Source organism: Chlorocebus sabaeus, chromosome 4 (genome assembly GCF_047675955.1).
Source record: "Chlorocebus sabaeus isolate Y175 chromosome 4, mChlSab1.0.hap1, whole genome shotgun sequence".
In the NCBI taxonomy this organism is placed as follows: Eukaryota; Metazoa; Chordata; class Mammalia; order Primates; family Cercopithecidae; genus Chlorocebus; species Chlorocebus sabaeus.
The window spans coordinates 21,976,351-22,264,708 of record NC_132907.1 but is presented as its reverse complement, the minus strand read 5'-3'; the positions used below and the strand labels follow the sequence as shown (position 1 = coordinate 22,264,708).

Below are 288,358 nucleotides of genomic sequence, written 5' to 3'. Positions count from 1 at the left end.
GATTGGGGTGGGAGGAAAGAATATATGAAATTCGCCCGACTAATGTGGTTCAAATCAAGCTCACGAGAAACCATTTTCCCTGCTTATATTTACACAGGTATGATAGATTTATTTCCCCCAGGAGTCCTCTGTCTTCTCCTGAAATTTGACCATGTGTGACTCATCTGTCTGTATGTTATTCAGGTGCACAGATGGATAAAATACATCCATCTCTTCTAAATGCAAATTCTCAGCAAGGGTAAGCTGAGTAAGCTTTGTCACAGCAAGAAGCAAGAGGGCAGACATAGTGGACAAGAAAAACCCTACCAAGTAAAGGATCTGAAGATGCACACAGCCCTTCCCAAATGTTAGTCAGTGAGTGAGTCAGTCATTGACGAATCCGACTGTGAATTTGATAACATAGTTGGGGCTCAAACACTTGAGAGCTACGAACCCAGGACTTATGAGAGGGCCAGAGAAGCCAACACTGAAGACTGCAGGAACCCAGGTGTGACTTTGGTCTCCACTATGTGGTCATGTGGCTGTCGTGTAGCCTCCTTACTTTGGACCACTTTGTTGAAATGGGGACCTAGGAAGGTTGCCTAAAAAACTTTGCTTTAAAAATTCTTGAGAAGCAGAGGATTGACTAACTCAATTCTCAAATGAAGGGGTATACCCCTGGAACCATATGGAAATCTGTGGGAGTATTTGATTTTCACACTGATGGGGAGGCACCACTAGTGTTTAGCGGATGGGGCCAGAGGCAGTAAACACCCTGCAATGCGTGGGATATGGTCCCCATGACAAATTTCCCTAACTTCTGCCCAAATTTAAAATGTCCAATCATGCAAGTGAAAAACCACATGATATAATTATCTGAGCCTAATATCTAACTCCATTTAACATATATATGCAAGGTATTTTTAACAGTTTTAATACACATTGACATTTTCAAGAATGCAACTATTGTGTGTAAATACTTCATTTTGTTTGAAATTGACCAGCCTTTCGGTAAATCTCTGAGAACAAGGCAAGGGTCTGCATAGGTAACTGTCACATTTTGTATATCAATACAAATGTACTTACCTTGCCTTTATTTCAAAATGTCAAATATAAAGAAAAAGTGTTGACAATATTCAGTTGAGTATTGTCTTATTTCTCTGAAGCTCAAACTCATTCATTACAAATAGTTGTATCGGACTTAGAACTATCTTTTAGTTTGGCCATGCCAAAAATATGCACACTTTTATTATAAATTACTTTCCTTTTATTTTTCCTTTCTCTTAGTTTGTGCTGGACCCTGCGGGCCCCACTGAGATCCCCACTTCAGGACCTCCCTAGCAGCCTAAAGTATTGACCATGAGCAGCCAGGGTTTAGGGTCACTACCACCTCCCCACAATTGCTCCTGTCTTAAAAGGGCTGCCTCTTCCAAGGTCCCGCCCCATGACTCCTCCATAGGAGGAGCCCTCATCCACTTACTGGTCACTGGGGAATAATAAGGCCCCAGTTAGGCACAATTCTACAAGATCACTCTACTCCAGACCTCCCTGTGGGATCTGCTGGGTAATTTGTGGAATTGCATGGCAGCTTGACCCAACTTTTCCCTCTGCCCAACCCTGCTTCCATCTCCCTCCCACAAGTGTTGATTCCAAGAGTATGTCCCCAAACACCATCTCAAGTTCTTTTTCCTGGGGAACCTGACCTGTGGCACAGTGAAAGCATTACAATCGATTTTGGACATTGGGCATTACATTATATAGCAATTTTAATTTGGGATAGTAAAGGGGGAAATGAAAAAATATTTGCAATAAATGAGAGGCACCAGATTTCTTGGGGTTGAGAACCATTGCACTAGGTGATATCTTCAGGGTCCCTCGACCTTAAGATCTTCCCTTTTTGGGTAGGAACACTGCTTTTTCTAGATCCTGAAATTAACCAAGACTCAAAATAATACTTTATGTAACTGTTTTGCGCCCACTTGAATAGAATAAGTGGTCCTGTACAGCATCATTGCACATCAGCGCTTTTCTTTCTAGATTATCCACCCACCATTCGATGTATCCCTGGGGGAGTAATTGCTATATGTAATGCAGCTCAAAGCCCAAGGCGTGTATGCCAGCAGAGCAGTGTGTCTATACCACAGACTACATTACTCAGGCCTCACAGCAAAGTGGCCATGGGCATATTTAGCTCTCTCTGAGAGACACTAGGTATCCAAGAAGATAACAAATTGGCTCAATAACATCAGGCACTTTGCTCTTTGAAATTTTTTTCTTTTTCTTTTTTTTTCTTTTTTTTTTGAGACGGAGTTTCGCTGTTGTTGCCCAGACTGGAGTGCAGTGGCGCAATCTCGGCTCACCGCAACCTCCACCTCCCAGATTCAAGCTATTCTCCTGCCTCAATCTCCCAAGTAGCTGGTGTGATTTACAGGCATGCACCACCATGCCCGGCTAATTTTTGCATTTTTAGGAGAGATGGGGTTGCTCCGTGTTGGTCAGTCTGCTCTCAACCCGCCTCGGCCTCCCAAAGTGCTGGGATTACAGGTGTGAGCTACTGTGCCTAGCCTGCTCTTTGAAATGTTTTAGATGACATAGAGTTTTAATTTTATTCTTAATATCCCAATGTTGTAATTCTCTTTGAACCATCAGCTAAAAAAGATTCACAGAGCCAGAGTGCAGCTGAGGAGCGTGTGTGTATGTGTTTGAGTGTGTGTGTGGTATGTGTGTATATGTATGTTCTGTGTGTCTGTGTGTGAGCGAGTGCTTGCTGGCCTAAGGAACAGTAGGGGAGGAGAATCCAAAAGTGAGACCAATTAATACTAAGTTCTTACTTTCTGACCAGGCTGCATTTCAGGATGCAAAACCCCTTGAAAGCACTTAGTTTCCTCTCATGCCAGAAAAGTGTTCTTTTCTACTTGATCAAGCAGAACGAGGGCTATTTACCTGGTACTGTCACTCCTATCAAATCAATTGTTCATCTAAGTCTTCAGTGTGCCACTAGGTCATCAACTTTCTTGGTCATCTGACGTTCAACACCGATCAGAGTCTGAAAGCTTGGCCCCACCTCCTCAGCGCTAGCCTGCTGCCCCCAGGCTGTCCAGGTATTGCAGAGGCTGTTCAGTCACTCAGCGTCTCTTTCTTAATTCCTTTACCTGTAATACTGAGATGCTGGTCAGAGTTCCCACCTTTAATTCTTCTTAGGGGTGTGGGGATGATTAAAGCAATAATGTTTTTCAACTACAGAGATATTCCAGATTAAAGACACTACGTAACCGAACGCATTCTGCTTCCAATGACATAGGTTTATGTAATTGCAAGTTAGGAAAATAAGGTTAGACCAGGTGTTCCTACTGCAGCCGTGATACTATTTGCCTTACTTTCATGATGTGGTGCCTGCCTCGTGCTTTTTTTAAAAAGCACTAATTCCCAAGAAAGAGGATATTGGTTTAAGAAAGAAATGCTCTCATTCACTGAACTTTCATTTCATTAATACACAAATATGTACAATTCTATTCCACAGTCAGTTCAAGGCTAAAAATCAAGTTAATAATAAATGGCACATTTACTACTCCATCATGTCATTTGTACTTCAGAGAGAGCTTTTATAAAGATATTACTGTTGCTTCTAAAGACAGGAAGGCTGTGTAAGGTACCCCAGTCAACCTGAGTAAATGCTTTGCATGTTCATTTTCTTCCTGAGATAAACAGGTCACCTTCTCCCCCACATATAATTAGCGTAATATCCTGTCATGCACCTGCTCTGCTGCTCAATGCATCAGCTCTTACATCCCAAGGCAGTGTTGATTACTGTAGATCCTGGCACATCACTGTGAGAAGTTCAGCCATGCCAAGTCTACAAACCACAAGGGGAATATCAAATGCATTACAAAGATAATAAGAAAAGTGGTTTGAAAGGCTGGGTGTGGTGGCTTACACCTGTAATCCCACCACTTTGGGAGGCCAAGGCAGGAGGATTGCTTGAGGCCAGGAGTTCAAAACCAGTTTGGGCAACAAAGTGAGACCCTGTTTCTAAAATAATTTTTTTAATTAGCCAGGCATGGTGGTGGACACCTGTAATCAGAGCTACTTGGGAGGCTGAGGTGGGAGGATCACCTGAGCCTAGGAATGCTGCAATGAGCTATGACCATGCCACTGCACTCCAGCCTGGTTGACAGATCAAGACACTGTCAAAAAAAGTGACTGACTAGTCTGAGCTGTTTGCCAACAGATCACTTCTGTAAAATAATGCTATGGAAGATTGAGAAATCCTGTCCCTCGCCAAGCCACTGAGAATACATTACTGATTCCATCAATTCAAACACTCTTGGAGTCCCTGGTCTAAACTGGTATGGGAACCAAAGAAGGAGGTTAGAAATGAAGTACAAGTACGCTCTGTCCCCCCAGCCTGGAGTGCAGTGGCGCAATCTCCACTCGGCAAGATCAGCAACCTCCGCCTCCTGGGTTCAATCATTCTCATGCCTCAACCTCCTGAGTAACTGGGACTACAGGAACGCCACCAGGCCAGGCTATTATTTTTTTTATTTTTTATTTTTATTTTTTGTATTTTTAGTAGAGACAGGGTTTCACCATGTTGCCCAGGCTGGTCTCAAACTCCTGAGCTTAGGCAATCCACCTGCCTCGGCCTCCCAAAATGCTAGGATTATGTAATTGCGTGAGACACGGTGCCCAGCCATTAGTCGTCAAAGTCCTTTGGGTGAGTCTAATAGAGATGAAAGGTTGAGCACCTTCAGATATTGAGAACCACTGGTTAAACAGGTCACCAATCTGGTCTGGCGCCATTAGCCTGCTATTTGTTGCTGACCCATGGCCTTCAATGGAACAGGGTGTTTCCTATAGCAACGAGCTAATTAATATTTTCAAGCAGTTAAATACATCTAGTACTTCTCAGGAGTATACAGTCTTTCAAAAATTCATTAGTTATAAAGACTTAGCCAAGGATTTACCTTGATTCTTAATTTTTCAAAAGCTGCGTTATTTTTAAAATTACCTTCCAATAGCAAGCTAGTATGTCATCAGTTTTCAGTTGGGCTCTTGGTGCATTTTTGGGCACCATCCCAAAATAGGTGGGACATAAAGACCCAAACCTCACCTCCAAAACTATTTCTTCTAATTCCCTGGAAGATATGCCTACCAGGAACTATGACAATCAGGTTAAATAGCAAGTTGAGTACTTATTACTGTTTAAATCAATACAGTTTTATGCACCACACTATAAAAGCAACAGCCCGAGTTACTTAGATATTTTAATTTGGGTAAAAAGAAGATTGAAATTATATTTATCAGGCTGAAGCATAAAGTCTCCAGTCAACTTTTTCTGCATTGAAAAAACTTGTTCTTCATTATCCATCATTTCTCCTTCAGTTTAAATTCTAAGATGAATTTACAAGAAGGCAGGTGGCTGTCAGTGATTCTATTTTAGCTCGTCAATATTTCCTCTGGATGAAGGACAACATACTGATTAGGTTTAACTTCATCTTCTTTTAACATTTCAACAGAAGGGGCTCTTCGTGGAAGTCGCTGAATAACTCTCAAATTATAAATAACTTCATGAGATAAAAAGGGAGGCCCCAGACTTTTTTTTTTCTGTGACTAATACAGTTTCTGCTCCTCCTTCCTTAAGACTTTTAATTAAATCACAGAGACAAGTGGAAACAATGTGTCAGCTTTTTAATGAGCTTTAATTGTCACCACAGAAAATTAAGCATAGGCTGAGAATCAGGATTCAAGATCAGCTGTAAACCCCAGACTGGTAACCAGTTCTGATCCCATGCTGGTGTGAGAGCTTTGTCTTCGGGGTAGAGAGACGGTTCAGAGAAAACCTGCTTGGAACACAGAAAGCTAAGTTGCTATAGACAGGATTCTACCCATTCAGACTACTATCAGTCTTAGAGTTTGGCCAAGGGGTGCTAGACGAGGATTACAGCCTGCAATGCTTGTCCCACTAAGGGGCCCAAACTCTTCTCAGGTCCTGGCAGATGGCATCAAGATAGTTGTTAGGTCCACAACTACACCAATTGTCAGGTCCAGGGTCAGGTTCGGGCCCATACTGAGGTCCAAGGGCAGTGGGTGGATGGGCGAATAGCTGAAAGAACACTCGGGGGGCTCTAAGCAGGTGAAATGTAGTTTTATTTAACAGCTCTCTCATTGGCAGCTCTATTGCACCGTCCGCCTTTATCTCGGCTGTCTGCTCCGGCTCTACAGCTCCTCTCAGCAGCCGGCTCTGCAGCTAGGCTGCTCCCACACACAGCTGCACGGCAGGCTGTCCCTTGCCTTCAGGGTCAACAGCTTAACTCTTTCCCTCTGGCCACCAGCGCAAGCCATGTCCAGCGGTGAGCGGTCGTGCCCTGGCTCCCGTTTGTCCATCTGCAAGACAGACAGCTCTGGTTCTCTTTCTCTGGGCACCCGCGCACCACCAAACCACTTCAAGCTGAGCCCAAGAGTGCCCGTACAGTGTCAGCAGGGCAGTTATACCTTTTACAGACCATAGTAAGTAAATTCTGAGCCAAGAAGGAGCTTACACAAACAGGTTATAGAACAAGTGGAGGTGTGCGCCTGCGCAACAATCCAACTGACTCAGGCAGGCCTGGATGTCTGCGGCAGCCTAATTCTTGACCAAAGTACACCTATAATAGTGATGTCAACTTGTGGTCTTTTCCAAGGCATTATTCTTTAGGCATCTTCCAAAACTATATAGAAGAAACAGAAAACTGACCTGAAGAAAGACACGTGCCGAAGAGGGGTCAGGATATATAATAAACTGAGAGTGACCAGGGTGGGCTTCTTCTGCTTCCAAAGCCACAGGGTCCTTGCAGATGTATTCAATCAATCTATTTTTTTCCTGAATTACATTCTAGCAGTTTCAAAAAAAAAAAATGAGAGGAGAAATCGCTGTGGAACTCAGTGTCCTTGGCATCTATTTCATAACAATGCTCAAAGGTCTCCACTAGAAAATCTTGAAGAGATATAATAGGCATGCTTTTAAAATGATTGGAAAGTGCGGGGCCATAATGCTATTGTAGAACCACATTATTTTACAATGCACCTTAAATGGCTCCCAAGTCCTTTTATTTAAAACTCCAAGATAGGAGGACTAGTTTTTCTCAAAGAAACCATGACTATTTCCTTCTCAGAAAATAAGCTGTTAGAACTGGTAAGACATTAGCAAATGGCCCATCCGAGCTACAAAGAAAAATAATGGTTTTGTTTTGTTATCATGAGGAAGCGACATACCTTTAAGGTTTTTTTTATAGCTTGCCACAGGATAATTGCTACTGCTGTTAAGCAGAATGTTCTAATTGGATATTAGCTCATTTATGGGGCAGAGTTAGGAAGAGTTTTTGCCCAGGTGTCTTGTAACAAAATGAAATAAGCAGATGTTACGTATCTTGAAATTACCACCAAGTTTTTATGTGTTGTTAGGTGCTCAGATGCTCTGAAAATTTTGTCCAAAATTGCAGCGTAGTTGTGAACAGAGCAGTCATATCACTATGCTTAGGCAGATGATGCCAAACGCTGAGACGTTTTCAAAACCATTTAGTCGTCTCCCAAAATATAAAAAGAAGGGGAAGAAACAATCCCTCTGGAAGTGAGCTGCCCAAAGATGGATCACTAGGGCAAACTCGTCCCCTCTAAAGTCTTTCCCTCACCTGCCCCTACACCTGCCCTACCCACACAGGAAATCATAGGGCCATAGAAATGAGTGATAGGTAGGAATGATTTCAGTCCTTGTCTGTAGTTGTAACCCTCCTGATTTAGTTTGGGTCCTCCAAGAAGCGGACAAAAGGCAGGATTCAGTGAGCAAGAGATTTATAGGGAGAAACTCTAGCGAAGAAATAAAGCGGGGAGAGCTGGAGAAGGTAGGGAGCACTTCCAGATCACAACCCAGGCCAGACCCCAGTGAAGGAAAGCAAAGAATAGAAAACATTTTTTGAAACTGGGTGTGGTGGTTCACACCTGTAATCTCGTCACTCTGTAGGGCTGAGGCAGTGGATCGCTTGAGCCCAGGAGTTTGAGACCAGCCTGGGCAACATAGGGAAACCACCATCTCTACCAAAAAAGAAAAACACACACACACCCAGAAATTAGCCGGGTGTGGTGACTACCATAGTCCCGGCTAATAGGGAGGCTGAGGTGGGAGGATTGCTTGAGCTAGGGAGATCGAGGCTGCAGTGAACCATTACCGCGCTGCTGCACTCCAGCCTGGGAAACAAAGTGAGACCCTGTCTCAAAAAAAAACAAACAAGAAAACATTTTCTCTAAATCCTGATGTTTCCCATTTGGTAGTGGGTAGTGGGGCTCCTGTGCTGGGCACAAGCTGCTCCTCTCCTTTACCTGTCTTACTTTACTTTTCTTATAGGTTCTACCAGTCACCATAGTTCACAGAGACTAATGCTGTGCCCATCGTAGACTCTTATATCTTTCTGGGCCCACCTGTGAGTAGGAGTTTGTGTACGTAGCCTAAGCCTGGAGAGAGGAGGATGGACAGGTGGTCTCCTCTCTCTGTCTCCCCTTCTTTCTGCTCCTCGTGGAGGGCTAATGCCTGGCCCCTGGTGTCCAGGTGCAATTCCAGCAGCCCCTTCCAAGGCAACTCCTCTCCCCTCTGGTTCTGAGACAGCATGTATCAGCATCCTTAGAGACAAAGGGAGGAGTAATGCCTATCCCTTGTTCTCAGAGGTAGGAAGACATCTGCTAATGACAGCTCACCACCCAGCCTTCTGTAACTCACTGAATGTTATATGACCAAGCACAAGCAGTGCCCACCCAGGGACCTTGGGACTCCAGGGTTCTCTGCCTTTGGCCCCGGTTCTTGGAAAGCAGGAGAACCTGTGAGTGCCATTCCAGAGTTTATGCCAGCAGTCACTGCCCTAGACTCATCCTCCTCACAGCCTTCAGTTTGCTGGGTGCAAAGTGCACCCAGCAGCATCTACACAACCTCATCGTGCCTCTGCACCCCACCCCATGCCTCCTCTACCCCAGGGGTCCCAAGGCCTCCTCTTCACAGGAAGTTTCAGGAATCCTGCCCTAGCACAGGCCAGCAAGACTAACCTACTGCCTTGCAAGAGGAAGGCTCTGCCTCCCTCCAGCTATCTCTAATCAGCTCTAGTGGAACTCTTTGAAAGGGCCATTGTTCTTCCCAAATGGTTTGGTTTATCTTTTTGAACATTTCCACATTTCCGTCAGTGAATATTACCCTTTTCATGGTTGTTTTTTCCCCAGAAATAAATGAATGAAGAAATAAATTTCTAGTCATATGGACATTTAACTTTCTGCCCCAAGGAAACACCTGAAAAGGAAAATAAAAATATACTGCAGTAATTAAATTTTGAACACTAAGTATTCTAAGAAGTAAAATATTACAGAAATAGAAATTTCTGATTCAGTATTTATACTGGGAGTGGTATAACTATGTATAGGTATTTGCCAAAATACAGGCTAGCATTAACTTATGAGTGAGTTGACAGCTGGTTGCTGAGAATATAGGATTCATATCCTCCTGGAAGTGATGTTATAATTGGTGGATCTGGGTTCTGGGTCAGGCTTCAGGACTCCATTCTCTGAGCTTCCACTGGTGCTGGCCTGATTCTGGGTCCTGGAACAAGGAATGCAGGAATGAAAGTGTTAGAGACGGGAAAAAACTGAATGGGGTTTTTCCCACACTAACTCGGTCACTCAATACTTTCAACACGAGACGCAGAGTAGGGGTGGGGGTTCCCACACATCAGCCAAGCAATTCTGCAGATTCTGCAGCAGACACCAGTGGGATGTCCACTAATACAATTCAATCTGACACTATCTGCATGGAGATAGTGAGACAGGTGAGTTGCCTGACCACTCCCCCGGGCCCCCCTCACCCCGCAAGATGTGCAACAGGGGTATGGCTCATCTGTTCCCACTGCCAAGTGCTCAAACCGCTTATGGGAGGGGTGGCATGCAGACAGGCAGGTGCAGGAGCTGGGGCAAGTGCTTTTGGGCTCCAGTCCCACAGTAGCATCTGGGGGTGAGGGCCTGCAACTGCCAAAGCCCTAGTGGGCATGCTACAGTGCTCTTTTAGTTCTGCCATCCACAGACGGCTTAAGTGTTAACCAGCTCAGTGCCCTCTTGGTAGCTGGGTTCTTGTCCCGCGTCCAGGAAGAATCTGGTCACATGGACAAATTGAAGGATGGTAAATGCAGGGGATTTTAGTGAGTAGTGGAGGTGGCTCTCAGCGGGATGGATGGGGAGCTGGAAAGAGGATGGAGTAGCAAGATGATCTTCCCCTGGAATCTGGCCATTCTGTGGCTGATCTCCTCTCCAACTGTCCCCAGCCAAACTCCTCTTGACGTTCAGGCGTTCCTTCTCTTCTCTCCTTCTCTGCTACGCCACTCTTCTGCTCCTCTGCTCTTCTGTTCATCTGCTCATCTGTTTGTGGAGCCTGGGGTTTGGAGTTTATATGGGTACAGGATAGGGGGATGTGGCAGGCCAAAAGGCAACATTTCAGTGCAAAAAAGAGGAATGCCTGCTTCCATTTTGGGCCATGGGTTCCCAGGCTTGCAGGTGGGGCCTTTGTTGGGTAATTGCCCTCTTCCACTCAGTATTTCTGTCTCCTGTCAGTACCAATAGTGTCAGATCCCAAAGGCTGAGTGTGCAGTCCCACAAGACTGCCCTTGTTTCAGATGCCTGTCGCCACTGTCCAACTTACTAGAAATCAGGGTTCCACAGCTTCCTACTTGAGTTTGGTACTTGTTACTTATAGCTTCTCACAGAACGCAGAAATACTTACTTATGTTTACTGGTTTATTGTAAGTACATTAGGAAGGATACAGATGAAGAGAAGCATAGGGTGAGATATATGGGAAGAGACAAGGAGCTCCCATCCCCTCCCCGGATGCATCACCCTCCAGAAACCTCCATGTGGTCAGCTATCCAGAAGCTCTCAAGCCCAGCCCTTTTTGGGTTTTTATGGAAGCTTCATTATGTAAGCATGATTGATTACATCCTTAATCATTGGTGATCAACTTAACTTTCAGTCCTGGCCTCCCACAGAGTTGGAGGGACTAAAAATCTCAGTCCTCTAATCATGCCTATGCAGCTCTCACCCTGAAGCTACCTAGGGGCCCCCAGCCACCGGTCTTCTTATTAGAATACAAAAGACGCCTGTCACTCTAGCAATTCCAAGGATTTTAGGAGCTGTATGTAAGGAGAAGGGGACCAAATGTATATTTGACAATATTGCAGAGGGAAAGAGTTTTCTCTCTTTCCAGTACCTGGAGTTCATTCAAGATAACCTTAAAAAAAAACACACACCCTCTGTTTTATTAAACAATTTATCTGACAACCCTAAAAGACTCCTTTTGTTTCCATTGTTTTTGTAGGGTGTTTAGGGGAGAGGAGAGCATTATAGGCTTTATTTTTTAAGAGTAGTTTTAGGTTCACAGCAAAATTCAGCAAAAAGTTCAGAGTTCCCAGATACCTCATAGCTCCACACAGACACAACCTCCCTCTCCTATCAACATCCCAGCCCAGAGTGGTACCTTTCTTACAACCTGCATTTCTTAGGCTCCTACTGACACATCATTATCACCCAAAGTCTGCGCTTTAATTAGGGCTCAGTCTTGCTGTTGCACATTCTACGGGTTTTGACAAATGTTTAATGACAGGTACTCCTCATTATAGTATCATAAGAATAGTTTCACTGCCCTAAAAATCCTCTGTGCTCTGCCTATTCATTTCTTCCCCTCTCTAGACATAACACTTTGACGTAAAAATTTGCCTTTCTCATTCTTCTCCCACACCTACAAGCCTCCTAATTCCTGGTATTCCCCTAGGTCTGAGCCCCACTCCCAGCCGCCTACCCAGCCTTCAGATGGACCTGATTCATATAAATGTGTGAATGACTAACAGCCCTCAAAATGCAGTTGAGGTATTCCCGTTTTGAAAAAGAGTGCTGATTGGCACCCCTGTCTCTCGAATAGGTGGACCCTCTGAAAGTACCAGAAAGGGCTGTGAAGAGGCCACCACTACCAGAAACATCCCCACAAGGTTATCTTCTGCTTTTCCTTTCTCCTTTCATTCGCCTCAGAGTATAGAGATTATTTCAAAATTACAAAATTTGTTCTCTGAAAATGGTTCCCCTGGCAGCAATGCCTTGGCCAGAATGTATGTGGGTGGGTGAGTGGGGCAGGTGTATTTGCAATTTAGAGCTTTCATATGTGTTCATTAGAGCCTCAGAGAGAAAGAGAGATTTTAGTTCCCACTTTGCAGGTGCCTAGTTTGTGTCTACCAAGGAGCTGATTTCATCTTCTTTGTGGATACAATATTAGCATATCTCATGGACAAAAAAATCCTCACAGTCTTTCTAGAATATCCAATAAACCCTCTCCATGTTATCTAAAAAGCGGGTGTAAAATAACTTTTCATAACAAAACGAATCATCTGATAACACAAGAAAAGGGTTAGTGAGAGTCTTTGCTGAAATTCCAACTGCCTTTTCTTGCTGCAGTCCCCCATCTTTGCAGAGATAAAGATTATGGTTGCCACGGAAACAGGACCAGAGAGAGAAAGACAGAAACTTTGTCTCATTTGGTTTCCCCAGGACTCACAAAGAGAGCTGGGCTGTAAGTAGAGCTGGACCAGATTATGGTAGATTTATAATTTACTTAGTCAAATTGCTTTTAATTCATCGTCATGCCTCAATGTACATTTTTTTCCCTCTGAAAGTTAGGTCTTGCACCTAGTTGTCCAATGTTTGACATGTAACAGAGCCTTAAAATTCATTGTCTATGATTAAATTCAAATTCAGGACAGATGGCTTAGTCTGAGTATGTGTCAGACAGGCAAAGCACTTAAGATTTGTGACAGGCAAGACCAGGAATTAACTGCTAAGTTTTTGCATTTATTTGTACATTCATGCGCACCATGAATATGGCTATAAAACTTATTTAAGTGTTCTCACTTTATTCAAAATATTCCCAAACAAAGCAACCGTTCTCCTTTTGCAAACCAGACGCCCTAATCTCAAGCCCATTAACTCAAAACCCATTTTTCTCATGCTATATGCATGTGTACATTTCATTTACTCTGTCAGGAGGATAACAGCAACCTTCTGAAAACCCAGCTTGCCTAGAACCCAGAATGTTGGTCCCCACTTCATTTTTGTGAGCCTTTTTATTGAAACATTTAATTATTTTATTGAGCAAACATTTGTCTGTGGAAATAAACAATGACCAGCCAAATGTGAACAAGCGAAGACTGTTTATTCAGAGCTTGCTATATAGCAAGGGAGTCAGCCACTGTCACTTGCATTTTGGCAGAGACTCAAAGGAAGACGGAGAAAAGGGAAAATTTCAGTGTGGGGAAGAAAGGGATGTCTTCAGGTTTGATTGGAGCCTGTTGGCATGGGGAAGCTGCAAGTGGGTCAACCAGAAGTGGGCATCCTGTGGTGTCTGGGTAGGGGTACATGTTTGGCTTTCTCTGGCTGGTCCTTAGTTAGAAGCAAGGACGAAAATCAAGGAAGTAGTCAGTTATTAATCAAGTCCTGGCCATTTGGGGCTGACTGCGAATAATACAGGGGTTATGATCTGGCTTTCTAAACCAGTTGCCAGAGATAGTGGTCTAACTTCTTACAGGTCTGACTTACAGAGAGCAGGCTGGCTTCCTGGGCTGATCACTGCAGACAATGTGTGGGTTTCCTAGGCTGGTTGCTGCAGACTGGGGGTCAGAGTTCCATTTTTATACATGGTCTGGCCATGATCCACGGGTATATTCAATCACTCAGTCAATTAACATTTTACAAACAGAAGAGCACAAAAAGCATCCGTGTACAGCTCAATGAGTGATCAAGTGTAACAACCACCCAGGAGCCCCCATTTATTTTTAAATTCTCTACAACCTTATCTTCTGAAACTGGCTGTCAAGGAACATTTTGAGTCTCAATCAACTCTTTCCATTGGCTTCTTCAGTCCTCATGTCCAGGGCAGGGCTCACCAGACGCAGGTCTCCTCAGACCACCTCACAGAGTCGGTGTTCCCCACACAATGGAACGCAGGGCAGCCCTGGGTTTCTCACAGTCAGGCTCAGCCCTGTGAATCACCTTCCTCTACATTCCTGGACCTGGAGGAGCAGGTCAGAGTGTGCCTTGAACTCCACCTCCACCACTCCCTTGGGCAAGTTATATAATCTCTCAAGACCTGTTTCTTCATCTCCAAACTGAGAGTAATAATAGCGCCTGCTCTCACAGGGTTGCCAGCGGGGATGAACAAGGTGAGAGGCATGCAAACCCTTAACGCAGTCCCTGGCACAGCATAAGCACTCAGATTTTTATGTGTGTCTCTCTCCCCATAAAGTTTTAAAATGACAACTAAAAATTACTGAAGACCTACTATGTGCCAGGCACTGAACCTGGTACTTGCTCTTAAATTTCTTATATTATTGAATTTTTCTATTAGAAGGAATGTTAGTCATGCTTATTTTACAGGCAGAGGATCTATGGCTCAGAGATGTTAAGAAATCTCCCTTTATTCACCTCAATTTGTCATGAGGATTAAATGAGATAACTGTAAAGCAGGTCCTTAGCACAATCTCAGCTCATCACTTAATGAATGTGGCTATAGTTTACGTTGACTCTTTAATGATTCCCTGTAGTACAGGGGTCCCTAGCCCCTGGGCCACGGACCAGTGCCCGTGGTCTCTTAGGAAGTGGGCGGCACAGCAGGAGACGAGCCTTGGGCGAGCGAGCATTGCTGCCTGAGCTCTGCCTCCTGTCAGATCAGCGGAGCCGGGAAGCGGAGGCAGTAGATTCTCACAGGAGCTCGAACCCTATTGTGAGCTGCACATATGAGGGATCTAGGTTTCGTACTCCTTATGAAAATCTAATGTAGGAATGTCCAATCTTTTGGTTTCCCTGGGCTACAGTGGAAGAAGAATTGTCTTGGGCCACACATAAAATACACTAATAATAACTCATGAGCTAAAACAAATCACAAATAATTTAAGAAAGTTTATTAATTTGTGTTGGGATGCATTCAAAGTTGTCCTGGGTGGCAGGTTGGACAAGCTTGATCTGTTGTCTGATGACCTGAGGTGAAACAGTTTCATCCCAAAAACATCCCTGCCGCCTCTGGGCCCAGTCCCCATCCATGGAAAAGCTGTCTTCCACAAAACCTGTCCCTGGTGCCAAAAAGGCTGGGAACTATTGCTGTAATAGATAAGCCTACCTACTACAGAGAATAATCTGTGTAGTTCCCCCTCCAACGTCTGCTCTCCCTTTGTTCCTTACTAATTAAATCACATTGCTATGGGGTGGCAGTGTGCCAGATAAAAGTACTGCCTCCCCAGGCTCTCTTTTATCTTGGGAAGTTCACGTATCCCAGTTCTGGCCACTGAGAGGTAAGTGTAAGTCTCCCAGTGAGCCTTTCGGGTAAACTATTACTATTCCAAGAAAAAGGAAGAATGTCCTCTGGCCTGAGCCCTTTCCCCTTTGTCTGCCCGCACTTTTGCTGCCTGGAAAGCAGATGTGATGCCATAAGGTGCAGCTGCCATCCTGCAAGCATGAGGCCTGATGGCCTCGTCAGGGTGCTGTCCCGGCCCTGGACTGCTGACCTCCAACCCGTTTCCCTACTGTGGCCAGATTTTTATTACCATAGCCACTGTTTGGTGTGATCTATCTAAATGAAATCAAATTTCCAAATGAATGAAAATTAAGAATTTGAAGTATCTTTTTAATCTGTCTACATGTTCCAACTGAGATGATAAAGAGAAACAACTCTAGAGAATGAAATATCTGTTCACGATCATTTCTATAGGAACCATTCTCAACCCCTCTAGGGATTAACATCAAGATGTTTTCCTGAGCCTAAATCCCATCCGTCAACTCCTAACTAACCTGCCCTTCTTCCCTGTCATTTAGTGTCATCCATATGTTGTCATCAACAGGGTTTCCAGGGGTCTTCAACATCATGCACTTGGAATCTGAGGGCTGACACTGGTCCCCAAAGGCTTGGCTCTAGACCAGCTTCACACGGCACAGAACCGAATGATCCTCCTGTCAAACCCAAGGCATCTGCTCTGGCATCTTGATCAAAGTCCAAAGGCTGTAATTGCATTATGCCTACTTGTGAGCTCTCCTAGAGTTCCCAATTAGGTAATATTTATTTTCTACCCAGAAAAGGTTATGTCCAACCTTGCTCTGCACACTGAAACAGTAAGGGTTCCAATCTGAGCGATAAAGGAGCATCTCAGTGTGACATGAAGCCATCATGAGATGGGGCAGGAGGCTTCAACTGGCCTTTTGCAGAGCCAGCTAGGACAGCCATCGGCTTGGAAGAAGCTAGGTATCCATGAGGGGTTAAACTTGTGCTTTTCTGTTGCAGTACAGAAATAATATGCATATATTTCCACTTTAAATGATTTCTAAAGCAGATGTCAGCAGATGAAAAAAGGATTGAACTCCAGCTCCTTCTCTAACAGCTTTCTGTCAAAATATAACCCACGTGAGGATTTCAAAAAACTAAATTCATTCTAACATAAAGTACTCTGTCTTAATATCGCATGGCGTGTGACTTGTTACATTCCCAGCTGCGAATAACCCATAAATGAGGGATTTTGTTTTGCTTAAAGAGATACTCTAATGGTCAACAAAAGTTTTACTTAGTATGCAAAATTACCTTTGCAAATATCACTAAATGGTGAAATAAAACATGTTCGGAATATCTGAAACGATCCTTCTTTGGACAAACGAGAAAAGGCACAAGTTTACAATGCCTCAAATTGTGTCTTATTCAAATAAAGACCCACACACATAATGAAGAGAAAATCTCTAATAATTTATTGACCTTCAGTTTCACATTGTGAAAAAAAAAAAATAACAGTTTTACAAAACCTCAAAATGTAGTCATAGCAAACAAGTACATATGAACATGAACATTTTCCTTCAACTTATACAGTTTTGTACGTGAACCACATGGTCAATAGCCAAGAGAGGGACATTATGCGGCTCTAATCACTCTTATTCAAGACAGGTGTCAAGCCCAGAGAAAAGCGGCTACACAATTATACCAGAAGTGGAGGGCTGCCCTTTGTTATGTGTTTCTACAGCAACCAGCCCACAAAATAAGAAGAACCTTCTCTGTCTTATGCCAAGGTTTTTGTGTGTACTGTGCTGTGAATTGTATTTGCTTCAAAGTGTGGGACGTTTCACAGGGTGAGAATGGTCAAGTAGTGAGACCAAATGCCTATATCAATTCAAAGAGCAGGAGTCCAGAAAGTTCCCTGCAGGCTGGGGGCCCAACCCTTACCACAGCTCCCTCTGGCTCACACACAGTAATTAATAGAGGATTCAAGGACAGACCCCAACTTTGAAACAGCTGCAGAAAATTCATCCTGCTTTCAGAAGCCATGCAGTGACACATACATCTCTCTTGGCAGATTTGCATCATAAACTACAGAGCTGTAACTGCTACAATATAAACGACACTGACTATGCCCACTGGGGGACAATTAGACATTTGCATTGCTTAGAACACATCTAGGAACCAGGGACTGACTGCTGGAAAGTACTGTTATTCCTTTCTTCCAACAGCTCATTTATTTTGGCCCAACTACAGCCCACTCATTCATGGCATGGATGGACAAGCACAATTAGTCTAAAGTACTAAGGTGGAGAGAAATGTTAAGGATTTATCTGTCATTAGACAATGCAAACACGGTCACAATGTAAAAGGTTGTTATCAGTCTTAACCCCTATTTTCTAAAATACAGCAATGTGAGAAACGTGGACAAAAGCAGTTCAAGTTGCAAACTTTGGTCTTCCCCCGCACCTCGGGGGAAGCACCTATTTGAGACTAGCACTAATACCTACGACGGCACATGCTTAGTAAACAAGCACTCCAACTAGCAAAGAATGTATTCACAACTGATTTCCAACTCTGCCGGAAAACTTCTCAATAGGGGCCACTGCTTACAATTCTTTGGTGTTTTGTGGCCAAATGTGTTACTCGTGCACCAAAGAGTTTTTTAAAAAGAGATTTGCCTAAGGGTGAGCACTGAAGTATACATTGTGCCAATGTAATTATTGTCTTGGAGACCTTCTAGAACTTGCTAAATCATATAGCAAGAAGAGAAGGAGTTCGGGTCAAGAAATCTGGTGAGTTAATTTCCATCTGTGATACTTCCGTTTTTCCCATTAACTGTGGTTGTGGCAAAGCATTCTCATAAGGTAATAAATAAATAAATAAACTTTGGACAATGCCTTTACCTGTGTCCTATATACAGAACTATTCCATAGAATTTTCCAGGATTTCAAGATATTACACAAAGAAAAAAACTGTAAAGCAATTTGGTCCTTTCCAAATTTCAGCAGCTGAGACTGAATTAGGTAAATCAGATGGGAGTGGGGAGAAGGGCAGAAAGAAGTCTTCCCTTACCCCATCAGCACAACCAAACCCCATGAAATCCCATTAAAATCTGGTGAGTCTGAGAAAAGTGATCTCCACGGTTTTTCTACCTCTAGGATGTCATTTAAATTTCCATTTTGTCATCCTTCCCTGTCTTGACATTTTTAAAATCCACCCCTCCCCAACCCACCCTCCAGTTATACTCCAAATTGTAACTCAAAAGTTTTCATGTTTGTGCAGCAAAGCACATCTCAACAGCCACAAAATGTGCAAAACATACAACCATTCACACACGTCCATACATGTGAAGACAGCTGTAGGCATTGTTTCAGCATGCAGGCATCAAACAATAAATAGCTAAATCTATAACAAACTTCTTAACAGCCAAGGAAAAGTTTAAAGTCACTTATAAATAGAAAAGAACATCTACCAAATGGCTACCAACAAAGTCCCCATTGTTCGGAAACGTTCCTGGGGAGCAGACCCCTTAGAGATTAACGGAGAGTCCAGTGGTCCTCATTCTTCAGCCAGCCCAGCCAGCTTCCCCCTTGGACCCACAGTTGGGCTTTGACTCTCCAGCAGCAGCTGGTGTGGAGGCTTCAAGCTCTCTCCTCAGAGAGGTGACAACCATTTCAAATTTTACACATAAATGGTGGAGCCCATGGAAATCAAATGCTGAATATGGTACAGCAAGGGAAAAGGTCCAGCTTTTCTCTCCCTTTGAGGGGGCTGATTAACGTTGACATTAATCCACAATTACAAGACAAGGACTAGATCACAGGTTTGTTCATTCATATTTAAACCATGTGCTACTTGCACCAAAAATCCCACCCCCCCCCCCCCCCGCCCCCTGCCTTCATGTCCAGTTAGAGCATTTACAAGCTGCAGCAGATTTTATTCGTGTCTTGCAACTTCTTTTAACTTCTTTTCCTTTTTTTCTCTTCATTAAACTTGGCCTCTTCAAAGTAGAAACCTCATATTATAGCATCGAGTGATGGAGTGAGCTGAAACAGACGATAAAAACAAAACAAAAAAGCATGAAGGATTTGTATGATGCCATAGTTAAGATTTTTCTTTTTAGTCACAAAATTTTAAAAATTAAACTAGGTATGGAGCTGGACAATATTGCTTCCAAAGGTCTTACATGTTCAGTAGGAACTGTGCAAAGATATTTGAAGTGCTTGCCTTAAATGCACAAGTGTGCATGTACGCATCCATGCAGATGGCTGGCCTGACAAAAACAGTGGTGTCTAAAGAAGGACCTTCACTTCTTTCCTAAGTGTATATATACGTTCAAATCCAAACCTATATGTCTAGATGCTATGATGAGTTGCCATCTTCTGCTTCCAACATTCATAAAATTTATTTCTGTGGTTAAACAGAGCCACCGTAAAGTGATCACTAAAGGGTGAAAAGAAGGGAGATTCCTCTGCAAACCCTCCTTGGCCTATGTCCCATGAAAGATTCCAAAGTAACTTTACCATCTCGGAGGCAGACATACTAATCCTCGTATTTAAACGCATCTCTGCTATCCATTATGGCAGAAATCAGTCTCGCTTCCTTTCACATGACAACGTATCAGGCCTCAACAGCCCAAGGTTGGAGTTTATTCTCAAAGTTCATTAGTCCACACTTAGATGCCGGCAGTTATGGCATACCAGTGCTACAGAATCTACCTACATCAAGCGTGAATATCAGTTCAAAGTGCCGTAACCACAAAGCCTGCACATTTCATAGAGCTTACATTTCCTCACACTGCTCACCCTTCCCATTTATTTATTTCTCATTTCATCTGGGGAAATTCTGCAGACGGCTTTTGTATCCTTATTGCTGTAACTCTAAGTACAGACAAAGGGAATTCTGGAGGAGCCACTCATGACTTGCATTGAATTCTTCCCACTTTGCTTTTGTGTGTTCAGAAGCCTGATTCATTTCATGAGTTGTTTCTTTTGGCTGTTTCCTAACAGTGATTCAAGCTTTCAAGGCATTCCTTAGACTATGGTGTCATTGCCCCACCTCCACTTCCTTGTAACCTATATGTCAACATTAGGCCAAAAGAATGTATCTTGTAATAATATAAAATTTCAAGACATCGCATATTCAAACAGGAAAAAAGGAATACACACCACCCCCCCAAAATTGCATATTCAAACGGGAAAATAAAAAAGGACACATACCAAAAAAAAAAAAAATCTAGAGAAGAAACAAAGCAAATCAAAGCCTAAGTTAGGTTGAGGCCACACGGGCACCGTGAAAACAGAGGATAATCAAAGTAATTTCCTCTCTGCCCTTCCCACCCACTGACAGAGCAGCAGGAGGCAGATAAAACCTCCTTGGTGGATGAGCTTTAAGACCTAAGGAAACTTTCTGTTAAACACTGTATTAATTCAGTTAACACCTACATTTGGAGGGCAGAGGAATTTGCAGTTTGGGACTGAGACCTACCTACCCAGCACTTTAGGGCACTCCAACCCCCTCTTAAATGTTTTAGCACTATCTTGTGTAGTAAACTTTAGAAATTTTAACCAACATTCTCCCTGTCGGAAATTCAAAGAGTGGCTTTGATCAGGCGCTTACGCTGCCCTTTAAAAGCAGCAAACTTGGCCCTGTCAAATTTAGTTTTTATGTGTTTGACTCTCTCACTGGTAGCACCAAGGATGAACAAGAGGATGTTATTTCACGTATAAATTAACACTTTACTTGCTCTGTTTCCCAGGGACTGGAAGGGTATGATTCAGTTCAAACACCCAGGGTAGGGTGAAGTCAAGTGTTTGCCAACATGTTCACTCTGGGCTGAAAAAGGAGGAACCAAAAATGAAGTCTAAAGATAACAAGCAGATAAAAGTCAAAGAAACCTCATTTTCCTGCCACACACAAAGCTAATTCCACTGCCATTATCTCACAGTAAGTTAGGGTCTAAACTGAATATTGAATACTTACTACATGCCAATCACTGGGCTAGGTATTTTCACCTCTTTTAATTCTCCTATCAATTGACCCAAGTCTGAGTTGGGATAGATCACAGGGGAATTATAGATCAAACCACTCATTTGACAGAGAAGCAACCTAAAACTCAGAAAGGTCTAGAACTAAAAAACTAGGGCCAGAATACACATGTGGCTTCTCTCCTCTTTCTGCCTTAATTTCCTTATCTTGTTCCAAGGATGCCAGTCAGCCTGCCCATTGTCGTTATGTACCACCACCCTGGTAGCAATTTTTATGGCTCTTCTGTGCAAATATAGTCAGTTCTGGACTAACACCCAACTAAGTGTGCTGTTAATTGATGCTTTTGCCTAGGAGGTTCTTTAAACCTGCTTTAGAGGTGAGTCATGCATTCATATCTCAAATGAAATAACCACTTTCAGAGCATTTGTTTATTCAAGATTACTGAGATGCCAGCAAGGCTACAAAAAACCAGTTTGGTGTGGGACGTTATTAGCCCAGTTGCTCCCCAGAGGAGGTGTCTGACTGTTCCTGCTGTTTTGAAGGAGTTTCATTCCAGGAAAGCATGACATAACTCAGAACTCTGATAACTGTACGAAGGGTGGAAGAGATAACTGAAGAAGTGAAAAAAATAGCAAGCTGAAGGCTGTGCGCGGTGGCTCATGCCTCTAATCCCAGCACTTTGGGAGGCTGAGGTGGGTGGATCACTTGGGGTCAGGAGTTGAAGACCAGCTTTACCAACACGGTGAAACCCCATCTCTACTAAAAATACAAAAAAGCCAGGTGTGGTGGTGGGTGCTGCAATCCAGCTACTTGGAAGGCTGAGGCAGGAGAATCGCTTGAACCCAGGAGGCGGAAGTTGCAGCGAGCCGAGATCTCGCCATTGCACCCCAGCCTGGGCAATAGAATAAGACTCTGTCTCAAAAAAAAAAAAACAAATAGCAAGCTGAAATGTGAGAGTAAGGCCAAGTTTAATGATGTTTCTAAATGAGTTGTAAGGGATGGGGAAAGAAAAGACCAATGAGATGAAACCCCTCTGTGCTTAGCTTGCCACTAGGCCTAGATCTCCTTTTCTCCCTTTGAAGTCCCCTTCAAAGGTGTGAAATATACAAGGGAAAACAGAGCCAAAAGTTCCCAAGTAAATGAGTTTGTTTTCATTGTAGTTCCTCCAAAGCAGTTACTTTCTTCTCTTATTATTAGTAATAAGCCCATGAATCACCAAAACAAATCAACACATTCTGTGTGCGCTGGGCTATACTTACACACGCCTAAGCAATTCCTGGGGCCAAGCCTAAGAATGCTTAGCAGCAAAGCAGCCATGAGCTTTGCGAACTCTGAACTGTGTAGGCCTATTAATTATCTGAGCCAAGAGTATTATATACTCTTAAATACACAGACAACTATTATGTACTCAGATATATGATGCAGAAACACAACTTTGACAATAGCCTTGACAATAGGGGCAGCCTGACTGATTAAGTCTGAAAGGCCATAGTTTGGGAAGTTTAGGTGGCTCAGTGTTATCTGCACAAATTTCTGCTACGTACATGCAGCCTTTTACAAAGACAGATACAGATTTATCTTTAAAGGCAATAAATGCCCTAAAGGATGCTACTTTTTAAGGAAAATATTTAAAATAAGCTAACAATTTTGGAGAGAATAAACTAGGAATGAATTTGGGCAATACATTTTTTAAACCCTATTCATTCCACAAAGGGTTTGAGGAAGCACAATTTGAATAGAAATGGAGTATCACCTGGGATGACATTGGTGTCATGGATGTGAAGCTCAAGTTTATTCAGTGGCAGTGCAACACGATGCTCCAGCGCAGATGTCTGGAGCCAGACCCCCTGCATTGATTTCCTGACCAGCTCCACCACTTACTAAGCTCTGCTCACTCGGCAGCTTAGCCTCCTTAATGCATGAAGTTTTTTCATCTATAAAACGAAGCTAGTAATAATTCCCCACAGAGTTGTTGTGAGGATAGAATGAGACGATCTTGGGAAACCATGTGGCACTGTTGCAAGCACACAGTGAGGGCTCAATAAACATTAGCTGGCATTCTCAAAGAGGTCAGGGGTTCTCAACCTGGTTGTTCATTGGAATCATCCGGAAACTTTCTAAAAATACTGATGTTTGGACCCCACCCCAAACCAAATGAAACTAAGTCTCTGGGATGGGCAGTTTTTAAAAAGCTCTTCAGGTTCGGGCGTGGTGGCTCACACCTGTAATCCCAGCACTTTGGGAGGCTGGGGTGGGCAGATCATGAGGTCAGGAGATCAAGACCATCCTGGCTAACATGGTGAAACCCCGTCTCTACTAAAAATACAAAAAATTATGTGGGCATGGTGATGGGCGCCTGTATCCCAGCTACTCGGGAGGCTGAGGCAGGAGAATGGCGTGAACCCGGGAGGCGGAGCTTGCAGTGAGCCAAAATCATGCCACTGCACTCCAACCTGGGTGACAGAGCGAGACTCTGTCTCAAAAAATAATAATAATAAAATAAATAAAAAGCTCTTCAGGAGATTCTGAGGCTCAGTAAAAGCTGAGAACCACTGGCTAATGCCATTGGGGGGCTGAGGCTGTGGTCAACACAAGTTGGTAGGTTCTAGGGGCACCAGCTCTCTTATTTTTACAGCTTTGGTAGTACCTCTGCAGTACAGTCTCTGTGGATCAGATCTCACCCCATGTACTGAACTTACGCAATAGCCTCATTATATGCAGACTTGCATCTATAGCTAAACTTCTTACCTCGTGCTCACTCTCTTTAGAATGTACTGCATTTAAGAAGGCAGATGTTTCCAGGTGCTGACAAATGCAGTAGGAATCAGCGAGTACGGGACGGTGGTGATGCTGTTCCACACATCTAATGTTGGATCGTAGCAGTCCAAAGTCTTGCATCGCTGAATGCCAAAGTATCCTCCAACCACGTAGAGTTTGTTTCCGGAGGCCACAGCATGGCAGCTCATGCGCTTTGCTGTCACATCTCCCACCTTGGTCCACTGGTAAGTCTCACTGTTGAATTTATAAGCAGAGCAGGCAGAGAATTCTGTATCACCCCCCATAATAAAAATCTGGTTCCCCAGCACAGCTGCTGCTGTGTAACGCCAGGGCTGGGGACAGGTGGCCGGTACAGTCCACCTGTTTTCACACTGATCGTAACACTGAACTTTGGGGAGCTTGTCATGACTGACACTGGTACCTCCAAAAGCAAACAACTTGAGCTTGGCACTCACTACTGCGGCGTTGCTAACGCCTTCTCGGAGTGGGGCCACCATGGTCCATTTGTTGGTTGTGGGGTCATAATGTTCTACCTGCTTTAGAGAGACTGAGGGGGAGGCCGGGAGGCAGCCAGTTGCGGCCGTGTGCCCCCCAACCACATATAGGCAGTGCTTCAGTTCAGCAGAGCCATGGCCAAACCTGGCCACCAGCATGGGGGCAGCTTTGGACCACTCCTCGTGCAGGGTATCATAAACCCAGACATCTTTCGAGACCCCATTTTCAGACCCCCGCCCCCCAGTAATGTATACTTTGCAGCCAATCGCACATGCACTAAACTCTTTTCTTGGGCTGGGAATGTCAGCCTTGGGAATGATTTCTTTGGCCTTCTGGTCTACCAGATACAACTTGTCACACATGAAAGTCTGTCCCCCAAGAAGGAAGAGGGCATGGCCGGTTTTCCGAGGTCGGGCACAGAGGCTGGTTACCACGCCGTCATTCTGCAGGATTTTCAGTTTGCACCTGATGGCCTCTTCCACAATTTCCTTACTCTTTCTCTGCTTGGTGATGAGTTCCTCCATGGCCACATTCTCCATGAGATAGATGGCTGGCAGAAGTGCCAGCCTTACTGTCTGCAACAGTTCTGGGAGGTAGCAATAGCGCTTCTTCAGGTCATAGCTGATCCAGTTAATTGCAGACTCGTACACAAGCCTTTCATCTTCTGTCTCCAGCTCTTCACTGGACAAGAGTTGCACTACCATGTCCTGGGGCAGCTGGAGGAAATCTTCATTCTTCCTGATGGTTTGGAAGTTGCTGAGACACATTCTCCAAGATAGTTCATACAGCTTGGTGCACTGGTGCGCATCAGACAGCAGCAGCATGCCCAGGCAGTTGGTGGGATGCAGGTTCTTTTCCAGGAACTCTGCACATGCATCCCGGATGTCTTGAAACTCCAGCATGTCACCAGCTTCCAGGAGCGATTCTGCATTTTCTTCATTGATGATGACCCGGGAGGAGTACGCATAGTCAAGCAGCAGCTCCAAGACTTCTGGGTGGATGGAATTGTCGAAGTTGACCTCACTGTCCTGGCTCTCTTTCAGGCCACCACTGAACATGGCCTCAAAGTAGCGACTGCACGCAGCCAGCACTGCCCGGTGGCAAGGAAAGGTCCTATTTCCGGCATGGAGAAGGACGTCAGTGAAGAGACGCTGCTGGCGTAAAAGATTCAGGTGAGTGAGGACGCTGTCAGCGTACGAGGACTTGTGAAACAGATAGATGTTAATGGAGCCGCTGCTGGCCCTGGACTTGCGGTTCTCATGCACGCTGACTGACATTTTGTTTCCACTCCTGAAAATAATAATAATAACAAACTGAAAATGATGCTCCTGATGTTCAGAACAGCAGAACGAAAGCAACAATGGTTTGGGACAAAAAACAGAACACTTTGTAGTTGACCATGCCACCTACTATTCTAGAATAGTGTATGGCCATTCCAGGACAAAGCCAGAGACGACTACCCAGAAGGAAAGATATTCACTATAACACTGTTGAGCTATTTGAACTCTGCACCATTTAAAAAAAAAATCACTGCATAAAAAGCAGGTTGATCTTGGAAAACCTGATTGCCAACTTTCAGGCCATTGAAGTCTTTTAGAATATAAGTCAGCAAAAGCCAAGAGGAGTGAGGTCTCATTCTCACAGCTCCCTGTCATAGTCCAGCTGATTCACTGCGGGCCACTTAAAATGCCAGGTCTCCTGCTCTCATAATGCCAGGATGGGCACTGGCTTTCATGCCTCATGCAACATAAAGCCATGTGTAAAACAAACACCTAACAATTAATTCCATTAAGAAGTCCTTTGGTAAGAACCAGTCTCCCAGCACATACAGTAAATGGGATATGTAAGGCCAACTTCTGCAATGATCAGACCTTTATTTAAAAGTTACAGATAATGTATTTCATTTTATACATATTTTTGAGACCAAGTCTCTCTCTGTCACCCAGGCTTGAGGGCAGTGGTGCAATCACAGTTCACTGAAGCCTCAAACTCCTGGACTCAAGTGATCCTCCTGCCTTGGCCTTCCGAGTAGCTGGCACTAAAGGTGTGCACTACCAAACCCAGATAATTTTTTGTATTTTTTGTAGAGACAGGGTCTCAAACTCCTGCTCCTCCCACCTCGGCATCCCAACTTAAAGATTAATTTCTAACCACACAGCTCTACCACTGAGGAGTCCTAAAAGCACCCCAATTTGAATAACCATATATTGATCAGCAAGCCTTTAGTCAAAGCACGGAATAAAGTCTGGCCATAATCACCAACTACCTGTCTTGCTCTGGACAGCTTCCAATGTGAGGATTTGGCACATAAAAAGAAGAATATTTTGAGTTGCATACTCATGACTGCTGTTTTCTGTTCTTCCCGCTTTATATCAATTCTTGGAAAACCAGTTGCAAGAACAAAAGATCCACCCCTGTCTTTTGATTAAATAGTGCATCACCAGGACTGTTCCTATATACCTGCAAATGCTGGCACCTGCATAGAGGGAGTTCAAAATGCAAACACTGCTCTATTTAAATCAAAAAATACGTGTCTCTGTGTGTGTGTGTGTGTGTGTGTGTATTTTGCCAGCTGTTGTTCATTTAGGACCACCCCAGAATTTATTTGCCGACTACAGTGCTTTCCTCAGTATCTACATTGAAATTATAGTAGAATCTAATGCTATCTTTTGGCTTTCTTCAGTAAGAAAACAGTAGGGTAGAGACATAGGAAATGCTTGTCATCCATCTTCAAAAACTGAATCACATGCCTTCATCCTTTTCTTTTATACCACCCCTCTGTTACTTCAAAGGAATGAAGTCCTCAAGAAGCTGCCTGTCCAAGGATTCCTAAGGAAGCTGTTTATCCCGTTGTTTATCCCCAGAGGGTAAACTGTGTGGCTGGTTACAGTATGTGTTCCAGACACAGAACAGCCAGTTCTGAAAGCCCAGCTGAAACTCTGTTTCCCTTAACCATTCAGATATTTTTAAATTTACATTCTAAGAATTATTAATAAATGCAAATGAATGATTTGCCACAGATTCATGGGCTAAAATACTAACTTGCACCTCCCCAACCAGATGTGAGCCCCACTGTGAGACTGCACAGAAAACCACAAAGGCAGGGGCAGGACACATATACCTCATGCCATTAGGTGATGCAACTAGTTTTCTTTCCTTTTTGGAATGTAATTTTTTATGATGAGTAAACATGGCTTAGTGGAAGAAAGGAAGCAACAAAGTCCTAGAGCTCCAGTGTTAGGCAGACTTTACAAAGCACCCAGTAATCTCCACAGTGACTTGGGATATAAAAAATGGTGAGGAGCCAGCCTCACTCCCACCTCAAGCTAAGTGTCTACTGTCTACTCCATTCTAACCAATGCCCAGTGTTCTGGAAAATGACCATGTGAACCTAGGGGAATGCATCAGGTTTCCAAAGGGTTAAAACATCTATTAGCATTCTCAAAGCTCCACCACTGTAGTTGTTATTTTAATTAGTACATTCAGTCTGAAGTATTTGGAGGAAGACTTTAAGTCTAAACCTGGATAGACTGTCTACGTACTCCTATGAAGCTATTGCCTCTCAGGCTAAGAGCAAATGCTGCCCTGACTGAAGGAAGAATGAGGTTCCCTGAAACTAGGTGCACAGGCACCAAAATGCTTACACATTGAGCTGGAATCAGGCTGGGCCCAGAACACATTTCCCTGAACGTTAGATTCAGGATGGTGCAAAACAACATTCACAACCAGACCTACACCTAAGAAAACAATTTGTTTAGAAGACCTTAGGATATAGGATCTACATCTCTCCGCATCCTGTGTTTATGCTCCTGTATGTTCCAGGCTGGCCCAACAAGCCAGAAGGAAGAGCCTAGCCTGTCATCTTGGATACCATCCAGATGGAAAAGCACGTCACAGCCAAAATCACAATCAACATTCTTGCAACAATGTTTGATTAAAATAAAAAGTAAACTTGGAAACCCAAGGGGAAAGACTTGCTTTCTGGCTTAAAAGTGTGCAAACTTCAAAATATCAGCAGAAACCATGTATACAAGTCACTGAACACACCTTCAACATAAAATGAATCATCTTTCCAGCATTTTTAAGCCCCCAGAGAAATCACATTTGCATACCAAGTAAGTGGCCAAGAAAATGCACAGTTCTACTTAACCTGCGTCTACAAAGAAGACAGAGAAAAGGGCTGCTATTACTGTGAACATCAAAAGGGCTTCAGTTACAGTAACTTCAGTTCACTTCATGCTCCTTATTCAGGCTCTCTGCCTCCAATGCTTAGCGTCCCGCTTCTCCAGGTTTTGAACCTGATCTCAATCCAATCAAAAGAGAAACTAGGCAGATTTTTTTCTGGGCATTTATATTACCGGTAACAATAGAACATTATAAAGATCTTGTTAACAAAAGTAGCTTCTTGCCAGTCTTCTTATTGCAAAGCTATTTAACAAGCTGGCCATGCCTGTGTGACACCAAACTGCATGTGGATAAATTCAATGTTTCATCTCCCCGCCCACCAATTCCTATCCTTTGTAACTAATAATGTTAACACGACAGATCAAGAAACTAGTTTTCCAGAAAGCAGTTTTCATTCATTCTCTATAAGACACTTCCGCCGCAGTGAACATGCCCGCACTCAGGGTGTCTGTGCGTGGCCCCAACTTTCCTCTGAGCCGGGAAGGATGCAACGTGGGCCAACGATTCCGCGCGCTCCGCCCTGGAGGCTGCGGGGAGCGACGCAGCGCGACATTCACCCCCAGGAAAGCGCTGCTTTCCGCGGAGGAGAGAGGCTGACTGTCTCCTTAGCTCTGCTCCTCGCTTCCCCAGCGGCTCGCCCGGACATTGCACCGCCGGTCGACCTCTCTGGCGATGCCCGGCTCCTGCCTGCTGTGGGAGGGCAGCGGCGGGCACCCTGGTCTCCGCACCTAGAAGAGCTCCCCTTGGCCTCAAGTGGAAGCTGCCGGCTGCCGGAGCACGCTCACCCCTCGCGAACACACCCCTGCAGCCGAAGCAGCCCCTGAAGCCCGCAGCGCCTGCAACAGGTCCGGGGCAGTGGGGGAAACTTACAGCAGTGGCGACTGGCCGTAACGCACAACTGAGTTCTAGCGTCGGTCACGGGCAAGGAGGCGACGAACCGGTCGTCTCAGCCCCGGGAAGCGGTGGCGAATGCCCCGGAGAAAGGAGCGCCAGCCGGGGAGAGGACTGCACCCCGAACGATGGCTCGCGGACTGGCTACCGCTGGCGTTCGCCTCTGCCTCTTGTCCCCACGCCGCGCACCCGGCGTCCAGGACCCGCAGAGCGTCTACCGGAGCGCGTCACCGGAGCGGAGAGCAAGCCTGCCACTGCAGGCGCCGCGGAAGGAGGCGGGCTGTGCGCTCGGGGGAGGGAGCTAGAAAGCGCCTTGTGCGCCGGCTGCCGCCAGGCGTCTGGACCCGGTCTCCGCAGCGCCACCGCCGCACCGCCTCCTCTCCGGCTGCCAGAGCAGTCTGCGCCCCGCCGCGGTGCGCCCCGCTATAAGTGGCGCGGCGGGGAGGGGAGGGGAGGGGGCGCGTATGCAAAGAGACCGACACCGGGGGAGGGAGGAAGCGCATTAGCGCGGCCCGTGGTGTAGGAGGAGGAAGAGGAGGAGAAGGAGTGGGAGGAGGAGAGGAGCTGGGGAAGAGCGTGTCGGGGGAGTTAATCGGGAGAGGAAGCGGGAGAGGGGGGCTGCGGGGACTGCAGAGAGACAAAGCGGACGCGCTGTCTCAGCCGCTGGCAGCTGCAACCCCGGGAACCGAGAATAAAATAAGTTTTCCCGGGTTCGAGTATGTCTGCGCCTCTTTGAGCCAGCCTGGTTAATGGACAGTCCCGGATCTGAGGGACGCACCTCAGGGGAGCGCAGCCCGGCGTTGTACGCTCGGTGATGCCAGAGCCCGCGCGATGCTCTAGCAGCAAGGGGCGAACTGGATATCCACAGGACAGGCCCTGGGCACGCATAGATAGCTCCTTGGGTAGGACGCCCAGAGTGGGGAGAGATAGTGGCAATGGAAGGGCAAAAGTCTGAAAGCTTTGGGGACAGTCGGGTTGAGCAAGCCAGGACTTCTAAGTTTCTTGCTGGCAGAGAGCCAAAGAGACTCCAGCCCCAGGCATTTCCCATGTGTCCTCCCTCTTCATTCCCCAGCGGGTGCGGCACCCCCGGCTGGACTCTGCCCTAAGCCAGGCGACTGCAGCGGCAGCCGGGGTGCAGTTCTGCGGGGCGCGCACCACGTGCTTTTCAGCCAATCGCCGCGGCCGCTTGATTCAAAGTGAACTCCTCAAAGCAGCAGCCACGCCGCCTCCTCTCCTAGCGATAAAGCCTCCATCACCCTTTCCTGTTTTTTATCGCTCGGTGGTGTTAGTTTGGAGTTCAGTAAAGAAATGGCTCAGCACACACACACGTTTAATAGCCCTGCGTGCCAGGAGAAAGGAAGGCGATTCGAAAAATAATCTCGCGTGGTGATCACTTTTACGAATCCCATTTATCTTTGCAACTAGAGACTTGTCTTTCCACTGGGAGCTAAAATGTCTGTTTTTTATTCGGTGTTTGGAATTAAGTGTATAAAGGAACGGGATAGATGACCGGTCCAGCCCCCTTGTTTTACAGGTGGGAAACCGAGGCCCAGGGAGATGTGAGTTGCCTGGCTTGTAGTCACTTAGCAACAATGTCCCAGCTCTGCAGCTCGACCAGAGTGAGGGCCCCACGACAGAGTTAATTCCGTCCCCGGGTCCCCGCGTTCCCAAGCGCCCGCGCTTCGCCTCCCAGCTTGCTTTAAAACACTAGGTGCAGGAGCGGTTTAAACTGGCTGCGGAGGACCCACCGTGGCGCTTCCAGAGTCCAGACTGCTGAAACGAAGACTGTCAGTTCTTCACTCTAATTTCACTTTCCTTTACCCTTGTTCCCTCTTGGTATTTGCGCCGAGAAATTTCGCTCCTTGCAAACAAAGAAAGACAGTGCCCTCTGAAGTCCTTTGTTAGCATTAACTCGGCAGCCTCACCACGAACCTTTCAATATATATATTTTTAATGCAGAGTCAGTCTCGGCTTGAGGCTGCTTCACAGACACAGCCCGGATCAATTCATGGCAAGAACCGCGAATGGAGAGTCAGGGGCGCTGCGAGGTTACAGAGCGCGGGCAAGCAGCACCCAGGTTCTGAAGCGAAGACCAGACAGTTGGAAACTCTGCAGACTCCAGAGATAGGTGCTGAAAAGATGGGAGGTGGAAATGTGTAACTGTTGCACATGTGTCTTTTTAAAACATGTTTCTGTGGCCTGTGGCAAGGTGTGGGGGAGCTCATCAAGGCAGCCACCAACGCACCTTTTAGACACCTCCTAGACCCGCTCTGTCTGCCTCCTTTGTGAGTCAAATCTACCTAAAAAGGCACCTAGATGCCCTTGCCTAGAAATGGACTCTGTACATAGCTCAGCTGGTTGGTTGGAGATTTTGCCACTGGAAGCGACCGAACTAGGGACAGGTATGTATCTTTACCGCCTGGAAACTACGGGATGCCCTTAACCAAGGGAACAGCAAAGTTCAGATCTCTTTGCGAAGAACTTTGCTAAGCAGGCAGGGCTGAGAAAGGAAAGAAATCCTCTGGCCATTGTATCACCATCCACTGGTGCCACTTTCCCGTATCTTTTCTACCTAATGTTGCCACTTTCTATGCTTCAATAAAAGAAAGAAAAAACGCTGTAGACTGGAAAATCTTGAAATGCATTCAGTGACCATATACATTTGCTTCATCTGCCTCGGGTAGACAAGCAACACAAGAGAAAGACATTAGCTTATGTAAGTTCTAAAATCTGGAAAACATTTTCCTGCTGAAAGTCACAAGAACTAAACTTGCAAGTTTGGAAATCATGTGTGCTACTGATGACCTCCTACAAACTGTACTCCGTTTTGCTTGAGCCAATGTATGACTGGTTTTCGGGCAGTTGGGCAGTTTTTAATGTTTATCTCAGCTGAAAATGATTTGCAAGTTAGCAAATTTATGATCATAGCAACTCAAACTGTGTAATCCCACAGCATCTCTCAGCCAATCCTAAAGGTAACGCTTATCACCCCACTCACACAAAGAAAAGCTGAGCAAGTCTTCATTCTGTACAGGAAGAAACTTCTAAACAGGGCTGTCATCAAAACTGGACGGCCATAGACATAGCAGATATCTGAGTCACAAACAAGTCAGGAGATGCTGCTTGTACTGTATCCGCGTTACACAATAGCCAACACTTCACACAAGATATTAGGCCAGTCCTGTAGGCCCCCGGGAGCAGGTCTTTGCCTCTGTCTTGTGACATCAAACCAAAGTCTCATTTTTTAATGCTATTAAGAAGCTGTGCCCAAGGCTTTGGGCTTGTTATCTCCCTTAACAATGTTATTTTGTTAGGCCGCAAAATAAGCAGCATGGGGTTAAATGTATTAGCTGCCTTCAAACCTAATTTATCTTCATTCCTTCCTAATTTACACTTGGGCTGAATTAATGAGAATGATTTAATTAACACGGTGCGATCATGGTACCAGGGACAGGACAGCTCAGGGGATTAGAACAAACAGTAGGCTAAGCAGCTGCCATCCTGCCTCCTGTGGTCTCCTGAAGCCCCACCCAAATTCAGACATGTTCCCTGCTGGTATTCCAAAAGTGCCCTCTTTGTTTTGTGAGAACACTTTCTGAATCTGTGCAAGGAAGATAGCACAGCTTTCCTTCCCCGTGTTATTTGCTAGATGGGCTTCAAAGCGTGTACTGGAGACACAGTGTGGCAGAGAGGCCAACTGCCCACCAAAGATTTGTGCTCCTCTTCCATAGTGTCAAGTTCGTGTTGGGAAGTGGACGCCCAGCCAGGGACCACACCTCCCAGTAGCACATATGTTGCGATCAACACCCCTGATGGGGAAGGGAGGGAAGCAGGGTGGACAGATGGAGACGCTAAGCTGGAATGTGGTGTCAGCCAAGACTTGGCTGACCCCATGGGGACCTCTGGAGCTGAAATGGCCTCACAGGGTTGTCCGCATTTAAGGCAAGAAGGCTAAGCTTTTATAGGGCTACATTATCCAGTTGCTGAATGCAGCTTGCTCAGGGAAGGGACCATGGCTTTGGGCAAGGTGGCGCTCTTTTGCAGAGGGAGCTGGCAGCACAGCACACCCAAAGGCTGGAGGAATAAGCACTCCATTCCCAAAGGAGGATCTGAGAACCTCAGAACAGTGAGAACACAGATATGTAAACCTAGGAAAATGAGACCTCAGCTTCCATCAGCAATCCTCTTATTTTTAAAAAGAAAGAGAAAGGAAAGTCTGGCTGTTTATTAAAGAAATAAGAATAACGAAAAAGACAGGTCAATCAATACAAGAAGTTATCAGCATTTTATGAATCAATTATCACTTTTTTGTCTGGGGAAGACAAGTGGTCTAAATCGATAGTTTTCTAAATTTTGGTTTGCCATCTTCTATCTTTGTGCATTAAAAAAAAGTTATGTTTATGTTAAACATCCATCATGATATCATGATAAAGCTTGAGAGTATTCTTCTTCATTTTTTTCCTTTTTTTTTTTTTAAATAGTCTCACTCTGTTGCCCAAGCTGGAGTGCAGTGGTGCAATCTCGGCTCACTACAACCTCCACCTCCCAGATTCAAGCAATTCTCCTGCCTCAGCCTCCCAACTAGCTGAGATTACAAGCTCCTGCCACGACATCTGACTAATTTTTGCGTTTTTAGTAGAGATGGGGTTCCATCATGTTCACCAAGCTGGTCTCCAACTCCTGACCTCAGGTGATCCACCCATGTAGACCTCCCAAAGTGCTAGGATTATGGGTGTGAGCCACCACTCCTGGCCTCCTTAGGAGTATTCTTAAGATTGCATCCAAATTGGTTTGATCATATTTTAACATTTCAGTTGCTTCCTACATCCATTATGTGTGTCACCTTATGTGTATTTTGTGAATTAAGCCGGATTATATAGTATGATTTTTTTTAGAGTTGGGCCTGTGGTAAGGAGTGCAGTGGCTATTCACAGGCCAACATGGTTCACTGCAGCCTCTGACTCCTGGGCTCAAGCCATCCTCCTACCTCTTCCTCCTGAGTAGCTGGGGCTGCAAGTGGGTGCCATGGTACCTGGCTCCATATAGTATGATTTTTAACTTCAAATTCCAGTTGTTCACTACTGCTACATATAGATACAATTGACTTTTGTATTATGATTTTTAATGGAAAATTTTGTGTGAAAGTCTGTGTTTGTCCTGTAAGTACTAAGCGCCACTGTTCATATTGAGCTCCTCTATTAGGGCTTGTTATAGATGGGAAATTCATTCTTCCTTTGAGACTCCTTCACCTTATACAGCCCCAAGTGACATTTCAAGGAGTAGACAGTTTATTGGCTGCTTACAGGACTGGAGAGAAATATATTTGAGTCACTTTCCTTGTGTTACTCTATAAAGTTTGGTCATTAGGAAATCAAGTGATCTAGACTGCTTATGTTGTTTCTACTCCAGAGCCTTTCAAGACAGTTATCTTCACAGCCTATTGTAGGTTACAGATTTTAGGGTCAGGATTTAAAACAGCACTTATGATTTTCTCAAAGCAATGTATGGTAGAAATATAGAAAACAGAGAAAAGCAAAAGAAGAGCCACAAACCTATCACTTGGAGATAATGACATTCATTAATCTCCATTTAAGTTCCAGTCTTCCTATGGCTGCATACTATTTTATTTTTAACAGTTGTGTTAAAAATAAAACCAAGCTTCAATCCCTGCTTTTATATTTAGTAGCTGGGTGTTTGAGGGGCAAGTATTATAATACCTCAGTGCCTTCATTTCCTAATCTGTAGTTTGGGATAGTAACAGTACCTGGCTGGAAGGTTGTTTTGTGGATTAAATAACCTAGTATGTGTAAAGTACATAGAACAGTGCTTGGCATGTGAGAAGGGCTATATAATGCTGGCTTTTATAATGATTCCTTAGTAAACTGCTTAAGGAGAATGATATTCCCGAAACCTGTAGATATTTCGTTCCGAGTAACTCTCCTAAATAAAAGTGACTTGAATCTTTATCAATTTCTTATTTCCACATCTGCTTGGTAGCACTGGGTTAAGGGACACGCTGGTGTCTTGTATGAGTTCACAGATCTCTTGGAGTGTCTACTTGAGGCTCTGCTCTTCTTGCACACCCAAGAAGCAGACAGCTTGTGCAACAAAAGCTCAAATTCAAGGAGTCTGCCTTTGCCTTTTCCCATCTCTTACTGATACTGTCTTCTTGTTTTGTACTGGGACCACTGGTCTTAAGTTGACGATGAAGAAACAATTCGTTCTTCATTCTCCATTACTTTCAAAAACTAAGCTGCTGCAAAGGGAAAATGATTTAAGAAATCACACATTTTAAAAAGAAATAGCCAGTTATATTTAGGAGAAGGTAGCCCTGCCAAAACACATCATACATGGAATATAGGCGCCTCCTTTTTCTTGCTCTGAAGATCTTGAAGAGTGTGCTTGGTAAAAGCTCACTTGGGTCTATCAGAATCACACAAGGCCTCTGTGGGGTGTGGCCTTGCACAACCCAGGGGAATCTTGAACCATTTTTCTCCCTGTTTTTCATAATCTTTTGAGTACCCCAAGGCTCCTGGATCCAAACTCTTAATTTGTTCTAAGTAATTACATTCAACAATTGACCGTTGTTTGAGGCAATGAAAATGAAGGTTTTGTTTGGCCTATATGCTCTGCTTCTAGGGCATGATGCCAAGTCTCTGAGCATGTCTGGGCATGAAGAAGGGACTAGAAGAAGGGACCTTTGTGGTCCAAGGGTTTGCACCTTTGAATGAATATTAAAAGGATTTTATGGTACTCTGCAAGCACAGATGCTACTCACTGCTTACAGCTCAGCTTGGGCGGGAGTCTGAAATCAGGAAGCTGCAAGTTAACATTAGCAGAATGAACAAAGAATGAAGAAGGAGATGGAGACACTGATGCACGTGTTGTCAGAAAGAAAGTTCCCAGAAGTGTTTCTCCTCATGATTTTGAAAACACAACGTGAACAAGGATATATACAAGCATCCTCAAATTTCCCTTAGCCTCGTAAGTAATTTTAGAAAGCATTCACTATAAGATCCCAAATAAAGTTGGAAGACTTGCAATTTCTTTATCTGAGGATATTTGGAAATATTGAAATATCAGGAGGAAATGGTAACCTTTTAAAATTATGTATATTCAAATAGTTATGTCAGTTTTCATGCCCACAGTTATCTGAGAATTTGTGATTTCATTCATTTAGCCAATCAAACAGTCATTCATTCAACAAATATTTATTTACAGGCATCATGTTAATACTTGGTGCTAAGGAATATCCCAGTTTCACTAGGCTTCTTTCCCAGCCTTTCGGTGTCTAGGCTTGGCCTGCCATCAGTGTACTTGTATTTGCATTTGGAAGGTATCTCCTTTCAACTCTGAAAGACAGAGGTAGTCTAATGGAGGCCAAGCGAACCCATGTTTAGGCTGAAATGCCACCATTTAGCAAATATGTGATCCTGGGCAAAGTATTCCCTCAGACTCGGTTTCTCATCAGTGAAATGGGGCCCAATAATTATAATATCTAGTTTGCAGGGATACTTGAGGATTACAGAGCATGAAAGCACTCTGAAACTGAAGATCTCTGTGAATGGGCTTTTATTTAATGCCTGAGAAACTTGCATTGCTTTAAGAAAAGTATCCCAAATGGTCCAAACATTAGATTATTGTAAGAGATGAAACCATTTCTTTTGACTATTGTATTAAAAAACATATTTACTTTTATAGTTGACTTTTACAAATTCTTAATATTAGTCAAAGTAGTAAATACACATGGAGGCACACTCAAATAGTACCGAAGGACAAGAGGAAAGGCAGCAGTCCCCTGACACCTCCAATCCCCTTCTCCAACCCAATCTGCCGAAAGAACCATGTGACTATTGCTATTTTCTGTTCTTCAGCTTTACCCCACAGTAATATTGCCCTTATACTGTCTTAACCGTGGGAGGAAACATCCCAAGGTTTTCCAAAACTGCAACAATTTCTTCTACACCTCTTCTGGGACATTTGTTGAAAGTGAACAGGAACACCTAGGTACATTCTAATTTTCCAAACAGTGGTTTTCCAGGCAGAATCTTGATCAATATCATCGGCATGCATGTTCATTTTTAAAATTCCATACCTAATTTTCTATGGCTTGATAAAATATAAACAACTTTCCACATCCCAATTTTTTGTATGTGTGTTATTATGGACAAAAGTTTGTTTTGCTTTTTTTTGCTTGTTTGTTTCTTGTGCTAGTCACCTAAGAATGAAACTGCCACCCTCAACAAAACCAGGAATGGAACACTGTAGCCCAGAACACAAATGCCGGTTTCCATAGACCACGGCACAGAATTTGGGTAAAGCAATAGTGCCCTCTTCTGGCTACAATGAAGAACCAACTACAGAAGGGTCTAATAATGTTCAAAGCAACCCTACCGAAAAATAAAACAATGAACATTGTGTGTCGACCCTTGTGGATCCGTTTGAGCAGCCACTCTTGCCGTCGTAGCCCTAAAGTTTCTGCGTTCAAATGAGCAATGCCAAATGTAATCTGGGGTCCAGCCAGCCTGCAACAATGCCGTGAGCTCCTGTGTTCTAGACTGGCTAGTAGAGGGCACAGCTGGGTCATCTATTTTCTCAGCAGAGACTGAGCAATTTCCAACCAGCTAACCCAGTGCCACTGCCCCCTCTGCGCACAATAATAAGTTGTCCTGAGGGCCCCTGGACAGGGACTCATTTGTCCAACGGGATGGTCTTGGAGCTAGTAACAATGACTAGAATCCCTGACATTTACATGGTCTTATGTGCTAGGCACTTTTTATGCTTATCTCCTTTAATCCCCACAGCAACCCTGAAAGAATAATGTCTCACTTGGGTGAAGCCAAGAGCTGAGTGCTTAACCACTGAACTACATTGCCTCCTCTATTTTCCTGATTATCTAAGGCCCATTCTTTTCTGTTCTCTGGAATGCCAGCTTTGAACACCTGGCACATACCCAGTGGATTTACAAGAAATGAATTTCTTGGTTTACTTTGCTCCATGTTGACAGGCCTGATAAAGGTGTGACAAATGAGAAGCTGGAATCAATTGACTAAAATTATATAGTTGTGTTTTTTTAATCCACTTTTACTTTTTTACCATAGTTGATTGAATGTCTTACCAGATCATTCTTTCATTCTGGCACACAGTACCCGCAAGAGATTGTTACATCAGTTCACAAGCAAAGGAATGTCCTAATCAAATTGCTCTTTTAAATTTAGATCGGACATAGTTCCTTAACTATGGAATGAAGCACTGTATCCCCAACTATGATCAAATCCCAAATATTGAGAGAAGCATCTTTTTCCCACTTTGAAATCTGTAATCCAAATGTCCAGGCAAGCTCTGGGTATCCTCCTGGAAGGACCTGGAGCAAAAATGCAATGGAAAATGAAGGAAGTGTTTAACTTCTTGGCTGTAGCCAATGACTGTGCCATTATGTTTAAAAACCCACGATGCACAAATTCAGCTGAAGCTTGAAGTCTTTATACAGGACAATGGTTTACAGATGCAAAGCATGCTGTCAGTGAGTGGACACGGAACCTCCTTGAGCATGTTACAATGCCTTTCACTTCTTGAAGAAGCCAAACACAGTAAAACCTCAATTGTCTAGAAGCTGACTCCCTAGAACGATTAATAAAACATTTTTCCTATACCGAACTTTTAGAGGACAGATACTAAACACACAAAAACATATCCTTGTTGGAGCATTCTTTTAAAAGCAAATGATGTTTACCTAAGCAACAAATTAGTAAGATTTACTTGATAAACAGGAATTAACAGTATAAGGGCGATATTATTATGGGTAAAGCTGAAGAACAGAAAATAGCAACTGTTTCATCACCCCCTCTGCAGACTGGGCTGGAGAAGGGGGTTGGAGGTGTCAGGGGGCTGCTACCTTTCCTCTTGTCCTTCGGTACTATTTGAGTGTGCCTCCATGTGTACTTACTACTTTGACGAATATTAAGAAGTTTTAAAAGTCAACTGTAGGCTGGGTGCGGTGGCTCACGCCTGTAATCCCAGCACTTTGGGAGGCCAAGGCGGGCAGATCACGAGGTCAGGAGATCGAGACCATCCTGGCTAACATAGTGAAACCCCATCTCTACTAAAAATACAACAACAACAACAAAAAATTAGCTGGGCATGGTGGCGTGCACCTGTAGTCCCAGCTACTTGGGAGGCTGAGGCAGGAGAATGGCGTGAACCCAGGAGGCAGAGTTTGCAGTGAGCCAAGTTGGTGCCACTGCACTCCAGCCTGGGTGACAGAGCGAGACTCCACCTCAAAAAAAAAATTAAAAAGTCAACTGCAAAAAGAAATATATTTTTTAATACAATAGAAGAAATGGCTTCATGGCTTTATCTCTTACAATGATGTAATGTTTGGATGATTTGGGATAATTTTCATAAAGCAAGTTTCTCAACCATTCAGTAATATGAGCATTCATAGAGATCTTCAGTTTCAGAGTGCTTTCATGCTTTGTAATGCTCAGGTATCCCTGCAAGGTGGATATTATAATTATTGGGCCCCATTTTATAGATGAGAAACTGAGTCTGAGAGAGTAAATGCTTTGCCCAGGATCACATATTTGCTAAATGGTGGCATTTTCGCCGAAACATGGATTCTCTTGGCCTCCATTAGACTACCTCTGTCTTTTCACCACTGTATGTCTAACCTTTAGCACACCACACAGTAGTAACATAACAACTATTTATAGCATGAATAAATTTAATATGTTTAACAAATGGATGAATGGCTCTTCCTACTACCTCACAAAGAAATATCAAAATTATGCCCTTTGCTCTATACTTGCTAAGGCAAGAAAGTCTAACAAAATATTTCAAATAGATTTTCACCTTGGACTAACCCCAAATGATTTGCCTTATGCTATCTAGAAAGCTTCATTTCCAGAATATTTTGCTTAATCAGTTTCATTGGATGCCTCAAGAAATAGGGTCACATTCAGGGATATCACTTAAAAGAGGATGCCCCAAATCTCCAAGCAAGGACAATCATTGACATATGATGAATAAACCTGTGCAAATAACCAGGGTCTCTTTTGAAGCATGAACCATTCTATGGATAAACTAACCAGCATCTCTGTGCTTTTCCTCTCGTGATAAGAAGTGTTAAATCACCCAAACAGCAAGTCACCCAAAGGCCGAGGTAATTTATTTCTGCTCCTAGGTGATTAATTGGTCTGTATTTCTTGGTGCTAGAAATGATAAGACTTAAGTAATGGAAAACCAGAGCATATCTCCAGGTTCACAATAAGTAATGGGTTATTAATTCGAACATGTCAGCACAAATCCTCCTGGCCTGTGGTCAGGCAGGTAAGTCTATTCGCCAGCTCTGTGTAAAACTACTCTTATGCCAGACAAACTAGGACATGTCTAAAAAGCCAGACTCTGCATTCTTTTGCTTGGTCTAATACTCAACTGTGGCATGAACATGGAAATTAAAATGATGAACTCTTTTATGTGAGTAGGTAATACATATGCATGGATCACCCATAAATAATAATTAATGTCCATTTACAGTCACAGCGGTTTACCTCTCAACAATCCCGGGAGGTAGATACTATCATTATCTCCATTTTGCTCCTGAGGAAACAGGGGCAATGATGCATTTGAACTTGTCCAAGAATCCTGCTATTAAATGGCAGAATCCAGAGCCCTTGCTTTCTTTTTCAGAACTGTGCTCTCCTAGTGCATGGGCCTCCTGGCCCACATGTCCAGCAAGCAAGTTACTCCTGAATACACAGTAGCCTTTTGCCTTCATATATTTTCTCAATCAATGGTACGAAAATTGCAACAGCTCCCATGTGTTGGGATGTTTTGCAAAATGTTTTACACTCAAAAGAGTCCTTATAGTTGGGTACAGTTAGGACAAACAGACCATAAGAAAATGTAACTTAATTTTTCTAGAACAGAACTTTTTATTATAAGGCCTTAATCTGCTAGTTTGGTGGAAACTTCATCTGAGTTTAAAGGATTCCCTCCCTTGCCCCCACTACCCCCGGGATTGTGTCCAAGTTCCAAATTGTTACTGAGGAGCCAAAGATCAGGAATGGAGGCTCATCTGGTCCTCCCACATCTGCCCACAGCACCAGCTCTGAGATTACCATCACCCTTTCTAAGCTCCAATAAGGTGGCTACTCAGTCTTGTCTCACTGCAATCCCAGGCCCATCCCATAAGGAGCAAGGGGGAAAAGCCTCCCTCTCGGGTGACTACACACGTCTACACTAGTGACACATTTCCCTTTATATACCAGTCATTTTTAATGCCCTCCTTGCTTTACTGAAATGGAATGTATAGATAATATACTCTATTGAATATAACTTCAAGAAACGTTAACATTTCTTAACTGTACTGTAAAGGAGGACCCAATAGAAAATTATAATAAAATCATATGTACTCAAATATGTGAATGCTCTAGCTTGACTGCAGTAGGAGGCATTGTAAAAGGACTCAGGTGGTTACACACACATGCAGAATCATTGTGAATATGCGTGTGCAAATACAGACTGAAACTGGGTACTCTATTCGCCCTTCAAGTACCATGACTCGCATTACGTCAGTAAATTTTTTAAGTGATTTTTACAAAATGATCAATTCTTGCTAAAATTTAAAAAAAGTAGCTGTCTCTCAGTTTACACAGTAATCCCACTCCTGGATAATTCCGTGAATATTAAAACACTACAAAAATACTATGTAAAAAATATAGGTGGGCAACTTTCCCCTCTGGCCAAAATGAAGTAACAGGGAACCACTTTCCGCTCCCACCTGAAACAACAGAAACCAGCAAAGTGTATGAAACCATTGGGTCAGCAAGCTCCAAAAGTCCACCTTTTAGGCCATGGTTTCAGGGCTCCTGTGATCAATTCCGGCAGGATCTCAACTTTAAACCATTAAATACATCCTCTCTCTTTGCGTGAATGTACAATATAGATTTACAGTTTGCTAAGGGATGCTTCCATACGAGTTGTGATGTTGATGTCGTAGTTACTTTTGGCCAAAAGTGATCCTGTTAAGCCCTGATAAAGTTCCTGGAATTGTAAACCTGGCATGACTGAAATCCTTCTGTTAAAATCAGTGGACTGTTGTACACTTTACTGACCAGAGAGTTATGAGAGGCACAATGGAAAGATAGCACATAAGCCAAAATTCAACAAAAAAAATTTAATGAATGCCTACTATGTGTCTGGTTATAGAGGTCGATAGGTCACATCTTCAAAGAGCTCAGAGACTAGTAGGGGTGCGGTCTAGTTGAAGGCTTCTAAATCAGTGGTAAGGCCATGCCCATGCCAACCATTTCAATTTCCTATGCAAAAAAAAGATCAAGATGTCGCTTATCCTATAGACACCAGCTTGAGGGGCTCCATGGTGTAGACAGTGAGTCCTCCCAGCTCTCTCCTGGTGAAGCTGCCCTCACTCCCTTTGCCCTGCCCAAGATCATGCTTATGGGCCCAGGTGTAGCCAGCTCACACTAGGTGCCCATGAGTGTGAGGAGCCAGTGTATCTCTGGAATGTGGCTCACTGAAAACATCTGTCTCCAAGATAGCAGGTATTTATTTACACCAGTGCTTCTCAAATCTTCACGTGCACACGAATCACTTGGGGAACTTGTTAAACTGCAGATTCTGATTCAGGAGGTCTGGGGTGGGGGCAGAAATTTTGCACTTCTAACAAGCTCCCAGGTGATGCCAATGCTACTGGTCTGCAAAACACACGAATCCAGAGGTCTGACAAGACGCAGCATTGCAGAAGATGGCTGTGACCACAGAATCACACAAGGACATTTCCACGAGATGTACTAACAACTCCCCAATTCCCTGGAACAATGCCTCCTTGGAAGTGAGGTGAACCCTCATTGGCTAAGAGGGTCCAATATATAAATAAATACATTGCATACAATGTAGGAGAATGAGAGACTTTCTGGGCAGATGAGGGATGGCTTTCAGGAAGCGGTGATTTCTGAGCTGGGTATGATAGTTTAGTGGATCTAGAGGGGGAAGCGGGGAATGAGGAATGAGCCTTACAAGGCACATGGGGCCTAAAGCCACAGGGAGCCTCTGAAAGGTTAAACGGGAGAGACATACTCGAGTATTTTAGAGCAACACTCTGGCTGCCGTGTGGGGAGTGCACCAGAGGGGAGCTAGGCCAGCCCAGGGGCAGCTGTGAATCGAATGCAGGTGATGATGAGGGGCTACACTAAGAGAGAGGCCGGGAGGCAGGACACACACAATGTGCAGATGACACCATTGACTGGGACAGCGGGGGAATGGAGAGATGGTGAGCTCAGGACCGCTGAATCTGGGAGGTGAAATGTCCAGGGACCTGAAGCTGGTGTTTGACCTGCAGGTGGATCTGGACCCCGCAGGCACAGGAGCAGGGGCCCGGGCATGGGAGCAGGTGAGCCCCCACAGAGAGGCTCCCAGAGAGGGTGGAGGTGAGTGCAGCACTGGGAAAGCCACACTAGTTGCTCTTTGGTTCTGGGTGCCCCTTCTCATTAGCAACTGCACCAAGTATCAGTTAAGAAAGGGATAGAAAATGACATGGTTGTTCATACCAGGCACTAAAAAGGGCTGCAATAAGAACATCAAGCTTTCAAGAATGTTCTAACCAATACCTGGACAAACATGGAGATAATAACCCTTCAAACATTAAACTTTTTTTTGTTTGTTTGTTTGTTTTGAGACAGGATCTTGCTGTGTCACCCAGGATGGAGGGTAGTGGCGCGATCTCTGCCACTGCAACCTCCATTTACCAGATTCAAGTGATTCTTCTGTCTCAGCCTCCTGAGTAGCTGAGATTACACGCCTGTACCACAATGTCTGGCTAAGTTTGTTTTTTTTGTTTGCTTTTTATTAAATGTATTTTAGCAGAGACAAAGTTTCACCATGTTGGCCAGGCTGCTCTCAAACTCCTGACCTCAAGTGATCTGCCTGCCTCAGCCTCCCAAAGTGCTGGGATTATAGCCATGAGCCACCATGCCTGGCCTCAGAATCATTCATTTTAATTATTTCTTAAATTTTCTCCACATATATTTAGTGAGCATGTTACTCTCCAAATTGCTGCTTAAAAGAAATCAGTTAAAATAATGATTGTCATCTGCATTACTTTTTACATACACAATATCTTTTTATCCTCAAAAATTCTGTCTAGAGTTTTAGAAAAAATTATCTCCATTTATAGGTAAGAATACTGGCACTTGGAGTGATCAAGTGACATGCCTGAGATAATACAGCTGTCAGTAGCAAATTTGAGATTCCTGCTGAGATGACCTGTTGCATGATGAGTTGCATAAATATTCTGAAGTGACACAATTCTTCAAGGAAAAGGAAAGTATTTAGAATTGACTAGAAAAGGCTATTAAGTAGCTAGTTCATTAATCATTTCATGGACTTTGTAAACAGAAATGAATCCTGAATAAAGCTGGGCCACCTTGGGGTTGGTCTCAGCAGAGCATTGTGTCCAAAAGAATCATGACTCCCACTCCAGGAAAGCCTTGCAACTTAATATAAGAAGTCTCTTGGAGGCCAGGTGAGATGGCTCACACCTGTAACCCCGGCTCTTTGGGAGGCTGAGCTGGGTGGATCACTTGAGGTCAGCAGTTTGAGACCAGTCTGGCCAACATGGTGAAACTCCATCTCTAATAAAAATACAGAAATTAGCTGGGTGTGGTGGCAGGCACCTGTAATCCCAGCAACTCGGGAGGCTGAGGCATGGGAATCACTTCTACCCAGGAGGCGCAGATTGCAGTGAGCTGAGATCACGCCACTGCACTCAAGACTGGATGACAGAGTGAGACTCTGTCTCAAAAAAAAAAAAAGTCTTAGGAGAAGCAGATGAGGAACCACATTGCACACATTGCATGACACACAGTGGAAATTCTAAAATCTTTTTGTTTTGAGATGGAGTCTCCCTCTTTTGCCAGGCTATAGTGCAGTGGCATGATCTTGACTCACTGCAACCTCCACCTCCTGGGTTCAAGGTTCAAGCAATTCTCCTGCCTCAGCCTCCCAAGGAGCTGGGATTACAGGCGCATACCACCACGCCCAGCTAATTTTTGTATTTTTAGTGGAGACAGGGTTGCGCCATGTTGCCCAGGCTAGTCTTGAACTCCTGGCCTCAGGTGATTCACCCGCCTTGGCCTCCCAAAGTGCTGGGATTACAGGTGTGAGCCACCACGTCCAGCCTCTAAAACCTTTTTCCAAAGTCTCTCTCATCTCAGTAGCAGCCCCCTTGCTGCTGCTTCGCTGGCTGTGCCCTCCGGATTCCATTTCGTTCCACAGTCACTTCATAACCTTTCTGATAGGAACCACTTTATCCTCTCAGCTCCCTCTAAGGCTCTTCCACAGTCACCCCTGGTCAACACAGTAACAAAAACAGGAGGCAACACAGACCCTCCCAGACTGTGGGTGGGGAGGGGCGGTGTGTGTGATTTTTGTTGTCCCTGATAAATGTACACTTTACATCCTCCAGGGGCTTCCATCTCCTTTCCATGAGCCACAAGGCCCTACTTATCCGGTCTCATTTCTGTTCCAGGCACACTGGCTGCCCTGTTTGTCCCCAGATACCCCCACTCTCCAGCCTCAGGACCCTTGCACTTACTGTTCTGCCTGGAACTTTTTACCATAAATAACCACATGACCCAGTCTTTCCTTTCATTCAACTCTCTGCTCAGATATCTATTAGCGAGCCTGTTCCTGAGCTCCTGGTCTAAAATAGCAACCTCCTCACTCTCCTTCCCTTCACCCTGCTGGATTTTCCTTCGGAGCACTTATCACCACTTCACAATGTCTGTTTATTTATTATTTACAACTCCCACGAGGAAGCAAGCTCCACATGGGGAAGAACTTCTTCTACTTTGCTCTTGGCTGATTCCTCATGCACAAAAAAAAAAAAAAAATTGTTAAATAAAATGAATGGATAGTTAGCTATTCATCAAAATTTTGTTAGAAAGCTAATAAACCCTTAAATAAGAATGTGTTTTCCTTTGAACACTTGATGCTAGTTATTTGTGTAGTCACATGGTTTCTAATGATCTCTGCGCCCTAGATGCTCCTTTTGCTGCTGTTGTGGCCTCTGTGCCTCACATGTCGTGTGGCGTCTTCTGACCTCAGCCTGTGTCACCCTTCAGTTTTAAATAAAGTCCAGGTTTTTCAGTCCAGTTTCCAGTTCAAGCTACTTACTTGGTCTCTTTGAATCCCCTAAGCCTTTGCTCCCAAGAATCTCCAGTGCAAGTGTTCACAGACTGTGACCTAGTTGATGGCAGGTCATCAGCTTCCAGAAATGTCAATTGCCTGTGAATCCCTAGGGTCCTGGCATCTTGAAATACTGAAGGCCCCAGAGCCTTTGCCTTGCCAGCATGTCTGGTGTCTGTGAGCTTTGGGAACTAGCAGCGCTGGGGGCTTCAGCACATGTGCCTCCCAGCATTAGGAGGGCATTCCTGGCAAGAAGGAAAATGGGCCTCACAGTGACTGCATTTGAAGGCTGGCACCCATGAACACATTTCTGCCTCCAGAATGTCCCTGATGGCCTCCCTCACTGAGCACTCTCCCAGAAGCACCACCATTGATGTCAATAATAACTAAAAAGCCAAGCATCCTGCAAGGTAAAGAATTTGGCCTTGCCCAAAGACAGGTCAGCCTTTGCCCTGACCTGCTTTCTTTGTTTAGGGCAGGGCCTAGGCCCACCAGATCTTAGGGTGCAGACAGCCACACCATAGAGGCCGTTTATGTAATTTAGAGTAGAGGCTTTGGGTTACATGGTATCAGTTGACCTAGAGGCTAAGATCAGGTAGGTGGGCAATCAATCCATCAATCGGTCATGCATATGTCTCAGGGCCCCAATAAAACTCCTGAACCCTAAGGCTCAGGTAGGCTTCCCTGGGTGGCAATACTCCTTACGTATTGTCACACTTGGGTACCAGGGAAATAATGTGTCCTGGGGTGACAGAAGATTCACTTTTGGAATCTTCTGAAACTCTGCCCTCTGCATCTCTTCCTTCGGCTGACTTTAATCTGTATCCTAATCTGTATCCTTTTCCTGCGATACAGCGTAACTAGGAGCATAATAGCTTTTGGTGGGTTCTGAAGGCCTTCTAGTGAATTCTCAAATCTGAGAATGATTTAGGGGACCCACCCCCTAAACTTGCAGTTGGTGTCAGAAGTAAGGCCAATCTTGGGTACCATGTCCTTGAGCCTCGAAATTTGGCTAACTGTGGGTGTATCCCCACACACTGAGAAGACTGGAGCTTCTTCTCCAAGGTGTTTCAATTCAGTACAATATGTAGCTTTCTCCTTGAATTTAACTTTCATTTTAATATATATTTATATCACATTTAAAAGCTTTTGTGGGAGAAAGAGACTTTAAAAACTGGGGGAAAAAAACCTTGTCTTTGATACTTACAGGATATTTGCATCAGTAATCCCAACATACTTTGAGTTTCGAATTTCGAAATTATTTCCCAAAGAAGTATAAATTTTTCAGCACAAGTCACCTGCCTAAGACCTCACAGCATTCATGGCAAAACTAAGACCAGAATATGCAGTGCTTGATTTCCTAGTCTGCCCTCCAGACCATGGTTAGGGCCAGGAGCACATTAAGCTTGGAACATGCTGGACAGCACATGATCCCCAGGGCAGGGCAGGTGGAGGGCTGATCCTGGAGGATACAAAGCCACTTGTCTGCCTCGGGGAAATTACAAAAGTGATAGAGGGAAAGCTGCAGGTGATTCTAAACTCAAAGTGATCACAGGGTAGTGAAATATGAGGTTCCAGTCAGCCGCAGACATGAAAGTAGAAAGAAAAAATAAAAGATGTAAAGAAGAATGGGAAGGTTCTTAGAAGACGTGAATATGGAGAAAAAGTGGAGTGGGTCTCCAATAGAAGAAGGGTAAGCATGAGAGCTGGAGAATAAGCCCAGCTCATTCCTGCTCTGGGAAAAACCAAGGATTTTGCTAAATTCTTTCTCCCTTATCTTTTCAATCAGCCAACACTTAACTTTAGCAAAAACTAATATTACCTTAGTGTCAGCTGAACATGAAGTGCTCTTCTTCAACCCAGGAGATTGAATTTTGATGAGAATAAATGAAATTTAAACCTTAAAAGTTTGATAAATATCTGAAATTTAGTATCATACTTCTGCAGTCAAAGCAACCTTTTAGCATAGAAATAATGTTTTTTCCCACCTTGAGGATGAAGGGCAGAAGGGGAGGGTGAGGGGAAATGCTCTGTCTATAACTGATGGAATGGAGAGGATGAGGAGCCAAAGACAGAGAGGACATCACCACCTTTATTCAGCAAGAAGCAAAGGGAGAGGAGAGACCTTAATCTTTGTAAAATAATAATAATAATAAATAAATAAATAAAGGGACATTTGGAAAAGGAAGAAAGAGGAGGGCAGTGGGGTGCACGGACCCTCAACTTAGCTGGCCCCACGCATCTCATGCCCAACAGCCATTCCTCCCTAATAGCCAAACTCTAATTGTATCCCAAACAATATGTTCAGCCCTAAATAATGGACTTGTGACTGATCTAAGCCAATGATTGCAATCCTGTTCCTGTTACCAGGCAGTTGATTTCCCAGCCTGCCTTTTAACGAAGAGTAGCTGTGTGACTCAGCTTGTGCCAATGAAATGTAAAAGGAAGCCTGCTAGGAGGTGTCTGGGAAAATTTTTGCTTTTCTGTTAAAAGAGGCTGATATGGCTGATGCCACCTCTTTCTCTCTTCCTGCTTCAAACACAGGTCATGATGTCTGAAGCTGCGGCAGCCAGCTTGTAGCTATAAGGGACAAAACAAGAGTGTCACAGGGACACCAGCCATAATATCATCAAGCCACTAAATGGAGCCATCAGCTCCCACTCCAGATGCTCCCACTCCCAGTCAATGAGAAAAATTAGAACTTGTTTGCCTAAGCTACCCTTGGTTGTATCTGCTCTTCCTAGCAGCAGCTGAATGCAACCCCAATCAAAACTCATATTCTAAGAAAATACTGCCTTTATGACTGGTAAAATCATATTTTGGATTACCACTGGAAAAAAAAACCATAAAAAATGTTCTAGTGCTTATAGATCTCATCAAAGAAGCCTCTGATCCCTGGGGATCCACAAATTGCAGTTGGAGAAGAACCAAACTAGGCCAGAGAAGCAACTACAGACAAGTAAGAAAGACAAGGCATTGACTAGAAGAAAAAGATCAACTCAAGAAAGCAAAAATATAGGAAAAAGGCACTGGATATAACAACATCTCACTGGTAGAGGGAACATGGCAACAAGAAATCCATGGGTCAGTGTGTGTGTGTGTGAGAGAGAGAGAGAAAGAGAGAGAGAAAGAGAGAGTGGTCTTCACCCTTCATTCCAGACAGCACCAGCTGGAGCCACAGTGAGCCACATGTCTGTGGGTGTCGGGGGCTGCTGAGAAGTCGCCTCTCTGGCTTTTGGGATGACAAGCCCAGAGCTGTAGCATAGGGCAGTTGCTTCCGTAATAAGCACTCATTAGATCCCCCTAGGCTTCCGGAAGCTGAACATAAATCGAAATCCACAGTCCTTGAACTCAAGAGTTATCCTCTGACTGAGAATAAGAATGGGGTGAAATCAACAAAAATGGAAAGGAAAATCAGGAAAAGCAGGAGGAAAGTCAGCTGGGGACCATGTCTTCCTCTATCTTCAGAAATCTTTACTCCTTTAGTCCTGAACAGCATGACTCATATTTTTTAAAAAATAATATTTTCTATTGTTTTAGGACCTTTTGATTAAAGACAGTGGTGTTATAAAGAAGTCATGAATTCATTTTCTCTCTCTCTCCTCTCTCACTCTCCTCTCTGTGTGTGTGCGTGTGTGTGTCTTTCATCTTGCCAATGTTGCCTAGACTGATCTCAAACCCCTGGCCTCAAGGGATCCTCCTGCCTCGGTCTCCCAAAGTGCTGGGGTTAAGGGTGCAAGTCAGAACATCTGGTCTGCATGACTTGTATTTGAAACTGAGTTCTACTTAAAGGAAATCAAATACATAAAATTCCAAACCTACAAAACAAATTGAAAGATCAATAACTTTTTAAGTGGATAGTTCATTTTTTCATACTGCAGGGTTTCTTCATAAAATGAGCTTTCCTAGTACATTTACTCCAAGATCTGAATTAAGCAGGAGTCTTGAGCAGCCTGGCCACTTGTAGCCACAATAACAAGTGCTTCTTGGTTCATAAAATAACCTGTTTGTCCTCATGACAACCTCATTTGATCTTTATAACAACCCTACGATTACAAGAGGAATAGATACTCTTTCCGGAATGTTTTTTGTTCAAAGAACAAACATTCATTTTAAAAATAGGCTTACTTTTAGCTGAGCATTAAATTAATGTGTTCATTGTAGAAAAGTAGAATGAAAAAAAAGAAATCCTGCATACCCCAAAGAAAACCACCATGATTTTAAGCTTTTTTTCAGTCTTCATGCTGTGCACAGACATGATAATACTCACTAGACAATTTTATTTTCAGACTTTTTTTGCCTAACATTGTAACATGAAGATTTTCTCAGGATATTAAGCTACTCTTACTAAGTGTCATTTTTCATGATTGCACAGTATAATTTCCATAATTATTTCTAATAATTGAAATGCTTCTTTGCCCATTTTGTTTTGAGTTATTCTGTCAGTGTCATTCAAGCAAAAATGTAAATGAATTATGCTGCTACAAAATGTAACAAGCTAATCATTCTCCCTATTGTTGAGGTTTGCTTCCTACCAATTATTCTCTGATAAACATCTTTATGTATAACTCTTTTTTCTATATCTAAGGTGAATTTTTTTAGAATAAATTACTGGAGGTGGAGCTACTGGTCCAAAAAGGAACAGATATTTTAAGGTGCTGTTTGCAAAAGTGCTTCCCAAAATGACTGTAAAAACCTATATTCTCAAAATATCCCTTTGACCACACACTCACCAGCATGGAGTAAGCATTTTAAGAAACATTTGCTTATTTGTGGGTAAAAATCATATTTTATTATTATACCAATGTGCATAGCTTTATCACTGAGCTTGAACACCTTTCCAGAAATGTATTAACCAGCTATAGTTTTGTTTTTTGTAAAGGATGTGGTCCTAGAACAGAAACAAACCTCATTTTACTGCTGAGTAAACAAAACCTGGAAGAATTTAAACCATTTCCCCAAGGCTACACAATTACTAAACTGCCTAAGTGAGGAATCCAACTCAGGCATTTTGAAGCTGACCTAAGAAATTTCCCCTCCCCACCACCATCATATGGATTTTTTAATTCTTCAAACCTATCTGCAAGATTTAACAAAAAAGGTACTTTCTAAAATACATACTTCCAAGTCATAGCTTCTCTACTAGTTCAGAACTGAGTAAACAGAGACCCAAGAACCCACATGGGCATCTGCTACAGACCTAAAGTCAGTGTCTGATTACAAAGATGATCTCTTTCTTTTTCTTTCTTTTGGGGGGTGGGGGGTCTGGGGCGGGGAGGCAGAGTTTCACTCTTGTTGCCCAGGCTGGAGTGCAATGGTGCAATCTCGGCTCACTGCAACCTCCGCCTCCCAAGCTCAAATGATTCTCCTGCCTCAGCCTCCTGAGTAGCTAGGAGTACAGGCGCCCGCCCACACCTGGCTAATTTTTGTATTTTTAGTAGAGACAGGGTTTTGCCATGTTGGTCAGGCTGGTCTCAATGTTCTAACCTCAAGTGATCCGTCCGCCTAGGCCTCCCAAAGTGTTGGGATTACAGGCATGAGTCACCATGCCTGGCAAAAGATGACCTCTTTCTAATTATGTGCTGCCTGACTGCTCTTAGGCATAAGACTTTAGATGCTTGCACAATGGAGATTCATACCATGTAGAAATACAACAGGCAAGCTGAGAGCAAAATGGAAAATAATTAGTTTCTAAACAGAACTGTTGGGAGTCAAGGGTTTCAAAGTCAGGCAGAATTATGATTTGCAATCAGCAAAAATAGATCAATCCTATCCATTACATATAGATCAAGGGGAAAGAAATTAGTGAATTATCCATGAAAATGAACACATTTAAGAAAGACCCAGAGGGAGAAATAACCTACATTTTTAACGTTTAAAAGATGGATTACTTAAAAATGGAATATTGGAGCCGGGTGTGGGAGCTCATGCCTGTAATCCCAGCATCTTGGGAGGCTGAGACAGGAGGATTGCTTAAGCCCAGGATTTCAAGACCAGCCTGGACAACATAGTGAGATCCTGTATCTACAAAAAAAAATTAGGCCAGACGTGGTGGCACACGCCTCTAATCCCAGTCCTTTGGGAGGCCAAGGCGGGTGGATCACCTGAGGTCAGGAGTTTGTGACCAGCCTGACTAACATGGTGAAACCCCCGTCTCTACTAAATAAAAAAAAAATTAGCTAGGTTGGTGGTACATGTCTGTAATCCAAGCTACTTGGGAGGCTGAGACAAGAGAATGGCTTGTACCTGGGAGGTGGAGGTTGCAGTGAGCTGAGATAGTGCCATTGCATTTCAGCCTGGACAACAAGAGTGAAACTCCATTAAAAAAAAAAAAAAAAAAAAGGAAAAAAAAATTTAAAAACTAGCCAGGTGTGGTGGTGCACCCCTGTAATCCCAGCTACTCAGTACACTGACTGAGGTGGGAGGATCACTTGAGCCCAGGAGATGAAGGTTGAAATAGCTATGATCATGCCACTGCACTGCAGCCTGGGCAATAGAGCAAGACTCTATCTCTAAAAAGAGAGAGAGAGAGAGAGAGAGAGAGAGAGAGAAATACTGAATAAATGGTGCTGTTAACCATTTAAAAAAGAATAAATTACATTCTCCCATTTCATGTAGTATGCCAAAATCAGTTCTGGTTAGATTTACATTAAATATAAAAATGAACTATAAAAAAACAAATTTAAGAAAAGTGAAAATCGATAATCTGATGTCAAGCTGGGAAGGCTTAAAAACTGAAGAGGACTCCATAAAAGAAAGGGTTACAGAAGAGAAGGTTAAGACTTCTAAAGAGGGTCAGAAGGAGGGAGAGAAGGAAAAAAATCTAGCAAAACAAATAAAATTTTCCAGCTCATCGTCCAAGTTAAGAGGCAAGTATCAAGCTAAGGAGACAATGTCAATTAATAGGGCAGGCAGAGGATGAATATCTTTACCATGGAACTGTTCCTAACGAGAGGACCTAGCAACTGCAGGAAAACAGGATGCTCACACTCTCGTGGGAGGGTACGACATATCCCATTACACTCTCGGAGAAGCACATTTGGGACAGTGCATACTAAAACAGACTCAAAAATAAGAGCTCACACCCTTTGATCCAGTAACTCTACTTTTAAGAACGAATCAGAGGTCTACAAAAAGATTTTCACATAAAGATATGTATCACAGACTATGGTAGTGAAAATGTCTGAAAATTTAAAATGTCCCCAAATAAGAAAGTGGTTCAATAAAAATTAATCCATCCAGACTCATACCTTAAGGGAATATTTTATAAAAGGAAAAAGGTTTCAGTATTTGAAGTGACAAAAGCAAGTGACAAAGCAACATAGGAAGCATAACTGAAATTATACAAAATGAAAAGTACATAAGTAAACAGCGGTTATAACTGAATAGAATTCTATAGGATTTTTAAATTTTTCTTTCCTGTAGTTCTTTTTCCTAACTTTCTAAAAATATATGTGGATATCTATACACGTCCTCATGCCCACGCACGCTTTTCTGTGTGTGTGTGTATGTGTGTAGGAGGAGGAGAGTTGTGCAATAGTAGCCCCATGGACAGTGTTCTAGGCATCTCCCATGCCCCTGCTTTCCTACACACACGTGTTAAAAACATCTTGTTGGAAACCTACAAAGGACTATAAAAATAGACACTACACAGGTGGGTTACCAGCTAAGCTTTCTTAATGAGAAACTGGGAAGAAGTAATAGCAAGTTTGATGAAATCATATCTTCAGAAAGCTATAAATATTACAGAAGACAGATAAGAACATAAACAACTGCAAGATCAAAGACTCTGTGGAACAAATTCACTAGGAGAGAAAGAAAATTTATATACCGAATTCTTTTTTTTAAGCCAGTTCCCTGTGAGTGTCCAGTTTAATGACCGTTTAAATTAGACCTGCAATTTTCTGAGTGGTTCCCTTACTTTTCAAGTTTATAAACCAACACATCAACAATTCTCAGTCAATGGAAGAGCATTTCTCTGGAGAGCTATGAAAATATACCTTGCATTTTAAATGCAATAAAAAGCATGACTAAACATGCCTCTGTTCTTTATAACACAGAAGTACCACATCTGGTCATTAAAAAAATGCATTATACAGAGTTGTACGGATGCCAGATACTTATTACAGAGAACTGTTTTATCCATTTAGCCCAATTTTCCAGATGTTTTATTACTTGGAGACAGGAGAATTGTTGAAACTGATGATTGAAGCCCATTTATTTCAAGGGGCTCGACTGCAAACCATAGAAAGCATTTGAGGGACAAGTAATTTATGACAGGCCACAAGGCAATGCTTGAGGAAGGCTGTCATCTCACCGGGTCACAAATAATACCAACAAAGGACAAAACACCCTATTTTAGAAACTCCAGGCTTCATTTACAAAAATTGCCTCTTAGGCAAGCACTTAGTTGTCATTTCACATGCAAATGTGTATGCACGTAATTGGAGCAATTTTCATAATAGTAGGTCAAGTTGGCAGTGACATTGAAAATAGCCCAGGTTGGCTCTGATTGGAGGCCTGGTTCTCATTGTCTACAAGCTGGCAGAATTCTCACTTGGGCCAGTTGGAAGTCTTGTCCTTTTAAAGACAACAGGATCAGGTTCAGCAGGAGCAGGTGCCGCTTCCCCACCCCTTCCCCAACTACCCCACTCCCTGCCGCCCCCAAAGTCACAGCCCTAAGGGGCCCTGCCTGCACTGCAGAGCAGCAGCCTTGGGGCATTGGCAGAGCTGGCCCTGGCAGCCACAGTCATTGCTGCTAATTAGAAGGCACCTCACCATGATAAATTCTCTCCCTCTGTCAATCAACCTGCTCAGAGCAGAAATGGGGACTAGAAAAGGGAGCAGAATCTTTTTTAGCGTCACTCGTCTGAAGTTAGCATCTCCATCTTTGCTTCACACACACATATATATAGGGAAAAGCTCTCAGGACATAATGGAGATGTGTTCTTAGGCCACACTGAAAACTCATCTAAGTCAATGTGTGTAGCAGCAAGTGCTGGGGAATTTCGGTTTTCTATGTTGTTATTTTTGTAAATGCTGGTAGCCTCTGGCATTAGAGACAGTAGGGTCTATATATCCTCTCCCTGACAACCTTGCTACCAGGTTGTGTATATTACAGTGAAAGTGAATCTGACACCACATTCTGCCAATATTTATTAACAAGCAGGTATTAATTTTAAAATTATCAGCTGGGCATGGTGGCTCACGTCTGTAATCCCAGCACTTTGGGAGGCCGAGGCGGGCAGATCACCTGAGGTCGGGAGTTCAAGACCAGCTGACCAACATGGAAAAACCCTGATCAACTGTAGTTTTTAAATTACAAAAAAAAACTATCCAGGCATGGCGGTGCATGCCTGTAACCCCACCTATTCAGGAGGCTGAGGCAGGAGAATCACGTGAACCCAGGAGGCAGAGGTTGTGGTGAGCTGAGATCACGCCACTGCACTCCAGCCTGGACAACAAGAGCGAAACTCTGTCTCAAAAAAAAAAAAAAATTACCATACAGTCCATTCTTGTGAGTTTGGGAAAGGTCTCTTCTCTCTTCAGGCATTACAACACTTCTTTGCCTGAGAGCTTCACTCCAAGGAGGAACAAAATATTCTAACCACAGAATTAGTCAGTTTTCAAGTTGTCAGGAGACAGAGTCCACAGGGAAGTGGGAGAAGACAGGGTCAAGTGAATGTCCAGAGGTCAAGTGCTGCTGCAAAGACTCGGGCTGGGCTTGCTGGGTTTGCTTGTGTGAGGGCAGCAGGGCTGGTACAGCCTTTGCAGTCAGCCACAGATTTCAACTTGCATTTCACTAACACTGTGAATCATTCCCTAACACTGTATTGTTAGATTTCAACAACAGTATTCAGATCCATACTTCTGGAGTGCGTCTTCTTGATTAGGGCACTTCAGAGTCACTAATCATCCCTAAGTGTGGATTCCTGATTAAGGGACCCTCAAATGGTAGCCACCGTCACCCTATCACACTGTCTACAATAGATTATATTAACATAAATTACCACACAGGTTATATAACATCCACTGTCCACAAGGAGTAAGACTGGGAAGGGATAACTGGTTCTCAGGGGACAGACAACCTGTCCTGTTGCTCCACGAAGTGATAGAGCCTGGCTCTTCAATATCCAGCCATAAAATGCCTTAATTGTAGTCAATTTGGAGGCTGGATTACCTGATGGGGACAAGTAACATTTACCTGGGAGAGGGCATCAGGAGAGCTGCAGCCATACGCCTCTTCCAGCAGCTAGGTTTTTTGTTTTATTTGTTTTGTTTCTTTGGTTTTGTTTTGTTTTGTTTTGTGTGTTTGTGTGTATGTGTGTTTCTTAGCACTCTTTGTTCTTTGATTTTGAATTCTGCTTTTCTCTTCTCAGTTCTGTTTTTTTATAACTTGTTCATATATCTTCAGGACTGAAGGTAGAAGAGGAAAGAGCAGTGCAGATTCAGGTTGCAACAGCAGAAGCTAACTTTTTCTTTGCTGTGTAAAAGAATTTCAGAGAGGTAGACTGGCCCCCATGGCAAGAGAATAGGATGTGTGGTTAGGCCAAGTAGAGTTCAAATCCTGACTCTCAAACTTCCTAGTAGTGCCTCTCTGAGCTTCATGTTCCTCATGTGTGAAACAAGACCAGTACTATGTACCTGGCAGGGTTGTTATAAGGATTTGAGATACTGTGTGTAAATAATCTGATATATAGCAAGGCTTTAAAAATAGTGGCTTGTATTAGCCCCCAGGGACCTCCTGCTGTAAGCAGAGGACCCATCAAGACACAAAGAAACACAAGTCATGATCAAGAATAGGCCGGGCGCGGTGGCTCAAGCCTGTAATCCCAGCACTTTGGGAGGCCGAGACGGGCGGATCACGAGGTCAGGAGATCGAGACCATCCTGGCTAACACGGTGAAACCCCGTCTCTACTAAAAAATACAAAAAACTAGCCGGGCGAGGTGGCGGGCGCCTGTAGTCCCAGCTACTCGGGAGGCTGAGGCAGGAGAATGGCGGGAACCCGGGAGGCGGAGCTTGCAGTGAGCCGAGATCCGGTCACTGCACTCCAGCCCGGGCGACAGAGCAAGACTCCGTCTCAAAAAAAAAAAAAAAAAAGAATAGGTAACTATAGTGTAATTCATTAAACGTTCGGATGGTCTCCAATCTTGAGTAATTTAGTCAATGAAGGATTGTATCTCCTTTTCTAAACTGTATGCATATTCAAGTGCAGAAACTGAGACTAAACATTCATCTCTATGTTCATCGAACAATTGCATTTCCTTATTTGGATGCAAGTCCTCTGTCCATTTTTCTACATAATCTGTATTGGTTTGTGTGGGCACTTTTTTTTTTTTTTTGGTGACAGTTTCACTCTTATTGCCCAGGCTGGAGTGCAATGGCGCAATCTTGGTTCACCACAATCTCTGCCTTCAAGCGATTCTCCTCCTCAGTAACTGGGATTACAGGCACGCACCACCACGCCCTATTAATTTTTTGTATTTTTAGTAGAAACAGGATTTCACCATGTTAGCCAGGCTGATCGTGAAGTGTAAGCACTTTATATAGTAAATATACTATGCCATCACTAGCTAGCTGTGTTTGCCATGGTATTTTTTAGAGTTCAAAGAGTACCTTTAAATTTAGGTTACTTTTTTGACAGACAAAATTTAATTTGTTTAACTATTGATTCTTTTTCTGTTATGAACATTATTCAAATCTAAGCTAAAAGGGAGACAGTCCTCCTTCTACCAAAGGTTTGATAAATATGCACTTTCAATTTCTTCTAGGTTTTAAATAACTTACCTCATCAATAAATCTAGAATTAATTTTGGAAGGACTGAGATAATTATCTAAATTGATTTTTCCCTAAGGAACTCATCAATTCTTCCTGTGCTATTTATTGAAAATCCTTCTCTTTCTCCCTGATCTGTCATGTCTCCTCCAGCATAAATTAAATTTTTACACTGAATGGGATCTATATCAGGATATCAATCCTACATCATCAATCTGTTTGCCTTTTCTTAAACCAGCACCATGCTGACTATAGAATGTTGATAAGCAGAGCTGGGGAATCAGGGTGCCAAGAGGCTGGCAGAGGAGAGAGGGAGGATTTCCAGGGAAGACAGTGTGGTCTTAGCATAAAGAGGGCAAAGGGGAAGTTCAGGGCCTCATAAGACGATGAACAGTATATATCTCAATTTGGCTGAACACTGGAGGAAATAAGTAAGAGACTGGGGAGAAAAAGAACTGGAAGGTAGTGGGTGATGCAGAGACAGGCCAGGAGCCCCAGGTTAACAAGAACTTCCCATGTGCGACACCGTAAGTGATATAAAACTGTGGAAGACATGTTGATAGAGGCAGACCAATCCTCGGCAGACAGGGGCGAGTCCCCAGTGAAACCTGACCTTCAAACCAAAGAGAGTTTGAAGCCTGAAAGCCAAGCTACTACTCTTGGATAAATCCACAGACTGATTGAGAACCTCTCTTCCTGTTTGATGCACTTTCCTCTGATTTATCCCCACCCTTCACCTATTTTACATATACCTACCTTCCCTAATTGCTTTTTTTCTTTTACACTGTCATGCCCACCTGTGAGTGGTGCCTTTGTTTTAGCCTTTTTTTTTTTTTTTTTTTTTTTTGCCTACTCACAAACCAGTCAGCACACACTCCTCATTCTGAGCCCATAAAAGCCCTGGACTCAGCCACGCTGAGAGGGAAACCATCAACTTCAGGTAGGAGACCACCCTCACATCCCCTCTCCACTGAAAGCTGTTTCATTGCTCAATAAAATTATTCTCCACCCTCCTCACCCTTCAATTGTCAGCCCAACTTTATTCTTCTCAGAGACAGGACAAGAACTTGAGACCCACAGAATGGGAGTACACAGAAGGCTGTAATACTGTGACCCTCTGCCCTCTGCCAGTGAAGGGCAGCTGCCCCATGCAACAGGAAGCAGCAGCAGGGCCAATTCAGTCCCAGAGCTGCCAGCCAGGGTGGGGCAAGATACTAACAGAACTGTCAACATGCCGCTGTCAGTCAGGCTGTGGATGGCAAGACTAAAAGAGCTAACTAGCACTGTGTAACACCATCTCTGGGACTCTGGGTCTTGTTTAGATGTTGTAGTCCACTGTGGGAGTGGCTTGCAACACATCTGGTCCAGCCACAAGCCCCACACAGAGCCTGCTCCTGTGCTGGTGCTTGGAACAACCAGCCGGACCCTGCACTTGCTCACTCATACACCCCCTCCGACCAGGGGCCAAGAGTGTAGTCATGGTGGCCGCAGGATCTACACTAGAGTGCTGGCCAGGTGCAGCCCAACGGGCCAAGTGGAGCATCTCCTGCAGCAATCCCAGGTCCCAGCAAGGCTGGGCAGGAAGTCTCCTGACAGGAAGTCTCCAGCCAGCAAAAGTGACTGAGAAAAGTCCTATATCAATATTATTGTTGTCCTCAAGGGATAGGGTGGTACACAGAAAGACTGACTGTAAAAAAACAACTACAGTGAGGGACAACAATGCCACAAAAGTGCTAGCAACAAAGTGTGCCAAGACCCATAAAAATAATAATCGTCTCCTCATTAATCTTCTCTATTCATTGGACCTTACATCCGCTGAACCTTGGAGTACTGGAAACAACCCAAACGTCCATCAACTAGTAAATAGATAAACAAATTCCACACACTGAGCACTACTCAGCAATAACAGGAATAAACTATGGATACACACTACAACCTGGATGAATCTCAAAATAATTATGCTGAGTAAAAGAAACCAGACACCCCCCCCCCAAAAAAAGTCATATGATGCATTTGTATACAATTCTAGAAAATGCAAACTAACCTGTAGTGACAGAAAGCAGATCAGTGCTTGTCTGGATGGAAGGTAGGGCTGGGGGCAGGGAGGGGAGAGAAGGGTGGAAGGGAGAGATTGCAAAAGGGCCTGAAGAAACAATGGGGGTGATGGGTATGTCCAATATCTGATTGTGGCAATGGTTCCACCACCATGTATTTAAAACTTACCCAACTGTATACTTTAAATATATGCAATTTATTGTATGTCAATCATAATCAATAAAACTGTAAAAATACATTTTATCGTACACTTGCTGATACTTTTTAATAGATCTGGGCCAGAACTCAAGCACTGATATTTTTTCAAAGCTCTCAAGGTGAGCCTGATGCACAGTGAGGTTAAAAATCCCGGGTCCCATGACACCTGAGATGCTTCCTGGATGTCCGATTCTGTCTGTCTGCAATGGGAGGACTCCTTGGTGAATGCTAGGAAAGTATTCTCCTCACATAGAGACCAGCGCCTCGGTGAGAATAGGCAGCGGCCCCTCCTTTGCTGTTGGTTATTCCTGCTTCTGTGCCTCACACTGGGATTTGGGCTGATGGGATTTGGGCTGATGAGGTCTGTGTAGTTTGTTCCCGCAAAGCTTGCTGTCTGATCCCAGCTTCTGCTGTCACAATATATGTGATGCTTCTTCTCAGGCAACATACCCCACCCTGACCCCTCTCTAGCATCATGACATGGTGAACTGTCAAAGCGGTCACCATGTGCCCCTTATCCATCTCCCTGCCTGTGGTACACACTGCGAGCCCTTCAGGGAATGTACTCCTTGCTCCCATAGGGCAGCTCTCCAGGGAAGCCCGCTGTCCCCTCTGCTAACCAGCACATCTTCAACAAAAAAGAAGCAGTTCTTTTTCCACTTGCTTCTGGAGGTTTCCAGCTGAGCTTTCTGGTCCTGTGCACATCACACAGCTCTTCGTGCCAATGTTGCCCAGAGCACTTCCACCAGTGCCAGCTGCCTGCCTATAAGTCCTGGTGAGAAGTGAGCCCTCACCCCATATCCCAGAGTCAGGCTCACAGCCTCTGAAGCTATAGACCACACTGAATGCCTCTGATAGAGAGCAGAACCAAATTGCAATCCCTAGCCCCCAAGAACTGTCTCTCTCAAGAAGACAAACTCCCCACCTCTCTCTAGACTTCTTTAAAAGGGAGGAAAGGGCAGGCTGACATGCCATCCAATACCAATGTCCTCTTAGCAAACCCTGCACTGGGTAGCTAGTGCCATTTCTGCTCCCCTGAGAGACGTCCTGTCACACTTCCTTGTTCATATCCACACATCAAATTAAGTCCCTTGTGTATTACATTTCCCAGTCCCCTCCCGGTTCAGCTTCTTCCATCATCGGATATATAAGACAAATCGTGGAGGGTGGAAGGAAGGTTAAGAAGGAATATTTTTTAAGAGGGGTAGGAGACATGCAGTTGCCAACATGAACTTTGCCCCCAATCTGGAGATTCTGGATTTAGAAACCTTAGAAGGTTCGCTTCTTGTGGCATCAGAGCAGCCTTTGGTCACCAAAATGTTTCCAGATGGATTCAGATTTTTTTTTCTTAGCATCTTGGTACTTGGTCTGCATTAGTAGATCAAAAGGTAGAGAACTGGGGAACAAGATAGAGTGTGGATTCCCACCAGATGGCACTGTTTAATAGATAAGGAAGAGAAAGTTGTTTTTGTGGCTAATTTTAGCAAAGCAGGGAGAAATGCTTGCCAGTTGCCAGGGCAGATTTAACTCCAAGCCCTTTTCTTGCCCTTCCTGACAGGCCAATTTAGCCTCTCCTTGCCAAATGGCACTCAACCTCAGTTTTCATAATTGCAGTGACAGAATTCACAAATATTTCAGGGTTGCTTATGGATATGTCATGAGAGTAGAGAAATGTGATCATCTAATTTCAGGAGCTCCATCCCTGCCACAGAATGTTCCTACTTCTTCAGGAGTTAGGCAGCTTTGCTTGCTTATCTGCCCAAGTCCTAGGCTGTCCACCCACCTCAACAAATTGCATCACTGTCCACGGGGATGCTGAATTGGCTCACTAGGCATCCATCCATCTCTCCTCCTCCTAGTGTGTCCTCCTGTGGAACAGAGGCTGGCAACTACACTTCCCAGACTCCCTTGCTGCTGGGGTTCCATGTTCTTCAGTCTCTGCTCATTAGATGTGATTGCATGAGCCTTGAATTCAGCAGTGAGTTAGGTGGAGACTGAGACAGGGCATGAGGTATCCCTTTGCTGTGTAGACTGGAGCTGTAATGGTGTAATTCTAGAGTTAGCAGCTATAGGAAAGGCTTCTCCATTCAGCATGCAGCTTCCTGGTCATGCCAAGAGCAGCTGCTCGAGGAATTTCAGCCAAGAGCCAAGTTCTTCAGCTCTCACAAGGATTCCGTGAGCCACTGGATACTCTGTAGTTAGTTAATTCCTCCTAAAGCTAGCTGGAGTGGATTCCGTTCTGTCAATCTAAAATAATCAAAAGGGTCAGAATTGAGTTGTATTCAAAGTGCGAGGACGAACTACCAAGAAACACCAACTCCAAAGGAATGGAGTTGGCATTCAGAAGTAGGGGAGTAAAGATTTCATTTGTATAGGCGGGAACAGAGGAATTTTTAGCAAGATTTCAACATTATTATTCATATAAGGCTGGCACATTCTTCTAGCAATTTAATTGGCTTTAGGCCACATTTCTTTTTGAGAAGGGTACATTTAACATTTTTTAACAGAGGGCGTAATAATCATTGGTTGTTTGTCGTTTGGTCTAAACAAACTAGAACAAAGGGGAAGTTAAATCTCTAAGAGTCCAAGGGTCATCAATTAAGAAGAAAGGAGGTTTTTATCCCAGATGCCATTTATTTATCCCTAGTCATTATACAGAATGAGAAAAATAAGAAAGCAAGCTAATCTATAATCTGAGAACAGAAGTTGTAAGCATATGTGATGCAGATCACAGTCACATCTCTGTCAAGGCTTAAGGCATTTTCGGAGGTTCCAACAGCTTCTAAATTTTATTTTCTCAGTTCTCTGTAACTAAGCATTGAATGACTGATAGATTATCTACCTATAAGTCTGAGCTAGAAATCCGATAAATTTCCTAAATTCCTCTTTCCCTCATTTCCCATAGCTAACTGATCCACAGATATTGTGAGGATGTTATCTAAATAAGTCGTGTTAAAGAAAAAATTATTTTGACACTTGTTGAAATGATAAGGAAGCCTTTATTCAGGACTATTCCAATAGGTGTCAAGACTATTGCAATAGGGGAGTCAGATTAGGCTGAACTCTGAATATTGCAAAGACAGCTGGAGATTTATAAGCAACCAGCAGAGTGAGGGGGTCGGTGGATGGAAACTTATTAAAAGGAGCCATCAAGGGTAAGAGGATTCTTGCTGAAGGCAGGCCAGTGTGATCAGACATCAAGGATGGAGATGAGAAATTTAATCAGGTATCAAGAGCAATTAAATATCAAGGGTGGGCGATTCTTACTAAATTGAATTATCTGGATTCTTGCTAGAACTGGGCTATGTAGGTCCAGGGAGAATGGGGGCCAAAGTCGAAATCTAGTCCAGAAGAGGCTTAGTCAGGGCTCAGAGCCTGACTAAAGTTTGGTCAAGAGAGAGTCTTCGTCAGTTGATATATAAAAAAGTGCTCAGCACAGAGCAACAAGAGGCTCCACTAGTTCTCTTTTTCCTCCTCATTTTGCTATTATGTAAGGCCAGGCTGTGAGGGAGGAGAAAGCTCAGTAGATTTAAGTAAATGAAGGTCACTGCCCCTGGAGCACACAATTGAGGGTGCAAGTGATGTGGTCAGAGAGGTAGGCAGACACCAGATTGTGCCACCCTGTGCAGGCCATATTAAGGATCCTGTGTGCTTTCTAAGGACAATGGGGAACAAGCCATTGAAATGTTTTAAGCAAGGAAGTGATATGACTGACTTTACATTTTACAAAGATGACTTTGTTAGCTGTGTTTCCATAGCTGATTGGCGTGGGGGGCCTGAGGTGGTGGTATAAGCAGCAAGTGGACAGATCTCTCCAGGCCAACACCTAAAATTCTACTTCATTCTTGTATAATATCTGGGAGGAAATTGAGTGGGGAGGGACTCATTAATAGCAGCAACAAAAAGAATGAAGCATGCCTAACAGGAAATGTGAAAGACCTGTGTTAAGTAGACTAGAAGACTTTGGTGACAAGCATAAAATAACTTTATAAATTAAGAGAAAGTATTTCTAAGTGGAAAGCCCCAATATGGCAAAGATGTCAGTGTTCTCTGAATTGATCTATAATGTGAATGCAATTCCTACCAACAGCAGTTTTTGGTTTTTGTTTTGGACCTTGTCAATCAAGTCTTTAATTTCATATGTAAGGAAAAATTATTATTGTTGTTATTATTATTATTATTATTAATACAAGTAGAGGAATTTATTTGGGCCAAGCTTGAGGAGTGCAACCCAGGAGCATAGATTCAAATTGCCCTGAATATACACTCTGATTACCAACAGTTACAAGTGCACTTTACTTTATTTTTTGTAAAGACGGTGTCTCGCTATGTTGCCCAGGCTGGTCCCAAACTCCTGGCCTCAAGCAGTTGATCTTCCCACCTCAGCCTCTGAAGTCCCAGTCCGAAGTGCTGGGACTTTAGGTGTGAGCCACCATGCCCACATGTGAATTTTTAAAGGGCAAGAAGGGGCTGGGTGCAGTGGCTTACTCCTGTAACCCCAGCACTTTGGGAGACCAAGGTGGGCGGATCTCTTCAGCCAGGAGTTCGAGACCAGCCTGGCCAACATTGTGAAACTCTGACTGTAGTAAAAATACAAAAATTAGCTGGGTGTGGTGGCACATGCCTGTAATTCCAGCTACTCGGGAAGCTGAGGCAGAGGTAGTACCTGAACCTGGGAGGCGGAGGTTGCAGTGAGCCGAGATTGCACCACTACACTCTAGCCTTCATGACAGATGAGATTCTCTCAAAAAAAAAAAAAAAAAAAAGGGGGAGCACTGGGGAGAGGGGGAAGAAAGGGCAGTTCCTAGTTGTTTACCCAGAATTTACATTAAAATAACGTAACCTATTGATTGGCTAAACGTTGTTCTCTGGATTTTTGTTTGTTTTGTTTTGTTTTGTTTGAGACGGAGTCTCGCTCTGTTGCCCAGGCTTGAGTTCATTCTCAATGAACTCAACCACGCCATTCTCCTGCCTCAGCCTCCCGAGTAGCTGGGATTACAGGTGCCCGCCACTATGCCTGGTTAATTTTTGTATTTTTAGTAGAGACGGGGTTTTACCATGTTGGCCAGGATGATCTCGATCTCCTGACCTCATGATTCACCCGCCTCAGCCTCCCAAAGTGCTAGGATTACAGGCGTGAGCCACCGCACCCTGCATATGTTGTTTTTTGCATCACAAATTCCAGAAACATGAAGATAACGAATGGAGCAGCTAGAAAAAAAAAACAAAATAAACAATTGCCCCCAAGCATAAAGGGAGGCCTGTTACACATTTGCATGACTAAGTTCCAAACTGTTGTCTCTCTGGTCTGTAGATTTCATACAGCTCAGACTGCTCTGGGTTATTTTCATTTTCTCTGGTGGTAAAGGAGAGATATGGTAAATATCAATTTTACCTTCAGATTCTATTGGGGCAGGACAGCTGTACTGCATTCTATTAAATGGTTTGTGTTGGGTTTCTTTGTTTGTTTTTGTGTGTGTGTGTGTGTCTGTGGTTTTTTTTTTTTTTTTTTGGTACTACTCTCAGAGGTCCTTGCCAAGTTTAGCTCTCTTTGCCAACACCAGCAATTCAACAGTGCACTTTCATAACAGGTTTTATTTAATCTTCTTCCTTTCCTGTCTCTCTCCCCACTGTCACTGCTTCTTTTTGGAATTATTTTCCAAAGAAACTACCTCAAATTAAGTCTTTTTTGTTTCATGCTTTATTCCAGTAGCTTCCGGGGTACAAGTGGTTTTTGTTAAAAGGATTAATTATATAGCAGTGAATTCTGAGATTTTAGTGTCCCAGTCACCTGAGTAGTGTACAATGTACCTAATGTGTAGTTTTTTTAGCTCCTTTCCCACTCTCCCCCTTCTGAGTCTCTACAGTCCGTTATATCGCTCTGTATATGGAAGGAAAAACTATTTAAAATAGGAAGAAATTTTAGAAATAAAACAATGTGTGTGCATGTTCTTCAAGACATCAAAGCATAACTCAAAATTATAATGATTTAAATAGTGCAGCCAGGAGCAGTGGCTCACACCTGTAATCCCAGCACTTTGGGAGGCCAAGGTGGGTAGATCACCTGAGGTCAGGAGTTCGAGACCAGCCTGGCCAACATATTGAAACCGTGTCTCTACTAAAAATACAAACAAGTAGCTGGGCATGGTGGCGGGCACCTGTAATCTCAGCTTCTTGGGAGGCTGAGGCAGGAGAATCGCTTGAACCCGGGAGGCAGAGGTTGCAGTGAGCTGAGATCGCGTCACTGCATTCCAACCTGGGCAACAAGAGCGAAACTCCATCTCATAAATAAATAAATACCATGCAACATTAACTGCATAGCAAGTGGCTCAGAAAGAAATATGCAGACCAACAGAACAGAATAAAGAGCCTCATCAGAACTATACAGCTTTATGAAAATTTAGAATAAACTATAAAACATGTTTCAAATCAGTGAGGAATAGCCTATTCAATATATGGCATTTTCATGATTGGCTAGCCATTTGGGAAAAAAAAAGTTACAGCCTTACCTTAACTATGTACAAAAGTAAACATCAGCTGGAGTAAAGCATACAATTCAAAAACAAAACTATAAAAGCCTCAGGGAAAAAAAGGGAATTTTTATCATCGTTGAATAATCATGAATCCTAATCAGGACAAATCCCAAAACCATAAAAGGAAGAGTGACAAATTTGATGTAAAAAATAGTTAAAAGCTACCGTAAGACAACATATCACATAAATAAAGGTAAAAGAAAATTAACAGGGAGGAAATATTTATAATATACAGCACAGATTGATACTCGATTTAAAAATCACCCATACAAATCACTAGAGAAAAGAAAACAACCCAAAGGGCATAAAAAGGTTCTTAGTAGAAGTTATAAAATGGTTATTTTATTCAATTTCACAAGTAATCAAAGAAGTGCAAATTAAAACAACTTATAAAATTGAAAAAGATTAATCATGTGGAATGAGGTTGTAGAGAAATGGATACTCATACACTGTTACCATTTTTGGAGGGAAATTTGGCGCTATCTACCAACATTGAATTGTACATATCTTAAGTCTTGGTAATTTGCTACACAGCAACAGATAAATAATACTTGGGATATATAAACTGATACTTGGAAGTAGGATGCAGCCATAACAAACACCTAAAATATGGGAGTGATTTTGGAATCAGGCAGTGGACAGAAACTGGAATGACATTGAAGATAGGGTTAGTGAAAGCATGAGGTACCTTGAAAAGACTTTTAGTAGAGGTATAGACTTGAAGAGACTCAGTTTAAAATAGTGAGGACAATATTATTGGAAACTGGAAGAAATAGTTCCTTGTTATGCCGTGGCAGAAAGATTAGCAACACAGTAGCCAGCAGTAACGTGGAAAGTAGATGTGTCCACCTAAGCGAATTTGTCATCTAACTAAGGAGATTGCCAGCTAGTGTTCAGGGTGACTTCTAGCATGTGAGCTGTGCAAGATAAGCCAAAGGGAGGGCTGTTGGCCGGGCATGGTGGCTCATGCTTACAATTCCAGCACTTTGGGAGGCCGAGGTGGGCAGATCACTTGAGGTCAGGAGTTTGAGACCAGCCTGGCCAACAATGGGGAAGCTCTGTCTCTACTAAAAGTACAAAAATTAGCCGGGAGTGGTGGCCAACACCTGTAATCCCAGCTACTTGGGAGGCTGAGGCAGGAGAATTGCTTGAACCTGGGAGGCGGAGGTTGCAGTGAGTCAAGATCCTGCAGGTGCACTCCAGCCTGGACGACAGAGCAAAACTCCATCTCAAAAAATAAAATAAAATAAAAATAAAAGGAGTATTGTTGAACATAAAGGAACCAAACTTGATGTTTTTTGTTGTTGTTGTTGTTAACATCCAGACTCTTTAGACAGCCAACAACACTAGAATGAAAATATGGCTGGTCAGGCGCGGTGGCTCACGCCTGTAATCCCAGCACTTTGGGAGGCCGAGGCGGGCGGATCACGAGGTCAAGAGATTGAGACCATCCTGGTCAATATGGTGAAACCCTGTCTCTACTAAAAATGACAAAAATAGCCCGGCGTGATGGTGTGTACCTGTAGTCCCAGCTACTCAGGAGGCTGAGGCAAAAGAATCGCTTGAACCCAGGAGGCGGAGGTTGCAGTGAGCCAAGATCGCGCCACTACACTCCAGCCTGGGTGACAGAGTGAGACTGTCTAAAAAAGAAAGAAGAAAGAAAAGAAAAGAGAGAGAGAGAAAGAAAGAAAGCGAGCATGGCTTTCAGACAGAAATCAAGTCCAGGTACCCTTAGGAAAACATAGTCTAAATAGGAAACCCAAGTTGTAATTAGAAAATCCCTTAAGACCTCAGAAAGATCTACTGTGGTGTCTTAGAGTATCTTTCAATCAGACAGAAGGTCCTCTAAATATTTTAACAGTATGACTGACAAATCCTCTCAAACAATAGAGCATATATTGAAGAGATGTGTGGATGTGGCTTTTGTCTAATGGCATGAACTTCAGTGAGATTCACAGGGAACCAACACAGTCTTTAACAGCAGAAACACTGCCAGCATGAACTGAAAGGGATACTACCTTTCATGAAAAAGGAAGGATGACTGGAAAGTCAGAACTGCCCACAAGGTGGCATCAAGAGCCACAGGGAATTATTTTCAGTCTTTGAATCTGGATCAAGGAACTTCAACATTTGCCTGGCTGGATTTTGGAATTGCTACAGACTCGTTGTTGCCTCTCATTTTTCCCTTTTTGAACAAGAATGCTTACAGTGGTTATTTTATGCCTGTCCACCACTGTATTTTTGTGTGGGGGAGGAGTGGGAGGCAGATAACTTGCCTTTAGTTCACAGGTCTTCAGACTGAGAGGAACTGTACTTGAAGAACTTTAAGGAACTGCATCCAAGAAATCACATCCACACCTGGATGTAATTTATATGCTAATATTCTAGATTTCAAGCTGCTTTTCTAAAGGGATGAGACTTTTGGGGTTCTTGGGAGAAAGGGAATGTGTTTTGCATGGAATAAATAGAAATAATTTGTTGTCAGAAAGTATACTCCTCCCTTCAAAAGGTGGAAGTTAATTCCCCTCCCCTTGAATGTGGGAAAAATAAAAGCAAGGGAAAAATAACAGCAGGTACACATGTTAGGATTAGGATTCCATTTTGAGGGTATTTAGCACACAGTGCACCCAGGCGGAGAAACTTGATTCAGATTCTTATTAGACTAGTAGGTTGATGGTCTTTAATTAAGGTTTGATTTTACCCTATAGAAAGTAAAAATCCAGTGATGCATTATAAGCAATGGTGTTACGTATTTAGAAAGGTCCTCAGGGAAACCAGATACTATACAGATGAATTCAATGGTAACACATTTGCCATAAATCCATAGCGGTCCACTTTTTTGTATTTCAGTCATCTGGGGAAACTTCGTTTCAGCTCCATGTTGTTTCAATTCCATGCGCTAGCTTTAATTAGCTGTGGTATCTTGAGCAAATCATTTAGTTCTTCGGGGCCCTGGAGCCTCAACATAGTCCTCTAAAACGGGGACAATAAAACCTACCTCTTAAGTTGTTTGGGGATAAAATAAGAGAATGATAATAATATGCCTGGCACCTTGTTGGTGATTAAGTTGCAGTGATTATTGCTTAGACCAATGGTGCTCAACAATATGTGGCAATATCTGGAGACATTTATGTTTTTTACCACTGAGGCTCAGGGGTTGGGGGTGGTGCTACTGATGACTAATGAGTAGAGTCCAGATGCTACTAAACATCATATAATACACAGGACAGTTCCCCAGAACAAAAAACTATCTGGCCAAAAATGTCACTAGTGCTGAGGTTGAGAAACCCTGTTTTAAAATATAACCCAAGCCGGGTGTAGTGGTGTAGGCCTGTAGTCCTAACTGTTCGGAAGACTGAGACAGGATTGCTTGAGCCCAAGTTCAAGTCCACCCTGAGTAACATAGTGAGACCCCATTTCTAAAAAATAGAACCCAACCATAAGTATGTTAATATTATTCCATATTATTTAAAAGGGTGTTACAGCACCCTTTTAAATAATGAGTCAGAGTTAATAATGGGGTGCAATAAAAAAGAGATCTGATACTTTCACAAGATTTCAGGGCTTGATGAATATAACTCCAAATCTTCCTGAAACCACCCTCCATCACCCTAATTTCTAAATGCCCACAGTCATTCCCACCAATAATTTATCTCTTCCTAGGCTTCTAGCCTTCAATTTCCTTGCATCTGAGATCTGCTCTTAAACTCTTCAGTGCCTTACTTCTAAGGACTATAATGTGGTAGCAGTGATGCATGTCACTTACAAGATTAAGCTGTATAAAGGCATTGTGGCTTCCTCTTTGCTGTCTCTCTTTCTCAGATCATTTGGTTGGGAGAAACCAGCCGCTATATTGTGGGTATGGCAAGTAACTCAGGCTTTCAGCCAGTAGCCAGCAAGAAACTGAGACCTGTTGCCAACAGCCATGCAAGTTAACTTAGAAGTAGATACTTCGGCACCAGCCAAGCCTAGAGAAAAAAACCTTAGGACAACTGCAACTTCATGAGATAATCTAATCCAGAATCACCCAGCTAAGACTCCTAAATTCCTGAACCACAAGAACTCTGAGATATTTATCTTATTACTTATCTGTTGTTGTTTTAAGCTCCTAAATCTTGGAGTAATTTGTGACAGAGCAATAGATAGCTAGTATGTAATGTGAAGTTGTAATTAAGTATGTAGTAATTGCAACAAGGTAAATTGAAGATTGAATCTTGGAAACATTATGCCGTGCTTCCATTGATAGTAAAAAGTGGCAGTGAGGATGGATACTGCAAATTATATTTGTCTTAATTATAAGAAGAGGGGAGAATAGTGTGCCACTGAAGTTTGCTTTTATGGAAGAATTTTAAACATGCACCATGTAGGGGTGGAAAGATGTGATACCTTTCCTCATCCATCATGAGTCATGGCTGACACTCATATAACAAAAGAGCAGAGTAACACAAGGAAAGCATAACAGATTTATTTAACCAGTTTTACGTGACATGGGAGCCTTCAGAAACGAAGACTCAAAGACCCAGGAAAAGTTGCCTATTTTGATGTTTAGGTTTGATGCAGAGCAGACAGTCAGGCAGAAATGCAATTGGGCAAAAAGGATATGACCAACCCAACAGTAATAGAGAGGAGAAACCTGGCAAGATGTGTCTGTTCAAATTCTTCTTGGCCTCTGTGTGCAGTATTCCTTCCTCCAGGATGTGGTGCAGGACCACTCTAGAACAAAAGTCTTGAGAGCCACTATCAGACAAGGTAGGTCCGAGAACCTTTTTTTTTTTATGGCCAGCTCCTACAGAAAGGTACGGCAAGATTAGAGTAATATTTCTAGATTTTATGACGGCTTTGAGGGCAAAGGGGCTCTAGTTTCTTTTATCTTTCTAAGACAGAGTCTTGCTCTGTCACCCAGGCTGGAGTGCAATGGTGCATCTTGGCTCACTGCAACCTCTGCCTCCCAGGTTCAAGTGATTCTTGTGCCTCAGCCACCCAAGTAGCTGGGATTACCGGCATGTGCCACCACTTCCAACTAATTTTTGTATTTTTAGTAGAGATGAGGTTTTGCCATGTTGGCCAGGCTGGTCTCAAACTCCTGGCCTTAAGTGATCCACCTGCCTTGGCCTCCCAAAGTGCTGGGATTACAGGTGTGAGCCACCGTGCCCAGCAGTGGCTCTAGTTTCTCTGACCCATTTTGAGAAAGAGGAATTCTAGTTTCTATGGCTTGCTGTGGGGAAGAAAGGGGAGCAGGAGAAAGAAAGGCAGGAGAAGGTCAGAAAGATCTTCTGACCCTCTTTTCTTCAGTTCCAAGTATTCAACATGTCAGAGTGCCACACTTTGGGGTCTCATTTTCTGAGGCCCAATAATCATTACATTTCTTTTCTTTTTTTTTCTGAGATGGAGTCTTGCTCTTGTTGCACAGGCTGGAGTGCAGTGGCGTGATCTCAGCTCACTGAAACCTCCACCTTCCGGTTTCTAGCGATTCTCCTGCCTCAGGCTCCTGAGTAGCTGAGATTATAGGCGCCCGCCACCATGCCCAACTAATTTTTGTATTTTTAATAGAGATGGGGTTTCACCATGTTGGCCAGGCTGGTCTCGAACTCCTGAACTTGTGATCCACCCACCTTCACCTCCCAAAGTGCTGGTATTTCAGATGTCAGCCTCTGCACCCGGCCTAATCATTACTTTTTTTTTTTTTTTTTTTTTTTTTGAAGTCTTTCCTTAAAGCTCTTCCACCCTCATTTTCAGAATACTTACTAGAGCAGATCTGTGGCTTTGGTCAGCCTAGCGTTTTTTCCTTCTGGTAAGAGAACACCTCTTCTCCCTTTGGCATGGCCAGTCCGTGTTGGTCATGTGACTTCACTGGCTCTTTCTTAGGGATGGGTTATGAAATCAAACTAGTCAGTTGGGATCCTTTATCGGGACCGACACAGATGAGCCAAGACAGTCTCTCTCAGGATTTCTTGGGCATGCTCTGCCCCAAGGAGTTCTGACGGGAAGACTTTATTGACTATAGCTGAAGTGCCATTACAGAAAAGCCTCAACCTAGGAGCAAATAAACTCAGCTCTCATCAGTTATCTGGTAGTTGAGCTGAGAGGAGAAAAGTGCTCCCCAAGCTTGGCTTCTCCAGCTTCACCAAAGCCAGGGACCTAAAGGAGAGCGCCAGTGTCGCCAGCGTGAGTGGGCGGCGACCTGGTGCCGGGCTGGCATCCCCAGCCTGTGCACTGGGCCCTTTTCTTTTTCTTTCTTTCTTTTTTATTTTTTTATTTTTTATTTTTTATTTTTTTGAGACGGAGTCTTGCTCTATCACCCAGGCTGGAGTGCAGTGGCGCGATCTCGGCTCACTGCAATCTCCACCTCCCGGGTTCAAGAGATTTTCCTGCCTCAGCCTCCCGAGTAGCTGGACTACAGGCACCTGCCATCATACTCGGCTAATTTTTGTATTTTTGTAGAGACGAGGTTTCACCATGTTGCCCAGGTTGGTCTTGAACTCCTGACCTCAGGTGATCCGCCCGCCTCGGTCTCCCAAAGTGCTGGGACTACAGGCGTGAGCCGCCACGTCCGGCCAGCACCGGGCATTTTTCTTACTTTAGCCATCCCGTGTTTGAGGTTGCTGTCTGGGCTCTGCTCCTACCCGAGGGCACCCCGGAGGAAATTCTCGAGGTGGCCTGGGCAGGGCGGGCTGGGCGAGGGCGCGCCCGGGGCCTGGAGGCGGAGTCGGGGGCGGGGCGCGCCGTCATCTGATTCGGTGACTCACCCGCGGCCGCGCTTCCTCTGACCTGGCGGGGCGGAAAGTCGGGTCCCGAGGCTCCGGCTCGGAAAGCAGCCGAGCGGCCATGGAGCTGTGCGGGCTGGGGCTGCCCCGGCCGCCCATGCTGCTGGCGCTGCTATTGGCGACGCTGGTGGCGGCGATGTTGGCGCTGCTGACTCAGGTGGCGCTCGTGGTGCAGGTGGCGGAGGCGACTCGGGCCCCGGGCGTCTCGGCCGCGCGGGGGCCGGCGCTGTGGCCCCTGCCGCTCTCGGTGAAGATGACCCCGAACCTGCTGCATCTTGCCCCGGAGAACTTCTACATCAGCCACAGCCCCAATTCCACGGCGGGCCCCTCCTGCACCCTGCTGGAGGAAGCGTTTCGGCGGTGAGCGCTCCCGGCTGGGAGGTGTCCTGGGGGAGGGGAGGTGGACCACCCCGGGGCTCTCTGCAGACCCTCACCACCCCACTGCGCAGACGAGGAAACGGCCCCCGGAGCGGGCAGGCGATCTGCCCAGCGCCACACGGACTGAACTCACGCTCTTGCCCCCACCCTCCTACTGCTTCTTAAGGGACACCTTGGGTGCTCAGGAAGCCTGGTTTGAGAGCAGGATACTAAGTGGAAGAGGGAGTTTGCTCTGAGGCCTTGTTGCGCAAATGACATGGATGGAGGGGACACCCGGTTCCCCAGCTCCAGAGCTGGGAAGGAAAGTGACAGCTCCTTATTTGAAGGACGTTCAAAGGGATAAGTTACCTGAAGGGCTTAAACAAGCTTTCTTGAGGGACCAGGAATTCCCCAAAGCTGACTGTCATTTATAGGCCAATTTCACCCCCTTGCCTCTCCTCGAATCTCCTGGTAATAACTCAAATGGCGGAAGTCCTCAGTTTCGAGCACTGCCTAAAACTCCCCTCTCACCTAAAATCTCTTCCACATAAAATGTGAGATGTTTGCATCTAACTACGTTTCTGCGGCCAGTGGTTAGACAGTATCCAACTTTGTTTCTCAACACCAATCATGTGCCTGCTCTCCCTGCTTCCTCTTTTACAGAGCCCTAGATAGCGCCTCTGTCTCCCTCACCCTTTGGCTGCAGACAGGGTGGATTTTGTCATGGGAGTCAGCCAATCACACAATAGAGAAGACAGTTGCCCCTGGGGAGATGTTTGAAGAAGCCACACACTGTCCCTTCAGTGTGAGACTTGTGTAGGTAGGACTGTCCTGAAGGCGTATCGTGCCCCGCAGAACTGTAATTTGGTGCTAACTGTACTGCCTCCTGGCATTCCCCAAGCCTGTCGCTGTGCCCAGTAGATACTATAGAGCTTAAGTGTGCTTGCAGGACGCTGAACAGGTGGGGAGGAAATGCAAAACTAACTGAATAACGTGTTCTGACCCCAGATAGGACAGGTGCCTAGGCTCAAGCTGAAGAGGCCCAAGATGCTGATGGCAGAGATGGTTCATTCTCTACAATCAGAAGGCTCACGGTTTCCTTCTGTTTTGTACAACTAAATGGGTATTATCAGTCCCTATTTTAGGCACACACACTAATGAGCCTTTGGTATCCAATCTGCTAAGACCAGAGGGGGGTTAAGATGTAGAATCAAAGTGTTTGGTTGCATTGGGATATTCAGAAAGATTGCATGGAAAGTACACGAAGGTTGTCTCAGAAGATCACGACTAGGGTTGGAAATCTTTTAAAAACAAATACCCTTATTATGTTTGCCTTGAAGTTCAGCTTGTAGAATTGGATTTTCCTTCTGTGTCACACTGCTAAGTAAAACAAGGACTTGGTAATATGCTGAACTGACAATGACAAGAAAGCATGAGTGATGTAAGTTAACAATAGGTAGATAACCAGGACTTGAATCAGCTGAGATGATTTGAAGGCAAGGCTTGGCATTTCAAGGCAGGTGCGGGTGATTACCTGAAGAGTTTGCCTAATTCATGGCCTCTGAGTGGAGCAGCCATTAATTATGCCTGGCGTTGTTAGGAAGCAGGTCATAAAATGTATTAGCCCTTATGGCTAAGACGTGAAGGCATGCATGTGAGCATTCTAGGAGCTCAGCACGGGCGGTAGCTATCTCAGAGTAAAAGCACAGTGGAGTTGGAAAGATTTGGAAATATGGGGTGTTCAGAAAGTGTGACGTGGTTAGGAAAACAGCCGGGGCCCCAGATTGTTCAGAATCTCATAGCCCCTGTCTCTGAAGAGCCCAAGTTGTGTCACAAACCCTGCTTTGAAACAGTATGTTTTTTGCAGGCAGAGAGTTCAACTGTCAGATGCATAACTGCTTCTTCAGCTTCTAGGACAGCGTCCATCACATGCTAGTCACTCATTTTAAAAAATAAACAAATAGTTTCACTCCTTTATTTCCTGGAAGGCTAAACTAACCCACATACCTTTGACATACTGCTTCACAGCCCTTTGAGTTTTCTGTTAGAATTTTACTACCTAGGGTCAAGGTTCTAAGCCAGTTTCCAACTCTGATCTCGAAGCTGTTGGCAGCTTTAATTTCCTTTTTAAAAAAATTTTAACTATGGAAAAAATATAAAATTTACCATCTTAACCTTTTGTAAGTATGTATTTCAGTGATCTTAATTTCCTTTTTAATCTGTCAAGGTTTTCTGTCAACACCTTCATCCATTCCATTCTCTCATTGGTTAACTTCCATACACTCCCAAACATGTCACAATTTTCCAACCTCCTCTTCTGCGAAAAAGCGTAAGATGTTCTTACACATAAGTAGCATATATAACCTTCTGGCTTGCCAAAATCTGTAAAATATTTAAACAATTGTGCTGAAGCTTATCTGATCTTTTTTATTTAGTGCCTTTACATTTTTATTTAATATTCTGATTTTTGGATACCAAAAACAATTGCTCTGAAGCCTATCTGATCGTTTTTATTTAATATTCCCTGGTTTTTGGATACCAACAAAAGGTACCTTTTTTTTTTTTTTTTTTGGAGACGGAGTCTCTGTCACCCAGGCTGGAGTGCAGTGGTACGATCTCGGCTCACTGCAACCTCTGCCTCCCAGGTTCAAGTGATTCTCCTGCCTAAGCCTCCCAAGTAGCTGGGATTACAGGTGCCCGCCACCATACCCGCTGATTTTTTTGTATTTTTAGTAGAGATGGGGTTTCACTGTGTTGGCCAGGCTGGTCTTGAACTCCTGACCTCATGATCCTCCCACCTTGGCCTCCCAAAGTGCTGGGATTACAGGCGTGAGCCACCACGCCTGGCCAACAAAAAGTTAATTTTAAAGGCTCTGGTGAGAATTCTGGACCTTCTTTTTGGGGGTTTATATATAAGCTAGGATACTTTTGTAGGAAGGTAACAGGAACCCTGACTCAATCTGGCTTAAACAATAAGAAAACTTGTTTCACACATTAGGATGTCCAAAAGTAGGAATGTATTTAGGGCAAGTTGACTAAGTGACTCAACAGTGTTACCAGGGATCCATATTCTTCCCATCTCTGCTCTGTCCACTTTAGTGTAGCAGCAACTGGCCCAGCTCTCACATACAGAGAAAGTTTTCTTGTGATTTGCTCAGAAGAACTCCCCCTAACCCCCACATCCTATCACTGGGCGGAATTGGTTTTTCATTCCCAAGAGTGATGGATTACCATGATGGTTTCATTATTGGTTATTAACAGGGGCTTCATATGTCACTTCGGAGTGTGGGGAAGCTTTTGAAATTCCCATGCCTGAATCCCATTCTCATAGATTCTGATTCGGAAGGCATGGACATTAGCATTTTCGAAAAACTTCCCAAGTGATTCTAATGTACAACTTGGGGTGAGAATCTCTAGTTGGACTTATAATGGGCAGCATGGATTTGAGGCGTTAACTGCAATGTTACTAGCACATCCATTTTTAAAATTTGCCTAAAATCCTTTTAAAATGTGTTTACATTTATTTCTCAAACAGATATCATGGCTATATTTTTGGTTTCTACAAGTGGGATCATGAACCTGCTGAATCCCAGGCTACAGCCCAGCTTCAGCAACTTCTTGTCTCAATCACCCTGCAGTCAGAGTGTGACGCTTTCCCCAACATATCTTCAGATGAGTCTTGTAAGTACGTCTGCAATGTGAGTGTATTATAGCCCAGGTGCTCACTGACGGACTTCAGTGCCAAAAACTGGCTCCATGTTAGGAACCACTGTGAGTTCTTAACCAGTGAGTTTATGATTCCTATTTTAAAAATAACCTTTAAAGTCTGATTATAAAAGTAGTACATAGCCTTTGTGGAAAATTTGTAAGTACAGTAAATGCAGAAGAAGAAGAAATAAATCACTCATAGTCCCAGCAGACAGAATTAATCACTGTCATTTTAGGTGTATTTTTTTTTTTTTTTTTTTTTTGCAGAGTAAAACATTTAAACATTTTACATAGACATAAATACAAACATGATAAGCATTGAGATGAAAATGGCAGTAATTCTGTACATGTGCTTCTTGTATTTTTGTTATATTTTTGTATTATGCTTTTTTGCAAAATACATTATAAACATGAATTTCACTAGTTTTCTGTGACATCATTTTCAATGGCTGAATAATGTTCTGTCACTGTATGGATAAGCTGAATTGGCTAATCTCTTTTGAACATCTAGGTAATTTCTTAACTTTTGTCTTTGAAAACATCTGTTTGTATCCATGATCTCTCTTTATAATCTATAATTTTACAAAAGATAATGCAGAGCTTGGGGGAGAGGGTGGGTACAGCAGTTTCATTTGATTGACAATATAATCGACATTTAGCTGTATGATTCTGTCCTCGTTGTTACCTAAAACATTATTCTCTAGGGCTTTTCCCAAATTGTTTTAGAACAAACAAGTGGACGTGCCTTTTCTATAGGGTATACTGCCTGAGAATAATGTGGAATTGCACCAAGGCATCAAAGAAGAGCAGTATAAGGACATGTGTAATATAAGATTCGTGCAAGAGACAGCAGACAGGGGAACTGAGTGTAAAGATAGAGGCCGGGCGCTGTAGCTCACACCTGTAATCCCAGCACTTTGGGAGGCCGAGATGAGTGGATTACTTGAGGCCAGGAGTTCAAGACCAGCCTGGCCAGTATGGTGAAACCGCATCTCTACTAAAAAATACAAAAAGTCAAATGTGTTGGTGCACACCTGTAATCCCAGCTACTCGGGAGGCTGAGGCAGGAGAATCACTTGAACCCAGGAGGCAGAAGTTGCAGTGAGCTGAGATCATGCCGCTGTACTCCAGCCTGGGGGACAAAATGAGACTGTCTCAAAAAAAAAAAAAAAAAAAAAGATAGGATGCCACAAATTTAGAGCAAAGAGCAACTCTGTTACCCCCAGACTGCCTCACAGTTAAGTACATGTCTTCATCCTGCTGGTTTAGATGAGATTTCTCAATAATACATCTCTTTGAAAAACAGCTTGCTTTCTCTTCAATTCTGTAGCTCTTCTTAGAAATAGGAAAATTCACCAACGTCAGGTATCATTTCAGTTGATACTCAGCACTGACACCACATGAAGTAGGTTTTGCAACCTGAATTGAGATGAAAATGGTCATTACATTGCCAAGGAATCTTTGCTGTCCTTTGGCAATACAGATAACAGATTGTAAATTCCACAAAATGAAGTTTCGAGACTGGAGAGTCATAGCTTATCTTTCAGTCAGTTCTACAAACCCTCTTTATTCTGAAAGGGAAGTTTCTTGAGACAAGGTGATTGTGAAATTTTTGGCTGAAGAATAAACTAGTTTTTAGTCTTTAAACTAGTTGATGATGATGATAAAAGTAACACCTATGAATGGAAATAAGATATCAAACATCCAGAGTGGGAGGACATGTTGGAGGAGGTGACACATGTTAAAGCACCATTATTTATTAAAAATAAAAATATGCATGCCCTGAGAAGTGGACTAGTTTTTACTGCAGATAAATGGACACATAAATCAAGGATGTTTGATTCTGTTTCCCTGTAATGTGAAGAACTGTCAACAAAACACAATATCCATCAATAGAGGAATGGCTGAATGCATCTTGTCAATCTTTACTCAATAGTATGATCACAACAGTTCAGAATAAAGAAGCAGTATTACAGAGAACACACACGGAGAACTGCCAAGTTAAACTGCTGAGTTGAACAAAGGAAGCTGTATAATTATGTGTACGGGTGGACTCCATTTATATATCAACACACACATAAAGCAATACTATTCTCCTTCCATGTACATCTACGTCAAGCCTAAGAAAGGCCCGATAAGTATTTCCTCTGAGGAAGGTAGAAGGAGTTGGGTGAGTATCTCAAAGGAGATTTTAGCCTTATCTATAATGTATCGTTTTTAAACAGAATATATAGATACGTTATTTGTATATTCACCCTCCAAAACAAACGTATTTATGGTGCAAAAAGATACAGAATGGGCTAAATGAAAAGTCAGTGATATCATTCCTTTCACACTTCAGGGAAGTGATCATTGTTAACACTAATAACTTGGTTGTGAAGTAAAAATGGAAATTCTGTAGCTATGTGTTCATATATTTAGAAAACCACATTTCTAATTGTTATATGTATTTTCCACTGAGTTGAATTAGTCCTTTTTAATATCAGCCAGTTGTCAGCTATTAGAAAATAATTGGTATTAAGTATATGTAATATATTAATGTTTTTGAGGTGACTCTGTCTATTTCTGGAAGATCTCAAAACTAGAATGTGGCAACAAAAAAAAAAAGTTTTTAAACAGTGACCGATGGAGCAGTGAGCTCTAGGTAGCTGATTAAGAATTTGATACAGGTGGGGTGAAGTGGCTGACACCTGTAATCCCAATACTTTGGGAGGCTGGGGCCGGTAGATGACCTGAGCCCAGGAGTTCAAGACCAGCCTGGCAACATGGCAAAACCTCGTCTCTACAAGAAAAAAGAAAAATTAGGCATGGTGACACATGCCTACAGTCCCAGCTACTTGGGAGGTCGAGGCTGCAGTGAACTGTGATCATGCCACTCCACACCTGCCTGGGCAGCACAGTGAGACTGTCTCAACAACAACCCAAGAATTTGCTATAGATGTAGAGGAAACATAATTAGACTATGCTCATAAATAGCAATATAATTCTTAGCCTGGCACTGGCTGACTCATCTAATGGAATGTGGTTATCTAATGGAAAAGGCTATCTTGTCAGAAGACTGTCACCTGAGATGCTTGCACTATTGATAGAGCACTTTTGCCTACCTTCAGCTAACTATTCTGTGAGCATCTGAATGGTGGTGGTGGTAGAAGGTGATAAACCAGCATAGAGGACACAGTATTAAATCATTAACCTCCAGCCCTTAAGCATCTTTGCTATGGCAAAGTCCACAGCTGTTACACCCTTTAGCTTTCAATCTCTTTACCATCTGTGGGTTTACTATGTCTGGTTGATTCCACTCCAGACCTCTCTAAAAGACTAAGTGACTGTTGGGCCAACCTTAGAATGTGTTTCAAAGATTGAAAGATTAGCCTTTCACCAGAAGCAGCTAACTGGAGTCCCATTCTGGATGATGTGAACTTTTAATTGAGTGGGACAAAGCTAAACTAAGCTAAAGGGATTTGGAGAGTAAGTCTTAAGGCAGGTTTGGATGATACTGAGGGAAGGTGGGTGCAGGGCAAGTAGAAAATTCTGAAGGCAAAAGAGTGGAGATAACTCTCTGGCCTTAAAGGGAATAGATTTGAGTGACACCTAGGACATTACCAAGGATTAGTAGGAACTGAGGAATTTTTGCATTTTCAACTAAACTCTTAGCTTAACTAAGACCCTACTCTGTTGAGAAGTTGGAGAGACTAACTCTCTTGGGAAGATGAAGAAACATGGAGATGACACCCAAATTCCTGTCTTGAGTGACTCAAGTGACTGGATGGTGGTGCTGGGACTCACTGAAATGAGGAACACAGAAGACCAGCAGGTTGAAGTGTGCGGAGGAGGGAGGGAAGAGTTCTGTTGCGGCATGTGGAGTTGAAGGAATCCACAGGACATCCAAATGGAGATGTACAGGAGGCAGTTAGAGAAACAGGTCATGTGCTTGGGAGAAAATAATAGTCCAGAAATATCAGTGACATGTTTAGGAAACTTATTGTGTGTCATTGAGGGATTAACAAAAGTATGTGTGTGATTTTAAATCCCCAATACAGATACTCTACTTGTGAAAGAACCAGTGGCTGTCCTTAAGGCCAACAGAGTTTGGGGAGCATTACGAGGTAAGTTTCGTGCAGTTTCACCGTTACTTTCCAGTAAAGGAACATTTTCAGTTGGTGCTTTGTGAGATCAAGCACAGCAAACCTTTGCTGCCTTGGATCCTTTACAGAATGCTTGGCTATGTAGTTCCAAAATTATTTCCATTGAACACATACTACGTAAAGCATGGGAGAGGTCGGCACAGTGGCTCACACCACTTTGAGTCAGCACTTTGAGAGGCTGAGGTGGGTGATGATTGCCTGAGCTCAGGAGTCTGAGACCAGCTTGGGCAACATGGCGCAACCCCATCACTACAAAATACACAAATTAGCCGGGCATAGTGGTGTGGACCTGTAGTCCCAGCTACTCTGAACGCTGAGGTGGGAGGATTGCTTGAGCCCAGGACGTTGAGGCTGCAGTGAGCCTAGATCACACCACTGCATTCCAGCCTGGGCAACAGAGCAAGACCCCTGTCTCAAAAAAATACAAGTAAATAAATATAGCATGGGAGAAAACTCCTTTGACCTCTCAAAAACTGTTTGAAGGTTATTACATTCCTACAGTGCTGTAATTCACTGATGATCTTGGGACTGTAATGTTTATAGCACTACACATGGCCCCAGCCTGTTCTGATGAGGGAATTTTGTTTCAGCTATCGCTTCTGTTGACTTCAGAAGCAAGCGTCTCTCTTCCCTAATTTCAAATTCCTGTGGATTTAGAAGCATAACTAAGTTTGTATAAGGAGCAGTATAAAAAGGCAAATGTGCTATTGAGTTGGTTAGAGGCAGTGGGCAGGGAGTAACTTGAAAAGCTTTTCCTGAGAATTTCAGGGTCTAAACTTCAAAGTTTGACATCAGGGACATTTGCTGTTCAAAAGTTTCTTTTACCTTTTTAGGCAGATAAGGTACTGTACTGACTTCCAAATAGAGATTTTAGAAATGGAATTTTAAAAAATATGAACTAACCCAATTTATAGTCATTAAAATAAAGGCTTGGGGCCGGTCATAGTCATTCACACCTGTAATCCCACCACTTTGGGAGGTCCAGGCAGGCAGATCACTTGAGGTCAGGAGTTCGAGACCAGACTAGAGATGGTGAAACCCCATCTCTACTAAAAATACAAAAAAAAATTAGCCCGGCATAGTGGCGCGTGACTGTAATCCCAACCACGTGGGAGGGTGAGGCAGGAAAATTGCTTGAACCAGGGAGAGGGAGCTTGCAGTGAGCTGAGCTGGCACTACTGCATTCCAGCCTGGACGACAGAGCGAGACTCCATCTCAAAAAAAACCAAAATAAATAAACATTTGGAATTTGACTCAGAGTGTTACCTAAAATAATCATTGTTATGCTATATATTTTTATACCATAAGAAGATTATAATTTTATTCAAAATAGAATATGAAAATATCTAGAGATTTACCACAAATATAATTTTATTTATGTATAATGTTAGTGATTTTAAGCTTTTTAAGTTTATTTTAGTCCGATCTGCCTGTCTTGTCTGCGTCTGCTAAGGAGAAGAGACACTTACTGATGTTTGTTCTGATCCATACCAAAATAAAGAACTCTAGCAAGGCTGGGCACGGTGGCTTACGCCTCTAGTCCCAACAGTTTTGGAGGCCGAGGTGGGTGGATCACTTGAGGTCAGGAGTTGGAGACCAGCCTAGTGAACACAGTGAAACCCCATCTCTACTAAAAATACAAAAATTAGCCAGGCGTGGTGGTGCATGCTTGTAGTCCCAGCTACTTAGGAGGCTGAGGCAGGAGAAGTACTTGAACCCGGGAGGCGGAGGTTGCAATAAGCTGAGATCACGCTGCTGCACTCTGTCCTGGGTGACAGAGCGAGACTCCATCTCAAAAAAAAAAACCAAAACAACAACAACAACAACAACAAACCAGTCTTGCGAGTATGCAGTGGCTAGATTTCTAGTCCAAGAAGTCCGTATTTTCTGTTTACCATCAGACTTTCAGAGTAGTGTACTCCAAACTGATCATTATTGAATGTAGTGTCACTTAACAGAAACTTTCAAAGTTATTCTTCCCAGCATGAACCTGTACTTGACGAGGTTGGGGAGAGAGGAAGGCATAGGAAAGATGACTGTACTGTTCTTAGGATAAAAATTCCCTGGCTATATAGCTGTCAGCTAGAATGAGGAATCTGAATCAAGTCAAGGCCGTTTAGAAGAATTAGCCTGTCAACTGGTATATTCAGGGAATAATCCACTTGAGTAAAAAATGTTCAGAAGTTAGTCTTTGCAGCTATAAGTAAAATGCTGTATATTGTAAATTGGCCTTTATTTATAGTTTCATCGTTTTTCCAGCCATTTTTCCCTGTTACATTTAGGTACCTTCTAAAAGTTACTATATTTGATTATAAAAATTCTCTCATAATGCTATAAATTTATTAAGAAACTGGTATTTTATTAAATTACTATTCTTCTTTTGTGTATATTGAAACAAACCCCAGGGTATGGGTACAATGAAGTAAAGCACTTTTATTAGATGAGTAGAGAAGTGCAATGGATTTTTTTTTTAATTTGGCTTTGATTTTAGAAATTATGGTAGAGGCTGTAGGTGTAGGTATAACAATATATTTTAGAGGATACAGGTATAACACTATATTTAGTTATATTTGCCTTACCTGGTTATGAGTCTGGTTGAATAATATAGCTTTTATCATCTCAATTTGTTTATAAATTAATGCAATAAATTTTACTTTCCTCAGGTTTAGAGACCTTTAGCCAGTTAGTTTATCAAGATTCTTATGGGACTGTAAGTATGATTATTATGTTACTAAAAATTGTTAGACAAATTACTAATAGAAAAAAATGTAACCTGTTTAGCTGTTGTTTCCTGAAGGTTTCTTTTCCCCAGATATTTATCTTAGCTGGTAAATGTAAATTTCATACTTTTTATTGTTCTAAATTAATATTTTATGAAATGCTTGTATAAGTAGCTGTAGTCTTCACTGAGTTCAAGACAACAGAAAATTCTAAAACTAAACCAAAATTTTGTTTTGTCTTATAGTTCACCATCAATGAATCCACCATTATTGATTCTCCAAGGTTTCCTCACAGAGGAATTTTGATTGATACATCCAGACACTATCTGCCAGTTAAGATTATTCTTAAAACTCTGGTAAGTACTTCATTCTAATCCATCGTCTATTCTGAAGGTGTCTTCTTTGTGTTGTAACTTTACGTTGGTTACTATTGGTAGGTTGGAACGGGGGAATTTGTATAAGCACCGGACATTCTTTCCTCAGTCCCTAGTGTATTTCCTCAGCTGTGATGTGGAGGTCCCCTTGAGAGTCACCCTCCTGTTTTCAGTGCGAGAGCCATGTATAACATGTATTTAGCCAAGACTGTAAAGAGAAAGTTTAAACACTGCCCACTGGCCCTTTACATATACTCCCTTTTGTCAAATCATGTGTATAGACTTTTGGTTAGGAATACATGGCCATCCAGGTGCGGTGGCTCACACTTGTAATCCCAGCACTTTGGGAGGCTGAGGCAGGTGGAGCACCTGAGGTCAGGAGTTCAAGACCAGCCTGGCCAATGTGGCAAAACCCCGTCTCTACTAAAAATACAAAAATTAGGCGTGGTAGTGTGTGCCTGTAATCCCAGCTACAAGGGAGGCTGAGACAGGAGAATTGCTTGAACCCTCCCAGGGTGGAGGTTGCAGTGAGCCGAGATCACACCACTGCGCTCCAGCCTGAGCAACAGAGCAAGACTCCATCTCAAAAAAAAAAAAAAAAAAGAAAGAAAACATGGCCACCATATTTCTAGTTAGTGCCCTTTAAATTTTGTGACCTCCTCTTACTTTTTTTGTAAGTGGCATTAGAAAGGAGTCCAGGTGCTGCTTTATACCTAGGGAACTATTCCAAAGGAATACAGAACCTCCAGGGTGGTATGGGTTAGGAAGAAGGTTGACAATAACTGTTTTCTCCTCTGGGCTTTTTTTTTATTGGTTAATCCCCACCATCACCTGCCAATTTGTAGGGGTGGGGAGGTTTCCTCCCATGTTTTTTTGCACCTTCACCTGATCATTTATGATGACACTATGCTATATGCTATTTTAAAATTGTTATTTTTTTTTAGTTGTCTCAGCCTCTCGTCAGGTTGGAGGGCAGTGGTGCAATCTTGGCTCGCTGCAACCTTCGCCTCCCAGATTCAAGCAATTCTCCTACCTCGGCCTCCCAAGTAGTTAAGATTACAGGTGCGCGCCACCACACCCTGCTAATTTTTGTGTTTTCAGTAGAGATGGGGTTTCACCATGTTGGCCAGGATGGTCTCAATCTCTTGACCTTGTGATCCGCCTGCCTCAGCCTCCCAAAGTGCTGGGATTACAGGCATGAGCCACCACGCCCGGCCTAAAAATTATTTTTACATTCACATTATACTCTGCAATTTTTCTCCAAAAGACATTCTTGTCACTTTTAAGAAATAAATGCTTAGTGTAAAAAGTTTAAACAATATAAATATGCAAAAATAGGCAGTCATCCCATAATTTCATTTGCCAAAGATCGACATACATTTTTATGTCCTACTTACCTCATTTTAGACTTAAAAAATGAATATATTAGGCAGGGTACAGTGGCTCACGCCTGTAATCTCAGCACTTTGGGAGGTGGAGGCAGGCGGATCATGTGAGGTCAGGAGTTTGAGACCAGCCTGACCACCATGGTGAAACTGCAACCTCCACCTCCTGAGTTCAAGTGATTCTTTTACCTCTGCCTCCCAAGTGGCTGGGATTACAGGCGCCCACCACTACACCTGGCTAATTTTTGTGTTTTTTGTAGAGATGTTTTTTAAAAATACAAAAAATTAGCCAGGCGTGGTGGTGCACACCTGTAATTCTAGCTACTTGGGAGGCTGAGGCACAAAAATCACTTGAACCTGGGAGAGGGAGGTTGGAGTGAGCCAAGATTACACCACTGCACTCCAGCCTGGCTGACAGAACGAGACTCCATCTCAAAACAAACAAAATTAATATATTAACATATACAATGTGACTTTTTAAAAAACTTAAATTAGACCGTACTTTTGCTACCCCCCACACCTCCCCCCCTTTTTTTTTGTGAGATGGAGTCTCGCTCGGTTACCCAGGCTGGAGTGCAGTGGCACAATCTTGGCTCACTGCAACCTCCACCTCCTGAGTTCAAGTGATTCTTTTACCTCTGCCTCCCAAGTGGCTGGGATTACAGGTGCCCACCACTACACCTGGCTAATTTTTGTGTTTTTTGTAGAGATGGTTTCATCATGTTGGTCAGGCTGATCTTGAACTCCTGACTTCAAGTGATCTGCCTGCCTTGGCCTTGCAAAGTGATGGGATTACAGATGTGAGCCACCGCACCTGGCCTTTGCCACCCTTTTAACAGTTGAATATTTCACTGTTTTTAACTAGTCTCATGCTGATGGACATCTAAGTTAATTTATTATAAATGCTACTGCAGAGTGTTTTTACACATTCATATTTGTACACTTGTCAAGATGATTTCTTGAGGATAAATTCTTAGAAGTGGATTTCTGGGCTTAAGATGTATATATTTTAATTTTTGGTACATTTTAACTTTTGGTATATACTGTCAGGCTGCCTTCTAGACAGGTCGGTCATAGCCACATATGCTTGGCCAACAGTGTGGTACATCTTTGCCACGTTTGTTGCTGATCTAATGATAAAATATATCTCTTTGTTTTAATGTGCACTTCCTTGCTTTTTAGTGAATATAAGCCTTTTTTTTTTTTTTTTTTTTTTTTTTTTTTTTTTACATATTATTTGTATATTTTATAAACTGGAAGTGTCTTTTTTTTTTTTTTTTTTGAGACAGTCTTGCTCTGTGACCCAGACTGGAGTGCAGTGGCCCGATCTTGGCTCCCTGTATAATCTGCCTCCTGGGTTCAAATGATTCTCGAACCTCAGCCTCCTGAGTAACTGGGATTACAGGCATGCACCACCACACCTGGCTAATTTTTTGTATTTTTAGTAGAGACAGGGTTTCGCCATGTTGCCCAGGCTGGTCTCAAACTCCTGAGCTCAGGCAGTCTGCCCACCTTGGCCTCTCGAAGTGCTAGGATTACAGGCATGAGCCACTGTCCCCAGCTGTATGTTTATTTTCTATGTTTACTTTGTCATCTAGAATGTGAATACCTTCTTTATTGGTTTAATGTTTTAATGTTATATTTGTCTATGGATTGTGCCACTGATACTTTTATAGTTGCATATATATATATATATATATCTTATTTTTAAAATTTAATTAATTTAAAGTGTTTATATTTTTAAAAAAATTTTGTAGAGATATAGGGTCTTATCATATTGCCCAGGCTAGTCTCAAATTCTTGGTGTCAAGTGATCCTTCCCCCTCGGCCTCCCAAAGTGTTGGGATTATAGGAATGAGTCACCACACTCCACCTTATATTTACATTATATACTTACCTATCATATATTGTTGTGAATTTTTTCTAAATTTGTTTTAATAACTATGTCTATAATGCCTGTAGACTTTTTAATTTATTTTTTGAGACAGAGTTTTTCTTTTCTTTTTTTTTTTTTTGAGATGGAGTCTCGCTCTGTTGCCTAGGCTGGAGTGCAATGGTGCAGTCTCAGCTCATTGCAACCTCCGCCTCTCAGATTCAAGTGATTCTCCTGCCTCAGCCTCCAAGTAGCTGGGATTACAGGCGCCTGCCATCATGCCTGGCTAATTTTTGTATTTTTAGTAGAGACAGAGTTTTACCATGTTGGCCAGGCTGATCTTGAACTCCTGACCTCAGGTGATCTACCTGCCTCAGCCTCCCAAAGTGCTGGGATTACAGGTGTGAGCCCCCATGCCTGGCAAAATTTTTTTATTTTTATTTTTTAGCAAAGAACCCTGCTAACTTTTTTTTTTTTTTAAGATATGGAGTTTTGCCATATTTTCCAGGCTGGTCTTAAACTCCTGAGCTCAGGCGATCCACCTGCCTTGCCCTCTCAAAGTGCTAGGATTACAGGCATGAGCCACCATCCCCAGCCACACGTTTTTTAAAGGAGTAGTGTATTTCAGTGTTATCCTTTCTATCATGTTTGGCTTTGGGAAGTATGCTGAGAATCCTTCTCTACAACAAGGATATAAATATAAAAATAACCTCTTAAATTTTTTTTAGTATTATTATACTTTTTCTTATTAAATTCTTGATTCCATTAGAATTTACTTTAGTGTGTCAAACCTAGTAGGCATTTTAATTTTACTTTCCAAACGTTTAGCCAGTAATCCCCTCATTTCTGAGCAATCTACAATTCCCTATTGCTTTCAATGACAATTATTAAATACTAAATTCAATTACAATTATTAGATACTAAATTCCGATAAATACAGAAGTTACTTTCTGAAGTCATAATCTTTACTAGTTTATCTTCTTGGGCCAGTACATGTGGTTTTAATTTCTATAGCTTTAGCAGTTTTTGTTTTTGATTTTGTTTGTATTTTGAAGTCTTAAACTTAGGGAAAAGTTGTAAATAGTGTGCATTTTTATTGTATTTATTAAATATTAAATTTAAGCTTTATATTTGCTTTATTCTCCCTCTCTAAAAACACATTTTCTAAACCATATGGGCACATATGATGCATCAATACCCCCTTAATATTTCAGGATGAATTTCTTGAAAAAAGGACATTTAATAACTTCAGTACAACCATCAAAATCAGGAAATTGACACAATACTGTATCCAATACGCAGACCCCATTCAAATTTCGATTGTTCCAACAATGTCTTTTATAGGTTCCACGTCCCATCCAAAATCTGGTGTTACATTTACTTGTATGTCTCTTTGGCCACCATTTATCTGCAACTGACTACTTTCCTTGTCTTGTAAGACCATGACATTTTTGGAGAGTATAGGCCAGTTATTTTGTAGAGTAGGCCTTAGCTTGTCCATTTTGCAGAAGATAAGATTCAGTTATGCCTTTTTGGCAGGAATAAAGCAGAAAGGATGCTGTGTTCTTCTCAGTGCATATCAGGTGACACCATGTCTTATTTATTTCATATCTGGTATTGTTCACTTATAACTTGCCTAAGATGTCATCTGCCAGGTTTTTCCACTGTGATGTCAATTAAAAGTGTTTCATACTTAACAGGTAATTAAGTATCTTGTGGGAAGAGATCTTGAGACCGTGTAAAATCCTATTCTTCAGCCAGCATTCACTCACTAGTTTTAGCATCCACAGATGGTTCTTGCCTAAATCAGTTATTACTAAGGTAGCTACCCAGGTGATGTTTCTAATTCCATCATTCCTTCTATCATTTATTACTTGGCATTTAAGTGTAAGGTAGAGCAATCCCTTCTCTTTTATTTAAGTATTCATTATTTTTATCAGTGTCGACTCATGGGTTACTATGTTATTCAGGATTGTAATCTGTTACTTTCCCTGTTTTTTGTTTGTTTGTTTTTTTGTTTTTCTGAGATGGAGTTTTGCTCTTGTTGCCCAGGCTAGAGTGCAATGGCGCGGGCTCAGCTCACTGCAACCTCTGCCTCCCAGGTTCAAGTGATTCTCCTGCCTCAGCCTCCTGAGTAGCTGGGGTTACAGGCATCCACCACCACGCCCCGCTAATTTTTGTATTTTTAGTAGAGACGGGGTTTCACCATGTTGGCCAGACTGGTCTCGAGCTCCTGACCTCAGGTGATCCACCTGCCTTGGCCCCTCAAAGTGCTGGAATTACAGGCATGAGCCACCGTGTCCGGCCACTTTCCCTGTTTAATAGTCAAATTATCTCAGCTTTGGTCACTGGAAGTCCTTCAAGTTGCCTCTTATATCCCTTGCAGGTTCCCTTTAATCTTGGAGCACTTTCTTTCTGGCACATGATGTTCCAGGGCTGTCTTCCCTGTCCCAGTCTCTTCTGTGTCCTCAGACTTTTCTTCAGGGAACCCTTTTAGTGGTGAACAACATTTTGAAACCAATATCTAGGCTCTAGGTGTGCTCATTGCTACTAGGGTGTCACTGTAGACCCTCTGAGCAGAGAGAGCTAGAAAACGTGTGTACCTATGTATGTATACGTTTATATGAACACACACACATCTTTCTTGAGTTTTTATCTGTTTATATCAGAAGTTGGCAAACTATAACCCAAAGGTCAAATCCAGTTCACTATCTGTTTTCACAAACATGGGGTTTTGGTTTCGCTGTCACCCCCAGGCTGGAGTGCAGAGGTATGAGCTCAGCTTACTGCAGTCTCAACCTCCCCGGCTCAAGCAATCCTCCCACCTCAGCCTCCAGAATGGGTGGACTACGGGCATGTGTCACGATGCCCGCCTAGTTTCTTAAAATTTTTTAGTAGAGATGAGGTCTCACTATGTCATGCAGGCTGGTCTCAAACTCCTGGGTCCAAGCAATCTTCCTGCCTCAGCCTCCCAAAGTACTGGGATTACAGGTGTGAGCCACCATGTCTGGCCTCACAAATAAAGTTTACAGGAATATAGCCACATACATTTGTTTACATATTGTCTCACTCTACAATTGCAGAATGGAGTAGGTATAACAAACTCTCTGGCTTGCAAAGCCAAAATATTTACTGTCTAGCCCTTTATGTACAATGTTTGCCAACCCCTAGTCTATGTTAAAAACCATGTTTGTATTAATAAGCTCAATTCCAATTAACACCTCTATTTCTAGCTCCCTTCTCTGAGAGTGAAGATCCTCCTTTAATCCTCAATATATTTATCTGCACAATCCCCTTTTATGTAAAAGATTTCCTAACTCCATCAGCCAAATCCCTTCAGCCTTGATGAAGAGGGAGTCTTTAAGTTTTGATGATCTTGTTGGACAAATCTTCTCCCTTATTATTTTTCATCTTTTAAAAGTAGTGTTTATGTTTTATATAAATATTATATTGGTTATTCCTCTAGAGTATACATAAAATTAATAATTCACCCAAAAATTTCTCTGGGAGAATTGTATTGAGTTTGCAATGAAATTCTTGGTTGGGACTCAAATTTCAGAACTGTGGGAATTATAAGTCCTGGTACTTAAATGAGTGCTCCATTTTCCCTTTGCTCTATTCCCAAACACAGTGGCAGCCAAGAACCATTTTGCATTCTTGGCAGTCCCCTACATACTTGGAATTTATAAGCTTGCTCTCCTCCCATAGAGCAAAGTTACAACTCACAGTCTAGAATAAATATGACATCTCCAGAGGCTTTTTGTATACTGACGTGTCATGTGAAGTATGTATGATGAAGAATTTCTATTTCTTCTAATTCTTTCTTCGCTGAAAAATAAATTTTAGCCAAATCCCAGCACTTTGGATGGCTTGAGCCCAGGAGTTCCAGACCAGCCTGGGCAACATGGCAAAACCCTGTTTCTACAAAAAATACAAAAATTACCTGGGCATGGTGGTGGGTGCCTGTAGTCCCAGCTACTCAAGAGGCTGAAGTGGGAGGATCACTTGAGACTGGGAGGTCAAGGCTGCAGTGAGCCAAGATCGTGCCACTGTACTCCAGCCTGGATAACAGAGTGAGACCCTGTCTCAAAAAAAAAAAAAAAAAAAAAAAAACAAACTATTTTTAAAGGAAGCAGACGTATTGGAAGCAATTCCAAATGTAGATAGGTAATATGGATTGTATATGATACCTGCAGTATATAATTTTTAAATATGTTTGCTTGCAGGATGCCATGGCTTTTAATAAGTTTAATGTTCTTCACTGGCACATAGTCGATGACCAGTCTTTCCCATATCAGAGCATCGCGTTTCCTGAGTTAAGCAATAAAGTGAGTAAATTGTATTGTACTCTGTCTACGAAAACGCTGGGTATAGTTTCATTACAAGTTTGTAACTTAAATGTTTGTTCTTATGGATAGAATCAAAGTGTAAAAGTCAGATGTTTATGGTTTTTAATTTTTTTTGGCTGTGACTTAGCATTTTACATCCATAAAACTGTTTTTTTGTTACTGTTATAACTGTTACTGTAATTGTTATTGTGAATATAAACAATCTCTGGGGAAGTATAAATTGAAATTTAACACCTTAAGGTAGAAGCCCTGAATAATTCTCAAATTACATATGGTTAAGATAATATATTTATCAAGTTGTCCAACAGTGTATTTGTTTTAAACATAATTGTTTGGAAATCCATAAATGACTATTTTTCTCTGAGAAACTACATGAAGTAGGGAATTTTAGAGGTGAGAGTGTTTTCTTAGAAAATAATGGTAGTCTCAGTTAACAGTGTTCAAATTGACTGTATTACGGACCAGTGGAGCTGGGAGGGACCCTCAGTGTCCCCTACTTTAATATCCCTGTAATACAAAGAAGGTACCTGACATCCAGAGAAGTGATGCGCCTTGTCTAAAGTTGTGGTTAGGAAGGGACAGAGCCAGGAGTCTAAATTCTGTCCTCTGGCCATAATTCCAAAACTTTCTCCAGTTTTATGTATGTAGACTAAAATGTGCTAACAGCACTTATGTTTTTGTTTCCTTTTGTTTTACTTTTTATTATGGCAAATTTCAAACATATACAGATATACAATAGTTTAATGAATTCCCACGTTCTGATCACACAGGTTCAAACATGAATACACGGTCAATCTTGTATCACTTAAACTCCTGCAGACAAGCCCTGCCCCATCCTGTTGTTTTGAATAAAATCCATCATCATATCTCATTGTAAAAAGGCCCATTCTTTAAGAAAAAATAACCATAATACATGATTGCAGCTAAAAAATTAACAGTAATCTAGACAGCCAATCAGTGTTCACATTTCTCCAAGTGTCTTTTCCTCTTATTTAAAAAATTATTTAAAAAAATTTGCAGTGGGATACAAATAAGCTCCATAATTGTGGCGAGTTAATATATCTAGTAATTCTCTTGATCTATGGGTCCCCTCTTCCCACCTTTTTCTCCTGTAATTTGTTGTTGAAGAAACTGAGTCATGTGTCCTACAGTTTCCCACAGTCTGGGTTTTGCTGATAGCACCCCATAGTGTCAATTAACATGTCCCTGTATTTACTATAAACTGGTAGTTAAATCTAGTCTTGATAGAAATTTGATATGCGGTGCTGGGAGACAAGACTACTTTTCCGCCATTGAGCACTTATAGCCCATAGTTTGAGAAATGTGCTAAGGAACAGCCTTGATAGAACTTTAGTTACAATATTGAGTTCTAATTTTTCAAGTGACCTATACAGGGACTGAGGTAATCATTAAAAACCAAGTCACTTATTACAGAGTCTATATGGGAATTTTTCAAGCTGATAGTAATTCAAGCTGATAGTCCTTTGCAGGACAATAGCTATGCTTTGTAATAAGGTGTACATTTTGACTCTAAAATTGACAAGAGCAGTGTTTTCAGAAGTCTCACTTTGGAGACATTTGTTTTGTTGTATGCTTACATGGAAGTTGAAACAGCATGATAGTAGACACTCTTGAAACAGGAGGCACTGATGGAGACAGATATTTCTACCAGTGAATCTGGGATTAGCCCAAAGTATACTGAGAATTTATTGCTAAAATATGGTAAACAAATGATCTGACAAAAGCCCCAAAACGGCGATCATCCTTTGAGTATGTGTGACTTAGTAGAAATTTTCTTTCTGAAATTTCCTACTCCTGAAACTATGGCCCTATATTATTTTTAAATGAGTCCTCTAATATCACATGAAACTAATACATTGTCATAGTGAAAAAATCCGCTGTCAGATATCAAATGCAAGCACAATTGTTAATTTCCAGGATCAAATCTACATTGTACATTTTAACTTGAATAAATATGACTTTTACAGGGAAGCTATTCTTTGTCTCATGTTTATACACCAAATGATGTCCGTATGGTGATTGAATATGCCAGATTACGAGGAATTCGAGTCCTGCCAGAATTTGATACCCCTGGGCATACACTATCTTGGGGAAAAGGTAAGGAGTTGTATTTTATTTTATCTTATTTTTTATTTTTTGAGATGGAGTCTTGCTCTGTCACCCAGGCTGGAGTGCAGTGGTACAATCTTGGCTCACTGCAACCTCTGCCTCCCAGGTTCAAGCGAAGCGATTCTCCTGCCTCAGCTTCCTGAGTAGCTAGGACTACAGGCGCCTGCCACCATGCTAATTTTTTGTATTTTTAGTAGAGACCATTTTAGCCAGGATGGTCTTGATCTCCTGACTTCATGATCGGCCCGCCTCGGCCTACCAAAGTGTTGGGATTATAGGCGTGAGCCACTGCGCCTGGCCAGGAGTTGTATTTTATAAGTTGCAAAAGTAAATATTTGAGGTACTGCATTTATTTTATGACCTAGTGTTTGCTCATTTTGTTCTTAATTGTGATTGGTCTATCAGTAATGCTATTGACAGATACAATTCAGTAACTACTACGTGTCTACTGCGAGCAAATCATTGTGATTAGGTACTGCCTAAAGTATAAAAAAGGGAATAAAAGAAAACAAAAAGTGATTACAAAAAGTAGAACATAAGTGAATTCAAGAAATGGTTTCATAGATGAGGTGACACTTAAAATGCTTTTGAGTGATCACAGAATATATTCACGTTTCTGGTAGAGGAAATGGCATAAGGAAAGGCGTGCAAAAAGTGTAAGATATGCTTGGCAGGTATGTAGCTAGAGTAGAGTGTAGCAGAATAGGAGGCATTATAGGGTGATGGTTAGAACTTTGGCTTTGGAGCCAGACAGCTTGGGTTTGAATCTTGCTTCTGCCATTATAAACTAGGTGACGTTGGGTAAGTTACAATATCTCATCTTCAGTTTCTCCATCTCTAAAATGAGAATTAGTAGTAGCTATCATGTAATTTTTTTGAGAATTAAATAACGTAAAGCACATAGCACAGTACCAACATTTATAATTGCTCAATATTATTAGAGTAGACATGGGGAATAGTGAGAGGTAAATCTGGAAGAGTACATTAGAGGGTCTTTGGTGAGGAATGTGAACTTCATCAGGACACACTGGAAACCAGTGAACATTTCTGAGCAGAGGAGTAACATGATGGGAACCACACTTTTGGAAAACCTTTGGGAAAGTGACAGATTGGAGTTGAGGACCAGGAGGGTGATAGTGGGAATGGAAAATAATGGACAGAACTGAGAGACATTCTGGAACTCTCCATGGAACTTGGCAACTGATGCACTCCAGGAGAGAGAAGAGGTATATACTCTAGGATGATGATGGTACCCTTGCTAGAATACGAAAATCAGAAGCTAGAGAAAGGGAGCTTAGGGACTGCAGATGTTGTGTTTTGTTAGCTTGTATTTGAAGTACAGTTAGGATTTCCAGTTGTATCCAGCATGGAATTTGAAATATGAATTGAAGCTCAAGAAAAAGGGTTGAGGCAAACTGAAGATTTAGGAGTTAACATTTGACATAGTTAAAATCTCAGATATAATGGGAAACAAAGAGGCAAAGGGACAGGATTCAGGAAACATTTCCTTCTTATTTGGAAGAAATTACTAGCTCTTAGTAAGCATGCTCATCTTTTGTGTATATAATCTTGTGGCTTCAATAAAATGACATAATCAAATCATGTAGAAAACCAGATCTTTATAATGAGTTCACTTCTTTTAAAAAGAATCTTAATAATATTTTCTTCTAGGTCAGAAAGACCTCCTGACTCCGTGTTACAGTAGACGAAACAAGTTAGACTCTTTTGGACCTATAAACCCTACTCTGAATACAACATACAGCTTCCTTACTACATTTTTCAAAGAAATTAGTGAGGTGTTTCCAGATCAATTCATTCATTTGGGAGGAGATGAAGTGGAATTTAAATGTTGGTAAGATGATTCCTTAAAACCTCTTTAAAAAAAAAAAAAAAGAGGCTGGGCGCAGTGGCTCACGCCTGTAATCCCAGCACTTTGGGAGGCCAAGGTGGGAGGATCATGAGGTCAGGAGTTCAAGACCAGCCTGGCCAACACAGTGAAACCCAGTCTCTACTAAAAATACAAAAATTAGCTGGGCTTGGTGGCAGGTACCTGTAATCCCAGCTACTCAGGAGGCTGAGGCAGGAGAATATCTCAAACCCGGGAGGAAGATATTGCAGTGAGCTGAGATCATGCCACTATACTCCAGACTGGGTGACAGAATGAGACTCCATCTCAAAAAAAAAAGAAGAAAAACCTGTTGCATTGAAGTAGCTGTAGAGGGCTCCACACCGTAAGGAAGACTTAAGAGTACATGCCTGCTTGTAAGGGTTTAAACTGGGCAACATGACTCCTGAGATGGTAGATTTTTGTAGAATGTACATTTGGGTGGTATGGCAAAGTAAAGCTTAAGGAAAAACAAGATGCAGAAGAAAATGGAGATTCAAAAAAAGACTACTGTGAAATGAGAACAACTTTAGTGAAAGAGGGCAATCGATGATTAAATAGGAAAGATTTTTCAAATAAAAATTCTCTCTGCAAATAGCTTTAAATGGAGGAGAAAGGTGGTAAGGTAAAGAAAGCCATTTTTACAGGAAGTCAGCTTCTTGAAAAAACTGTTTGCAATGGATAATTAAGATAACTTGTAATTAAGTTTTTAGGCTTCTTTTTACTACCTACAAACTTTAATAGTTTTAAGTCTGCACAACTGATATTAAGGCTATATACTGCTTTAAATAATAAAGTGAGCATATCAAACTTCTAATGAAATTTTAATCACTTTTTGCTGTAGGGAATCAAATCCAAAAATTCAAGATTTCATGAAGCAAAAAGGCTTTGGCAAAGATTTTAAAAAACTAGAATCTTTCTACATTCAAAAGTAAGTTGTTTGAAAGCCTATTTCTGTTTTTATTAATGCTTTATTGTAAAAGTTTATTTAGTAATGTGCTTTATTTTTACATTTTCTCTACATCCTTTGCCTAAGTGTAGATGTGAAAAATCACTAAAGGAAGCAGTACCTACTGCTTGCTTTAAATAAGTAACATGGTGACTCCAAGTATTTTCCAATACCTGTTGAAATATAGGAAGGCAGTCATCTGTTCTAAAAATTCAGCTTGGGCTGGGCATGGTGACTCACGCCTGTAATCCCAGCACTTTGGGGGGCCAAGGCAGGCAGATCACCGGAGGCCAGGAGTGTGAGACCAGCCTGGCCAACATGGTGAAACCCCATCTCTACTAAAAATACAAAAATCAGCCAGGCGTGGTGGTGGGTGCCTGTAATCCCAGCTACTTGGGAGGCTGAGAGAGAATCTCCTGGGAGGTGGAGGTTGCAGTGAGCCAAGATCACACCACCGCACTCTATACTCCAGCCTGGGCAACAGAGTGAGACTCTGTTTCAATCAATCAATCAATCAATAAAACTCAGCTTGAAGCCCTGGCTACCCTGTGAAGTCTTCACTACCATCCAGCCCCTGGAATTCATTCCATTTTGTCAATTCCAGGAGCATTTATTTTACTATATAGCTGTGCTACCCAATATAGTAGCCATAGCCTCAGGTGTCTGTCCATATGTAAATTAATTAAAATTAATGAAAGTTAAAAATTCAGCTACTCAGTTGCATTAGCCACATGTCGAGTGTTCAGTAGCCAGCTGAGGCTAGTGACTGCCATACTGAGAAGTGCATATATATACATTTCCATCCCAGGAAGTTCTACTAGACCATGCTGCTCTCTACAGGGATTGGCAAACTTTTTCTGTAAAGGGCCAGAGAGTAAAGATTTTAGGCTTCATGGGCCACATACAATTTTCTTTTAACTTAAAAAAAAAAAAAACTCAAATTTTAAAACTTAAAAAAAAAAATGCTTTACAAATATAAAAACCATTCTTAGCCCATAAGACATACAAAAACAGCGTGCAAGCTGTAGTTGCCAACCCTTATGCCGTACCATTTATGTGGCAAGCCCAGGTTCCAGCCTTTGCCTATTCAGCTTTTTGTGTGATGCATTTAAATTTTATTTATCTGCAGAGCACCTGGCATTGTCTAAATATCTGTAAATATTTGTGGACTGATGGTCAGCAACTTTTACATGTAATTTATGTGATATGACAGGCTAGATCATGGTCCCTATCATTTTAAGACAGCCATAAAATTTTAAGAGATTGCTGCTTATACAATTTCCTGAGTTGCCTACCAACTCAATTTGAGGCCACTTCTTAGGGGTATGTTTAACTCATTCATTCAGCAAATAATTATTAAACCCCCAAACTACGTTAGGTTCTATATCATGTGCTAAAAAGGAGGAACTACTTGTGACACTTCCCAACTTTAGCTGCTTCTGCTATAAAGCTGTACTATACAGAAAGGCACCTCTCAAAATGCAAGAAATCCTTGATAGAAAAATACATGTTTTAAATATATTGTTAAGCTTGTGATCTAAAATAACTACAATTTTTTTGTAATACTAGGGTTTTGGATATTATTGCAACCATAAACAAGGGATCCATTGTCTGGCAGGAGGTTTTTGATGATAAAGTGAAGGTGAGCATTGTGAAGACTGCATCTGATCAATGTAAGAGAATTATTTTTCTTGGGGCAACTGGGAGTTTGCAAGTCTAACTACTAGTATTACCTTTCCAGTGTGGTTAGTGACCACTTTGGACCTCATAGTTCCAAGGTAAGTTTGGTAGAAATGAGACTAAAATGCAAGTCTCAGCCTTAGTTAACTGAACCTAAGTGGTATCCATATATAAGCAAAAGTTAAATATCCAACCTTAAGGTTGATGAAACTTTTCATTTTAAGTCCCTAAAATGAATATCACATGGCACTAACTCTGAAGGGGAAAAAGGAAGTGCAGATTTTTTTTAAGGATCTTAGAAAATTATGTTCCTAGTAATAATGCCTTAAACTTTCAATTTCATCTATGTTCTACGCAATTTGGAACGTTATATGTAATAATATGTATTGCAATTTGGAATAATATGTATTGCAATTTGGAACGTTAACAGCTTGCGCCGGGCACAATAGTTGAAGTATGGAAAGACAACGCGTATCCTGAGGAACTCAGCAAAGTCACAGCATCTGGCTTCCCTGTAATCCTTTCTGCTCCTTGGTACTTAGATTTGATTAGTTATGGACAAGATTGGAGGAAATACTATAAAGTGGAACCTCTTGATTTTGGTGGTAAGTGAAGCAGTTGGTCCAAGTGTTGTGAGTTACTGTGAAGCTGATGGTAAGTGAAGCAACCATTGTTACCTTTGTTTTATGAGTTTTCTTCCCTAACCTCCCACCCCAGAAATCCTTACCTAGATATCGCCTACCACCTACCTATCTTTTATGTTTGATCCTTGATTTTATGTACTTTTTTTTAAGCTCAGTATTTTAAACTCTCAAGAAACCATATAGTTGCCTAAATTCAAGAACTTCGAAAGTAGTATAGATCCCACTAGATTTTATCTCCATTTTCAATGATGACTCCTCACTCTCTACATTCTAAAGCTATTTGATTGCATTAACCTTATATGCCCTCTTCTGAACTGCTTCTCCAATGTAAGACACCTAACCAAAGCTACAGTTTTAGTTCAGTAGATTTCAGGCTGTGTTGTCTTAGGATTCGGAGGAATAGAATCCTTGGTGGATGGGACATCTGAAGGGTGGAGCTTGAGGCTTTCAGATCCCCTTCATAAAGAACACTCTACTTTGTCCAATTTTGTACATCAGCCTTTAGTACAAAATCCTTGAAAAAGGATTTTGGTATTTAAAAACGTTTCAGAACCATAGGTCTTATTAATTGGTAATTTTATATACAATGAATTTTATGAGGATCAAAAAGTGATAATTACTGATTTTTAAAAAGCATTAAGTGGCTAGGTGCAGTGGCTTACGCCTGTAATCCCAGCACTTTGGGAGGCTGAGGCAGGTGGATCATGAGGCCAGGAGTTCAAGACCAGCCTGGCCAAGATGGTGAAACTCCATCTCTACTAAAAATACAAAAATTAGCCGGGCGTGGGGGTGGGTACCTGTAATCCCTGCTACTCGGGAGGCGGAGGCAGAGAATTGCTTGAACCCAGGAGGTTGCAGTGGGCCAAGATTGCGCTACCACACTCCAGCCTGGGTGACCAAGCGAGACTCCATCTCAAAAAAAAAAAAATTTAAGTATTCAATTTTTGTTTTAAATGCCAAGAGGTAGAAATTAAAGGCAGGAATGGTCATAGTCCACTAAAAAACTAGTATTCCAACTTATGTTCCCTGGCACACTACTAAATAGATAACCAGGGATTTGAAAAATGGTTTCTGGTGTCCAGATAAGTTTGCATACAACCAAAATAAAACTGTTTAATACTGGCCCACTACGTTAATCTATGGGGCTAACACACACTGTGAACCATGGGTCAGGGCTGGGAATAAAGTTTGCAACCATTATTTTTTGGGAGGGGGAAGAGGGGCCACATTTTTTGTGCCACAACCATTAACATCTCCCAAGGTCTTGCTGACCACAGGAGAGAAATGTTGCCCTAGGATAAAGACAGAGGAAACAAATCTTGATGAAGAAATTAATATTGCCTCTGTGCACAAGCTTTGAGCTTCTGAACTTATATCAATTCAATGATTTTAATTTAGGTACTCGGGAACAGAAACAACTTTTCATTGGTGGAGAAGCTTGTCTATGGGGAGAATATGTGGATGCAACTAACCTTACTCCAAGATTATGGTATGGGATTTACATGATAACATCTGAGTTAAGAATTAAAGTGCCTTAGCCTTCCTTCTCCATCTAAACACAAAAGTACTAAACATAAACTGCTTGGGGGGATGTGTGGTTTAAATTTTAGGCCTCGGGCAAGTGCTGTTGGTGAGAGACTCTGGAGCTCCAAAGATGTCAGAGATATGGATGGCGCCTATGACAGACTGACAAGGCACCGCTGCAGGATGGTCGAGTAAGAAATGTTTCTCAAGCTAGGATACTATTAAGTCCAGTGTGATTTTTAGCCTTCCTATTCAGTGTTAGCTAGTTTCTTTTGCTATAAATAGAAATGTGTGTTACCTAAGAAATAATTAGAAGAAACCAGGAATTTTTTTGTAGGTAATAATACCTGTAAAGAAGATATATTCAGACTTACAACTGTTTTATAGATACAAAAAATTTTGGTGTAACTTCGAACTCCATCTTGAGTTGCTTTAATTTTCTTCCCTTATTTTCAGTAATGCTGTGATTTAGTGATTCTAATGTAAATTTCTAAGATGACATAAATGATACCTAAAATATCTTTATTCATGTTATCTATCTACAGACGTGGAATAGCTGCACAACCTCTTTATGTTGGATATTGTAACCATGAGAACGTGTAAAAATGAAAGGGAAAAAGGCACAGCAATCTGTACTACAGTCAACTTTATTTTGAAATCATGTAAAATAAGATAATTAGGACTTTTTTGAATAAAATATTTTTATTGATTGAACCTTTGACCCTCTTATTTCTTATTACATATAGAGGCCTGGCATCTTTCTTGAGATAAGCTTAAAGACACAAAAGAAACACAACTTCGTGATAGCACTCTTCCGAAGAGTTGAGTGTTTGCTACTAATAGTAATAACTTCATAGATGAACAGCATGATTCAGGTACAGTGGCTTTAAACATCAAAGCATATCTATTTCTCATTAAATTAAAACGGGTGGCTCCAGCGCCACTATCAAAGCTTAAGTTATATCTTTTATCTAGTTCTCTGAATGTACTGAAACAGTACTTTATTTGTGCAATAAAAATTGTTCTTACTGAAAATGAAGTAGCTAGGTGCTCCTGAATTTCTCTCCAAAAACTAAAACATTTAGGTCAAACCACTTCTCCGGTTGAGCAGTGTATTTTGATCTTGAGAATTCATGGCTTGATAAGTAGATAGTTCTAAGGCAAAAGTAGCTGAGCCTGATGTTAGCGTTCGAAGCACAGTTGAATAACCCTAAGCAAAATAATTTAGATCATTTATATTATCAAATTTAAGCCTCAAGTTTCTCTTCCTGCTGATTATCTTTTGACTATTAGGGAAAAGTGATGTTGCCACTCATGTGGCTTAGCCATATCACTTCCTTCAAACAGATCATTTAACTTTTTTCAGGGTAAGTTAGATATAAAAATATCGAGGACAGAAAGCAGAGTAGTGCAAGTATGCTACAGATGTATTTATTAGATGGCTGTGCCCTTCCTACTACTCTGCTGGCAACCCAGGTGCCTGTCCTGGAGCAGAAGAGGCTGATAGGGGAGAAGAATGATAACTTGCCTTAAAACTGACAATGGTAGAAGTAAGATAAATGCTTGGCAGGGAAAAAATGATCATATAGACTGGCACCACATTTTGGTACAGCACATCTCAAGCTTTGTAGGACTACAAATACCCCCTTGTAATGGTAGAATCCCTGGATTTCCCAACAATTTAAATTCAAAGTCCTAACCATTCCTGCTGGTTGAAACTTAACATTTGTTCCCTAAATCAAAGCCTTAATGTTCCTTTCAGGTTATTGATTGTCTATTCACTGGCATATTATAACCCCTGAATTAAGAAGAATATGTACTTTTCCATTACAAAGTACTTACCATAATATCTGCTAAGGGAACAAATCCAATAACAACTTTGTTGTCCTGGCGAGTCTGAATTTCCTGAATGTTTCCTCTTCTTTGTGCCAGATCTGCCAGGACAGGGCTGAGATAATCTCTAGCTACTGTAACCTCAAGATTCATCAGAGGCTCCAAAACTTGCTTATCAGCTTTCTTCAGAGCCTAAAGAAATTAAAGAATGTTAACTTATCTTGCATAAATAAATACTGCCCATACTCTTAAGCCTAGAGCTCATACAAAAAGACATAAGCTTGTTTTAACTCTCTCTTTAAAGGTAACATTTTATAAGACGTCAACAACTACAATATTTGCTGGTATAATAAGCATGGTAACATAATTTATAGATCTTCTGTATGGTATGATGCAAGGAGGGGTGTTTAGTAAAGTCTGATTATAAAAAATGACTGTGAACATGTGGTCAGAGTCACAGAAGTCCTCTCCTTTCAAAGATTCATTTGTTCATATTTAAACCTCATGTTGCTGTTCCTGATGTCTATAATTACAGTCCATGCCGTGCCACATGCCACAGACAGCAATAAAGGGGAGAGCTTGGAAAAATGTAATGCAATAAGGTAACAGAAACATTATGTGAAATCTTTTATTTAGAATCTTAGATTTCAAAGGCCAAGAAGAACACGCATATAAAGACTGGAAACTGAAAATGCCTTTCAGAATAAAATAATGGAATTGAAAAAGATGTAAAAACTAAGAGAAAAAACTGCTACAATAAAGAAAAGGATTGAATTCTGTGTATCTAGGGCATACCATGCTCACAGAACTGTTCTTAGTCCTCTTTTCATAATTTTTCCCTGGCAATATTACCTATCTGGAGAGCTTCAAAAACACCTTCAACATGGCTTCCTCAAAAACTTTAAATCCTATGCAGCCCATAGTTTCTGAGTACTCCAGTCCTGTACTCCATTGGCCTGCTTTGGGATAGTGTCTGAGTATCTACAGCTCTCCAACATGTCCCACACTGAGCTCATCATTTTCTTTTCCAAACACTTCTACACACATCCCTTTTTCTTATGATGACATCAGTAGTCTTCAGTTCACCTTTGACTTCCTTTTCCCCAAGTAAGCTGTAAGATTTTTTTTTCCGGTGTTCCTATTGCTGGTATCCTATGTCAAACTTAGTCCATTTCCTGTCCTCAACTATCTCTTCCCTATTCAAATTCCTTCTGTACTTTGATACTTCTCCCTTCGAAACCTTTAAATTATGCTCCACCATTCTCAGAACAAAGTTCAAACTCTTTAATGTAGTTTTTAAAGGTTTCTCTACAGTCTGACACTATTTTACTTTTTCAACACACGACTCCCCTGCCTTCATCTGATAATACAGTTAAAAGGACTCTTATCTCTGTCTGGAAGGTCCCCCACCGTGCCCAAGTCCTCCAAAATCATCTCAGCTCAAATATAAATCTTTCCAAGAATCCTCCCCAATTCCCTGCTTCCTACTTTCATGGCATTTGCCCATTTTATCTAATACTTTGGCTATACTTAATTCCCTTACAAAATCACAAGCTCCTTTAGGTAGAGTAAAATCTAATCCTATTTGTGTCCTTCTCAGTGCCTGGTGAACTATAAGCACAACACAGATGACTCAATAAATACATGAAGCACTTACAAGCAGAGAGAAGGAGACTCCCCATTACAAGAAGCTTAACAAGGGTAGCAGTACTTCCATTAGGAGTATTTTGTTTGAAGTAATGAATTAAAACTAAAGACTAAATGTAAGCCCCCATAAAGTTAATTCTTGTTCTCTGGCATAATCTTATTAAAAAGGTGAATGAACACAGAAATACAGACTTTATTTTTAGAAGACATGTTACACTTTGAAGGACAGGCCGATATATTGGGGGCTTGGGGTCAATTTAGAAACATTATTTTTCAGATTCCCATAAACTTTAAAAATTACTTGGGGACAGGCAATGATGGTGGCTCACACCTGTAATCCTAGCACTTTGGGTTTCGAAGGCTGAGGTGGGCAGATTGCTTGAGCCCAGGAGTTCAAGACCAGCATGGGAAACATAGTGAGGCCTTGTCTCTTTAAAAAAAAAAAAAATTACTTGAGGGTGAATTTTCTCAATAATATAGTCATAACTACTTTGCAGGTAACATTTCTAACTATTAAGTGAACAACACTTAAACTTTTTTCAAAGCTTTGTTTTTAATCGAAAAGCTATTTAAGAAGTATAAATTTAAACTCATGTGAAAGAGATATTAAGTTTGGCTTTCTTAAGTCAGGGGCTTGGGATACTTAAATTAACTTTGTAATTATAGATTCAAGTACAATTACAGAAAATTGGGTCTCAAACACAGTCCAAGTATTAGAAAATGGCTATAAAAGCAAGCATAAATAATGCAAAATCAATCACCTAAAAAATTAGGGTAGTTCAAAGCTGAGAGGAATGTATGGAATCAGCATTCAGCATACCACACTCCTGGGAGTTAATCCAGTTCTGGTAGGTTAATGAGGCAGGAAGTGGAGAGTCCATGACACTTAAGGACAGACTCCCCAGATAACCATACCAAGAAGACCACATTGCTTGATGCTTTGAGAAGAGAAGGTGCTTAGCCTGAATCTGTTATTCAGTGGGACTTAACTAGTTTCAATGGTCCTTGATTAAAGCAATCTTATAATTTAATATAAGTAGAGAAATAATATGGAACTCTGCACGAATTTGCATGTCATCCTTGTGCAGGGCCATGCTAATCTCTATATCATTCCTATTTTAGTATATGTGCTCCTGAAGCAAGCACTAAAGCAATCTTATTTGAATAACAATCTCCAAAATTGGAACCAATATTGGATCTTTAATGTTCTTTAGATTACAGTCCATCTTGGGCCAAGCTAGCCTCAGATCTGTCTTCCAGTCAAACCTACCATGCTTGCCTCTAATAGCTGTCTGTCAGGGATGGGGAAAGCAGAAATGCCACTTCAGGAAGCTTGCCTCTTTATCAGAGTATATTCCAATAGCAATCCATGTTAGATAGTAATTTCTAAGATCCTCTTTGAAATAAAAGCCTGGTGATCAAGAAATCAAAAGTTTCTCCATGATAAGAACTCTTGTTGACCACAAGGCTGAGGAGGCAAAGACACAAGATAAGGCTCTGTAAACACAGCTGTCTGCAAGATCAGTGGTACTATACTCAGAAGAGTCACCTGAAAGCCATAAAGATTAGGATAGTTCTATACCTTTTGCACGCATCTTGAGACACAGGCAGAAATCATAGTTGTGGAGGTACCAGGATGAATTGTCAGGGAATGTAAAGTAATTGCTACATCTTGAACTGGGGATCCAAGCAATGGTCCTAGACAAGGGAAAAAAATTGTATCATACTATGCTCGATGTGTATTGAGAAGTAATGAGAAGTGCAAAGGAATAGGGAGAAAACACTAACAAAGTTAGGAAAAAGACTGAAATATTATAATATAAGGAGTGATTAAATAGTTGAGTGTGATACTAATGCTTACTCTCATCTGAGTGCCTTACCTTGGAGGCATGCGCTGTGAATTCCACTTTCAATGGCCTCTTGGGAGACATTCAAAAGGCCTTCACTGATACTTTCAGCATACTCAATCACTGGCGTAACAGACGATGTTTCAATTGGCCTTGCTTCCACTTCTACGGTCACCAGATGCCTTTTGTCTCCTAAAGTTCTATCTAATGTATCTGTAAACAAATTGAATATGGTACCTCAGAATTAATTCTGGAAAGGTATCAAGGTGCTATAAAAACAGCAAAATTATCATCAACAAGCTCAGGGTCTCATACAAGATAAAGTGGGAGAGAATATTAACTATGGGAAAGGCACTAAATACAGTATAAAAATCAGAGTAAAGAGCTCTACCAACAAAGCATCTGCTTCTATGTTGATCAATGTTAAAAACCTGCTCTGTATCACCTATTTTAACATTAAGGTATGCTGAGGCACATGTTATGAAGATTATACTTTTAAACTTTTCAAAATGTCTTGTAGGTGACTGCAATCCTTTTAGTTACAAACTTTTAAATAAAAATTAAATGATAAAACCTTTAAAAGTACAAAAGGTAAGCTAATGAAAATTAACTCTAAATCCTGACAACCCACAAGTTTTACATTGCGTATTTTTCCAGCAATACTTTATGCACTTACTGTTTACTATTTCTTTCCCCAAAAACTAGTAAAATGTTTTTGGTAAGATTGAAAACAGTATCTCTTATTTGCCAACAACCAACAATCTCCAATATTTTACTAAAACAGAACTATGCCGTATTTATGTGAGGGGCCATGTAATGCACTAACTCATGGCCCAAATTCAAAACTAAGAATTATAGTCTATAATTCTTCATAATTCCTCTTCAAGCTCACGTTTATACTGTGAAACATTTTCTATTTAAAATTATACAGGCCTAGGTGTGGTGGCTCACACCTGTAATCCCACCCAGCACTTTGGGAAGCCAAAGTGGGAGGATTACTTGAGGCCAGGAATTTGAGACTATACTGGGCAATACAGCAAGACTCTTGTCTCTGTAAAAAAATAATAAAAATTAGCCGGGTGTAGTACTGCACACCTGTAGCCCTAGCTACTTGGGAGGCTAAGGTGGGACGATTGCTGGAGCCCAGGAGTTCAAGGCTGCAGTGAGCTAAGATCTTGCCATTGTATGCCAGCCTGCTCAACAGAACAAGACATTGTCTCAATATATACGTGTTTATATATAAATATACATGTTTATATATGAGTAACTATACACATAATTTATGTACAAGCTAAAAATGAGCATTCATGAAACCTAAAACTACTAAAGAAACAGAGTATTACCAATATCTAGATGCCTTCTGAAGCAACCACTATCATATATTATCCTCATTATTTTCTTTAGTGTTACATCACATATGCATGTATCACTAAGCAATAGTTTACTTCTGCTTCATTTTGAATTTGTTATGCTATATGTATATGGCAATTTTTTTGTTCCACATGTTTGTGAGAGTTGTCTGGACTGTTTTCCGATTCCAGCCCTACTCCCCAACATCTAACAGTCAGCACTTGGTATTCCACTATAAGGAATAACCCTCCCTCTTCTTCCCTATTTATCTATGTATTATTCTAAGTATGAACTTAGAAATTATTTTTTCACAATGGTCTATACTTATCTTGGTATTCAAATTAATCCAGATTTGGCCAGCAGAGTCTCTTCAAGCTGGTTCCTGTGTCCTTATATACCCCCCTCACCATCATTTTTTGACCATTTTCTCTCTCACACATAGCATGATATTCCATTATCCTTTTTAATGTTTTATTTCATTTTTAATTAACAAATAATTGTATATATTTATGGGGTTTGTGATCTTTCAATACATGTATACTTCGTGGAATGATAAAAAGCAGGCAAATTTACACATCTATCATGTCAAAAAACTTATTTCTTTGTACTAAGAAGATCTAAAGTATACATTATTAACTATAGTCACTGTGCTGTGTAATAGATCATGAGAACCTATTTCTCCTGTCCAACTGAAACTCCGTACCCCACTTCATCAACATCTCTCCTTTCCCCAGCTTTCCAACCCTCAGCCTCTGGTAGCCATCATTCTGCTGTTCTGCAAGTTCGACTTTTAGAAATTCCACATATGTGAGAGATCATGTCCGTTGCACCTAGTTTTGATAATTTCTTGTTCATTACTAACACAAGTGGCCCTTGAACAATGTGGTGGCTAGGGGTGCCAAATCCCTATGCAGTCAAAAATCCATGTGTAAATTTTGAATCCCCTGAAACTTAACTACTATAGAATACTGTTAACAGGAAGTCAGTCTTACCAATAAATAGTCAATTAACACGTTATATGTATTTTATATTGTATTTTTAAAATAAACTAGAAAAAAAAATGTTACCAAGAAAATCTAAGAGAAAATATATTTACTAAGTAAAAGTAGAACATCATAAAGGTCTTTATCCTTGTCATCTTTGCATTGAGTAGCCTGAGGAGTAAGAAAAGGAGGGGTTTGGCTTGCTGTCTCAGGGATGGCAGAGGCAGGACAATAATCCATGTATAATTGGACCTGCACACATACTTCAAACCCATGTTGTTCAAGGGTCAACTGTACTTTCCATCCCCTCTTTTATTTCTTCAAAGATAGTATTTGTATATTCTACATCTCATAACTCCAATAACTGAAGCCTTTGCTGGTGTGACTATCTATTGTTTCTATTGCCTTTTTGCTCATTGTGCTTTTTCTCATGGTTTTGTGATTTAAAGAGAATTTTATTGTGAGTAATATTCTTTTATGTGTGGGAGTTCTTTCTTTTTTTTTTTTTTTTGAGATGGAGTCTCGCTCTGTTGCCTGGGCTGGAGTGTAATGATGGGATCTCAGCTCACTGCAACTTCACCTCTGGGATTCAAGCAATTCTCCTGCCTCAGCCTCCTGAGTAGCTGGGATTATAGGCACGCACTCACCACTATGCCCAGCTAGTTTTTGTTTTTTTAGTAGAAACGGGGTCACCATGTTGGCCAGGCTGGTCTTGAACTCCTGACCTCGTGATCTGCCCACCTCAGCTTCCCAAAGTGGTGGGATTATAGGTGTGAGACACCACGCCTGGCCATGTGTGGCATTTCTTTGAGGCCTGGGTTGACTGATATCTTTGGAGAAGCCCTTTTCTCCAGGTTCCCTGGGATACTACCAAGCCATGAGCACTTTACATTAAAGAACTAAGTTCTCCTTGGTCTGGAGTTTTTCAGGGCACACTGGTTCTATGAACTTAGGTTAAAGACCTGTATCAGAAGCCTATGATTACAAATTCTCAGAAACCTTGTCCCCTCACCATAGAGCCAGACAAGCAAGTTTACTTGCCCTCTGCTTTTGCGGAAAGGACTTTTCCTAGTTAATTCTTTCCATGAGGATATGGCTCTCAAGCACTAGGTTAGAGATGATTACAGATTCTTCCAGAATAACTATAGCCTATATTGCTGACTTAATTTTCCCAGATTACTACTCCTGCTTCCTTTTTGACCTCTGGAAAATTCTATTACATTCTAGTCAGCTCAGATATTAAAAGTTGTTATTTAGAGTTCTCTAGCATTTTTAGTTTTTCCAGATAAACAGTCCAGAAAGAGCACTCCTCATGCTATTTGCTCCTGTATTCTGCTTAATTTTTCAAGTTTCAGTGAAATGTAACCATCAGCACTTTTCACAAACTAATGAGCAGCTTGAAAGTACCTGGTTATCCTAAACGTCTTTTTTTTTTTTTTTTTTTTTTAAACAATTTCCCACAAACCTGTCCACATTTTCTTCTTGGGGGTGAGTAGCAATAATTGTTGTCATGTTTTTTGGCTTAAGGGAACCAAATTAAAATCATATGTAGAAAAATTATGAATTTTTACATTTGGGAATTAAAGTATAAAAACTATACCTACTCAAGATTACTATCAGCATAGAATAATCCTATTTATTAAGTACTGAAGCTGACTTTCTACTTTTACTTTATAGAGTAAAAATAACACATTGACTTCAAATTCTTAGACTAGTTCTGATAGTGAGGACTGGGACAAGCCGTCGACTTCCATGGCTTACTCTATTCCATGACCACTGAAAAGCACATTTGGTTGACGAGTGGTCATCCAGGAGATGTTATGGGTGATAATGAAATAGGGTTTTCTGTATTCAAAACAAAATCTTAAAAAACAAAAAAAACCCCCACATATGTAAAAACCGTCTCCTCTGATAGAAGACATTAGTGACTGTGAACACTGCTTTAAGCAACTAAATAGAGAAAGACAGAGAGAAAAAGCAAATCCTAAATGTTTTACTTTTTACCTGTGGCACGAACTGAGTTTAGGATGGTCTCTCGATATGCCACCTGGAGTGGCCCAAGATAGGTCTCCAGTCCATATTCCCTCTTGATTCGATCATGAATAATCTCTATATGTAACTCCCCCATACCACACAGAACAGTCTGGTTACCAAAGGAAAGAAATAAAAGATTAAGGGTAAATTATATTTATTGCAGAACACTATATAAAAGTATGATGTTAATATATATTTATTTTTCATTAATTAGTTTCCTTTGTAATTCTTTTTGGCCAGGGGCTCTTACATCAAAACATTGCTTTTGACTTTTCTGACTGGAATAATGAATCAATAAAAAGTGAATTACTTAGCCATTCTCTCCTCCTTCTTTGACAGTTAAAGTATCTGCTGGGCAGCCGGGCATGGTGGCTCAAGCCTGTAATCCCAGCACTTTGGGAGGCCGAGACGGGCGGATCACGAGGTCAGGAGATCGAGCCCATCCTGGCTAACATGTTGAAACCCCGTCTCTACTAAAAAATACAAAAAACTAGCCGGGCGAGGTGGCGGGTGCCTGTAGTCCCAGCTACTCGGGAGGCTGAGGCAGGAGAATGGCGTGAACCCGGGAGGCAGAGCTTGCAGTGAGCTGAGATCCGGCCACTGCACTCCAGCTTGGGAGACAGAGCGAGACTCCGTCTCAAAAAAAAAAAAAAAAAAAAAAATTATCTGCTGGGCAAGTGGCATTTGGCTAAGACTAATGATGCCAACACTTAGCTAGATACCAACATTTCCCAACCACAAAGCCAAATTTCTGGCCAGTGGAAGATGAATATAATTGATGTGGACAGCTTCTGGGTGGTGCCTGTAAGAGGAGGGTAAAGCCCATTTCTTAACGAAAATGTAGGCAACTGTCATGACACATGAGAATGAGGGCTATACCTTGTAAATGGGCGGAAGAACCTTTCTCCAAAATCTTTCCCAACAACATGGGCATTTCCCAACCATCCAGGGCACTTTACAGCTTTGTAAGCAGTCAAAACCTTCAGACTAGCTTGAACCTTCATATGAGGGAGAAACTGACTTTTATCTTTTTTGAACCAATGAAGACTAAAGGTATTAGTGTATTAGCTTGGATCTGTGGAAGGGACTGGAGACTAAAGGTCAACGACATGGACAGTATGTGATCAAGCCCTAATAATAATTCTGGCCACCAAAGGTTTGGGTGAGCTTCCCTGGTTGGCAGTACTCTGCCAGAAGGGTAACATGTCCCTGAGGATAAAGGAAGCATTGCAAAGGTTTAAAACCCTCCCAGACTTCGCTCTATGTGTCTCTTTGGCTGATCCTAATTTAAAGACTTTTGCTGTAATAAAACTGTAATCACAAATTTTAAAGAATCACTTGGTATAGGACTGCTATACTTTAAGTTACAAAGTGAACTATTTGGGGAAAATAGTTGTAAAATAATACAAATAAAATGACTTGCTTATAGATATCTGTACATATATACTTACAAAAATATATTATGCTGCATAACACAGCACAGCAGAAGAACATGTTTGGGTAAAAAGTGTGAAAGGCACAGGCGCGGTGGCTCACGCCTGTAATCCCAGCACTTTGGGAGGCCAAGGCGGGCGGATCACCTGAGGTTGGGAGTTCAAGACAAGCCTGACCAACATGGAGAAACCCTGTCTGTACTAAAAATACAAAATTAGCTGGGCGTGGTGGCACATGTCTGTAATCCCAGCTACTCGGGAGGCTGAGGCAGAAGAATTGTTTGAACCCGGGAGATCACGCCACTGCATTCCAGCCTGCACGACAAAGCGAGACTCTGTCTCAAAAAAATAAATAAAACTATGAAAGGCTATTCACCAAGTTTTCATTCTGCTACCCTGCAGAATGAGTTGGAGGAACTGAGAAAGGGACTTAATTATTTACTTGGTAGATTTGTGTATTATTTGCTGTTATTTTTAAATGTAGTGCCAGTTTTTATCTCATTTATTTTTACTTACTTTTTTCAAGACAGGGTCTTGCTCTGTCACCCAGACTAGAGTGCAGTGGTATGATCATAGCTCACTGTGGCCTTGACCTCTCTGACTTCCCAGGCTTAAGTAACCTTCCCACCTCAGCATCCTGAGTCGCTGGGACCACAGGTGCATGCCATCACACCTGGCTAATTTTTATTTTTATTTCTTTTTTGTAGAGACAGGGTTTCCTTATGTTGCCCTGGCTGGTCTTGAACTCCTGGGCTCAAGCGATCCTCCCAACGTGCTAGGATTACATTTCGATTATTTAAATAATAGATTTCTAAAAATAAAACATTTCTGTTTTAATTATGATTATCATACCCTTCAGTATCAATTAAACTAAATTACTACCTCATTTGGCTGGCATTTTGGGAAAATAAAGTACTCCATGCTTTCCCGGTTAACTATATCAGTTTATCCTTTTTAAAGACAAATTTATAATCTTTTTAAGAAACTCCTTCTAAAATCTTATATAAACATCACCCTGTCCTCCTAAAAAGAGGATGCAGAATGTAATTTAATCTTTTCTTGATGAATCAAAACATCTGTTCTACTGTGCTACATTATACAGTGCAGTTCTGCACCTACTTTAAAACTCCACTTCCTCTCACATTGTTACACTGTAGTCTATCACTTCTCTCCCATTTTAGGTGTTTTACTGTCTTCAAAAGCACCTTCCAATCCTCCTAGTATGCTTCTTTTATAAACCTTAGCATAAAAGGCTCAAGGCTTTGTCTTGATTAAACCTTATTTCAAAATTTCACAAAAAGCTGTCTTCAGGAGGGGTAAAAAATGTTGGGGAATAGTTTATATATGTGAAGTGTAATTAACTACATAGAGAATTAAGGAAAATGTGCTTATTTAGCTTGATAGTCAACATAAAAACAGAAATTAGTATTATGAGAGAATTTTAAAAAGGCTTTTCTTTCAGAGCATAGACTTAATCAGTGCTTTAGACAGACAGACAGACAGACACACACACACACACACACACACTCTTATAGAAAGGCTTCTGGAGTTAAGCAATAATATACCTACTTGTCCAGAGTCAGGATCTAGCCTCACTTTCAAACTTGGATCTTCACGCTGAAGACATTTCAATGCATGTTCCAAATCTATGGGATAAACAACTGTTATATTTACATTTCATTTTTAAAAATAATTATATGGTCTAGTGGGTAAAATAGATGGATAAGCAAACAAATTTTGAAAAAGAAATTTCAACCAGGTGTGGTGTCTCACGCCTGTAATCCCGGCACTTTGGGAAGCTGAGGCAGAAGGATCGCTTGAGCCCAGGAGTTTGCGACCAGCCTGAGCAACATAGCGAAACCACGTCTTTACAAAAAAAAAAAAAAAGAAAGAAAGAAAGAAAGAAAAAAGAAAACTTCAAACAGCCATACATACTGCAGAGACAAAAACAAGCTGACATAATAATGATGGGAGGCTACTTGAGATTGAGTGGTCTAGGAAGGCCTCTCCGGGGTGATTTAAGTAAAGACAGAAATGAATAAATAAACTATAAGCAAAATCCTGAAGAAAAGGAATCCCAGATAGAGGGAATGGCTATACAAGGAACAATGTGCTGTTGGGAAAAAGAGCAAGAAAACTAGCAGCTAGAGATCAGTGGACAAAAGGAAGAATAGCATCAGATGAGGAAGGAGATGTGTGGCAGGGATCATATCATGTAAGGTCTCGTAGGCCATGGTGAAAAGTTTCAGTTCGCACTGCGAAGCCACTGAAAAGGTTTTAAAAGGAACAGTAACATCATCTGATTATATTTTCCAAAGATCAATTTAGGAGCTGACAAAAAAGTAAAATGCCTTCAGAAAAACTGGCAATAATGAAGTGCCAAAAGGAGGCTAAAATTACATCATGAATAAACAGGTACTAGTATAACTCTATGATGATGAATTATCACAACCACAGAGAAAATAATGAATATTTTAGATGGCATTAAGTATGCCATCTAAAGTGATATTTTAATACACTCAATTAACTGATAAGTATACTCTACCTCTTTTTATAAAAGAAATATGTTAGAAGTTCCACAAAGTATAGCTAAAGAAAAGAGCTGAGCACTGGATTAATGAGCTAACCTTATCAGTCACACATTCAAAGTATCTTAGGTATACAAACCAGGCATTTTAGACCCACACTATCCAAATGGTAACCACTAGCCATTTGGAGGTATTAATGTTATTAACTGCCAAGTGCTGTAAATGTAAAATAAACACCAGGCTTCCAAGACTTACCATGAAAAAAAGAATGTAAAATATCTCAGCAATACATTTTAATATTGATTATATGCTGAAATAATATTTTGATATACTATGAAAACTTATTTCAACAGTTTGTTTGCTGTGGCTATAAAAAAATTTTACATTATATATGTAGATCACATTATATTTCTACTGGACAATACTGTTCTAGACCCCTGACATCCCAAAGTGGGCACCAAGGACCAGCAACACTGATAACACCTGGAGTCTGACGGAAATGCAGAATCTTAGGTTCTGGACCTACTGAGTCAGAGTCTACATTTTGACGAGAATCCCAAGAGATGTGTATGCATGTTCAAGGTCAAGAGGCATTATTGTAGATAATATTTTATTTTAAGCACATACAGATACTCAAAGACAGTACATGTGTATGACACTAAGTGACTTTCGGAAAAAATAACTTTACTGTAAAATAAATTCATTTAAAAATATTTACAATGTTAGCACTGTAACAGATATCAAGGGTTATAACCAGACTATGGGGTAAGTACAATAAAAGCACAGAAAAAGAAACATGTAGATCTGCCTGAAAGAAGTCTATGTAAGGGAGCTTTGGTAAATCCCTTCCTCTTGGGGGCTCAGGACCCCTAAGCTAATGCCCATTAATGAGACTTTGGATACCAAACTTTTTCTCCTAAAGTAGTTAAAGGCTTAAATTCTCAGGTGCAAAACTGGCTGGTGCAATGTAACTGCAAGCCCACAATTTGAATTTAGGTGCTCATGCTGCATCTGAAATATAAAATGACTCTCAAACATATTTCAAAGAATCCATGGGTTACTTTGCTTGGGCAGCCCCTGCTCTTAAGTGCCTGGTCACTCCTGATATAACCAGCTTGGTTAAGTTTGATAATTAGGCAGCCAGATTCATCATCACCTGATCCTTTTCCACTAGAGTAAAAACTATACCTAACTGGCCTCAGAGCATTTAAAGTAACAGAAAAACTGCTGTTAGGCCCTTTTTAACTTAAATGCTGTTCCTTCAGCAAAGTGGACACAAAAAGACTCAGTTTTGGTTTCCTTCAGTACTGGGGGGCTGTCTTACATCTATACTCAGATTTCTTTCATGTGAACTCCATCTGGGGAGGTGAGCAACTGTAACCTCTACTGGGCTAGGGATCTTCCTTCTTTCTCCCCACAGGGTCCTCAGGAAGACAAGGGGAGGCAACAGAGACTGCTTTTTTTCTCCTATAATCTGTGAGTCCAACTTGTTTTCAAAGGAAAAAGAGCTTCTAATGCCACCTCTAGAACCAGAAGGTTTGTCCTTAAACAGTCTAATATAGGAATTCAGTGAGAGCCTCATAAAGTGTGATGCTTGAGATGAGACCTAAAGAAACGGTAAACAGGGCCGGGTGCGGTGGCTCACGCCTATAATCCCAGCACTTTGGGAGGCCAAGGTGGGCGGATTACCTGAGGTCGGGAGTTTGAGACCAGTCTGACCAACATGGAGAAACCCTGTCTCTACTAAAAATACAAAATTAGCCAAGAGTGGTGGCGCATGCCTGTAATCCCAGCTACTCAGGAGGCTGAGGCAGGAGAATCGCCTGAACTTGGGAGGCAGAAGTTGTAGTGAGCCGAGATCATGCCATTGCACTCCAGCCTGGGTAACAAGAGCGAGACTCTGTCTCAAAAAAAAAAAAAAAAAAAAAAGGGTAAACGTTTTCCAGGCAGGTACGTTCATGGGCTACTATTATAATGCAAGAGAGAACAGAAGAAAAGAAATAGCGATGCAAAAAAGAGCACAGTATCTTCAGGAAATCACAATTACTTTACTGTGGGAGCATAACGTGTGGCTAGGTACTATAGTTTTATTTTTCTTTGGGTTAAAGAAGAGGGTCAAAAGGAAGGCGGAAGTTTCAATAAATGAAGCCAGACAAGAAGGCTGTGGCAGAGACGACTAGCAGCCTTCCACTCTACTCCGCTGCCGCCTACTTAAAAGGCTGCTTTTACCAGACTTCCTTGCAACAGGTGGCCATATGTCTCAGTGCTGGCCAATGACATAGAAGAAATCTTAAGAGAAAAGGGGTATATCTTCTTCCTTCCCCTTACTCCTTTCTGTTGTCAGCAACTCCAAGGTGATACCTGAGGCTGCAGGAATTATGCACTCAGGTAAGACAAAAAGATTAGAGCCTGGATCCCTGACAACACTGTGGAGCCACTCTAATCCCTGACTACCAATTCAAGGTTTCTGTTATGAGATAGAGAGAAATAAATTTTTTTCTTATTAAAGCAATTGTTATTTGGAGGTTTTCTGCTATATGTAACCAAATCTAATTGGAAATTATAATTGGAATCATGGGCTTTACATACCACACTAAAGAGTTTGGGTGTGTGCTAGAAGTAATGAGAAGCCACTGAAAAAATCTGAGCTAAAATGCTAAAGAACAAAGTAACTAACGAAAGTTCAAACGAAGTTATCCACAGTATACAAATTTCTTCATTGAGTTCTAGAGGTTGAGGTAGAAAACAAGGTAAAACAGCATTTTTATACATGATGATGAGAAACTGAATGGGTTATGAATCAGTTACTGTCTAATCTAATATACTAGAAGGGCAGTTCTAAGACCAGTTACTTAGAATCCCATAGATAGCACTACAAGAGTAAGGAAGAATATGAGAAGAATGGCCAAGAAATAAGAAGAGAAAAAAATGAAGGCATTTGTAAAAATGGAAACATCTTAAAAAACAAGACACACCACAGGAAATGTTTACCAATATATTCAGATAAAATTGACCTCAATCACATAAGAAATCTCTTGAGGGTATATTGTAACTATTTTATATAAATTATCAGAGCACTAATTAGTTGACACACTAGGACCATTTATACCTGGCTGCTTAGACACTGACGGGGGTTCTATGGTACAGAAGAAAACAGGTTCTGGAATCTCCACTCCAGCCAATAAAACTCTCTCTGCTTCATTGTTTTGTCTGTGCTTCTTTTCTCCCTCCCTTTCGGCTCTACGAGCTGCAGCTAATGCGCTGGACTTGGATGAGACAATGGTGTCTCCAGTGGCAGTCTGCAAGCAAACAAGATGACTTGGAACAAAAGTGGCATTTAGCAAGCGCTCATCTCCACCAAGAATCACAATATAAGAATTTTTTTTGTGGCACTTTCTTTTCATCAGAACTTAAAAGAGAAATAAAATTCAAAAAGCTCATTAATAACTGCGTAAGTAAAGCTAATTTAACTTGCATAAGAATTCTATCCAAAATATTATTGTAATAAATTCTAACAAACAATAAAACACACACACATACACATCCAAAATTATTTGGCAAAACAAATGTACTTTCCTAAATTTTCAATCATGACAAGACAGCTTAGGGAGCAGTTCATTAGAGTGTTCTACCACCCATAAGAATTTATTCTTTTTTACAGAAAATCTCCTATTAACTAAAATAATTAACCAGAACACCCTTAACTGTGCAGATTGCTGGCTTGCATGTAGAGCCCAGCTATCTTTTAAAAACTATAATTTCACTTTTAAACTTTTATATTGTGAAGTTCTGTGCCAGTTTCTTTCTCTGTAAAAACAATCCTACTAGAAGAACAATAGTCCCAACGTATTTGTAGAGCTCCTTCAAATATATACAAGGAGCTCCTGCCTTCAGGGAGATAGAGGGGACATTCCAATGCTAGAAGTCCAGTAACCAGTCAAATAGGAAATAGGAATTTTCTATTGAAGGATTTTTTTTTTTTTTTTTTTTTGAGACGGAGTCTTGCTCAGTCGCCCAGGCCCGATCTTGGCTCACTGCAAGCTCCGCCTCCCGGGTTCACGCCATTCTCCTGCCTCAGCCTCCCAAGTAGCTGGGACTACAGGCGCCCGCCACTACACCCAGCTAATTTTTTTTTTTTGGTATTTTTAGTAGAGACGGAGTTTCACCGTGTTAGCCAGGATGGTCTCAATCTCCCGACCTCGTGATCCGCCTGTCTCGGCCTCCCAAAGTGCTGGGATTACAGGCGTGAGCCACCGCGCTACTGAAGGATTTTCAAACTTGAAACTAATCATGAAGAGTTAAAATGTTTAAAACAACAATGTTTACTACATAAAGGTTAACGAGAAAATTATACTTTATTTAATCCATATAAATGAACTATCCTTAGTTTTAACCCATCAAAAATAAATACAGCATAAGTATTTTCATTTATTTATCCTACAGTTATCTATGGAATGTCTACTATTATGCAAGCACTGATCTATGGACTGTAGAGCAGTGAACAAAAAAGACAAAAATCCTTGCTCTCATGGCGCCTTCACTAACAAAACAACTTGTTATTACCTGATCAGTTGTAAGTCTAGGTGAAATTTTCTGCAATGCTCAAGATAGGAATAAACCCAATGGGAACAAAACAATATTTTATATAAACTTAAAACACACATATATGTATATACATAAATACCTATAAACAGTATGCTATTTTACTTGGATTTCAACTTTATATGAACACAATCCATCCTGTCTGTGGTCTTCTGTAATTTACTTTTCTTCCTAGTAAATGTATGAGATTCAGCCATGTTGATATATATGCCACAATATTCTTTATTCTACTATTGAGGGACATTTGGATTGTTTATGGGTTTTTGATATTACAAGTTGCTTACTTGTAATTAAACATTTAAGCTATTATTTCCTAGAGAAATCATTTGGTCACTTACATGTTTAAGCCCAACAGTCAAAGCAATGTTACCAGCAGTCAGTGAAGGGATTTCTACATGTTGGTCAGCAAACGGCAAAAGCAGACGACTTATTCTCTCCCTGTAAAATCATGATTTTATATTAGTAAAAGTATTTTTAAAGAAATGAGTACAGTTTTATAAAGTAACCCAAGCTTCTACTTACGTGCAGTTTCCATTAACATTATGAATGGCCAACTGGGGTTTTATTGTGCCTGAGTAAATGCGCATAAAAACCAGTGGTCCTCGCTGCTTGTCATGGAGAACTTTAAATGCCAATGCACATAAGTCATCCTTATACCACTGCCTAGAAAATAAACATTCCAAAAAGTCCTATAAAATATACTTCCCATAACTGCAGAAACTTATCCTTAATGTCCCCAAAGATCTCTTTTTTCTTCCAGTAGAGCTACTTAGAGCCACTAAATGTCTTTGTTACATAACTCTCTTTTTCCATTGACTAAATTACTCAATGGAGATCTTACCATTAATTCCTCAAAACTAAAAATAATAGCTTATCTTCCAAATATCACCTCTATTTGCGAATAATTTCATTGCCAAGAGCTCTCTGCATGAAGACTATACCTGGGAATATTACACCACTTATCAAGAAATCAGCACAGGGTAAATAAACAGGTACTTTCCAATTATTGCTTTTATGCTCTCCTTCCACTTTCTGTTCATTACATAACCATAAAAATCTATACTATAAACTTGAAATTGTTCACATAACCAACACTCACAATAGAATGATGTTCTTAAACTGGTGATCACTGATAAGTTTTAGAATTCAGTTCTCCTGCAATTGCCAAATTTTGTGCATCTAAGGAGAGCTCCATATTTTCATTAGTTTCAAAGGAGTTCCTACCTTAAAGTAGTTTAAACACTTCTGTGACAGAACTTCTCCAATCTTATTCCCATTCCCTCCAATTTTTAACTTTAATAATACTAATATAGAGCTTACTATACCAGGCACTGTTCTTTGTGCTTCACAAATCATTTAATTCTTATAAGAACACCATGAGATGGGTCCTGTTCTTTGCATTTGATAGATGAGATATTAAGCAACTTGGAAGAGCTAGGATTTAAATCCAATAGTACAAAGCCTGTGCTCTTCACCATCATGCCTCTTCAATTGAGAGGTATGAAAGTTATTAATGTCAGAATTAAGATAATTAAAGTCCATTTCTCTGCCATTTTACACATTGCTTACTCAGATTTTAAAGGACTTACTACTTAAGTACAAAGTTTTTAGTGACAATAGGGGTAAAACAATGACCTTTCTTTATAGCCACAAAATATTCTGAGCTTATGAAAAATCCTGAAATCTAGATGAATATAAATATAACTACAGAATATTTAACAAACATCCCCAGGATATCACTTTTCTAAGACTAAGATGGCAGGGTCAACACTTAAACTTTTACACAGTGAAAAGACATACCTCTTAGCTCTATCTGTAAGATATCTCTTTTTACAAGAGATGAAAAATGTTCCTTTCAAGCAAAAATTACTATGGTTCCTTATTATATCATTTGCAATAACGCTCACCATTATTATTCAAAAATGGTGATTTAATTACTTTTCATAAAAATATTTGCCTACTTGTTTCTTCAAAGCTATAGAATTTTAATATATGTGACTGCATACTTACAGAAATTCATAATTACGCTCTACAGGTGAAGGCAAGTACACAGTAACAGCATCTAACAAGGGCTGTATCCCTTTGTTTTTCAGGGCACTTCCACAAAGCACAGGCACTGCTGTCTGAGCTAGTGTCACTCTATGTATTGCAGTCTGTAGCTACAAAGCAGATACAAATGAGCATTTATTTTGTGTTCTGGTCTTGGCCAGAAGCTCAAAATTAGAGGTTTTCTCTAACCAGCCATGTACACAGCACTCCTCACCACACCTCCATCATTTTGTTGGCCTAGTTTTTCTTTTTAACACTAATCAGTACCCAGCATGTTAGATATTTATTAGTTTATCTGTCTCCCATTCGCTAGAACGTAAAATCCATATGAGCATTACCCCTGGAAATACTGCTAAATCCCCAGAAACGAGAAAAATGGTTAAAATAGGTGCTCAAAAATATTTCTTGACTAAATTAATTAACATACTTATGATTTAACCTTGATAGTCTAACAGAGAAACTGGTCATAAATAAAATATATAAATCTGAGTTACCATTTCTTCAATTAAATTAAATCCATATTAAACAAAATCCAATGGAAAAATGAGAAATCCAAGTAGGAAAATTTTTAGAAAGATTTCAAAAAACCAGAAAAGCTTGAGTGTGTTTGCAAGGTATTATTGGTGGGTCAATCCTACTTTAGATTGTGAGCTCTCTGAAAACAGAAATCATACTATGTGAAGATAGGGTACAATAAATAACACATTTAAACATCCAAAAATAAACAGTTTCAAAACTGACATTTCATTCAAAAGAAAAAATCACTTTCATTCTAACTTATGAGTGGCTCAAAAATATGTTTCAGCTCTTGTGTTTTTAATTAATGAATACTAAGTGAATTTGCTAGGCTCATCTTTGGCTAATTTTACAGATTATTACTTAGAAACACTTTGCTTGGCAATTCTTATGTTTCATAAAGAAAAATAAACAGTAAATTTGCCAAATTCATGGGGAATGTCCCTGGCAGAACAAAACAGCGTTTCCTTCAAGAAATCTGTCATAATTCAATTACTATCAATATTTTAATTGCCTCTTCTCTGGCTTACTGTATGTCAAAAGACAAAAACAAAGAACTGTAATGAGTTTCAATAAAAAATTTAAAAAGATTCAGAAAACAATGCTCTGAGAAAAATGATCATTGTAGTAGCCTGAAACAACAGTAAATTTTAATACAAACTTTCTGTGATTTCCCTTAACATCCTTAGAGGAATTATCAGGATGAAAAGACTACAGAGAATGAGTAGTTAACTGATGCTCACTCAATAGAAGTTAAACAGATTCAATTTTTAATTTTGTAAAGTATGTGTGAAACTAATAAATCACTGCCATTAAGTATTGTATTAGTAGTGACTTTAACTTAATGTTTCTCCCAACTTAAAACTTACCGCTTTCTAACAATATGCAAAGTTTAAAAAAAAAATGCACACACATCAAAGGCAGAGAAATCAAACTACATCCAATTAGTAACATTTTGCCAAAGCTATTGAATAATAAAATTTACCTTTTCAGCTGGTAACAAATCAAAATTTTCACTAAATTCTTCTAAAACCAAGTCAGCAAATTCATCATCCAAATCTGCAACCTATAAAGAAAGGTTCTAGAGTTCTATAACTTGCATTTATCTTCATAACTATTAACTTGTCCAAACCCCATAAACAGACAATATTCAAATATTTCAAGACAGCTACCTTATCCAGGCCAGGCAACTCTTCACTTCTTCTAACGAGATAAAGAAAAATGTTTTTCTTTGAAAGGAAAGGAAATGGAAAACTAAAGATACTATTAGGAGTTTCCTAAATTCACAGAAAGTCAGAGCTTGATAAAGCATCTTAATTAAGTGCTATCAGTGTGCTCAAATCAAAGAAAACGTGCAACTTACAATGAAAGTACATACAATGGATTGGCCTTTTTAAGATAAATTTGGAGGTTTTAGATTATAAAAAAGTTTCATCTGGTTTTCCTCTAATATCTGAATGTTCACCAGATCTCCCAAGTCTGTCAAACTAAAATAATTAATGTTGCTGTAATTCTGCACTGAAGAAATACATTTATATTAGGGAAGGGAGGCATAGGCAATATTTCAATAATAAAAATGCAATAGTCTATTTCACATTCTTTTCATAACCATCCGCCTATACGAAATGGGATCATTCAGCTGACTAATAAAACAGCTTCAAAAGTGTGTTAACAGTACAAGGGAGCAAAACATTCAAACTTGGTAAAAAAAACCACACTGTTAACAGGATTAAGTATAGCAGAAATGCACCTAACCATCCTTCTGGAAAGCATTATATGTGATGGTTAAGCTCAACTTCTGGAATCGGACTACCTAGAAATGGTTCCACCACCTACTAGCATGTCCAAATTTTGGTCAAGTTACTTCACCTCTCTGCCTCAGTAACTCACAGAGTAGTATCTACTTCTTGAGGCTGTTATAAGGATTAAATAACCAATTCAAATTATGCTTTAAGAATATATACTAGCGTATAATAAGTATTAGCTATTATTACTGTGCACCTTCAATATTGGAAGTTGATTCTATTCCACATTAATCTTATTCACTAATTTAAAGGAAAATTTTAAATTGTGGCAAAATATATAGAACATAAAAATTGCCATTGTGCTTTTTTTTTTTGATATGGAGGCTGGTTCTGTCACCTAGGCTGGAGTACAATGGTGCAATCTCGGCTCACTGCAACTTCTGCCTCCTGGGCTCAAGCAATTCTCCTGCTTCAGCCTCCTGAGTAGCTAGGATTACAGGCGCGCACCACCATGCGTGGCTCTTTTGTATTTTTAGTAGAGACGGAGTTTCACCATGTTGGTCAGGCTGGTCTCGAACTCCTGAGCTCGTGATTCACCTCCCTCAGCCTCCCAAAGTGCTGGGATTACAGGCGTGAGCCACTGCGCCCGGACCATTGTACTCTTGTACAGTTCAGTAGTGTTAAGTACTTTCACATTATTGCACAATAAATCTCCAGAACTCTTTTCAACTTTCAAAACAAACTCCATACACATTAATTAAACAACATTCTATTCTCTCTGCCCTTCCCCAGCCCATAGCAACTACCATTCTACTTTCTGTCTCTGAATCTGATTACTCTGGATCCATGGATTTGGGTTGCTTCTACCTTTTGGCTTATTTTGAAGAATGCTGCTAGGAACGTGCATGTGCAAATATCTCTTTGAGACTCTATTTTCAATTCTTTTGAGTACATACCCAAAAAGCGGAAATGTTGAGTAATACAGTAACTCCATATTTAATTTTTTGAGGAATCACCACACTGTTTTCCATAGTGGGTGCAACATTTACATTCCTACCAACAGTGCACAAGGTTATAATTCTCCACATCTTTGCCAACACCTATTTTCTGTTTTTGACAGTAGGCATCCTAATGGGTGTGAAGTAGTCTTATTCTGTAAATTGTATACATACTTATGTGTTTCTTATAATCAGCATATGATTAGCTACTGACAGTCTCAGATTTTCTGAGATTTCTGTCACATCCTGTCACATCCTAGAAGACCATGAGATATGGGCAAGTGTGTGTTGGCTCCTCAACTAGATTACAAGATCCTTCTTAAGTTTATTCTTATAGTTCTTCTGTATTAAAACAACACAAAAAAACTCAAAGAGGAATGAATTATTAATAAACGTCGGTTCCACTTTTATATTTTCTATGCTCCCCAAATTAAAAAAGCAGTATAACAAAACAGGTAAGAGCTTTAGCTCTAAACTGAGATTAACCTGGGTTCAGATTCTAGCTCAGCCACTTTATTAGCTGTGTGACAACTTATTTAAGCATTTGAGCTGCTGTTTCCCCACCTGTAAAATGCAGACAATATAAGGTTCTTGTAAAGGTTAAATTAAAAAGTATACATAAAGCACTTAACCTAGCATATAGTAGGCCCTCACTGACTCAGTAACAACAATAATAATTATTATGTTAATGATAAAGTTGCAATGATTACTACATACAGTCAGGCATCAGTTAGTGACAGGTATAAGTTCGGAGAAATGTGGTGTTAGGCAATTTCATCATTCTACCAACATCATAGAGTGTACTTAGAAACCTAGACGGTATCGCCTGCTTTTACACCAAGGCTATATTCTATTGCTCCTAGGCTACAAATCCATATAGCATGTTGCTGCACTGAATACTGTAGGCAACTGTAACACAACGGTAAGTATTTGTGTATCTCAACATAGAAAAGGTACAGGAAAATATGGTATTACAATCTTATAGCACTGTCAACATTCATGTGGTCTGTTCTTGACTAAAATGTCATCATGAAGTACATGACTATACTTCAAAAAAAAAAAAACTACATACAAAAGATGAGTGAAAAAAAAATTAATGCTGACAGAATTTATTTGGACCAATTCAATTTAGAAGTGAAAAATCAAGGGCTCAGATTCCAACATTTTTCTCTACCATAATATTCAAGAAATGTATTTAAGGTTTACTTATTGCCATATATACTAACAATATAATATAAATATTACAAATATTAACAATCTTGCTATTTTCCATTATAATTTTAAAGGTGGATGAGGTCCAGAGCTATATACCAACTATAAAATTGACAGTTTTAAAATTTTCTAAATAATTTGACATCTGATGAAAAGTAAAAGACATGCATATCCTTTGACCTAGCAATGCTACTCCTTAGTTTAATACTAAAGAAACTATTGCCCATGTGCACAAGGAGATAGATACAAAAATGTTCATAGCCACATTGTTTGTAACAGCACAACCTCAAAGCCCATCCACAGGAGAACACCCAATCAAGTGTGGTAAAATCATATGTTAGAACAATATACAAGATTGAAATGAATAGACTATACACATAGCAACATGGATAAAGTTCCAACAATGTTGAGCAACGTCATAAAATACAAACAGTATCGTTTCAGTTATGTAAAGTTCAAAACATGTAAACCTAAGTTCTTTAAGGATTTATGGTAAACTATAAGGAAAAGCAAACGAGGCCCGGTGCAGTGGCTCATGCTGGTAATCCTAGCACTTTGGGAAGCTGAGGCAGGCAGATCACCTGGGGTCAGGAGTTCGAGACCAGCCTGGTCAACATAAAACCTCATCTCTACTAAAAAATAAAAAATAAAAAAAAATTAGCTTGGTGCGGTGGTACATGCCTGTAATCCCAGCTACCCAGGAGGCTGAGGCAGGAGAATCGCTGGAACCTGGGAGATAGAGGCTGCAGTGAGCTGAGATCGTGGCAGTGAGCTGAGATCATGCCACTGCACTCCAGCCTAGGCTACAGAGCTAGACTCCGTCTCAACAACAACAACAGCAAAAAAGCAAATGAAAGAGAAATACTGAAATAATAGTTTGGGGGACAGGTAGATGATTAGTGGGAGAGAGAGATGAACACAAAATGGCACACAGCATTTACATTGTATTAGGTATTATAAGTAATTTAGAAATGATTGAAAGTATAGAGGAAGACATGAATAGGTTATATGCAAATACTACATCATTTTATATCAGGGACTTGAGCATCTGCAGATTTTGGTATCCACAGGAGGTCCTGTAACCAATCCCCCAGAGAAGCTAAAGTATGACTATATTCTATTTAAGATGAGTGGTGCACACATTGGTGTTCATTTTATCATTCATTATACTTTACTTGTTCAATTAAGGCATTCCTTGCTTCAGTTGTTTCCTTCAGCAATTCAGGATCACTCATTTCCAAGAGGGGCTTTCTCTCAAAGTCTTTTCCATCATTTGAATTGCTATTCCAAAGAAGTTTTTCTTTTGTTACTACATCCACCACTCCTTTGAAAGTTTTGGCTTCACCAATTGGTAACTGTAAGTCAGAGTGAGATTAACATTATTAAATGATCACTCACTGAAAACTACATTGATGACAAGTCTTTTCTAATTGTACCAATTTCCCCAAAATGTCTATTATCACCATTACTATAATCTGTAGCTATTTTTATTTATACTCCAACTTCTTAAAAAATGATTTGAGATAGCTTTGGAAATGTATACATTGTCACAAAATAAATTCATGAGGAAACTGAGAAGAAGCTGATGCTATTAACCAATTTACCTGTAAAAGCAAAGGCTTTGCCTTTAACTTCTCTCTGATGCTTTCAACTGCATACTTAAAGCTGTAGAAAGCAAAATAATTATAGTTAAAAACATGGTTAAAAATTATTTACCAAAGGTATCAAAAGAGGAAAGAAAACTCTTACAGGTTTTAAGAATGTTTTCTAAAATTTTAACCCACTTTATTCTCCTTAACGCTCACTATTTAACAGTTTTCCATAGGAAAATGTCTGGAATAAACTTTTATGTCAATTTCAGATATCAGAAATTACCCTAATCCAGCCACAGAGCTGTTTAGGATATTATTATTGTGAGCTTCATATAACTATATTTTGCAATTAAGATTAAATGAATTGATCAAGGTAACATGGATAATAAATTGTAGTTGGGATTCCAGTGCAAGATTTGTGATAAGCTAAGGATTCTTTCTTCCACTACTAGGTTTGCTACCATACAAGGCTACCAGCTTTCTTCCAAGAGCCTGCCTAGTCTTTGGCATTCTTCATATCGTATGCTATGCTATTCATTTCTATGCTAACACTGCAGCTGGCTACCTCTAGAACACATGCCATCTCTGGCACATGGGCTGATTTATATATACATGCAGGTCATTCCAGTCCCAGTGTTTTTTTCAGAACCAGCCTATTATCCAATCATCTCCCTCCCCATTGCCAAAGGCACTGTCCGGCAACAAATAAGTACTTCCATCTACCACAAGGAACTCCAAGCAGAAAAGGGTCAGAACTTGAGGCTAGTACATTTTAAAGGTTGCTAGGCTGTTATTAATCAAGACAAGGTCCTTTAAACCAACAACCTCAGAATTACTATAGAGAGGGAGAAAAACACAATGCATATTAATTACCGTGTAGTTTTAGGGGAGGTATAGTTTGTTTCATTTCTGCCATTCTCCTACCACAGGTCACAATCTCTCCCTATCACATTTGTTCTAGAATTTTTAATATTCTTGATTTTCTCCCTTTCATGTTTTCTCCAAATCTTTCAAATATTCTTGATTCTTTGAATTATGTTCTCAGAACAATGTATCCACCACTCTATGGTCTCTGACTATGGCCACTACATTTCAGCATTAACTCTCTTCTGCCCTACATGCAGGTCTTACAGCATCTACATTCTCTTCTTCCAGTTCTTTACTGAGAGTATCTTCCCCAGTAGCTAAGAAAATCAGAGAATAAGGAAGAACACCTTCAGCTGCAGGAAACAATTCTCTATTCTCTATCTTTAGCAATGATGGGAAGTGCCATACCTTCAGCAATATAGGGACTATACTATACAGTTCTAAAGAGAATCAATGGAATCATCAAGATGCCACTTTCATCCTAGAAATATGATTCAGTCTCTCTATACTAGAAACAGGATTCATCATCATCTATCAGCTATTAGTCCCAAATTGTTACATAACCTATGGATTAGCTGCTTTGAATTCTTTTATGGGAATAAACTGGGATTCCATGGAATATTTATATCCTATAATACAATAAGAAAAAAATAGCTATTTCTAAATTTAAGCTATAGTTCATTAAAAGTTCAAATTGTAGTTTCACTCTGATAAGCCAATGAAACACATTTTAAATACCTTGCTCCAGTTTTGTCCATCTTGTTTAAAAAACAGATTCGAGGTATATTGTGTTTATCAGCTTGCCTCCATACTGTGAGAGTCTGGGCCTAAAGCAAATATGAGGAAAAAAATACATACTGAACAAAAGTAATGATGTTACTAGACCTGGAATGAAGAGATCCAAAAATCTACTGTCAGATAAATTGGGCCCTATTCTAGCAGAGAATTAGTGCAACTATACTTATATTTCTAGGGTCACTCTTCAGCTATCAAGTTAACACAGCCGGGAACATGATGAAGTGCGAAGGGGAGTGTGCTTCAAACCACTTGAGAATACTCTGGGTGAACTAGGTGGCTACACAGAGAATTAACACCTAGGAGGTACTGAGAATCACAGAAAGTGAACTTAACTGAGAATCAGGAGAGCTACTTTTTGTTTGGCTTCACTTTTCCTAGTAAATGTCATATGACACTTAACTCATTTAATGTCAGGTCTCTGATCTATGAAATAGGAATTTTGCCTTAATTATTTCAGATACTTGTTTTGAGGTAAAAGAAATATAGCAGTGTACTATAAAGAAGCCAGTTTATTTTTTAGGTAAAATTTATATACAATAAAATACAGATAGTAAGTTTATATATAGCTCAATGCATTTTGATAAAAGTATGTTTGTGTAATTATTACCCCAATTAGGACATAGAACACTATTATTCCTGAAATTTTTCTCCTCCCCGTCTCTTATAAGCAACCTGTTCTGATTTCTGTCACTACAGCTTCAGTGTCTTATTCTTGAACCTCATATAAAATAACATGGCTTCTTTGGTTCAACATGTTTTTAACATTCATCCACATTGTTAGGTGTATCAGTTCTTTTTAATTATATAAATGTACCAGTTGGTTTTCCTATCCACCTGTGGATATGCACTTGGATTGTTTCTAGTTTGGAGCTCTTGCGAATTTAGCTGCTATAAACATTCTGAATCTGTCTTTGGTGGACAAATGTCTTCATTCTGTTGGATAAAGATATAGGAGGAGAACTGCTTAAGTATATTTAAACTTTATAAGAAAATTCCGCTGGGTGCGGTGGCTTATGCCTGTAATCCCAACACTGCGGGAGGCTGAGGCAGGTGGATCACTTGAGGTCAGGAGTTCAAGACCAGCCTGGCCACTCTGTCTCCACTAAAAATACAAAAATTAGCTAGGTGTGGTGGTGCACGCCTGTAGTCCCAGATACTCGGGAAGCTGAGGCACAAGAATCGCTTGAATCTGGGGGAGAGAGGTTACAGTGAGCCAAGATTGCACCACTGCATTCGAGCCTGGGTGACAAACAGTGAGACTCCTGTCTCAAAATAAATAAAATAAAATAAACAAACTTCCAAATAGTCTTCCAAAGAAGTTACATTATTTTGCAGTTTTTTTTTTTTTTTTGAGACAGGGTCTCACTCTGTTGCTCAGGCTGGAGTGCAGTCGTGCGATGAAGGCTCACTGCAGCCTCAACTTCCCCGGGCTCAAGCAATTCTTCCATCTCAGACTCCTGAGTAGTTGGAACTACAGGTGCACGCCACCACACCCAGCTAATATTTTTTTTGTATTTTGTAGAGATGGGGTTTTGCCATGTTGCTCAGGCTGGTCTCTAACTCCTGGGCTCAAACAAACCCACCTGCCTCAGCCTCCCAAAGTGCTGGGATTAGAGGTGTGAGCCACCATGCCTGGCATCTATTTTGCAGTCTTATCAACAATGTGTAAATTTTCTAGTTGCTCCATATTCTCACCAACATTTGCTATCACTCTTTTTAATTATAAGCATTCTTTTGGGTATGAAATTGAATCTGTGATTTTAATTTGCATTTTCCTGATGACTAAAGAGATTATGCATCTTTTCATGTGCTTACTAGTCATTCACATGTGTTCTTTTGTGAAGTGTCCATTCAGGTTTTTTGTCCATTTTTTTCTGGGTTGTTATTATTGATTTATAGTTCTTCATATAGTCTGGATACAAATCCATGGTTATAGATATGTACTGTAAATACTTCAGCATTTATTTTCCAAGAATGATGATATTCTCTTATATAATCAATACTATTATTGCATTCAGGAAATTTAATATTTGTATAATATGTTTATCTAACATTACAAGTATTTTCTCATAGTCTATGCCTTGTGTTTTTAATTTTGTTTTAATGAACAGCTGTATATTTTGATAAAGTTCCAGGAATCGACTTTTGTTATTTATGTTTCGTGCTTCTTATGTCCTCTAAGAAATTTTTACCTACCCCAAGGCTGTAAAGATATTTTTCTTCTAGAAGCTATGTATACATAACTTAACACTGTGATACACTCCAAATTAATTTTTGTGTATGATGAGGTGTGTATGTGAGGGGTAGGGGGTGAATATCATAAATTTTCAAAGAACAAAAACATATTGCAAATCAAAACAAACAAAAAACTCCCACCATCCCACCTGCCAGCTAAAAGCCCATCCATTGTTTAAAACAAGTGCCTTCTCCTTCATGAATTCAGAAACTTCCTATTCAAGCACATTTCAATCTTGTAAGTAATGCAATCTGTTTGAATGATTAAGCGTCACATTTATCTAAAGTTATAACAACAGAAAGGTGGAACTATTAGGAAATAGTGACAGAAATAACAGTGTATAATCAATCTCACACCATAGTGTCTTCTGCCAGAATCCATGAAACTAAGGCAGGCTGATTTGTTAGCTCGAAAGTAAGGTAGAATCTCTGATCCTTCAAAGCTCTTGACGCTAGTTTTCATATTTCTCCTTTTACCATGAAATATCTGAGATCACATATAGCTTACATCTCAATATTAAATTCTGATTTCCTTTTACCATTATTTTATTTATATGAACTTACCAAATAGATGGTTACGGTTAGCTAAATTTGATATATTCTACTTTTTAAAAACTCATGCTGTTCTATTTCCCTTTACTCTGGCAATATTATTTACCTCTACACCAGCAGAAGCATCAAATATAGCCACTGCACCATCCAACACTCTCAGGCAGCGCTCAACCTCCAAGGTAAAGTCCACATGACCTAAGAAAAAGATAAGATGTATAATGCCTAAACTCTTTTTAACAAAACAAACAAAACCATCATATGATCCAGCAATCTCACATCTCACTCCTGGGGCGGGGGTGTGTGTGTGTATATCCAAAGGTATTGAAAGCAGAGTCTCAAAGAGCTATTTGCACACCTATATGCATAGCAGCACTGGGAGACAAAAGGTGGAAACAACCCAAATGTCCACTGATGTATGAATGAACAAAATGTGATATATACATACAATGGAATACCATACAGAATAAAAAAGAAGCTATTGTAGCACATTGTCATATGCTACAATATGGGAAAATTTGAAGGCTTTATGCTAGATGAGATAAGCCAATCACAAGAGGACAAATACTGTATGATTCCACTTACATGAGGGATCTAAGCTAGTCAAATTCATAGGTATACAAGGTAGACGGTGGTTAGCAGGGGTGAAGAGAGGGGGGCAAAAGGGAACTGTTGTCCAATGAATATAGTTTCATTTCTGCAAGATAAAAAAGTTCTGGACATCTGTTTCACAGCAATGTGATCATACTTAACACTACTAAACTGTACACTTAAAATGGTTAAGATGGTAAATTTTGTAACATGTTTTTTACCACAATAAAAAGCAAAACAAAAACCCCATACAACAAAAAACTCCAAATGATGCAGCATCTCTGTATTACTGCAATAGTACCATACCTGGTGTATCAATTAGATTGACTCTATACCCCTTCCAATCAAACGTAACAGCAGCTGATTGAATAGTAATGCCTCTTTCTCGCTCTTGGGCCATGAAATCTGTCACAGTGTCTCCATCATCAACATCTAGCCAGGAAAAAGATGATAAGATTTAGTCTTAATAGCAAGTGTATTTTATTGGTGCTCAATATCTACCTGACACAGTTTAAACTGCCTTCAGAAAAATTTTTCCTAAAATATTTGGTTTAATAGAGCCTTTACTCTTTCACTAAGTAAATCCTCATGGTAGAAAAAGTTTTTCAGCTAGATTAGTAATTTTGCCATAAAAGTAATTTTTCACCAAGATGAAAATCTTTTAAGTTTACTGAACCATATACTTCATTTATTTCTTACATAGCTTAACTATCATTACCCCCTCTTTATCTGATGTCCGTCCCTCCTGATCCCTTGATAGGAGGCAGAGTGGTACAGTGAAAGAATACAGTCATAGCTTTAAATCCCAACTTTACCACTTAGCACTCTATGATCTTGAGGCAAACTACTTAACCTAGTTTGTAAAATAAGGCTAATAAAGTCATCCTTGCTGGGTTGTTATAAGGATGAAATGAGACAATATATATAAAGTACCTAGTCTAGTAGATGATAAATGATAGCCACATGGAATGAGATAGAGAAAAAAATTCATCCAATATTAAATTATCCTTTACAAACCCATCTCATTACTAAATTTTCCAAAGAGAAGGGATTATATGTACAAGTGCAAGTAGTCTCATACAACTTCTACAGTATAAAGTCACAAAAAAACTATCCTGAACTTTATCCAAAAAGTTCACTGAAATTATTCTGCAGTAAAATTCTGTAGTTGAATTACGTATATTATTCTAATTAAATTTATAGACAGTAAAAGAAATAAAAAAGTTGTTCTTTACCATTATCATGGCCTTATACTATAATTTATTTCAGCATTAAACCCCTAAAATGGTAGCTAGTTGCTCCATGTATGTGTATGTGTGCATATATGTATTAATATGTATACACGCACATAATGTAAACACCAGAGGAGGAAATAGCAAGAAAAATGTATTTGACAGCAACTCAAATATAACTCTATGTTAATATCTATAATTGTATCACTGTCAGTTATTCCCAACATCACTGCCGAAGAAAATAATATCATTAAGGATACAAAGACCAAATAACTGTAAGTTCTAAATGAGACAGTAAGTGTTAAAAACACTTACACAGTACTAAGATTTTTCACAATTATAAAGATCTTTATTTCACATTATCTTTATGATTATTCATATGACTAATGAAGTCAACCTTAGATCAGCAAGTTCTACAACAACCTGGATAGTTTTTAGGCTATGATCTGAACTAGAAAAGAACTTCAAAAGATAGCCATACAAAAACACATGGACAATCACTGCAGTTTGGCTCTCAGGAAGCCCCATCCTTAGGGTAAGCGGGAGAGCCCCACATCAAGGGAGCACCCCGTGAAACAAAAGAATCTGAACAGTAGCCCTTAAGTGCCAGATCTTCACTCTGACATAGTCTACCCAAATGAGAAGGAATCAGAAAAACAATTCTCATAACATAACAAAACAAGGTTCTTTAATCCTCCCCCTCCCAAAAAAATCACACTAGCTCACTAGCAATGAATCCAAACCAAGACAAAATCTAAACTGCCAGAAAAGAGTTCAGAAGGTCAATTACTAAGCTACTCAAGGAGGCACCAGAGAAAGGTGAATACCAACTTAAAAAAATTGTTGGCCGGGCGCAGTGGCTCAAGCCTGTAATCCCAGCACTTTGGGAGGCCGAGACAGGTGGATCACGAGGTCAGGAGATCGAGACCACCCTGGCTAACACGGTGAAACCCCGTCTCTACTAAAAAATACAAAAAACTAGCCGGGCGAGGTGGTGGGCGCCTGTAGTCCCAGCTACCCGGGAGGCTGAGGCAGGGGAATGGCGTAAACGCAGGAGGCGGAGCTTGCAGTGAGCTGAGATCCGGCCACGGCACTCCAGCCTGGGCGACAGAGTGAGACTCCCTCTCAAAAAAAATAAAAAAATTGTTGAAATATTACAGGATATGAACGGAAAAATCTCCAGAGAAATAGCCAGCATAAATAAACAATCACAACTTCTGGAAATGAAGGATACACTTAGACAAATGCAAAATACACTGGAAAGTCTCAGCAATAGAATTAAGAAAGTAGAAGAAACAACTTCAAAGGCCAGGTGCAGTAGCTTACGCCTGTAATGCCAGCACTTTGGGAGGCCAAGGCAGGCAGATCACATGTGGTCAGGAGTTCAACACCCGCCTGGCCAACATGGTGAAATCCTGTCTCTACAAAGATACAAAAATTAGTCAAGCATGATGGTGGGTGCCTATAATCCCAGCTACTCGAGAGGCTGAGGCAGGAGAATTACTTGAACTCGGAAGGTGGAGGTTGCAGTGAGCTAAGATTGCACCACTGCAGTTTAGCCTGTGTGACAGAGCAAGACTCCATCTCAAAAAAAGAAGAAACAATTTCAGAGTTCAAAGACAAGGCTTTTGAATTAACCCAACCTGACAAAGAAAAAAGAATTTTAAAAAAATGAACAAAGCCTCTAAGAAGTTTGGGATTATGCGAAATGACCAAACCTAAGAATAACTGGTGCTTCCAAGAAAGAAGAGAAATCTAAAAGTCTGGAAAATATATTTGAGGAAATAATCAAGGCAAACCTCCCTGGCCTTGCTAGAGATCTAGACATCCGAATACCAGAAGCTCAAAGAACACCTAGGAAATTCATCACAAAAAGACCATCGTTTAGGCACACAGTCATCAGGTTACCTAAAGTCAAGACAGGAAACAATTTTAAGAGCTGTAGGGAAAAAGCATCAGGTAACCTACAAAGGAAAACCTATCAGATTAACAGCAGATTTCTTAGCAGAAATCCTACCAGCTAGTAGGAATTGGGGTCCTATCTTAGCCTCCTTAAACAAAACAATTACCAGCCAAGAATTTTGTAACCAGAGAAACTAAGTTTCATAAATGAAGGAAAGATACAGTCTTTTTCAGACAACCAAATGCTGAGAGAATTCACCACTAGCAAGCCAGCACTACAAGAACTACTGAGAGGAGCTCTAAATCCTGAAACAAATTCTCGAAATACACCAAAATAGAACCTCCTTAAAGCATAAATCTCACAGCACCTATTAAAAAAAAGAAGGTATTCAGGCAACAAATAGTGACAATAGTAACCTCACATCTCAATACTAACATTGAATGTAAGTGACCTAAACGTTCCACTTAAAAGACAAAGAATGGCAGAAGGGATAAGAGTTCACCAAGTATCTGCTGTCTTCAAGAGACTCACCTAATACATAAAGACTCACATAAACTTAAGGTAAAGGGGGGAAAAAGATATTCCATGCTAATGGACACCAAAAGTGAACAGGAATAACTGTTCTTATATCAGACAAAACAAACTTTAAAGCAGCAGCAGTTAAAAAAGACAAAGAGCGATATTATACAATGATAAAAAGACTAGTCCAACAGGAAAATACCACAATCCTAAATATATATGCACATAAAAACATTGCAGTTCCCAAATTTATAAAATAATTACTACTAGACCTAAGAAATGAGACAGACAGCAACACAGTAATAGTGGGGGACTTTAATACTCTACTAACAGCACTAGACAGGTCATCAAGACAAAAAGTCAACAAAGAAACAATGGACTGGCCAGGCGCAGTGGCTCATGCATGTCATCTCAGCACTTTGGGAGGCTGAGGCACGTGGATTACCCGGGTCAGGAGTTCAAGACCAGCCTGGCCAACACAGTGAAACCCTGTGTCTACTAAAACATACAAAAATTAGCCAGGCATGATGGTGGGTGCCTATAATCCAGGCTACTTGGGAGGCTGAGGTAGGGGAATCGCTTGAACTCGGGAGGTAGAGGTTGCAGTGAGCCGAGATCACACCATTTCACTCCAAGCTGGACGACACAGCCAGACTCCATCTCAAAAACAAAAAAAGAAACAATGGACTTAAACTATATCCTAGAACAAAAGACTTAACAAATATTTATAGAACATTCTTCCCAACAACTGAAGAATATATATTCTATTCATCAGCATGTAGAACATTCTCCAAGATAGACCACATGACGGGCTACAAAACAAGTCTCAATAAATTTAAGAAAATCAAAATTATATCAAGTACTCCCCCAGATCATAGTGGAATAAAACTGGAAATCAACTGCAAAAAGAACCCTCAAAACCATAGAAATACATGGAAATTAAATAACCTGCTCCCAAATGATCACTGGGTCAACAATGAAATCAAAATGGAAATTAAAAAATTATTTGAACTAAACAATAATAGTGACGCAACCTATAGAACCTCTAGGGTACAGCAAAAGTGGAGCTAAGAGAAAAGTTCATTGCATTAAATGCCTACATCAAAAAGTCTGAAAGAGCACAGACAGACATTCTAAGGTCAAACCTCAAGGAACTAGAGAAACAATAACAAACCAAACCCAAACCCAGCAGAATTGAAATAACCAAGATCAGCACAGAACTAAATGAAATTAAAACAAACAAAAAATACAAAAGTGAAACGAAAAGCTGGTTATTTGAAAAGATAAATAAAATTGATAGCCAGTGAGATTAATCAAGAACAGAAAATATCCGAATAAGTTCAATTAGAAACAAAACAGGGGATATTACAACTGATACCACAGAAATCCAAAAGATCATTCAAAGCTACTATGAACACCTTTACGCACATAAACTAGAAAACCTAGAGGAGATGGATAAATTCCTGGAAATATACAATCCTCCCAGATTAAACCAGGAAGAAATAGAAGCTCTGAACAGACCAGTAACAGTGAGAAGGAAATGGTAATTAACAAGTTGCCAACAAAAAAAGTCTAGGACCAGATGGATTTGCAGCTGAATTCTATCAGACATTCAAAGAATTGGCACCAATTCTATTGATGCTAATCCACAGATAAAGAGGGAATCCTCCCTAAATCATTCTAAGAAGCCAGCATCACCCTAATACCAAAAGCAGGAAAAGACACAACAAAAAAAGGAAAACTACAGACCAATATCCCTGATGAACATAGAAGCAAACATACTCAACAAAATGCTAGCTAACTGAATCCAACAGCATACCAAAAAGATGATCCACCATGATCAAGTAGGTTTCATACCAGGAATGCAGGGATAGTTTAACATCTGCAAGTCAATAAATGTGATACACCATATAAACAGAATTAAAAACAAAAATCACATGATCATCTCAATAGACTCAGAAAAAGCATTTGACAAAATCTGGCATCCCTCTATGATTAAAACTCTCCGCAAAATTGGCACAGAAGGGACATCATACTTTAAGGTAACGAAAGCCATCTATGACAAACCCACAGCCAACATTACACTGAATAGGGAAAAGTTGAAAGCATTCCCCCTGAGAACTGGAACAAGGCAAGAAGGCCCACTTTCACCACTTCTGTTCAACATAGTACTGGAAGGCCTAGCGAGAGCAATCATACAAGAGAAAGAAATAAAGGGCATCCAAATAGGTAAACAGGAAGTGAAACTGTCACTGTTTGCTGATGATATGAACGTATACCTAGAAAACCCTAAAGACTCATCCAAAAACTCCTAGAACTGTTAAATAAATTCAGCAAAGTTTCAGGATACAAAATTAACGTACACAAATCAGTAGCCTTGCTATATACCAACAGCAACCAAGCTGAGAGTCAAATCAACAACTTAACCCCTTTTACAATAGCTGCAAAAAAATAAAAATAAAATATTTAGGAATATACCTAACAAAGGAGATAAAAGTCCTCTACAAGGAAAACTACAAAATACTGTTGCAAGAAATCATAGATGACACACACAAATAGAAACACATCCCATGCTCACGGATGGATACAATCAATATTGTGAAAATGACCATACTACCAAAAGAAATCTACAAATTCAATGCAATTCCCATCGAAATACCACCATTTTTCATAGAAGTAGAAAAAAAAATCCTAAAATTCATATGGAACCAAAAAAGAGTCTGCATAGCTAATGCAAGACTAAGCAAAAAGAACAAATCTGGAGGCATCACATTACCAAACTTCAAACTATACTACAAGGCCATAGTCACCAAAACAGCATGGTACTGGCATAAAAACAGGCACATAGAGCCAGGCATGGTAGCTCACACCTATAATCTCAGCACTTTGGGAGGCCGAGGCGGGCAGATCACTTGAGGTCAGGAGTTTGAGACCAGCCTGGCCAACATGGTGAAACCCTATCTCTACTAAAAATAAAATTCAAAAAAATAGCTGGGCATGGTGGTGGGCACCCATAGTCCCAGCTACTTTGGAGGCTGAGGCAGGAGAATTGCTTGAGCCCAGGAGGCAGAGGCTACAGTGAACTGAGACTGCACCACTGCACTCCACCCTGGGCAACAGAGCGAGACTCCGTCTAAAAAAGTAAAAATGGCACACAGTCCAATAAAATAGAATAGAGAACCCAGAAATAAAGCCAAATACTTACAGCCAATTGATCTTCAACAAAGCAAGCAAAAACAAAGTGGGGAAAGGACACCCTATTCAACAAATTGTGCTGGGATAATTGGCAAGCCACACATAGAAGAATGAAACTGGATCCTCATCTCTCACCTTATACAAAAATCAACTCAAGATGGATCAAAGACTTAAATCTAAGACCTGAAACCATAAAAATTCTAGAAAAGATCATTGGAAAAACCCTTCTAGACATTGGCTTAGGCAAAGACTTCATGACCAAGAACCCAAAAGCAAATGCAACAAAAACAAAGGTAAGTAGACAGGACTTAACCAAACTAAAAAGCTTCCACACAGCAAAAGAAATATGTATATGTTACCTGGATGGAATTGGAGGCCACTATTCTTAGTAACTCAGGAATGGAAAACCAACATCATTTGTTCTCACTCACAAGTGGGAGCTAAGCTATGAGGATGCAAAGGCATTAGCATGATACAATGAACTTTGGGGACTCAGGGGAAAGGGCGGGAGGGGAGTGAGGGATAAAAGACTACACATTAGGTACAGTGTACACTACTTGGGTAACGGGTGCACCAAAATATCAGAGACCGCCACTAAAGAACTTATTCATGTAACCAACCACCTGTTCTCCAGAAGCCAATTGAAATAAAAAATAAAATAAAATAAGCCTTAGGGGAGAAAATTGTTAACCTAGTTACTTTTTAGAATATGAAGTCTAAGATTCTTTATCTTTAATTATAAATATAATAAACCAGTTATGATAAGGACATAAACTTAAGGGCAATCACAGAGAAAATGTGTGTATATAAAAAAGAGAGAGAACATTCTATGTGGGTTCTATTTTTATATATTCAGTTTCTTGACATCATAAGATTGTGTACATGTCTAGTTTACCTTACTATACATTCTATGTGGGTTCTATTTTTATATATTCAGTTTCTTGACATCATAAGATTGTGTACATGTCTAGTTTACCTTACTATAAGAGCAAGGTCTTGATATTCTCCTTTTTAACTGTAAATAAGTTATTGCCATGACCTTTGTAGGTGATTTTTCAGCTTAGTGACTATAATTACTGTAAAGCTTGATTTCCTTCTCGTTATAGTAAACTGCAATAGTTTGAAGTAAATAAATAAAAACACATGGAATATTATTCAGCCTTATAAAAGGAATCTTCACTTGAGCCCAGTTTGAGACTAGCCTGAGCAACATACTGAGGCCCTGTCTCTACCAAAAATACAAAAGTTAGCCGAGTGTGGTAGCAGCTGCCTGTAGTCCCACCTACTCAGGAGACTGAGGCAGGAGGATCTCTTGTGCCCAAGAGTTCAAGGCTGCAGTGAGCTGTGACTGGGCCACTGCATTCCAGCCTGGGCAACAGAGCAAGATCTTGTCTCTAAAAAAAAAAAATTAAAAAGGAATCTTGACACATGCTACAACATGGATGAACCCTGAGGACATTGTGCTATGTGAAATAAACCTGTCATAGAAAGACAAATACTTATGATTCCACTTACATGAGGTACCTAGAGTAGTCAAAGTCAGGAAGAAAAAGTAGAAGGGTAGTTGCAAGGGACTGGGGAGAGGGGAAAATGGGAGTTGTTTAATGGGTATAGAATTTCAATTTTGTAACATGAAAACATTTTGAAGACTGGTTGCACAATAATGTGAATATATTTAACACTACTGAACTGTACACTTAGAAATAGTTAAGATGGTAAATTTTATGTTTTTTTAACCACAATTAAAAAAACAAAAGATAACTAGGTTAAGGATTAACAAAATCCTCTCCGCTTTGACATGAAAATTTAACTTCTGGTTACCTTTTTTGGTTCTTTTCTTCTAGAAACCAGATAACAGAAGTATGTCAACTACATTCCTAGGCAATATATCTTATGGGAAAAATAACTTCTGATTGGTAAACTAAATCTGAATTGCGAAGAACTACAAATGAATTATATATATAAGTACCTTATGAAGATACAGAACTCTGAGCTTCCCTGGCTATGGCATGTACCTTATGTGGCATCTGGAAGCTATGCCTATGAAGTTATAGCAAGAGATACTCATTCCTATAGGGCATGAATCTTCTAAGCTAGGGTGGCTCCTGTGAATCTTGTCACCTTGCACCTAATCTGTTACTCTGGGGCAGCCAAAGAAGATAGCTCCCAGATAGCTACAGGGACTGCTATAAGGACTCTTCTAGAAAGAAACACCTAATGCTGCTCTGTTGGCAAGCTATGGTTCCTGTCCTGTTGCATTCTGAGTAGATAAGTGTCAAATGGGGCCTATGACAGTCTTATAAGTCTGAATATTTCGTTGACTCTAAGAAGACCCTTTGGTGGATATTGCAACTACCTTATCTTTAAGTTGTGGTTTAGACATCAGTAGCTCTATGCCATATTCAAGGTGTGTAGGTTGACTTCTTAATCAAAATATTTTCCAATGATGCTTTTGCTAATGGGGAGTGGGAAGAGGAGGAATCCATTCTAACCTCCCAGTGATCTTGTATATCCAGAATAGTACAGTATTCTTTCTGTGGTGGTAGTTTTGCCTGCATCAATATGAGCCATAATTCCAATATTACGGATTCTGTTTAAAAGGAAAAAATAAGGTAGACATTACTAAAATTGTAAAACCAAAGTATATATGCTGTTCAAATTTCAAAGCTGGTATTTCTATAATTTATAAAACTGTAAAAACTAGAAAAATGGAAAACATTTAGAGTATATCCACATTACTCTGATAACACAGCTAAGTAACAAAAGGGCTAACTACAACCTACAATTCTGAGACTATCTTATATTCATTCTATGAAAAGTGTGCTGTTGTTACATTAAAAAATTTTAGCATTAAATTGAGAAAAATAGCTAAAATACATTATCAACATCTATTTAAAATTGGCTAGGGCAGAAAGTCATAAAAATTACAGCATTCACTCTTGTCCATCAGAGAAAAACTGCAAATTTTCGTGACAGTCTATGGAAAAGTGTGATATCAATGATAGTACTTACTTAGCTATGGGAGGATTGATGATGGAATGAAGGGATTTGATATCATTTCCTATTAAGCCTAATGAAAAGAAAGTTAAAATTGAACTGTTACATTTATGAAATTTTCCTTTAATTTATAAATGAAAGACTTTAAAATAACTTTAAGCAAATACTGTAATTCCAAATAAAGTAAATAAAGTAAAATTCAAGCTAAATAAATCTAAAGTAAACTAAAATTTATTTCCTTGCAATGTATAAGGAAAGCTATGGATGACAATACAACAAGGTAAAAGTTTTAAACATCAAGTTCTAGATCATATCCTTAGAAAAATACAGATTCACCCCAATCTCTGCCACCTACTTCACTTCCATTTACAAAACTGTAGAATTAGAATAAATGCTCACAATAATAATCTTAAGGCACTGATCCTGAATCAAAGAAAAATTTTTAAATGCACAGTCCTATAAACCTGCCTTTTCCAGGGTTGGAAGAGCTAAGAGTGATCCTTATGTCAGTTGACAATGAATTATTATACAATGTGGAACTTGCCTTCCTCAGCAATCCCAGGACACAATACCTTTAAAGACAGCCTGGGAGGTTTCACTGAATAGAAGCTGTAATAATTTAATACTTTTGAAAGGCCAAGCAGTATTTCTTAAATTAAAAAGTCCATATGGCTTCTTCTATGCTTAACATAGTTTACTAAGAACTAATTCTAAAGAAACAAGGCAGTTATATTCATAAATTTAATTAAAACCCTCCTGTTATTTAAACCACTTCTCCCATGTTTCTATGATACAAAAATGAGAATTTTATATTATTTTTGAAACTTCATAGTGGTCTGAAGATCAAAAGATAATCTATACTACAGTCAAATTCACATGAGCAAAATACAGAGACCTAGATACACACCAACAATGTAGCCCATTAAATTAATCCTCCCTTGTAAGTCAACAGCCAATCAGTATTTTTATTCTATTATTCTCACTTGACAAAGACAGTAATGAGAACAGCAACAGAATTAAACTAATTTCACAGAGTCTACCATACACTTGCTTGTTTCAAACACAGAAAGGACATTCAAAAGTAAGTCAACTCCTCCACCTTCCAGCTTTTGATGCCATGTATCTAACCTAAACAATCCCAAATACTTAACCAAACTACTTATAACAATCCTCAAAATAAATTATTCTAGTAAATCTCTCTTGACAGAAAACACTTGCATAAAAAAAAGAAAGAAACTAGAAAAAAATTTTTCACAAGACTACTCTACAAGTACATTCACATGTTAAAACTTCCAAACTAGCTACTAAAGCCACCATCCTTTCCTTTGCTCAGCTCATCCGCATGTTCCTCAGATGAGGAGCACAACTCTACTAGTATTTCCTTCTGGCACCTATCCGAACACTCCCACCCCTAATACTCTCTAGGAAATAGCCAAGAAGTAAAAAATGGTTTCAGAACCCTAATAAGAGAGATTCTTGTGAACAAGAGAGAGAAAAGAGATAAAGCGAACAGCTTAGATAAAATTAGAAGAATCTAAAATTTGTACCTGGTAGGGAACTGTAATTTCTTCCAAGCGGCACATGTGGCTTTAACCTTTTTAAACTTGCTCTTACTTTATAGCAGCATATATTCTAGTAAAAAGAAATGACATTAATTTTATTTTAGCATCACTTATTACAGTTTTAACATTGTAATTGTGCTTTGTCAGAAGACAAACTATTTTGTATAGCTTTAAAGTAGTCCTAATTTATTAACTCCAATTCTTTTAAAAAGTGACAACCCAAATATATCCTAGGAGAAAGAATAAGAATAAAATTAATACTGATTTGCTATTTTGGGCTGACCTTAAAACAATGGTTCTCCTCAACCTGCAGCATTAGCATGGGCTAAGGGCTTGTTTGAAACACATGCTTAGGCTTCACTCCAGACAGAATCAGAAACTCTTGGGGATAGAGCCAATCTGTTTAAACCAGCTCTCCAGGTGATTCTGATAGCTATAGTTTGAGAACCACAACCCTAAAGTTCCAAAAGTCAGAAGCTGAGAGAGTCAGAAAGGTTAAATAAGGTATCACACCCAGGATACACCTTGGTTTTCCTCTGCATCTGCTGAAAGGTCTGTGCGGGGCAATGAGCTCTAAAACCATGAGTTGTTTTCAGGATTTATTATAGTAGTTACACATTAGAATCATCTGGAAAGCTTCGTGAAGACACAGGGGTGGGGAGAGAAAAGGAGAACTGGAGGAGCTGGGCAGCGGCATTTTAAAAAGTTCCCAGGTTGTCTCCAATGTAGCATTCAACTGAGAATTACTAAGTTAGAGCAAGTCTGCTTAAGGCCAAGCCTACCTCCCCCATCTTAGCTGCTTACCTAACCTTCTCGTGTTCTCATGTAGAGGCTGAATATTCTCCACCTCAGTTTATGCCTAGACCACTAGATACACATTTAATAGCTGCCAATATAGTTGGAATTGTTAGTGTATGTAATGATTTAGGGCCACCACAATCTGCTTTTTGTTTCATGAACTGCATATCTGTGCTATCTATATTATTTCTAGGTTAGTTACCAAGTTTCTGGAAATAATATGCTACTATCCTTAGAAAATATTTCCGCTGCATAATGACTAGGATAAGACCCAGTGTCTATCACAGAGTGCATAGTCTGAAAGTGTCAGCAATCAAAGCACTGAAGAAAAACTGGGTAACTCCTTGTGCCACTTAATGAGATCACAAATGGAATATAGAAATATATCTTCTTCAAAAGGCTACTCAGGTGATTTTAAAGTAGCAAAAAAAAAAAAAAAAAAAAAAAAACTAGACAAATGGTAAGGCTTCTTAGGGTTACAGGTTCTCCACTACAGCAGTCATACCCTATCCACAGGGGGTATATTCCAAGACCCCCAGTGGATGCCTGAAACCTCCGATAGTACTGAACCTAATTACTGTCCATCAGAACATGTTTCTGTTCATGTCTTCTGCCCACAAATTGAATAGCTTTTCCATCTTAACTAACCTCTTATCATGTTATGTGACCATAACTTTTGCAGTTTGAAGTACAACAGTAAAACTAGCAAAAATGTCTTTTTCTTCACAATTTCACGGATAGAAGATTCATTCCTATCATAGATCTTAGCAACCTCAGCATATGACCTTTTTTTTTCCTCATTAAGCCAAGAATTTTCACCTTTTCACTGAAAGGGAACACTTTATGGCTTCTCTTTGGCATATCCAAATTGCCAGCATCACTACTCTTGTGCTCTGGGACCATGATTAAGTAAAATAAAGGTTACTTGAACACTAGCACGGCAATATCACAATCTGATAACCCAGATGGCTACTGACTCATGGGTGGGGAGTGTATACAGTGTGGATATGCTGGGCAAAGGGATGACTCACCTCCCAGGTGGGATTAAGTGAGATGTCATGAGATTTCATCACGATACTCAGAATGGCACACAATTTAAAACTTATGAATTATTTCTGGAATTTTCCATTTAATTTTCAGACCACAGTTGACTTTGAGCAATTGAAACAGCTAATAGCAAAACCATGAATAAGGGGAAACTATTGTACTCCGTTAAGTCACTGAAGATAAAAAGAAATAACCCAAGCAAGCTTTAAAGTAATCTTTCACTTAGCACTAGATAAAAGGGGTATTATTACGTTTGAGGTTTAATATCTCTGAAGTATACTGAAGACGCGATAGTTCATAAAATAATTTATAGTGTTTCGGAGAGGATTCAGGAGTCAGACCAGAGCTTAAAGACTAAAACAATGTTCCTGAGACAAAGATCAGACTGCCCAAGAAGTTGGCTTCCAACAGCTCTGCAGAAGACAGCCAAAAGTAGTTTTATCAACCATTGTACAATTATGTTATACTTCGATATTAAGAGAAACTTTATTTCATAAGAGTCTTAATCTATGGATACTTAACATTACAAAGCACATTTTCTGTTAAAGATGTACATTAAGTGATGACATTCTTAGATATAAAACTGTACCCTCCTTCAAAAACAATTGGCATTTTAGTACTCCATGAGACCAGCATTTAGCTACAGCTGTTCTTTTACTTTTAAATTAAGGTAATTTCCTCTCATATTTCTTTTTTTTTTTTTTTTTTTGAGACAGAGTCTCGCTCTGTCACCCAGGCTGGAGTGCAGTGGCCGGATCTCAGCTCACTGCAAGCTCCGCCTCCCGGGTTCACGCCATTCTCCTGCCTCAGCCTCCCGAGCAGCTGGGACTACAGGCGCCCACCACCTCGCCCAGCTAGTTTTTTTTTTGTATTTTTTAGTAGAGACGGGGTTTCACTGGGTTAGCCAGGATGGTCTCGATCTCCTGACCTCATGATCCGCCCGCCTCGGCCTCCCAAAGTGCTGGGATTACAGGCTTGAGCCACCGCGCCCGGCCCTTCTCATATTTCTTAATAAATTAAGGTAATTACTTTCAAATTAGTTTGGCTTGAAGATTTCCAAAGGTTATGACTCAACTAAGTCTGGAATCAACAGTTGATGAGATATACTGGGCATTTTAGGCAGTAAAGCAGCTGAGGTTGTTAAAGGACATTTAATTTTATAAGAAATGCTTACATTAATATGCACACTGGGTATTGTCTGATGACTCACTGCACATATCCTCAAGTTGCTCAACATTTTGATCCTCCAAACTGTTATTGTCTGAAAAAATAAATATACAAAATTATAAAACTAAAGTTATGTATTACATGTCAGCAAGGCATATGTAAGTTAGACATATGTAAGGTAAAATCTATTACTTTTAAAAAGTTGGAACAATATTTTTAGCTACCAAAAATACAATGCATCATTCAGAAAATGAAAATTCTGATTAAATATGAGAAATATGGTTCTTAGGCTTAAAATGTCCCTTTTTGTTAATGTAATGTTTAAAGAAAGACATGGAGATACATTAGAAATCAACTTATTGAAATTACAAAACACTGTATCAACCAAAATGCATTGTTACGTAAATGAATAGAATTAAGTATAAAAACTAAGAATCCACACTTGGTAATTTCTAATTGGCAGTAAAATTTACTGGTTCATTTGTATATTCTGATTTTCCTACCATACCATGTAAAAACTAAATCATGTAAAAAATATATAAAAGTCCTCTTCCTCTCTGATTATAGAAACTAAGCATCTTTAATTTAAAAACATTTGCTAAATATTCACTACGTTTCAAGTACAATATCAAAGCTATTAGAAATCTAAGGACACAGCTGAGACTGGGGGTGCTGGGGAGACAAACAGATCACGTTAAACCAAGCTTGTCCAACCCATGGTCTGCAGGCCACATGCGGCCCACAATAGCTTTATATGCAGCCCAACACAAATTTGTAAACTTTCTTAAAATACTGTGAGATTTTTTTTCTTGCGATGTTTTTTTAGCTCATCAGCTATTGTTAGTTACCATTAGTGTATTTTATGTGTGGCCCAAGACAATTCTTCTTCTGGTGTGGCCCAGGGAAACCAAAAGATTAGACACACTTGTGTTAAACCATTGTGATCCATGTTATTAAGAAGATATGTCAAAACTCATTACTGCTCCTAAGTCTGTTCTCTTCTGGATTTTAGCTAAGAAACATTCACTACTCTTATTTAGAAAGTCATCTAATACTCTCATTTGATTTCCTAAACATATTTGAATGTTTCCTTTTTTTTTTTTTTGAGACAGGGTCACCCAGGCTGGAGGGCAGTGGCTCGATCTCAGCTCTCTGCAACCTCTGCCTCCTGGGTTCAAGCGATTCTCCTGTCTCAGCCTCCCGAGTAGCGGGAACTACAGGCATGTGCCACCACGCCTGACTAAATTTTGTATTTTTAGTAGAGACGGAGTTTCGCCATATTGACCAGACTGGTCACGAACTCCTGACCTCAAGTGATCTGCCCGCCTCAGCCTCCCAAAGTGCTGGGATTACAGGCGTGAGCCACCATGCCCGGCCTTGAATCCATTCCCTCTTCATGGGTAATGCCAAAGTTCAGGGCCTCATAGTCTCTCTACAGTTACGACTGTAATAGACATTTAATAGACATTTTCCGCTTCTTACTTTAACTCAGTGGTTGTCAATAAAAAGATAATTTGCATAACCCAGCCCTCCCCTGCCCAAGCCTATTCCTTCCCATTTATTCAAAAAGAATTTACTACGTGTCTGTCTACCCACTGCTTTCTAGATATTAGCGTTACTGCAGTGAACAAAAGACAACAATCTCTGCCCTCATACTGCCTCTATCCTAGTCAGGGGATAGAGACAACAAACAAAAGTAACAAATACAATACATAGTCTCTCCTATGATGATAGGTGCTGTGGAGAAGAATTAAGCAGGAAAGAAGAATTGGGACAGTTAGAACTGAAGTAAAGAGATCAAGGAAGGCCTCATTCAAATAGTGACATTTAAGCAAAGACCTGAAGTAGATGAGGGAGGAAATTCGGGGGGTTGGGGGGGCGGCGGGGAGGGGCGCATTACAGGCAAAGAGATTATATAACGTACTGTACCTAAAATATACAAATGCTAGTTATTATTTCTGGTTTTAAAGAGAATGATGATATCACCTTAGAAAATGGAGCCTTAAAAACTGCTTCAAAGGCCGGGCTCGGTGGCTCATGCCTGTAATTCCATCACTTTGGGAGGCCGAGGCGGGTGGATCACCTGAAGTCAGGAGTTTGAAACCAGCCCGGCCAACACGGTGAAACCCCATCTCTACTAAAAATACAACAAAATTAGCCAGGTGTGGTGGTGGGCGTCTATAATCCCAGCTACTTGGGAGGCTGAACTAGGAGAATCGCTTGAACCCGGGAGGCAGAGGTTGCAGTGAGATGACATGGCGCCACTGCACTCCCGCCTGGGCGACAAGAGCAGAACTCCCGTCTCAAAACAAAACAAAACAAAAACTGCCTCAAAGCCGGGCGCTTTGGCTCGCACCTGTAATCCCAACACTTTCGGAGGCCGAGGCGGGTGGATCGCTTGTACCCAGGAGTTCGAGACCAGCCTGGACAACATAGTGAAACCTCGTTTCTACAAAAAATACAAAAATTAGCCAGGCGTGGTGGCGCGAGCCTGTAACTCGCTACTTTTGAGGCTGAACTCGGAGGATCGCTTGATCCCGGGAGGTCGAGGCTGCATTGAGCAGAGCTCGCGCCCCTGCACTCCAGCCTGGGCGACTGGGCGAGATACCGTCTCAAAAAAACCCACAAAAACAAAATACTGCCTCAAATCCAAGCACTAAGAATTAATGAAAGTATTCTTTTGGTACAGTTCTTTTTGTTCATCAACTGAATCACGTTACAAGCTGTGAAGTAATTAAGGGAACTTCTGCAACTGTGCAGTAAAAGGGTAAAATTGGCAGTGTATTCAAGTAGACGTACTTTTTCTTGTAGTGAATTACTTCTTGGCCTCTAGGGGGCCGCTAAATACAAGTCCACTCACTCAGCATTTGATGCGGTGCACCAAAACGCCTCAGAAATTTCTGGAATCAGTCCTGTACCTCCAAAAAACCAGAATGTTATCTTCGTCTTTTCTAACAGTTGCAAAGGCCCAGTAGTTCTATTTTTCTGTACACTAAGTTTTCATTCCTCAGCATCCTTCACAATCGTGCACACATTACAGTGTGACCGGAACAAAGATGAGTCGCCCTCGCCGAATGATAGAGAAAAACTTCCATATTGAGCGAACACCGAGGGGAGTCCGGAGGCCTTGTTGTCCTCCTCCGTGGCCAGCTGTGTCTGTCGCAGCCTGGAAGGTCAGCAATACCCAGCGCGGGACAGGGTCACAGGCGTGCAATGTCTCACAGCTCGGAGCAGTACTCACCTGGTATTAGGCCGCGTGCCGCAGGCCAGCCCGTCACCGCTGGGCTGTTGAAGCAGGAGGCGCGGGCCGCGCCAAAGTCTGCAAAGGCCTCAAGTCTCGACACCAGCCTAGGCAAACGGCCTTGTACCTAAACGAAATGAAGTTAGCATTTTTCCGCTCTGCCGCCTCAAGCAGCCACACCTCCACACTTCCGGCGGTGTACCGGCCAAATGCCGCCTGCCAGCAACTTCCGTCCTCTTAGCCTAAAAGCGGAAAACGGAGGCTCGGAACCTCTGCGTGGTTCTTGCTCTTCACTCGGCCGTTTTAAAGGGCGACCCTTTCCTGTCCCGGCCTGCGTGGCGTGGGCTTGTGGGTCTTTGAGCCCCGAAAATTGAGAGCGTTTTCGCACCCCAGGGGCTGCTCCTGGCGGCCCTGCGGCCGTCACCATGGTAAGGAGGATGCGTCGGACGCCCGCGACATACAGCGTTTGAGTTAGTGGGACCTGAGGGCTCTGGGGCGCTGGGGCAGGGGGTGAGCGGTGGTAGGCGGAAATGAAAACTGCTAAGGGAAAAGGATGGTGGACTCCGTGGGGTGCGCTCTGAGGAGTGAAAACAACTTCACATTCGAGACACAGAGGGTATTTGCCAGAACACAAGCTTTGGAGCAAGATTTTACTTTTTTTTTTTTTCTTTTTGCTCCACCGCTAAGAGTCCTAAAAATTACTGATTTCACCACAAGCGTGGTTATCAGCACCAAAGCCTAATGGGAATATGGTTGTGCCTTGTACAATCTTAGATGTTAATCCCACCCCTTTCATTTTACTGTTAAGGAAACTGAAGGCGTCAAAATGAAGGGGTCCTTGCCGAAGACCAGACAGCTAATGAATTGCGAAGCCGGACTTAACGGCCCAGATCTAACTGCCAGATCCTTGCTCTTTCTGTTACGTCTCTTATCATCTTGGGTTTCTTTGCGAAGTGGCATTCCATATACCCTTCATGTGATTGCTGCAAAGTTTATATGATAGCAGTTGGTAGCAGCACGCCTTGCTATTTGTTACTTAACACTGTTCTCTGTGCTGGACTTGGCTTTGTATCATTTTTATTTTTGCAGCCTTAAAATACGAATAGACACGCCTGGCCTCGTGTTTAAAATAAAACGTGTCTAAAATGCAAAAAGCATCCCATACATTGCTGGTGAAATGAAAAATAATGCACTTTGGAAGACGATCTGGCAGTAAACACATGTCCACATGAAGACTTGCATGCAGTTTATTGCAGATTTATTCGTAATCACCCAAAACTGGGAACAACCCAGATACCTATCAGCTGGTCAGTGGGTAAACAGTGGTATATCCATACAATAGCATACTACTCAACAATAAACAGAATTGAAGTACCTATACCTGCAACAAATTGGGTGAATCCCAAACCAGATTCAAAAGGCTATGTACTACTGTTGATCCCTGTTTCTTTCTGGGAAAGGCAAAACTAGGGATAGGTATCAAATTGAGGGTTGGAAAAGAGGATTGACTTCAAAGTGACATAGGGAATTTTAGGGGGAAATGGAAATTCTCTATTTTGATTGTGGTGGTTACAGAACTGTGTAATTAGTAAAAACATAGAACTGCGCGGTGGCTCACGCCTGTAATCCCAGCACTTTGGGAGGCTGAGGCGGGCGGATTACGAGGTCAGGAGATCGAGACCACTGTGAAACCCCATCTCCACTAAAAATACAAAAAAATTAGCCTGGCGCGGTGGCGGGCGCGCCTGTAGTCCCAGCTGCTCCGGAGGCTGAGGCTGGAGAATGGCTTGAACCCGAGAGGCGGGGCTTGCAGTGAGCAGAGATCACACCACTGTACTCCAGCCTGGGTGACAGAGCGAGACTCTGTCTCAAAAAAGAAAAGGGGAAAAAAAAAAAACGTAGAACTGTATGCCTAAAAAGAACACGTTTTACTGTGTGTAAATTATGCTTCAATAAAACTAACTTAAATTTTTTTAATGTGAAATGAAGATGTTATTTAAAAAGCAAATTATATCAAGGAAAAAAGATACTGTAATCAGTTCATCCTTTTTGTGGTCCAGTAGATTTTGGAACATTCCCTACTGAGATTATTAGAAATGTAAGCCCTGATGCCTCATACCATTCAAGATCAAAATTTAACTTACATCATGTGAATAGACTTAATGGTGCAATAATCATTCAAGTAAGTGAACATTTGGATGAAACAGGGTCTTTATGCTGTGTAAAAGCAAGCATTTTAGAATAATTGTCAGTACTTTTAAAAACTAAAATAACATTTCTTGCATCATTATAGCCACAGAACGAATATATTGAATTACACCGTAAACGCTATGGATACCGTTTGGATTACCATGAGAAAAAGAGAAAGAAGGAAAGTCGAGAGGCTCATGAACGTTCAAAGAAGGCAAAGAAAATGATTGGTCTGAAGGCTAAGCTTTACCATAAACAGCGCCATGCTGAAAAAATACAAATGAAAAAGACGTAAGTGGTCTCATTTATTTGTCATAACAAGTTAACATCTTTTGAGTCATCATTATTAAAACAGGTAATTTTGAATCTTTTTTCCTTCTTGGTAGTATCAAGATGCATGAAAAGAGAAACACCAAACAAAAGAATGATGAAAAGACTCCACAGGGAGCAGTACCTGCTTATCTGCTGGACAGAGAGGGACAATCTCGAGCTAAAGTACTTTCCAATATGATTAAACAGAAACGAAAAGAGAAGGCGGTAAGCGATAACAATTGAAGTCTTTGTTTTGTTTAGGAGAATTACTTAAATTCAAATTTGAGGTTCTTGTTTCTTGGTTTAATTTCAAACATGAAGTACAGCTATTCCCATTATTTAGATGTTGAAGTCTTTGTAAATTTAGTAATAAAAAAACTTGCTTTCCCATCATAAGGTTCTAAAATTTAAGTTTTAAAAAAATTATTAGAATGCCATATGAAATTAAAAAGCTGATAAGGAGTGAATTTCAAATTCAATATTTGTCTTCCTGTTTGAAAACCCACAGTGCTATGCAGTCATAAAAAAAAATACAAATGCTTCTTATTTGCGCTGTCCTGTAGTGCCAAAATTGGTTCAAAAGCAGAATGGTGGAAAACTCCCTGAGTTATCACAAAAAATGTGGCTTTTTAAAACACCTGTGAATAGATTAGCAGAAATCCAGATAAAAGAATATGCTGTATCTATATTTAAAGAATTATTTCTACTGCCTTACACTACTTCAGTTTTTTTCATAGAATTTGCACTCAAGGGAGGCATAAAACATCTGGTGAGGACTTTGTCTTACTATTAATGTAATCTACAAATCCATTTCAGGAAGAAATACAGAGACATATTAAGAGGTGGAAACACTCGTCCAATGTTATGCTATTAAACATTAGTAAACACATACACTGCTTATAGAAGTCACCATCGACTGGGCACAGTGGCTCACGCCTGTAATCCCAGCACTTTGGGAAGCCGAGGCAGGTGGATCACCTGAGGTCAGGAGTTCAAGACCAGCCTGACCATATGGTGAAACCCCACCTCTACTAAAAATACAAAAATTAGCTGGGTGTGGTGGTGTGTATCTGTAGTCCCAGCTACTCAGGAGGGTAAGACAGGAGAATTGCTCGTACCCAGGAGGCAGAGGTTGCAGTGAGCCAAGATTGCACCACTGCACTCCAGCCTGAGCAACAGAGCGAGACTCTGTCTCAAAAAATAAAAAAAAACTAAACTAAAAAAAAAAAAAAATTACCACCACATTACAGGTGGTATTTTCTCACCCATAACACAGTAATAAGATTTTTAGCTTAAGTCAACCATTTATTTAACGTACCCATGATATATAAACTTGTTCTGTTTAATTTGCAGCTTATGAGGAGACAATACAGAACTCTAGAATAACAGTTGAGCCAATGATGGTTAAGCAAAAAAAAAAATAGATCTACTGCTTTGTACAACTAAAACATACTTGACTTATTCTCATTGCCCTTTAATAACAATGTAAACTTTTAACTGTGGCATATTTTTAGGGAAAATGGGAAGTCCCTCTGCCTAAAGTACGTGCCCAGGGAGAAACAGAAGTATTAAAAGTTATTCGAACAGGAAAGAGAAAGAAGAAAGCATGGAAGAGGATGGTTACTAAAGTGTGCTTTGTTGGAGATGGCTTTACAAGAAAACCACCTAAATATGAAAGATTTATCAGGCCAGTGGTAAGTCCTTGGAAGAGTGTAATGACTGAAATATTAGTTCACTTTGTTAGATCGGATAAAGAACGTTATAATTTCCTGAAATTCTTTAAATTGATGTGGAACAGATTGGAGGATATTTTTATGCTATTTTTGTTATTTTAAGTTAGTGATAGAAGTTATTTAGTACTTTTTCCACTAGTTAAGAATCTTTAGCCGGGTACAGTGGCTCACACCTGGAATCCCAGCACTTTGGGAGGCTGAGGTGGGTGAATCACCTGAAGTTAGGAGTTCAAGACCCGCCTGGCCAACATAGTGAAACCGTATCTCTACTAAAAAATACAAAAAGTAATTTGGGTGTGGTGGCGGGTGCCTGTAATCCCAGCTACTAGGGAGGCTGAGGCAGGAGAATCACTTGAACCTGGGAGGCAGAGGTTGCAGTGAGCCGAGATCACACCATTGCACTCCAGCCTGGGCAAGAAGAGCAAAAATCCGTCTCAAAAAAAAAAAAAAAAAAAAAATATATATATATATATATATATATATATGTGTGTGTGTGTATATATATTCAGCTTCATAAGAGATTTGAAAAAAGTGTCATAAGACATTGTCAGTAAATTCTGACTTTTAAACATGACATATTAGAATCTTCATTTTCTTCATATTTTTCTCATTCAACTAGTGATCTGCTATATGCCTGATATTGTCTAGGTCTCAAAACACTTCTTGTCTTTGACAACAGTTCGAAAACTTGACTAGCACTGTTTTGTAAGAGTCAGTTTCAGTTTGGTAAGGAAAGTATCCAAATGCTCTTGAAAATCATTGAAAAGCCAGGCGCGGTGGTTCACGCCTGTAATCCCAGCACTTTGGGAAGCTGAGGCAGGCAGATCACGAGGTCAGGAGATCAAGACCATCCTGGCTAACACTGAAATCCCTTCTCTAATGAAAAAAAAATACAAAAAAATTAGCCGGGCATGGTGGTGGGCGCCTGTAGTCCCAGCTACCTGGGAGGCTGAGGCAGGAGAATGGCATGAACCTGGGAGGCAGAGCTTGCAGTGAGCAGAGATCACACCACTGCACTCCAGCCTGGGGGACAGAGCAAGACTCAAAAAAAAAAAAAAGAAAAGAAAATCTTTGAAAAAAGGAAGATAATTTAATATAGCTTAATTTCTGTTGAAGGCAGCAATAGTAATATGACCCCAAACTTCCCCACCCCTGGGGAGAAACATAATTGAAGATGTATTTTTGCAAAATCCCTTCAAAGAGACTGAACTATTCTCCCAGTTAGATACACAGCCTCAAAAAAACGAAGTATCAGAGAGAAGAAAGTTGCAACATGCCCAAATCCTAGTGTTCAACCTATTTTTTTGTTGTTGTTTTTGAGACGGAGTCTCCCTCTGTCGCCCAGGCTGGAGTGCAGTGGCGAGATCTCAGCTCACTGCGAGCTCCGCCTCCCGGGTTCTCGCCATTCTCCTGCCTCTGCAGTAGCTGGGACTGACTACAGGCGCCCGCCACCATGCCTGGCTAATTTTTTTGTATTTTTAGTAGAGATGGGGTTTCACTATGTTAGCCAAGATGGTCTCTATCTCTGTGATCTGCCCGCCTCAGCCTCCCAAAGTGCTGGGATTACAGGCATGAGCCACCGCACCCGGCCAACCTGAGTAATTTTTAATAGATTAAAATATTGGCAAACAGCCTGTTTCTGTAAATAAAGTTTTAATGGAACACAGCCATGCCTGTTCATTTACATATTGCATAACCCCCACGCCCAGAATTGAACAGTTGTAACAGAGGCCATATGGCCTGGCAAAGCCTAAAATGTTTACCTTTTGGGTTCTTTACACAAAGTGTTTGCCCACCTCTGGATCATATCATGGAATCGACTTGTTTTGGTTTCATATTCATATTCTGAATATATTTTGGTAGCCTTACCAGTTCTACAGGGAGAGAATATACAAGTCAGGCTACTCTAGGTTTTCTGTAGTTTCACAGATTTGTCATTGTGAATTAATCAGATGGCATCCTGAATGGTGTCAGTTTATTAAGAGCTTCATTAATGAATCTAAGAAATTAATGAATACTAAGAAACTGATTTAGTGTTGTTTTCTCCCCATCCCCATACACGCAGAAATCAAGACTGCAAAATGTTGTGATGTTTGAAGTACTACACCCTAAAAGACCCTATTAGGTGACTGGGTGATTCCATAACCAGTTTCTGTAACAAAGACCTCTCTGGGCCTTCTCCAGTCTCATATTACTATCAACCTAAAGAAAGCTAACAATCCACTCCTTTTTTCATCATGGAAGGTAGCTGAGGTATATAAAGACTTGGAATCACGATATTTAGGTTTGATTCTGTTTACCACTCACCATTTAATCTGGAAACAAGTCATTTAACCTGCTGATCCTTGTTACATCATTCAGAAACAGGAGAGAGAGGGATGTGTTTGTTGTGAGGTTATTGTGTTTAAGTGAGCCAGTTGTGAGCTAGCATAGTGGCCTGGTATATATCAAGTCCTTATTAAGTCTAACTGTCGATGACTAGACAGTAAAAATCTGAGGATGTTGCTAGGTAGCTGTTTCAGGGCAAAAAAAAAAAACTTTTTGGAGGCTAGCTATGGTGGCCTGGAATCCCAGCACTTCGGGAGGCTGAGGTGGGTGGATAGGTTGAGAGCCCAGGAGTTCAAGACCAGCAGGCAACATGGCGAAACCCCATCTCTACAAAAAAAAACCACAAAAATTAGCTAGGCATAGTGGTGCGTGCCTCTAGTCCCAGCTACTCAGGAGCCTGAGGTGGGAGGATGTCTTGAGCCCAAGAAGCCCAGGATGCAGCGAGCCAAGTCATGCCACTGCACTCTGGCCTGGGCAACTGGGCAAGACCCTGTCTCAAAAAAAAAAAAAAAAAAAAATTCTTAAGTATATGTGTGGGTGTTTGCCCCACGTATTTATACTGTAACCATCAGGTTTTTACTCTGTAGAACATATTTTGTTAGCTGCTATAAGATGACATTATGCAACCATAGTTTTTTGGAGATGGTTGAAAAAGATAAGCAAAAACAGCACTACTCATCACTGTTAACATTTTGGACGTGAACATTCTTATGTTGTGTTTGACTTACTAGGGGTTGCGTTTCAAGAAAGCCCATGTAACACATCCTGAACTGAAAGCCACCTTTTGCCTACCGATACTTGGCGTAAAGAAGAATCCCTCATCCCCACTGTATACAACTTTGGGTGTTATTACCAAAGGTACTGTCATTGAGGTAAATGTGAGCGAATTGGGCCTTGTGACGCAAGGAGGCAAAGTTATTTGGGGTAAGTGCATTTTTTAATATAGGGCTGTTGCTGCTCTGCAGTACTAATAGAAATACTCTTCAAGTTGATGTATTAAAATACACAGCAAAATTTCTTAATGCAGTAGAGCTAAGTTAAAACAATGTAAATCAGATGTAAATCTTTAGTAAAAAATACTTTATAGAAAAAGTAGTAAATACAATTGTTTTAAAATTTAGCTTTCTGGTTTTAGTTACATAAGGTGTAATACATTCTGTTAGATTTATTTTGATCCTTTTTGGCCAGGCGCAACAGCTCACGCCTGTAATCCCAGCACTTTGGGAGGCTGAAGGGGGTGGATCACCTAAGGTCAGGAGTTTGAAACCAGCCTGGACAACGTGGCAAAACCCGTCTCTACTAAAAATACAAAAAAATTGGCCGGGTGTGATGGCGAGCACCTGTAATCTCCGCCATTGGGAGGCTGAGGCAGGAGAATCACTTGAACTCAGGAGGCGGAGTTTGCAATGAGCTGAGATTGTGCCACTGCACTCCAGACTGGGAAATAGAGCAAGACTCCATCTCAAAAAAAAAAAATTTTTTAACCTTTTTAATAAAAATTATTATAAGGGAAGCAGATGCAAAGTTATAACTAAGAAATATTTTAAGAAAATAGAATGAATTAACCATGAGCAGAGGAAGGGAGGCATATATCAAACATATTTTAAAAGCAAGGTCAGCTGACATGAAGTATTAGCCAATGACTTAAGATGTTTTCTGTAAGAAAAAATTTCTTTTGCTATAAGTTTACAAATATTATGTAAATACTTCTTATATTTACATGCTAACATTAAGAGAAAATACCTATTAAATTTAAAGAAATAGAACTATCTGTCCCACGCAGGTAAACTGATAACTAATTGAAACTGCTAGGAGTGGTGGTTCAGCCTGTAATCCCAGCACTTTGGGAGGCTGAGGCAGACAGATCATCTGCGGCTAGGAGTTCAAGACCAGCCTGGCCAACATGGTGAAACCCCATCTCTACTAAAAATACAAAAATTAGCCAGGTGTGGTGGCCCACGCCTGTAATCCCAGCTGCTTGGGTGGCTGAGGCAGGAGAATTGCTTGAACCTGGGAGGCCGAGGTTGCATCTGAGCTGCAGTCGTGCCATTGCACCCCAGCCTGGATGACAGAGCAAGACTCTGTCTCAAAAAGTAATAATAATAATAATTGAAACTGATTTAAAACAGTTTAGTTCATTCTGTTAATGGGATTCTCCTGACCTCCCAGAAATCATGTAGAAGCTTCCAGGCTTTAAAAAGCCCCCTTGCTATCCGGGCACAGTGGCTGACACCTGTAATCCCAGCACTTGGGGAGTCCAAGGCAGGCAGTTCACTTGAGACTGGAGTTGGAGACCAGCCTGGTCAACATGACAAAACCCCGTCTCTACTAAAAATACAAAAGAATTAGCCAGGCATGGTTGTGAGTGTCTGTAATCCCGGCTACTCAGGAGGCTGAGGCGGGAGAATCACTTGAACCTGGAGCTTGCAGTGAGCTGAGACCATGCCACTGCACTCCGGCCTGGGAGACAGAGCAAGCCTCCATCTCAAAAATAAGTAAAATTAAGATATTTTGATCCTTTTTAATAAAAGTTGTTTATTACAAGGGAAGCAGATGCCTTCGAAGTTATAACTAAAAAAAAAAATTGTAAAAAAATAGAATAAATTAACCATGAGCAGAGGAAGGGAGGCATACAACAAACGTGTAATCACAATAGATCAGTAATAAAACAGAAACGTGTCATGCACTAATTTTAAACGCCCTCATTTGCTTAGTTTTCTACCTTTAGTACCAGATCCAACTACCAGATCCAACAACTTTGAAAGGGAAGAATACACACTACAACTTCTTCAGTGTGATTGGCTTATACTTCATGTCAGCTGACCTCAGTTTTAAGATACGTTGTTACCTTGACTTGAAACTCATTTAAAACTTAATACAATTTGCAGGAATAATTATGTGAAAAAGTGACAATGCTCAGGTCAATCCACAAAAGCCTGTTAATGCAATGTACTAATAACATGGAGCTGACCATTATTTGCAAAAACACTATTTATATGAAAATTGTATTCAGAACTCAAGTTTGTTCTTAAATGATTGAATTTTGTAAAATCTCATTTATCCTTTACGGTTCATTTCTTACTTATTAAAAGTGGTAATCAGTAATATTTTAGGCATGGTTGGGCACAGTGGCTCATGCCTATAATCACAGCACTTTGGGAGGCCAAGGCAGGCAGATCATTTGAGCTCAGGAGTTCACGACCAGCCTGGGCAACATGGCAAAACTCCATCTCTACAAAATACAAAAACAAAAACGTTAGCCAGGCAGTAGCATGTGCCTGTGGTCCCAGCTACTCAGAAGGCTGAGTCAGGAGAATCACTTGAGCCCAGGAGGCAAAGGTTGCAGTGAGCCGAGATCACACCACCGCACTGCAACCTGGGGAATAAGAGTGAAACCCTGTATTAAGATGGGGAAAAAAAAAAAAAGGGCAAAAGTTATATTCTTTAAAATTAATTTTTATTAGGTAACAACCCTCCCTTTTCCCTTTTTTGGTTTTGTTTTCTTTAGGAAAATATGCCCAGGTTACCAACAATCCTGAAAATGATGGATGTATAAATGCAGTCTTACTGGTTTGACAGCAATTTCATATATAATTATCGAGGACTACACACCAATTGAGAAAACTGCCATTACTGTGATATTTCTGAATACTACCAAACAGCCATACCTGTCTGCAATGAAGAGATTAAATTGTAAACATTAAAATGGTCCTGTTTTATAAATGGTCTTTATTTTGAAATCTGCCTAGACCCCATGTTCATAAAACTGAATGATTGGAAAAAAGCAAATATACAAATACCCTACCTCATCAATATCTGCATTTGTGCATGGGTATTCGGTAATTTCCTGAAAACACCACAGTGTTCGTTGAAAATGCCTTTCAGAAAGGTTAATACACAATTATGTGTCTGAGAATTTAACTGAAGTATCTTCTACCTCAATCATTAATCCTAAAAAAGGTAGCATTAATACAGATGCTAAGTTTACAGTGTTTACACTAAAAGTATGTGAGAAGACACTAAAAGTTCAAAACTCTTAGAGAAATCTTTTCACCTGTGAAATCCAGTACAGCAAAAGGTCTAGTGAATTACATTCTAAACATTTTCATTTCATTTACCATATGTAATAATACGTACTTGGCACTATTTTCTACTTGAATCATGAAAATGAAAAAAATACACTAAAGTATTTGTACCTTCTTAGCATTTTCTGTATTCTAAACAGTATATTTATACTTTCAGAATGGTATTAAGAATTAGTTTAAGTAACTCCAGCTAAGTTTTAAAAGGAAAAAGAAGACTGCACTGATTCCCTGAGGAGAAATTTATTTGCAGTTACTTAGATGATGTAAGAAGGTAAGGTTTTAGGGTTGTAACTTGGTGAAAGCACTTTTGTGATCTGTTATATGTTGTGGCTTTAAGGGTGGCAGTATATTACATTAATCTATAATCACCACATTGTTTTAAATTGTTTATTTTTTTTTTAAGAAGTCTGTCTTCAGAGTACAACCAATGTGATTAATTGTGCCTTTAACAAAGTCATTCAATGTCTAAACAAGTTCAGTATCTGAAACATCTTCATGAGGAAAACAGAAGGAAAAGAATTTCAAAACACAGACCAGGAAACAATCACAAAATATAGGTTTAATTACTACTTTTAAACTAAAAAAAAAAAAAAGAAAACAAATATAAGTATTCCAGTAAGACTTGCTACTCTGAATAATGTAACATTTTTTCTAAGTTCTATAAATATACTAGAAGTTTTAGAACACAGACACTTAGGAAAAGAAAGGCTAGTTCCTTGGAAATGGCAATCCAGGATGATACAATCACTTGATGACAGAAGGTAAGCCTTTCTTACAGTTAGATTTTAGCAGATAATTTTGCCACTAATATAAATGGGTGATGTGTGGATCACAAGTTCTACAAGGCGAATAAAAATATTGACTCCAGGTAATTTCTGGATACTACAAAAATGAAGTTTGCTTGTTTTTTTAGAACCAAAATTACTATCTTGTAAGGTACAAAGAAAGCTTGATATTAAGTATGAAAACATAAGCATAATACTTGTAACTAAACACACCCATGAAAGACTAGATGACACCTGAAACGTTTTCCAAAATACTGTAACACAGATGAGTAATACTAGTATAAATTCTTTATTTACATTAAGATCTGTTTCAGTTTGCTGGTGTGACCAAACCTTAGAAGGTAATCCCAAGGGATAAAGCAGAACATAAGAGCAGATATTTAGATATTAGTACAGGCTCAATTTGATGCAATCATAAACCTTCAAGATTTCTAGTCACTGAAACCCCATTGTAAGTAGTGTTCTGGAGTCTGCTAAAAGTAAATCTTTAATGACTAGATGTTTTCCTTACCATCTACACTGAATGGAAATACCATGAATATAGACACATTTTAAGTAGAAGACCGACGTTCTAAATCATGCTGTTTGATTTTATAAAAAATCATAATAGACCCTCTCACCTTTAAAAGTTGTAGAGGAGCTTTATAATAAATTCTTAAATATACTAATTTCTGTGATGTCTAGCAATTGAATAATTTATAACTTGAAAGAACTAAAATACTGCTAATAACCATCTGCTTTATATTACACAAGGAAATATACACGTATGTACACAAAAAGTGAACTTCCTTCACAAACAAGTTCACAAAGGACTATGTGTAATGTGACTGGACATTCAACAACTAGACTAGCTGGTTGAAATCACATTTTCAGTCCCCTGTAATTGTGAAATTTTTTCTAATGCCTTGCAAAAACTACAGATAACTGATTAAGTTCATGTAGGTTCCTTATTGAAGATAAACTGTGGTATAAATTCTATACTCAAGTTACTGAACATGAGTTAGGTTTTTCCAAGTGATCTAATTTTTCCTTTTATAATCTATAAATCCCAAAATAACATTTTCTGTCAGAGATCATCTGTAACAGAAGTGTTCTTGTGTGCTAAACAAAAACCTTAGAAATTGCTTAGAATTCACTTACTATTTAACCCAAACAAGTTTAACAAGAATAAGTTTATACTGTTAGCCCCCAGTGGTCATATATGATTAAACATTTTTTGTAAACTCAACTATATTCACACATCAAGAGTTGAGCCAGTGAGCTCAATCTTTAAAAAACTACACTTGCCTAAAGAAAGTCTTTTAGTGCTCACTTCAGCAGCACATATACTAAAATTGGAATACAGGGAAAATTAGCATGGCCCCTGTGCAAGGATGACACACAAATTCATGAAGCGTTCCATGTTTAAAATAATTTAAAAAGAAAGTTTAAACAACCCCAAGTAAAAATAAAATATCTAAAAGTGTTGGTTTCAAATCTAAGAAATGAAAAATGTAAAGGTTAAGCATTTACTGAATCTTAACAGAGTATTTCCCTTTGTGATGTTGACAGAAGTGTCTCATAAAATGTATAAAACAGCATAAATGGTAGATTAACTAATAGTAGTCATACTTTTTTTTTAACTTAGTATTAGATTTGTTGAGAAAATAAATGGCCAAAGCACTTTAATTTTCATTTAGTATGAAATAATCTGGCTTACCTCTGACTAATAATTAAAGAAAATATAGGATAATACAGGTGTTCAAAATCTAACACAAATAAGAGGGTTTACTATTTTGTCTGCTAAAAGATTTTAACTAATTAGATCGAAAATACCAACATCCCCAAACAAAATTTATTGACATGACATCAGCTTACTATAGACTGAATAAACTTTCAACATCAATCCTTAGCTATCTCAAATAATGATACAAATCGTAATGTTTCTTTTGCGTAAGGATCAAGATCAAGCTATTTTTAAAACAATCTAAATGGTCTCAAAACATTCTCCAACTTAAGTGCAAACTGGAGTACACATAATATTTCCAAAGAGTAGAATTGTTTTTAGATTTTCTTTGGATTCTAATAACCATTTTGTTCATTTTTAAATAAATTACAAAAATTAACAGTTCAGGGTTTTTTTCTTCAAATTTTCCTAGGCCTTTGCTATGGCAACACAATATACACTTAACAGGCCAGCTTGCAACCAGTACTCACAGTACAAATCAAAGGATGACTGAAGCCTCTTCCAATTTGATTGAAGCCCTTGTAACCATAGCTCCCCAAGGCAGTTTTACCCATGCCATATAGGTCTAACATTGTGGAGTGCACCTCCAAACCTACCCAAAAATGGACATCAAGGGCATAAGCCAGCAGGCAGGAAGATCTGTTGATTGGAGAATCACTCCATGAGTTAGAGAAGTGATGAAAGCTGTGGGGGAATAGAAATAAGACTGTAGTAGAATTAGGGAGGTGGCAAGATTTAAGGAGATGCCTTAGGAAGGAGCCTCACACTTCTGAAATATAGATGTTAACTGGGTTGAGATAAAAGTAAAATCTCCAGCTTAATTTATCTGTCTGATCAGGACCAGAAGTCCAAATTAAACTATGTCTCTAAATTATAGTTGTGATTTTTACCTGATTAAAGGTGAAAGTGAAGTCTAAACTTCTAGGCATCTGCACATATGCAGACAAAAAATTATAGCAAACTAATACTTCAAATGAAATTTTAAATAATTAGTCCCCACATGCCACAGTTAAATCCCTGACAGTACTGTTAACATCAGATGATAGAATGAATCAGAAACAGATTTTATGTGTACCTTTCCATAGTGAAGTCAAAGGAAAAAAACGCATTATATCTAGGATTAAGAGGCCAAAACCAAAATATCTTCATGAACATTTGATCGTAAGTTTGTTTCTGTTTTTGTGCTCTCGTTTACTTGAAGTTATATTTATTCTAATTTATTGACACTTTTGTTTAGGCATGCCTACATTTTAAAAAATTGGTGATTAGTTTTGAAATTTAAAACTTCTAGAACCCTCACCAAGTTTTACTATTAAAACCCTTAGTATAAAAGATTTCTGTGATCCTTGTAAGTAATGGAAATCCTACTACTTTCAGTTTTTTAATTATATTTTTGAAATAATGGTCAGATGTACCACCTGATAAAGAAAATATAATATGATCTGGTTTCCAAAATTGAAACATGGTTAATAAAAATAAAAAATTGCATTTACCAAAAATAGCCTGAATAATTAAAAAGAATGGTGAATTCTACGTTCTAAAGGGAAGCGAAAAACTGCATAGTAAATAAGTTCAAATTGAAATTTTGGAAATTTTTGTCCTGTGCCCCATGCTGTTTATTAATTACCATATTTTAAAAACAATTATGTTACAAAGAAGAGGGTTTATCATCCACTTTTCTTCTTCCTTCAGGTCAGCTTAGCTTTCTTCTTAGCAGGTCCTTTATGCCCTTTGGCCTTTCTTCTTAAATTTCGCCTGTCTACCACAGGCACTTCCACTTCTATTTCCTCTGAGCTGCTATCAACAGCTTTTTCTGCCGATTGTGTAAACTGATCCAGTTGCTCAGAAGATGCTTCAGACTGCTCCTCTGACTGGTTCTTCTGTCCTGCATTCTGTGAAAATGGCACATCTTCAAGTTCAACCTCTATCAAAGAACTCTGAGGAAGAGCAGTAGATGTTTCCTGGGGCTCAGATACCCCCTCCTCACCCTGGTCTTCCAATGAGGAAGTAGTATTGGGAGATAAGTTCTCAGAGACTGGTTCTTCAGAAAATTCAGCTATCACAGAGTTTGGAAAACCACCATCAGATCGTTCTTCATGTGACATAGTAGCAACATTATCTGAACTCCCAAGGTGTGCTTTCTTTCTTGGAAGTAGGGACAGTTTCTCTTCCGTGTGCCCCTTTACATCAGATGTGCCTTCATCCATCAACATTTCTGAGTCAGGTATACGTGGGGTCTGAAAATTAAAAACCTAGTCAATAAATAAACTTGTAATACAGTTCTAAAAATAAATTCTTCTCAGACTCCAATATGCAATGACACTGAACTACAATTTAAACAATTCAGTATTCATTACTCAAAATCATGTATTTTTTTGAATTTCTATTCTGCTAAAGATGTATATATTCTGAATACAACTCAATTTCTTCAAAATTGTGTCACATGGTAATTTAATACACTAAGTTCTTTGAGGATATAATGAAATAATTATTTTGTAATTAAGACACATTAAACTTCATATCAAGATTCTTCAAAATCATGAATCAACTCAGTTTTTTTAGTTTCCTGGTGTTACTGGAGCCAGAACCAAAAATACCTTGGGACTTCACTGTGCCACCACACTTAAGTTTGACTATGGTTTCATTAGGTAAGTTAGGGCAATGGACGTTTTATTCTTTTACTTAGGTGAGACACTAATAAATAATCCCATACAACAGTTTTTTAGCCATAAACTAATATTCAAAAGTAACAAAATTAAATTTCTTTTAAAATACTCTAGGATTTTTTCCCCCACTAACCTAATCTGTCTGCCTAATTAACACAAATATAAATTACTATTTTAGTCATAGACTATATAACCAATATAGGTACTCAAATATTTGGTAAATAATGTTTTACCCATTTTTCTAAGCATTTCCTAAGTACAAAGTATTAAAAGTAATAAAACTCATTTTGTTACCATATATCAGATGTTTATAATTATTTGAATTTATAGAATATTACTGATTACATTTTCTTATAATATCAAATCTACTATAAAAGTTAATCTTCCTAAAGCACTGTACATGTTAAGGTGGAGGCAAATATGTATACCATGCACCCTCCCCCCTAATGTCACCAACATTGGTATACTTTATTAAAAAATAGCTCATCGCCCCCTTACCTTATCTGGTGCATCTGCCTCAGAGAGTTTTGAAGATTCTACCACCAGTGGAACAAGATTTGTAGAATCTTCACTGGAATTAAAAGGCTGCAATTTTAATTCTTCATCTAAAATTTCACTAGTGGAGTCTTCCTCTTCTGTTATAAGTGAGGTCTTAAGAGAATCATCCATTATCTCACCATTCATAGGCTCTAATTCAGATTCCTACACCATGAGGAGAGGGGAAAAAAGGACATGATTACAAACTAACTTATTTGTCATGCATGACGGGTCCCTTCTCGGTGCCTACCTATCCTATACCAAGACTCAAGTTTACATTATAGAACATGGGTTAAAGAACAGTCTTATTGGGGGAAGAGGGAAACTCATAAGGCAGTATCAGCAAAATAAAATAATCCTGAGTACCCCATACTCCCACTGCTCTTAAGGAAAGATAGGGCAGGACCAGGATGCTCTGTGGATACACAGTGTGGGTCGGAGATTCAATGAAAAGACCCTACCCGCTTCTTGTTCTTCCTTCTTATAGGGCAATCATGGGAAGAACCTTTTCAGGAAAAAGGCACCAGAGTATAGACTTGATGCCCGTTCTTTACATAACACCAGCTGTTCAGCATCTGGAATCTTTGGGGCCTATGGGAAATTACAGTTTACTGTGCCAGACGTAGGAAGCACTAACAGTCTAATGGGAAGTTCAGTTTAGGTGCTGCTGCTTGCTGGGAGGAGAGTGTCCCAGTCTCAGTCAACGCCAGGGTCATTTCTGAACAGTCCTGCTCCTTGCGTATCATTAAAGTATGGAGATGCTATTTGATAACATGAACTCTCCAGTTTCTAAAATTCTTCCAATGTTTATCGATTAACTTATATTTAATGTCAAGTATTTCTAATCCTGACATTCTAATACTTAAAGAGAATTTTATTACCATTATTAAAATTATAAAACTGATGCACTCAAGTGTTCACAAATAGATTTGACTGCATTGTGTAGGACCCCTAAAAGCATATCAAGGAAATTTTTCCAAAAGAGAAATCAGGGATTTTAATTTTTCTATAGTAAGAAAGCAAATTGTTCTAAAATAAAAATCATCTATAAAATAATATCTATTTTATTATACCAGATGATACACAGAATACAGTGCACACAGAAGGTAATATAAAGCTCATAAAAATGACCAGAGTGGGAGAGAGATATAAGTCTAGAGTTACTGGTCATTCCCATAGATAAAACAGTTGAAGTCATGAGATTGGATGTATTTTCAAAAAAGAAAACATGAACCAAAGTTCAGAAAATCAAGGACTTTTTCCAGTGTGTCCACAATAAGGGGGAAAAAGCAAGTATGAGAAGAGTCAAAACATAAAAATAATACTTCAGAGATAGAAAAACCAACAAACCAGCGTGGCCAATATGGTGAAACTCCATCTCTACTAAAAATATAAAAATTAGCCGGGTGTGGCGGCACTCGCCTATAGTCCCAGCTATTCGGGAGGCTGAGGCAGAAGATTAACTTGAACCCAGGACGCAGAGGTAGCAGTGAGCCAGAGAGATCGTGCCACTGCACTCCAGCCAGAGGAGACAGAGCGAGACTCCGTCTCAAAAAAAAAAAGAAAAAAAACCAAGAAACCAAAGTGCAGTAGTGTTATGAAGTCAGGAGACCAGAGAACCTCAGGAAGAGAGGATAATCAACCCAGGTTAAAAAAAAAAAATTAAAATGGAAGTTGTCACTGGCACTGCTATATGTCTTATTGGATGAAACAGGTTCCATGAGGTATGTACAATATAATCTTAACTTTTTAAAAATGAAAAGAAGGACAGGCGTGGTGGCTCACACCTGTAATCCCAGCACTTTGGAAGCCAAGGCAGGTGGATTATGAGGTCAGGAGTTCACGACCAGCCTGGCCAAGATAGTGAAACCCCATCTCTACTAAAAATACAAAAATTAGCTGGGTGTGATGGCGGGCACCTGTAATCCCAGGTACTGGGGAGGCTGAGGCAGAGAACTGCTTGAACCCGGGAGGCAGAGGTTGCAGTTAAGCTGAGATTGTGCCACTACATTCCAGCTTGGGCGACAGAACGAGACTCTGTCTCACAAAAAAAAAAAAGTGAAAGAAAATCCCCACAAATACATATTTCCATAAACGTCTAGATGCATACAAATCTTGTTTTTTAAAAATTTGAGGTTTAACTTCCCATATGTGCTTTTTTTCATTTTCTCAATTTTCTACAATAAAAATGCCATTTAAAAATATAGTTTCCAGCCAGGCACAGTGGTTTACGCCTGTAATCCCAGCACTTTGGGAGGCTGAGGGGAGCGGATCACTTGAGGTCCAGAGTTCAAGACCAGAGTGGCCAACATTGGCAAAAACCCTATCTCTACTGAAAATACAAAAATTAGCCCGGCATGGTGGCACATGCCTGTAATTCAAGCTACTCAGGAGGCTATGGCATGAGAATCGCTTACACTCAGGAGATGGAGGTTGCAGTGAGCTGAGATCATACCACTGCACTCCGGCCTGCGTGACAGAGTGAGAATCTGTCTCAATACACACACACACATATGCATATATATAGTTTCCTATCAAAAAGTGGGATAAGGACATGAATAGACAATTCTCAAAAGAAGATATACAAATGGCCAACAAACATGGAAAAATGCTCAACATCACTAATTGTGATGGCTAATACTGTCAACTTGATTGGATTGAAGGATGCAAAGTATTGATCCTGGGTGTGGCTATAAAGGCGGTGTTACCAAAAGAAATTAACATTTGAGTCAGTGGACTGGAAGAGGCAAACCCACCCTCAGTCCAGGTGGGCACCATCTAATCAGCTGCCAGCATGGCCAGAATAAAAAGCAGGCAGAAGAACATGAAGAGATTAAACTAGCTTAGCCTCCCAGCCTACATCTTTCTCCTGTGCTAGATGCTTCCTGCCCTCAAACATAGGACTCCAGGTTCTTCAGCTTCGGGACTCAGACTGGCTTCCTTGCTCCTCAGCTTGCAGACAGCCTATTGTGGGACCTTGTGATTGTGCGAGTTAACATTCCTTAAAAACTCCCCTTTATATATACACCTATCCTATTAGTTCTGTCCCTCTAGAGAACCCTAACAGACTTTGGTACCAGGAGTGGTTCTAGAGGAACAGAATATTAAGGATGGAGTTCTTTTGTTGGTGGGTTTCTGGAGGGAGATGGCTCCTTAATATGATCAGACCCCAAAATGCTAAGGACTCTACTTCTAGTAGTACGGCGAACACTGATAGTCCTTGGCATGAACTGTTTAGAGTTATGCAAAATAAATGCATTTGACACTCCTGATTCACCGCTTCTGAGAGGGAAAAAGTTTGGTGACTCTACACATAATACCTTTGACCATATGTGGAGAACCAAGGAACACAATGAAGTTGGTTGGCTGCTCCTAAGTTCACTGGACAAAGTGATGAAAAACAATGATGAACTCAGGGATTCTAACTCCAGGTTTCAAAAGCAGATACTTCAAAAGCCCTGAGTGAGAGTCTTGTCTCCTGTAGACAAAGAGCTGAAATTGTGGAAAATCAGACACAACCTCTTATCTTGTGAGTGGCTGACCTGCAATGAAAGGCACATGCACAGCCTCGCCAGGTGTTTACTGTTAAAGTGAGAGCCCTGATTGGAAAAGAATGGGAACCTGCAACTTGGAATGGGGACATGTAGGAGGACCCTGATGACGCTGGGGACACAGAGCTTATAAACTCTGATGAGCCTTTTTGCCAGAAGAAACAGCTTCACCATCCCCAGTAGTGGTAACATTACCTCAGGAGAGGCGAATCAGCCCTGTTTGCTTCTAGACCTATAAGGACTAAAGTCCCAGCGGCCCCCTAGAGGTGAAGTTCGGAGTGTAACCCACAAGGAGGTGTGATACACTTGAAAAACACTGAGTTTTCTAATTTATATAGGCAGGAATCTGGAGAACAGGTGTGGGAATGGATGTTAAGGGTGTGGGATGATGGTGGAAGGAACACAGATTTGCATCAGGCTAAATTTATTGATTTGGGCCCACTAAGCAGGGACTCTGCATTTAATGTTGCTGCTCAGGGAGTTTAAAAAGGTTCTAATAGCTTGATTGCTTGGTTAGCTGAAATATGGATTAAAAGATGGCTCACTCTGAGCGAACTAGAAATGCCTGATCTCCCTTGGTTTAATGTAGAGGAAGGGATCCAAAGGCTTAGGGAGATTGGGATGGTGGAGTGAATTAGTCACGTTAGACCTACTCATCCCAGCTGAGAAGGTCCAGAAGATATACCCTTGACCAATGCTTTGTGAAAGAGATTTGTGAGGGCAGCACGTGAATCTTTGAAGAGCTCTATGATTGCTCTTCTCTATATGCCAGATCTAACAGTGGGAACCACAGTCACTCAACTACAAAATTTAAATACAATGGGAATAATTGGATCCAGAGGTGGCAGGGGGCAAGTGGGAGCACTCAACCATCAAATGCAGGGTGGGCGAGCTACCATAATGGACCACAGAGGCAAAGCAGCAATCAGAATAATCTGACTTGTGTAGAGCTTTTGCACTGGCTAATTAATCAGTGTTCCCAGAAGTAGAATTGATAGGAAGCCTACTGAATTCCTACTTAATTCATATAAATGGAAAACTTCCAGGTCAAGTGGACAAAAGACTAATTTGAATTACAGAAAAAAAGAGAATCACAGCCCCTCAATTTCCAGACTTGAGCCACTTTATAGACCCAGAACCCCTTGAATGAAGCCCCCTGAGGAAGGACTGCACTACAATACTGACAATTTATGCTGTGAATCTTTCTCCCATCCTTCCCCAAGGAGACTTCTGGCCTTTGACCAGGGTAACTGTGCACTGGGGAAAGGGAAATGATCAGACATTTCGAGGACTACTGGACACTGGCTCTGAGCTGACGTTGATTCCGGGGGACCCAAAACGTCATTGTGGTTAAAGTAGGGGCTTATGAAGATCAGGTAATCTAATGGAGTTTTAGCTCAGGTGTGACTTACAGTGGGTCCAGTGGGTCCCCGGACTCATCCTGTGGTCATTTCCCCAGTGCCAGAATGCATAATTGGTATAGACATACTTAGCAGCTCACAGAGCCGCCACATTGGATCCCTGACTGGTGGGGTGAGGGCTATTATGGTGGGAAAGGCCAAATGGAAACCATTAGAGTTGCCTCTACCTAGAAAAATAGTCAAACAAACACAGTATCACATCCCTGGAGGCACTGCGGAGATTAGTGCCAACATCAAGGACAGTGCAGGGGTGGTGATTCCAACCACATCCCCGTTCAACTCTCTCATTTGGTCTGTGCAGAAGACAGATGGATCTTGGACAATGACAGTGGATTATCATAAACTTAACCAAGTGGTGACTCCAGTTGTAGCTGCTGCACCAGATGTGGTTTCATTGCTTGAGCAAATTAACACATCTCCTGGTACCTGGTATGCAGCCACTGATTTGCCAAATGCCTTTTTCTCTATTCCTGTCCATAAGGCCCACCAGAAGCAATTTGTGTTCCACTGGCAAGGCCAGCAATATACTTTTACTGTCCCACCTCAGGGGTATATCGACTCTCCACATTTGTGACATAACCTTGTTCAAAGAGACCCTGGATCGCTTTTTGCTTCCACAAGTTATCACACTGGTCCATAACATTGATGACATTATGCTGATGGGATCCAGTCAGCAAGAAGTAGCAAGCACACTGACTTACTGGTGGGACATTTGCATGCCAGAGAATGGGAAATAAATCCGACTACAATTCAGGGACCTTCTACCTCAGTAAAATTTCTAGGGGTCCAGTGGTGTGGGGCCTGTGGAGATATTCCTTCTAAGGTAAAGAGTAAGATGCTGCATTTGGCCCCTACTACAGCCAAGAAAGAGGCACAACACATAGTTGGCCTACTTGGATTTTGGAGGCAACAAATTCCTCATTTGGTTGTGTTACTCCAACTCATTTATCAAGTGACCCGAAAGGCTGCCAGTTTTGAGTAGGCTCCAGAACAGGATAAGGCTCTGCAACAGGTCCAGGCTACTGTGCAAGCTGCTCTGCCACTTGGGCTGTATGATCCAGCAGATCCAATGGTGCTTGAGGTGTCAGTGGCAGATAGGGATGCTGTTAGGAGCCTTTGGCAGGCCCCCATAGGTGAATGACAGAAGAGGCCTCTAGGATTTTGAAGCAAGGTCCTGCCATCTTCTGCAGATAACTACTCTCCTTTTGAGAGACAAGTACTGTTTGGAGCCTTTGACAGGCCCCCATAGGTGAATCACAGTGGAGGCCTCTAAGAATTTGGAGCAAAGCCCTGCCATCTTCTGCAGATAACTGCTCTCCTTTTGAGAGACAGTTCTTGGCCTGTTACGGGGCTTTGGTAGAAACTGAATGTTTGACTATGGGTCATCAAGTCACCATGCGACCTGAACTGCCTATCATGAACTGGGTGCTTTCTGACCCATCTAATCATAAAGTGGGTCATGCACTGCAGCATTCCATCATCAAATTGAAGTGATATATATGTGATCGGGCTTGAGCAGGTCCTGAAGACACAAGTAAGTTACATGAGGAAGTAGCTCAAACACCCATGGTCTCCACTCCTGCCAATCTGCCTCCTTTTCCCCAGCCTGCACCGATGGCCTCATGGGGAGTTCCCTATAATCAGTTGACAGAGGAAGAGAAGACTAGGGCCTGTTTCACAGATGGTTCCACATGATATGCAGGCACCACCCAAAAGTGGACAGCTGCAGCACTACAGCCCCTTTCTAGAACATCCCTGAAGGGCACTGGTGAAGGAAAATCTTCCCAGTGGGCAGAACTTCGAGCAGTGCACCTGGTTGTGCAGTTTGCGAGGAAGGAGAAATGGCCAGATGTGTGACGATATACTGATTCATAGGCTGTAGCCAATGGTTTGGATGATGGTCAGGGATTTGAAAGAAGCATGATTGGAAAATTGGTGACAAAGAAATGTGGGGAAGAGGTATGTGGATGGACCTCTCTGAGTGGTAAAAAACTGAAGATATTTGTATCCCATGTGAGTGCTCACCAAACGGTGACCTCAGCAGAGGAGGATTTTAATAATCAAGTGGATAGGATGACTTGTTCTGTGGACACTACTCAGCCTCCTTTCCCAGCCACCCGTCATCGCCCAATGGGTCCATGAACAAAGTGACCATGGTGGCAGGGATGGAGGTTACACATGGGCTCAGCAACATGGACTTCTACTCACCAAGGCTGACCTGGCTACGGCCACTGCTGAGTGCCCAATTTGCCAGCAGCACAGACCAACACTAAGCCCTTACGACACCCTTATGACACCAGTCCTCAGGGTGATCAGACAGTTAATTGGTGGCAGGTTGATTATACTGGACCTCTTCCATCATGGAAAAAGCAGAGGTTTGTCCTCACTGGAACAGACACCTACTCTGGATATGAGTTTGCCTATCCTGTATGCAGTGCTTCTGCCAAGACTACCATCCATGGACTCACGGAATGCCTTATCCGTCATGGTACTCCACACAGCATTGCCTCTGAACAAGGCACTCACTTTACAGCTAAAGAAGTGCGGCAGCGGGCTCATGCTCAGAGAATTCACTGTTCTTACCATGTTCCCCATCATCCTGAAGCAGTTGGATTGACAGAACAGTGGAATGTCCTTTTGAAATCACAATTACAACACCAACTAGGTGATAATACTATGCAGGGCTGAGGCAAAGGTCTAGACCTAGCAGGCTGTGTGGGCTCTGAATCAGCATTTCAGTATATGGTACTGTTTCTCTTATAGACAGGATTCACAGGTCCAGGAATCCAGCGGTAAAAGTGGAAATGGCATCACTCACCTTCACCCCTAGTGATCCACTAGCAAAATTTTTGCTTCCTGTCCCCATAACATTACGTTCTGCTGGCCTAGAGGTATTAGTTCCAGAGAGAGGAATGCTGCCACCAGGAGACACAACAATGATTCCATTAAACTGGAAGTTAAGATTGCCACCTGGACACTTTGGGCTCCTCCTAAAGTCAACAGGCTGAGGGAGCTACAGTGTTGGCTACGGTGACTGACCCAGGCTATCAAGATGAAATCAGTCTACTACTCCACAATGGAGTTAAGGAAGAGTATGCATGGAATATAGGAGATCCCTTGGGGTGTCTCTTAGTATTACAATGCCCTGTGATTAAGGTCAATGGGAAACTACAACAGCCCAATCCAGGCAAGACTACAAATGGCCCAGACTCTTCAGGAGTGAAGGTTTGCGTTACTACACTAGGAAAAAAAAAACACAACCTGCTAAAGTGCTTGCTGAAGGCAAAGGGAATACAGAATGGGTAGCAGAAGAAGGTAGTCATCAACACCAGCTTCAACCACGTGACCAGCTGCAGAAATGATGACTGTAATTGTCATGAGTATTTCTTCCTTATTTGATTAAGAACATGTTTGCACATGTATACACTTGTAATAAGAAAATACCTTCATTTTATTTCCCTTTTCCTTCATCATGTGACATAAGATTTATTGACTTCATATGAGCAATTAAGTGTTAACTTTACATAATATTATTTGGGTTGGGGGTTTCCAGTTGTACGAATGACAGTTGTATTGTGTTAGGCATAATTATTACATTATTGTCTTTATTTAAAGACTATGTATGATCTCAGGAAGTGTGTATGGGTTCAAGCTGACAAGGGGTAGACTTGTAATGGTTAATACTGAGTGTCAACTTGATTGGACTGAAGGATGCAAAGTATTGATCCTGGGTGTGGCTATAAAGGTGGTGTTACCAAAAGAAATTAACATTTGAGTCAGTGGACTGGAGAGGCAAACCCACCCTCAATCCAGGTGGGCACCATCTAATCAGCTGCCAGCATGGCCAGAATAAAAAGCAGGCAGAAGAACATGGAGAGATTAGACTGACTTAGGCTCCCAGTCTACATCTTTCTCCAGAGCTGGATGCTTCCTGCCCTCAAACATCAGACTCCAGGTTCTTTAGGTTTGGGACTCAGACTGGCTTCCTTGCTTCCTTGTTCCTCACCTTGCAGATGGCCTACTATGGGACTCTGTGATCATGTGTGTTTATACTCCTTAATAAACTCCCCTTTATATACATCTATCCTATTAGTTCTGTCCCTCTAGAGAACCCTAATATACTAATTATCAAGGAAATGCAAATCAAAACCACAATTTGATACCACCTTACTCCTGTAAGTATGGCCACAATAAAAAAAAAACAGATGCTGGAGTGGATATGGTGAAAAGGGAACACTTTTACACAACTGGTTGGAACTAAACTAGTACAACCACTATGGAAAACAGTGTGGAGATTCCTTAAAGAACTAAAAGTAGACTACCATTTGATCCAGCAAGCCCACTACTGGCTATCTACCCAGAAAAAAATAAGTCATTATATCAAAAAGACACTTGCACGTGCATGTTTATAGCAGCACAATTTGCAACTGCAAAAACTATGGAACCAGGCTAAATGCCCACCAACCAATCAGTGGATAAAGAAAATGTGGTATATATAGGCCGGGCATGGTGGCCTGTAATCCCAGCACTTTGGGAGGCCGAAGTGGGCAGATCAGAAGGTCAGGAGATCGAGACCATCCTGGCCAACATGGTGAAACCCCGTCTCTACTACAAATACAAACAGTAACTGGGTGTGGTGGTGTGTGCCTGTAATCCCACCTATCTGGGAGGCTGAGACAGGAGAATCACTTGAACCAGGGAGTCAGAGGTTACAGTGAGCTGAGAGCGTGCCACTGCACTCCAGCCCAGAAACGGAGCAAGAGTCCATCTCAAAAAAAAAAAAAAAGTGGTATATGTAGACCATGGAATACTACTCAGTCATAAAAAATGAATGAAATAATGGCATTCACAGCAACCTGCATGGAGTTGGAGACCATTATTCTAAGTGAAGTAACTCAGGAATGGAAAACCAAACATTGTACGTTCTCACTCATAAGTGGGAGCTAAGCTATGAGGATGCAAAGGCATAAGAGTGATATAATGGACTCTGGGGACTTGCAGGAAAGGGTAGGAGGGGGGTGAGGATAAACGACTACACACTGGGTATAGTATACACTACTTGGGTGACGGGCGCACCAAAATCTCAGAAATCACCACTAATGAATTTATCAATATAACCAAACACCCATCTGCTCCCCAAAATTACTAAAATAGGCCGGGCGCGATGGCTCATGCCTGTAATCCCAGCACTTTGGAAGGCCAAGGTGGGCGGATTATGAGGTCAGGAGATTGAGACCATCTTGGCTAACACGGTGAAACCCCATCTCTACTAAAAACACAAAAAAATTAGTGGGACGTGGTGGCGGGCACCTGCAGTCCCAGCTGCAGTGAGCCAAGACTGTGCCACTGCACTCCAGCCTGGGCAACAGAGCGAGACTCTTGTCTCAAAAGAAAAAAAAAAAGGAAAAAGAAATATTACAAAAATAAACATAAAAATATCATTTCATGAGGCCAGGTACGGTGGCTCACGCCTATAATCTCAGCACTTTGGGAGGCTGAGATGAGTGGATCAGGAGTTCAAGACCAGCCTGGCAAACATGGTGAAACCCTGTCTCGGCAGATCACAAGGTCAGATCATCAAGACCATCCTGGCTAACACGGTGAAACCCCGTCTCTATTAAAAACACAAAAAATTAGCCGGGCGTGGTGGTGGGCACCTGTAGTCCCACCTACTCGGGAGGCTGAGGCAGGAGAATGGTGTGAACCTGGGAGGTGGAGCTTGCAGTGAGCCAAGATGGCACCACTGCACTCCAGCCCGGGACAAAGCGAGACTCTGTCTCAAAAAAAAAAAAAAAACACACACACACCCACGCAAATTAGCCGGGCATGTTGATGCACCTGTAATCCTAGCTACTTGGGAGGCAGAGGCAGGAGAATTGCTTAAACCCAGGAGGTGGAGGCTGCAGTGAGCTGACACAGCATGTCACTTCATGAAATAGAGGAAGCAGGAGCTAAATCAGAGTAACTTAAAAAAACAAAACTAGTGGGGCACGGTTGCTCACGCCTGTAATCCCAGCACTTTTGGGAGGCTGAGGCGGGCAGATCACCTGAGATCAGGAGTTCGAGACCAGCCTGGCCAAAGTGGTGAAACCCTGTCTCTACTAAAAATACAAAAATTAGCTGGGCATGGTGGGAGGCACCTGTAATCCCAGCTACTTGGGAGGCTAAGGCAGGAGAATCACTTGAACCCAGGAAGCAGAGGTTGCAGTGAGCCAAGATCACACCACTGCACTCCAGCCTGGGTGCAAAGAGCAAAACTCCGTCTCAAAAAGAAAAAGAAAACAAAATCGGTAACATATAGTTTCACTTGTTCACCTGCCTGCTGGACTTGGCAAACAGCTGAAAGATTTTTTCAAGAAACATATGAAAGAAGAAATAGGGAATCTGTGGAAAGGAAAGACATTAAAGAAAAAAATGGAAATGGATAAAGAAAAAAGAAGCTGGGGATAAATACTTTAAAGCTGCAAAAATCAACCCAGATGAAGAGTTTACTTATTTACCAAGGGTTTATATATTTTTTTCTAGTGTTTAAAAAACATGAATTTAGTTATTTTTCCAGAAATTTGTGAGATCAATAGTCATCAAATATTTTTTTTTCTGGACTAGTAATTCTTAGCCCTCTAACTAAAATGGGGTTGCCATTGAAGGTTTATTGCACTTGAAAGCATTTTAACTGGTTCTATACGAGTAGATCTTATATCATTTGTGTATGTAAGTGTGTTTAATTCTACAAATTAACTTATATTTTAAACGCACCGAAAGATCTTACTAAACATCCCTATTTTATCTTTGATATAATTCAAATTTTTATAAGTTCGAACTTTTATAAACTAAATTATCCTTGTAATTTTATCCTCTCCCCAACTGTAGTACCTGACCTTGCTTAATATATATATGCTTTTTAACACTAAACACAACTTCTAAGACTCTAAAATATATCAGTATACTTTTCTAACAATATATGATTACGAAAGGTAAAATTTACTTTTCATTTTACTGAGTAAGTGATCTCATACCTTTTCACCATCTTGCTTCTCTTGCTGTGGCAGCGTTTCCAGTGCTGGCCGTGCATCTTTATCACTGCTTTCATCCTCAAATTCAATCCCTCTCTGTTCGGGTTCTTCTTCCAGGAATTCTTCTGAGCTCTCTGATGGGCGTGCAGTGGACTCCAATCTAAAAAACAAAAGAAAACCATTCTCACTTGTTTCATTAAGGATAAATATAAAATCTCAGAAGTCCTTTCTTAAAGTAACATTTTAGAGAATCAACTATGTTGTCAACAACTTCAGATTTTACAAGTCTAAAACCAATCTCTTCATCCTCTTATAATATTACCATCTTCTCAATTATGTAAACTAGACCCTTCTTCTTTTATTCTATCCATATCTTATTGTATCTTATCTTTTTTTTTTTTTTTTTTTTTTTTCGAGACAAAGTCTCGCTCTGTTGCCCAGGCTGGAGTGCAGTGGTGCGATCTCGGCTCACTGCAACCCTCCACCTCCCAGGTTCAAGCAATTCTTCTGCCTCAGCCTCTCGAGTAGCTGGGACTACAGGCGTGTGCCACCACACTCAGCTAATTTTTTGTATTTTTAGTAGAGACAGGGTTTCACCATGTTAGCCAGGATGGTCTCCATCTCCTGACCTCGTGATCCACCCATTTCAGCCTCCCAAAGTACTGGGATTACAGGCGTAAGTCACCGCGCCCAGCCTGTATCATACCTTCTTTTTTTTTTAACCTCATTTATACTGAAGGACCATGGATCTTACTCTATTAGAATCAGCATATATCCTGGTTTACCTGGAGCAGTCCCAGTTTAGACTTTTGTCCATAATTATGGATACTGGCATAATAATAATGCTCCTTTCATTCTCAAAAATGTCACCTTGGACAACACACTATATGGTTTAGTTCTAACTCCAAAGCTGCCTTTCAAATATATTCCTGACTTTCTATGCCCATTTTCACAGCTCTGCTTCAGGTCCCAGTTCTCTCTGGAGCACTGTACTTCTTCCCAATTCATCTTCAGACTTACAGTACATGTTCATCAAGGCTTTCAGAGCTGTCTTTCTAATGCACATTATCTATACCTGTGATAGCCCAGCTCAGAAACTTCTGGTGGTTCTCTATAAGCTCAGTGAATAAAGTACACCTTCTTTGAAAGCCTAACATATTTGTTTGTTTTTGTTTTTGAGGCAGGGTCTCCCTCTGTCATCTAGGCTGGAGTGCAGTGGCGTGATCTCGGCTCACTGCAACCTCCACCTCCTGGGTTCAAACGATTCTCCTGCCTCAGCCTACTGAGTAGCTGGGATTACAGAAGTGTGCCACCACGCTGGGCTAATTTTTGTATTTTTAGTAGTGACAGGGTTTTGCCATGTTGGCCAGGCTGGTTTCGAACTCTTGACCTCAGGGGATCCACCCGCCTCAGCCTCCCAAAATGCTGGGATTACAGGCATGAGCCACCATGCCCAGCCTAGACCCTTATGTTTACCTTATTCATCAATTATCCTTAGTAACATTCCTCCTAGCTTTGTGCCTTTGCTCATGTCAGTGCTTTAGTTGAAATCTGTACTGATACAATAGCCACGAGACACACTTCACTATTTTACATTTAAATTAAAATTAAATGAAACAATTCAGTTCTTTAGTTGCACCAGCCATACTTCAATGGGCACACTGGCTAATGGCTATTATACCGGGCAGTGTAAATACAAAACATTTCCATCACTGCAGAAAGTTCTACTTCTCAGCCTTGATGTAGAAAAGGGATCAGCAAACCTTTCCTTTAGGCATCGTGGGCCATATGGTCTCTGTTCCAACCATTCAACTCTGCCGTTCCAATGCAAACATAACTAAAAATATATAAGCTTAATAATATATAAAAATATATGTATGCTTAATTTAAAATATATAAGCTTAATGAGCATGGATGTCTTACAATAAAATTTTATTTACAAAAACAGGTGGCAGGTCAGATTTGGCCTACAGGCCATAGTCGGTGGACCTTTACACTAGAAAGTCTTCTGTCTCAGCTCCACTTGTTGGGTTTCTATTTACCTTTGATGCCCAGGCCCAAATGCCAAATCTCTCCATTCCCTCAATTAGAATGTAACACTCTTTCCTCAGTATCCACAGCATTCTGCACTTTCCATTATTGTACAATCACAATCCACCTTACGGTGCTCTTAAACTGTGTTCGTATCTCTCTCTACCCCTAGGCAGTCAATGCTTTGAGGGCTAAGACGATGTTTTGTTGTTCATATGTTTGAGCAAACAGTCAAGCGTAAACTCCTACTGTTCTGCTTATGAAAAGCAAACAAAATTCACAATAATTCTGGGAGGCTCAATTTAAAATACATTGTTACCCTTCTAAAAAGGGTACTACATCAAAATATGGCTCAGTGAGAAAACCAGTTTTCTAAACTCATTTTTTAATTACTAGATTTAAATACTTCCTTATATCTATCTTTAACATTACAAATTTTTCACCAAAACAAACATTTACAAACCTAATTACCCAAATTTAAAATTATTTGCGTAATAGGATAAGCATAGCTACAGAATTCTCTACTTGACTACAATAATTTGACAGTTAAAATGGTGAAGTTTTGAATTAACTAAATGGTTGACTCAAGAACAGCTGGCAGAACTGTTAGGGCAGAAATCTAATTTTATTATAAAATTTAGATTTTTTAATCTAAATCTAATTTTATTATAAAAGTTAGAGTCTTGCTTTAAGATTCAAAGACAGAGGATAAAGTTGAGACTCAAGTGTTCTGTTGATTCAGCTGGCAACTAAATTCCTGAAGGAACTGACTGTACTATTTATGGTTATCACTAATTTACAAATTATATCCAATAGCCCAGTAAAATGAATCAATAAAGTAAAACTGAGGGTATTTTAAAACTGACTAGAGCCTGTTCACATCAACTGCCCAGAGTCTGCGAATCCTCTGCTCTGAGACCGTCTGACTGCCTCGACCCCAGCTTTCTCTCCTTTGAAAACACTAAGAATAATGTCACTGCATCAGTTTTTACTAGAGCCAATCAACTGTCATGCCTGAAACAGGGATCGTACTCAGATTGCCCTCAGTCTCAATAATCACGAAGTGCACATCTATAAGAAGGGACACCAGTGGGTGAAAGCTCATGAACTCAAGGAGCACAGTGGACACATCACAGGTACTGACTGGGGCTCCCAAGAGCGACCGTGTGGTCACTTGTGGGGCAGACCACAATGCCTATGTCTGAAGTCAGCAAGATGGTGTCTGGAAGCCAACCCTGATGATCCTAAGAATTAATCACACAGCTACTTTTGTGAAGTGGTCCCCTCCAGAGAACAAATTTGCTGTGGGAAGTGAAGCACAACTCATTTCTGTTTGTTACTTTGAGTCTGAAAATGACTGGTGGGTGAGCAAGCACATTAAAAAGCTGATTCGCTCCACAGTCCTCAGCTTGGATTGGCATCCCAACAAAGTTTTGCTGGCAGCAGGATCATGTGACTTCAAACACAGTGTGTTTTCTTCCCACATTAAAGAAGTGGATGAAAAGCCAGGCAGCATGACCTGGGACAGCAAGATGCCTTTTGGGCAGCTGATGTCAGAGTTTGGTGGCAGTGGCACTGGTGGCTGGGTCCACGGGGTCAGCTTCTCTGCCTGTGGGAGCCACCTGGCCTGGGCCAGCCATGACAGCACCGTGTCTGTTGCTGATGCCTCAAAAAGTGTGCAAGTCTCAATCTGAAGACGGAGTTCCAGCTGCTCCTGAGTGTGTCATTCATCTCAGAGAACAGTGTCGTGGCTGCTGGCCATGACTGCTGACCAATGCTCTGTAACTACGATGACTGTGGCTGCCTGACCTTTGTCTCCAAGTTAGAGATTCCAAAACAGAGCATCCAATGCAACATGTCTGCCATGGAATGTTTCTGCAATATGGACAAGAGGGCCATGACTGAGGGCTGCAACATGGCTTTGGAGATGCTGCACCAGAATAGCATCGCTCAAGTCTCTATTTATGAGGTGGACAAGAAAGATTGTCACAAATATTGCACTACTGGCATCGATGGAGCCATGACAATTTGGGATTTCAAGGCCCTCTGGATAATGTGAAGCTGAGTGAGCCTCCACCATCCAGCATGACCAACTGTGGCTGACCGCAGCTGCGCCATGGCACGATGGCGAGGAAGCCAGCCCCAAGGAAACACAAAAACACATATCACGCCAATACCGTGTTGTTTTGTTTGAATATAAAATTGGTGAAACAGTTGGTATTTTAAAAGCAATGGTTTTTTGTTTTTGTTTTTTTGCAATTTCATTCCATTTTTGACCAAAGCTTCTCTTTAAGTAGTTTATTATGGAAAATTGTCACACTAACTTAAAAGACAGCGTGAGGGAGATATGTAAACATTAGAAAATTAAATAAAAGAACTGAATGTGGGGGGAAAAAAACTGACTAAATCTCAGCATTACTTAAAACCATACCATCAAATTGAGCATTGGTGATAATGACTAATTTGGGATAATATAATCGCTAGATATTCTCTTAGATTTTCACACATGAAATGAGTTTATGCCAGTCTCTTATTAGCAACTTCTCCCAATAGCATTGTCAAGGTAACACTTAGCACTGATAAACAACTAATAATCTTGTACAAGAATTTAAATATGGATAATTCAAATATTACCTCCTAAACCAAAGTCATCTGCTACACAATGTAATAAATAGCCTCTACCTTAAGTGCTAAACACTAATATGAAAGTACAAACACAAAATGAGAGTAAAATAAACAATTATTTACTTGTTTAATGAAGCTGTAGGTGAAGTCTGGGAGGTCTTTTCATCTTCGCCTTGAGAACTGCTAAATTCAGAATCCTGAAACCGCTTTCCAATCTTTGGTCGCTTTAGATTACTACTTCGAGTACGAGTGGAAACTGATGTTTTTTCATGACCTGAGGAGAAAAACAGCAAAACTGCACTTAGTTGATTATATATTAAAAGGACTACCTATTAAAATACACAGAAATGCAAGAACTACACTGGTTTACACATATTCTCCACGTTACACAGGTTCACCCTCCTCTCACATCAGGCTAAGAAAATTATTTAGATTATTATATAATCTAAATTATATAATAACTTTGTCAAGTTATATGAACTGTGGAATTAATTTCTCACATTTCCCTGTTACCTTGGGCTTTGCAAAGTGTTTTTGTATTTCACTTGCATTCTCTCCCAATAATCTTGAAAAACAAACAACGCAGACATTACCATCCCTATTTTATAGCTAAGGAAATAAGGAAGAGAGAGGTACAATAGCTTACTCAGTGTTCACATAGCAAAATCAGTGGCAGTGGTGGCATGAGAACCTAGATTTAGATTTTAGAGCTGGTTAAGTATTCACTTACTCAGGGTGACACACCACACACGCATGCACGCATATACACACACACTGCCCTAATTTGAAGTGTCTCAAATACTTACTGATATATCAGTTGAATTTCTTACCTTCAGAAGTGCTTGCAAAGGCATCTTTTAGAGAATCAATCTAAAAAAGAGAGAGATTCAAAACCAAAGTTTTAGACTATTTTTTCTCCCTATGGATCTATTTACAGTTTCAAAGAAAAACTTGTAAAATGTTTTTCAAATAGCACTTTTTGTTAAGAACATTTACTTTAAAAATAAAAAGATTATAGTTCAGCTTCAGTTTAAAAGACTGAGAACATACGCAAGTCATCTAATATGTCACAGTGTGTCCACTAGTGTCTCCTAGTTCTGTCCTCAGCCACCTTCTCTGCTCAGTCCACATGCTCTCCCTTCGCTATGCTTACTTCAGTATCTGCTTATTGATGAATTCAAATATGCGACTTAAGCCTCCAAACTTTCTTCCTGATTTCCAAAGCTCTATTTCCAATGAAATATCTCCCAATGCATGTTCCCATCCAGTTTCACACTCAATCATTCCCAAAATGAACTTTATCTTTCCCCAACATTATTCCCTATCTTGCTTAATGACAATTCAGTCAGTCATTCTAGCCAGAAAACAGTGAGTCAGTAATGACCTCTTCCTAACCCACATTTAATCAATCACAAAGCCTTTCAATTTTAACTGAAGAATCTCTTAAAACTGCCCTGTCCTTTGTATTACCATTGCTTTAGTTTATGCCTTTACTCTCTTGAACTTCAACTATTCCAACAGCCTCCTCACTCATATCCCTTGCTCTAATCACATCCAGTCTACACCCCTCCACCCTGATGACAAAGTGATACTTTCAAATCACAAACTGTACCATTTTTTTGCTGAAAAAAAAAAAACAAGAAAAAACTTTTAATGGCCAACCACTGCTTAGAATACAAATTCTCTACCTATTCAATACCAAATACCTCTTTCATATCAAACATGCCATTTCCTTTACACCTCTGTAACTTTTTCACATGCTATCCTCTGGAATGTCCTAACAAAATTCCCACCCACCCTTTAAAAGTCATCTTCTCCTGTGTACCTCCAATTACTTGCTATAATAAGGCAATTATTATGCTATAGTATATTATATATTTCCAACAATGGACCATCTAGTTCTCCCATGTCTAAGAACTGTATCTTTATAGGTCCAATGCTTGCCATAGTAACTACTTCGTTCATCCATTACATGCTTACTAAAACTCCACAATATAGTGGGCACACAGCCTTCAATTTATAGAACAAAAGCAAGGGAGCAATTGTGATAAATCATATGACAAAAATCTTGCTTCAAGAAACTTGTAGTTCAACAAGAAAAGGTTAAAATGTAGATTAAGACGAATAAATAAAAGGTGCAAAAAGTATAAGAGAAATATATGTAATGTTTTATGTATAAAAATAGGAAAAAGCACATAACAATACCATCATCACCTAAAGAATAAATCATGTAGTTGAAATAAACTAAACTATTTGTAGTACTAACAAAAAGAGATATAACATAAAGAGTTTAAAACAACAAACATTTTCCTTCAACTATTTAAAACATTAAAGTAATATGAAGAATATGAATTTCTAAAATCTTAAATAGGTTAGATTCTAAAATCTAATTTATGCTGTCAACTGTATGATGTAGTACCACTGTAATATATTCTCACTCAAATGACACATCTAAAATTATTTGGCTTAGTATTAAAGTAAATCATTGCTCTCATTACATTTATAGGAAGAGTAGATTTTCTACTTTCCTTGATTTTATAACTGGCCAGTACTAAATGAATCTGTGTATATCTGAGGAATTTGGACTGCAATAGGACAGGAGCTTATTTTCAAGTTTGAATTTCCAAAAGTAGGAAAAAAATTCCCAAAAATCTAACTCCTTATATATATATAGTTATTCTTTAAAATATTAACAAATTTTCCACTCAAATAGTCAACTCTCATGCTAATTAAGACAGAAAATAAGCACAAATAATTCCCTAAAGTAGTTGTTTCTAAAATATGCTTATGCATTTACATAGACATATTCAACACTCACCAAAAATAAACTTAGATACACAGGTACAAAAATACGACTGCAATAAATGCCATCCCCTAAAACCCTAGACTGCTAGAATCCCATCAACGGGCCTGTATTTTAAGCAGTATCAAGTACCACAAAACATCACTTCTAGAAAAGGACCTGATAAGTCCTGTGGAGTTTGATAATGGGACCTGTCCTTCTACTTTCAGGATACCTAATATTTGCAAAGTGCATTACATTCTACAAAGACCTAGCATATACAGCCTCGAACTTTACATAACAACTTCATAGTCTTTCACCTACTAATTCCACTTCTGGAAATTTGTATGTTAAGAGAAGTAATTACATATGCACAAGGATTCATATATAAATGTGTTTGCTCCTGGGTCATTTAAAAATGTTAAAAATTTAAGGATCCTATGTTAAGGAAACAAATAATGATAGTTACATAAAACAGATAATAGAATAAATAGTGTGCTGCTATTTAACAATCATGTTTTAATGATTTAATGCCACAGAAAATGCTTCCAATATTACATTAATGGAGAATAGCAGTTAAGCAATCCAAGAGAATAAAAAAAAAATACAATATACACAGATATATGCTTTATAATATGCAATATTAAATATATATGCAAAAATTTTAACAGTGGCTATATCTGAATAGTGGGATTATAGATTTTTATTTTCTTCTATATTATTTTATGTTTGTCCTAAATTACCTTTAATTAGCTCATAATACTTTTAACATCATTAAAATTATTTTTCAAAGAAAATTAAAGTCTTCAGTAATATTAACAGAAGATGCCAGGAAAACTAACACAGTAGAAATTACATAGCTTTGTTGAATGAACTATGACATTTAAAACTCAAATATAAACTGAATCTATTTTTTAAAAACACAAAAATTATTTACAACAACAAACATACAGTGTACCTACAGTTAGCTGCATCTCACTAGACTGATTGTCTTCAGTTCTTGCTTCATATTCTGGAACATATGCAGGACCATATTCTCCAGACATAGGTCTTTTAGGTTCATTTTGAGAAACTGCTGTATATAGAGGAATTTTAAAAACTGTAACCCAATCAGTATTTGGTTTTAAGTGTAACATTGTACTAATTTTCCTAACAGCTCTGAGGAGCAGCTTGGACAGAAAGGGTCACAAAAATCTAGGTGTGAGATGTTCTCTTCACCAATACCTTATAATGCAACATTGCCATTATATACAATGTTAAATAGTTGTTTTAAGTACTTAGCAGCTTTGGGGAGAAGTGCATGAGATTAGGGGGTACTCTGGACCCCCTGGTGACTATTCTATGCCATTTCAGTAATCTATGTTTATTTCTTACCCACCAATTCCTACTGGGCTGTTCTAGGTCTTCTTGTTACTAGGGACTCAAAAGTTAATACATCACAAATATTCAAACTTTAGACAAGAGTCTGTTACTAGAACAATCACATTATAATACACCACTACTCTGGACTCTAAGACACAACCATTACTAGCCACTGCTTTTTAAACTGGACTTACATGCCAGCAAGGACAGGTTACCAAAAATAAATACATAAACTGAACTCAAACTGAAAACACTCTTACCTGGAATTTTAAGTGCTTCTCTTTGTAATGCTCTGGTGACTGGTATTCGCTGGTACCAGTGTCCAACACCTTCAACTTCCCAAAGGAGTTCATGGTCTCCTGGGTACTTCTCAAAGTATTGCTTGCAAGCTGAAAAACACATTCAGAATTTTCTAGAAATCCCAAATATCCATTGTTTTGAAAAACAGAAGATGAAAAGTAAGCTTCCCAACTCACTTCATGGAGCTAGCATAACCTTGATACCAAAACACCACCAACACAACTCAAGTATACAGTAGTTTCAATTATAAATAAATTGAATTCTGAAGAAGAAAAATAAGGACAGAGACTTGTCCAAGTAGATACCAAGTATTTGAAACAAGTACCAAGTATTTGAAACCGAGTATTTAAAACCATAGTAATTGAAACAACCTAGTATTGACATAAGGATATGTAAACGGACTGGGGATAGGAGGGAGAAGGAGAAGAAAAATACCAAAAAACAACCAACCAACCCACAAATAAGTAACAAAGAAACTCCACTAGGAAAGAACCACACATACACTACAACTTGCCAAATGACAGAAAAGGCATTATATTTCAGCAAAGAATGGATAAACTATTAAAATAATTGTGCTGAAATAAAAATCGATGTAAAAAAGCAATAAAGTCAGATCCTGACCTCACATCAACATAAATTCTAAACAAATTCTAAGACCTAATGTGAAAAACAAAATGTTTAAAAGAAAACATAGGAAAATACCTCTAGGACATTAGGGTCCAGATGGATTCCTTACAAAAGACACAAAAATCACAGTCCATGATGAAAAATTATGATATATTAAGATTTAAAACCTAATGTATCAGGATTGTGCAACAGAACTTTCTGTGATGACAGACATGTCCTACTATCAGCACTGTCCAATACAGTAGCCACTAACCACATGTGGCTACTGAGGAACTGACCTTAAACTTGTATTTAAATTAGTGACTACTGTATTGAACTGCACCATTCTACATGAAAATGATACCAGAAAGACACAGATTAGGAGATATTTAGAGTAAAACAAAGGATTAGTACTCAGAAAATACAAACAATTTCTGAAATTGAATTCAAAAGACAGTTATCCCAAAGAAAAACTGACAGAGACTATGAACAGGAATTTCACACCTAATGGAATCTGAGTGGTCAATAAACAAAGATAAAGATGATAAACCTCACTAGCTGCCAAGGAAAGGTAAGATATGATTTTTACACCTGTGGGATGACAAGCACCAAGAAGAATAAGGGAAATGGAAACATACACTCTGCTGGTGGGACAATAATTTTGCAACGGTAAAGTAGAAGAGAACTTTATGATCCAATTCTACTTCTAGGTAAAAACCCTAATTCCTTATACCGATGCTCCCTGACTTACACTGGGGTTACATTCTGATAAACCCATCATAAATTGAAAATACCACTAAGTCAAAAATGCATTCACTACACCTAACCTACCAAACATCATAGCTTAGCCTCACTTATGTTAAATGTGTTCTGAACACTTACAGTTCAGAACACAGCCTACAGCCTACAGCCTACAGCCTGGCAAAATCATCTAACACAAAGCCTATTTTATGATAAATTGTTGAATATTTCATATACTTTATTCAATACAGTACTCTGTAGAGTATTGGGTGGTTGCCCTTGTGATAACCTGGCTGACTGGGAGTTGTGATTGGCAGCCACTGCCCAGCTTCATAAGACAGTATCATACCACATATCATTAGCACAGGAAAAGATCAAAATTCAAATGACTGTTTCTACTGAATGAGTATCACTTTTGTACCATCATAAAATCAAAAGCCAAACCATCAGAAGTCGAGGGCCATCTGTACATATGCAAAAAACATTTATAATATTCATTACAGGACTAATTTTAAACTAGGATGACCGGATGTAACCTAAGTGTCAAACAGTAGGGAAATATATGAATAAACGGTAATATGTATGTAATAAAAATACTATATAGTATTTAAAACAAATGAATTATGGCTACCTAAATCAATATTGATAACACTTTTAAAAATGCTCAGTAAAAATCTGGGCCAGTAAATGAACAAAATGATGCCACATATAAGAAGTTTAAGAAAACACTAAACAAGGCTTGGGCGTGGTGGCTCACGCCTGTAATCCCAGCATTTTGGGAGGCCAAGGTAGGCAGATCACGAGGTTAGGAGTTCAAGACCAGCCTGACCAACATGGTGAAACGCCATCTCTACTAAAAATACAGAAAATTAGCTGCGTGTGATGGCTACTCAAGAGGCTGAGGCAGGAGAATCACCTGAACCTAGGAGGAGGAGGTACAGCCACAGTGGAAAACAGTTTGGCAGTTCCTCAAAAAGAATTACTGTATGACCCACCAATTTCACCCTCAGGTATACATCGAAAGAAATGAAAGCAGAGACTCAAACAGGTATCTGTACACCAACATTCATTGAAGCATTATTCACAATAGCCAAAAGGTAGAAACAACCTAAGTGTCCATCAATAGATGAATGGCCAGACAAAATACGGTATATTCAAACAAAGGAATACTATCCAGCCATTAAAAGTAATGGAATTTTGATACTGTATATGCTACAACATGATGGACCTCAAAAACATTATGTTTAGTGAAATAACCCAGACACAGAAAAACAAATATTGTATATAATTTCATTTAGATGAGGTAGCTAGCATGGGCAAATTCATAGGGACAGAAAGCAGAAAAGAGGTTACCTACCAGATGATGGGGACAGGGGAAAAGGGGAGTTAATTGTTTAATGGGAGAAAGCTGATGATGCGGATGATTGAAAAGTTCTGGATATAGACAGTGGTGATGGGTACTAAACACTGTGCATAAGAGCCACTGAACTGTTCACCTACAAATAAGGTATTATATATAATTTTTTACAACAAAAAGTGGTTTGAAAAACAAGAAAGCACACTAAATAATATTTTATTATGTTTACAGACATAAATATGAAACAATAAGTAGGAAAATAAACACTAACTTCAGGAGTGCAATTATCTCTGGGGAGGAAAGGAGAAAGGAGAATGGTCTTAGGGAAGAGTTCAAAGAGAACATCAATTGCTTCTTTTATTACAATCAATAAACACTGTATTTAGTTCTCTTAAACCAAAACAAATACAGCAAAATCTTCACATTTGTTCAATCTAGACTTGGTACAGAAATTAGGACACTAGTCTATCATTTTTTTCCCTGTATATTTGAAAATATTTCTCATACGTTCTGGGTTTAGTTTCCAAAACTAAAAGGAAGGAAGAAGCTGGAGAAAACCAAGGCCACAAAACAAAACAAAAAGGCATGGCTAATAAACCAACTGTTGAGATAAAATAGAACACTGATAAATACTTCCAAAAGGAAAGAAAAAAGGAGAAAGAACAAATGGGACAAATAAAGAATAAATAGTAGGATGGGAGATTTAAACATTTAAATATCAAAACTTACTTGCAAAAAATGCACATGGACTAAAGAAAACATTAAGAAAATGAAAAGGACATGAGAAACAATTAACAATACACACATATAACAACTCATATCCAGGATACATTAAGAACTCATAACTCGGCTGGGTGCGGTGGTTCACGCCTATAATCCCAGCACTTTGGGAGGCCGATGCGGGCGGATCACGGGGTCAGGAGAGAGAGACCATCCTGGCTAACACGGTGAAACCCCATCTCTACTAAAAAATACAAAAATTTAGCCGAGCGTGGTGGCAGGCGCCTGTAGTCCCAGCTACCCAGGAGGCTGTAGTTCCAGCTACCCAGGAGAATAGTATGAACTCAGGAGGCAGAGCTTGCAGTGAGCCAAGATCGCACCACTGCACTACAGACTGGGCGACAGAGCGAGACTCCATCACAAAAAAAAAAAAAAAAAAAAAAAAAAAAAAACCTCATAACTCAATAAGAAGACAAGCAATTCAATACAACATAAGCAAAAGATGTGAACAAACACCTCACTTGTTCTACACTTTTTTAGGGTAGATGATTATCCAATAATTACACGAAGAGATACTCAAAAATCTTTAGTCTTCAGAAAAATGCAAATTGAAACCACATAATGAGTGAGATATCATTATCCACTTACTACTAGGAATGACTAAAATTAAAGAGATTGACAAAATCTAGTGTTGGTGAGTATGTAGAGCAACCAGAACTTCCATATACTTACACTAATGGGAATGCAAAATGACATAACTACTTTAGAAAATGTTTGCAACTTCCCAAAGTTAAACACAATCATAAAACCCAGTAATGACACTCTTAGGTATTCGCTCCAAACAAATGAAAACAAATGTCCGGCCGGGCGCGGTGGCTCAAGCCTGTAATCCCAGCACTTTGGGAGGCCGAGACGGGCCGATCACGAGGTCAGGAGATCGAGACCATCCTGGCTAACACAGTGAAACCCCGTCTCTACTAAAAACACACAAAAAAAAAACTAGCCGGGCGAGGTGGCGGGCGCCTGTAGTCCCCGCTACTCGGGAGGCTGAGGCAGGAGAATGGCGTAAACCCGGGAGGCGGAGCTTGCAGTGAGCTGAGATCCGGCCACTGCACTCCGGCCCGGGCGACAGAGCAAGACTCCGTCTCAAAAAAAAAAAAAAAAAAAAAAGAAAACAAATGTCCATCATACAAAGACATTTTCATGCAGCTTTATTCGTAATAGCCAAGAAAGGAAAAAAACCAAATGTCTATCAACAGGCAAATAAATTGTGGTATAATGAAAGTGAGCAATACGCAGCAAAATAATAAAAAATTAAAAAAGGAATGAAGTACTGAGACATGTAACATCAATGAGCCTCAAAAATAAGATGCCAGATACAGAAGTATAGATACCACATATTTCCATTTTTCATGAAACTCTAGAAAAATCTAAGTGGTACTGACAGAAAGCGTATCAGTGCTTGCCTGGAGTGAGAGTTTGGAAGGGAAGGAAGCTGGGAGACTGGTGCACAAAGGGAACTTTTGGAAACAAAGTTATTATCTATCTAGATTGTGTCTACAGTAGCAAAGGTCCATATGTTTGTCAGAAGTCATCAAAAATGTACCCTTAAAAATTGGTACATGTTATTGTATATAAATTATAACTTAATAGATATTTGCCTTTTTTTTTTTTTTTTTTTTTTTGAAACAGGGTCTGACTCTTTCCCTGAGTCTGGAGTGCAGTGGCTCACTGCAGCCTTGAACTCCTGTACTCAAGTGATCCTGCTGCCTCAGTCTCCCGAGTAACTGGGACTACAGGCGCAAACCACTAGGCCTGGTTTTTTTTTTTTTTTCTTGAGACAGAGTCTCACTCAGTCACCCAGGTTGGAGTGCAGTGGCACAATCTCGACTCACCACAAATTCTGCCTCCCAGGCTCAAGCAAAATCTGGTGACTCAGCCTTCTGAGTAGCTGGGATTACAAATATGTGCCACCATGCCCAGCTAATTTTCGCATTTTTAATGGAGATGGAATTTCGCCATGTTGGCCAGGCTGGTCTTGAACTCCTGGCCTCAAGTGATCTGCCGGCCTCGGCCTCCCAAAGTGCTAAGACTTTATGGGAAGACAGAAATTAGCTGATAATCATCTGTAAATCATTTGGTATTCAATTTATTTATCATTAAAATCACAGAAGAGAGTAAGTACTAACGGATTCTGCCTACAGTGGATGTCTCTGCATCTCTCCTCAAATTCAGTAAAGCACTAATTACGGGGTAATGCATTTTAGGATTATCCAAGGGCACACAATACCCATCCCACTCTCATGTATGGATTTAGGCAGAAAATATGATTCAAGATGGGCATCCAATTCAGTACTTGGTTCCTGTTTTCTGGATTGCTTTTGATATTAAAGAAGGTGCGTAAAGTTTGGAATAAAAATATATTCAGTGGAAATAAATGTCTACTGTTAGACTGAAATCAATAGTAAATAATACTTTAAAAGAGTTTCTAGGTTAAACACTATCCAGCATTAAATCTTACCTCATTGAGTAGTTGTATACCTTTACGCAAATGTAAAACCAAACCCACTAATGGTTTTAAATCACCACCAAGTGATATGTCCATAAAATGGAATATGGCATTGAAAATAAATGGAACTATATGAATCTATATGGATGAATCTCACAAATATAAAGATGAGTAAAGAAAGCAAACTGCAGAATTCATACAGTACATATTTATAGTTTTTAAATATATAAAGCAACCTGATATACTGTTTGAGAATACACACATATGTATTACAAGTCTAAGAAATGTATGAGAAAAATAAAGCCAAGCTAGGTACAGAACTCATCCCAGGGAAGGGAAATGAGTCTAATTGGGTAGAAGTACACAGAAGGCTTCGACCACATTGGCAACAAGCCATTTCTCGTGGATAGTACATGCTGACATAGTACATGAATATTTGATATCTTATTTTTATATCTTTTTATTTTTTTGAGATAAGCTCTCAATTTGTCACCCAGACTGGAGTGCAGTGGTACAATCTCGGCTCACTGCAGCTTCGACCTCCTGGGCTCAAGCATTTCTCCAGCCCCTCAAGTCACCAGGACTGCAGTCCCTCAAGTCACTAGGACTACAGGCACAAGCCACCACACCCAGCTAATTTTTTATAGGGATGGGGTTTTACACCATGTTGTCCAGGCTGGTCTCGAATTCCTAAGCTCAATGATCCACCCACCTCGGGCTCCTAAAGTGCTAGGATTACAGGCATGAGCCACCATGCCCAGCCAATGCCTTACTCTTTAAACTTTTTTTTTTTAATTGAGGTGAGGTCTCACTATGTTGCCCAGACTGGTCTCAAACTCCTAGACTCAAGCAATCCTCCCACCTCATCTTTTGGAGTAACTGAGATAACAGGCATACACCACCATTCCCAGTTTCTTTATTCCTTTTTGTATGTCTGAAATTTATTTTTGTTAATTTTAAAAGCTACCATGAACAAATAACACCCCCCCGCCTCGACCAAAATGGTCAAAGGATCTGAACAGATTTCTCCACAGAAGATATACAAATGACCATTAAGCACATGAAAAGATGTTCAACATCAAAGCAAAGCAAAACTATGAGATGTCCCTGCACATCCACTAGGATGCCTGTAATAACATATACAGATAATAACAAATGTTAGTGAGGATGTGGAGGGCTATAATACACAGATAACAACAAACGTTGATGAGGACGAAGATGTAGAGAAACGGTAACCCTCGTATAACATTGCTTATGGGAATGTAAAATGGAGCAATCACTTTAGAACAAGTTGTGGTACAGCCATACAATGGAATATTATTCAGTCATAAAAATAAATTAAATAATTTATGCTACAACATGAACCTTAAAAACATGCTAAGTGAAAGCACCAGACACAAAAAGTCACACGCTGTATGATTCCATTTATATGAAAAATGTCCAGAATGAGTAAATCCACAGAGACAGAAAACAGATTAGTGGTTGCTACAGGATGAAGGGGAAATGGATAGTGACTGCTAATTGGTACAGGGTTTCTTTTTGGGGTGATAAGAATGTTCTAGAACTGCTGGCTATGACTGAACAACTATGAATATACTAAAAACCACTGAATTATACACTTTTAACAGGACAAATATTATAGTATTTTTTTTTTTTTTTGGTTTGGTTTTTTTTTTTTAGATGGAGTCCTGCTCTGTTACCCAGGCTGAAATGCAGTGGCATGATCTCGGCTCACTGCAACCTCTATCTCCCGGATTCAAGCAATTCTCCTGCCTCAGCCTCCCAAGTAGCTGGGATGACAGGCACACACCCCACGCCCAGCTAATTGTTTATTTTTAGTAAAGACAGAGTTTCATCATGTTGGACAGGCTAGTCTCAAACTCCTGATCTCAGGTGATCCGCCCGCCTCAGCCTCCCAAAGTGTTGAGATTACAAGTGTGAGCCACTGTGTCCAGCAATTTTATGATATACGAATTACATTTAAAGTTTTTTAAGACTACCAAAACCCCAGAGAACAAATACATAAGAGCGTATTTGCAAAATTAAGTTCTAGAGAGCCAAAAGTTCCAAATTTATGTGATACTGATATATACACATTTACAGTATTCTGGAGAAACAAGTCAGAAGTGACACAAAGACAAGATTATCATTTTTTAACTTAGTCCATTTACCTGTGTACATGAGAGAAGACAGCGGATACCGCAAGCCAAGTGCATCTTCTGTAAAGGAATCAACAAAGTCCTCCAGCATGTGAAGCCCAAAATCTTTACCTCTGCATTTCTTTCTTAGAAACATGGTATCAAGAACTGGCAGTTGGTAACTTTGGGTAAGAAAAGAGGCACATATGCTTCCTGCAGTAATAAGAACAGAAACCCAATAATTTTTCACATTAAAAATATACATATACATTTAGTGACATGAGTTAACAGTCTTTCTAAAAATGTTTAATTTTTTTCCCATATCAAAAAATGTTAAATAATAAACGTTATAATATAAAGTGTTTTTCAGCTACTATTAGACATTATAATGTATACATGTAATAATGAAAGGAGCTATGTATTTTGTTTGCTAGTAGTATCATCAAACATAGGACAAATAGCTCAGTACCATATTCTAAAATACATACTTCATTATATGTATTATATATACCATCACTGTCTATAGACTTAAGCAACTTTAAAACTCATCAACTATTGAAATTTCAAATTTGAAGAGTATTTCAAGCCTATCATTCCAACCTTAGTACCTGGATATCCTTTTTCTTTCTTTGAGGATGTCTCTGATCTGCATTTTATTTCATTTTTTTAAACATGCAAATTTTCCCTCTACATTGTTCCTAATGAGTACCAATTCATTTTTATCTACTTGATGATAGTAAAGAAGTGAATTAGTTCTCCAATTTTTTAAGGACTGTAGATAGGGGCAAATTGGAAACATTTGTCTTAGACATGGATATAATTTCCTGTAGATACAATGCTAAATACATTTTGTATGTTTAAACAGGAGAAATAATTTGTAGTGTCTATATATCTCTCTCCTTATTATACAGTCATGCTGATTTGTCTTTTAAGAACCCTGCTCTATATCTGAGTTTTGACCATTCCAATACATGTATTAACTCCTTTAATATATCAAGGTAGTTTACAAGTTGAGGGAACGTGGTGGTGTGTCATACTTCCTGTTAATATTAGAATTCATAGTTATCAGTCATTATTCTATCATTTTTGCCTCAAATAAAATAATCTATTATTCTCAGATTATTCATATGATTTTGGGTAACTCCAATAATGTAGTTCAAGCAAGAAACAAAATGTCAAATAAACACCTCACAAATTGTCTTACCAATCATATCACTTAATGAGTTGATCAATATAACAACTTTTCTTCAGTTCAACCAAGTGATCTGAATTATTTATGACTGAATTGGATTACTTACATAACCTTCTGGAACAATCTCCGAGACTACCAACTAATTTAAATTTAGAATAGGTAATGCATATGGTAATATACTTACATCTTTTTATTTTCTTTTTTCTTTTTTTTTTTGATATGAAATTTCACTCTTGTTGCCCAGGCTGGAGTGCAATGGCCAATTTTGTCTCATTGCAACCTCCATCTCCTGAATTCAAGCAATTCTCCTGCCTCAGCCTCCCAAGCACCTGGGATTACAGGCTCCCACCACTACACCCAGCTAATTTTTGTATTTTTAGTAGAGACGAGTTTCACCATGGTGACTAGGCTGGTCTTGTACTCCTGACCTCAGGTGATCAGCCCCACCTTGGCCTCCCAAAGTGCTAGCGTGAGCCACTGCACCCAGCCAATATACTTAGATCTTAACTGCTGACAGTTAGGCTATATCTAAGGGTCTAGATTTCTTGTACGAATCTAACAAGTAATATTGTCAGAGGTGTTTGAACCAGCACAACTCCATCTTAAATAGGAGCTGGCTAAAATGAGGCTGAGACCTACTGGGTTGCATTCCCAGACAGTTAAGGCATTCAAAGTCACAGGATGAGACAGGAGGTTGGCACAAGATGCAGGTCATATATACCTTGCTGATAAAACAGGTTGCAGTAAAGAAGCTGGCTAAAATTCACCAAAACCAAGATGGCAATGAGAGTGACCTCTGGTCGTCCTCACTGCTACACTCCCATTAGCACCACGACAGTTTACAAATGCCATGGCAACATCAGGAAGTTACCCAATATGGTCTGAAAAATGGGAGGCATGACTAATCCACCCCTTGTTTAGCATATCATCAAGAAATAATCATAAAAATGGGCAACCAGCAGCCCTTGGGGCTGCTCTGTCTGTAAAATAGCCATTCTTTTATTCCTTTACTTTCCTAATAAACTTGCTTTCACTTTACTCTAAGGACTCGCCCTGAATTCTTTCTTGTGCAAGACCCAAAAACCCTCTCTTGGACCCCTTTCTGGTAACAGTCTCATCAACAAGCTAACGCAACCATTATGTTTTTAATACCTTGAAATTGAGGGGTTTTCATAGTAACAACAGTAGTCATCATAAAATTAAGAGACATTATTTGATAAGTAGTAGTAGTCAAGTTTGAAGTACAAAGCAAAAATGAATGAGAAGAGAAAGCACTGTCTAGTTCTAGTTCTCAATACAAAGTCTGAGGATCTATGGTTGTTCATTACTCTGCATGCTTCAGGCTCCTTACAAAAGAATACTACTTATATGCAGAAAGTTTCTCATAAATTGATTTTTTTTCTATTTTCACAGAAACATTCCTTCTAGTAGAGAAAAGGGAAATTCCAGCATCTCAGACTAGTGTTAAAACGGCCAGTTCACGGAACAAGCAATGCGTTCACAAAGTTTAAATTTCTTCTACTATTTACTTGCCATGTACATGTTCCTTTCAGAAAATCAGAAAATCATGCGGTTCTCTTCCTTCTCCTACACTGTGCATATTAATACTTCTGCTCTCCAGGGTCTGACTCATACAAATGCAATCAAAGAGCAGAAAAACTTTCCATATTATCAGGGACTTTTAAGATCCACCAAAAGCTGTGGATTTATCTAGTAAAGCAAAAACTATAACCTGTTGTCTTAGGTAAAGTTTTCATTAAATTTACTAGCTCAGATTACATTTAATATAGCATTGTACATGTTAGATTGCTTATATTCCTCAGAATTCCATATTTAGCCTTCTCTTTTCTATGTGCTCTGAGTATTGTTATTCACCCCCAAGCCTTCTGCCATTTATCCAAATGCTGATGACTACTAATGCCTATCTTTAACCTCTGTAAAGCATGAGACTTCAAAATCAAGAATGAAAGAGCTTATCTGAATGTAAATAAAACAAAAGCTACTTGATCATCTCAATAGCTGCAGAAAAAGCATTTGATAAAACCCAACCTTTCATGAAAAAAATACTCAACTTCCTCAAATACAGGGCATGTACAAAAAAAAAACAGAGTTAGCATGATAATGGTGAACCACCGGGTATTTCCTCCTAAGATCAGGAAAAAGACAAGGATATTTACTCTCACCACTTGCATTTCGACATTGTACTACAGGATCTAGTCAGAATAATTAGGCAAGAAAAAGAAAGAAAAGGCATTCAATATCAGGAAGCTAAATGCAAAACAGTCTTTATTTGCAGGTAACATGATCTTATATACAGAAAATTCTAAGGAATCCACTTTTAAAAAAAAAAACATTAAAACCAATGAGTTCAGCAAGGTTGCAGGATACAAGATCAATATATAAAAATAATTTGTATTCTATACATTAGCAACGAACAATCCAAAAAATGGAATTAAGAAAACAATTCATTCATAATAGCATCAAAAAATAATAAATTTAACAAAAGACATGCAAAACTTGTAAAATAGAGATTACAAACACTGTTAAAAGAAATTAGAGAACACCTAAAATAAATGGAAAGACATCTCATGTTCATAGATCTAAAAACTTAATATTGCTAAAATGTCAATATTTCCCAAAACAACCTACAGACTCAAAATCCTAGCCAACTGTTTTGCAAAAATTGTCAAATTCATCCTAAACACATATAAAAATAAGGAGCCCAAATAGCCAAACTAATCTTGACAAAGAACTAGGTGGAGTAGGTTTTGGGGCTGTCTATGCAAAATCTGATTATAAATGGTTTATTGGGCCAGGCGCGGTGGCTCACGCCTGTAATCCCAGCACTCTGGGAGGCTGAGGCGAGTGGATCCCCTGACAACAGGAGTTTGAGACCACCCTGACAAACATGGTGAAACCCCACCTCTACTAAAAATACAAAAATTAGCTAGGTGTGGTGGCAAGTGCCTGTAATCCCAGCTACTTGGGAGGCTGAGGCAGCAGAATTACTTGAACCCAGGAGGCAGAGGTTCCTTGAATCGCATACAAATTATAACTGCAAATGGATTCTAAACCTAAATATAAGATCTAAAACTATTAAAATTCTTAGAATAAAACACAGGTGCAAGCCTTTGTCACCTTGGGTTAGGCAGAGCCTTCTTAGATATAAAACCAAAAGCACAAGTGACAAAAGAAAAAGTAGATACATTAGACCTCATCAAAATTAAGAACTTCTGGGCTTCCAAGAACACCATCAAGAAAGTAAGACAACTCACAGAATGGGAGAAAACATTTCCAAAGTATATATCTAACAAGAGTCTTGTATCTAACATGTATAAAGGGCTCTTACAACTCAAAAATAAAAAGACAACCTAGACTGAAACTAGATTAGCGGTTTCAAGGGACTGTGGGGGGTAAGGGAAACGGGAAGTGACTGCCAGTTAGTACAGGACTTCTTTCTGAGGTGATGAAAATGTTCAGGAATTAGATAGTGGTGATAGCTGTGTAAATATATGAATATACTAAAAGTTACTGAATTCTACACTCTAGAAAAGTTAATTATATGGTCTATGAATTATAACTGGATGAATCTCAAATTGTGCTGAAAGAACCCAGACCCCATCCCCGCCACCCAACTGCCAGAAAAAGTATATACTGTATGTCCTTATTTATATAAAATCCTAGAAAAAGCAAGCTCATCTACACTAACAGGCAGCAAAGTGTTTCCTCGGGAACAAACGGGAGGGAGGAAGAGATTACAAAAGGGCATAGATAAACTTAAGATTACAGATATGTTTATTATCTTGATTGTGGTGATGGTTTCACAGTTATATATATATGTATGCCAAAGCACAATTTTAAACTTTAAATATGGGCAGGTTTCTGTATGTCAGTTATACCACAATAAAGCTAGGGAAAATGTTTTTTTAAACAACCCAATTAAAAATGGCAAATGATGGCTAGGCACGGTGGTCCACACCTGTGATCTCAACACTTTGGGAGGCCAAGACGGGTGGATCACCTGTGGTCAGGAGTTCAAGACCAGCCTGGCCAACATGGCAAAACCCTGTCTCTACTAAAAATACAATAATTAGCTGGGCGTGGTGGCGCACACCTATAACCCCAGCTACTCAAGAGGCTGAGGCAGGAGAATCACTTGAACCCAGGAGGCACAGGTTGCAGTGAGCTGAGATTGCACCACTGCACTCCAGCCTAGGTGACAGAGCAAGACTAGTCTCAAAGTAAAAAGAAGGCAAATCATTTGAAATATTTCTATTCAAAGAAGATATACAAATGGCCAATAAGTATGTGAAAAGCTGCTCAACATTCTTAGCTGCTAGGAAAACACAAATCAAAATTACAATGGCACTTCACACCTGCTAGGTAAACTATAATCAACATGACAAACAGCAAGTGCTGGCTAAGATATGGAGAAACTGCAAACTCACACATTGCTAGTGGGAATGTAACAAGGTCTATGAAAGAATAGTTTGGCAGTTTCTCAAAAGGCGAAACAGAGTTAGTTACCATATGACCCAGCAATTCCACAACTACATACACACTCTAGGAGATGTGAAGACATGTCCAAACAACAACTTGTATACAAATGTTCGTATCAGCATTATTCAAAATAGCAACAAGACAAAAAACAGAAACAACCCCAAACTGTTATTCGTCAACTGATGAATAACAAAACTGGTATATCTATACAAGGTAATATTTGGTCATGAAAAGGAATAAAGTGCTGATACACACTACAATATGAATAAAACTTAAAAACATTATGCTAAGCAAGAGATGCCAGACACAAAAATTCACATATTACACGATTCCATTTATGTAAAATAGATTAGTGGTTGTTGAGGGCTGGGGCCTAGAAGTGGGGAGGAAATGGGGAGAGACTGTTAATGAGTAGAGTTTCTTTAGTGGAGGGATGAAAATTACCTAAAATTAGCTGTGGTAACAATTGTATAATTCTGTGAATGTATTTTTAAAAACTGAAATATATCTTTTTTTTTTGAGGCAGAGTCTCACTCTGTTGCCCAGGCTGGAGTGCACTGGTGCCATCTTGGCTCAATGCAAACTCCATCTCCTGGGTTCAAGCAGTTCTCATGCCTCAGCCTCCCTAGTATCTGTGATTACAGGTGTGCACCACCACGCCCAGCTAATTTTTTGTATTTTTAGTAAAGATGGGGTTTCACCATGTTGGCCAGGCTGGCCTCAAACTCCTGACCTCAAGTGATCCACCCACCTCAGTCTCCCAAGGTGCTGGGATTAGAGGAGTTAGTCACCGCACCCAGCCTGAACTGTATACTTTAAATGGGTGACTTGTATGGTATATGAATATCTCAGTTGTTAAAAATGGAAATAAAATATCAACTTACAAGTGACTCCAATAAATCATTTAAGAGCTAGGTTTTTGGGTTTTTTTTGGTTTTTTTTTTTTTTTTTTTTTTTGAGACAGGGTCTCACTCTGTTGCCCAGGCTGGAGTGCAGTGGCGAGATCTCAGCTCACTGCAACCTCCGCCTCCTGGGTTCAAATAATTCTGCTGCCTCAGTCTCCCAAGTAGCTGGGATTACACTCACTTGCCACCACACCCGGCTAATTTTTGTATTTTTAGTAGAGGTGGGGTTTCACCATGTTTATCAGGGTGGTCTCAAACTCCTGACCTCAAGGGATCCACCCACCTCCACCTCCCAGAGTGCTGGGATTACAGGTGTGACCCACTGTGCCTGGCCCAGTAAACCATTTATAATCAGATTTTGCATAGACAGCCCCAAAACCTACTCCACCTAGTTTACCAATTTTTTAGTAAATCTCACCCCCACTCGCCCACTCTAGGAACTAATCTTTGACTCTTCCTTCACAGCCCACATACAATCCATCAGAAATCCTGCAGCAGTATCTTCATAACTAATCTCAAACATGATCACTTCTTACCACCTTTACCCCATCTCCCTTGTCTAAGCTACCATCACCTCTCACAAGGGCTTCTACAATAGCCTCTTAGCTAGCCGAACTCTTAACCCTGCCATCTCTCCAGCACCCAGAACCCCTGCACCCAGTTTCCCACAGAGCAGCCAGAGTTGCCTTTTTAAAAGACAAACCAGGCCGGGCACAGTGGCTCAAGCCTGTAATCCCAGCACTTTGGGAGGCCGAGATCGGCGGATCACGAGGTCAGGAGATCGAGACCATCCTGGCTAACATGGTGAAACCCCGTCTCTACTAAAAAATACAAAAAACTAGCCAGGCGAGGTGGCGGGCGCCTGTAGTCCCAGCTACTCAGGAGGCTGAGGCAGGAGAATGGCGTGAACCCGGGAGGCGGAGCTTGCAGTGAGCTGAGATCAGGCCACTGCACTCCAGCCTGGGCGACAGAGCGAGACTCCGTCTCAAAAAAATAAATAAAAAATAAAAAAAATAAAAGACAAACCAGATGTTACTCATATACCCAAAACCCTTCAACAGTTTCCCATCACCTCCAGAATAAAATTCAAATTCTTTCTTTGGCCTAAAAAACCTTTCAGGATACAGTCCCTGCCTCTCTCCTAACCCATATCAATCACTATACTCTGGCCACACTATTCTTAGTATTTCTGAAATATCCCAAACTTGTTTCTGCTTCAGGGCTTCTGCATTTTCAGTTCTTTGCCTGAAAACTTCTTCTCCTGATCTCATTATTCCACCACTTCATTCACAGAGACTTCCCCTAACTATTCTATTTAAAAGAGTACCTGCCATCCCACACATTCCATTCTTTTAATTTACTTTGGTTGTCTTCACAGCATCTGACAGCATATCATCTACTTGTCCATTCATTGCCATGTCTTCTTCTAAAATGTTAAGTTCTAAGAGGACAGAGCTTACAAAATATCTGTAACTATCTCTCAATTTCTTCTTCTTGCTCTTTCTCACACTTCCCCCACCTCCCTTTCCCTATCTATATGGCACTTATGATCAACTTTTTAATAAATGAATAAATTTCAGTGACACCACTCAGGTCTATGTATTGAATTCAAGAACAGATATTCTGCCACAACTGAGTAGCTGCTTATTCTCATAGACTCACCGTTCATTCTTTGTACACTCAGGAATATGCCTTCTCTCCTCTCCCCTTAAAACTTAACACCTCACGAAGCCATCAGTGTGTGACTGTCTCCGTTGAAGACATACATAAAGTGAATTTCAGACAACGGGATTATCCTCAGATGAGCAACCTTGTCATATACCACTAGGTATTCTCATTATAGTCTTCATGCTCTATACATTAGTTAAGGCAAAGCTAGCTGCCGTAACCAACCAAACCTGGAATGCTTAACATAATAAAAGTTCCACGTTCCTGGGAAGTGGATGGTTTCCTCCTCACAATCACACAGGAACTAAAAACCAGCCCAAAACATACTGGCTTAGAACTAAAATTTATTTCCTATTTATCACAACTCTCATATGGCATCAGCTAGGGCACTGGGATGTCAGAAGACCCAACAGCCTCACTCTCACAGTGGGACAGTCTGTGCTGGCTGCTGTTTGAAGAAGAGTTGGACTTGTCAACCAGAACCTCAGTTCTCTTCAACGGAGCTGCTGGGGTCTCCTCACCTCAGAGTGGTCTCCAGGTCGTTGTATTTCTTACATGGTGACTAGCTTCTAAGAGTGCCAAAGTGGAACCTGCCAGCCTTCTTAAGACTGAGCACAATGTTATACATTCTCCTGGTTAAAGCAAGTTATAGAGCCAGCCCAGATTCAAACAGGCTATAAAGGATGTAAATACTGGGAAGTGTGGTTCATTCACCAGGGCCACCAAGTTCCTTTTATCCTGTGGCTTCCTCATCCCTTACATCTTCAAAGTCCTCTGTATAGATGAGGAAAAGGGATGCATCTTAACCACCCTGACGCAAAGTCACATGCATCATCTTTTTCATTATTTTGTAGAGAAGTAGTCACACAGCCCCATGTAGTTGTAATAGTGACTGGGAAATAGAATCACTGACTGGCCAGCTCTGGCCAATGACTAGAACATAGAAAACGAACCACAAATATTTTATGGACAGCTAGCAGCCTCAGCTAACTTTCCTCTTATCTCTCAGCAGATAGGCATTTCCTTGTTAACTCTCAGGTCATCAGTGGTCACATCTCAGGAGAGACTACCTTTAGCCAGGATACCCCCTCCAGTTATGTTTGGTTACTTTAGGCTGTTTTCAGTGTAATTTCCTCATACCAATATTCACAAATACACTCACTTTATGCAACAGTTTTGAGTGATCTCATCCACGCTGTAAAATTACTTTAAGTATTCCGGGGCCCACATAAATATCTATACCTCTTCCACGTGCTCCAACTTACATTTCTAACTATGTTATGTCTACTTATATATGCCTTAGGGACACATATGTCAAAAGTGAATTAAAGTATTATCGAACTACTCCTTGTTTTATGTTCCCAATCTTAATTAACAGCCTCTCACCAATACCTAAGCACCCAAGCCAAAGCCACTCAGATTCATCACTAGTTCCTCCTCTCCCTCCCTACACACTATGGAGTTACCACACTCTGTTCACCTGAAACTATCCCTCGTATGTTCCCTGCTCCACGACTACTGGTGCTTTCCTAGTTCTGGTCCTTCATTCACCTGAACTACTAAAACAACTCTTTTAATTGACTTCCCTGACTTTAAAATACGATTTTCCAAGTGCTCCAAAAATATTTAATCATTTACTTCTACATATAATTATTTGATAGCTTCCTGGCCAATAAAGTGCCACACTTCTTAGTAGGACATTTAAGATCCTTTGCAGTGGGACCTCCATCTTCACTTCTTCTACTTGTTAGTCCCACCACCTTATTTAGGATACAGTTCCAAATATGCCCAAAACTTTCATGACTCTGTGCCTTCTCCATATATTTATATTCCATTCATATGTTTACCAAGAATATTCTTTCCCTTCCCGCTTCTCTTACAGACAACCTACTCACCCTTCAAAGCTACTTTTAAATATCACTTTCCCAGTCACACCTTCCTCCAGGCAAAATTAACTACTCACTCTTCAATGACTGGTATTGTTGATACCTCAAATATATTACTTATGAAACTGAATTATGATTAATAATATAGCTTATCAACTATGATGTTGTGATTTTTTTTTGTCTCATCCACTAGATTTTTGGTGCTTTGAGAGCTGAACCCACAACGAATCATCTTTGTGTTTCCACTAAAGTCAACTCTCTCTCTCGAATAAACAGAACCCTTATTGGCAAGCATGTGGTTGTTTAGATAGCTAGAACTTCACCTAAACAAAGCAGCCATCTCGTTTCCCAATGATACATTTCAGGTAGCCACAGAGTAGTATGGGACTCTCACACGCCTTGCACATTTCCCAAAGACAAGGATCACACCTAGACAGACTCAAGTCCTTAAAATAAAACCTCACTCTCCCAACAAAAAATTCAGCTGGGTATCACTTTTAGTTAAACTGTCAATCCTTATTGCTTTACATCACAATGTTTGTTACTTCTTAAAATAATCTTAAAAGGCCCAGAAATCTGAATTTTAGTGAACAGGAAGTAAGTAATCTGTCCAAAAAGGTAGAGAAGATCATGGATATAGCCCCTAGTAAGAGGTCTGGAAGCCACAAGGAAAGCTGACTAGCAAATGTGGACAAGAAAAAATGCTTCCATTACAAATTATCTCAAATGAAGATTACAAAAACCAGAAATACACTTCCTGGTATTATTGGTCATAAATCCCTTCAGTAGTGAGCTAAACTGACTTATAATAGTTGTTGACTAGATTGTTCTTCCCCAAAATATTAAGTCGTCAAATCGGATCAAGGCAATTGACAGCTGAAGCCAAATAACAATGAGTACTTCAAAAATAGCGGCTAATGATAGCGACCTCAATTGTGTTTTTTCTCTGAGATCACCTACACTAAAATATGGTATGTGATTTATAGAAATTGGCAACTTTATATATTTCTTGATATAGGCCAACAGTCACAAAACTTCCACTGAATTAACCAGTGATTTGTTTTGTATTATTTTAATAACTGTATGAGATTTTCCATTAATTTTCTAGTTAGCATAACCCTTTAACAGATAGTCCTGATCATTCCAGGTCAAGAAGGATTTATAAAGTTCAGCCAGTTTTGTGGTAGATAGTGATTACACTCTAGACATGGCCTCATTTTTTAAAATGTATACTTCTTGTTTTTAATCAGTTATCCATAACATTGTTTAGAATATAATAGTCACATAAGACTTAAAAAAAAAAAAAAGCAGCTCTGTGACCACTTTACTGATACACACACACACACACACAAGCACACATTTTCTACAACCCAAAAGCAACCACTTTGAAGTCATTTAGCTGATATTTTTGGTATTTATTTCTACTTATCTAAGTAACTTACTATACTTCTTGATTTCTATTTCTTGATTTTTCCATTTTACGCATAGACAGCTAGAACTTGGAAGGTGAGAATTTAGCTCTTAGATACATTCACACACCCCAATCTCAACTCCAAAATAAACACACTTCCCATACAAAAAACCCCAACACCCCTAAACAGTAATTTGTAATTTGTTACATCAATTTTCAGTATTTACATTATGACTACATAAATGCTTTTGACACTGAGCCATATAGTGTACCATGAATGTTTCTTTATTCTTGCATTTTTTGATTTCCCTTAATACTATTTATTACTTATCTCCCTTATCCTCGAAAGTCTCAAGTAACTATGTAAATCTTACCCCAATAAGTTCAAACATATCAGGTATTCTATCAGCTCTATCTTCTTAAATCAACGTCCCAAAGCTTTGTGATGTGCTCCAATCTAGATCAGTCAATCTTTAGAAAAAGGAGCATCCAAAAGATCGTTCTGCAATGATGGAGAAGTTCTCTATCTACTCTGTCCAGTGCAGCAGCCACTAGCCACATGTGGCCATTGAGCTCTTAAAATGTGGCTAGCATGACTAAGAAACTGAATTTTAAAATTTAACTTAAACAGCCACATAAAGCTAGTGGTTTTAACAGAGAGCAGCTCCACAACTGACATAGCTGTGATGTTGGGATCTCCTCTCTTTTCTCTCTTAGTTTCCTGATCCCATCTTTCCTTCTTGATTTACTTTATCTTAGTAGAGCACAAACTCTACTCACTTCTGGAAAAGGGGTATATGAGAGGTAAATTGTTTTATGACTGACAATCCAGAAATTTCCTTCTTTTACTCTCACTCTTTACTGATAATCTGACTGGGCACAAAATACATTGGAAATCATTTTACCCTTGGTATCTTAAAGGCAGTATTCCACTTCTAGTATTCATGTTGCTGTTGAGAACTCTAGCAACATTTTGATTCTTGATCTTTTGTCTAAATCATTCTCTTACTTTATGGAGGTTTTCAAAATATTTTCTCTATTCCAGATGCTCTGAAATTTCACAATAATCTTGGTATGGGTGGATCTTAATTCATTGTGATGGATGCTTAATGGGCCCTTTTAATCTGGATTTCCTGTAGAACTGTAGAACTGTAGAACTGTGTTCTACAGTTCGAGAAATGTTCGTGAATTATTTCATTGATTTTTTCTCCTCCAATTTGTTCTCTCCTCTGAAACATGTATTATTTAAATAATCCCTCTAATTTTATCATTTCTTCCTATTTACAATCATTTAGGGTTTGTTTTTTGTTGTTTCTGCATTCCTTTCTGATCAATCTCCTCAACTCTTTGTTCCTTGTATTGGATTTTTTTAGTTTCTAAGAGCTCTATGAACATTCTTGTTCTTATTTCATAAATGCAATGACTAATTTTTCCAAAAATTTTAAGGACATTTTAAAATTGTCTTTTTTTTTTGCATTGTCTTCTCCTCCAAATCTCTTTTATTCTCTTTTGCTTTAATTGCCATTTTTCACATCAGTGACCTTCCTTACCTATGACTATCTGTTCACAATTAAGAATGAGATATTGAAAAGCTAATTAGAAGCTCCGCGTGTATGGTGGGGTTTGCTGGCAATGGACTTCACAGCAGGATGAGCTGGCTGAAGGCTTTCCTAGGGGAACCATTTATACTGGTATTTTTAGTTTTTTTCTTTCAGCCTAGTCAAACTCCTCAAAGGAGACATTTTTGCTCATGTAGCCATTAAAATAATTTTGAAATGCCATATATTCACACATCCTTGTGATATCTAAAATTTTCATCTAAGTTTCAATCAATAATTACAAAAAATGTGATTTCTGACATATTGTTGACTTTAAAAAACTATTTATTTTAAAAATAACTGTAGACTTACAGAAAAGTTGCAAAAGTATTAAAAAGAGCTCCCATATACCCTTCACCCTAATGTTAACATCCTACATAGCCAAAATACTATTATCCAAACCAGGAAATTAACACTGCTATAATACTGTCAGCTAAACTACAGACCTTATTCAAATTTCACACATTATTCCACTAATGTTCTTTTCTGTTTCAGAATCCAATCCATAATTCCTTCTTGCATTTAGTTTAATATCTCCCTAAACTCTAGTCTTTGATAACTCCTCCATCTCCCCTTGTCACTCATAACCTTGATACTATGGGAGATTGTCAGTTACTTTATAGAATAACTCTACTAATTTGGCTTTGTCTAATGTTTTCTCATGAATGAACTGAGATCATAAATTTTGGGCAAAAATGCTACAGAATGACACTGTGTCCTTCTCAGTACATCATATATCATGGGGTACATGATGTTGATATGTCTTATTACTAGTGATGTTAACCATAATCTGTTGGTTAACATGGTACCTGCCAGGTTTCTCTCTGTAAATTTACCATTTTTCCCTCTGCAGTTAATAAATCATATTGACTTAAAGAAAATAAAACTATTACATCCTTCCTTTATATGTATCAAATGGACTCTAGAAACTACAATCAGTGTGATAACTGCTACCATCCATTGAACAAACTACTCCTTAACACGGTTTTACACTGTTCCTTCTTCTCCTTGCACTAATATTTCTGATATTTATTCCACAGAATGTTATCCTGATATAATATTTTTACACATGGAAGTTTATTCATTATCCAATCATTTTTCTCTACAAGAATGTATCTGTATATAAATACAAATTTTAAAAATATCTTGGGATCCTAATGCTCTAAGTACTGATCCAAAAGAAATTTGGAATTATTATAATTATTATATTAGTATACAACAAATCAAAACACAAATATATATCAGGAAAACTAATTACTAAGCAAAAAAAACCACTATTTTAAATATACCTGTTAATGAAATAGATGGAGCTTATCTTTTTATTTCTTTTTGAGATGGAGTCTCATTCTGTCACCCAGGCTGGAATGCAATGGTGCAATCTCGGCTCACTGCAACCTCTGCCTCCTGGGTTCAAGTGATTCTCCCACCTCAGCCTCCTGAGTAGCGGGAATTACAGGTACCCGCCATCATGCCCGGCTAATTTTTGTATTTTTTTTTTTGCACAGATAGAGTTTCACCATGTTGTCCAGGCTCATCTTGAACTCCTGACCTCAGGTGATCTGCCCGCCTTAGCCTCCCAAAGTGCTGGAATTACAGATGTGAGCCACCACGCCTGGCCTGGAGTTTATCATTTTTTAATTGGTTTATGAGTTCATGAATTACTTACTACCAGAATGAGACAGGGCATTAATCCTACTCCTATTTTTTTATTTTTATAGATGTAAGTGCTTAAGAACCTTGTTCAAATAAGAAGGAACCAGAAAACCCTTCGTTATAGCAACGTAAGTGTCCTTAGTTATGTGCCACATATCACACAGTGATCTATTATAAAAAATTATCTTTAATAATCTGGCATTATTAAACACAACTCAATTAAATTCTCTTTCATTTTTGTTGAAAACAAAGAAATAGAAGCCACCTGACTTACAAAAGAATATCATCTAATTATATCCAGTCACTTTTACACTACTACAAAACTATTTAGAGCCCTCTCCCTGCCTTCTCTTTTCTTTTATTAAAGGGGGACTTTCAGACCTTTTTACAACTCCAGATTAGTAAAATAAAGGTTTGATGAAAGATATACCTTCATTTTATACGATGGGAGAAGGAAGATAATTTATTCCCTAACACAAATGTTGCCACCATACCTGAAAGTCTTCATGTGCCCCAGGAGCATGTCTTTTCCCAGAGGCCCAGCTGTGCTGCATTAGGGAAGGAACTTTCAGCCAATCCTTTTCTAAAGCTCCACCTCCCAGAAGTACCTAGTGTTATAATGACTGAATCTTTTGAAGGTTCTACAATATAAATGTGGTGCTTTCTGCTTTTGGCAATGGCATCTTAGGATTCAGTTACTACATAATCTACCCTTTTCCGAGACTATAAAGTTTTGTTCCTGTTACACTCCCCTCTTACTCACTTTGTCATGTGGGATTTATGCTGCTTAAAAATGTCTTTGTTATCATTCTGGTGGTGTTGCAAGAGAGAGTAGAGGCTGATGCACGTGTTCAACCCACCCTCTTTAACCAAAGCATTAGGACTATAGCCATACCCTGCCTACCACTAGCAATGTAAACTCAACATGCCATCCAAATTTTCACTGTAAAATTATAAGAAAACTTTGCAAGAATACATGTATGACTTATACAGACTTTGAATACAAAGTTCTATGCCTGAGGTCAATGAATTCTGAATAGTGTCCTGAATAAACTAAAAATATTACATAATACTTAGTATAGCAATTATTGTAAAACTCAGTACAGAACAATTTTTTTCTTCTTTTACGCTCTCTATGTCATAAAAAGGCTTTCTCTGCAGTTTTCATCCTTTTATAAACTATTTTTGCAGGTAAGTTTTTGTTACACATGAAGTACTCATATGGAAAGACTATAAAATACCTGATTTTGCAACCATGAACATTTTCTATTATCTTTCATCAGTGCTTTCCTTTTCATCTTTAGTGCCATGCCATAAAACAAAGGTATTTGTGGATTTAGCATCTAAGGTTTCTTGGGAGTGCAAGGCACCACGCAGATCCAAGATAGGCAATAATTTGCCATTTTCCCATGACACAGATCTATTCTCCACTTGTTGCTAAGCCCATGTTTTATGAATTAAGTTATACAAACATAGGTACAAAGAAAAGTAATAGCAAGATTTCCTTCCTTCAATAGAAAACTAAAATACTTGAGAGGCTAAGGGAAGTGAATCAATTGAGCCCAGGAGGTTGAGGTTACAGTGAGCCATGATTGCACAACTGCACTCCAGCCTGGGCAACAGAGCAAGACCCTGGCTCAAAAAAATAATTAAACCACCCTCTAAAAGAAGCTCGGCCAGGCACGGTGACTCACGCCTATAATCCCAGCACTTTGGGAGCCCGAAGCAGACAGATCACCTGAGGTCAGGAGATGGAGACGAGCCTGACCAACATGGTGAAACCTCGTCTCTATGAAAAACACAAAATTAGCCAGGCGTGATGGCACATGCCTGTAATCCCAGCTACTCAGGAGGCTGAGGCAAGAGAATCTCTTGAACCTACGAGGCAGAGGTTACAGTGAGCCAAGATCACGCCACTGTACTCCAGCCAGCCTAAGACTCCGTCTCAAAAAAAAAAAAAAAAAAAGAAATATGGAAAATAAAATAAAGATCACTTAATGATTTATTCCCTAAGGTGGTAGCATTTTGAGTGTTCTACCAGAATTACTGTATCAACTTTGTTCATCTAATAGTCATTAGGAAGAAGTAAACAGTACAATATTAGAAAAACTAAATAATTCCATTTACCTAGATAATAATCCCCCTCACAGAACAACATAAAAAGAGAGGAAAGAGAAGTCCTTGATGATGGGGAACTTGCAACTTGACTTTAGATTACAGATCACTATAAAACTACCTATAATATAGGAAAAGAGAGAAGTAACTATAACTCCAATGTCTAGCATGATGTGCTCAACAAATACCTTTTATTACTAGTCATGATCTGTTGCTAGAAGTCTAAAAAACTGATAAGGATAATGAAAACCAAACTTGAAAAGTAGAGGGACTGTTAACTATGGATCCTGTGAAAATGTGGTCTAACCCCACTCAGCAATAATGACAACTATAGAAAACAATACTAACTATCCAAGTGGATTGTGGGGAAGGTGCCAATAGACACAGAAGATTATGAGAAATACAATGCAACGGGTGTTTATTATTAGGAACTATCATTAAATAATTCCTCACCTTAGAAATATTATTTTAAAAAACTGCATATATCCCAGTTCACTACAGACCATGTACCTGTCATCATGACTATCACGTATCTACTTTGTCAGGGAATACATAATTTTTACAGTCTGTATGTAAGGAATAACAGCAAGATAACGCCCAAACTTGAAACTATCGAGTCTGAAAATTAGCCTACTAAGAATAAATCATAAAATCATTTGACCCAAAATATTAATATATAAATGAGTAGCCGAAGAGTTTTGCATTTTCTTAATTTAGCCTATTGAGAAATAATCTTTATTCCTATATAGCATCATATCTCAGAGTCATATACTGGGGCTTTGATGACAAAACACTACATGCATTTACTCTTACTGAATCTTCTCAAGACTGCAAGAAATAAATCTTCCTTTACTATCTATCATAGTCTTTCAACTTACCTACCTTTCTCTCAAATTCAACTTTTTTTTGAAAGCCAGCCCTGAGACCAAGGATTTCTGCCCACAGATAGTCCCCACTTCTAACTACAGAATTCAGAAAACTTTAGAGCCAAAAAAAGTCTCAATGATCATCTGTGGTCAAGCCTAATTCCCTTATTAAAAGGAGAAAAGTAAAAGCCAAAAAAGACTGTTACACAACTTATAAGTTAATGGCAATACTATAACAAAACCCAAAATCTCTTTGATACTAATATTTGATTTTGTCTTAAGATAATTTCTGAGTTGTACAGTAGACTAAATAGGGAAGTTTCCAAAGAACAGATCGACTTGCCTGAAAAAGCTGTTCCAATTGTTTCATTAATAATTTCTTCAAACTCAAATTCATCAGCAGTCTTGAGGTATGCAAATGAAAAAGAATAGAGAGTAACTAAGGCACAGACTGAATAACCCTTACCCAAAATGCTGAGAACCAGACAGGATTTCAGATTTTGGGGGGAATTTCAGAATATCTGCATTTTCCTTACTAGTTGGGCAACCCTAATCCAAACATCCAAAATCTGAAATGCCCCAACAAGCATTTCCTGTGAGGGTCTTGTTGGCGCTCAAAATGTTTCAAATTTTGGAGCATTTTGGATTTCAAATTTTCAGATTAGAAATATTCAATCTGTGTATTTTCAAATTTCTTATGAATCCTTTCACTTTCCTGGACTTGTGAGGAGTGTGGTATATGTTAAGACATAAATCATTTTGCTTCTCTTTGTTCCGCATCCTCCCTAGAGCTTAAGCACAGATTTGAACCAGCCATCATAACCAAAAACATTATGAGATATGGACAGATCTCAAGAATTAACCATGACTTGAAAGCTGTGACAATACCTTCAATCTCACTCTATGTTCTTTTTCAAAAATATCTGATGAAAGAATCAATTACATTAAGTGAACAACTGTTGGTCAAAGAAATAAAAACTTATTTTACCAATAAATTAAGATAAATTCAGGAATCCCAAGCAACTATTTTCTGAAGCTTTCCTTCAACTGCAAAATAAACATAATTTATTTTAAAAAATTTTTTTACTTCATTTGAAAGACTAGTTTGAAACATCTGGTGCTTTGGAGAACTGTTTGAAAATATAAAAAATCATATAAATAATGAGAAAAAATGAAATACACCTTAAAAGAATAATGAGCTCATTACATTAAAGTAACAGTAGAAAAAAAAAAAACACACAAATATCTTTATAAGAAAACTATCTACCTAACCCAAAAAGCAGTCTCACAGTGATCTCTTTATTTCAGGCAAAGAAAAATGTATATAGTTTCTTGAATTTCATTGTACTGTAATAGAATTTGACCTCATAAACAAAGTCTCCTTTTTCTATCAAGGCTATTCTATGTCCTAATAGCTCCATATACTTATTTGCTATTTAATTTTAAAAATCATAAATAATAAATTATTTCACAAGATTTTCATTCAACTACAAATCATCTTAATAAAGATTTTATCTTTTTGCTACCAGTGTAGAAAAAAGTATTTTACATATATCAGTATATATGAAATAGATGTTTATATAATACATACTTTATGTTTATATACTTTATATAAATATACCTTTATATACATAAAAATGGAATATATATATCCTTTATATATATCCCTTTAAATATATATATCCCTTTATATATATATAATATATATCCCATATATAATATCCCTTATATATATATCCCTTTATATATGTATCAGAAATACTTCCATCACAAGGTGTTTAGTATTTGTTCTGGATAATTTCTTTAAAATATTTAAATTATGTTTAGGTTTCCTTTGTAGAAAAAACACTTCCAGCCTGAATTAAATGGCTACTGATTCAAAGGCTAGTATAAGCACACCTAACTCCATTGTTATCTGGTACAATGGGGAAAAAACTAAAATAAATAGTAAAGATGTAAGACAATTAGAGAAGTATGGAAGGTACTAAAAGTGGCATATACAGTAGCACCTGGAAACTCGAGGCTATAAAATAGTTAACTACCAGAACAAGCAGAAATAGAGGCCAGATGCCAGAGGAGGAGGAGCCTCAACATGCATAATAAGAAGAGCACACTCCTGCAGTTAAATACTGATCAGAAATACTAAATAGGAAGGCTGTGCCTTTTACTTGTGTGTCTTTCATAGAAAGAAGTCCTCAATAAAAAAGTATAAACTAGTTGTGCTCCAAATATCTACGAGGTAGTTTCAGGTAGGAAACTCCCCTGGAGCCAGTATTAGGAACAAAAAGCCTCCAATTCCCATAGGAATTGCCTTATATAAAATAAAGCTTAAAACAATTAATTCACACCCCAACTCCAAAAATTAAAACATTTAAAAACAACAAAGTGATGTCTTTTCTGCAATGCACACTAAATTTCCATTGAACACTCTTTTTCCTCATGTATAATCAGTATTTTTCTGAAGTTACAAAAATTACTGGTTCTATTTCAAATTTATACAAGAACAAAGACAATAAAGGGCACTCAAAGCATTTACCTAAAGAAAAACCATTTTAAACTGCACATCAGTTTTTCATTCTTGGGAAAAAATGACCTTTCTTTAACTGACTATATGCACTAATTCTCATCACAAATGTGTACTAATTATGGGATCAAGGTATCAAAAACAACTGTTCATCAGATCAGCAGTTAATCTGGTAGGATCTTTAGACTGGATGTGACCAGAAGAGCTAAGTTTGGAAAATCTGAAATGGAAATAAAAAGAAACTAAGTGTATTCTCTGCGAAAGGTCTTTTGGTCAAGGTACAGAACAAGGCAGACTTTGTTCTTTGATGGTAACAAGGTGTGGGTTGTATGTGCACACAGAGTAAGTAGGTTAGAGTTTCCCAGCTCCAGCTGCTCTAGGGAGCTGAATGAATGGGAGGACAGGTAAAGCAGGCATGAGGTTGCACTATTTTTTAAGGATAGGGTATAGTTGGCTCTTACGATCAGAAACCCAAACTTTAGAGTAACAATTTCAAAGCTGTTTGTATTTACTAAATATATTAAAGCATTTTGTTTTTCTTGGTAATAAGCCAAGTTGCTCTTTCATATGTCAGGCTGAATGAGGTATGCTATGCAGAAACAGGCTATGCATCTGGGTCACAGGTAGACTGGGGTTTTAGAAGGAGCCTGTAACAGTAACAGCAATGGGAATCAAAGTAAACAACAACTTTTGGAAATGTGAGCGCAAGAAGATAGAAAAATATGAGACTCAACATACAATTGTGTCTCCATATATGTGAAGAAATCTTCTTCAGGATCAAATGTTTATTTTTATTTTGTTTTTTCAAAACACTTTCCCAATAATCCTCACGGTCATAGGATGGTAGAATCAAAGTACTCCCAAGAAATACTAAGTAAAATCACCTCAATTTGCATGCCAGAGATTAATTTAACAGAGATATTGATACAGTTGGAGGGGTCTAAAATGGAGATTTCCATAATACACAGTTTAAATAACTTTTAAAGACTCACCTGTAGGCTTAACTGAATAAAACCCAATGGCCTCTCCTTTCTTCCACAGAATCTTAGCATAATCAGTACTGCTATGACACAGGAATGGGATCTCATTTCTCTCCATTTCCTGTTTTCTATAAATAATTCGATTCAGAACATACAGAACCACTCTCTCCCCAAGAGTGCTCACCTACAAAGAGAGTCAAACACCAGGCACAGCAGTTATAATATGCATCAATCACAAGATGCTATTTACTTTGCTCCCTGCTCCCATACCTCATACTGGCATTCAAAGCACTTCAAATGCATTCAAAACAATTTGCAAAACATTTTATTACCACAGAGATGAGACTAACCATTCACATAGATTACAATCCATTTTCACAGACACATATTATGCATAGAATACTCCCTTTCAACAAAATTCTAAATTGGGCAAAACAGGTCCCCAACGTACCAGTTCCTAGCACTCTTTCAGCACTCGCCATCTTCTTTCTGGGTCTTACCAACCCTAATCACAGCCCTCACTATAGTAAACTTCTTCAACTGCTTTTCAGTCTCCACATTTTTAAAAAAAAAGGGTAGCTTAGTGTTATCCCCTGAACACTTCAAGAACAATTACATCATTTGGTGAGGGAAGCCACAATTATGCTCTTGGGAAAGAAAGGTGTCTCATCTTTTTCTGGTAAAATGTTCATTTAATAGCCCTATCTTTGCTGCCAACGAAGACAGGGACACCAAAGTCTAATAAAAACATACTTAGGGCAGTAATAGAACAGAAACAGAGCCTCACTTCCTACACACAGGGCTACATGGTCACAGGGACCCCACCAACACTCAAGACTTTCCAATAGTGAGGTGTTCCTCATACACAGGCCAGTGGGGTGGCTCATGCCTGTAACCCCAGCACTTTGGGAAGCTGAGGTGGATGGATCACTTGAGCTCAGGAGTTTGAGACCAGCCTGGGCAACATGGCAAAACCCAATGGTCTCTACAAAAAAAATATAAACATTAGCCGGGTGTGGCTGTGCACATCTGTACTCTCAGCTACTCAGGAGGCTAAAGTGGGAGGATCACTTGAGCGCAGAGGTTGAGGTTGCAGTGAGCTGTGATTGCACCACAGCACTCCAGCCTGGGCGACAGAGTGAGATCGTGTCTCAAAAAAAAAAAAAAAAAAAAAAAAGGTCTGTATATAAGCCTATTTTCCCCCAGGTCTCTCAAAAGAAAACAAATTCAGCCTCTAATTAGTTTAGTAAATAGAGAAAAGATTGACCGTATACATATACTACTCTCAAAAATACCCCAGGCAGGGGATCTCACATACCAAACACAGGAAATAGCAGCTGACTAGCAATAGCTTCCAAGGCAACCCATTCCTTCCCCGAACCCACAGTTCTGACCAACAACAATTCTTCCTTATTCAGAGCTGAAATCTATTTCTCAAAGACTAATTTTGATATTGTGCAGCCACACAGCCTATAAATATTTGAAGATAGAGCCATGATGTTTCTCTAAATTTCACATCAACATTAAACATGGTTAAAAATGAAGGAAAAGGCTAATCTAACACAATTTGGGATACTCTTGCCATTTCAGTCCTCTCTCTTGAAATTGCTCCAGATCCGTAACATCTCTCTTCATGTTTGGGACGTGGATTTCATGAAGATATTTTGAAGGTGCTGCTGAGACAATGGGGCTTTTCTATATAAACAAAGTTTTCATTAGCTTTTTTGCTTATCTGGATTTTACTAATTAACTAAAGCCCAATACTTTTTCATATGCACTATTGTTTCAGTTTGGTGTTCATGGTGTACAGTTAACTTTTTGAACCTATAGGTATTACATTTCTCCTTATTTAATTTTATTATGTTAGATCTTCCTCTTTGCTTCTTCAATCTGCCCTTTACAGATTAGCTCCTCCATTCAGCACTGTGACATGCAGAATTGATAAGCATGTCTCTAAGTCACTGACAAAATGAAGGACAAAATGGACAATGTTTTGCAGCATGCTATTGAGGACCTCCCTTCCATATAATTGAGCATCAGGTTCCAGGTACACAGAGGTTTATAAAAATAAAGCCACTTGCTCCAAGTCAAGTGTTTGTTAAGTATAAAAATAGTTACACCCTCCCATAACTTTACCAACCAATTTTCCCTTACTGGCCAGGATTTGACTGGAATAGCAGTCCCCCTTCACTGATTTCTCTATTTAAGAGGGAATGGAGGCCAGGAGTGGTGGCTCACACCTGTAATCCCAGCACTGTGGGAGGCCAAGGCGGGTGATCACTTGAGGTCAGGAGTTCGAAACCAGCCTGGCCAACATGGCGAAACCACATCTCTACTAAAAATACAAAAATTAGCTGGGCAAGGTAGCACACGCCTATAGTCCCAGCTACTCAGAAGGCTAAGGCAAGAGAACTGCTCAAACCCAGGAGGTGGAGGTTACAGTGAGTCGAGATCACGCCACTGCACTCCAGCCTGGGTAACAGTCTGTGTCCAAAAAAAAAAAAGAAAGGGAATGTTGTCCCTAAGGTAACTAAGGCTGAAGAAGTCCTAATAGCTGTAGTCTCATTTTTGGTTTTGACTCCTCCTCTTTTCCCAATCCATATCTGGAGGTTTCATAGTTTCTTCACTTGAATAGGAAAAGCTACAATATACCATCATATTAAGATTCTCCCTTCTCCTTCTCCATCCTTTGGCTTTCATATCTGTAATGTGCCAAACCTCGGTCATGTTAAAACACGTCAAAATGTTTACTTTCTTGACATACATACTTCCTTTCACTATCAGAACTGTTTCTGAGAACAAATTATACTCCTTTATTGCTATCTACTCCTCCAATTTTACAGCTTTATGCAGGGATTTAATTCCCTCCTCCCCTTCAGTTTTGTTCAACGTTTCTTATCAGACTGGCAGATAACCAGGTACACACATTCTCCTAGCCTTCAGCAGATGGGCCTACCACTTTGGGAATCTTAAGGCCCACTGAAGAATTAATGCAATATTCACAAGTTACTAATACTTAATAATAGTAAGTGTGTTATTCTCATATTCTCCCATCTCTTTCAAGGTTCCCAACTCAAAGGGAAAAAAATGAAAACACCCTAGTAACCTGTAAGTTTCTTCAATTTCTTTTTTTCCTGCTGCCGCTGCCCCTTTAAGCAAACATCAAGTTTTGCTTTATTGTGAATTGGAGCAACGGGATCAAAGTTTCTTGATATGCTTTCCTTGTTTCTTCTGATTGGTTCAACTGCCCACAAAAAAATGAACAGTAGCTGGCACCCTGTGAATGTGACAAGTTTTTAACAGACTTGGCTTATCCTAGAAGTATTCTAAAGGAAGAATATCAAGACACATAAATATTTCTGTTGAATTCATCCTCCTGTTGGCCGGGTGTGGTGGCTCATGCCTGTAATCCCAGCACTTTGGGAGGCCGAGGCGGGTGGATCACTTGAAGTCGGGAGTTCGAGACCAGCCTGACCAACATGGAGAAACTCCGTCTCTACTAAAAATACAAAATTAGCCCGGCATGGTGGCGCATGCCTGTAATCCCAGTTTCTCGGGAGACTGAGGCAGGAGAATCGCTTGAACCCAGGAGGCGGAGGTTGTGGTGAGCCGAGATCGCACCATTGCACTCCAGCCTGTGAGACGAGAGTGAAACTCCACCCCAAAAAAAAGAAAAAAAAAAAAAACATGATCCTCATCAAGGGTCTCTTTTAGGATTAACAAGAAACTCTATACTTAATTAATGAATAGTACTGCTTCTCCAAAAAGTCAGTATTCTTGTTAAGTAAGCAAAGTCTAATGCACTTCTACCAAGTCAGTTTCCTATTTCTCCAATATTATAAATCTCACTGTTCCAGCCACCAATTATTATTTTATTATGCTCTGCCTCCTCAAATATGTTACATCTTGGTTTCTATGGATTTTCCACATCCTGTCCTATTTATCCTCCAATAACTAGAGCACCAGAGATGTCTCTTAAACCCTTTCATCTCTGGCATGAAAACCAGCTTCCTTCCTGCAACACTCTTCAGCTGGCTGGCTTCTACTATAACCCTGCAGAGGCTGGAAGCTTGTTCTCTCCCGAACCTGGTCATTCCACTGTTAGGAACACTGTATAGACCATCTGAGGAGGCCCTACTAATAAACAAGTTTCCTGGTCAGTCTCTCCTAGAGACAGAAGCTAAACAATTACATAAAGAGAACTAGCTTCTCCTCTAACAAATAAGAAAATCAGAAGCTAAAGTGGTTTAAGGTAGCCAAAGCTCAACTAATCCACAGGTATTCATTCTTCCTCACCCAATCTCAGATACTTATAGAATCACATAAAAATAGAGGAAGCCCAACCTGAATGCTGGCTTCTTCATAAGAATGAAATTCTAGAGTTTAATATAACCTGATTATTTTTAAATAGGGGAGAGCTCAGAAACTATCACTGTTTACAGGAAACACTGTGAACTGACCTCAAAAGAAACACTCAAAATTAGAGGATCTTGTTACCTGCTTAAGCCCCTCTCTTGAAGGAACAGATGTTTTCACAATATCATCAATAGCCCACCACTGATCAGCAAGGTAAAGTGCCACAGCTAAAAGAGAATAAATAATCATTAACACCTAAGTTTTAAAGTACACTTTTAGACTTAATAAGGCCACATTGTACTATAAAGTATCCATATACTTTATATTTGAATATCTATATAAAACTTACCAAATACTAATATTGTACTTTATAGCCTCATTTACACCATTTTTATTTTATTTCATTGATATGGTTCGGCTGCATCCCCACCCAAATCTCATCTTGAACTATAATCCCCATAATTCCTACATGTAGCGGGAGGGACTCGGTGGGAGGTGACTGGATCATGGCGGCATGGGGGTCCCCATTATCACGAGATCTGATGGTTTTATAATGTTTGACTGTTCCTCCTTCACATGCGCACCCACACTCTATCTTGCCTGCCACCATGTAAGATGTGCCTGCTTCCCCTTCTGCCATGATTGCAAGTTTCCTGTGGCCTCCCTAGTCATGTGGAACTGTGAGTCAATTTGTAATTTTTTTTTTTTTGGAGATGGAGTTTCACTCTTGTTGCCCAGGTTAGAGTGCAATGGTGTGATCTCGGCTCACTGCAACCTCTGCCTCTTGGGTTCAAGCGATTCTCCCTGCCTCAGCCTCCAAAGTAGCTGAGATTACAGGCATACACTACCACGCCCAGCTAATTTTGTACTTTTAGTAGAGATGGGGTTTCACCATGGTGGTCAGGCTGGTCTCGAACTTCTGACCTCAGGTGATCCACCCGCCTCAACCTCCCAAAGTGCCAGGATTTCAGGCATGAGCCACCGCACCTGGCTCTGAGAGTCAATTAAATCTCTTTTTGTTATAAATTACCCAGTCTCAAGAAGTTCTTTATAGCAGTATGAGAAAATGTAGCTACAAGCAATTAAAAATTACATTTTCCTAAAATGTTATAAATTACCCAGTCTCAAGAAGCTCTTTATAGCAGTATGAGAAAATTTAGCTATAAGCAATTAAGAATTACATTTTCCTAAAATTACAATTTGAAACACTTTTTTTAAAAAAACAAATTCCTTCATGTAGCTACCTTTTAAATATGTTTCTAACAGTTTGGAGGAAAATTTCTTAATTTATAAAAATTAAGCAAAAAGAGACCTGTCAGTGAATCTTCAGGTGCAAAGAGAGCAAGAATTTTCTGGGTCTGATCTCCACCGTAAAGAGGTACAAAGCCTACATTTGACAGGCTAATAGGAATCTGAAATGACGAATTAATAAAAATTAGTGAACAGTCTGTTAAGAAAATACATTTTAAAAAATATTTTATCAAGTAGTAAACTTTTCCTATGTTAATTTTAATTAACTTTATTTTACAGGAGACATTATTTCTAGTCTCTAAAAAAAAGAGTAAATCAAATAGACTTCTCTTTTGGAATAATTTTATTGTCTTAGGGAAAATATGAAAAGTTGTTTCAATAAATATTATGTTCTAGTCACATATCTGAATAAAAACCAAAGCTATAATATGGCCCACAAAGTCATTAAAAAACAACTATAATCTATTATCTGTTATTTAGACTACTTGAGGAAGACATCCCATTTTCTAGTTAAAAAAAAAAAAAAGCAGTCAAGTAAATTAATTTTTCTGGGAAGATACATGCTATTAATATGCTTTAATATTTTTTTGCCTTCACTTAATTCAACACTTATTCCCTATTTAGAGATAACATTACAATTCAGAGAATTATAAAAATACTGGTGCTGGGGAAGACTCAAGAATTAAGTATTTCCAGAAGAAAAATCCAAAGCCTAGAGAGGTTAAGGAATTTGTCCACCACAGTTCACAGTGAAACTCTAATGATTCCAAGTCTAATGATCTTTCTATCACAAAATATCATAATTTACTGACTAGAAAATTTGATTTTACTTTTTTAGAAAAAGGAAGAAAAGATTCATGGCACAAAAAATGCGTAATTTAGTATTTTGCTGATTTTTTAATTAAAAAATTTTCTAAACTCACAAATTCCAAATCTAAAGTCAATCTGAAGTAGCTCAAATATAGTAAACAGTCTTAGCAAAACTGGTGAACTTCTCACATATAATTTTAAAGACATAAAGTCAAATAGCAATAACCTGTGGAGTTTGTCTTTTTAAAAACTGATCAATCAATATTTATCCATTTTACTGAATAGATTTCTGTAAAGATTTCAAAAATTAATGATTAACACTTAAAATGGATTTTTTTTAAAAAGGATATTTATTTCATGTATAAACTGGACTGAAAAGATTGATGACAATCACTGCAGAACACCTTACCGTAATATTGAGAAGAGAAAAACACTCTGGATTTTCAGGGTCCCCACACCTTAAATCTGACATGTAATCTTCAGCAGAATTTTCCAATTCCTCATGGCTGCAATTTTCCAGCATATCCACAGGGAATGCCATCCTCTTTAACAAACAATATGGAACAAACGGTTCAGAATATGAAATGCCATCTTCCTTTACTCACAGAAAATAAATTTTACTACAATGTTGCCATATTTTGTTGCAACAAGATCTTTCTGTTTCACTATGCCCACAGACTACAACTTGAACCTGCTGATTTAACCATGTATGTCAAAAATAAAACTTTCAAACATTATTCATTTGTATTAAAAACAGGCAATGAAATAAATTAACAGATACTTCCTTAAACAATAAATATGGTTACACAGGCATAGGACATATTTATATGTACATACACACAAAAATACACATATAAAATATACTCTCATAAACCACTCAACATAAAAGCCACTGTAAAAGGACACAAGGGAACTTTTTGGAATAATGAAAATGTTCTAGATTGTGATGATAGCTGCACAACCCTATAAATTTCAAACAAAAAATCTAAAAAATCACCACAGGGACAGTGGCTCACGTCTGTAATCCCAGCACTTTGGGGGGCTGAGGCAGGTGGATCATGAGGTCAGGAGTTCAAGACCAGCCTGGCCAAGACAGTGAAACCCCGTCTCTACTAAAAATACAAAAATTAGTCAGGCATGGTGGCAGGTGCCTGTAATCCCAGCTACTGGGGAGGCTGAGGCAAGAGAATCGCTTGAACCCGGGAGGTGGAGGTTGCAGTGAGCCCCATCGCACCACTGTACTCCAGCCTGGATGAAAGAGTGAGTGTCTCAAAAAAAAAAAAAATCACTGAATTTGTACAGTTGCAACAGATGAATGTTATGGTATATAAGTTATATTTCTCATATATATAGCTTTTTTTTTTTTTTTTTTTTTTTTTGAGATAGGGTTTCGCTCTGTGGCCCAGGCTTAAGGGCATTGGTGCAATCGTTGTTCTATGCAACCTTGAACTCTTGGGCTCAAGAGATTCTTCTGCCTTGGCCTCCCAAAGTGCTGGGATTACAGACACTGAGCCACTATGCCAGGCCTATATAGCTGGGTTTTTTTTGTTGTTGTCGTTATTTGTTTTTTAAGCCAGATCTTTAATGGGGAAACACTAAAGGTTTTAACACTAAAGATTAGAAAAACAAGGACTCCACTACTATATAACATTATGTAAGCAATGATCAATGCGATTAGACAAGAGAAAGCAATTAGAGGCATAATAACTGGGGTCGGAGTAGGGTAGAAGTGAAGCTACTGCCATATCTATTATTTGCAAATAATATACTTAACTGAAAAATTTTTTAAACTCCATGAAAAAACTATTCCAAACAACAAGAAAATTTAGTAAAATAGGACATAAAATTAGCATACAGAAACCAGGTCTTCATATATACAACATAACAGTAAGAAGAAATAAGGGGCGGGGGGGAGGCAAAGTAAAAATAGAAAAAAAAAAAGCATAAATAGAGATGAAGACCTCATTTACAACAGCAAAAATCAAAATAGGCTTAAAATCAACAACAGAAACAGTATAAAATCTGTATGAGGAAAACTACAAAGCATTCCTGAAAGTGAACAAGAGGAAAGAAAAACCATGTTCTTGGAAGCTTCAGCATCATAAAGGTACCGGATCTCCCTAAGATAATCTACTAATTTAATGCAATCCTAATGAAATACCTTTAAGATTTTATTGTTTCCTGAGGAAAAGTTGATTACAAAATTAATTTGAAAGGACAAGCAAAAATAGCTAGAAGAATGCACCCTGTCAGAGATTAAAACATCTTATAAAACTTCTATAATTAAAACAATGTGATACAGGCACGTGAATAAACAAATGGAACAAGATACAGAAATACACATACCTATGGAAATTGAGTATGTAGTAATAGAGACATTTCATTTGGCGGGGAAAAGACTTTTTTAATAGGTAGTATTATTTCATCCGTCTATCTTATTTTTAAATGAGACATTAATTTGCTTATTCATTTTGAACTTCTTATATTTGAAATCATTCAGTATGCTCTTTACTGTGTTAACTCTCTTCACTCAACATTACTTCCGTGAGAAACATGAATGCTGATGCATCTATCAGTTAATTATTTACCCATTCTACTGTTGATGAACATTTGGCTATTTCCAATATTTGGCAATTATGAATAAAGCTGCTATAAGCACTCACGCATGAGTTTTCTGGTAGACATATGTGGCCATTGTTGTTAGGTCTATATACCCAGGCTAACTAATGTTACCAAAAGTGAGACAACCCTACTGCATCCTGATGTGATGCAACAAGAAAATCGGACCTAAATCTAACCAAGCCATTAGAAAAATGTGTTAAATGATGCCTTAAGTATGCAGTCAACCAAGTTTAGAATAACTCAGTTTCTTCCAAATATATGACATGGAGTTTACAGAAAAAAAGTAAGATGGAAGGAAAATATAAATTAAAAGTAACTTAAAAGACACGTCAATGCATTGCAGAGGGTATCCTGATTTGCTTACTCCTGAAAATTTCCATGACAAGGCCAGGCACAGTGGCTCATGCCTGTAATCCCAGCACTTTGGGAGGCCAAGGAGGATGGATCGCTTGAGCTCAGAAGATCGAGACCAGCATGGGCAACATAGTGAGACCTTGGCTCTACAAAAAATATGAAAATTAGCTGGGTATGGTGGTATGCGCCTGTAGTCCCAGCTACTCAGGAGGCTGAGGTGAGATAATTACCTGAGCCCAGGAGTTTGATGATGCAGTGAGGTATGATCGTGCCAGCCTGGGCAACAGAGTGGGACCTTGTCTCCAAAAAAAAAAGAAAAGAAAAGAAAAGAAAAATTTCCATGATAAAAAGTTAAATAAAAAATAAACATATGGGCGGGGCGTGGTGGCTCACACCTGTAATCTCAGCCCTTTGGGAGGATGAGGCAGGCGGACCACGAAGTCAGGAGATGGAGACCATCCTGGCTAACACAGTGAAACCCCGTCTCTACTAAAAACACAAAAAGTTAGCTGGCCGTCGTGGTGCATGCCTGTAGTCCCAGGTATTCAGGAAGCTGAGGCAGGAGAATCGTCTAAACCCAGGAGATGGAGTACACAGTGAGCCAAGATCACGCCACTGCAATTCAGCCTGGGTGACAGAGCAAGACTCCGTCTCAAAAAAATAAAAAATAAAAAAATAAACTTATAAGACATCAAATACTAAGCTATTAGTTCTTAAAGGAAGTATAAAGTTGTATAGAATATCTTCTTTTAAAAGTTATCTAGTTTGCATTTACCCAATAACCTCTTCAATTTTTATTTAAAACAGTTTTACAAAGGGGAAGGCAGAAGATCAACTAAAAGTTACTTTCCTCTTTGAATTGACCTTCAAACTTATTTTATTACAAAAATATTAGAAGGCAAGAAACTGAAAATCTAATGGAAATATGAGAGAAACATCAAAAAAAGACAGGATTGACACATACCATAACAGTTAATAATTATGTTTTTCTGAATTTTGAAGATATGATGATGATAAGAGGAACTATTTTTACCCTAATCTGAAATTTAGGTCCTAAGGACTTTAAAACTTGATGTACATATGGTTGGGAGCCTAATTTTATATAAATATGTACACTTCTAAATCAAATTGATTTTTAAAAATCAAAACTTAAAAACAGAAAGTACAAATTCATTTCAACTGTTAGTAAATGTAAATGTCTAAATTAAGGAGAAGGTAAGAAAAATTTGTGAAATGATTTGGAAGTAATACCACAAGATTTCCAGCCAACTTTTAAATAGCCTATGAATTTCAAGAGAGATCAACCAGGAGCTTATGCAAGTAAGATGTTATAGTTAGAAAATTAGAAAAGGACCACAAAATAAAACAGTAGCTCTATTGTGAAGGAAGCTTCTTTGTTAGCTTGGGCAAATATCTGTATTTCTATCAAATTCAATATGTAAAAGTAAACTACGGAAATATAATATTATGTTCTACAGTCAGATCTAACAATTCCAACGAAGATTAAAACTGTAGATGAAATTATAAACACAAAACAAATGGTCAATAGTGGATAAAAGAAGTATGACTAGGAAAACAGAACGTAGTAACTGTTTTTCTTCTCTTACAGAGAAGACCCCAAATATACAATGTCCAAATAATTGTATCAAAGACTCAAATATCCAAGTAAAGCACTGAGACATTTATTATACCATATCATTGACTAGATGAGGCTCAAGAGGATTAATGTCACAGCATTCCACTTAAATCAATTCAAAAGATTCACCTGAATATTAGCTACCAAAACAAAGTATGGATGAAACACATTTAAATTTTTCATTTACTAAGAGCAATTGTAATCTAAAGCATGAAATGGAAATTTGTATTTGAAGACTGCTTCCAGAAACTTTGTCTATAAAAGCATGGTCAATCACAACCATATAAAAATAATATGGCAGCATAAAGAATACAAAATGGACATAAGAGTTTCATAGAATAGCAAGTTCAAGTTCATAAGTGATTTCTTTTTCACCTACTGTTACTATGATACTATGGTTCTTAGAAGATTTTAAATGCTAATTTCATATTTAAAATTCTAAATATGCATTTTATTTTAGTTTGATCATTAAAAAGGATAAAATTCTATTAAATAAGCAAACTAGGTCATCTAAATAAAGGACCCAAAGTCATAACATACAATCAGAGAACTTTAGGGTAGAAAATAGTCTTAGAAGTCTTGGCCTCAGCCTCCCAAGTAGCTAACACCACAAGCATACACCATCACACCCAGCTAGTTTGTATTTTTTTATAGAGACGAGGTCTCTCTACGTTGCCCAGGCTGGTCTCAAACTCCTGGGTTCAAGCGATCCTTCTGCCTCAGCCTCCAGTGTGATTACAGGTGTAAGCCACTGTGTGAGGCCCTAACAGGCCTTAGATAAGAGTGGTGTACAGGCCCACCCTATTAGGTCATGGCAGGGGTGAGACTGGAACACAGGACAGGTATCCCTAAGTCCACTGATCTTTCCTCTATCTCAGTGTTGCCCAAACTTCAATAATTTGCATGCCACCATCAACATTTTTCTGAGTGTCAAGTGCCTATATCACTATCTAATATTTTTCTCAATTCACTTAAAAAAAAAAAGCACTCCTCTCATCCCATCCCTGCTCCCCTTTTGTAATAGTGATAAAATATACATAACAAAATTTACCATTTTAACCATTTTTAAGTATACAGTTCAGTATACTCACAATGTTGTGCAACCAGCACCACTACCCATTTCCAGAACTTTTTCATCACCCTAAACATGGTCTGTACCCATTAAACAGTAACTATCCATTCCTTCCTCCCACCAGCCCCTGGTAACCTCTATTTTACTTCCTGTTTATGAAATGGATTATTCTAAGAACATTTAAGTGAAATTATAGGATAACTGTCCTTTTGTGTCACATTTATGTCACTGTGCATAATGGTTACGAGGTTTGTCCACGTTGTAGCATGTATCAGAATCTCAACTCACTTTTTTAGAAACATTTTAACCCTAAACTATTAAGACTTGCGTGCAACAATAAAGGGAAAAATACTAAGACCTATGAAACCACCAATTTGATATATTAGATTATACATTTTCCTAATCAGCATTAAATTTCCTAGAAGTGTTCACCTGAATATAATCTTAAGATATCTACCAAATTGCCAATAGTATGTCAGCACATTCGAAAACACAGCACTATATAAAAAGACACTACTACAGGTCAAAGGCAAGTAGAACATCACTAAAGTATGAAAATAAAAATTAGTGATTCTTCATTCTCTTTTTCAAGTAGGGTTTTTTAACAGAAAAAATAACTTCTGGGCTTATTTTTATTATCGTCAAAGATTATTTTTTAATATACAAAATGTTATTTAAATACAAAACAACCCTGTGTCCTGGAGTCTGACAATTTAGATACCCTCAAATTTGCATACAGAAGAACACCAGGGGAGAAACCCCTTAGTTAGATATTGTGATTTCTGAATACTGTTTAAAAACAACTATATCCATCATAGCTTTTAATATTAAAAAAACCAGAAAACACTCCCCTAATTCCAAAAGCCCACACACACACACACCTATATCTCTCTTCTAAAATATTTTTGTTTGCAAATCTGTTCTTAAATCCATTACTTTTGTTTCCAGTCATTCTCAATGCTAAATTTTATTTGAATTTAAAGGAAGATGAAAGAATTAGAAACTATTATTATAAATCAGGAACCGCAGCAGGTAACATTTACTGAGAAATATCCCTTTATCAGGCTTTAGAGAGACTGTCACATTTACTATATAACAAAGAACTCCTATCTGCCGCATTTGATAAATGAAGAAACAGTTTTGGAATTCAAGAGACTTGACTAACATCATACCACTAGTGAGGCTAAAGAAATATGAACCCAGGCAATCAGATATACTTTTAAATATAATTATTTTTTATTAAATATGCAAAATCAAATATAGTATTTGTCATGGTTACATAACATTTTCTTTTGTAAAATATAATGATACCATTAAATATTCTATTCACATATTACACCAGAAAGAGCAGTAGAATTGTAATTCTGTGACCTAGGCTGTGGGGTCGGCTATGCCACTAACTAGTTTTATGACCACAGGCAAGTTACTTACCCTCTTTAGGCTTCTGTATTCTCATTGGTAACGTGATGCAACTGGACAGGATAATCCTAAAGACCTTCTCACCTCTAAATGCTTGGAATTGTTTTTTTGTTTGTTTTGGAGTCTTGGTTAATTTAAGACTATGTAAACTGCTAGCCTAACAGTGGTTCTGCTACTAGTTTAGAGAGGCAGTGGAAGGGTGGTAAAGTTCCAGAGAGAAATATAGGTTGCTATGATAAATCCCTTGCTTCTCTTTTTTGTTGTTTTTAAGCTTCTGTTCTATGTTACGTAACTGTAAAGCTGTCAGATCAAATTCTGTCAAGTACTTTATGCTCTGTCCATGAGATAAACCAAAAGGCCTAACTAGATTCTACATGAATGAGAAAGCTTAATGTAGCCTTAAGTGAACTCATCAAAAAACTGACACAGAATGGACAGCGAAGTGTAAAAAGTGTCCAAACTAATTTACAAATTAAGCAAATGGTATGCTCATTAATCCAGGGTAAGCTGTATAAAAGACATAATACCAAGACCTCTTACATAAGAGATCTAAGATCATCAGCATCTGCTATATTGTATCTACCTTTTAATAATTCCTTTTTTCCCAAAAAAATTATATATTTGACAGAATGAATACTCTTAAGAATGAAAAGAGTTAGAAAACACATTCGTATTATTGTGATTTTTTCCCTACTTATTGTTGATTACTGGATGCCAACTATATTCTTCAAAGAGGGGAACGTATTCTACATTTTCAGCTCCTAAGTTATTTCATGATTCTTACAGGTTACTGTTATTATTTCGGGGCTTTGTGGGGAGAGGCAGATCCAAAAAAAAATATGTACACTACAGAGCTGAAAGAATTCTCAAGCAAAAAAAAGTAATTATCTCAACCAATCCAAGTCATGATCCTACCTCTCACAATTGTCTCTCCAACACTGAGAATAGGTTAGGTATCCAGGCAACATAATCAGCAACGCTCTCAACCTTATTTCTGAACCTTATGATGATTCCTCTCGCTTCCTCCCTTTTCTGTTTTCTTTTTTTTTTTTTTGAGACGGAGTCTCGCTCTGTCGCCCAGGCTGGAGTGCAGTGGCCAGATCTCAGCTCACTGCAAGCTCCACCTCCCAGGTTTACACCATTCTCCTGCCTCAGCCTCCCGAGTAGCTGGGACTACAGGCGCCCGCCACCTCACCCGGCTAGTTTTCTGTATTTTTTTAGTAGAGACGAGGTTTCGCCGTGTTAGCCAGGATGGTCTCGATCTGCTGACCTCGTGATCCGCCGATCTCGGCCTCCCAAAGTGCTGGGATTACAGGCTTGAGCCACCACGCCCAGGCTTTCTGTTTTCTAACATCATTTCCTTCTCTAATTAACCTGGGCCCTGTACTACATCAGTTCATCATCTTTACCTTCCTTACTTTTTCTTCTATCGCTCCTGCCCCAAGGTCCTAAATGCTAGATTAATCACTCACCTTTTTCTACTATGAAAGCTGAGTTTTTGAATATGACAAAAATAACTGCTACAACTATCAAAATCTCAGATGGGCCTCAACACTGTTCAGCAATCCTTTTCTGTTTTCTGGGAAAGTAAAAACAATTATGGATGGGTTAGGACTGCCTATAAATTACGTAATGGAGCAGGAAGCTGAATGGGATTCATACCTGTTGGCTCTTCTTATTTCGAGTAGGAAGCAAAACCGTCTTTTGAAGTTGTAACCACTAATCCGATAGTGGACTATGTGCCAGGTTCTATTCTGAACACTTCATGTGTATTACCTGATGTAACTTTTATCAAAAACCCATGAGGTAGGTGTTTTAATTCTCTTCACTTGGCCAAAAAGGAAACAAAGACACAAAGTGGCTGAGTAACTTGTTCAAGGGCACACTAGTAAGCAGCAGAGCTAGTATTTGAACCTGGCAGTCCGACTCCGATGTCCGTTTTTTCCCATTATATTGGTATGTCTGAAAGCACAGCACCTTAGGCAGCCCTAATATGATTAAAGATTGCTTAATATATGTCACAGGAAGTCTTCCAAGTATTCTTTCCAACTCAAGGTTTAATTCTCTCTTCCTGTAAAGGAAAATGCTCCTGGATAAGAAATCATTTAAGCATGAAAAGTACTGTGTATTTGGCATGTTTTAGGCCTTCAAAAGCAAAATCCAGCTATATTGCAAAGGATTTTGAGTGTGTGTGAAAGGTGGTATAAAATACTGGTTAAGGGAGCGTGTTCTTGAGCCAAACTGGATTACTAGCTGTGTAACCATGGGCAAATTACCTGAGCATACAGAACACATAGAGGAAAATTCCTTCTGGTTGAGAAAGGAATAAACTGCTGCAACTAATAACTGAAAAATCAATCAAAACTTTTTTTTTTTTTTGAGACAGAGTCTCACTCCATCGCCCAGGCTGGAGTATAGTAGTGGGATCTCAGCTAGCTGCAGCCTTCGTCCCCCAGTTCAAGCAACTCTCCCATCTCAGCCTCCCAAGTAGCTGGTATTATAGGCACATGCCACCATGCCCAGCTAATATTTTTTGTATTTTTAGTGGACATGGGGTTTCCCCATGTTGGTCAGGCTGGTCTCGAACTCCTGACCTCAGGTGATCTGCCCGCCTCGGCCTCCCAAAGTGCTGGGATTACAGGTGTGAGCCACCGCACCCTGCCCAAAACTTTTGCATCTAAAAAGAAAAAAGAGGAAACTGTAACCAATATGACTTATACAATCTAATACCTTAATACAGACGAATAATGCAGTGGTTTTTTTTTTAAGCTAAGATGTAAATAAATAGACAAAGGGCATGAATAGAAAATTCATAAAACAGGAAAACAAACATCAAAAACACTCAACTTCTTTTTTTGAAAAAATGCCTACTTGCATTCATTTTTTGCTTTGTTTTTGTTTGTTGTTAGAGACAGACTCTCACTCTGTCACCCAGGCTGCAGTGCAGTGGCATGACCACAGCTGACTATAGCCTCAAACCTCTGGACTGAAAAATCCTTTTTTTTTTTTTTTTTTTTGAGACGGAGTCTCGCTCTGTCGCCCAGGCTGGAGTGCAGTGCCGCAATCTCAGCTCACTGCAAGCTCCGCCTCCCGGGTTCACGCCATTCTCCTGCCTCAGCCTCCCAAGTAGCTGGGACTACAGGCGCCCGCCACCTCGCCCGGCTAATTTTTTTTTTCTGTTTTTAGTAGAGACGGGGTTTCACCATGGTCTCGATCTCCTGACCTTGTGATCCGCCCGCCTCGGCCTCCCAAAGTGCTGGGATTACAGGCGTGAGCCACCGCGCCCGGCCACATTAGCCTCCTGAATGACTAAGACTACAGGCACATGCCACCACACCCAGCTAAGTTTTTTAAAAGATTAATATGTTTGTACAGCAAAGTCTGGAAGGATACATTATACTGTAAACAGTAATTACTCCTGGTAAGGTGAAGGAAGACGAGAGGGCCCCAAGGGAGGAAACACAAGAGAAGAAAGTCAAATCCCCTTACGGCCTCCTTCCTCCAGTAGCTCACTTTGCAGGGCAGTCTCTCTTGGATACATGTGATAGGCAAAATTTGGGTTACACGCCTCCATCCTAATTCCAAGGGAGACAGAATATGAACTTTTAGTGTTCTACCCTGGGGAGGCAAAGCAGGACTCATAAGGCTGAAATGAAACTCATAAAGAGGCCGTGAGCGGTGGCTCACGCCTGTAATCCCGCACTTTGGGAGATCAAGGCGGGTGGATCACCTGAGGTCATGAGTTTGAGACCAGCCTGGCCAACATGGCAAAACCCCATCTCTACTAAAAATACAAAAATTAGCCAGGCGTGGTAGCAGGCACCCGTAGTCCCAGCTACTGGGGAGGCCGAGGCAGGAGAATCGCTTGAACCCGGGAGGCGGAGGTTGCAGTGAGCTGAGATCACACCACTGCACTCCAGCCTGGGCAACAGAGCGAGACTCCGTCTCAAAAAAAAAAAAAAAGATTATTTCAAAGGTGCTCAACAGCTGGAACACAAAATGCAAACTGAATTACTACACCCGGAATGGATAATAAATCATTATCTTACTATCTATATTCTACGAGCAGGATATAGAGAATGCTACTTACACGCCTCGAAACATTTGCAGAAGTCTAACAATAAATTAATAGATATTTAAGAGAGAAAGAAACAGAAATGGGCTTGTAATTGAAGCTTCCACATGACTCTACTACCTACCGTAGTATAGTAAAGTAATACATTTGCCTGTGGAATGTGTCAGCAACTCTGGTACTTCACAACCCAGACTACTAAATATAATCAGCAGTGTACAAAGATCAGGAAAGATAAAATAAGTACTTAAATTAATAAACCATAAAACTGTGTCCATTTCAACATTGACAATATAAAATTCCTTACATTATCCTAGCTTCTCTACCACGTATCTGACTATACAGGGACTTTATTAAAGTTAAAAGGGGTTGGACATAGTAAACCTCCAGGATACAACCAATTTCTAAAAAAAGGAGTCTAAACTATATGTTCACTGTTGTAGATATTTTTAACATAAAATAGCACAGAGATTTGTCTCATTTAGAACAATGAAGACTGATGTTTTCATTTTAAAGGAAACATGTCTAACTCACATCAAAAGCAAAAACAAAACAAAACTTGGCACTTAATTTTGGCATACCATTTGCGAAATATTCTGCTGAGTCACAATCCCCACCACTACTCGACCAAACTCCCTAGTATTTTCACTAGACAACTAAGAAATATAACCATGGGCTGCCACTATGTAGCAGAGTATCTCAGCAATTTGGAAAAATGTCAGCCTCTAAACCACAGATTCTCTAATTCTGTCCTTTTGGGCCTCTCCAATTCTGTACTTGGAGCTACGGCCTCATTAACTTGCTCATGCTGCTCTCTTGCAAACTCAGGTGGGCTTATTTACGCAGATTCAGTACAATTCTTACCTCTCATTGGTAGCAGGCCCATGGGAAGAAAGGACAAGAGATAGTAGTCTTATTTAACTTCAAAGCATATTTACTAAATAAATGAATGACTGAATAAAGTTTGTATAAATAAACCACACACTGGGGCTAGGAGGAAGAGCTGCCACAGATGAACAAGAACATGCTGCTAGATAAAAAGTAAAGACGGCCTTTCAACAGGCAGATAGCGGGGAAGACCCTAAAAAAAAACATGCTGAGGCCGGGCGCGGTGGCTTACGCCGGTAATCCCAGCACTTTCAGAGGCTGAGGCGGGAGGATCATGAGGTCAGGAGATTGAGACCATCATGGCTAATACGATGAAACCCCATCTCTACTAAAAATACAAAAAATTGGCCGGGCGTGGTGGCGGGCACCTGTAGTCCCAGCTACTCGGGAGGCTGAGGCAGGAGAATGGCGTGAACCCGGGAGGCAGAGGTTGCAGTGAGCTGAGATCGTGCCGCCTTTTTTTTTTTTGTGAGACTCCGCCTCACAAAAAAAAAAAAAAGAATATGCTGAATGGATGACTGAAAGTACACCAAGAATGGCAAGCAGTTGGATTTACCAAGAGAATTAAGGTATATAAAGACAAATGGTGGTGGAAGTACTAGGAAAATAGATTAAGGACAGAACATAGCAGGCCAAGAATCCCAGATTAAAGAGTTTAGACTTCACTTGGTATACAAGCAGCAGGCCATTAAGGGACCTCGGGCATGGAAGAGACATTCAAGGCTATTCTTTAAGACAAATTATCTGACAGCTACATATAGAGTGGATTGGTAGGAAGAAATGAAGGGAGACAAGTTGAGGGACTGTTATGGTAAGTACCTTGTGCATAAATCTTTTAATATACTTATCACATAACAATACGTAATACATAATAATGTTCATTTTTCTTCATCTATCTCTCCTACCAGGCTCAGAACTGCAGAGAGAAATAATCTACTTTTTCAGCACAGGTAAAAAGTGAGGATGAGCCAAATGATCAGCTCTCAGCAATCTACAGGTCTACAGCTGATTACTGTCATACAGGTCTACAATTGATTACTTTCCTTCCAAGCACTTACAGCTCACCTGGAGATGGAAACTAGGAAGAAAGGTCTTAATTTACAAAAGGATAATAACCTCAAAAAGTCATTTACAATCATTTTTTTAACTCAGAATGTATTTTCTGATAATAACAAGAGAACCACCAAATTTACTGATTGCTTATCTTGCACCTTGCATTGTGTCGAAACACTCTACACATCTCATTCCTCGAAATGATCCTATGAATCAGGTATTCCTATATACACTTTCTGAATGAGGAGCCTCAGATGTGGAGAGGTTAAGTAAGCTGTCCAAGTTCACACAGCTAGGAAGTGGCCGAGTTCAGCTATGAGCCTACACGATCTGTCTCCAGCGGGGTTTAACCTGGTGGCCAGGTTTAAAGGTCAAGACAAAAGGCCAACGTAATCCATGATGTATCTAAGTGTAATACAATTATAGAATATAACAACCAGATTATTCAGTCACTCCTTAGGAGTTAAATGTTTTTAAACCTTGCAATAAAGTTTCTTCAGACTTTTCTATATCTAAATGCCGTGACCCCTCTTCTTCATAATTTTTAAATGGTTACTACACAATAAAAATGAAGTCAAGTGTTTTAAAGCTAAAGTTAAAAAAAAAATAGGAAATATAACAACTGACGAAGTAAAATGCCTACCCAATATATCTTTTATTTTTAATTTTTGTGGGTACATAACAGTGTATATATTTATGGGGTACATGAGATATTTTGATCCAGGATACAATGCATAATAATCACATCAGGGTAAATAATCACATAAGGTCAGGCACAGTGGCTCACACCTTTAATCCCAGCACTTTGGAAGGCCAAGATGGGCAGATCACCTGAGGTTAGTTCAAGACCAGCTTGGCTAACATGGTGAAACCTCGTCTCTACTAAAAATACAAAAAACTAGCCAGGTATGATTGCGGATGCCTGTAGTCTTAACTACTCAAGAGGCTGAGGCAGAAGAACTGCTTGAATCTGGGAGGCGGGGGTTGCAGTGAGCCAAGACTGCACCACCACACTCCAGCCTGGGTGACAGAGCAAGACTCTATCTCAAAAATAATAACAATAATCACATCCATCACCTGAAGCATTTATCCTTTGTGTCACAAACAATCCAATCACACTTTATTTTTAAACGTAGAATACATTGTTGACTGTCATCACAATGTTGAGCTATCAAGCGCTAGATCTTCTTCATTCAGTCTAATATGTTTTTGTACCCACTGACCAGACCCACTTCCCTGGATCACCCACTACCCTTCCCAGCCTCTGGTGACCATCACTCTACGCTCCATCTCCATGAATTTAATTGTTTTAATGTTTTTAGCTCCTATAAATGAGAGCATGCAAAGTTTGTCTTTCTGTGCCTGGCTTATTTTACTTAACATAATGATCTCAAGTTCCATCTCTGTTGTTGCAAATGATAGGATCTCATTCCTTTTTATGTCTGAATAATACTCTATTGTGTATATGTACCATATTTTCTTTGCCCATTCATTCGATGATTGACACTCAAGTTGCTTTCAAATCTTAGCTATTATGAATAGTGCTGCAATAAACATGGGAGTGCAGAAATCTCTTTGATATACTGATTTCTTTCTTTCTTTTGGGTATATATCAAGCAGTGGGATTGCTGGATTATATGGTAGCTGTATTTTTAAATTGCAAGGAACCTCTAAACTATTCTCCATAGTGGTTATAGTAATTTACATTCCCACCAACAGTATAAGAGGGTTCCATTTTCTCCACATCCTCACCAGCATTCGTTATTGCCTGTCTTTTGGATGAAAGCCATTTTAACTGGGGTGAGATATCTCCCTGTAGTTTGTTTTTTGTTGGTTTTTGCTTTTGTTTTTGAGACAGGGTCTACTCTGTTGTCCAGGCTGGAATGTGGTGAAGCAATCCCTGCTCACTGCAGCCTCAATCTCCTAGGCCCAAGAGATCCTCCTACCTCAACCTTCCAAGTAGCTGGGACCACAGGTATGCACCACCACATTCAGCTAATTTTTTGGTAGTTTTTGTAGAGATGGGGTTTCACCATGTTGCCCAGGCTGGTCTCGAATTCCTGAGCTCAAGCAGTCTGTCCACCTCAGCCACCCTGTAGGCATGAGCCACGGTGCCTGGCCTCATTGTAGTTTTGATTTCCATTCTGCTGATGATCAATGATGTTGAGTACCTTTTCATATACCAGTTTGACATTTGTATGTCTTTTTTTTAGGAAATATCTACTCAGATCTTTGGCTCATTTTTTAATCAGAATATTATGTGTTTTCAACTACTGAGTTGTCTTGAGTTCCTTATATATTCCGGTTATTAATTCCCTGTCAGATAGACAGTTTGCAGATATTTTCTCCCATTCTGTGGGTTGTCTCTTCACCTTGTTGTTTCCTTTGCTATGCAGAAGCTTTTTAACTTGACATGATCCCACTTATCCATTTCTGCTTTGGTTGCCTGTCTTGTGGAGTACTGCTCATGTAGTCTTTGCCCACTCCTATGCCCTGGAGAGTTTTCCCAATGTTTTATGTTAACAGTTTCATAGTTTGAGGTCTTAGATTCAGTTTTTAGTCCTTCTTGATTTGGTTTTTGTATATGGCAAGAGATACAGGTCTAGTTTCATTCTTCTGCATATGGATATCCAGTATTCCCAGCACCATTTATTGAAGAGATTTTCCTTTCCCCAATATATGTTCTTGTTACCTTTGTCAAAAATGAGTTCACTGTAGATGTATAGATTTATTTCTGGGTTCTCTATTCTGTTCCATTGATCTACATGTCTGTTTTTATGCTGGTACCATGCTGTTTTGATTACTACAGCTCTGTAGTATAATTTGAGGTCAGATAATACGATTTCTCCAGTTGTGTTCTTTTTACTCAGGATAGGTTTGGCTATTCTGGGTCTTTTGTGGTTCCACATACATTTTAGGATTTTTTTTTTCTATTTCTGTGAAGAATATCATTGGTATTTTGATAGAAATTGCATTGAATCTGTAGATTGCTTTGGGTAATATGAACATTTCAACAATATTGATTCTTCTAATATATGGACATGAAATATCTTTCCATTTTTTATGTCCTCTTCAATTTCTTGCATCAATGTTTTACAGTTTTCATTGTAGAGATCTTTTACTTCCTTGGTTAAGTTTATTCCTAGGTATTTTATTTTATTTGTCCAAATATTTCTTTAATGAGTTACTCCAAAATAGAGCTAGGGGAAAAATAAAATTCACTACATTGCACTATAGTTTTTTAATTATTCATTGCAGGACAGAAACAAATAAGAAGACCTTGAGATTTAGATGATACTAGATTAAATATGAACCATAACCAAGGTTTTTTTGAAGATGAAATAAATTTGCCATCCAGGGATGGAAAAATATTCCATTTTTCATGGATCAGACAGTATCTGCAGTGTTTTATTCCCTTCCAAGGGGCACATCTTAAGGGAAAAAAGGGCCGGGTACGGTGGCTCACACCTGTAATACCAGCACTTTGGGAGATCAAGATCATCCTGGCTAACATGGTAAAACCCCGTCTCTACTAAAAATACAAAAAAAAAAAAAAAAAAAAATTAGCCAGGTGTGATGGCGGACGCCTGTAATTCCAGATACTTGAGAGGCTGAGGCAGGAGAATGGCATGAACCTGGGAGGTGGAGTGTGCAGTGAGCTGAGATTGCACCATCACACTTCAGTCTCGGTGATAGAGCGAGACTCCGTCTCAAAAAAAAAAAAAAAAAAAAAAAATTAGCCTGGCATGGTGGCACGTGCCTGTAATCCCAGCTACTCGGGAAACTGAGGCAGGAGAATCGCTTGAACCCTGGAGGCAAGGGTTGCAGTGAGCCAAGATAGCACCACAGAACTCCAGCCTGGGCAACAGAGTAAGACTCTACCTCAAAAAAAAAAAAAAAAAAAAAATCACACTGCAAAACTGGAATGCCTCCAACGGAGAAGGCCAAGAGGGCAAAAGATCTCGAAACCATGGTACACCAGATAAGGAACTGAAATTGGGAGAAAAAATTCCCACTGCGGAAGGGAGGTAAGAAAGCTACCCTTGGCCGGGCATAGTGGCTCACACCTGTAATCCTAACACTTTGGGAAGCCAAGGTGGGCAGAGCCAATGAGCTCACAAGTTCAAGACCAGCCTGGGCAACATGGCAAAACGCCATCTCTACAAAAAATTACTGGCCGTGGTGGCATGCACCTGTAGTCCCAGTTACTCAGGGGGCTGAGAGAGAATGGCTTGAGTCCGGGAGGCAGAGGTTGTAGGGAGGTAGAGGCTGCAGTGAGTCAAGACTAGACTGCACCACTGCACTCCAGCCTGGGTGATAGAGCCAGACCTTGTCTCAAAAAAAAACAAAAAAAAAATCTACCCGTAAAATATTTGAAGAATCAATATGCTGATGAAAAGTTTAGAAGTTTAGACTTATTTTGCATATCTTTAAAGGGTAAAAGAACTGGGACTTTCCAACAATGAATTCTACCCAAAAATGAATTAATTACAGTGCATGAAAACATGACCAGCCAACAAACTAGTCAAAGAATACTGTTAGTTACAGTTGGTATGTTTCCAGCTAGAGACAGGAGAAACTTCTCTGCGCCCATTGTAAGTACTGTCACAGGCACAAGAACTTCCCTTGAGTCTATCCAAGCCAGTATGCCATTTTTTTCCATCCATGGACGCTACTCAGATACAAAAAAATTAGTATTCTCCAAACAAAATTTATTCAGAATCACTTCTATTTCTTCTTTCATGGTTTGAAATTAACTTCAAGAATTTTTAGATATGTATTATATTCTAAAGCCAAATATCAAGATGTCTACAATTTGGGTATTTCATGGAATACTACATAATCCAAAAAAAAAAAGAGAACAAGGCCAGGCAGCTCACACCTGTAATCCCAGTACTTTGGAGGCCAAGGAGGGCAGATCATGAGATCAGGAGTTCGAGACCAGCCTGACCAACATAATGAAACCCCGTCTCTACTAAAAATACAAAAAAATTAGGGGGGCTTGGTGGCAGGCACCTGTAATCTCAGCTACTTGGGAGGCTGAGGTAGGAGAATCGCTTGAAGCTGGGAGGCAGAGGTTGCAGTGAGCCCAGATCGCGCCACTGTACTCCAGCCTCGGTGACAGTGCGAGACTCTGTCTCAAAAATACAAACAAACAAATAAACAAAAACATCACGTCCTTTGCTGCAACATGGATGCATGCAGATGGAGGCTATTATCCTAAAGGAATTAACAAAGGAAGAGAAACCAAATACCACATGTTCTCACTTATAAATGGGAGCTAAACGCTGAGTACACATGAACACGACGAAGGGAACAACAGACACCAGGGCTTACTTGAACGTAGAGGGTGGGAGGAATGTAAGGGCCAAAAAGCTACCTATCAGGTACTATGCACACTACCTCAGTGACTAATCATTTTGTACACCAAACCCCAGCAACATGCAATTCACCCATTTAACAAATCTACACATGTACTCCTGAACCTAAAACAAAAGTTGAAAAATTAAAAAGTAAAAAAAAAAATTGGGGTACTTTTTTTGCTAAATTTAGCTATATTTTCCACTCATGAGTATAAATAATTAATAGAGAACAGTACCATATCTAAAATTAGAAGACAGCCTCTTAGTTTGGGACCCATAAAAACTATAGAGGGGGCTAACATGAATTATTTTCAGTTTTTAAAAACAAAACAAGGCTGGACATGGTGGCTCACACCTGTAATCCCAACACTTTGGGAGGCCGAGGCATGTGGATCATCTGAGAACAGGAGTTCGAGATCGGCCTGGCCAACAGGGCGAAACCCGTCTCTACTAAAAACATAAAAAATTAGCCAGGCACGGTAGCACATGCTTGTGGTCTCAGCTACTCAAGAGGCTGAGGCAGGAGAATTGCTGGAACCTGGGAGGCGGAGGGTACAGTGAGCTGAGATCGCGCCATTGCACTCCAGCCTGGGTGACAGAGCAAGACTCCATCTCAAAAAAACAAAAACCAAAAAACATACATTTCCGTCACATTAATACACAAACTAACAAAAAATGAAGGTTTTCTTAATTTTAAACATTTCTATCAACTCAACTTGTGGTTATATCTCACATAAATCAAAAGTTCTGACTGATGAGAGACAGATACCTCACGATTTTTTTAAAATAAGGAAGTAAATTACTGCTTTGAAATGTACCTCAGCTGAGCATGGTAGCTCATACCTATAATCCCAGCACTTTGGGAAGCTGAGGTGAAAGGACTGCTTAAGGCCAGGAGATCAAGACCAGCCTGGGCAACAAAGCAAGACCCCATCACTATTAGAAAAGAAAAGAACCTCAACGAAGTGTCATACATGGTACATGGGGTGGGTGTAGAGAGATAATAAAAGGGAGAAAAGATAAGATGAGGATCACTGAAATAGATACTAAAAGCTATCCTAATTCCACTGATAATAATATTAGTAGCTCACCATTAATACATTAGCACATTTAGGTAATTCTGTCAACAACATTTTGAGATAAATTCTGTAATAACCACTCTTACAGATGAGGAAACTGAGGCCAGGAGGGATTCAGTATCTTAATAAAAGTCAGGCAGCTAGAAACAGCAAAGTCAGGATTCAAACCTATGGCTATGGGCTTAAACTGTAGAACTGCACTGAGTAGCAACTACTGTTGATGGAAGTCTCAGAATAAATTAATTAGGTACATCAGAAGTCAATCCAAACTTGAAAGCACTGGTATACATGTATAAAAGCTTTCAGACTACAAAATTCTTTATTAGTATGGTTTAGTACTTTATCTTTCATTGTATAACAGTAAGTCAAACTCACTGACTTTTTCTCCTCTTCTATGAATTAATAAATTGACTTCTGTCCTTATCACTATATTAATGCTACTACTCATAAGATCTACAATAACCCTCCAAGTTCCAAATTCAACTGATTATTTTCATTCTTACTTCTCTTGACCTTATGACAGACTACACCAAACTGACCACCTTCTGTCACTTAAAAGTTTCTGTCTTTCCTTGACACTCAGGACAATCCGACTTTCTGGAGAGGGATCTAGGCAGATAATACAGATATGGGAGTTACCAGTGTATATATTTGGTAAATGGAACCACTAGACAGGATAAGATTTCTAAATAAGGCCGGGGGCCAGTGGCTCACACCTGTAATCCCAGCACTTTGGGAGGCCAAGGCAGGTGGATCACGAGGTCAGGAGATCGAGACCATCCTGGCTAACAGGGTGAAACCCCGTCTCTACTAAAAATCACTTGAACCCGGAGACAGAGGTTGTGGTGAGCCAAGATTGTACCACTCACTCCATCCTAGGTGACAGAGTGAGGCTCCATTTCAAAAATAAAAACAGTCTAATAAATGGATTTGTTCCCAATTCATATTTTCAAAAATTGTGTGCATTTGGACTTAAGGAACCTTTTAACATTTTAATTCACAATATTTCACCTAACTACAAGCCTCAGTTATTCCACTTGCTCTTACTTAGAAATCTTATCCCGTCTAGAGGCTCCATTTACCAAATATATACACTGGTAGCTCCCGACTATCATCTGCCTAGATCTCTGATTCATATTTGCAACAGTTCACGCAATACCTCTACCTGGATTCTCCCTCAGGAAACCCAAACCTAAATAAAGTATATCCAAAGTTGACCAGGCATGGTGGCTCCCAGCACTTTGGCAGGCCAAGGCTGGCAGATCACTTGAGGTCAGGAGTTCAAGACCAGCCTGGACAACATGGTAAAACGCTGTTTCTACTAAAAATACAAAAATCAGCCAGGCGTGGTGGTGGACACCTGTAATCCCAGCTACTTAGGAGGCTGAGGAAAGAGAATCACTTGAATCTAGGAGACAGAAGTTGCAGTGAGCCAAGATTGCACCACTGCACTCTAACCTGGGCAACAGAGTGAGACTCCATCTTCCAAAAAAAAGAAAAACAAAAACAAAAAACAAAAAAACGGGACTCCATCTTCCAGAAGAAAAAAAATGTTACCTTCTCTCCCTCTACAATCCTCTCTTCTTCCTCTCCTCACATTCTATATTAACAAAGCAACCACCTACCCAGTTGTATGCTAAAACCTGTTTAAGTCATCCTCCACTCAGTCATTCTTTTCCCTTAACACAACTCTTCATTGTCATCATTAAGAAAATTGGGTGATACTATCATTATGCACATATCACATGTCAGTCAATGAGCTTTATACACTACCTCTGGCCATTTCAATAAGCTTGCAAAGTATGTCTCATACTCATTTTACAGCTAAAGAAGCCAGGCCTAAGTAACTATCCCTCATTTACACAACCATGGCAGCAGAGTCCTGGTGCCCTGACTTAAATCCAGTCTGTGTGACACCGCCTCCTCTGTTACCTCCACAGGCACAGCTTTGCTTCAAGGCTTTGCCAAGATTATCATAAAGGCTCGTATCTTTTCTCCACTCCAATCCAGTGTTTAAACTGCTATTGGAATGATCTTCCTAAAAAGAGAGAGAGAGAACCCCATTCTGTTCATTCCTTTCTTCGAAAACCCATTATTGGTTCCCCATCACCATGGAGCAAAACTCATACACATCCATTCACAAACAGGCCCCAACCACCATGGGACCTGGCCAGATCAACTGACTTCCCTGTTTTCAGAATAGGACCGGTTATAACTCTACGCTTTAGCATTTGCTGGGACTGTCTCTCATCGTATCTTACATCCCCAAAAACTTCTGACAAATTCTCACTCATCCATTGTTTAAGACCAAGTTCAACTGTCACTGCCTCTGTAAAGCCCTTCCAGAGTCATTCAGACAGAATTAATGCAGCCCTCCTCTGCAAGCCCCATATTACTTTGTTCAGTTCACTCACAGGACAGGATTATCTCCTTAATGTTTGTCTCATCTTTAACACTGAATTTCTAGATTACTTTGCACATTCATGTTTTTGTACCCAGACTAACAGTACACATTACAAGGACTACTGGAATGAATTTTCCAAATTAAACTAATTCTATACCTGAGAAGTTACAAATAAAGTGTGACAACATGCAACTTGGCACTTTTTGAAATATGCAATTTGCTAAATTTGTTCCCAACTTGTATTTTCAAAAATCTTTGTATAGTTATACCTTAAGGAATTGTTAACATTGTAATCCACAATACTTCACTAAACTATAGACTCCATGACAGTAGGGCCTGTTTGTGCCCTACAACACACAACAGACACTCAATGTTTGTGGAATAAATGAAACCTATCTTTGTTTAGCCTAAAACTAGCATGTTATTGGAACAATTAGTAATCAAAACTGTATTCTTAAAAAAAAAAAAAAAAAAAAAAAAACACATGTAGGGGTGGAAGGAATCTAGGCAAGTCACAATTCTAGCCTAAAAAACAGGCTAGCATAGATGAATAGTCCCCTATACAGAGCACGTAAACGTTAAGGTATCATATACCAACTCTAAAACTCCAAGAGTCTAATAAGTATTCTAGGATATCTGATAAATTACTAGTTTTTCCTTCACTATCTTTAAATCATCACACCTTTTCCTTAATAATTCTACCTTGGTGATTTTATTTTATTGTTATCATTGAAACAATTGTGAAATAGTCCTACTACCACTGAGGCATACCAAATTTAGAACTTAAATTTCAGGGCTAAATATACAAAAAAATAATGGCATGGGAGGAGACTATCATCTTAAATACGATAATCACACAATTCCTTTTTTCCACTTAGAATCACAAAATCTCAGGGGAAGGAACATACAAGTTTTAACTTCCTACCCAACCAACAATCCTTTATACAGAATCCTTGACAGATACTGTTTTTTGGTTTTTTGGGTTTTTTTTGTTTTTGTTTTTGTTTTTGTTTTTGAGACGGAGTCTCGCTTTGTCGCCCAGGCTGGAGTGCAGTGGCACGATCTCGGCTCACTGCAAGCTCCGCCTCCCGGGTTCACGCCATTCTCCTGCCTCAGCCTCCCGAGCAGCTGGGACTACAGGCGCGCACCACCACGCCCGGCTAATTTTTTGTATTTTTAGTAGAGACGGGGTTTCACCCTATTAGCCAGGATGGTCTCGATCTCCTGACCTCGTGATCCGCCCGCCTCGGCCTCCCAAAGTGCTGGGATTACAGGAGTGAGCTAGACAGATACTGTTGGAACCTCTACATGAATACTCAACTCTCTTATGTTGTACTTACCTTTAAAAAGTAAATCTTACTGAATTTTTAGGCAGACGACTGAACATAATATGCTTAAGGCTTAAAACAGAGTATTTAGGCAGGAGCTAATAGAGAAAAATATTAGGTTTTTGTTTTCAATTTCTCAACCATTGGTAAAATAATGTTCAAAATCTCAAGCAACTTCAAAGACAAAAGCACACCAAGATCACTTCCAAACTGGAATCAATTAAATACAATCTTACCAATTCAGTGAACTTCTCTGATTTGTATAATAACAGAATCAATGTAAAAGTGTAAGAGTTGTGTTTGACTCAGCGCTGTTATTTGCTAGAAAAAAAAAAATCTCATCCCCCATAGGCCTAGGATAGGTCCAGACAGGTCACCCGCAATCCCTAGCAGGCAAGCTTTGCTTACTTAAATTCCCTAAACCAAGACTCATCTCTAAATGTCTAAGGTTCTTCTTGCCTCCATAATTCTTCCTATAGAACAAACGTAACTTTAATGAGAAGCATGATATTTCTGCCAGAGATGGTACACGATATGGAATCACTTGTTTGAAGACAAAATTAGTGGGAGTTTTCAACAAAACAAAAAATGAAAAGTTTAATTTAATAAGGAGGGTGACATGGAAATCTTTCCTCAAAAGCACTTAATTAGTTTTCTCCAAATCAAAATCCTTTGTTGGATATATATTCCACCTTTATTAAACAAATGATAGCATTTGTAATGACTTGAATACTCTCTCAAAGGTCAGACTAATTTGAAGCCTTTTAGAACCTAAAATCCACAGGTAAGACATCTTAATTTATGGTCACTCATGTGGAAGGTCAACGTTGCTATTCACATAAGCTATTTCTAAGTTCCCCAAACAGATCCTCATCATTAACTTAAGGAGAAAAGTCCACTATGATGATCATGTTTTATCTTTGTTTGCGCTTCGAGTGTTAGGACAAACGGACTTTTCCCAGGTGCCTCTCGCCATCTCATTCCTTGCCTTTCCTCCAAACAAGCAAAACTAAAATACTAAAAATTTTAGTTTGGTCCATACTAGTCACTAAAAATCTTTCTTCTTGTCAACACTTCATAGTAGGATAAGGGACGTAGTTTGCAAAGATTATCTGTACATCCTGCGTAAAAAATAAAATCGCATGGCACACCAAACCCAGATCCACTTCGGTGAATTCCCTCCAGGGCCCAAATGTGTTCATTATGCAACAGCCAGCATTCCCGATTGTAATCCCTGTCTGTGATGCAATGACAAAATACAAATGGCTTGGGTATAATCTGCTCAGTTCGTAAGTAGAGTAATTCGCGAGGAGCCAACGAATTAAAATATTTCCCAAATTCTCAGGAACCTTGAAAATGACAAACTGTGTCACAGTTCTCTGAGAATCACAATGAAAACTTTCCCTTCTGGAATTTTTTTAGAAATATGTCCCTCCAGTTCCAACCCCACAAAAAATCCGTACACACCGTTTTAATTTACGTTAAGAACTGCTCTCCCAGCGGGGAAAGGTGACCTGCATCAGGTGGTTATTTTCGAATCCACCCCGATACGATACCCACGCCGCTTCCCAGACGCTAAAAAGCCAGTGAAATGCTTCATCCTTTCTCCTCAAGGACAGTCATGGGAGTCAGTGTAATCCAGACCCCCGAGCCATAAACCACCCAGGGTTCAAGGCTTCACCTCCTAAGGCATAGGCCTCTTGAAAAATGGCATAATGGAGAGCTGAGAACACAATTAGGACAAAACTGCAACGACCTGCATTCTAGAGGAGAGAGAATCATACAGTATCTATTCCAAAAGTAGTTACAGGTAAGGGAAGGCGGTCAGAGCATCTCTGGAGGCCACCTGGTCGCGTGAACCGAGTCTAAACGCTGAAGTTCCACACCTCCCCGAGTCCGCGTCTCCCCAAGCCAAAGCAATCAGCGCGCACGCCAAGCATCCAGGTGGGGAGAGGACGAGGGGACGGGGCTGCCAGCCGCAGCTGCGAACTGGCCCGCGGCGGAGGCGAGGGGAGAAGACCAGCATTCCCTCACACAAAATGGTGGCGCTGAGGCGGAGGCCAGCGCACCTGGGGGCGCCACACGCCCTACGGGATTCCCGCAGACCGCCGCCAGCTGGACGCGAGCCCCGGGTCCAGGCGGCCCGCACTAGTCTGCGCCAGGCCCAGCCCCAAGGGGCCATTCACAGCCGGTGTCCCGCGTCGCCGCTCGGTGTCCGCGGGACTGGCGCCGGCGGGGGCGAGGGCCTGGCGCGACCGCCTCGGCCTCACCCAACGTCCGCGCCAGGGATAGGGAGCGCACTCACCTCGGACGCGCCCCGGGAGCCGCTGGAAGAGCCCGGGAAAGGAGGCGGAGCCGCGCGAATGAATGAAGCCGGCGGCTGCTCGCTGGCGACCTCCAGCCTGTCCCGGGCCGCACCGCTCGCGCCTGCCAGGGCTGGTGCGGCTGCCAGGGCTGGTGCGGCCGCCTCCCGCTCGCCCCGGACGCCCGGCTCCTCGTCGCGGGTCGGCCGCGGCCCACCGTGCCCTCCGACGACGTGACGCACTAGCGCCGCAGCGCCTCCAGCCTTCGCTTCCGCTCCGCGCCCGCGCCCACCGCGAATCCCCCCACCCGCCCGCGCGGAGCGGCCCCTCCTCGGAGCCGGCGACGCCGCCCTGCCTCCCTCCAGTCCAGGCTCTCAAGCGCCGGCCGGCAGGTGCGGCCTTGGCCAGCCCGGGGGTGCCACGCGGCCCCCGCCTAGCCACCCGCGCCCCCTCTCCCCGCCCCCGCCGCCGTCACCCGGCAGCGCGACGCCCTGCTCAGGGCGATGGCCTGGTATTAAAGAGTCACCTTGGCTTAGATATAAAAATAGATGCGGTTAAGCCGCGGGGGCTACAACGCTGATTTTGCGTATTCCTTTAATGCCGACCTTCGCAGGATTCTGTTCGCATATCCCGGCGGAGCTCTTCAGCCCCGCGCAGGCCCTCCTGAAATTTACCCAGAGTGGGCGCGGCCATCCAGACCTCGGGACAGGAGTGCAGAGGGCACGGGTGAGGACCGCCGGCCTCCGCCCCGCCACCTTCATCCTAAACCTACTGCCACTTAGGTGCGTGCAAAGAAGAATCGTAGTCTGCTTTCACAGTCTAGAGAAGTCCTAGAGTCCGGACTTGCATCTGGAGATGTCAGGAAAATACCAAATTCCTGCGCTGACCTTTTCTCTTTCACCGTTTAACCGGTACAGACTAACCCTGACCCAGAAAGATAGCAGGGTTCCATCCGGCTTTCCTCCCCTGCCTCTGCCAGCTCTATTCTACCGTCATATGGCCTCTTGTGCCTTTGCTAATTACACATTCCTACTGAAAAAATTAGCCCTCCTGCATTTAAAACATGATATATTGACTTTAAGGTAATGCATATTGTAGTCTAATGTATTTAATAAATGTATTGAGAAACAATATTGTATGTATTAATGTCAAGACTTTCTTTTACTCATTATGCAAGAACCGTAGCATTATGTTCAGCTCATCCAGAAAAGTTGGAAATTGCTTCTTTCATTCCTGGGAAATATTTAACAATCACAATACCAACTTTCACGAATTTCCTAATGATTAGCAAAATTAGCAACAAAAAATACTTCAAAGAATACTTGTTGATACAGATATATTTGACCCTGATTTAAAAAAAAAAAAAATAGGCTTTTCTGCCATGTAAGAATCTATTGTTTCATTTGTATAATATTTAATTAGCCAAAATCTTGACTGTTACACATCATTTACCATTTTAATGAAACGTAATGAATTAGATTTAATAGAGCAGAAATTTTGGATAGTTGGGTTCTACCTATAGCCAGTGATGGATGAAATTATATGACTTGTATTTACATTTCTAGAGCTATATGTAAGTAGGAGTCCCCAGGGTAATCCCAAACAATTGCCATTTGGGGAAGCTTTTTTTGGCTACCAGACTATACCCTACAGATGTTGAAGCCTCAGACCTTACTGTAAAGCTAACCAATACAACTTGTTTATAATATTTGAAATGCCTGGGTGTGATTAACTCTTAGCTATTGTCTAAGAAGTGTGCGGGTATTTGTGCCTGAATCAGGGAGGCCTGGCTCCCAAATGTCTGGCTACTCTGGTAGGAGACAGAACTACATTCACCCAGCCCTATAAAAAAAAAAAAAGTCCAATTTTTTTTTTTTTTTAATTTGAGACAGGGTTTCACTCCCACAGCCTAGGCAGGCTGGAATGCAATGGTGTGGTCTCTACAACCTCCACCTCTACAACCTGCAATTTCTGCAACCTCCGCCTCCCAAACTCAAGCTATTCTCCTGCGTCAGCCTCCGGAGTAGCTGGGACTACAGGTGCACACCAACGCATACCACTAAATTTTGTAGAGACGGAGTTTCGCCATGCTGCCCAGGCTGGTCCTGAACTCCTGAGCTCAAGTGATCTGCCTGCCTAGGCCTACCGAAGTGCTAGGATTACAGGTGTGAGCCACCACGCCCAGCCTGATTCTCTTTTCCCTACTTGCAACATGACACTATTTTTGAGAGTTTTTATTTTTTTCTTTTTAAATCACCATTGACTTCTCTCTTTGGCTGAGATAAGTTTTGCTTATGTTAGTGGGCATGAGGGAAGAGAGAGACCCTCTCATATTGTTTTATATTGTTTTATACTCAGAAAAGGAAAGACAAGAGAAACTAAAGGCAGGTAGCCTGGCACCTAGGAACCAGACCCAAAACCAGGCCTCGGCCTGCCTGACCTAAGCCTAGTAGTTAAAATTCGACCCCTGACCTAGCAACTGTTGTTACCTATAGATTCCATACATTGTACGGAAAGATGTTGTGAAACCTCCCGTTCTGTTCTGTTTCACTCTGACCACTGGTGCTCGCATCCTCCGTGATGTACCCCCTGGCTTGCTCAATCCATCACGACCCTCTCTCGCAGACCCCCTTAGAGTTGTGAGCCCTTAAAAGGGACAGAAGTTGAGCACCTGACAAGCTCGGATTTTAAGACGCTAGCCTGCCGATGCTCCCAGCTGATTAAAGCCACTCCCTTCACTATAGGTGTCTGAGGGGTTTTGTCTGCGGCTCATCTAGCTACATTTCTTGGTTCCCTGACTGGGAATCGAGGTGATTAACGGATGGTCAAGGCAGCTCCTTAGGTGGCTTTAGACTGCCCTGTGGAACATCCCTGCCGGGGACTCCAACCAGCTGGAGCGATGCAGATCCTGAGAGCGCTCCCAGGTAGGCATTTGCCCCGGTGGGACGCCTCGCCAGAGCAATGTATGGTAGGCCCCCGTGGAGGATCAATGCAGTGGCTGAACACCGGGAAGGAACTGGCACTTGGAGTCTGGACTTCTGAAACTTGGTAAGACTAGTCTTTGGAACTTGCCCACTCCATTTGAGTGGAATTGTGGCCTGATCAACTATGGCGTGCCTTTATCGGCATTTTGGTTTTGGTTTTGACTTGGTTTGAATTGCTTGACAGGACTGGTCTTGGGAACTTGCCTACTCCATTTGAGTGGAAGCGTGGCCTGATCACCCATGGTGTGCCTTTACCGGCACTTTGGTTTTTGTTTTTGACTTGACTTGGGTTGCTTGATACTTTGGTTTTGGTTTTGACCTGGCTTGGATTTCTTGATACTTTGATTTTGGTTTTGATTCTGGTTTGATGTAAACTGTAACAGTGTGTGTGCCCTTTTTACCCATTCTGTGTTTTGTAGTGTGTGTGGGGGGTGTTTTGTCTCAAGGAGACATGGGTCAGGCACAAAGTAAGCCCACCCCACTAGGAACTATGTTGAAAAATTTCAAGAAAGGATTTAAGGGAGATTACGGTGTTACTATAACACCAGGAAAACCTGGAACTTCGTGTAACTGGCCAGCATGAGAGGTGGGTTGGCCATCAGAAGGAAGCCTAGACCGGTCCCTTGTTTCAAAGGTATGGCACAAGGTAACCTGTAAGCCAAAGCACCCAGACCAGTTTCCGTACATAGACAGTTACAGCTGATTTTAGACCCCCTTCCCCGCCGCAGTAGTTAAGAGAACAGCAGCATAAGCAGCTGGCAGAGGCAAGGAAAGACCAGCAGAGAGAGAGAGAGGAAAAGACAGAGAGGAAGAGACAGAGAGACAAAGAAGGAGTCAAGAAAAGAGAGAGACAGACAGAGAGGCAGAAGAGAAAGAGACAAAGGCAAAAGGAAAGTCAGAGAGAGAGAGACAGAAAGTCAAAGAAAGAAAAAGAGAAAGAAAGAAATATACAAATAGTTAAGAAAAAAACAGTGTACCCTATTCCTTTAAAAGCCGTCTATACCAATTCTAAGTTAATTTAGATTAAACAACGTCTTATTAATAAGAAAGGATAATTGAAATACCAAACTTACAAGGTTTTCAACAAAGTAAAGTTTGCTAAAAGTTAACAGTGTAACATGTATTACAGTAACTTCTAATCTTGTGGCCTTAGACAGTCTAGTCCACAGATATAAAGAAAGTTCGCTTTATAAAAAAAAAAAAAAAAGGCAATGATTATCTTCAAAAAAAAAAAAAGGAAAAAAAAAGGGGGAGAGGCAGAACTTATGTAATAAGAGTGTTATATGGTAAATTCTTGTCCTGAAATAAATTAACTGGTTGTTTAAAGAAAGAAATGTTTGTAATAAGTCAGAAAGTTGAGACATGTTGAAGAATTGTCTGCAAAAGTCGTGAAAGAAAAAAAGTCATAAAAAAATTTATGCAAAAAATGTTGTATAATTTAAAAGTAATACGGTCTCCTGAGTACTATTGAAGAAACAGTTTATGTGCAAGGTGTGTAAGAAAAGTAAAATATACCTTTGGTAAAAAGATTATAAGGAGGCATAAGAATATGGATTTTTACCTACACTAAAAGGTTAAAAAAAATTATTGTTTTGAAAGTTTAAGCAAGTTTTAAAAGGTTAATTGTAAGGAAAATTCTGTGTGTAAGCATATTAGCTAATGTTAAAAAGGTATCATCCAGTTTTTCTGTGAACTGGACATTAAAGTAAAAACGCAACAGGTTTTTCTTAAAGCATCAACCTGCTCTTTAACAAAAATTATAAAAGGTTAAAAAGAGTCTATAAAATCTTACCTTATGGTCAAACATTAAAAATTAGATAAATATGTCTATAAGGTTTTATTAAAATTAAGTTTAATAACACACTAATATAAAGGTAAAATTTAGCTTATCTAGTGTAAAAATCATACAAGAAGCGTTATTAAATATAAAATGGTGTTTAGCTTTCTTTGGTCTAAAAACTAATAAAAATAGGTGCTAAAGGAAACTTTCATTTTACTAGAAGATCATAGAAGTTAAAAACTTAAAACAAAGTTTGGCAATTAAGACAGCATACCGGAGCCTATTGTGAGGAGAAGGGATGGGCGAGGGATAGAATTAGGAGATATACCTAATGTAAATGACGAGTTAATGGGTGCAGCACACCATCATGGCACATGTATACATATGTAACAAACCTGCACGTTGTGCATATGTACCCTAGAACTTAAAGTATAATAAAAAAAAAAAGACAGCATATCAAGATGCAAATGCCTGGTTGAAATGGATCAAATATTCCATCTGCACGTTAAACAAAAGCAATTATTATGCTTGTGCACATGGCAGGCCAGAGGCCCAGATTGTCCCCTTTGCACTAAGACGGTCCTCCAGTCGACTAAGCATGGGTTCCATGGTAGCTCTTTTCCAGGATTCTACAGCCTGGAGTAATAAGTCATGCCAAGCTCCCTCTCTGCTATATCCCAAAGTCCAGCACCCCGCAGGTCAGCCCCCGAGGGCCATCCAGCTTCCGTGTCCCAACACTAAGTTCACTTCGTGTCTCTCACAAGAGGGGGGAAACTTAGCATTCCTTGGAGACCTGAAGGGATGCAGTGAGCTTAAGAATTTTCAAGAGCTTATCAATCTGTCAGCCCTTGTTCATCCCTGAGCGGATGTGTGGTGGTATTGTGGTGGACCTTTACTGAGCACTCTGCCGAATAACTAGAGTGGCACTTGTGCTTTAGTCCCTTTGGCTATCCCTTTCACCTTGGCATTTCATCAACCAGAGGAAGAAAAAAATAAGACATAGTAAAGCAAGAGAAACTCCTTATGGGTCTTTCGACTTTCACATCTATTTAGATGCAATTGGAGCCCTGCAAGGAATACCAGATCAATTTAAAGCTTGAAATCAAATAGTTACAGGATTTAAGTCAGTATTTTGGTAGATGACAGTCAATAAAAATATAAATTAGATAAACTACATCTATTTCAACCAACAGCAACAAGCTTTTCATGAGTTAAAAGAAAAACTCAGGTCGGCCCTAGCCCTGGGGCTACCTGACCTGACAAAACTTTTTACACTCTATGTGTCAAAAAAAAATGGCAGTTGGAGTTTTAACCCAGACTGTAGGGCCCTGGCCAAGACCAGTGGCCTATCTCTCAAAACAACTAGACAGGGCTTCCAAAGGCTGGCCCCCATATCTAAGGGCCTGGCAGCAACAGCCCTGTTAGCACAAGAAGCAGATAAGCTAACTCTTAGGCCAAACGTAAACATAAAGTCCCCCCATGCTGTGATGACTTTAATAAATACCAAAGGACATCATTAGCTAATGAGTGCTAGACTAACTAGATACCAAAGCTTGCTCTGTGAAAATCCCTGCATAACCATTAAAGTTTGCCTCACCCTAAACCTGGCCACCTTACTCCTGGTATCAGAGAGCCCAGTTAAACATAACTGTGTAGAGGTATTAGACTCAGTTTATTCTAGTGGGTCCAACCTCTGAAACCATCCTTAAACATCAGTAGACTAGGAGCTGTACATGGATGGGAGCAGCTTCACGAACCCCTGCAAAGTGACTCTGAAAAAGATGACAAGCCCTGCTCCAGTCACACCCGGAAGCTGACTGGTCCATGCACAGCGGAAGCATGAGGAAACTCATCTCGGGACTCATTTTCCTTAAAATGTGGACTTGTACAGTAAGGACCTCGACTGACCTTCCTCAGATTGAGGACTGTTCCCAATATACACATCAAGTCACTGAGGTAGGACAAAAGAGTGCTACAGTCCTATTATTTTATGGTTATTATAAGTGTACCAGGACTCTAAAAGAAACTTGTTTGTATAATGCTATTCTATTCAAGGTATGTAGCCCAGTCTCTAAATGTTATGTTTGTGAAAGAACTGTAATAGAAGATAATGGTCATAAGAAGCCCGAGAATGAGTGCCTCCTGACCCAGTTCCTGATGAATTCCCGGCCCTAAAGAATCACCCCGATCATTTCTGGGTTCTAAAAGTCTCAATTATTGGACAATATTGCATAGCTAGAAAAAGGAAATAATTCACTCATTCTATAGAATGACGTAGTTGCCTAGGACAAAAACTGTATAATAGTACCACAAAAACAAATACATGGTGGAGTTCAAACCATACAGATAAAAATCCATTCAGTAAATTTCCAAAATTGCAGACCATTTAGGCCCACCCAGAATCCCACTGGGACTGGACGGCCCCACTGGGCTATGCTGGATATGTGGACATAGAACCTACACTAAGCTGCCTGACCAGTGGACAGGTAGTTGTGTTATTGGCACTATTAAACCATGTTTCTCTCTACTGCCCATAAAAAACATGTGAACTCCTCGGCTTCCCTGTCTATGCTTCCCGCAAAAAGAAAAGCATAGCTATAAACAAACTGAAAAATAATGAATAGCCCCCTAAGAAAATTATACAATACTATAGGCCTGCCGCTTAGACACAAGACGGCTCATGGGGATACCAGACACCCATTTACATGCTCAGCCGAATCATACAGTTGCAAGCTGTTTTAGAAATCATCACTAATAAAACCGGTCAAGCCTTGACTATTCTGATGCGGCAAGAAACTCAGATAAGAAATGCTATCTATCAAAATAGATTGGCTCTCGACTACTTGCTAGCAACTGAAAGAGAGGTCTATAAGAAATTTAACCTCACTAATTACTGTCTTCACATAGATAATCAAAGGCAAGTATTTAAAGACATAGTTAGAAATATGACAAATCTGGCACATGTACCCATACAAATGTAGCATGGATTCGATCCTGAAGCTATGTTTAGAAGGCAGTTCCCAGCACTAGGAGGATTTAAAACTCTTATAATAAGGGTTATAATAGTAATCGGAACCTGCTTACTACTCCCTTGTTTGCTACGTGTACTTCTTCAAATGATAAAAAGCCTCATCACTACCTTCGTTCACCAGAATGCTTCAGCACAAGTGTACTATATGAATCACTATCAATATATTGCACAAGAAGACATAAATAGCGAAAATGAGAGTGAGAACTCCCACTAATAAAAAGTGAGAGTCTCACAGGGGGCAAATGAGGGAAGAGAGAGACCCTCTCATATTGTTTTATACTCAGAAAAGGAAAGAGAAGTGAAACTAAAGACAGGTAGTGCAGCACCTAGAACCAGACCCAAAACCAGGGCTGGGCCTGCCTGACCTAAGCCTAGTAGTAAAAATTGGACCTCTGACCTAGCAACTGTTGTTAGCTATAGATTCCAGACATTCTATGGAAAGACATTGTGAAACCTCCCGTTCTGTTCTGTTTCACTCTGACCACCGGTGCTCGCAGCCCCTGTCACATACCCCCTGGCTTGCTCAATCGATCATGACCCTCTCACGTGGACCCCTTTAGAGTTGTGAGCCCTTAAAAGGGACAGAAGTTGAGCATCTGACGAGCTCAGATTTTAAGACGCTAGCCTGCCGATGCTCCCAGCTGATTAAAGCCACTCCCTTCACTATCTCGGTGTCTGAGGGGTTTTGTCTGCAGCTGGTCCTGTTACAGGCAAAGAACAACAACTAAAAAAATGAGCTTTTATCAGATTAGTATATGCTGAAAATTTTTACCACAATATTTTGAAATATGCTTTGAGGCTTTTGCCTGAATGGTTTTTAGAGTAAAAGGATTATTGCTTTGGTTTTTGTTGTTGCAATGCTTGCTTTAATTATTACTTTGTTATTAGCAAAGGAAACATGTTAAGAGTTCGTTCTCATTGCATTTTTCCTCTATGTTTAAAGAGGAGTGGAACCATCTTAAGTAGAAAAAGCTTGCCACAACCCTGAATTTTGGAGGTTACTAATACACATGACCCAGAAAAGAGCTCTTTAGTTGCACTGGGGAAGAGGAATTCTTAATAGCTAAAATCGTAACTGATATTTTTGACAGCTAACAAATTGCCAGGCACTCTACAGACTTCTTTATGGAAATTAATTCACTTAGTTCTCTTACCATCCTTCCAAGTATACACTGTTACCCCCAGTTTACCTAAGAGGAGCCTTGAGGTACACAGAGAAGCTAAGCAATTTGCCCTTGGTCACACAGATAGTAATCCTAGCATGTTGGCTCAAGAGCATACTCCCTTAACCAGAATTCCATACTGCCTTAAACGTGGACAAAATTCTATGCCATATGGATAGATTTTGCTTTTGAAGCCCTAAACATACCAAATATCCTATACTTTCAAGTTTAAATAATTTCTTAGATCTCGTATTTTCCCAGACAGGAAGGAAGAATTAAACCCTTAGTTGGCAATAGAACTTGTAAAAACTTCCTCTAGTATATACTAAGCAAAATTTTATAATCTGTTGGTTTTTGAAAAGCACACTTTTCATTTTTACATCATTTAAGTGTAATTGCTCTCCAAGTCCCGCCCCCCACTTCCAGGGCATAATTACAAGTTTTCATTCTGTTTATTTAGTGTGTGGAAAAGACACATTTCCTCAGAAAGATTCATCATCATCTTTGATCGTCCAGTAAGACATAAATGTGTTGGGAACAGGCCCCCCCCAAAATCTGGCCATAAACTGGCCCCAAAACTGGCCATAAACAAAGTCTCTGCAGCATTGTGACATGTTTGTGATGGCTGTGACGCCCACGCTGGAAGGTTGTGGGTTTACCGGAATGAGGGCAAGGAACACCTGGCCCGCCCAGGGCAGAAAACTGCTTAAAAGCATTCTTAAACCACAAACGATAGCATGAGCGACCTGTGCCTGGACATGCTCCTGCTACAGATAACTAGCCAGAGCCCACCCCTTTATTTCGGCCCATCCCTTTGTTTCCCGTAAGGAATACTTTTAGTTAATCTATAATCTATAGAAACAATGCTTATCACTGGCTTGCTGTCAATAAATGTGTGGGTAAATCTCTGTTCGAAGCTCTCAGCTCTGAAGACTGTGAGACCCCTGATTTCCCACTTCACACCTCTATATTTCTGTGTGTGTGTCTTTAATTCTTCTAGCGCCCCTGGGCTAGGGTCTCCCCAACTGAGCTGGTCTCGGCATAAATGGGTAGATTTGGAATGCATCATATGTTTTAAATACATAAAATCACAGGGAGAAATTTTTTTTTTTTTTTTTTTTTTTGAGACAGAGTCCCACTCTATCACCCAGGCTGGAGTGTAGCGGCGTGATCTCTGCTCACTGCAATCTCCGCCTCTTAGGTTCAAGCAATTCTCCTGCCTCAGCCTCCTGAGTAGCTGGGATTACAGGCACGCACCACTATGCCTGGCTAATTTTTTGTAATTTTAGTAGAGACGGGGTTTCACCACTTTGGTCAGGCTGGTCTCAAACTCCTGACCTTGTGATCCACCCACCTCGGCCTCCCAAAGTGCTGGGATTACAAGCGTGAGCCATAGGAGAACATTTTAATAACTGAAGTAGCCCAGGGATTTCTAGATTGAAAGTATTAGCCAATCAGTTAACTAGTTAACTAATAATATCAGCCGTGGCAATGGAGAAAGACAATCTTCCCTGCAGGCACTAAAAGACAAAAAGGGACACCTATCCTAGAATGCTTGATTTCTTCCTTTGGTATGTAAGAAAACATGTCACAGGAATGCTTTCAGAATTAAAAGCAGTGTTTTGACTGAGTTTTATTGGTCAAACACTACTATAACTGCAGATTTCAAATTCCTGAGTGATACTGTGCCCTGGGGTGAAAAAAGAACCTGAAGAAAAGAGAAATAAGTTTGAGAAGCCCAGTTGCATTTGTTATGTGGCTTGATTTGCTTTAATATGTGGTAGAAGGGCAGAGAATTTGGTAAGTTTAGTTTGGATTTAAAAGAAATAAAATGTGCAATTTTTCATATTATTGATGAAAAATCACATACATATTACATCCATGGTAGGTACTGAAAGTTGCTTAATTAATATCCATTCTCTTCTTTCTTTAGGACAAACCCAATTTTGTTCGTGGTGGCAATGTGCCCCACTAAAACTCTTTTCCTCCCTCAGACTCCTCTAGTAGCTGGGATAGCCATATGGTCATTTTGGCCAACGAAATGTAAACAGAAGATTATTAGATATGGCTTCCAAGAAAGCTTTTATTTTCTGGTAAAAGAAGGCAGATTCAATTGGCATATACCTTTATCTTTTGTCAAGCATTTGTACTTTTTCCTTCTTCCTGTCTGGAAGGAAGACTTAAGTCTGGGAGCAGAGCAGCCACATTGGAACCATGAGCTGATCATGAGAATGAAATCCACATATTAATATGCTCGAGCCAAGAGATGGGAACCTAGGGCAATGGTGATGTTATGTGGCTGCTACACCAATTCCAGGCTTCACACCTCCAGTCTTCTCTGTTACTTACCAACAAAGGCAATCCTAACTAATTCTCAAAGTTAAACACTGTCACTTTCATATAGCTAGAAAAAAAGAATACTTCTAGAGTATGTTTACTATACCATATATATTTACCATCCTTTGGCCAGCTGTGGTGGCTCACGCCTGTAATCCCAGCACTTTGGGAGGCTGAGGTAGGCGGATCATTTGAGGTCAGGAGTTTGAGACCAGCCTGGCCAATATGGTAAAACCCTGTCTCTACCAAAAATACAAAAATTAACTGGGCGTGGTGGCAGGCTCCTGTAATCCCAGCTCCTTGGGAGGCTGAGGCAGGAGAATTGCTTGAACCTGGGAGGTGGAGGTTGCAGTGAGCCGAGACTGTGCCACTGCACTCCAGCCTGGGTGATAGAGCGAGACTCAGTCTCAAAAAAAAAATTAGGAAAGAAAAAAAGAAAACCAAATACCACATATTCTCACTTATAAGTGGAAGCTAACCATTAGGTACTCATGGACATACAAATGGCAACAATAGAAACTGGGGACTTCTCGGGGGAGAGAGAGAGGGAGCAAAGATTGAAAAACTAACTATTGGGTACAATACTCAGTACTTGGGTGACAGAATCATTTGTACCCCATGCTTCAGTATCATGCCATTTACCCATGTAATGAACCTGCACATATACCCTCTGAATCTAAAATAAAATTTGAAAAAGAAAAACAAATACACAGAAAAACGTAATTAAATTTTGCATTTTTAGTTAAAACAAGTAGAAGAATCAGGATGTAGAGAGGGACGCTAAAATTAAAATATTTAGTCCATGTTTTATAGGCAGCAACCTGGTATATATATCAAAAGTAATGAAAATATGGATAAATTTCCTATAATACCACTCCTGGAAACTTATCCAAAGAAATACTTAAGAAAAAAAAAGTTATGTGCATGTCACTGAATGATGTCACTGAAACATTTTTTTTTTAAATAAAGCCAAAATGTACAAATACAAGAATGTCTAGGCTCAGTGCGGTGACTCACACCTGTAATCCAGCACTTTGGGAGGCCAAGTCGGGCAGATCTCTTGAGGTCAGGAGTTTGAGACCATCCTGGCCAACAGGGTGAAATCCCGTCTCTGCTAAAAATACAAAAATTAGCTGGGTGTGGTGGTGGGCACCTGTAATCTCAGATACTCAGGAGGCTGAGGCAGGAGAATCACTTGTGCCCGGTAGGCAGAGGTTGCAGTGAGCTGAGATCATGCCACTGCACTCCAGCCTCATCAACAGAGTGAAACTCTCTCTCTCTCTCTCAAAAAAAAAAAAAAGGATATTTAATAATAGGTATATTGCTATTTGAAGGGGTGGCCTGCCCGTCCACACCTGTGGGCGTTTCTTGTTAGGTGGAACGAGAGACTTGAGAAAAGAAATGAGACACAGAGACAAAGTATGGGGAAAGAAAAAGTGGGCCCAGCGGACTGGCACTCAACATACAGAGGACCCGCGCCAGCACTGGTCTCTGAGTTCCCTCAGTATTTATTGATCATTATCTTTACCATCTTGGCAAAAGGGAAGTGGCAGGATAATAGGATCGTAGTAGGGAGAAGGTCAGCAGTAAGACATATGAATAAAGATCTCTTTGACATAAGTTTAAGAAAAAGTGCTGTGCCTTGATATCTCCATAAACCTTTTTAGTGCACATAGAGCAGCATTGCTGCTAGAAAGTCCCACCCTCAGCCCTAAGGCAGTTTTCTCCCATCTCAGTAAACAGAACATACAATTGGGTTTTACACCTAGACGTTCCCTTGCCCAGGGATGCGCAGGAGACAGATGCCTTTCTCTATCTCAACTGCCAAGAGGCCTTCTTTCCTCTTAGACTAATCCTCCTCAGTCGCAGACCCTTCACGGGTGTCAGGCTGGGGGACGACCAGGTCTTTCCCTTCCCACGAGGCCATATTTCAGACTATCACATGGGGAGAAACCTTGGACAATACCTAGCTTTCCTAGGCAGAGGTCCCTGCGACCTTCCGACCTTCCGCAGTGTATGTGTCCCTGGGTACTTGAGATTAAGAGAATGGTGATTACTTTTCACAAGCATACTGCCTTCAGGCACTTGTTTAACATAGCACACCCTGCACAGCCCCAAATCTATTAAACCTTGAGTCACCACAGCACATGTCTCTTGCAAGGACAGGGTTGGGGATTGGGGGTAGGGTTACAGATTAACACCATCTCAAATACAGAACAAAATGGAGTCTCTATGTCTACCTCTTTCTATATAGACACAGTAACAGTCTGATCTCTCTTTCTTTTCCCCACAGCTATTCATCAAAGAAATATAAAATTTTCACCTATATTATTGCAGACAACAGGGGACATTTTATAAAAATTACTTGCAAAGCATACTGGAACATGTATACACTGTAACAGTTTGGCAGAAAGTGGAACACCTGTCTGGATGCAATGTATCATGATCATCATTGCCGTTGTTGCTGGATTTCATTTATCAAGCATTTATATGCTAGACATTGTACTAAATACCATACTTAAGTTACCTTATTTAATGCCCACAATATCGGCTTGATGTAGATTCTATGATCCTCATTTAACACATGAGGAAACTGAAGCTTAGAGAAGTAAAGAAATTAATCCAAGGCTGTGGAACAGGAATTGGACTCTTCTGAAATACTCTAGATTTTGGAGACTAGACTCTAGACTTAACTATACTGTTTTTCAATCAGTATACATGTAGCTTCTAGAAAATATATTAACACTCTCTCACCCAATATTTATGCATTTATTAACTCAACACATCCTTTGAAATGTCTGTTATGCCAGACACCATACTAGATATATCCTGTGATATGGTCATGTAACAATGGAACAGGCAGAGCCAACAAGAAGTTGACCTATGAAACAATGGCTTATAGTAGAGTGTTGGGTATCAAAAGATGAAGCTGCAGAAATAGGCAGGACCTGTTATTCTTAAAAAACTCCTGTTTAGCCATGGTAAGGAGTATGGACCCAGGCCCAAAGGTAATGGGAAGCCATTTGTATTAGTTTGTTTTCACACTGCTGATAAAGACATACCCAGGACTGGGCATTTTATGAAAGAAAGAGGTTTAATGGACTTACATTTCCACGTGGCTGGGGAGGCCTCACAATCATGGTGGAAGGCAAGGAGGAGCAAGTCATGTCTTACATGGACGGCAGCAGGCAAAAAGAGAGCTTGTGCAGAGAAACTCCCAATTTTAAAACCATCAGATCTCCTGAGACTCATTCACTATCACAAGAACAGTGCAGGTGTTTCCTAATCACTAATTTAAACACTTCCCACCTGGTTTCTCCCACAACATTTGGGAATTGTGGGAGTTACAATTCAAATGAGATTTGGGTGGGGACACAGCCAAACCATATCACCATTTAAGGAGTTTAAATTGCAGAGGACAGGACTACATTTGCATTAGCAAAGAGATGACAGTCTGATCTAGAGGTGACAGTGAGGATGAAGAGAAGTAAATAGATTCTAGAGCTCAAAGGTGGAAAGTAGAATCAACAGGGTCTGGCAAAACAAGCAATATAATAGAGAAGGCAAGCAAGACTATCAGGTTCCTGACTTGAGCCACTGGGTAAATAATGGTGTTGTTTACTCAAATAGCAATCACTGCAGATAATGATTTGGAGAGTAAAATTATGAGTTCCATTTTGTCTATGTTGAGTTTTTATGTGCTTGTAAGACATCCAAGTGGGGACATCTAAAATAGTGAGATCTTCAGGACTTCAGGGGAAATATGTAGACTTAAGGTATATAGATCAGGAGATATCAGCATAGGCATGGTAAGTGAAGCCTTGGAATGAGTGAGCTTGTTTAGAGAGAATGGGGGGAAAAACACAGGTCCAGCCAAAATCTCATAGGGACCACAGAAGATCCTGCAGGAGAAACAGCATGGCCAGAGAGACAAGGGAGAGTGTGATAGCACAGAAGCCAAGAGACAGAGGTGAGTCATCAGTGGAGTTAAATGCTCCCTTCTGAATTCATCCAAAGAAATAACTAAGGATAAGCCCAAAAACTTGCTTACAAGACTATTTCAATACTGTCTGTAATGGGAAAATATTGTTAGTGGGGAAAGGAAAGGGGAATCCAACAGTAATAGAGTTGTTAAATAAATGTTGGTAAATCCATACAATGGAATGTTGTGTAATCTTTAAATCACATTTCTGAAGAATATTTAATGACATGGGAAAATGTTAAGTAGAAAAAGCATCTGTTTAAAAATTATGATCCCATTTTTGCTTTTAAAATTATGCTTAATCATACAGATATATTCACAGAATATTTAGACCATAATGATATGCAATATATAAAAATGTTAACACCAAAAGTTGGAAATGGATTAGAAAGAGGCAAGACTGGGTAGTGGAATTATTTAATGGGTGGTTTGTATTTTGTTGATTATATTTTTCTCATTTTCCATGCTTAACATATAGTCCTTTTACACTAAGAAAAATCTTAATAGGTTTTTGGTTAAGAAACTTATAACACATAATATGCAGTGATTAAATTTTTGTTTTGGTTTGTTTTTTTGAGACAGGGTCTCACTCTGTCACCCAGGCTAGAGTGCAGGGGCACGATCACAGCCCACTACAGCCTTGACCTCCTGAGCTCAAGCTATCCTCCCACCTCAGCCTCCTGAGCTGCTGGGACCACAGGCATGCACCACCATGGCCGGCTAATTTTTTTTTTTTTTTTTTTATAGAGACAGGGTCTCCCTATGTTGCCCAGGCTAGTCTCAAACTCCTAGGCTCAAGGGATCCTCTCACTTCAGCCTCCCAAAGTGCTGGGGTTACAGGTGTGAGCCACCATGCCCAGCCCAGTGATCAAATATTATACTTGGAGAAACTAGGTACCAACATGGTACAATATGTGTGCTATAACATAAGTTATAGCAGGTTATATTACTTTATAGAAAGATGCAGGCTAAGGACTTGGTAGAAGAACTGTCAAAGATAAACCTGGGGCCGTTTGCGGTGGCTCACACCTGGAATCCCAGAACTTTGGCAGGCCAAGGTGGGTGAATCACCTGAGGTCAGGAGTTCAAGACTAGCCTGGCCAACATGGTGAAACCCAGTTTCTACTAAAAATATAAAAAAATTAGCTGGGCGTGGTGGCTCACGCCTATAATCCCAGCTACTCAGGAGGCTGAGGCAGGAGAATCGCTTGAACCTGGGAGGCAGAGGTTGCAGTGAGCTGAGATTGCACCACTGCACTCTAGCCTGGGCAACAAGAGCAAAACTTCATCTCAAAAAAAAAAAAAAAAAAAGATAAAGCTGGACACTAGTTGAAGACAGCAAAGACATTTTCTTCAGTAATTAACTGTGGAAGGGGAAACAGCTAAGTTCAACTGTGAGTTGCACAGAGGTGTCTTAGAAAATGCGGGAGTAGGGAAGAGGAGTGAGCCTGGCCCCTGTAGCATCATAGAGGTGAAATGTTACAAAAAGTGGGGGAGTGAGATAGGGTCAATATCCATGTAATTAGGCCATCTGGGTCTGCCAACTGGCATTACCAATGTTAGGTTTCTACCCTCCCTCAGAATCTGGGAGACAGAGGCCTTATCCTTCTTCATAACATTCAAAGGAATGGGCTTTCAGGTCCTTGACAAAGACAATCCTGAGCTGTAGAAGATACACATCCATGACAAAGAAAGTTTTTTCGAATAAATACTCTGAGAAAGGGATGTGAAGGACCCGTGACCAGGTGTTGCTGGAACAAATGGTAAATTCTTTTGGCAGCCTTGAGCTTTGCCAGACTGGAACTCAAGGTGGACCAGGTCATCCCAGGCACACGGCCTTAGAATGCTAAAACCATGTCAGCATTTGGTCAAGTCTCTTGGAGCAGGAGTTTAGATGGAGATGTTTGTGCCAAATATGCAGTTCTCAAGAGCTAAGGTATCCGTGATCAAAGGGTGGGGACAGATCCAAGACAGGCAGAGTAGGTCCTTTTCCTGCCCAGCTGGGTAAAGGCCTCTGCCCTGTTAATCATGGAATAAATTAGTCTCTGGACTTTAATGCTTGCCCCGTGCTCCCCACAGAGTCAGTTCATGGATGAAGGGACATCCTGGGAACACATGCCATATTGTCCTTGTTCTGAGGCCTCCACACACAGCAGGGCCTCACACAAGGTCACACACATACCAGAGAGAGCACCAGAAAAGGCTGAAAACCTGCCCAGGTTCTGCATGCCAAGCCAAGTGTCCTAACTCTTAGGCTTCATCACTCAGAGGCAGAGGTGCCATTTTCTAAATCTGCCTGCCCAGAGGAAGTACCTTTTCTAATCGAAACAAAGTTCTGTGCTAATGTGACCCTAGCTGCATTAGGTTTGACACTGGCAGGCAGATTCAAGATAATGTGGGATCATCTTTTATAGGGCCCCAAAACAAGACATAACTCATTATAATTGAAAATTAATTTCAGTACATTATTTTGGTTTTTAGTGGCATTGTTATACACTCAGTTAGTTAAAACATATGTAGTATTTATACCTGTAAGTGTTTGCTAAAGGTAGACAGCCATTATCATCCCAACTGCCTACCGCCATTCATCTTCCTGCCCCTCCCATTCCCCCACTCCTCTACCACCAGCTTCATTTACTAATTTGGAAAAATATTGCAAAGCAGAAAGTAGCAACATTACTGCTTGGCTTTCTTTTTGTCAGTTTGGTTGCCCAAATGAGGAATTTGATTAACAGCTAAATTCTGTACTGTAGATAATGCTGGAACTAAAAATGCTTTCAAAGTAAAAATTTGCATATGGAAGCAATCAATGGAAGCAATCGATGTTGGAGAAAAAAATATATATAAAGCAAAGACCACTTTACTCCAACTTCAGAAAACAAAAATCAAGCAAAAAAACAAAACCTGTGAAACTGAATACTCCAACTTGACAAGGATGACTTAAAAAAAGATCAAACAAAGCATTTGAATTCCTTTATATTGGAAAGGAGCCAAAATGAGAGACAGGAACAAAGATGAACTTTCAGCTCAAACAAAGACACAACCCACTGGGAAAGGCATGTTCTGCCAAGGCTTAGAGAAGGGACTCTTTTACTTCCCCTATATCAAGGCTGAAACAATACACAATGTCTCTCAATTTTTCATCCTGGCCTTGATCTGAAAATGCTACAGTGGAATGGATTAGTGCTGGGGTGGGGATGGAGTGGAACCAGGCCTTCAGTGTGGGGCAGGCTTCCTTGGTCTCTCCAGTTCGCCCTGGTTCTCAAGCTTCAGTATCAAAAATGCGGAGACCTGGGTCTTCTCTCTCACTGCCTGGGCAACACAGGGAGACCCTGTCTCTACAAAAAAATTTAAAAAACATTAGCCGGGCATGGTGGTGCATGCCTGTGGTCCCAGCTGCTCAGGAGGCTGAGGTGGGAGGTTAGCTTGAGCCCGGGAGGTCAAGGCTGCAGTGGGCTGTGATCATGCCACTGCACTCCAGCCTGGGTGACAGAGTAAGACCCTGTCTCAAAAAACAAATCAAAACAAAAATGTATTCACTGCATATTATGTGTTATGTGTCATAAGTTTCTTAACCAAAAACCTATTAAGATTTTTCTTAGTGTAAAAGGACTACATGTTCAGCATGGAAAATGAGAAAAATATAATCAACAAAATACAAACCACCCATCCAATAATTCCACTACCCAGTCTTGCCTCTTTCTAATCCATTTCCAATTTTTGTGTTAACATTTTTATATATTGCATATCATTATTGGTAATGAGATTCCAATCCAGGAAATCAGGAATGGGACCAAAGAATTTTAAAATAAGCAATACAAGTCTATCTTTATCAAAACTCTTTATCGCTGGTGAGAAACTGAGACAACAAAACATAGTATGTCTATGGCATGGAGAGGAAACATTGATTAAATTGTTTATCAGCTCTCATAATTTGTTTGCAGATTCTTTAGAGTTTTCTAGCTACAAGATCATGACACCTCAAATAGAAATTTACTTTCTCCTTTCCAATCTTGATTGCTTTTATTTCTTTTGCTTGCCTAATTGCCCTGGCTAGAACATCCAGTACAATGTTGAATAGAAATGATGAGAGAAAACATCCTTGTTTTGTTCCTGATCTTAGGGGAAAAGCTTTCAGTCTTTAATCATTAAGTATGATGTTGGATGTGGGTTTTTCACAGATGCCCTTTATTAGGCTGAGAAAGTTCCCTTCTATCTTATTTTTTGGTGTTTTTGTTATTAAAGGATATTGGTTTTTGTCAAATTTTTTTTTCTGTGTCAATCAAGATTATCTTGTTTTCTTTTACTCTGTTAATTTGGTGCCTTCCATTGATTAACTTTTTTTGTTTTTTTTGTTTTTTTTAGAGGAGTCTTGCTCTGTCGCCCAGGCTGGAGTGCAGTGGCGCAATCTTGGCTCACTGCAACCTCCGCCTCCCAGGTTCAAGCAATTCTCTGCCTCAGCCTCCCGAGTGGCTGGGATTACAGGTGCCCACCACCATGCCCAGCTATTTTTTTTGTATTTTTAGTAGAGAAGGAGTTTCACCATCTTGGCCAGGCTAGTATTGAACTCCTGACCTTGTGATCCACCTGCCTCGGCCTCCCAAAGTGCTGGGATTACAGGCATGAGCCATCATGCCCGGCCCACTATTTTTTTAAATTAAACAATAAAGTTGAAGAACTATTAAAAGACATTTGTAGTAAACTGTAAAAGCAAACTGACAAAGCTTGTAATTTGTTTAAAAAAAAAAAAGGTGCAAAAGTAAAGTAAGAATAATGTTCCTGATGTGGGTGTGGGGAGATGTTTACATTGCTTGAATTTTGGTGGAAATGAGTAGGACCCAGAGAGTCAGCCAGATGGCCAAGTGAGATTGGATCTCAAGTGAACTCCTGCAAAGTCTCTGATCTCTCTGTGGTAAAGGATTAATTGCCCATGAAGCATAAGTCAATGAACTAGATCAGTAAAACTTCAACCCTGCTGCATGCTAATATTACCTGAGAAACTTTTAAAGTAAGGATCTAGGGCAGGGTGCAGTTCCGCATGCCTATAACCCCAGCACTTTGGGAGGCCAAGGCAGAAGGATTGTTTGAGCCAAGGAGTTTGAGACCATCCTTGGCAACACAATGAGACCCCTGTCTCTACCAGAAAAAAAAAAAAAAAATTAGCCAGGTTTGGTGGCACATGCCTGTAGTCCCAGCACTCAGGAGGCTGAGGCAGGAAGATGGCATGACCCCAAGACTTTGAGGCTGCAGTGAGCTCTGATCGCACCACTGCACTCCAGCCTGGGTGACAGAGGGATACCCTATCTCAAATAAATAAATAAATATCTTGGCCGGACGAGGTGGCTCACTCCTGTAATCCTAGCACTTTGGAAGGCTGAGGCAGGCATATTACCTGAGGTCGGGAGTTCAAGACCAGCCTGGTCAACATGGTGAAAGCCATCTCTACTAAAAATAAAAGAAGATTGGCCTGGTGTGGTGGCTCACGCCTGTAATCCTAGCACTTTGGGAGGCTGAGGCGGGGAGATCACCTTAGGTCAGGAGTTCGAGTACAGCCTGGCCAACAGGGCGAAACCCTGTCTCTACTAAAAATACAGAAATTAGCCGAGCATGGTGGTGGATGCCTATAATCCCAGCTACTTGGGAGGCTTAGCAGAAAAATTGCTTGAACCCCGTGTGGCAGGGCAGAGGTTGCAGTGAACTGAGATCGCACCACTGCACTCCAGCCTAGGCGACAGATGGAGACTCCATCTCAAAAAAAATTAGCTAAGCGTGGTGGCAGGTGCCTATAATCTCAGCTACCCAGGAGGCTAAGTCAGGAGAATAGCTTGAACCCGGTAGAAAGAGGTTGCAGCGAGCCAAGATCGCGCCATTGTACTCCAGCCTGGGCAATAAGAGTGAGACTCTATTTTGGAAAAAAAGCCTAGGCTGTATGTACCTCAGAATAGTTGATCCAAATTTTTTTATTTTTATTTTTATTTTTATTTTTTTTGAGGTGGAGTTTCACTCATGTTGCCCAGGCTGGAGTGCAATGGTGCAATCTTGGCTCACTGCAACCTCCACCTCTCAGGTTGAAGCAATTCTCCTGCCTCAGCCTCCAGAGTAGCTGGGGTTACTGGCGTGTGCCACCAAGCCTGGCTAATTTTTTTTTTTTCCCCAAGACGGAGTCTTGCTCCGTCCCCAAGGCTGGAGTGCAGTGGCAAGATCTCAGCTCACTGCAACCTCTGCCTCTGGGTTCAAGCAATTCTCCTGCCTCAGCCTCCTGAGTAGCTGGGATTACAGGCATCCACCACCACACTCAGCTAATTTTTGTATTTTTAGTAGAGATGGGGTTTCACCATGTTGGCCAGGCTGGTCTCAAACTCGTGACCTCGTGATCTTCCTGCCTCAACCTCTCAAAGTGCTGGGATTACAGGTGTGAGCTCCCGTACTTGGCCCTAATTTTGTATTTTTAGTAGAGATGGGATTCCACCATGTTGGCCAGGCTGGTCTCGAACTCATGACCTTAGGTGATGCCTTGGCTCCCCAAAGAGCTGGGATTACAGGCGTGAGCCACCACACCTGGAGTGATCCAAAATCTTAATTGAGATTTTGCAGAAGTGGTGGCTCTGGGAACGGTATTTTAAAAAAATTGTCCAGGTGATTACTATGGGCAGACAAGGTTGAAATTCCACAATGTAGATGCCAATATGTAAGACATCAAACAACACTGTTTCGGAAAATAAGATTTTTTTTTTTGGCATGCAGTTATTCTGAGGTTTTTAAATTTTAAGTATAATGAAATTAGGAAAAAGTTGTAGATTTCTGTTAGGTGACATCAACAGAGGGTAAAAGGAAATTATAGCTTAAAAAAGGTTCCATCTTAAAGTTTTTTTGAATGACTTTCATTGAGTGATTATTTATTGAGAATCAATGACATGCAAAGCCTTGTGCTAGAGCTGTGGGATTTTTTTTTTAAATGGCTGGGAAATGGCTCTTACCCTCAAAGTTGTTTCAGTCTAGCTAAGAGGTACAAAGAATTAGAGATAAAACAGGGCAGAAAGAAATGACAAAGTGGAAGAAACAAAGTGTATGGGAACACTGAGGAGATTAACACTGGCGAGGAGGGTGGGAATAGGGAGGCTTCATGGAGAAACCAGGATTTGAATGCAGCTTTGAAGAATGAGCAGCATTTCAGAAGGTGGAAATTTGGGAAGGGGCAGAGTCCCGGTCCTGGGAACAGTAGGAGCCACTGTTGATACTTGGAGAGGCATCCATCCAATCTATCCACCTCGCTGTCTCAGTCTGTCTCTCTCTGTTCCTCTCTATATACGGTGTGTATGTAAATTATATACATATGTATATAATACATGTTACATATATGTATACATAAAATAAAATCTTGGGACCCCCAGCTCACCATGCCAAAGGGAAAGTTAAGCTTGGGACCTGAGTCACACAAAAACTGCTTTCCTTTAGTTCCCAGATAGCTGTAATTTCACATGCTTACTTTGTCTTATGTAAACTGTAGATCTGAGTACAAGTCAAATGCGTAATTGCCTTTTCCCTGACTCCTTTTCTTTCACATGTAAAATGTAGATTCACTGGGTGCTAAAAAAAAAGCCTCACAAGAATATGACTGCTTGCCTCATTACCTACCGTCTGCCGCTTTTCCCCCTTTCCTGGTTCCCTTCCTGCTCGCTATTTCCCCTTTAAATGTTGAAGTCCTCCAAACCCTCTTTTGAGGGTTTCCTCTTCTTTTCTTATCATCTGCCCATTTTGCTTTTCTTTTTTTTTTTTTTTTTGAGACGGAATCTCCCTCTGTCGCTCAGGCTGGAGTGCGGTGGCGCCATCCTGGCTCACTGCGAGCTCCGCCTCCCGGGTTCACGCCATTCTCCTGCCTCAGCCTCCCGAGTAGCTGGGACTACAGGCGCCCGCCACCACACCCGGCTAATTTTTTGTATTTTTAGTAGAGACAGGGTTTCACCGTGTTAGCCAGGATGGTCTCGATCTCCTGACCTCGTGATCCGCCCGTCTTGGCCTCCCAAAGTGCTGGGATTACAGGCATGAGCCGCCGTGCCCAGCCTTCCTTTGCCCATTTTTCTGTTGGGTTATTTTTATTTTTTGTTTTGTGAGACAAAGCACAGGACACAGATCCTACTGTGACTTGTGTTTCTTCTTCCTGGGTGTGTCCTCAACCTTGACAAAATAAACCTTTAAATCGATTATTTGCCTCAGTCACTTTTTGGTTTACACATATATGTATGGGTTATATACATATACGTATGTATATGTATATACACATCACATAGGAATAAACTAAGCAATTGTTTGGGTATATAATTACATATATATTTGATATGTTTATGGATGGCCTATCTAATGTCTGTAATATACTGTGTCTATTTATTTATACATTCACATATATGTGTGTTGGGGGGTGTGGGGTATGTTTACTCTTCCCCCCCCCCCCTTTTTTGAGACAGTCTTACTCTGTCACCCAGGCTGGAGTGCAGTGGCACCATTGCAGCTCACTGCAGCCTCAACCTTCCCAGGTTCAGGTGATCCTCCTGCCTCAGCCTCCCAAGTTGCTGGGACTACAGGCGTGCACCAGTACATCTGGCTAATTTTGCTATTTTTTTTTTCTTCTTCTTCTTCTTTTTTTTTTTTTTTTTTTTTTAAGAGAGATGGGGTTTTGCCATGTTGCTCAGCCTGGTCTCAAACTCCTGAGCTCAAGTGATCATCTCCTTCCAACTCAGCTTCCCAAAGTGCTGAAATTACAGGCAAGAGATGTACCCAGCCACGTTTACTCTCTAATGTGTGTTGTTTTTATTCAAAAACTGCAGTGCTCCCTTGACTGAAACCTTTTGCAGACTTCCCATCACTTACCAGGTTAAGTGCAAGCTCTTTTTCCGTTGCGCCAAGCCTATGTGGTCAGGGCTCTGTTTGCCTCTGTCTCCAGCCTTCTCTGAAGTCACTCTGGCCACTTTTCAGAGGAATCTACAGTGTGGGAACAAAAGAAAGAATGCTCCTCCTGAGCACTTTCTTCCAAAGTGGAGTCCTTTCAGCAGTTGTTTTCAAGATTAATATGTCAACATGACTACCGTTACAGGGATAACCAAAAGACCTTAGGGGAAGCAGCGTGAAAGCAAGACTGTGACCATGCAGAGAGGGAGCCAAAGGGCAATGCCTGCTTTATGGGCTCCCTCCCCCACTACCCAGAGACAGTTACCTCCTCCCAGACTGACTTCCCCATGTTTGGACTTGGCTTTGATGCTGCTGTAGTCACATTGAGAACTTTATAAACTGCCCTTAGGTCCTTGAACAAGCCCAGCTGTTTCACATCTCTGTGATTGTACTCATTTTCGTCCCTCAAGCTTGAATGCCCTTACCTAGCACAGTCTGCTAGGCAAACTCTAATCATCTTTCAAAACTCAGCTCATGCAACATTGTTTTTTTCCACATGGAGACCACAGTGAGATATTCCCCACCCAGTGATTTAGAAATAAGATTGTTACAAAATAACACATATATCCTAAATGTGATTAGCCCTCTGGAGGAGAAAACCAAGCAATTGTGTATAAATAGGTAAAGAATTTAGAAATCCTCTAATTTCAAAAAGAAAAAAGGAGAAAGTGGTGTTGTATACTCTCAAGGACAGAATATGGAAATAACTCCAATGTAATAAACAGAAAACCATTAATTAATTGTATTTGCCTTGATTACAGCAAGATCATGTGAAGAAAAGTAAACCCAGGAAACACAGAGTTAGGGATGGGGGTAGATAGGTATACGTCATTAATTTCCACTGCTATATATTAGCCTAGCATATGAAATCAATTATAATTTTTCTTCTACTGGTAGAAATTAAGATGGTTTTCAATAGTTAGCCATAATAAACAATGCTCAATGAGCATTTCATTCATGTCTCCTTGTGCTCATGAGCTCATATTTTCTTTCTAGAGATGGAGTTTTACTCCTGTTGCCCAGGCTGGAGTGCAATGGCACGATCTCGGCTCACTGCAACTTCTACCTCCCCGGTTCAAGTGACTGTACTATCTCAGCCTCCCAAGTAGCTGGGATTACAGGAGTGTCACCACACCCAGCTAAGTTTTATATTTTTAATAGAGACAGAGTTTCCCCATGTTGGCCAGATTGGTCTCAAACTCCTGACCTCAGGTGATCCGTCTGCCTCAGCCTCCTAAAGTGCTGGGGTTTGAGGTGTGAGCCACTGTGCCCAGCCTCATATTTTCTTTTTTTCTCTTCTTTAAAATCAAGACAGGGTCTTGCTCTGTCTCCCAGGCTGAAGTACAGTGGGGTGATCATGGCTCATTGCAGCCTTAACCTCCTAGGCTCAACAGTGTAATAGTGTTGTTCTGTATTCTTACCAATACTTGGTATTGTCAGACTTAAATGTTTGATAATTGGATGCAATGGAAATGCTATCTCATTACTGTTCGACTTTGCATTTCTTTGGTTAATACTGAGATTGCACATCTTTCTATATGGCTATGGCCACTTGAATTTCCTCTTCTTTTCATATCCTTTGCCCACTTTTGCATTGGGTTATTTTTATTCTATTTATTGTTTTATGGTAATTCCATAGGTCTATGTATGTATTGTGAGAGAGAGAGAGAGTGTGTGTATGTGTGTGTGTATGTTGGGTTTATTCTCCTGGTTCATAGCTTGTTTGTTCATTTTTTTAAAACTTCTCTGGGCCGGGTGGGGTGGCTCATGCCTATAATCCCAGCACTTTGGGAGGCTGAGGCAGGCGGATCACAAGGTCAGATCGAGACCATCCTGGCTAACACGGTGAAACCCCATCTCTACTAAAAATACAAAAAAAAATTAGCCGCGCATGGTGGCTGGCCCCTGTAGTCCCAGCTACTCAGGAGGCTGAGGCAGGAGAATGGCGTGAATGTGGGAGGTGGAGCTGGCAGTGAGCCGAGATCGCACCACTGCACTCCAGCCTGGGCAACAGAGCAAGACTCTGTCTCAAAAAAAAAGAAAAGAAAAGAAAGAAAACCTCTTGTTCCTCAATTTTCTCATCTGTAAATGAGTGTGTATGTAAATTATATATATTATTTAACAAGTTAATATATGTAATATCCTATAACAGTACCTAGCATATTAGAAAACACAATATAAATATTTGTTTGTATTATTTTCAGCATCTTTGGATGAAACGTTTTAATTATTTTTGAAGTATCTTTTAATAAATAGAGAAATTAAAATTGTAATGCCTACATTTATAAATATTTTCCTCTATAGCTTATGCTTTTTATATCTAACACTGGCTTTTTCTATTTACTCTATGCTTTGATCATTCTGTTTTTTTTTTGAGATGAAGTCTTGCTCTTTTCCCCCAGGCTGGAGTGCAATGGCACGATCTCTGCTCACGGCAACCTCTGCCTCCCGGGTTCAAGCGATTCTCCTGCCTCAGCCTCCTGAGTAGCTGGGATTACAGGCACCTGCCACCATGCCTGGCTAATTTTTGTAGTTTTAGTAGAGACAGGGTTTCACCATGTTGGCCAGGCTGGTCTCAAACTCCTGACCTCAGGTGATCAACTCACCTCAACCTCCTACAGTGCTGGAATTACAGGCGTGAGCCACTGCCCGGCCAATGCTTTGCACATTCTTGAAGTGTTTACACTAATTGAAAACTTTCCCATCAAACATTCTAGAACCTATTATAATTGGGAGAAGACGGAGAATACCTAAATCATTTCCTCTGTGTTTTAAAGGATGATTGCTTTTCTAGATATCATCATGAATACCAAAGCCATGCTTTTGTTCACTGAGTTTAACTCCCTAAAACAAGGGTTTTTTAAATCATGATATCTTGTTGAACACATACTAGCAGTTCTTGTACGGTATTCAAATTCTAAATTTCTATTTCTGTATGTGCTTTTTCTCTCAGAGAGAGGGTCTTGCTCTGTCACCCAGATTGGAGTGCAGTGGTACAGTTATAGCTCATAGCAGCCTCAAACTCTTTGGCTCAAGTGACCTCCCTGCCTTAGCCTTCTACTTAGGTAGGACTACAGGCACACACCACCACACTTGGCTAATTTTAAAAAATGTTTTTATAGAGACAGGGTCTTGCTATGTTCCTCAGGCTGCGCTTGAATCCCTGGGCTCACGTGATACCGCCTGCCTTGACCTCCTGAGTAGCTGGGCCACCATGCCCCACCTTTTTGTGTGATTTTTTCCCCCATTTTTTTCCCAGCATTGCAAACACCCCCATCTTTTCAAATGCTGATATTTTACATACATACCAGAATTATACTTCTTTTACTCCTGTAAATCTCACTAGACTTCAACAAATATATAAATACTTTAACAAAGACCATGTCTGTTCAGTGAGCTGAGTTGATTCGCTGTTCTGTGAAATAAAACCTTATACATCACATTAGCTATGTATCGTAGTCAACTTGCAGTGTCACTCTTAGTGATGAAAATCACTTCCAGAACCCTCAGTGGTGGATTATTTCCTTCTGCTCTATTGAAGACATTATAATACTTGTTGGGAAAGTTTCATGGCTACAAAAGTGGTAGCAGTCACTATTCAGTGGAATTGTTGGCAGATACAGAGCAACCCTGTCTAAACACAGAGAGATCAAGATGGGCTATAAGCCATGAAACTTCACAGGACAACTTTGATACCTGAAATAAATGCTGTGGAAGTTCCAAAGCTCCTTCCTGAAGAGAAGTCCTGCTTTGACTAGATACCCCTGGGATTTGTCTCCAGCGCTCCAGTGGTTTCTGCTCAGCCATAAATGTTAAGAATGTTAGTTTTCATGATTAGTTGTCTACTTTGCCACCTTCTTGGGATTTACGAAGGAAAATGCTTGCACGCCAAACCCTCCTCAGAGAATATATATGGAATTTTCTGTCATTCAATTTATATCAGAAATCTAGCCCAAATAATTTATATTCCAGGAAGATTACTGTGTTAGTCCGTTCTCGCATTGCTATAAAGAAAATCTGAGACTGGGGAATTTATAAAGAAAAGAGGATTAATTGGCTCATGGTTCAGCAGGCTGTGCAAGAAGCACGCAACATCCACTTCTGGAGAGGCCTCAGGGAGCTTTTACTCCTGGCAGAAAGCAAAACAAGAGCAGGCATCTTACATGGCAGAAGCAGAACCAAGAGAGTAAAGGAGGAGGTGATACACACTTTTAAACAAGCACATCTCATAAGAACTCACTCACTGTTGCAAGGACAGTACCATGGGAATGGTGCTAAGCCATTCATGCAAAATTCCCCACCCCCATGATCCAATCACCACCCACCAGGCCCTACCTCCAACGCTGGGGATCACCTCTTCCACCACGCCCCACCTCAAATACTGGGGATTACAATTTTTTTTTTTTTTTTTTTTTGAGATGGAGTCTCGCTCTGTCATCCAGGCTGGAGTGCAGTGGCACAAACCCGGCTCACTGCAACCTCCGCCTCTCGGGTTCAAGCTATTCTCCTGCCTCAGCCTCCCAAGTAGCTGGGATTACAGGCGCATGCCACCATGCCCAGTTAATTTTTGTATTTTTAGTAGAGACAGGTTTTCACCATGTTGGCCAGGCTGGTCTCAAATTCCTGACCTCAGGTGATCCACCCGCCTTGGCCTCCCAAAGTGCTGGGATTACAGGCATGAGCCACTGTGCCTGGCCCCTGAAAAGTTTTTTAAAGTAACTGATATATTTATTTCCTTCCAATAGTGAGACACATATAATAGAATACACTTACCCTGTTTCCCTGGCCAGGAAGCTCATCTCCCAATTTCAATTTCAATCAGAGCTTCTGTGTTAATGTTTGTCATTAGCACATATGGATTCTACTTTCTCTTTGGTCCTGATTTTCTATCCCTATTTTTCTGTCTTACGTTATGTCCCAGATGTCTGTCTGGGTGATCTGAGTGATCACCAGACCTGATCACTCTTCAGAGATTCGGAATCACTTACTGTCCTCTCAACATTTCAATTAGGATGTCTACAAGAGTCTCAAACTCAAAATGTCTAAAACAGCACCTAATTCCCCACCTAAAAACAAATGAACAAACAAAACCCATCTCTCTTCTTCCTCTGCTTTTCCCAACCCCAAAGAATGTTAATACCATGCATCTGATAGTCCAAGTCAGATTTTTTTTTTTTTTTTTTTTTTTTTAGACAAAGTCTCGCTCTTGTTCCTCAGTCTGGAGTGAGTGCAATGGCGTGATCTCGGCTCTCGGCAACCTCCGCCTCCCAGATTCAAGCGATTCTCCTGCCTCAGCCTCCTGAGTATGTGGGATTACAGGCACCTGCCACCATGCCTGGCTAATTTTTGTAATTTTAGTAGAGATGGGGTTTCACCATGTTGGCCAGGCTGGTCTCAAACTCCTGACCTCAGGTAATCCACCACATCAGCCTCCCAAAATGCTGGGATTACAGGTATGAGCCATGACACCCAGCCAAGAATTCTTAGTCATCCTTAATCCTTCTCTTTTTCTCACCCTCTGTGTCTGTCAGGATTTGCCAGGTTATGCTGCAGTAACAAACAGCCCCTACTCTCAATGGCTTAACACAACAGAAGTTTATTTCTCATCCTAACTACTGAGTTAGAGCAGGTGCTCTGCTCCACTCTTAAACCAACTCTAGGATCCAGGATGACAGAGCAGTCACAGTCTGCAACATTTTGGGTTACCACAAGAGTCAGAAAAGAGTCCCAAAGGGTTTCATCTTGGCAATTAGATGCTTAGCCTAGAAGTGACACATATTACCTCTGCTAGAGCTGTTAATAACTGGCTCAACCACCCAACCACAGGAGGTCAGGAAGTATAACACTACCAGGTGCCCAATAGAAAAATTAATAAGCAGCATTATTGACAACTACACTCAGGATGGACTCCCAAGAAGCAGACCCTAAGATATAGATTCATGTGAAAGCAATTTATTAGGAAGTATTTCGAGGAAAAAAAACAATAAGGAATCAGGGAAGAGATACAAGGAAGGAAGGAAGCCAAGCAAGTGTTCAATAGCAAACAAAGTCCCATAGAGGGTAAGGTAGGCTCAACCCCACAGAGGAATTCTGGAGACAGTCAGACCTCAGAGCAGTCTGGACTGGGGCAAGGAAGCTGGAGACTTTAAACTTCTGAACCAGGAGTCATTTGAGGGCCCTTGCCAGGGAGGTGTAAACCCCAGGCATTTCTGAATCTCCTTGCAGATATTGGCTGTCAGAAGTGAAAACATGGCATGAAATTGGTAAAGAGATCTGAAAGCACAAAAGTGGAACGCTAATACACTTCTGTTACACAAACCCCAATCCCATAAATCACATTATCCTACTAGCTCTATCGCCCATACTCTTCCTAAATCATCCGTTTTTCTCTGTTTTCTAGTTGTCCCTCCCTCAAGTACCCCTTGAGCCCATCATCCTTGGTCTTCCGACCTATTGCAACCAGGATACTGAACTGCACTTTTGATATCTCTAATGTACTCTTCACACTGTAGTCAGATTGTTCTTTCTGATCGAAGTGGCTTTTCCCTGGTGATACCTCAAATTTATCATACCTGTTTTCTATTCAGTATACAATCCCCATTATGTAGATGAGAAAACTGAGGCACAGAGAAGTTTAGTAACTTGCCAATAGTCATTCACTTAGTAACTGGCAGAGCCAGAATATGAATCTAGTATCCATTAACCCCTTTCCTATTGTATTTCACTGTTCCTGGTTTGTGATTAATTTGCCCACTTTGTTCTGATTACTACCATTTCTATTTTATTTTATTTTATTTTTTTGAGACGGAGTCTCGCTCTGTCGCCCGGGCAAGAGTGCAGTGGCCAAATCTCAGCTCACTGCAAGCTCCACCTCCCAGGTTCACGCCATTCTCCTGCCTCAGCCTCCCGAGTAGCTGGGACTACAGGCGTCTGCCACCTCACCCGGCTAATTTTTGGTATTTTTTAGTAGAGACGGGGTTTCACCATGTTAACCAGGATGGTCTCGATCTCCTGACCTTGTGATCCACCCGTCTCGGCCTCCCAAAGTGCTGGGATTACAGGCGTGAGCCACCGCGCCTGGCCTGATTACTACCATTTCTATAAGCTTCACATGCAATTGGTTTAAAGCTAAATTTATCATCTTATTTACCTCCCTCACCAAATGCCTCTGCTCCTGAGATTCCAATGTCAATAATGGCCCTGCCATCCTTTGGTGTTACACTTGGCTCTTCCTTCTTCTTTCTCTATTGTTTCAAGTTATTTTCACAGTTATTGTACTTCTGACTCCAATGCCCATTGCTGCAGGTAGGGCTGGCTTTATATGCCCTAAGCTGTGGTATACAGAGTACCCAACAAGTACCCATATGTGGGAGGTCCTGGAGCTGTGCCCAAAGAGGGCTCATTAGCAGTAGATAGCATTCCAACAATACTCTGTGCCAAGAAATGAGATCAGAATCCAGGGAATGAAGCCAAATTTGGCTAGTCGGTTGCCAAGCTGGAAGTTCTTGGACACAGTTATAAGCAAAGGGAAAGAAGCCAGTAGAGAGGGAGAGATTGACTGACGATGAAACTGAAAGAAGCACTAACGGATGGGGCAGGGTCCTGGGGGAGGCGATCAAAAGGATCACCATATGTCTCCTTGGGAGAGGGCTGGCTCTGATGAGTGGGGTCTTGGGGAGAGGAAGTTGTATGCCTGGCATATGCTAGGTGCTCAAAATAGTGCTGAGAGGCCTTAATGAAAATATCTGTCCGCTATTCCTGGAGGCAACTATTTTGAACCAACTTGGCTTAAAAAAAAAAAAAAAAAAAAAAAAAAAAAAACCCAAAAACCCTGACATTTACTCTCATATTTCTAAGTAGTATACTTATATTATTTCTTGACTTATCAACTTGAAACTACTAATTTTCTCTTAGGTGGATGGATCACTTTGTCTATTATAATAATACCCTCTACTTCTCCTCCTCTTTTCCCACAGTTTAAAAAATGCTGGATAGGCCGGGCGCGGTAGCTCACGCCTGTAATTCCAGCACTTTGGGAGGCCGAGACGGGCGGATCACGAGGTCAGGAGATCGAGACCATCCTGGCTAACGCAGTGAAACCCTGTCTCTACTAAAAAATACAAAAAAAAACTAGCTGGGCGAGGTGGCGGGCGCCTGTAGTCCCAGCTACTGGGGGGAGGCTGAGGCAGGAGAATGGCGTGAACCCGGGAGGCGCAGCTTGCAGTGAGCCGAGATCCCGCCACTGCACTCCAGCCTGGGTGACAGAGCAAGACTCCATCTCAAAAAAAAAAAAAAAAAAAAAAAAAAAAATCCTGGATAAATTAGTAGTCCGTGTAATACATAAATATGTAATGTCAACGTAACTATGGTTTGGTGATGATCCTGTTTGTTGTATATTTTATCTTGTACAAATTTTTATTTTTTCTGGAATTAATAATTTAAGACATTGTGTATTCCGTGTACCTATCTTTAATGTTTCTTGAAGTAGTCCATCTGCTCTGTCAAATTTTGAGGGTTTTTTCCCCCCACTGTGCTGAAGTATATTAGGTAATTGTTTCCATATTTTATTGGAGTCCTCCCTCTCACCGTGCCTCTCCCATTGCTGCAGCCTGGACGGGGTGCTACAAAGCCCTGGTGCCCAAGCTGTCACCCTGAGATCTTCTCTACCAAACTGTTTCTCTTCTGCTGGGGCTCCGTTTTCTGGATCCACCAGTGAATCTTTTCCTTGGTTTGGTTAACCCACATACTTGATTCATGGTTTTGCTGGGTAATTTTAAGGTGATTACTCCACTATCTTCCACTATCCAGTGGTGTTGAGAAGTCTTATGGCACTCTGCTTCGCGCTATTTTGTTATTTTAGAGGTGAGAGCACTTTCTTAGAAAATAATGGTAGTCTCAGTCGACAGTATTCAAATTGACTGTATTACGGACCAGTGGAGCTGGGAGGGACCCTCAGTGTCCCCTACTTTAATATCCCTGTAATACAAAGAAGGTACCTGACATCCAGAGAAGTGATGCACCTTGTCTAAAGTTGTGGTTAGGAAGGGACAGAGCCAGGACTCTAAATTCTGTCCTCCAGGCATAATTCCCAAACGTTCTCCAGTGTTGTGTATGTAGACTAAAATACTAACAGCACTTGGCGTTTTTGTTTCCTTTTGTTTTACTTTTTATTATGGCAAATTTCAAACACATACAGATATAGAATAGTTTAATGAATTCCCATGTCTGATCACACAGGTTCAAACATGAATACACGGTCAATCTTGTATCACTTAAACTCCTGCAGACAAGCCCTGCCCCATCCTGTTGTTTTGAATAAAATCCATCATGATATCTCACGTAAAAAGGCCTGTTCTTTGCGAAAAAGTAACAATAATATGATTGGTTACTCTGCAGAGTTTTACAATTGCCTTTTTATCCCTGATGTCCTGAAATATTCACGACGTTAGACACTTAGAAGGGCCTTTCAATGGGAAGACTCTGCATCCTTCTGGGAAATTTTCTTGCATTTTGCCTTGAAAATATTTCTGTCTTGGCCGGGCACGGTGGCTCAAGCCTGTAATCCTAGCACTTTGGGAGGCCGAGACGGGCGGATCACGAGGTCAGGAGATTGAAACCATCCTGGCTAACCTGGTGAAACCCCGTCTCTACTAAACACAAAAAACTAGCCGGGCGAGGTGGCGGGCGCCTGTAGTCCCAGCTTCTCAGGAGGCTGAGGCAGGAGAATGGCGTAAACCCGGGAGGCGGAGCTTGCAGTGAGCTGAGATCCAGCCACTGCACTCCAGCGAGTGAGACTCCGTCTCAAAAAAAAAAAAAAAAAAAAAAGAAAAAAAAGAAAATATTTCTGTCTTTCCCCTTTTTTCTTTTCTCTTTCTATGATTCTTGATCTTCTGGATTGATCCTCTACATCCATCTCCTTTCTGTTCTGTTTTTTATTTTTTATTCTTTGGATATGGAGTCTCGCTCTGTCGCCCAGGCCAGAGTGCAGTGGTGTGATCTTGGCTTACTACAACCTCCACCTCCCAGGTTCAAGTGATTCTCCTGCCTCAGCTTACCGAGTAGCTGGGATTACATATGTGCGCAACCATGCCTGGGTAATTTTTGTATTTTTAGTAGAGACAGGGTTTCACCATGCTGGCCAGGCTGGTCTCGAACTCCTGAACTCAAGCAATCTGCCCATCTTGGCCTCCCAAAGTGCTGGGATTACAGGCATGAGCCACTGCGCCCAACCCTGTTCTGTTTCTTTTTCTCTATTTTTTCCCCCATTTACTGGAAGATAAATGGCTTCCCAGCTCTTTGACTAAAATGTTCAATTTCAGCTTCCCTAATTTTAAATTTCCAAGTGCTCTTTCTTGGCTTTATTTATTTATTTTTTTTAGACTGAGTCTCACTCTGTCGCCCAGGCTGGAGTGCAGCGGTGTGATCTTGGCTCACTGCAACCTCTGCCTCCTGGGTTCAAGTGATTCTCCTGCCTCAGCATCCTGAGTAGCTGGACTACAAGCACCTGCCACTATACCCGGCTAATTTTTGTATTTTTAGTAGAGACAGGGTTTCACCAAGATGGCCACACTGCTCTCGAACTCCTGGCTTCAGGTGATCTGGCTGCCTTGGCCTCCTTAAGTGCTGGGATTATAGGCGTGAGGCACCATATCCTTGGTTTATGGATGCAAAAACTTCTGTTATTTTCCCAATGGTATTATTTGCTTATAGGTTTTGTTTACTTTTGTTCTAATTTGCTTCCATCAAGTTAATTTTTCTGCTTGTTTTGTCTTATTTCTTCATGTTGGGATTTTTTTTATCAATTTTTTTTTGTTTCTAATATGCAATATGCAGCATCCAGATGCCATTTAAATGTTAATATGAATTGTGACCCAAAAAATAGGAAGAAAAAAAAGAAAAGATACTGAATGATCAAGTTCAAAGAGGTGTAATAAGAATAATATACATGTGGGAAGAATCCTATGCAATGTCATTAAAATAACTTTTGAGTCATGCAGAAAAACAATTACAGTATCTTAAGAAAGCCACAAATGTAACATCTAAACAAGGAGCAAATAACAAGTTACAACCTATGTGAAGTCAAGTTAAGATGAAATAGCAGATTCAAATCACACAGAAGAGCTAATGTGTGACTTTAATCCAGAGAATGTGTAAGCCCACGACCAGTCCTTTTAAAGTAGAAAGCCCTATTTATAGGACTCATAATGTCTCAGTAGTGATTTCTGAAAAAATCAAATTCTGAGTCTCAGCTAAAAAAAATCTCTCTGGTTGATATATAACTTCAGTAGGCTGAGATAAGGACCTCAGTGTGCTTAGGTATAATTGTGTTTATTTTTTTAATTTTTTAAAATTTTATTATTATTATTTGAGATAAACTTCCACTCTGTCGCCCAGGCTGGAATGCAGTGGCGTGATCTTGGCTCACTGCAAACTCCGCTTCCCAGATTCAAGCCATTCTCCTGTCTCAGCCTCCTGAGTAGCTGGGACTACCAGCACATGCCACCACGCCTGGCTGATTTTTGTATTTTTGGTAGAGACAGAGTTTCACCATAGTGGTAAGACTGGTGTCGAACTCCTGACTGGATCCACCTACCTTGGCCTCCCAAAGTGCCAGGTTTACAGGCGTGAGCCACTGCACTCAGCTAGGTATAATTGTTTTATGGATATCATTTCACTCTGGAAAAGTTATAATTTAGCATCAAAAAATAAAGTACATTGCCAGGCGCGGTGGCTCATACCTGTAATCCCAGAACTTTGGGAGGCTGAGGTGGGTGGATCACAAGGTCAGGTGTTCGAGACCAGCCTGGCCAACATGGTGAAACGCCGTCTCTACTAAAAATATAAAAATTAGCCAGGCATGGTGGCACATGCCTGTAATAATCCCAGCTATTCGGGAGACTGAGGCAGGAGAATAGCTTGAACCTGGGAGGCGGAGATTGCAGTGAGCCAAGATCCTGCCACTGCACTCCAGCCTGGGACAGAGCTAGACTCCGTCTCAAAAAAAAAAAAAAGTATATTACATCTATAATATTAATACACTTATGTTAAGATTAAAAATACATTATTAGTTTTTTATTGTTGTATAACTAATTACCACAAACCCAGTGGCTTAAGACAGCATCTGTATATTATTGCATAGTTTCTGTGGATGAGGAGTCTAGGCCGGGTCTTCTGCTCAGGCCCTTATAAAGCTGTGCTGGAGGTACCGATTGTATTTTGATCTAGATGCTCAACTGAGGGAAAATCCACTTCCCACCTTATTCAGATTGTTAGCAGAAATCAATTCCTTGCTGGTGTGCAGCTGAGGACCCTGGTTTTTTGCTGGCTGTTGGCTAGAGGCCTGTATCAGGTTCTAGAGACATCCACAGGTTCCTAGAAGAGTCCGCAGTTCCTTACCACACAGGCTTCTCCAACATGCCTGCTTATTCCATCAGGTCTGCAAAGAGCATTTCACTGCTGTCTGCTGAAACAGAGTCTCATATAACATAACATAATCACAGGAGTGACATCCCATCATCTTTTCCATATAACACAACCTGATCAAGGGAGTGACATCCCATCACCAGTCCTGCCAACACTCAAGGGCAGGAAGTGTGGCAAAGCATGAATACCAAGAGATGAGGAATCACGGGCACTTCCCTTACAGTCTGTCTGCTATAAAGAATGATCTGTATATGTTTGGTATTTAAAATTCCTGTAGTGTTTAAGAAAATGTGGCAAATTGGAGGATCTAAGAGACCAGCTTTGTGGTTCCAATTTAGAATGAATGAATAATTGATTTAGATTTGGAATTTTGAGTTGAGTTGTAAGAGAGTTTTAATACGTTTGGAGCCGGGCGTAGTGGCTTGCGCCTGTAATCCCAGCACTTTGGGAGGCCGAGGTAGGTGGATCACCTTAGGTCAAGAGTTCAAGACCAGCCTAGCCAACAGGGTGAAACCCTGTCTCTACTAAAAATACAAAAATTAGCTGGGCATGCTAGTGCACACCTGTAATCCAGCTACATGGGAGGCTGAGGCAGGAGAAACGCTTGAACCCAGGAGGTGGATGTTGCAGTGAGCCAAGATTGCACCATTGCACTCCAGCCTGGGCGGCAGAGCAATGCTCTATCTCAAAAAAAAAAAAAAGTTTAAAAATTATATTGGACCATTTAAAACAACTTAACATCCATCATACTTACATGTTTACTGTCTTACAAATATTAGAATTTTTAAGTACTTGAAAGGGTAGCAGCAGCCAGTCTCCAAACACGGCCACCATCAACGCATGTTCTTCGTGTATGTGCATTCTGCTCCTGATAACAAGAAAAGGAGTTTCCTTCTCCTCCTGTCTCCTCTGGGTTGACCTTGTAACTGGCCCTGATTAAGAGAATGTGACAGAAGGGACATTCTGGTCATTAAACCCAGGCCCTGCAAGGACTGATAACTTCTACTTTCTGCCTCTTACAATGCTCTTTCTTGGAACCTAGCTGTTATGCTGTGAGAAAATAAATCATATACCTGATCGCAGGATATATAATGAACTCTTTTTTTTTTTTTTCGAGACAGAGTCTCGCTCTGTCACCGAAGCTGGAGTGCAGTGGTGTGATCTTGGCTCACTGCAACCTCTGCCTCCTGGGTTCAAGTGATTCTCCTGCCTCAGCCTCCTGAGTAGCTGGAACTACAGGCTCATGCCAGGACACTTGGCTAATTTTTGTGCTTTTAGTAGAGACAGGGTTTCACCATGTTGGCCATACTGGTCTTGAAATCCTGACCTCAAGTAATCTGCCCACCTCAACCTCCTAAGTGTTGGGATTACAGACATGAGCCACCACACCCAGTCATATAATGAATTCTTAAAACTCAATAACAAGAAGACAAACAACCTGGTTTAAAAAAATGGGCAAATTTTTCAGCAGACATTACTAAAGAAGATATAGGAATGGCTAAAAAGCATATGAGAAGATGCTTGGCCAGGCCTGGTGGTACATGTCTGTAATCCCAGCTACTCAGGAGGCTGAGGCAGAATTGCTTGAACTCGGGAGATGGAGGTTGCAGTGAGCTGAGATTGCACTGCTGCACTCCAGCCTGGGCAACAGAGTGAGACTCCATCTCAAAAAAAAAAAAAAAAAAAGAAAAGAAAAGAAAAGAAAAGATGCTTAACATCATTAGTTATTAGGGAAATACAAATTTGCAAATTAAAACCACAATGAGCTACCATTTCAAACCTACTAGAATGGCTTTCATTGAAGACAGACGATAACTACTGTTTGTGAAGATGTAGAGAAAATGGAACCTTCCTTCATGGTTGAGACAAAGTAAAATGTTGTAGCTACTTTGGATAACAG

The 288,358-nt window shown here is 40.3% G+C and overlaps 6 protein-coding genes, 2 non-coding genes and 1 pseudogene across 23 annotated transcripts; 5 read left to right on the top strand and 4 right to left on the bottom strand.

The window, feature by feature from the left end:
- Positions 1-16,778: 16,778 nt before the first annotated feature.
- Positions 16,779-29,750, bottom strand: ENC1 (ectodermal-neural cortex 1). Its single transcript, XM_007975271.3, has 3 exons — positions 29,643-29,750; positions 24,063-25,877; positions 16,779-19,372 (listed from the first exon to the last, which is right to left on the bottom strand). Exon 2 carries the CDS (start codon positions 25,862-25,864, stop codon positions 24,095-24,097), a length of 1,770 nt encoding a protein of 589 aa, XP_007973462.1. The 5' UTR covers positions 25,865-25,877; positions 29,643-29,750; the 3' UTR covers positions 16,779-19,372; positions 24,063-24,094.
- A 44,426-nt stretch (positions 29,751-74,176) lies between these two features.
- On the top strand, positions 74,177-102,633 carry HEXB (hexosaminidase subunit beta). The gene is made up of 14 exons (XM_007975375.3): positions 74,177-74,556; positions 78,089-78,234; positions 82,302-82,367; positions 85,070-85,116; positions 85,372-85,482; positions 92,985-93,086; positions 95,096-95,225; positions 96,909-97,089; positions 97,967-98,053; positions 99,641-99,713; positions 100,182-100,356; positions 101,794-101,884; positions 102,006-102,110; positions 102,465-102,633. The coding sequence occupies exons 1-14, from the start codon at positions 74,258-74,260 to the stop codon at positions 102,520-102,522; spliced, it is 1,671 nt and encodes a 556-aa protein (XP_007973566.3). The 5' UTR covers positions 74,177-74,257; the 3' UTR covers positions 102,523-102,633.
- On the bottom strand, positions 102,549-151,170 carry GFM2 (GTP dependent ribosome recycling factor mitochondrial 2). Of its 6 annotated transcripts, none has more exons than XM_073014677.1 (22): positions 150,990-151,170; positions 147,756-147,842; positions 144,722-144,806; positions 143,190-143,247; positions 142,670-142,767; positions 133,635-133,760; positions 132,847-132,935; positions 129,894-129,982; positions 128,301-128,361; positions 127,872-128,051; positions 123,727-123,807; positions 122,187-122,335; positions 120,699-120,839; positions 120,515-120,614; positions 118,684-118,873; positions 114,616-114,692; positions 111,584-111,722; positions 107,280-107,459; positions 106,982-107,097; positions 105,731-105,829; positions 103,762-103,944; positions 102,549-103,129 (listed from the first exon to the last, which is right to left on the bottom strand). In XM_073014677.1, exons 2-22 carry the CDS (start codon positions 147,816-147,818, stop codon positions 103,001-103,003), a joined length of 2,433 nt encoding a protein of 810 aa, XP_072870778.1. In that variant the 5' UTR covers positions 147,819-147,842; positions 150,990-151,170; the 3' UTR covers positions 102,549-103,000. The 6 variants fall into 6 exon arrangements, with proteins under 6 accessions (XP_072870778.1, XP_072870779.1, XP_007973509.3 ...); XM_073014678.1 differs by lacking the exon at positions 150,990-151,170 and adding an exon at positions 150,548-150,569; XM_007975318.3 differs by lacking the exon at positions 105,731-105,829.
- On the bottom strand, positions 106,443-106,545 carry LOC119618380 (U6 spliceosomal RNA). Its single transcript, XR_005234693.1, has one exon. It is a non-coding gene; the product is annotated as a U6 spliceosomal RNA (small nuclear RNA).
- Positions 151,171-151,223: 53 nt separating the features above from the next.
- Positions 151,224-161,261, top strand: NSA2 (NSA2 ribosome biogenesis factor). Its single transcript, XM_007975285.3, has 6 exons — positions 151,224-151,417; positions 153,283-153,470; positions 153,566-153,716; positions 155,006-155,185; positions 158,284-158,476; positions 161,061-161,261. Exons 1-6 carry the CDS (start codon positions 151,415-151,417, stop codon positions 161,126-161,128), a joined length of 783 nt encoding a protein of 260 aa, XP_007973476.3. The 5' UTR covers positions 151,224-151,414; the 3' UTR covers positions 161,129-161,261.
- Positions 161,262-163,726: 2,465 nt separating this feature from the next.
- LOC119618373 (U6 spliceosomal RNA) lies at positions 163,727-163,830 on the top strand. The gene has a single exon (XR_005234688.1). It is a non-coding gene; the product is annotated as a U6 spliceosomal RNA (small nuclear RNA).
- A 1,910-nt stretch (positions 163,831-165,740) lies between these two features.
- FAM169A (family with sequence similarity 169 member A) lies at positions 165,741-250,655 on the bottom strand. Of its 11 annotated transcripts, none has more exons than XM_073014680.1 (13): positions 250,421-250,655; positions 224,632-224,766; positions 223,474-223,573; positions 222,303-222,388; positions 217,818-217,989; positions 196,541-196,720; positions 188,397-188,525; positions 187,737-187,873; positions 184,823-184,862; positions 184,116-184,266; positions 179,340-179,496; positions 167,313-167,516; positions 165,741-166,385 (listed from the first exon to the last, which is right to left on the bottom strand). In XM_073014680.1, the coding sequence occupies exons 1-13, from the start codon at positions 250,574-250,576 to the stop codon at positions 165,837-165,839; spliced, it is 2,196 nt and encodes a 731-aa protein (XP_072870781.1). In that variant the 5' UTR covers positions 250,577-250,655; the 3' UTR covers positions 165,741-165,836. The 11 variants fall into 11 exon arrangements, with proteins under 11 accessions (XP_072870781.1, XP_037866414.1, XP_072870782.1 ...); XM_038010486.2 differs by having other exon boundaries at positions 187,737-187,846; XM_073014681.1 differs by having other exon boundaries at positions 250,490-250,655.
- LOC103223158 (actin-related protein 2/3 complex subunit 1A pseudogene) lies at positions 182,298-183,506 on the top strand (annotated as a pseudogene).
- LOC140711500 (uncharacterized) lies at positions 249,476-250,946 on the top strand. Its single transcript, XM_073014688.1, has one exon. It carries the CDS (start codon positions 249,552-249,554, stop codon positions 250,050-250,052), a length of 501 nt encoding a protein of 166 aa, XP_072870789.1. The 5' UTR covers positions 249,476-249,551; the 3' UTR covers positions 250,053-250,946.
- Positions 250,947-288,358: the final 37,412 nt, after the last annotated feature.

Coding starts and splice junctions, on each gene's coding strand:
- ENC1 (XM_007975271.3), bottom strand. CDS start 25,864: ATGTCAGTCAGCGTGCATGAGAACCGCAAGTCCAGGGCCAGCAGCGGC.
- HEXB (XM_007975375.3), top strand. CDS start 74,258: ATGGAGCTGTGCGGGCTGGGGCTGCCCCGGCCGCCCATGCTGCTGGCG. Junction 93,087..95,095: donor TTCCTGAGTTAAGCAATAAA/GTGAGTAAATTG, acceptor TGACTTTTACAG/GGAAGCTATTCTTTGTCTCA. Junction 95,226..96,908: donor TACACTATCTTGGGGAAAAG/GTAAGGAGTTGT, acceptor ATTTTCTTCTAG/GTCAGAAAGACCTCCTGACT.
- GFM2 (XM_073014677.1), bottom strand. CDS start 147,818: ATGTTGAGCAACTTGAGGATATGTGCAGTGAGTCATCAGACAATACCC. Junction 111,723..114,615: donor TAGATCCTGACTCTGGACAA/GTAGGTATATTA, acceptor TTTGGTAACCAG/ACTGTTCTGTGTGGTATGGG. Junction 103,945..105,730: donor CCAAAGTGCTAGGATTACAG/GTGTGAGCCACC, acceptor TAATTTCTTTAG/GCTCTGAAGAAAGCTGATAA.
- NSA2 (XM_007975285.3), top strand. Junction 153,717..155,005: donor AGAAACGAAAAGAGAAGGCG/GTAAGCGATAAC, acceptor GCATATTTTTAG/GGAAAATGGGAAGTCCCTCT. Junction 155,186..158,283: donor AAAGATTTATCAGGCCAGTG/GTAAGTCCTTGG, acceptor TTGACTTACTAG/GGGTTGCGTTTCAAGAAAGC.
- LOC140711500 (XM_073014688.1), top strand. CDS start 249,552: ATGGTGGCGCTGAGGCGGAGGCCAGCGCACCTGGGGGCGCCACACGCC.
- FAM169A (XM_073014680.1), bottom strand. CDS start 250,576: ATGAAGGTGGCGGGGCGGAGGCCGGCGGTCCTCACCCGTGCCCTCTGC. Junction 217,990..222,302: donor CAAGAGAGGGGCTTAAGCAG/GTAACAAGATCC, acceptor CTCTCTTTGTAG/GTGAGCACTCTTGGGGAGAG. Junction 167,517..179,339: donor AGAAGCAAGATGGTGAAAAG/GTATGAGATCAC, acceptor CTCATGGTGTAG/GAATCTGAATTAGAGCCTAT.